This window comes from Stenella coeruleoalba, assembly GCF_951394435.1.
Source record: "Stenella coeruleoalba genome assembly, chromosome: 8".
NCBI lineage: Eukaryota > Metazoa > Chordata > Mammalia > Artiodactyla > Delphinidae > Stenella > Stenella coeruleoalba.
This window is the reverse complement of record NC_137154.1, coordinates 33638926-33927283: the sequence shown is the minus strand read 5'-3', so window position 1 is coordinate 33927283 and position 288358 is coordinate 33638926. Positions and strand designations below refer to the sequence as shown.

The window sequence follows — 288358 nt, the reverse complement described above, 5'->3', positions numbered from 1 at the left end:
ATAGAAGTGGCAAGAGCAGATTTCTTGCTTTTTATGTGATTTTAAGAGGAAAACATTCAGTCTAAATGTGTTTGTGTGGATTCTATTTCTGTACTCTCTATTTCATTACACTCATGTCTTTATGGGCCCTGACCATACCACACAGGTTTAAAGTTTTCATTACTCAACCTTGCAAGTCATCTTGATAGCTGATAGTCTGATAGAATAATTCTGCCTTCCTGCCTCAAATTGAATTTGGCTTTTCCAGGTTTGTTGCTTTTCCATGTAAATATGTAATTTACAATTTTTCAAAAACTTTATTGGAATTTGACTGGAATAGCATTGAGTTTATAGGTTAATTTAGAAAAAATGTACATATTTAGAATATTGAATCTTTTTATCCATGTGCATGGAATATCTCTTTACTTATTTTGATCTCATTTTATGCTTTTAAATAAAATTTTATAATTGCCTTTATCAAATCTTGTATTATACTGATAGATAATTCTTAAAAAACATAGTTTTGAGGCTATTGTGAAGTGATATCTATCTATCCATCTATCTATCTATCTATCTTATTGGTTATTATTAGTTTATGGAAAATCTGAATTTTTCTTTTAATTTGTTGGCTATCCACCTTGATGATTTCCCTTATTATTTCCATGAGAATTCTAATTTTCTTTTGGAATTTTTTCATGTAAAACCTCATCTCACCTGTGAATATTCATTTATTTCTCCCTTTCCAATTATTTTATATCCTGTCTCTTTCTTCTTTTTTTTTTTTTTGTTCCTTTCTTTATTGCACTAGATAGGATTACCATTACAACTTTGGAAGAAGAAGCAAAGCAGCCATCATTTTTGGTTACTGACTCTAAAGGGACTTCAAAACTTCATCATTACGAATGATGTATTTTTTTTTTATACATAGCTATTTACTTACTAGAATTAGGCATGGTCTTATATATAAAATTGGCTTATGTATTTTTTCTCACACTTTTCAGATTTAGTACCAAGTGTATGCAAGTTCATAAAATGAGGTTTTCTTCATTTTGTTTTGTTTCAGTTATATTTTTTGTAACAGTACAAAGTATGAAGTAGCAACTATCAGTTATTTGAAAGTTTTTTCTAAAATTTACCTCTGCAACCATATGGCCTGGTAACTTTTTTGTGTGTGGACTTCTGATTACTGATTTAGTTTATTTAATAATTTAGAGGCCCATTTGATTTTGCTGTTTCTTTCTGGAGCAAATTTTGATAATTTTTCTAAAAATTTTTGATAAGTTTTCTAAAAACTTGCTTAATTTTTCAAATTCATCAATTTCTAATTGTATTTCATTAATAGCTTTTTAGTTCATATCATTGTTTATAGTATGTGCCCTTTCCACTTTTTCTTCTTTGATTTCTACTATTACTACACCTATTACTACTCCTACTACTACTATCTGCACAAAGATTTATCTATTTTATTAAGTCTTTTCAAAGATAAAATTTTGAATTTATTGAAATGATTATAAGGATATAATCCTTAATAATTTGGTGTTGGATTGATTCAGCAATTTTGACAGAGGCATCTTAATATCTCATTTTATTGAGGATATCATTCCATTGTTTTATGACTTGTATTCTTGCTGCTGAAAAATCTAATTGTCATTCCTTTTTAACTAATGTGTTTTTCTCTTTGATTGCTTCTATGGTGTATTCTTTGAATTTGGTGTTCTGTCCTTTCATGATACTATGTTTATGTGGGAATTTGTTTGTATTTGCCCTAGTTCAGTCCTGATATAAGGGTTCGTCAATATAAGGATTTTGTTTCTCATCAATTATGAAATATTCTCAGGACTTTCCTGGCAGTCCAGGGGTTAAGACGCCACACTCCCAATGCAGGGGGTGCAGGTTAGATCCCTGGTGTGGGAACTAAGATCCCACATGCCATGCAGCTAAAAAAAAAAATTATGAGATATTCTCAATCATTATTTGTTCAAATATTAATTTTCCTCATTTCTTTTTATTAACTCATTTAAGAACTTGTATGAGATGTATATTGAATGATTACACTTTGTCCTAAATTTCTTTTAACCAAAATTTTGTTTTCTAATGGAACTTTTTTTCCCCACTCAGAGTCAACCTTCCTTGCTTTTTCTGTGCTGAGATTTTTTTATTTCCACATGCATGAAGGAGGCTGCTCTAAATGCATTCTAGCTTTATGAAGGGCCTCCGTTCCAGGTTTAAGTCACTGGTTCTTCTACTTTTAGGTAAGGAATAAAACCTAGACCCCTAGATTACAGAACCTATATTAGGGTTTTCTTTTTCCCAGAATATTGCAGGATTAATGCAGTTGTTTACATTTTTCACTATGAGTTCCCTTATATTTTCTGGAATCTAGGATCTCTATTAATTTTTGTGCGTTCAGCTATTTATTTATTTTATTTACTTATTTTTGTTAAATTTTATCTAGCACTACTATGTGTTTTTGAAGAGAAGAGCCTGTGTTAGATCAGTTATTTCTGTTTGCCAAAATCAGAAGTCCCCTCTTACATATTTTTGTATATTCACTTTGTGCAAAATTAGCTACAGCTGCAATGAGCTTTCCCTAGATAATCATTGAAACCTCAATGGTTAATGCTATTACAGTCAGTTCATTTATATCCTACTAAATTCACAATCTATAATCATTTACCGTTTAGAGTCATATTATTGAGAAACTCCCTTATTTAAAAAAACAATAAAAACCAAAACAATTCCTTTAAGGAGGAAGCAGAATTTTTCTATGCTAATGAAGAATTTCCTAAATTAGATTTATATCATCACAAAGAATGTGGCAGAAGTAATCGCTGCTATTTGGAAATTACTCTTTTATTGATATCAGCTTCCACTGAATTTTTCAGCTTCCACTGAATTGCAGTTAGTTCGCACATGTGTCTGAGCACTGCTAATACATAGGAAAAAAAAGTGAAGAGTGGATATAAGAAAGGAACTCAAGTCATAAATATGCCAACTGCATATAAGCAGCATTAGTTACAGGCACTTGTGGATGACAGAAAATTAAAATACCCTTCTACAAGTTGCTTGAGTTTTAAACCTCCACTTGCTCTCTTGTTAAAACATTTCACTGTGTACTTTGGCAAGAGCCGTATGACATTACTCTGAAGGTACCTAGAGTTGGAACATTAGACTCAAGAGTCCAAGTCTTAACTTTTTCACATATTGTGTTCTGTTGGGAGATTACCATTTCTCTTATGGTCTTTGTTGAGACCAAATGGCAGGAGAGAGTTAAACTGAAATTTTCTTAAGCTTATGTGTTCTCCTGGAAGTGGTCATTATAGATTTACATTATACTGTAATTATGCCTAAATTACATACAGAATGAATGATTGATTTAAGTCTAACTTTAGGCAGATAATTCTCATTGTATAAGATTTCTTGAGAGGGAGAGAATTATGTGTGATCAGCCAGAAAGAATATGGGCTTGAGAGTCAGAAAAAACAGGAGCTTTGTCATTCATCACTATAGAACCTTTGGCATGTTATGGGACATCAGGCTCCTCACTTGCAGAATAGACAGTATCTTCCTTTCAGGGTTGTTGTAAGAATTAAAAAATAAAATAGGTGTACAGCTTTGAGCCCAGCCCTAGTTGCTCTACAAATACTCATTTCCTTCCTTGCTTTTCTAAAACCTTAAGTGCTCCAGTTAAAAGACAAAGATTTTTCACATAGAATTTACCCATTATAGGCTGTTTATAAGAATAATATTGAAAACAAAAGGTTGAAAGTAAAAGAATGAGAAAAAACATACCATGGAAAAAGAAAATAGGTGTAGACAAGTAGACTTTCAGACAGAAAGCATTATATTAAAGTGGGTCACTTCATAATGATAAATGGTTTAAATCACTAGAATGATTTACTATTTCTAAAACTGTAAGACTTGCAATTTGTGTGATTTCTTTTCTCATTCTAAACAAACTTATTTTTGTACCTAAATTTTTAAAATTCATAAAGTGATCAAAAATTCACTTTTACAAAAAAGATGTTCAACATCAGTAGTCATCAGATAAATGTAGATTAAACCCAAAATGTGATACCACTGCATACAGACCAGAATGAGTAAAATTTTAAAATACTGACATTACCAACTGTTGTTGAGTTTGTGGGGAAAGTAAAACTCATTCATTGCTGGTGTGGAGACAAAAATTGTAGCCACTTTGGGAAAACAGTATGGCAAACTTTACAAAGTTAAATGTATTTGTACGGTATGACTCAGTGATTCTACTCCTTGATGTTTACCCCAGAGAAATAAAAATATAGGTCCCTGCAAAAAAATAATTCATAGAATTTAAAAACTATAAATATGAAAACAACTTTGGAGGTTTTCTTTTCCAAAACTTGTTACTGGTGTAGGGGCTAGGAGATAATGAGTTGGTCAAGTTCACAGAGAACTTACCTCAAAGCCCCATGTGTAATTCCACATTAAATATGTAGCCAAAGCTGATGGCTTTCTTTTCATTTCTTTTTTCATTGAAGTATAGTTGATTTACAATATTATATTATTTTCAGGTGTACAATGTAGTGACTCAACATTTTTATAGCTTATACTCTATTTAAAGTTATGACAAAATAATGGCTATATTTCCTTGTGCTGTACCGTATATCCTTGTTGCTTATTTATTTTATACACAGTAGTTTGTATGTCTTAATCCCATACCCTTATCTCACCCCTCCCCCCTTCCCTCTCTCCACTGGTTTGTTCTCTATATCTGTGAGTCTGTGCCTATTGTGTTATATACATTTGTTTGTTTTATATTTTAGAATCCACGTATAAGTGATAACGTAGAGTATTTGTCTTTCTCCACCTGCATTATTTACAATACCCAAACTATGGGAGCAACCTAAGTATTCATCAACAGATGAATGGATAAAGAAGATTGATATACATATATATATACACACACATAAATACATACACACAATGGAATATTACTCAGCCATAAAAAAGAATGAAATTCTGTCTTTTGCAACAATATGGTTGGACCTCGAGAGTATTATGCTTAGTGAAACAGAGCTGATGTTTTTCTGCTTTTTCTGTTGCTTAATAAAAATGTAAATCTGTGCTATGTCTGTGACTGTCTTTTTCTATAGGATGTAAAAGATTATTGTTTGCACTTCATGTTATTTGCCTAGTCTTTGTCTTCCAGTTTCTTGTCTGCACTTTCTCCATCTCTGTGAACTGTTTTTGTCTTGATGCTTGCTACCTCAGAGATGCACCTCCAACACCTTACCTCAGCCCAGGTATAGAGGAGTCTGTGGAAGTTCAACCCCTCCCCAGCACACAGGCAATACAACACCTTCTACCTAGGGAAACAGCCGTAACTATGGACTCTAAGGGATAGATGAAATAAGAAAATAAAAAATAGAAGTGGAGAAGTTTCTGCAAATGTCAGACTTTTATAGACTCTTAAAGAGAAAATGTCTTTCCTTCTCTATGGGGACATAAATGAGCTTTTTATCTAAGCCAAGGTCAGGAGACCAAATACCTGGAAAATAAAGAGCATTAATAATTTTTTTCTTTCAGAGGTGTGACTATGAATTTAAAGAATGAGTCATATTCTACTGTTTAGTCTATGAAACTAAGAACTGGTTTTTCCTTTGTTTCTTTTTCTCTTCCCCTCCTCAAAGAAACACACAGATGATTTAAGCAGCCTTGGATTACAACATACCTAAAATAATAAAGCAATTGAGGGAGAAAAAATCAGCTGAAGGTGTAAACCCCCTCCAGGCTGAATGACTGTAGCATATTTCATCCTCTCATTCTAAATCAATGCTAAGCAAAGCACAGAAATGTTTACCTTTGTCTGATCTCTAATTCCCTAAATTTATGTGGAATCATGCACAGATGCGCTGGAAACCAGCCTGGAAAAGCCTGGCATTTTAATTGATCCCAGAGCTTCTTGCCTCACGGCTCCTGCTGTGATGAAGTCTGCTACTTGTTCCAAAGATTCTCCGCCCGGTTGCCTAGCCACCGGCAGCTGGCCAATCAAGGTGTCCACAGGCAGTGAAGGAAGTAACCAATCAATTTTTTAATTTCCTTCTGTAAACGGGAGTGAATCAGGATGCATTTGAAATCTCATTAGTCAAAAGTAAGATGTGTAGTGTGCATTTTAACGTATGTGTTAGTTGGATACATTTGACATTTAGTCATAAATACTGATGAATATTTGAAAGCCCATTTCAGACAAATTTGAACCTTGAGTTACTAACTTAGTTTTTAAAATCAGTTTTATAGTCTTACTAGCCCTGTCTAATTTCAACAGACTTTCCTTTACCTAATTTAACACTTCCCTCCTAGAAAAATAGCTTCGTATCAAAATTTTCCTCTAGAGACAATGGTACCTTCTATTTCCAAATCATCAAAATTCAGTATAGTGAAGTCATAGTTAACTAACTTTTTGTCTTCATTCCCCAATCTACCCAGTCATCTGTTTTTTTGGTTTTGGTTTTCTCCCCTACTTTGACCCTATTTCTCCATTCCCATGACCAATACTCTGGTCTAAGGCCCAGATTTCTTCACATTTGGATTCAGAAACAGGCCTTGGCTCTAGTTCCTCCAGTGCATTCTATAAGCCATCATCAGCTGTCATCACTTCAGTCCTCTTCTGGAAAACCTTTACTGAAATGCAGGCCGGCATGCGTTGAAGTCAGCACTTATCAATTGGCGTATTCCAGGAACATATCTTGCATCTCTGAGCCTGTTTTCTCAACTGTAAACATGGAGATAATGAAGAAGATAATGTCCATTTTTTAATCTGGTTATTTATTACATAAATATTTATCGTATAACTATATATACACATGTATCTTCTGTTACCTTTATTTTTACTATTATTTAATGGCTCCTATTTTTGCTAACATTTTCCATTTATCTTCACGGTCCTTCGTAATCTGGCCTCCTTCCCATGCATCTGTCCATCCTTATTTCCAGTATTATTCTTCCCACACCCCTTTCCTCACCACTAGGTACCCATCACTCTAATCAGATAGTCTCCTCACTGAGCTTTCATTCATCATGTTATACTCATTCCTGTCATCCCCTAATTCTTATTTATCCTTCAGACCTCAAACTCAAACACCACTTCCTAGTGAAAGATTCTTTTATTATATGCTTTCAAGAACCATGTTCATTTACTTCAGAAGACTTTTTTCAGTGTATAATTATACATTGCTAGTACAAACTATTTAATTAATGCCTGCCTCTCCTACTACACAGAGGTTTCTGTGAGAACAGGGACAGTGTAAGTTTGTTAACTATTGTATTCCTAGGGCCTAATATGGTAAGTGTAGTATAAATACTTTTTATGAGAATGTAGCTGAATTTTCATCAATTTAAATGGCCTCTACTCTTTCCCTCCCTTCAGATCTCAAAAATCTTATCTTTTGAAACCCTATACTAATTTCATCAAAGGAAATCAGTCTTCAAATACATATTTATTAAAAATATTCTATGTGCCCTATATTATGATGGGCAATATAGAGGGATTATTTTCCCTGAATTTATGAACAAATCTTGAATAAAGAGACAAAAGTAAAATTCACTTAAAGCAAGTACTTGTGTGTGTGTGTGTGTGTGTGTGTGTGTGTGTGTGTGACATGAAGAGGGAGAGAGAGAGAAAAAATGAGCAGAGTGAGGGGTGAGTATAAAGAAGGACTAGAGGGCTTCCCTGGTGGAGCAGTGGTTGAGAGTCCGCCTGCCGATGTATGGGACACGGGTTCGTGCCCCGGTCCGGGAAGATCCCACATGCCGCGGAGCGGCTGGGCCCGTGAGCCATGGCCGCTGAGCCTGCGCGTCCGGAGCCTGTGCTCCACAACGGGAGAGGCCACAACAGTGAGAGGCAGTGTGGTCTAGTAGGAAAAAGCCCAAGAGACTAAGAAATAAGAAATCTGCCATTTGATAAACTTGAGTAAATCAATTCTCTTCTCTAGGCATCATTCTTTGTCTGGAATATGAGCACATTGGGCCAGTATGTATTTAAGATGTCTTCAAATTCTGTGGGTCAAAACAAAACATGTGACAGTATTGACAATTCAACTTCCTTTTTCTTTTAATTCCTTTTAGTGTATTTAGTAATCTGTAGTTAGAATGATATATTGTGATTTTTCTCTTGAATAGAGTAACATAAACATGTCTCATGGTGCCACAATAGACTTTATAACCATAATTTTTGTATTTTTTTCATTTATTCAATGAATGCGTTGACAAGGACTTTGTGATAGACACAGTGTGAGGTGCTGGAAGTCAAATGTGGAATGGGGGAGATGTGGTCGTGGCCCTCAGAGAGCTGTTAGTGTGGGCTACATCCAGGGAGTGTAAGTTGCATATTGAACTCACTTTTTTAGAGTTGAGATCTCACACATTTTAATATATTCACAAGTGTTTATTGATTTTGGTTGTTACTTATGTGCAAGTATTGTATTCCCATCAAAATGAGAAGTTCTTAGGAGCTACATTTTGTGTGTGTGTATGTGAGTGTTCTTAAATTATAGAATTTTCCTGCCAATTTTTATTTTAAATATTTTATTTTGTTACCCTAAATGCACATAAAAATTGTTAGACAGTGTATCCTAATATATATTTAGAAATTTTTGTCATTTATATAAATGTATGCAATGGTTGACATACATGGAATGCTTACTATGTACCAACACTTATCATGGATAATTTTAATCCTCACAGCTACCTTATGTGATGGATACTATTATCATTCCCTTTTTTTTTTTTTTTTTTTTTTTTTGCGGTACGCAGGCCTCTCCCTGTGGTGGCCTCTCCCGTTGTGGAGCACAGGCTCCGGACGCGCAGGCTCAGCGGCCATGGCTCACGGGCCCAGCCGCTCTGCGGCATGTGGGATCTTCCCGGACCGGGGCACGAACCCCTGTCCCCTGCATCGGCAGGTGGACTCTCAACTACTGCGCCACCAGGGAAGCCCCTATCATTCTCATTTTTATGGATGGGAAAAACTGAGGCCCAGAGTAGTTAAAACACTGGCCTGAAATCACATAGATAGTACAATGGTATGTATGGGATTCCAAGCCAGGTACTTCCAACTACATCATACTATGCCTTTCCCATGCTATGTTTTTTCATATACTCCTGTGACCCTCACAACTACTGTCATAGCATAATAAATGCTCAATGAATTCTTATTAAATTATATTTTTGGTAGAATCATGAAAGTTTATTTTGTGTGTGTGTGTGTGTGTGTGTGTGTGTTTGTCCACACCACGTGTCTTGCGGAATCTTAGTTCCCCGACCAGGGACTGAAACTGTGCCCTCACCAGTGAAAGCGTGAGTCCTAACCACTGGACCTCCAGGGAAATCCTGAAAGTTTATTTTGGAATGACACATATCTTCGTTTTCTTTTTTTCTGATAAGCTGTATAAGATTCAATAGAATGGTATGTAGGAGGGAAAGGAGGCAGAACAAAGAAAATATCCTGTGTTTTATGTTAATTTGTGAATCTCAATTATTTTAAATACTTGGGAAATTTTTTAAGGCATCCTTTTACCAAGCACTAGAATTTGTGCTTTGGGTGCATGATATTATATAATCTTCAAAACAACTCTGTGAGGTAAGGGCCATAATCATTCCCCTTTTAAGGATGAGGAAATCAAAGCTTCATAAGATTAAGACACTTGCCTAAGTTATTTACTCTGGATTATGACAAATAGTGCTTTAAAAACACCAATTTTCCTTTACCCACATTGTAATAAATAGTAAGCCACCTTGCTCACTCCTCTCTTTTCTCTTCTTTTTCCCTACTTCCTTACTGAATTTATAGTCTCCAGTACATGTGGTTTATTGGTGTTCTATTATATTCCTTGCTGCAAAGGGTTAATAGTAGTAGTAAGAACAATTAATGTTTGTTCAACACTTACTATATGTCAGCCACTGTTCTAAGCAGTTTACATGTATTAATTTAATTCTTATAACATCTCTGTAAGGCAGAGATTATTATGCCCATTAAATGAGATAATGTATGAAATGTGTTAAGAACATCTCCTGGCATAGTTTAGAAGTTCCACTCCTAGTTGTAGTAGTATTAATAGTAGTAGTATTGTAATTATTATGTACACTTGCATTTGGGGCACATATAGTTTTAAACTTGTCATTCTTTACCTCATCACTATGAGGACCTCCTGTGTATGCATGCATATGTGTGTCTATATTTCTGTAATCGGTAAATAATCATAGAGTTTTAACAAAGAGGGGAATCTATAAAATAGCATCTTGACAAAGAGAGTAATTTATTTTCCAACTTCCTTGACAGTTTTATTCTCTCATGTTCCTCTGACCTCTGGGTGAATTCTGCTTAATGAGTTCCCTAAATTTTAAAGACATTTATTCATTTGATAGCTCTAAGTTTTAGAAAGTCTTGCTTTATAGTGAGTTGAAATATGGAATTGTAGGTAGTTTGGACAGAAAAAAATGGTGCACTTTTGGACTTTGAAATCAACCTGATCTGACTATCACTTACTGGCTGTGGATCTAACTTGTCAGTATCTCTGTACCTCATTTTCCTTTTCTGTAAGCAGGGGACCATTGTCCCTATTGCAGAGGGTTACTGTGCTGTTTGGTTGAGATCTGTTTACATCATTATGAAGTGCACTCACAGAGCGCTTTGTACTCTTCACTCTGCCCCCATTCTTTCATTTCTAGAAGGCAGTGCCCTCTCCTCTGAGCCACATTAGGCTAGCAGGAGGCATCTTAGTTCAAATAAACGGAGAACAGTGGCTAAGATGACTACCAGGGAAATATATGCTAGTTTTATTAGTTTATATTAGACCCAGTTTGCCACGTTGCTCATAAGCTGGCTCCCCACAGCATCAAAGAGCAGAAACCCTCACAGAACTATTGACCTTACCCCCAAATGGCTACAGGGTTGCACACAGGCATCAATCAAATCTGGAAACAGATTCCCTAGAGAACTCAGCTACTAAGCTGTGCAGCAGCAATAGCCTCCAGGGTAAAGAGTATGGGAGACAGCTCTTAGTTACTGTGGACTGGGAGACTGAACAGCTCACAATGTCAGGATGGTCAGGAGGAGAATGGTGGATATTGAATGTTGGAAAAAAATCAATCCTCTCAATCTAATGATGTAAATAATACTTCTGGCAATAACATAGGAGGTATTCAATACACATTTTCTTTCTGACTAAATGTATGCTTGACTGAATGAATTAATGAGTGACATAAGAGTGCATAAGAGTGATTCAAAGGTATATATTTATCATCTCTCCTTCAAACCATCCATTCATTTATTTACCAGACTTACTCTATGCCAAGCATTATGATAGATGCCAAGGATTCCGACGTGAATATGACACAAAGACTCTCAAATAATTCTTAATCTAGTAGGAAAGGATGTGAATAAATGATCATAAAATGACATGGTTAGTTTACTAAGGTCACAGTGGGAACTATATTGGAGGAAAAAAATATTTCTGATGGAGGATCAGGAAGAAGAATGAAAGTAACATTGAAGACAACATTTGAATTTGGCCCTAAGGAATGAGTAGGAGTTTTCCAGATGGGAAAAGAAGGGTAAGAAGTGTATCACAATTAGAAGGAATAGCATTTATATTTATATGCAGTTTGGAGAAAGAACAAATAATCTAAGGTAAACAAGAGTTCATTGAGGGAAATCAGGATGTGAACCTTGAAAGGAAGTTGAAGTAAGACTTGGATGGACTCGATAAGAGAATTGTTCACAGTAGATATATAATTCTGACATTTGTCCATGTTCTAGATTTTGCTCAATTTCCACCCAAGTTCCTCTTTGCTCTGCCATATCCACTGGTCCCTTTGCCTACAGACAATGTCCTACAATATTCAGCATTGCCACCTCTGGCCTAGAAAAGTGCTGTCCTAATTAGGGGCATTTAAATTCTTTCCAAAGCTGTAAAACCCTTGGAGTGGTCAAATAAGTTTACTATTATGACTTTGTTAGACTAACATTTGTTAAGTGGAGCATAGGATGACAAATGACTAGCCTTAGTTCAACAAAGACCACAAGAGAAATTTAAATAAAGCAGTTCATTACTCCAAGCCCTGGAGGAAGTACAGGACTCTTCTTGAGGGGCCACATATAAAGGTCACGTCAGAGTGCAGGCAGAAATGGAGGCTGGACCTGAGCTCATGCCTTTATTTGGGTTCATGGGTGTAGCGCTTTTGGGTTCCCAGGCTAAGGCCAAATTGGTCAGTTCCAACCAAAAAGAGCAGGGGTTTGGGACCTTATCAAATGGCACACAAGGGGAAGGCCCTGGCAGGTGGAGCAGACTGTTAATCACAGGGCTGTTAGGAGAGTCATATCAGGCACTCAAATTTGCACGCGACTCTGAGGGCTATTATTTAGGGCATGAACTTGCGTGAGGTGGCTAGTGTCAGCTTCAGGCCCTTGTAGTGCTCTTGGCCAAACAAAATGGATATATATTTTTTAGCATCTTTTATTGGAGTAAAATTGCTTTACAATGGTGTGTTAGTTTCTGCTTTATAACAAAGTGAATCAGCTATACATATACATATATCCCCATATCTCCTCCCTCTTGCGTCTCCCTCCCACCCTCCCAATCCCACCCCTCTAGGTGGTCACAAAGCACCGAGCTGGTCTCCCTGTGCTATGTGGCTGCTTCCCACTAGCTAGCTATATTACATTTGGTAGTGTATATATGTCCATGCCACTCTCTCACTTTGTCCCAGCTTACCCTTCCCCCCACCATGTCCTCAAGTCCATTCTCTGCATCTGCATCTTTATGCCTGTCCTACCCCTAGGTTCTTCAGAACCCTTTTTTTATTTAGATTCCATATATATGTGTTAACATACAGTATTTTTTTTCTCTTTCTGACTTACTTCAGTCTGTATGACAGACTCTAGATCCATCCACCTCACTACAAATAACTCAATTTTGTTTCTTTTTATGGCTGAGTAATATTCCATTGTATATATGTGCCACATCTTCTTTAATCAAAATGGATATTGAAGCAGCAGTAACATGGAGTAGCTTAGCTAAACTCTCAAAAGTTACATTTCCCTGGTCATAAAGTCTCTCATCTTATCCCTTTTCTATAAAGTTTCCTTCAAACTTTAAAGTTTCCTTTTCTAAAGTTTCTTTCTCTAGTTTGAGAGGGCATGGCTCATTCATTCACTCAGTTATATATTTATTAATTCAATAAATATTTATCAAGTGCCTGTGAAGGACCAGCACTCTGATAATCCCTGGACTTCATCACATCTCCATTATGTTCTTCATATCTGCCTTATTCTTTCCCAGATAATTCTCATCCAATGAGTTTGGAGTTCTTATCCAAGAATAAAACAAACACAAAATTCCTCGTGCACATTGTCCCCTGAGTAGTTTATCATCACTGGAAATCCACAAATGCTCAGGTTCTCAAGGCTGAGACTTACCTGCCAGACCCCTTTAACAAAGAAACCTATCATGGAAAAGAACTCACTCTTAAGATTGCAAGAGTCAGCTATAAGAATTCATTGTGAACTTTCAGGATCCACTGTGAGGAGCCCTGTTGACTCATCAAAGTATATCAAAGCAACCCAGAATATTTAGTATCTCATTGTGCATTGGCCGGTTTCCAAGAAATCCCAATTCTTTTTTCAGTCCAAACTGCAGTTTATTTTGGACTACAGGTTATTGGACTGTAGGTTATTTTGGACTACAGGTTATTTATAGAAAAAAGCATTTTGCATTTCTGGCATTATCTTTCCGTGAAAATGAAATTTAATGGTGGAATATTTTGAATGGTTTTTGAAAAGCCCAGAAGTTCCAATGACTATTGAATAATTCAAGACCATTACAAAATGTAAGATACTTACTGTAGAGAATAATTTTGAAAAATAATATGGATATTAGTATATACAAATCTTATATTTCCTATCTTTTCTGCCAGTATTCAAAATGCTATTTATCACTGCTTTTCAAACATGGAGAGTATGTGGCTAAATCTATGTTCTCTTGCGCAGGACGCTCACTCAAAAATGTAAGGTGATACTCATGTCCTCTAGAGCCGTTTTTCCCCAAAGTAGACACACTTCTAGTGTGTCCCTAGATTCTTCAGTTGTTTATTAAAACCATGATATTTCAGTATGGTCACTCTCCTGGTCCTCCATTAGTTTATCCACTGAATTCACTAGACAGCTCCAGTTGGAATGTGATCAGCTTGGAGAATAGCAGGATCTCCTGCTAATGTTAGAACACACTATTACTACTTACTAATGCTGTCTAAGATGGTTTTTATAGCTGTTTCTATAGGGCATGAACCAATGAAGATGTCAAATGCCCAATTTAAAGACAAAATTCTTGGGCAAAAATTGGAAGCACAAGTCAAGTTTAATGGACTGAAACACCTCATTAATTGAGCTAAAATGGAGTGTTATGGTTTCTCTTAGATTTTTATTTTGTATTATTTTATTTATCTTTTCATTTATGTTTTTATTCCCTCAAGCTAGTGACCATATTTTTAAGAGGCAGTATGAAGTTGTAGATATAATAGTTAAGAAGGCACCAAAGTATCTATTCTCATCCTAACTCATCACTAATATGCAGCCTTAGCAAGCCATTTAATCTCTTAGTCTCATATATTTTATTTATAATACCCATTTCCTCCTCTATAGAATTGCAATGAGAATCATGTGCGGTAACATATACAAATGTACATTATGGATTAGAAAACTCTATACAGGTTATGTAACTGATTCTTCCACATTTACAAAAACCATTCAGTAAATACATCTGATTTGTTAAGAAGTAATATGTGTGTGTCTCTTCAGCACCAAAGAAAGTTCGACATTACTGCAAATTATACATATATTTTTTCTAAATAATTCAGTTTATACAGCTGACATGGACAAAGTAAGGAATAATGAGTAAAACATTTATATTTAAAGAGAAGGGGTTTTAAAAACCATAATTGTAATAATTTGATGTTCCCTGTCCTTGGTCTTTATTATGAGGATATTTTTTAAAAAGACTAGTAAGAGGATTTTTGTAGCTTTTGGCCTGGAAGGAACAAGTCCCACAGTGATCACAATGTACTCGAGCCTTTCCTGCTTCATGAGTTTTACAATCCTGAGTTAAACAGAATACAGATGTCTGCAGATGAAAAGAAAACATATGAAATTCTCACTCTCAAGCCAGAAGAATTCAAGCCAATCCAAGTGTGAAGGCTAATGTCACAGCTGAAATAAAAGTCAAGAGGGTAGCTTTGAATATAATTAAGATATGACAGTTTCACTCAGATCCAAAACCCAGACACCTAAGAGCAAAATTTTCTCAAAAGGTGCGAAGGTGAAAATAAAATGTTTCTGGGAATTGGGCTGTGATCCAAAACTAATGAATTTCCCATTGAGTTACTAATCATCTAAAGCCATGGTCCAGACAAGAGACCAGGGAAATAACAATTCCCATTAGAATTATTTGGACCTCTCCTCTCTTTGAGGTCTGCAGAATCTATTCTTCTGGTAAAGAGGAGAACAATAGAATTTCAAAAAGAAGAGTATTCAGATCTTCTTACTCTAAGTAGATTTGTGTCTTCTAGGCATACTGTTTGTTTTGACTCCGTGCTAAAATTGCCAGTCATCATGAGGAAAATATCAGCACAGTTAGTTTAATATTCACATTGTATCACCAGGATGAGGATCCTTTGTTCTATTTGAACCACTCTTTTCCAGAAGATTTCACGTTTATTAAGTGTCACACAGAAAATAAACAAGAATAAATCAAATGAACTGAAAAACTTTATTTAGTTTTGTTTATTTTTACACACACACACACACACAAACTATAAAACATTTATTTTTATCTGCTCTTAAAGAAAAGGAAAGATTAGTTATTCAACAAAGTCCAGTCCAGAAAAAAATATTGGAGAGAAAAGTTGATGGCAGAATAGAAAAGAAAAAGGAAGAAAATAAAAAGAAAGAGGCAGGAACAAAGAAGAAAAAAGAATATGGGGACAGAAAAAAGAAAGAAATAGAAGACAGAAGTGGAGAAAAATGAAAGACTGAAATTTGGGTGCTGTCACATGTCTTTTACCTGACCGTTAAGGTCGATTTACATCAAACCAATTAATGTATGTTTGGCCCCAGCTGTGCCAACGACTATAATAGAGACCTAGATGAATATATTAGAGACCTGTTACCTGCTTTAAGGAGTCTACCGTCTACTGAAGCAATGAGCTGTAAAGTAAGGAGAATCTTTATTTGCAAAAAATAACCATGTCTAGGTACAATGATAGGTGTTTGTAATATGTCATTATATCCTTGCATTGTCAGCATTACATTCCCCTTTTACAAATGAAGAAACTGAGGCTCAAAGAGCCATCAAATGAATCTGCTGATGGAAGCAAGAATAAAACCCAGATTTATTTGATGGCAAAGACCATACTCTTTCCACTGCATCTTGTTTACAAGGTGATAAGTAATATAGCTGACCTATGACCACAATGTTTCTGGAGAGCAGAGGAGAGAATAATTTGTCCTACCTGGAAAAAGTCAATAACCATTGTTCAACTCTAATTTCTCCACTGTTCAACAGCTAATTTTAGAGCAGTATTTACTAAAGATATACTTTGCAAAAGGCTAACTTTTAAATTATTGGCCAATGAGAGGTTCAGAGGTCAAAAAAGTATGGAAAACTCTGAAATTCATATACTTCTTTTGAAAATTCTCAGTGTTTACAGGTCTATTAAAATCCCTAATGTCTCTTGTTGAATTCTGTTCATTGTGTTTCCCAGATTTATGTGGTCATGGAATATTCTCTTGGAAATGCTGATTTAGAGGCCATATTTTGAATGAGATAATTAGTACATCTCACAACAGAGTGCTATCATTCATGATCAGAATTATAGTACAAGTGCTTCCTTTTCTTTTATTCTTGAATACGTCTTTATACAAAAATGATAGGTTACTAGTATATTAAGCCAAAACTTAATGGGCATTATTATGGTGAGAGATTGACTTGTCACAAATCAGTGATCACCATTCTTGCTTTTGCAGCATCCAAGGGTGTGCCAAGAGAGTTTCTAAATTATAGAAATCATGATTTACTCTCATAAAAATCAGTATAATACCATGAAAATAAATGTATTTATACATGTAACTATAATTCAAATTCATGATTACCAATTATTTCTGTTGGGAAAATCTCTACTTCACACCATGTACTTAGTCCCTATATCCTGATTTTTAATGAAAAAATATGGTCTTAGTACTCAAACCAGTCACTTATTATTGATTTTTCATTAATTTATACTTTTTATCATTAAAGTAATGCATGCCCATGGTAACAAGAAATTCAACAAGTACAGAAGAGAATGAGATAAAAAATTTTAAAGGTTTCCTTCCCCACCCTCAAAAGCTACTTGTTTGTCCCAGAAGTATATACTTGTTACTAGTTTATTCTTCTAGAAAGGTACATATATATACATATAGATTTTTTTAAGTAAAAAGATCATTTTGCACATATTGTTCCATAATGATTTTGGCACTTAATTCTATATCCTGATTATCTTTTCACAATCAAAACATTGTAAACTACTTATTTTAAATCAGCTTTATTGAGCTATAACTTACATATAATAAAATTCACCAATTTTAAGTGTGCATTTTATGGATTTTGGTAAATATGCATAGTTAATATAGCCATCAGCACAATCATATTTATTTTACTATAAAAGTTTTCCTTGTATCCTTTTTCAATCAATCTCCTTCTCATACTCCTGACCTTTAGAAACCATAGATCTGCTTTCTATTTCTATTGGTTTTACGTTTTCTAGCAATTCAATAAATTAAATCATACAGCTTGTAATCTTTTGTAGCTGGCTTTCTTTTCACTCAGCAAAATGTCCTTGAGATTCATTCAAGTTGTTACATGTACTAATAGTTTATTTCTTTTTCTTTCTCTTTCTTAATACTTCATTTCTTTTTATTGTCAAATATTATTCCATTGTATGGCTATACCACAATTTGGTCATCCATTTATTATCTGATGGACATTTGGATGCTGCCCAGTTTTTGGCTATTATAAATAAAACTACTGTGAACATTCAAGCACAAATATTAGTGTGCATATATGTTTTCATTGCTTTTGGGCAAATAGCTAGAGGTGTAATTGCTGGTTTATATGATAAGTGTGTGTCAATGAGACACACACTTATGTGTCAACTTCCAAAACGTTTTCCACCAGCAGCAGTGTATGAAGGGTCCAGTTGGTCTATACCCTTTCCAAGGCTGGTGTTGTCAGTCTCTTTGTTTTACCTTGCATTTTTCTAATGACTAATGACTCTGAGCATCTTTTTATATGCTTATGTGCTATTCCTGTATCTTCTTGGTGAAGTGTTTCTTCAAAATTGTTGCTTTTAATCAGGTTATTTTTTTCTTGTTATTGATTGTTAAGAATTGTTTATATATTTTGAAAACAAATCCTTTATCAGATAGATACATGTTCTGCAAATATTAAAATCGGCGACTTGCCTTTTGATTCTCCTCACAATGTCTTTTGAAGAGTAATTTTAAAATTTTAATTACATCTAATTTATAATTATTTTCTTTATTATCTATTGCTTTTTGTGTCCTAGATAAGGTGTCTTTGCTCAACCTAGGATCACAAAGATTCTCTCCTACAAGTTTTATATGTGTGATTCTTACATTTAGGTTTATTATCCAAATTAATTTCTGTATGTCTTATAAAGTAAGAATGAAGATTCATTTTTTGTGTGTATAATTATCCAATTTTTCCAGCACAATTTGTTGAAAAGACTATATTTTGAATTGCTTTGGTGACTGTTGAAAATCAATAGATGATATTAGAGGGGACCTAATTCTGGACTATTTGATATATATTCTATATTTACATTAAAACTACACTATCTTGATTAGAGTAGCTTTGTATCAATTCTTGAAATCAGGTAGTGAAAGTCTCACAATTTTATTCTTTTTCAAACTTATTTTTGTTATTCTATGTCCTTCACATTTTCATACATATTTTAGATTAACTTATGAATTTCTACCAAAAAATGTCTACAGGGGTGGAGTTTTTGCTAGGCAGGTGCAGCTATGTTGCTCAAGCTCCAGATCACAGTGCCAGGTGCAGCTTTCTGTGCACGGCCCACGTTCATCTTGAGTGGAGGTGTTGAGGGCAGTGCTTCAGTACATGATCCCCTGAGCTGCAGGGTTTGGGAAGCTGGTGCACACTAGAAAATCTGGTCTAAAATTCTGGGGGGCAGCCTCTGTGTGTGGCACTCTATGAACAAATGAAACTAGATGAAGCACGGATGAAAATTTTTGTAAAAGATGGGAAAAAAGAAGACTAGAAAAGAGTGAGTAGTCTGCCCAAGATCACACACAACTACCATGTGGCTGACAGGGTCTTGGTGCTCCAGCCAGATATCAGGCCTGTGCCTCTCAGGTGGGAGAGCCGAGTTCAGGACAGTAGTCCACCAGAGAACTCCCAGCTCCACATAATATCAAACAGTGAAAGCTCCCCCAGAGATCTCCATGTCGACGCTAAGACCCAACTCCACTCAACGACCAGCAAGCTACGGTGCTGGGCACCCTATGCCAAACTAGCAAGACAGGAACACAACCCCACATATTAGCAGAGAGGCTGCCTAAAATCATAATAAGGTCACAGACACCCTAAAACACACCTCCGGACACAGTCCTGCCCACGAGAAACACAAGATCCAGCCTCATCCACTAGAACACAGACACCAGTCCCCTCCACCAGGAAGCCTACACAACCCAATGAAACAACCTTAGCCACTGGGGCCAGACAAAAAAAAAAATGGGAACTACGAACCTGCAGTCTGTAAAAAGGAGACCCCAAACACAGTAAGTTAAGCAAAATGGGAAGACAGAGAAACACACAGCAGATGAAGGAGCAAGTTAAAAACCCATCAGACCAAACAAATGAAGAGGAAATAGGCAGTCTTCCTGAAAAAGACTTAAGAGTAATGATAGTAAAGATGATCCAAAATCTTGGAAATAGAATAGAGAAAATACAAGAAACGTTTAACAAGGACCTAGAGGAACTAAAGAGTAAACAAACAATGATGAACAACACAATAAATGAAATTAAAAATTCTCTAGAAGGGATCAGTAGCAAAATAACTGAGGCAGAAGAATGGATAAGTGACCTGGAAGATAAAATAGTGGAAAAAACTACCACAGAGCAGAATAAGAAAAAAGAATGAAAGGATTGAGAACAGTCACAGAGACCTCTGGGACAACATTAATGCACCAACATTCGAATTATAGGGATCCCAGAAGAAGAAGAGAAAAAGAAAGGGACTGAGAAAATATTTGAACAGATTATAGTTGAAAACTCCCCTAATATGGGAAGGAAGTAGTCAATATGGGAAAGGAAGTAGTCAATCAAGTGTAGGAAGTGCAGAGAGTCCCATACAGGATAAATCCAAGGAGAAACATGCCAAGACACATATTAATCAAACTATCAAAATTTAAATACAAAGAAAAAATATTAATAGCAGCAAGGGGAAAACAACAAATAACATACAAAGGAACCATATAAGGTTAACAGCTGATCTTTCAGCAGAAACTCTGCAAGCCAGAAGGGAGTGGCAGGACATATTTAAAGTGATGAAAGGGAAAATCCTACAACCAAGATTACTCTACCCAGCAAGGATCTCATTCAGATTCAATGGAGAAATCAAAATCTTTACAGACAAGCAAATCTTGGAGAATTCAGCACCACCAAACCAGCTTTACAACAAATGCTAAAGGAGCTTCTCTAGGCAAGAAACACAAGAGAAGTAAAAGACCTACAATAACAAACCAAAAACAATTAAGAAAATGGTAATAGGAACATACATATCAATAATTACCTTAAGTGTAAATGGATTAAATGCTCCAACCAAAAGACATAGACTGGCTGAATGGATACAAAAACAATACCCATATATATGATGTCTACAAGAGAACCACTTCAGACATAGAGACACATACAAACTGAAAGTGAGGGGATGGAAAAAGATACTCCATGCAAGTGGAAATCAAAAGAAAGCTGGAGTGGCAATTCTCATATCAGACAAAATAGACTTGGTAATAAAGACTATTAAATGAGACAAAGAAGGACACTACATAATGATCAAGGGATCACTCCAAGAAGATATAACAATTGTAAATATTTATGCAACCAATATAAGAGCACCTCAATACATAAGGCAAATGCTAACAACCATAAAAGGGGAAATTGACAGTAACATAATAAAAGTAGGGGACTTTAACACCCCACTTTCACCAATGGGCAGATCATCCAAAATGATAATAAATAAGGAAACACAAGCTTTAAATGATACATTAAACAAGATGGACTTAATTGATATTTATAGGACATTCCATCCAAAAACAACAGAATACATTTTCTTCTCAAAAGCTCATGGAACATTCTCCAGGATGGATCATATCTTGGGTCACAAATTAAGCCTTGGTAAATCTAAGAAAATTGAAATCATATCAAGTATTTTTTCCGACCACATGCTATGAGACTAGATATCAACTACAGGAAAAAATCTTTAAAAAATAGAAACACATGGAGTCTAAACAATACACTACTAAATAACCAAGAGATCACTGAAGAAATCAAAGAGGAAATCAAAAATACCTAGATACAAATGACAATGAACACACGACGGTCCAAAACCTATGGGATGCCGCAAAAGCAGTTCTTAGAGGGAAGTTGATAGCAATACAATCTTACCTCAAGAAACAAGAAACATCTTACATAAACAACCTAACCTTACACCTAAAGCAATTAGAGAAAGAAGAACAAAAATACCCCTAAGTTGGCAAAAGGAAAGAAATCATAAAGATCAGCTCAGAAATAAATGAAATAGAAATGAAGGAAACAAAGCAAAGATCAATAAAACTGAAAGCTTGTTCTTTGAGAAGATAAACAAAATTGATAAAACCATTAGCCACCCACATCAAGAAAAAAAGGGAGAAGACTCAAATCAATAGAATTAGAAATGAAAAAGAAGTAACAACTGACACTGTAGAAATACAAAGGATCCTGAGAGATTACTACAAGTGACCCTATGCCAATAAAATGGACAACCTAGAAGAAATGGACAAATTCTTACAAATGCACAACCTTCTGAGACTGAACCAGGAAGAAATAGAAAATATAAACAGACCAATCACAAGCACTGAAATTGAAACTGTGATTAAAAATCTTGCAGCAAACAAAAGCCCAGGACCAGATGGCTTCATAGGCAAATTCTATCACACATTTAGAGAAGAGCTAACACCATTCCTTCTCAAACTCTTCCAAAATGTACCAGAGGGAGGAACACTCCCAAGCTCATTCTATGAGGTCACCATCACCCTGATACCAAAACCAGACAAAGATGTCACAAAGAAAGAAAACCACAGGCCAATATCACTGATGAGCATAAATGCAAAAATCCTCAATGAAATGCTAGCAAAGAGCATTCAACAGCACAGTAAAAGGATCATACACCATGATCACCTGGGTTTTATCCCAGGAATGCAAGAATTCTTCCTTATACACAAATCAATCAATGTGAAACACCATATTAACAAATTGAAGGAGAATAACCATATGATCATCTAAATAGATGCAGAAAAAGCTTTCAACAAAATTCAACACCCATTTATGATAAAAAAAACCCTTCAGAAAGTAGGCATAGAGGGAACTTACCTCGGCGTAATAAAGACCATATATGACAAACCAACACCCAACATCATTCTCAATGGTGAAAAACTGAAACCATTGCCTCTAAGATCAGGAACAAGACAAGGTTGTCCACTCTCACCACTATTATTCAACATAATTTTGGAAGTTTTAGCCACAGCAATCAGAGAACAAAAAGAAATAAAAATAATCCAAATTGGAAAAGAAGAAGTAAAACGGTCACTGTTTGCAGATGACATGATACTATACATAGAGAATCCTAAAGATGCTACCAGAGAACTACCAGAGGTAATCAATGAATTTGGTAAAGTAGCAAGATACAAAATTAATGCACAGAAATCTCTTGCATTCCTATACACTAACGATGAAAAATCTGAAAGAGAAATTAAAGAAACACTCCCATTTACCATTGCAACAAAAAGAATAAAATACCTAGGAATAAACCTACCTAAGGAGACAAAAGGCATGTAGCAGAAAACTATAAGACACTGATGAAAGAAATTAAAGATGATGCAAACAGATGGAGAAATATACCACGTTCTTGGATTGGAAGAATCAATATTGCCAAAATGACTATACGACCCAAAGCAATCTGCAGATTCAATGCAATCCCTATCCAATTACCCTATCAAACTACCAATGGCATTTTTCACAGAACTAGAACAAAAAATTTCACAATTTGTATGGAAACACAAAAGTCCCTGAATAGCCAAAGCAATCTTGAGAAAGAAATACGGAGCTTGAGGAATCACTTCCGGACTTTAGACTATACTACAAAGCTGCAGCAATCAAGACAGTATGGTACTGACACAAAAACAGAAATATAGATCAATGGAACAGGATAGAAAGCCCAGAGATAAACCCACACACATATGGTCACCTTAGTTTTGATAAAGGAAGCAAGAATATACAATGGAGAAAAGACAGCCTCTTCAATAAATGGTGTTTGGAAAACTGGACAGCTACATGTAAAAGAATGAAATTAGAACCCTTCCTAACACCATACACAAAAATAAACTCAAAATGGATTAGAGACCTAAATGTAAGGCCAGACACTATAAAACTCTTAGAGGAAAACATAGAACATTCTATGACATAAACCACAGCAAGATCCTTTTTGACCCACCTCCTAGAGTAATGGAAATAAAAACAAAAATAAACAAATGGGACCTAATGAAACTTAAAAGCTTTTGCACAGCAAAGGAAACCATAAACCAGATGAAAAGACAACCCTCAGAATGCGAGAAAATATTTGCAAATGAAGCAACTGAAAAAGGATTAATCTCCATAATTTGCAAGCAGCTCATGCAGCTCAACATCAAAAAAACAAACAACCCAATTCAAAAGTGGGCAGAAGACCTAAATAGTCATTTCTCCATAGAAGATATGCAGATTGCCAACAAACACATGAAAGGATGCTCAACATCACTAATCATTAGAGAAATGCAAATCAAAACTACAGTGAGGTGTCACCTCACACGAGTCAGAATACCATCATCAAAAATCTACAAACAATAAATGCTGGAGATGGTGTGGAGAAAAGGGAACCCTCTTGCACTGTTGGTGGGAATGTAAATTGATACAGCCACTATGGAGAACAGTATGGAGGTTCCTTAAAAAACGAAAAATAGAACTACCATATGACCCAGAAATCCCACTACTGGGCATATACCCTGAGACAACCATAATTCAAAAAGAGTTATGCACCACAATGTTCATGGTAGCTCTATTTACAATAGCCAGGACATGGAAGCAACCTATGTGTCCATCAACAGAAGAATGGATAAAGAAGATGTGGCACATATATACGATGGAATATTACTCATCCATAAAAAGAAACGAAGTTGAATTATCCATAGTGAGGTGGGTGCACCTAGAGTCTGTCATACAGAGTGAAGTAAGTCAGAAAGAGAAAAAAAAATACCATATGCTAACACATGGAATCTTAAAAAAAAGAAAGAAAAAAATGGTTCTGAAGAACCTAGGGGCAGGACAGGAATAAAAATTCAGACGTAGAGAATGGACTTGAGGACACAGAGTGGGGGAAGGGTAAGCTGGGACAAAGTGAGAGAGTGGCACTGACGTATATACGCTACCAAATATAAAATAGATAGCTAGTGGGAAGCAGCCACACAGCACAGGGAAATCAGCTCGGTGCTTTGTGACAACCTAGAGGGATGGGTTAGGGAGGGTGGGATGGAGACGCAAGAGGGAGGGGATATGGTGATATATGTATACGTATAGCTGATTCACTTTGTTGTAAAGCAGAAACTAACACACCATTGTAAAGCTATTATATTCCAATAAAGATGTTAAAAAAAAAAAGTCTAAGCCTTCCCTGGTGGCGCAGTGGTTGAGAGTCCACCCGCCGATGCAGGGGACACGGGTTCGTGCCCCGGTCCGGGAATATCCCACATGCCGCGGAGCGGCTAGGCCCTTGAGCCATGGCCGCTGAGCCTGCGCGTCCATAGCCTGTTATCTGCAACAGGAGAGGCCACAACAGTGAGAGTCCCGCGTATCACAAAAAGAAAAAAAAAAAAAAGAAAGTCTACAGGGATTTTAATTGGAATTGTTAAGTCAACTTGGAGAGAACAGATATTTAATTATGTTGAGTCTACTGGTCCAATAGTATCTCTTCATTTTCATAGATTTTGTTTAATTTCTCTCAGCTATATTTTATAGTTTTCAGTGTATAGCTTTTTCACATATTTTGTTAAATATATTTCTAAGTATTTTGTAATTTTCATGCTATTGTTTTTTAGTTAAAATTTCTGTTTTTTGCTAGTAGAGAGAAATACAATTGATTTATATATATATATATTAAAATATGTATGTACATATATATATATTTCTTGTATCCAGTGAGATTGATAAATTCACTTATTAATTCTGGTAACTTTTTTGGTGGCTTCCGTTGGGTATTCTATATAAACATTCGTGTCCACTGCATATAATACAATTTTATGTCTTCCTCTTGCTTTGTCTAAGTCTTCCTATCCGATATTGAATAAAAGTTGCGAGAGGACAGTCTTGTCTTATTTATAACCTTAGAGAAAAAATATTCAGTCTTTTCACCATTAGTTGCGATGTTAGTTATGGGTTTTCACAGATATATTTTATCAGATTGAGGATTTTTTATTTATGGCTTGCTGAGAGGTTTTTCTTTTTAATCATCAATGGATATTGAGTTTTGTCAAATGCTTTTTCTGAATCTATTAAGATTATCATATAGTTTTTACTTTTTAATTTGTTAATATGATGGTTAGAATGATTTATATATGGTCATACTATAGAAATTTTTAATATAATTTATACATTTTTTATATATTGTTCTATAACTTGTTTTTGACACTGTGCAAATTATTTTGGCACAAATTATTTCTTAATATTTCTAGAAGTAGAATCCCTGGGTTTAGGTGTATGTGCATTTACCATTTTGACAGATATTGCCAAATTGCCCTCCAAAAAAGGTTTCAATAAACATCCTTACCTATAATTATTAAAAGTATCTTTACTTTTACTGATACTGAGTACCAGCAAATATTCAAATCTTTGTCATTGTTACAAGCATTGTACTTCCTTGTTTTAATTCCCCTTTCTTTAATTGTGCATTTCGGAAGGATATGGAATGATGTTGTGATATCAAACACGTGCTGATTTGCGATTCCACTTCCAGAAGGTTGAGCATGAGTGCTGTCTGCACAAGAATAATAACAGCTACCACATGAGAAGCATTTACCATGCACCAGACACTGCCCTAAGCACTTTTCTCGTATTATATCATTAATGATCACCACAACTCTACAACATAGGTAATAGAGAAAATAAGATATTTGCCTAATTGCTCAGCTTCAGGAGGAAACTGCCTTTATTTCTCACATGTTGAAACCAAACAACAACCAAACTAAAATGTCAATCCTAACTAACAAAATAAGAATTTACAGCTTCAAATATTCCTAAAGACAAATTAAAGAATCAACCAAACAATGTCTTTAACAATTCACTATTTCTACAGCAAGCATATTTTCTCATTTTTTTTAAATACAGAAGGTGATAGTTCCAATGCCTATTTCTATGTTTTATTCCTAAACTTTCAAAACAAGTGCTCAATCAAATATCAAATAAGAGTGTTACAATGATAAACGGTTTCATTTACAGGACTCAGTACATCCCAAACCGAGCTCATTAGGTTTGAAGTGGAACAATTAGAGCAGCATGGGGGAAGGTCTGCGAATGCAGAGACCAGAGAGCTCACGAGAATTGCAATTTTAATTTTAATTTGTGGTGCTTCACTTCCGATTTCTTCTTTTTTCACTTCCAATCAGAGCTGTAAACTGCTATTTACATGATTTCGGCCGCCTTCTCTGACTTCCCTGAGGAACTTACACTTGTTCTCCTCTCTATGAATGTGCAATTTCTCCTCCCGTTTCACTGTGTACAGCTACAGAGGTGAAATAATTGAAAGCTCCCCTCTCTTTTTACTCTGGTAAACAAGGAGATTTTTTTTCATGCTGACAGTGGGGTCTCAGAGGCCAGACTCTGTTTGTACCAGAAACTTGCTTTTCTAAACCTCAAAACACTTCACCATATGTTCAGCTCACATGTTCTCCTGGCTGGTTAATTTAACCCATGCAAGGCTCCTCTCTGCTTGGGGTGAGCACTGGAGACATAGCCTGTTTGTGAATTATTATTTATAGGGATGTAAATTCACAGGTCACTTGCCATGACCCCTGGGTGCTTCACTGAACTGTGAAAGACACCTCTGAGGAGCGATTACAGATGAAAGGTATTTGGAATTTAAAAATGAAACATAATACTCAGGTCTGACACCTGGAGTTTTATTTAGTTAATATTCAGTTCATGAATTTAAAGCAAAACATACTTTTAAAAATAATCAATTTGTGGTATACATTGGTGACATCCAACCTGTTCCTAAATGTCAGTTTACACAAATACATATGATGCCACTGGGTGACATAAATATGAGACAAAGAAATGGAGGTGACAGAAAAATTAGAGTAAGAAATAAAGAAGAGTTTCTCTATATGCTATAGAATTCTACATCTTTGCTAGAAATGTCATATATTTGATTCTAAATTTCCTAGTGGCCAAAGCAAAAACTTAAAAAGCAAGCTTCAAAATTCACTGTAGATGTAAACTATAAACTGTATAATTTCTCAGTAGTATATTTTACCTGGTACTTAGATCTAAGATAAATTTTTCCTGGAGGTACACATTAAGGGTCCTCAGTAAGAGGATTTTCAGTGAGACTATAGGATCAACATCCTCATTCACACACCTATAATCAATATTATAACAAATTCTTTAATACACCTGAAGGAAGTTTAATCACTTTCATATCAATTGAAATTTAGTAAAATCAATTTTATTGAGAAGGGTTAAAACAGCATAGTCCAGGTACTCATCTCTCTGACATTTTGTTCAAAATGTCAACAAGCCAGAGAGAAAAAATGGGTGGAATATTACTAAGGTAATCTTCTATGAAGATTGTCTCTTACAAACAAGCTTTTGATTATAACTGATAAGCAAAGAGTTCTAGGTTATATTCTCCAGCAGGAACTCAGGGTACAGATATGTTTTGATTATCAACTGAGTAGAAAGCAGAGCTGATGTTTTAAAAAACTGTCATTAAGCAGTATGTTGTTTGTTTTGGTTTTCGTTTATTGCTTCCAGATCTGACCTCACTGAGTGGAGCAGGAATGAGCCTGCCTATTGCTCAAACTGTGAAAAGCCAAGTTGCAGAAGAGGTTGAGTGTATATGGCGAGGGTCCAAACATGGACTCCCGGGGTGATAATAGTTCTGAGGCCCTAAATGATGCTAGTGCTTGCCCCGCCCACCTCTCTCCTGGACCAATCAAGGTTGAGAGTGTCTTCTACCGCTCCTACTGCATCACCTCTACTTTCTGTGATAAATTTGGAACACTCTAGGATGCTTTAAGAGATTAAAGCAGTTCCCTCAGCTCCAAATCCCTTTTGAATATGCTCTCCCCAAGAAACTATAGGGTAGAAAATAGGTCTTATTATGTCAGTTCCTTTCTTAATTCATGGACACTTTGAGACGTTGAGGGAAGCTATCAGCCCTTTTCCATTGTCACCCTGCTCACGACTCCAAGCACCCCTGTGCAGTACCCTATGCAGCCTTTCATGCAATTTTGGAGGATTTATGTAACCCCTGATAACCACATGAAGAACCCTGGTTTTAAAGACTTTGCAATTTACAGGAAATTGCAGATTCTTTAAATGGCCTACATGTTCCCCAGGTAGGCTGTGCCTCTGTCTGTGTGCCTCTGTCTCTCTTTAGGCTCATCTCCTATTGTTTCTCCTACCCCAAGACCCCAAATACTTCAGTTTCTTAAAACATACCATGTTGAGTCATGTCTTGGCGTATTTGATTACGCCCTTCCCTGTTCCATTGTCCTGGTCAGTTCTCACAGAGCTTTCCAGAGCAAGCTCTGGAAATAAGTTCTCCATAGTTGCCTCTCCTCATTCCCCCAAAATTGCTCACTTACCTCTTTGCACACAGCATACTGTACAGACTTCTACAGAGCATATGTCACTCTTTTATAATTATTTATTGACATGTGGGTCTCTGATATTAGATTTAAGAGCATCAAAGATTTCTTAGTTACCTCTGCATCCCTAGAATATAGTATATTTCCGTTATTTAGAAAGCTTTTCAGTTTCTTAGAAACTATTCAGAGCCTTACAATCTTCCCATTGCTTATCAAAGCAGAGGCTCTGAGAGACATTCATGGAGTCAAATGCTGTTTGAGATTCTAAGACTAAGAAGATTTATGGTGTTTTGTAGCAAGTTGCTGTGCAGAAAATTGGTTTGGCCAGTCATCTCAATGTGTTAAAGAGGAATATTTATAAGGAATCTGATTTAATTAAGGTACATTCCCCATGATTAGCTGCTAGACACTGTAATAATTACTGACTTGGCCATGCTACAGGAATGTCTAACACCATAAGATTTTGTAGAGTGCCTTATTTCCCCCCTCATTTTCAAAATACACAATCATCAGTTAAATTACTTGGAATATTTTGTTAGTGGGTCATGGATTGATAACTTTATAATCTTCCAGATGGAGGAATGAGAATCTTTGCTGACAATGTGCTGTGTGATGTAACAAACAGAAAAAGGAAGAGCTTAATCCCCACATGTCACCCAGTAGGTGTTTTCAACCCCTTGGGGTCCTCATGAAATGGGCTCAGCTGCATGGTGAGAATTCAATGAGATAAGGGATGATGAGAGGAATGGGATGCTTAGCAGGACTAGTTGAGAGATGTTCTTTAGAGTTGCTTATGCTGAATTCATGGAGCAAAAGGGCGCGGTAGAGACAGTGGCCCCTGAGAAGGATGAAATCTGGTGCTGACTTATAAAAGGAGAGCAGCCTCCAGTTCTTTTTGCAGAATGACTCCATTGCTTTAAAATCTTGCTGGAATAGTTAAGCAATTAGAGGGAATCAGTAGGGTAGAGGGATTAGATCATTGCTTTGGATTTAACTCTTGACTCTGCCTCAAATTAGTTCTATTTGGAAGCTTTACTAAGATGATAAGCACAGAGTGTGTGTATACAGTTTTATTCATCCTTAAAACAACACAATAGAAGCAAAGAAATTGTTTTGTAATTATTTTTATTATTTCCATTACACAGGTGAATTAGACTGGGACTTAGAAAAGTTAAGTAACTTGTTTAAGTTAAGACAACTTCTAAGTGGCACCTGGATGCAAATCCAGGTCATTTAGGATATAAACTATGTCACCATACTGCCTCTTAAATTTGTTGAGCTTTACATCCCTTATCAGTGAAATGCAGGTCATGATTTCTCCTCCCTGTCTTGCTATGAGATTTAAATGAGATAACATATGAAAAGTCTTTCACAATAATCACAGGATCTGTACATCTTGTTAAAAATAAAGAAATTGATCTCAAAGTAGGGTGTGTGTGTGTGTGTGTGTGTGTGTGTGTGTGTGTGTGTGTGTGTGTTTTCTCAGTCTAGGTGGGCTATTTTTTACCTGCTCACATGGAGGGGCCAAGGGAAATTGACTGGCCGTTGGCAAACAGCCTTGGGTTATATGACTCCAGCTCAAGGCTCCAAAACCAGCCAGTGTGCAAATCAGTTGGACTCTGAGATGGGTAAGAGGGATCCATAGTCAGGATGTGATATGATGAGGTAGCTTACACCACCAGCCCTGTTTTTGCCTTTTAAGGAACCTATAAAGAAAGCAGAAACAACCTTATACAAATTGCCTGAATTTACACCTTGGCGACCTGAGAAGTAGGATAAAGGAACTGGTCTGGAATAAAGGGTTTGCTTATTTTTCTCCAACTTCATGAATACCCAAGGGCAAGCCGGGAAAACTTGTTTAGAAAGACAGCAAAGGTAGTAAAGAAGATACACTTCTATTATTTAGGCACAAGTGTTTCAAAGATTCTCCCTAAATGGTGGGTTAAACTCTCTCCCTCTCTCTCTCTCACACACATACATATACATATACATACACATACACACACACAAACGGAATTGCTACAGAATAATTAGGATACAAATTCCACACTATGTCTCAGACATAATAAGAATTTAATTAGCATTCAGCATTACATAGTTGAGGCTTCTAGACTTAGTGATCATACATACCTAGTGCAAAAATCCCAGTTCTACCATATGTGCAATATTTGGATATTTGATCCCTTGAAACTCTAACTTGTTCCATGCCTGTTCCATGCTGTACTGTTCACTTCATTTTCTTGCATGTTCCAGTTGCCAATTTTCCCCCTTTTCTATTATTTCATTCTTGCCTTATCCTTTGGCTCCAAATGTTGCCATCTCTCTAAGTTGTCAATCCTGAATATCCTTCTGATTAAATAGCATCTTTCTATTCAGATTTGATGTATTCCAGTGGATTATCACTCAAGATAGAAGGAATAAAGGTGCCAAATCTGGGACCTAGGTCATCATAAAGTTGGAGCAGTCAGAGAGGCTGTTTTCTAGTCATATGACGTGTCAAGTGGGACTTTCCAAATCAGTCAGCATCCCAAGGAGGAAGGATACAGAGAGAATCAGGGCATGAAGCTAAGCATCACAGGGTCTCTGAAGACCAGTTAAGAATGGGGTGGTAGAGATTTGCTGCAAAGAGTGGGAGGTGAAAACTGAGCTGTTCCTTTCCAAAGAAAGCAGTGGGCTTTTTATAGGGTTCCTGTGGCTTTCAAGTGGTTAGGAATGAAGCAATTAGAAAAAAATGTGTATAATAGACATCCATGGGTTTTTTGATTAATACTCCATTTCTTGGAATTTCTCCTCCACCCAAACATATTTGCAGTGGCAGCAGCTATGTTTTAATTTTTTAACTTTTCTCCTTCCCTCAGCCTCTATTGTTTGGCCCAGGAAAGAGAATCTAACCCAAAGTGGGCCAAAGAATCTCTTCTCCAGGATATTTGAACTTAGGGTCTAAAGTGTAAGAAGAAAATGCTTAGGGTCTATCTTGGATATTTTTCTTGTTATGTACAAGAAGGAAGAAGCCAGTCTTTTGAGAAAGAGAAGAATGGACATATAAAAATGGTGGGGGTGGGGGAGAGAGAGAGAGAGATCCCTGATAAGACTGGAATCTTGAGACATCTCATATATTTATAATAAATTATTTTTATTTTAGGTAGTTCTAGTTAAATTTGATTACTGAAATAAAATCTGTCTAACTCTGAACGTGCCAAGATAAATGTCATCATTAAGCCTTTGCTGAAGTCATTCTCATGACTGAGACTGCCTCCTTTCCTCTTCGACTTTGCCTTCGCCTATGGTAATCAACCCAGCCAAGTCTCTCCTCCTCTGAGAAGCCCTCCCTGAACATATCTGATATCAGTCTTCTGAGATGTCTCTTACATGGGAAGCCTGATTAAACTACTAATGGATTGGACAGAAAATGGCTTTTCATAATTTGTGTTTTCTTTACTTTGAGTTTGTTCAGTCCTTCAACTTCCCTAAGCAATCTTGACACTGGAGACAGATTAGTTATGTATTAAAGCTACAGAATTCTGTATCGGAAAGAACACTTTTCTATTATCTTATAATAGAGATTTTCATTATCAAAATATAAAGTAGAACATTTTATTAGAAATAATTCTACTGACCACAAGAGGTATAATACCTGAAAACCTGCTTTTGTCCAAGTGTATGTCTAGGTTTATGCTTTTGGAAGACAAGCAGTACAGAGAGAATGCAAATAACCTGCTTCATCTAAGTAATTAAATAAAGCTAAGAGAAATGTAATTGAACCTTGATTCTACATATAACCATGTTCAGTATAGCACTTTTGTCTCAGCCCAGATTTTAAAATGGAATAAACATTGACCTAAGAAAGAGAAGACACATGAACACACACACACACACACAGAGGCTCAGGTCTGGCTGTGTCTGTGGCAGCATCATGAATGCAGCTGCTGGACCCAATGGTGAGTATTAACAATAGGAGAGGCAACACAGCAGACAGTCAGCACATTCACCCAAATGTCAGGCAGTGGGATCATTAACATAGTGCAGTGTCCAATAACTCTGAGCTCCCCACGGATGGAGACTGTGCAGGAATAATTACTTGGACATCACATGTACTTCATCACTTCCAAATTAGATTTTACTAATCCACCGCTTTATTTTCAGAGTAATCTCATTACTACAATGGCATTTCTTCTTTTTTTTTTCCAACACCTTGGAAGATTTATTGCTTCAAACCAATAACAAGATTTAGTGGTTGCTAAAAGACATATTATTTTAAGATTTAGACTAATGTGAGTGGGGCTGTGGAAATCCATTCCTTCTTCTTTTCCATCCCCCATACTCCAGGAAAGCTTTTCGTGTGAAAAATAAATCATAGATTCATATCTTGATTTTTTTTATAATCATGCAAATAAAACCATATTAAAGGATGCAGCTGATTATCTAGAAAGGAGAATAAGTGGTAACTGATCACCACACACAGTCTTTTCTTGCAAATTGTATCCAGGAAAAAAATGTCATCTATTCTCAGTGGACATTTTATCATGTATATTTTATTTTTTCTCCAATAATAATAAGATTAAATAAATGTTCTTGGTATTTTTTCCATTCATGTTGATCCAGAGAGATGAAGTTAGAGAATGGTGAATGATTTCTTCCTTCAAGACACTATAGTGTCTTAAGATCTGCAAATTCTAGACCATGCCAGCCAGGAATTCTTTTATTCTTTCATAGGGTTAACCCGATATAGCCTGGTTATTTTAATTGACAAAACATATCTCATAACATCATGGAAAACAAGAAAAATTATGATGGAAACTATTAAAAAACAATTGCTTTATATTTCTTTTATTAATTGCACTCAGAATATTTTTCTGATTACATGCATGCTAATACACACCTTATGTAATTTCATACATTAATTTCCATATTAGAGAATTTAAAATGTATGATTAAATATTGAATACAAATATATATAGTTACAATAAGTAATTGCATTCCTTTTATAAGGAGGTTTTTCACTATAGAAGCATTTAAATTATCAGGAAAAAATGCAAATAAAATGTTTGCTTGTAATATGGGACAGACATTGTGCCAGTCATTGGTATTACAAAAATAATCAATATCACCATGCTTTCTGCTCCTTTGGTACATGAAAAGTAATAGGGGATCCAGAAAATTAGGCATGGTAATTATTTACCATGAGTGATGCACAGGGTGTAAACAATACAAGTTCTCCTCAGGTGCCGTGAGCTGGATTATGTTTGAGGAAGTCATGATATTTGATGAGTTCCTAATTCTCTTTTCAGGGATCCAGTCTGTCATTTGGGCTATGTCCTTTCTGTGTATTCCTAGGGATTTGTCAACTAATTACCACCATATGCCCTATACTGACAGTGTTAGTTCGTACCTTCTCTGCTAGAGGAGGAAATATAAAGCTTTGAAAAACCCAGGTTTTGATCCTGAGTCAGCCAGTAATTGATGCTTTGATCTCTGGAAGAGCTCACAATATCTGCAGGCTTCAGTTTCCACGTCTATGTGCTGAAGATTTGAACTAAAGTATTCCCACAGATGTTTGGAGTTATGAAAGTTCATGAACTTAGTTGTCTTTCCTGATTATCTCTCCTGCATTTCATAGTGTATATTTGAAGACCATCAAAACCAAGGAAAAGGGGAAGGAGAAGAAGAGAATTAACAATAACTGACTAAGTGAGAGAGTAGCACTGATATATATACATTACCAAATGTAAAATAGATAGCTAGTAGGAAGCAGCTACATAGCACAGGGAGATCAGCTTGGTGCTTTATGACCACCTAGAGGGGTGGGATAGGGAGGGTGGGAGGGAGATGCAAGAGGGAAGAGATATGGGAACATATGTATATGTATAACTGATTCACTTTGTTATACAGCAGAAACTAACACACCATTGTAAAGCAATTGTACTCCAATAAAGATGTTAAAAAATTTTTTTAAAAACCCAATAATTGGAGTACCTGCTATCTGGCATTGATACTTCACAAAAAGCGTACAGGTAGAGATTAGACCCCAGGAGTATTCTGCAAGGTTTGCTAACCTGTACACAGTATATATACATGGTAGAAATTAAATTCTAACACATGCCTAAACACTAGTGATCGCATTTCAGGTACCTGGAATAGAATTAAGAGTAATAATTCAGGACAGAAAAGACTTCCTGGAATCTGTGGACAGGCACTTTTTAAAAGGCTGACCTTGTACATATGAAATAACCAGGTTTGAGGTGTGAAGAACAAAAACAAAAATAAACAACAAAAACTGAGGAAAGCCTTTGTTTAAGGATGTCTTCTTTCTGGAAGGTGATTTTTTTTTTTATTTCTAAAGTACATTTATTCTTTGTATCTTTAAGGGTTATACTGTCTTCCACTTAAAAAACATCTCAGACTGACAGCATAGTATCAATACAAAATCAGAGGACTGGCTGGGGTCTGGTGAGGAAGGAGGACTGTTCAAACCAGTTTGATGATCTCACAGTTTTCTGATACTCTGTAGCCCCAACAAATGAGTTGCCTGCATGTATTCATTTCTGTCTGGTTGCTATGGTAATACAGCTCAGCTCTTTTCTGAATTTCTACCCCTTAGTAAATGTGTTACTTTAAAAAAGGTTGCTTTTGCCAACTTTATGGGAGGTGGTGGCAACTATTTGAGCTGTTAGTACCTGAGCAGGTGTGACAAAGCCACAGTTAGGGAAGACGCAGTAGTCAGATATCCATGAGAGGTGGGAGGGATGCCAAATCCTAGCTACCTGAAGTTGCATCCAACTGAGGTGTCAGAACTGAGGAGACTGAACAGGAGGCAAGACCAAGAAACCAGAGTCTGTGAGAAGAAAGTCCAAACATATTTTAGAGTTCAGTATCCTGTTGAGGAATCCTTTGAATGATTGCAGGTCTATAAATGCACCCTGACTTTTCTTAAAGGCACACTTTAAAAAAAAAAAAAAACTTTTTGTTTTGGAAAGACTTTAGAATTATAGAGCAGTTGCAAATTCTACAGATGTTGTAATAAAATACCACAAACTCAGTGGCTTAAAACAAAATAAGTTTACAATTCTGAAGGTCAGTAGTCTGAAATGGAGTTACCTGGGTAAAATTAAGATGCTGAAGAGTCTGTGTTCCTTCTGAGAGCTCTAGAGAAGTATCCATTTCCTTGCCTTTTCCAGCTTTTAGAGGCTTCCCATGCATCCGGATGTGTAGGCCTTTTGCATCTTCAAAGCCAGCAATGGCCAATTAAGTCTTTCTCCTATTGCATAACTAACATTGATTCTTCTGCCTGCCTTTTCCTCATTTAAGGACCCTTGTGATTACACCAAGTCCACCTGGATAATCCAGGGTTATCTCCCTGTTATAAGATCAGCTGATTAGCAAACTTAATTCCATTTATTTTATAATTTAACATAAACACAGGTTTCAGAGTTTGGAACAGGAACTTTTTGGAAAGTCATTATTTTGCCTACCACATCCGTTACCCATTTCCTCCATTGTTAACTCCTTAACATTACCCTGTCTGGTATATGTGTCAAAACGAAGAAACTTACACTGGTACATTTTTATTAATTAAACTTAGAACTGATTTTGATGTAACTATTTTTTTCATTAATGTCCTTTTCATCTTTCAAGATCCAATCTAGTATACCACATTGTATCTTGTCATATCTCCCCAGTTTCCTCTAGTCTGTGACAATTTCTCAGTCTTTCCTTGCTTTTCTTGACCTTTGCATTTTGAGGAGTACTGAATAACACAGGTTTCTGACAGTTTGCTTCTACTCTGAGTACATAGCATTTCTTTTTTCAGCCCATAAACAAAGACAGAGAGGCAAAATCTTTGCTTAATTTGCCAGAGCATTAGATTCCAGTTTGCAAAGGTTCCAGAGAAAACTGCTATCATTATGATTGGACTCCTTCAAAGCAGTGTCCAATTGTTTGGCCCTAGTGGCCAAAGCCAAGACTTCATGAATTCTCCTCCATTCATTATAGAAATACACAGGTTTACCGTTAATGACGTAGCATAGTATAATGCAAAGAGAACAGCCATTGAGATGAGAAAGTATAAGATCTTTTTCTTGTTATTGTTGCTGATATTCTCATGATTATTCTTAAAAAGTTTATTGACAAAAAATTGGGAAATGTAAAAAGAAGAAAGATTTAAAACCAAATGCAAACTATCTAGAAATAACCATGTAAATAACTTGCAGCATATTGTTTCTGAAAAAATACTATGATTATATAATAATTAAAATTATGATTACATAATAATTAAGGTTTGAACTTTTTAACTTATTTTCATCTTGAATTTCTAGGTGTACTTAGACATGCTATGAGTTTTTGGAAAGTTTAAATTAGCATTTAGTTTATCTTCAACTTCACTGTCATGAAGATAAAGTTAGCTAAAGTTTTGTGAACATATATAGGGATTTCATTAGGGTAAATTCACAGTGGAAAAATTTCTGATAGATTATATTGGATTAACAGCAACTCAAAATCTCAGAGGCTTAAGAGAATGGTTCATGACAGTGGATCATCATCAGTGGTTGCTTGGGCTCTTCTCCATGTCATCTTCACTCCAGGCCCAGGCCATCAGAGCAGTCATTATCTTAGGCCCTGCTGGTTACTAAGGCAGTAAGGAGAGAGTAGCAAAGCACATGGTGATTTTTCAAGTTTCTTTTTAGCTTGCTAAAATCCATTGGCCAAATCAACTCACATGGCCAAGTCTGACTTAAAGGAGGCAGAAAAATATAATCATCCCCTAGAGAGAAATACATTACCAAATTATCCTTCAGAATAGTTTTACCAGTTTACATTTCCACCATAACATATGCAAGTGGTGATTTCCAGATAGCTTTGTTTTTAAAGGAGAAATCCATTTCATAATCATCTATAGAATATCAAGGCGGACTCTGGGAGGGCTCATGCCAAGGAGTACTTCCCAGAACTTCTGCTGCCAGTGTCCTTTTCCTCACAATGCAGCACAGCCATCCCCCGCCTCTGCAGGAGACCCTCTAACACTAGCAGAAACCAGAAGATTTCTCAAGCTTATACTGACTTGACCTTCTGTCTCTCCATGCATTGGGAAGGGTAGCCCTCCTTAGTGGCTGGCAACATTGAATTTTGGACATTATTTCCAGAAGAGTCATAGTTTGAAGTACCTCAAAATCTTTTAACTCAGAAAGTGAGTGCTGGAACTACTGCTTAAGAATAAAAGAGAAGAGAGGGCAGACAGCAGAAGCAAGAAGAACTACAATCCTGCAGCCTGTGGAACAAAAACCACATTCACAGAAAGATAGACAAGATGGAAAGGCAGAGGGCGATGTACCAGATGAAGGAACAAGATAAAACCCCAGAAAAACAACTAAATGAAGTGGAGATAGGCAACCTTCCAGAAAAAGAATTCAGAATAATGCTATGATGATCCAGGACCTCACAAAAAGAATGGAGGCAAAGATGGACAAGATGCAAGAAATGTTTAAAAAAGACCTATAAGAATTAAAGAACAAACAAACGGAGATGAATAATACAATAATTGAAATGAAAAATACACTAGAAGGAATCAATAGCAGAATAACTGAAGCAGAAGAACAGATAAGTGACCTGGAAGACAGAATGGTGGAATTCACTGCTGTGGAACAGAATAAAGACAAAAGAATGAAAAGAAATGAAGGCAGCCTAAGAGACCTCTGGGACAACATTAAACACAACATCATTTGCATTATAGGGGTTCCAGAAGGAGAAGAGAGAGAGAAAGCACCAGAGAAATTATTTGAAGAGATTATAGACGAAAACTTCCCTCACATGGGAAAGGAAATAGCCACCCAAGTCCAGGAAGGGCAGAGAGTCCCATACAGGATAAACCCAAGGAGAAACACACCAAGACACAGAGTAATCAAATTGGCAAAAATTAAAGACAAAGAAAAATTATTGAAAGCAGAAAGGGAAAAATGAAAAATAACATACAAGGGAATTCCCATAAGGTTAACAGCTGATTTCTCAGCAGAAACTCTACAAGTCAGAAGGGAATGGCATGATATAATTAAAGTGATGAAAGGGAAGAACCTACAACTAAGATTACTCTACCGGGCAAGGAACTCATTCAGATTTGATGGAGAAATCAAAAGCTTTACAGACAAGCAAAAGCTAAGAGAATTCAACACCACAAAACAAGCTCTACAACAAATGCTTAAGGAACTTCTCTAAGTGGGAAACACAAGAGAAGAAAAGGACCTACAAAAACAAACCCAAAACAATTAAGAAAATGGTAATAGCAACATACATATCAATGATTACCTTAAACATGAATGGATTAAATGCTGCAACCAAAACACACAGGCTTGCTGAATGGATACAAAAACAAGACCCATATATATGTTGTCTACAAGAAACCCACTTCAGACGTAGGGACACATACAGACTGAAAGTGAGAGGATGGACAAAGATATTCCATGCAAATGGAAGTCAAAAGAAAGCTGGAGTAGCAATACTCATATCAGATAAACTAGGCTTTAAAATAAAAAATGTTACAAGAGACAAGGAAGGACACTACATAATAATCAAGGGATCAATCCAAGAAGAAGATAAAACAATTATATATGTACCCAACATAGGAGCACCTCAATACACAAGGCAACTGCTAACAGCTATAAAAGAGGAAATAGACAGTGACACAATAATAGTGGGGGACTTTAACACCTCACTTACACCAACGGACAGATCATCCAAACAGAAAATTAATAAGGAAACACAAGCTTTAAATGACACAATAGACCAGATAGATTTAATTGATATTTATAGGACATTCCATCCAAAAAGAGCAGATTACACGTTCTTCTCAAGTGCACACAGAACTTTCTCCAGGATAGATCACATCTTGGGTCACAAATCAAGCCTCAGTAAATTTAATAAAATTGAAATCATATCCAGCATCTTTTCTGACCACAATGCTATGAGGTTAGAAATGAACTACAGAGAAAAACACGTAAAAAACACAAACACATAGCAGCTAAACAATACATTACTAAATAACCGAGAGATCACTGAAGAAATCAAAGAGGAAATCACAAAATACCTAGACACAATGACAATGAAAACACAATGATCCAAAACCTATGGGATGCAGCAAAACCAGTTCTAAGAGAGACGTTTATAGCAATACAATCCTACCTCAAGAAACAAGAAAAGTCTCAAATAAACAATCTAACCTTACACCTAAAGGAACTAGAGAAAGAAGAACAAACAAAGTTAACAGAAGGAGAGAAATCATAAAGATCAGAGCAGAAATAAATGAAATAGAAACAAAGAAAACAATAGTAAAGATCAATAAAACTAAAATCTAGTTCTTTGAGATGATAAACAAAATTGATAAACCATTAGCCAGACTCATCAAGGAAAAGGAGAGAGAGGATTCAAATCATTAAAATTAGATGAAAAAGGAGAAGTTACAACAGACTCCGCAGAAATATAAAGAATCCTAAGAGACTACTAAAAGCAACTCTATGCCAATAAAATGGACAACCTGGAAGAAATGGACAAATTCTTAGAAAGGTATAACCTTCCAAGACTGAACCAGGAAGAAATAGAAAATATGAACAGACCAATCACAAGCACTGAAATTGAAACTGTGATTAAAAATCTTCCAATAAACCAAAGTCCAGGAACAGATGGCTTCACAGGTGAATTCTATCAAACATTTAGAGAAGAGCTAACACCCATCCTTCTCAAACTCTTCCAAAAAATTGCAGATGAAGGAACACTCCCAAACTCATTCTATGAGGCCGTCACTCTGATACCAAAACCAGACAAAGATACTAAAAAAAAAAAAGAAAATTACAGATCAATACCACTGATGAATATTCAAAAATCCTCAACAAAATACTAGCAAACAGAATCCAACAACACATTAAATGGATCATGCATCATGATCAAGTGGGATTTATCCCAGGGAGGCAAGGATTCTTCAATATATGCAACTCAATCAATGTGATACTCCATATTAACAAATTGAAGAAGAAAAACCATATGATCATCTCAATAGATGCAGAAAAATCTTTTGACAGAATTCAACACCAATTTATGATAAAAACTCTCCAGAAAGGGGACATAGAGGGAACCTACCTCAACATAATAAAGGCCATATACGACAAACCCACAGCAAACATCATTCTCAATGGTGAAAAACTGAAAACATTTCCTGTAAGATCAGGAACAAGACAAGCATGTCCACTCTCACCACTATTATTCAACATAGTTTTGGAAGTCCTAGCCATGGCAACCAGAGAAGAAAAAGGAATACAAATTGGAAAAGAAGAAATAAAACTGTCACTGTTTGCAGATGACATGATACCATACATAGAGAATCCTAAAAATGCCACCAGAAAACTACTAGAGGTAATCAATGAATTTAGTAATGTTGCAGGATACAAAATGAATGCACAGAAATCTCTTGCATTCCTATACACTAATAATGAAAAAACTGAAAGAGAAATTAAGGAATCACTCCCATTTACCATTGCAACCAAAAGAATAAAATACCTAGGAATAAACCTACCTAGAGAGACAAAAGACCTGTATGCAGAAAACTGTAAGACACTGATGAAAGAAATTAAAGATGATACCAACAGATGGAGAGATATACCATGTTCTTGAATTGGAAGAATCAATATTGTGAAAATGACTATACTACCCAAAGCAATCTACAGATTCAATGCAATTCCTATTAAATTACCAATGGCATTTTTTACAGAACTAGAACAAAAAATCTTAAAATTTGTATGGAGGCACAAAAGACTCCGAATAGCCAAAGCAGTCTTGAGGGAAAAAAACGGAGCTGGAGGAGTCAGACTCCCTGACTTCAGACTATACTACAAAGCTACAGTAATCAAGACAATATGGTACTGGCACAAAAACAGAAACATAGATCAATAGAACAAGATAGAAAGCCCAGAGATAAACCCACGCATCTATGGTCAACTAATATGACAAAGGAGGCAAGGATATACAATGGAGAAAAAACAGTCTCTTCAACAGTAGTGCTACGAAAACTGGACAAGCTACATGTTAAAAATGAAATTAGAACACTTCCTAACACCATACACAAAAACAAACTCAAAATGGATTCAAAATCTAAATGTAAGACTAGACATTATAAAACTCTTAGAGGAAAACATAGGAAGAACACTCTTTGACATAAGTCACAGCAAGGTCTTTTTTGATCCACATCCTAGAGTAATGGAAATAAAAACAAAAATAAACAAATGGGACCTAATGAAACTTAAAAGCTATTGCACAGCAAAGGAAACCATAAACAGGATGAAAAGAGAACCCTCAAAATGGAGAAAATATTCGCAAATGAATCAACGGACAAAGGATTAATCTCCAAAATATATAAACAGCTAATGCAGCTCAATATTAAAGAAACAAACAACCCCATCCAAAAATAGGCAGAAGACCTAAATAGACATTTCTCCAAAGAAGACATACAGATGGCCAAGAAGCACAAGAAAAGCCACTCAACGTCACTAATTACTAGCGAAATGCAAATCAAAACTACAATGAGGTATCACCTTACACCAGTTACAATGGGCATCATCAGAAAATCTACAAACAACAAATGTTGGAGAGGGTGTGGAGAAAAGGGAACCCTCTTGCACTGTTGGTGGGAATATAAATTGATACAGCCACTATGGAGAACAGTATGGAGTTCCTTATAAAACTAAAAATAGAATTAACATATGACCCAGCAATCCCACTACTGGGCATATACCCAGAGAAAGCCATAGTTCAAAAAGACACATGCCCCCCAATGTTCATTGCAGCACTATTTACAATAGCCCGGTCATGGAAGCAACCTAAATGCCCATCAACAGACGAATGGGTAAGGCAGATGTGGTACATAAAAACAATGGAATATTACTCAACCATAAAAAGGAACGAAACTGGGTCATTTGTAGAGACGTGGATGGATCTAGAGACTGTCATACAGAGTGAAGTAAGTCAGAAAGTGAAAAACAAATATCGTATATTAACACATATATGTGGAACCTAGAAAAATGGTACAGATGAACCGGTTTGCAGGGCAGAAATTGAGACACAGATGTAGAGAACAAACGTATGGACACCAAGGGGGGAAAGCGGTAGGGGGTGGGAATGGTGGTGTGATGAATTGGGAGATTGGGATTGACATGTATACACTGATGTGTATAAAATGGATGACTAATAAGAACCTGCTGTATAAAAAAATAAATAAAATAAAATTCAAAATAAAAATCAAATGTCTAATCCAGTATAATAAAAAATAGGTTCTACAACAACATATACACTAAAGACTAAAGTATAGAAGAATAATCATAACATTGCAGTCAAGAAAATTCTGTTCCCTGAGAGGTTATAATGCTAACTGGAATAAGTCAGACAGAGAACGACAAATACTGTATGATTTCACTTATATGTGGAATCCAAAAAAAGAAAACACATGAACAAACATAACAAAACTGAAACAGACTCAGAGAGAAGTAGGGTAAGGGGATGTGGGGAAAGGAATTAGGGGGTACAAACTTCCAGTTATAAAATAATAAGTCACAGGAATATAATGTACAGCATAGGGAATATAGTCAATAATACTGTAATAACTTTGTGTGGTGACAGATGACAACTAGACTTACCATGGTGATTATTTTGTAATGTGTAAAAATATTGAATCACTATGTTGTACGCCGGAAACTAATATAGTTATAAGTCAATTATATTTCACTTTTAAAAAAGGAAAAGAAAATTCTGGTCTATGTATCTGTCGTAATTTATCCAACTGTTAAAGGATTATAATGCCCATTTTGCAGGACTATTATGAGGATTTAATAAAATAAATTATGTAGGATACTTTAAAGATATTGAAAAACATTTATCATTAATGGTAATCAGTAAATATTGAGCGAATTCTATCATCATTGCCATTTGAAAACAATCATTAAATTTGTAAAATCAATGTTCCAAGTTCCAAGTTTTTAAAATTTATCTTTGTCATTTGTGGACCTTGCTTTGACTTGGGGACTATTAAACATGTCTTTATAGTTTGTTTAAAGTAGTATTATTAAGCACTATAGCCAACATTTTTTGAAGAACACAAAAATGATATTAAATGACCATTTATTCAATAAATTTGTCACTTAGTTAAACGAGAACTATTGAATTCTTCATGCATAATTTGTCCTTAGTGACTTTTCATAGTAGTGCACAGGACACATTATTCATTATAACTTTTATGATTTTTCCTTTCTTTTGCTATTTTAATAAGGGTTGGTGCAGATCACAGATGTCAAAGAGAAGAAAATGGAATCTGTTTGACTTTTCTTACTCACTCATTAATTTACTCATTTATTCAGCTCACATATACCAAGCACTTATTATCTGTGAGGCTCTGCACTAAATTTTCGACATGCATTATCTTATGGAATCCTCCTAATAAATTCATGAAATAGGTATTGTGGCTATTTTAATTTTTACAAAATATAAAAGTGAAATTTAGTGAGTTTAAGTAACTTGCCTAAGACCACAGTAGGGAATTGGCAGACCCAAATCTAAAACTAAGAGCATATGCCTTCAGAAAGCATACTTTGCCATCCCAAGACAAAGACATTTTAGGAAAAAAGAATAAATAGAATATGTAGAAGCTACGTAAGTAAGGTGTGAGAGAGTTAAATACTATGTAAAGTTTTGACCCTGGATAACCTGGAAAATATGGGTTACTGAACTGAATTCACATTACTCAAGATAAGTGTTTAATTTGGTACATTTCTCAAGATATGATCAAAGCAACCACTGCATTTACACTCAACCTATATTTATGGTAAATACCTGAGTAAAACTTTTTTTAAATAGTTGCTCTTATTAGGTATTTTATACTATTTTATCTGTTCATATTAATACAGACAAAAGCCCATGGAGACCTTGTACATGGAATTAGTTGTATAAACTCACTGTTAACCCTAATTTACAGATGTACCCTAATACCACAGAGTCAGTTCTTGGATGAAAATTTTAAGCAATATAAAAACCGGGGATGTGTTTTCTTCCCTATTCTCCTTTTGAGCTTGTATATTAAGGGCTTGATATTTCTGGATTAAATAGATGCATACCATTCTGCCACGGAGAATAGAAAGATAACTATTTTTCTCTATGACAATAACATGAAGCTTCATACTAAGGGTTGCCTTAGAAAGCAATGGGTCACACACTCTATATTCAGAAAGAAAGATTCAAGTTTCTAAAACTAAAATTTTTTATGGCAGAAGTCTCCCAATATTTAATTGGCTTACCTTTAACAATTTGATGCACCAGTTCAAATCTCTCAGTTACCAAGAAAGTACATTTCACAATTAATTTACCTCAGAGAGATTGCCAGGAAGAAATGCAATCACTATGGTGATTAGTAACACCTGTTTCAAAAAATTTCCAGTCATATTTAATAAATGGGTAACAACATTAAGCCTTGGCTACCCATTTATTTATGTGGAGCCAAATCTGTTTCCTAAGGAAAATTTGGGCCTCACTCCTAGGCATTTTTGAGCAACCTCTGTTTAGAAGCATGTTGGCAAAATAGCCAAATGTGCTAGGTAGGATCCTCAAGTTTCCTCCTTATAGATAAACCTTACCCTGTTCTAGGGTGATTAGAAATATATGAAATTGCTCTTAATCAGAATCCTAGATTATCTGCACTCCAGGCCCTTACTAGAGAGTATTACCTCCAAGTAACTGCTACCCATATCTTAGCATGTGTGTGTACATATATATGCATGTGTGTGTATACACACATATATATATACATATGTTTGTATGCATATATATATCTATATATGAAGGCTATTTAAAAGTAATTTTTGGAAAGCATGAAGAAGAGAGCGGATATACATGCAAGTATACATAACATTGTGAAGTGTGAGTGAACTTCTAATTCAAATATTTGAACTGTTTGAAGCATAAAAGTAAAATGATCAGAAATAAGTTTTTCAGCCCAAAGAGAATGAGCTGTAATGGAAAACCAGAAATGAATTAGGTGGCAACTGTAATGATCCAAATGGAAAGTGAGGCGAACCTCCGCTAGGGGGTGTAAGAGGAAAAGATTGAATGGAAATATTTGCAGAGACAGAATCTCTGAGACGGGTGATTGGCTATGAAAGCAGGAGGGAGAAGGAGACAGTCATGATGACTTGAGCACCTGGGTGGATGTTAGTCAGTTCCCAGGTGGAATACTGGAAGACAACTCAATTTATTGATGAGGGGCCAAAGATACTGAAATCGTGAGTTGACCTTTGAATATCTTGAGTACAAGTATACTTCCTAAAAAAAAGAGGATGCCTCTGGGTGTGAAAGGATGAGTAGAAACTACACCAGAGGAGGGATGAACAGTAAGTGTTTTATCTCATCTTCTGAGCCGGAGAGGCTGCCTGTGTATATGTGTCTGTGCATGTTTGTGATGCAGGAGAAGACCTGATAATCAACATACCGAACTGAGTTGCAGGTTATATATGGAGGTAAATTGTAAAATTATTTATATTTATATTGTGCCAGAAGTTCCAAAAGTCCCTAAGTAAATTCTCTCCTCTCTACCCCATACTTCCCTTTCTCACTGCCACCATTCCTGCTTAGGACCTCAGAATCATAAAACTATATTCTTCAGAAGGATCCTTTGAGGTTATTCCTTCCAATCTCTTCTATTTTATGATGAGAAATTGAGACTAAAAGAGTCTAAGTGGCATTTCCAAACCACAGAATTAGACAGATAGGGAGCAAGGATGAGCACCCTAGTCTCATTTCCCCATGCCACCCTCTCAGATATCTGTACAGACGGTTCCTGACTTGATGGTTCCACTTACGATTTTTCCCATGATGATGCGAAAGTGAAATGCATTCAATAGAAACCATGCTTTGAATTTTATCTTTTTCCAGGCTAGCAATATGCAGTAATACACTCTCGTGATGCTGAGCAGTGGCAGCGAGCCACAGCTCCCGGTCAGCCACAGGGTCACCAGGGCAAACAACTGATACACTTACCACCATTCTGTACCCATTCAACCATTCTGTTTTTCACTTTCAGTACAGTATTTAATCAATTCCATGAGATATTCGACACTTTATTGTAAGATAGGTTTTGTGTTAGATGATTTTTCCTGACTGTAGGCTAATGTAAGTGTTCCGAGCACTTTTAAGGTAGGCTAGGCTAAGCTGCGATGTTCAGTTTGTAAGGTGTATTAAATGCATTTTGACTTAAAAATATTTTCAGCTTATAATGGGTTTATGGGGACATTACGCCATCATAAGTCGAGGAAGATCTGTATGGTCTTCTCAACTGGTCCGCCATGCCCGAGCTCTCCTTTTTTCAGTCTGTGTTGCCTAAGGCCACTGAAGTTCTGAAGATGTCAATCTCTGTTCAAAAGGCTTCCATCCTTTCTCAGTGCCTGAAAAATAAAAGACCAAACTCTTTGGTTAGTACCCAAGACCCAAATAGTCTCATCGTTCATTCCTATAATTCAATCAAAAAGAATAATTTGCCTTTCCCCAAATACACCCAGGGATTGATATTGCCAGTCCCTCATCTTCATCTGGCAAAATCTCACTCAGCTTCCAAAGACTGTTCTAAATACCAACTAGCCCATGAAGAATTTCCTTATCCCCCTAAATTATGTTCCTCTCTGAGCATGTTTCCTCATCAGAGAAAGGGGATATTAATACCAAACACACAGACTTGTGCTAAGGATTAAGTTACATATTCAAAACTCCTGGCTGAGAGGTTGTCATATAGTTGGCTCTCAACACCTCTTCTTTGAAGTATTCTTTGAACCCTCATAGTTGTGCATCTGTTCCTTTATTGCATCCTTGTATTTTCTAAAGTTTTATGTGTGCTTCACTTAATCTTCTGGATACATATTAAATAGTTCAGGGATCATAAAGTACTTAGAGTTGGGACCATGCCTCATTGTTCTTTGTACCCCAGTCCCTATCTGTTTCCCTGGCACTAACTAGGTACTTAATAAATACTTGAAGTATTAACTTAAATTGATTAAATTCCCAGGACAGGCTGCTTTCTCAGCATCTAGTCCTAAACCTCTGAGGAGTTTGGGAGCTGCAAACAAACAATTCCTCACACAGCCCTGATCACTTTCTATCTGCCCCTAGGCAGCACTCCATCCCTTTCATCACAGCAGCTATTTAAACCTTCTCAGCTCTCCTTAAACTTCCTGCTTCTCTATCCTCCCCCTCACTTTATACATCACCTATGATACATCGCATGCCCTGTTATTTCACAACTAAAATAGAAACTCTCAGTTTCCTGCTACCTCATCCACCAATTTATTCATATTTCCCTGACAACACTCCCCCACCTCCCATTCATACTTCCATTTTTGGTCTGCCAATGGACTAGTTGTTGCTCCTTCTCTGGAAGGCGAATTTCTTCAACCATGTTCTTGGTTTCGAAACTTACCCACTTCTTCAAGTATATTTCCCTACTGGTTATCTTCCTTCTCTTCTTCTTCTCTGCTGACTGCTTTCAAACACCATTTAAATGTACTTAGCTGTCTCCAACCTTAAAAAAAAATCATCCCTTGATGCTAAAAATTTCTTAGATGCCAAAACCTCATCCTGTTTCCCTTCTTGAGTCACTTGCATGTATCGCTCCTTTTCTCTCGTGTACCCCACAACCTATCTTTGGAGTCTACTTTTGCCACTATCACTCAAATGAAAATGTTCTGGCTTCTGCCAGAGTTTTCTTGATTGCCAGATCTGATGGTTTCTCTCTCTTTCCATGGCCCACTCATAATTCTCCCATCACTCTGCTACCACCTTCAGGGCTTCCTCTCCCTCAGTCTGTTCATAGATTCTTAATTCTCCTTTCCTTTCTCTCCAAGTGATCCTGTTATCTCCCATGATTCCAAGGACTTTCTACAGAATAATGACCTTAACGGCTGTAATTCTAGACCTGATCTCTCTTTCCACCTCCAGACCTGCATCTCCATCCAGACACAGCACCTCAGACTCATAGCAGGCTTACCAGTGGGGTCTGTATCTTCCTCTTTCCTCCTTATGTATTTTCCTCCTCCCTCTCTCAGGGAAAAACACCACTAGCAACCCAGTGGTCAAAATCAGAATCTGTGGGTTCATCAGGGATAATTCCTTTCCTTCACTCTCCTTCTTAGCACACTGAATGACTCACCACATTCTGTCAGTTCGATCTTGTTACTAAATCTCAAACCTGTGCACTTTTCTCCATCTCCATAGCCACAGTTTTATTCCAAGGCTTCGTTCCTTTTTACTATCTCTATCACTTTGTATACCAGCTTGCTAAAGAGGCCATAACAAATACCACAGACTGGATGGCTTAAGCAATGAAAATTTATTTGCTCACAGTTAGGAGTCTGAAATCAAGGTGTTGGCTGGGGCTTGATCTCTCTAAAAGCTCTAGGGGATGACTTTTCCTTACCTCTTCCTAACTTCTGGTGGTTGCCAGCAATCTTGGCATTCCTTGACTTGTAAGCAATCACTCCACTCTCTGCCTATGTAGTCACATGGTGTTTTTCCTTTGCATGGCTTTGTATAAATTCTCTTCATTTTATAAGGACACCAGTCATTGGATTAGAGTGCAAACTAATCCAGTGTGACCTCATTCTATCTTGATTTTATCTGCAAAGACCTTATTACCAAATAAGGTCACATTCACATGTACCAGGGGTTAGGACTTCAACATATCTTTTGGGGGGACAAAATTCAACCCACAAAAGCTTCTGAACTGACTTGACTGTGTCCCCAGACCAGCTTTACTACCTTCCTCCTGAATTTCCACTTTCTGCCCGAATTTCCAAATAAACATCTCGTTTTGTCTTTCTCCAACTTAAAATCTTTCAGTGGATCTACGTAATAATTTACTCTCTGGATGAATTACCATGACATGCAAACCTTCTGAAACCATTATTCTGCCTACATTTCTATGTTCATCTTTTGCTATTACCTGTTTTTACCCCTGCTACCCATTATTCTATGTGCATATATATATATATATATATATATATATATGCAGATTTTTGTGAACATAACTGTTCAATTCCTTTGGGTAAATACCAAAGAGTATCATATGGTAAGTATCATATGATCATATGGATCATATGGTAAGAGTATGTTTAGTTTTTTTTTTAAAAAAACACCAAACTATCTTAAAAAATGGCTGTACCATTTTGCATTCCCACTGGCAATGAGTGAGTGTTCCTGTTGCTTCCCATCCTTGCAAGCATTTGATGTGGTTAGTGTTCCGGATTTTGGCCATTTTAATAGGTTCGTATTGGTATCTCATTGTTGTTTAATTTGTATTTCTCTGATGACGTATGGTGTGAAACATCTTTTCATGTATTTATTGGTCATCTGTATACCATATTTCATAAAGTGTCTGTTAAGGTCTTTGGCCCATTTTTTAATCAGGTGGTTTGTTTTCTTATTGTTGAATTTTAAGAGTTCTTGGTACATTTGCGATAACAATCTTTTATCACATGTGTCTTTTGCTAGCATTTTCTCCCAGTCTGTAGCTCATCTTCTCATTCTCTTGACAATGTCTTTCATTGAGCAAAAGTCTTTAATTTTAATGAAGTCCAGCTTATCAACTATTTCTTCCTTGGATTGTGCCTTTGGTGTTGTATCTAAAAAAGCATGAATGATTATATTTTCAAAGTCATCTAAAAATGTTCCCCCAGAATAATTTCAGGTTGAAAAGCTGAGAAAAAGATTTGTGTTGGGAAATTTCAAAACAAAATTTTGCCTGTGCATTTCAGAGACTTAGTCTGTGCATTTCCTGTACTTAGTCTTCCTGTCTTGATATGTTCTTATGCAAGTTTTATAATCATGGAAAGTATTAATATTTCAAATCTTGGTTATTTGTAAAATAAGGAGAAGCAGGGAAATTAAATAATGGCACTAGGCTCTCATTTTCTTTCTGCAGAATACATTCATCTTTAGGAAATATAATTATTCTCCTTTGTATTAGTTCTTTTCTTTACAAAAATTAATGACTATAATACAAAACCTTTTCCTTTGACTTAGATGAGAACAGCATGAGGACTCAAATAGCCTTTTGGTTTTCAGTCAGTTGTGTAAAAAGGGAAAAAGATGGCATTTTAATAGGTCAAATCACATTAAAACAAGCTCTAAGGAACTGTCCACATTCTTTGTATAGAAATGCAATTGAACTTGATATATTAATCTTAGACAAACAGCTTCCTAAACTCTTATGAGTATTAATTGTTCAATGCAGGATCTTCTGACTTACTTATGAAGTAAACATTCATATTATTTGTGACGATTGACAAGATTTTTCTTTCCAAATTTTAATATTTCTATTTTAAAAAAATTATTACCACACTGTCTAGAGCAGTGATAGTGGCCAAATTTGTTTTGTATGTGAATTTGAAAAGAAAGCTTCTAACTTTTTATTATTAAAAATAATGTTTGCTGAAAATGTATTGAAGATGCCTTTAGTCAGATTAAGAAATTGCCTTATATTACTAGTTTGCTAGGGCAGTCTTTATCATAAATGAACACTCAATTTTTATCAAAGGCTTTTCCTTCATTTATTAAGTATGATCATGTTTTATCCTTTAATCAGGTCGTATCCTTTAAATCAAGTCTGTGTATGTGTGTGTTTTCTGTTGTTAAGTTACTTTAACTCTTTCGTTTTGTCTTTGCTTAGTATATCTTGTACTAAACTTTGAATTTTAGCCTTTTCATGTCCTTAATCTTTAGATGTGTTCCTTGTAGATAGAATATTCAGCAGTAATTTATTAATTGGTTAGGCACTGGTGATTTAATGGAGAATAAGAGATATAAGTTCCCTGACCTCATGAAATGTACATTGACATGGGAGAAATAAAATAAATATGTACACAAATAGTAACAAAATGGTTATAGACTGTGATTAGTACTATGAGGTACAGAAACAGAGTGCTAGGATAGAGGATAATGGATGCAGACTACTTTAGATAGTTTGGGTAAGGAAGACACCTAAAAGAAGGCAATGCTTAATCTAAGACCTGAAGGATAAGAAAGAGCCAATCATGCAAGGAACTAGGAAATCAAACATACCAGAGTGGGAAATGCACACAGGGCTTCCCTGGTGGCGCAGTGGTTGAGAGTCCGCCTGCCGATGCAGGGGACGCGGGTTCGTGCCCCGGTCCAGGAAGATCCCACATGCCGTAGAGCGGCTGGGCCCGTGAGCCATGGCCGCTGAGCCTGCACGTCCAGAGCCTGTGCTCCACAACGGGAGAGGCCACAACAGTGAGAGGCCCGCGTATCGCAAAAAAAAAAAAAAAATCAGAAAAGAAATGCACACAGACGTCCTGTGTCAGTATGAACTTAGCATGCTCTGGGATCTGCAGAAGACTCTAACTTGAACACTGTGAGCAAGGGATTGGAGAGTCCAAAGAGAATACTAGAAAGAGAGAAAGCAGAACATTTTTGTCATGATAAAGAATATGTATGTAAATCCAACGGTAAAACATTGAAAGTTTTTACAAAGGGGCACAACATTTTGAACTTAGGTTTATAAGAGTTTATAATGATTTCCATGTAGAAATGATGGAGAGATGGGGTGAGGAAGCACAGACACCAGATAGGATGCTACTGCAGTGAGTGATGCTGGTGACTTGGATTAAGATGGGGAGAGTGGACAAATCTGGAATACATTTTGGATGTAAAACTAATAGAACCTGCAGGTATTTTGGATATAGGGGGTGAGGTACCCGAAAGAGTTGGGCATGCTTCTAATGGTCATGCCTCATAGTGGTAACTTTAACTGAACTGAGAGAGTTACAGAGTTGTAAAGAAGATGGAATATTTGTTTTGGGGTGTATCCATGTGTGACTTCTGGGGAATGGTTGTATAAATAAAGGGATCAATTTTAGACACATTATCATTGAGATGTCTTTGAGACATCCAAATGGAAATGTCAAGTTAGGTATCTATACATGTGTGCAACTTAGAGGAAGTATATGGACTAGAGATACAAATTTGGTGATTGCTATCACATAAAATAGCAGTTAAAAACATGGTTTTGAATCCAGACTGCCTGAGTTCATCTGGCTTTTCAATTTCCTAGCTATGCAGCCTAGGGCAATTTATTTAACCTATCTGATTTCAGAATTGTCACCTATAAAGCTATGATAATGATGCTAGCAACTATCTTATATAAATTAGTTAATACATGTAAAGAATTTAGAAAAATTTCTACTTATATTAACCCTAAATAAATCTTAGCTGCTAGCATCATCATCATCATCATCAGTAGCTCAATGGGTTAAATTTTGGGGGTAAATTTTCCTTCTTAATTAAAGTATCGTGAAAATAATACTTTACTCAAAGATAACGACTTTCTAATAATGAATTTTAAGGTGAAGACAAACATTAGCAGGAAAATTATTACAGGAGAAATACTTTGGAAGCACAGTATTTTGTAGCCTTCAATCAGAATGCGAAATCAATAACCTCTGCCATTTTCTATATGAGATCCACCTTAAAATCTAGCCCATCCAGTGTCAGTATGTACTACGTACTAAGATACTGTTTGTAGATGGAATACTACCAAAATATAATGATAATAGTTTGGATTTTAAAAATTGTATATTCCCTAGAATGTTCTAGGAATTCGTTGAACACCACTCACAAGTTAAAAAGATCTTTTGGGCTTCCCTGGTGGCGCAGTGGTTGGGGGTCTGCCTGCCGATGCAGGGGACACGGGTTCGTGCCCCTGTCCGGGAGGATCCCACATGCCGCGGAGTGGCTGGGCCGGTGAGCCATGGCCGCTGAGCCTGCGCGTCCGGAGCCTGTGCTTCACAACGGGAGAGGCCACAGCAGTGAGAGGCCCGCGTACTGAAAAGAAAAAAGATCTTTTGCCAAATCTGATACCACGATTGTGTGTATTTCAAGCTGTTCTATTACATTTGCCAAACAGACTCCCTTTTCCACTTCCAGTACAAACTTATAATTCAAAATACACACACCAAAAAGAGCGATTCTTTACAATTGTTGGCCACTGAATGAAGTCATAATCCTCGTCCGATTCAAACAACTGGATTATTTTTCTATCGGCCAGTGGTCCTAGACTGCATGATCTCTCAGAGACATGTAAATGTTTATGTGATAGAATTGTCAGATAGAAAGAAAACATGAGAATCTATAGTTGAACCACAGTCCCTAGGCTCTCCATGCTGGTAATAAATATTGTGGTGCACTCTAGTGGTCGAAGGAGATAGGCTAGAAGATCTGGAGGTGCACTAGGATTAGCAGTCGTCATTGTTATTTTTAAAAATGTACCACCAATCGTGGGTTTCAAAACATGACTAAGGGAATGTTTCATGTAAAAGGTGGAACTCACATAAGAAACTTGCCCCTCTCCACCCAGAAAATACCTGGGAAGAAAATAACTGCGTTTCTCTAGTAGTAGAACACCTCAGTTTAAATAGAAATATAATGTGTGTTGCTGAAGGTTTATGATCACTTTATTTTATTTTATTTATATTTTATTGGAGTGTAAAAGGGAACCCTCTTGCACTGTTGGTGGGAATGTAAATTGATACAGCCACTATGGAGAACAGTATGGAGGTTCCTTAAAAAACTAAAAATAGAACTGCCATATGACCCAGCAATCTCACGACTGGGCATCTACCCTGAGAAAACCATAGTGCAAAAAGACACATGTACCCCAATGATCATTTTACTTTTAACAGGAGTGGAGTTCATTGTTATCTTCTCATAACACAATAAGAAGTGTTTCTTTTAAAAAAGTATTTTTCAATTGAAGCTGTCAGAGATAAGAGTATGTACATGTGAATAAAACAAAAATGGACATAAATATAAATTATGTATTTGCACATACATTGATAAATGTTCATTCTAGATGTTTTTGTAGTTATGTCCTACCTTCTCATCATACCCCTGGCTTTTACTCCCTGTAAGAAGTCCTAATTCTCAGGTCTCTGATTATTCATTTCTTGGCTCTCAAATTTCCTTGGGAGCCTCTTGTACTTCCTTCCCACTGTTAATCCTTTTCTGATAATTTGTATCTCCATCAATTGTAAATTTCTGGAAGATTCCCTGCCACTGCCAGATCACCCATCACAGTGCCTAGTGTATAATGGGCATCTGGAAATATCTGATGAGTGAGCAAATTCATGAACATTCTGATCTGCTGTTTTAGAGACTTACCACAATGATCGATAATATTCATAGGTCTGCACACTCTGAAGTCCCTGGCTCAGTCCCAAAAACTAGATAGGAGGGAGTTTGGACCTATTCAGAGCTGTTGTCTCCTTGAAAACCAGGTGCCATGCCAAGAAGAACTGATTTCACATTTAGTTCCTTCCTTCCTTCCTAGGAAATAGCATGATATTTTCACTTGGGATACCCTAAGAGGGAAGGGAAAATTCACTCAGAAAACTCAGTGTCCATATCATTTTACTACATTAAAAGTGTGTGTGTGTGTGTGTGTGAGATCAAAGCTGAAATGGAGGCAAAACCCATCTATATGTGGTCCAGCGGAAAGACCCCAGGTTTAGGAATCTGGAGAACTGAGATGGTTACTCTGTAACCAACTTACCACATGGCCTGAAGCAAGTAATGGATCATCTGTAGGTCCCAGGTGTCTTATTTATCAAATAGAACCATCATACACAGACTCAAATGAAACAACAGATAGGAAGTGTTTGGCAGAGATAATAAGGCTCTAAGGGCTGAAGGATTTTTGTTTATTTGTTTGTTTTTGGTTTTGTTTTTATTTAAAGGCATCGGGCTTTTCGAAGTATCATGATGCAGCTTTGGGAGAAATATTTGAATTTATCCAGTTACTTACTTAACAAATATTTTATTGAGCATCTATTATGTCCCTAGCATTCTTCTAGAAACAGAAAATAAAGAAAACCATGAGCAAAGCAAACACACATCTACCTTCATGGAACTTGTATTTTAGTGAGAGAGAGCAACAGTGAATAGACTAATAATATGTAATGTATGAACATAAATTCAGTGTTGTGAAGAAAAATAAAGCAGGATAGAGAATGATGGAGACTGCAATTTTATTTAAGGTGACCACATATAGAAGGAGCTGTAAGATAACTCTTACTCTAATGTGGGTGAGAGGTGATGGTGCCTTGAGAAAAAAGGTGCAACAGTACAGATAGAAGGGATAGCATTTGGGATAAAATTTTTAGGTTGAGTTACAGTATTTCCTGATGGATTGGATGGGGAGCATGAAAGAAAGGAGTGTCAAGGGTGATTCTAAGGTTTTTGTTCTGAGCCGTTGGATAACAGGTGATATTATTTATTTCTATGGTGAACGCTGGAAAGGGGGCAGTTTGAGGACTGTAAATAATGCATGAAACATACAGCACAGTCGCACTGAATAAAACTGTACTTAAAAGAGCAGTTGCCTTGAAAGCCTTGTTTTGACTAATTTTTACGAGGGAAATCGGCAGCATGATTCAAACACAGGCTCCTGGGCCAAGAGAGGCAGATGGTAGCTGTTCTTCAGGCTCAGATTTTAAAGGAAGAGTTTCCATTTATTTTTTTCTGAATACAGTTTCCAGTATCTTAGTTTATAAATATTTCTCTCAGATTGTGAATCTGGGCTTGTTTTGTCTGTGTATATTCAACTCTCATAGCCCTGGGTAAAGTTACCCATTTGGGAATCAGAGAGCTCACCCTGAAAAACAAATCGAGGCAGCCTTAAAAAAAGATAAAATTGCTCCTCCAAGAAGTAGGAATATTGAAAATGAGACAATTTTGAGAGCCTTCGGTTTTGGATTTATAATAGAATATAAATCTTCTGAAAGAGTTTATTAGTCAGTCTTTTAGCCAACAGTTATTTGCTATGGTCAGTTGCTATATGATCCTGTTTGTGGTATAAGGAAAAGAGTTGAGGCTCTCTAATCATCCAGGGGATTACAGATACTGTGCAAAAGGAATCTAGCTTCGGGCCTGGCCCATTGGATATCCAATGAATGGGATGCATTATTATACTATTTAGCATGTACCTTTACCTCTTTGGACCATTGTATATACTGCTTTCTCCATCTGGACTATGCTTCCATCCCTTTGTTGCCTTATAAATTCCACCTTGTTAAAGGTGCTACTCTAATGTTACCCCCTCCATGGAACCTTCCTTTTTCCCTCTACTCCTCGTTCCCAAGCACTTGGTTGGTTCATATTCCAAGCAGCAATGTTTTCCAAACTTCATTCACTTATCTCTCTCTTGAGTTTTTTTCCTATAGACCCATACACTTATGCCATTATAACTATATAATTTGCATATGTTGACCCACTACTTTTACTTAATTTAACTTCATCTTATTCAATACTTGTAAAATCAAATCAAAAGCCTGAGGTGCTTATTGTTTTATTCAACACATGAAAAATAAATATATACTATTAACATAAAAACAATGGTTTTTGTTTCAAACACAATCAAAAATCATTTCTCATATCACCGATGGACTGTATATCATGGTTTGAAAACCACTGGATTATGTATTTATTGTGGTGAAATAATGGATTGTTTAAATAGTCCCAATTCTCCACCCTCCCTCTATCCATACCCTTTACTTTGTCAACTTCATAGGGTTCTCCCAGTGTGGAAAGAGTGTAAATCCCTCAGGCTTGGCCATATGACTAGCTTTGGCTAACGGGATGTACAAGTAAAGGATGACAGGCCAGGATTGAGGTGTTTGAGTGAAGTACCTAGGGTGCAAAATTTAAGGCAGTATTCACTCTTAGGGGTGTGTCTCAGGCCCTGGAGGCTTGAAAAAGCTACTGGGCTTCCCTCTTGAATTTCTTCCAAGACAATGAAAAGAACATACTGACTGGTCCCAGAAGAAATATGAGAGATATGAGAAGCAGAGCTCCCCCACTATAGGTGCCCAAGTCAAGCTCAGTCTAACGTAGGGCCCCCAGCCAACTAACAAGAGCATGAGCAAGCCAGTCAAGATCAGCCAACCTTAATCCAGCTCCCAACATAACCACTGACCCATTAACTATAATAGTAAATAATTGTGGGTTTTAGTCACTGAGATTTGGGGTGTTTATAATAGATAAATTAAAATTTATATGTTTTCAATTCTTCATTTTGAATCCATCAAGGGGGAGGACTATTTTATATCTGCACACACCTAGTTCCTAGTACTCAGGAGATGCTAGCCAAGCAATTATTAAATAATGATTGATACTATTATCATGTATGGGATTTTCAACAAAAGCCATACACAGTCCCATGCCAGGGTATTTACATTTGCTGTTCCCTTTCCCTGGAAAACTTTTCTCTCAATATCTATACAGCTCCCTCTCTCACCTCCTTCAGTTTTCACTAAAATACTATTTCATCAGAGACCTTCCTTGTGATAGGCACTTTATCTAACTTGTCACTGCCCAGCACTTGCCATCCCTCTGCCTGTGGTTCTTATCATGGGATATAGGGACCGCTCAGAGGGGTTCTGGACAGGGGATTGTCAATCCTTTGCAAATGAATACAAAATTGTAAACGTGGTACAAATGTTTATTTTTCTTCAAGAAATTCCATAGCTTTCAAACTTTTTTAACAGCATCAGTGAATGAAAATAGGTTAAGAACCACTGTGAGTGAGTTTTGTTTTGGGTCAAAGTACTGTCACCTCCTCACATATTGTTTATTTGTTTATCATCTGTCTCCCTGCAGACTGGAAGATCCATGATCACAGGTTATTATTTTTTTTAACGCCTTTATTGGAGTATAATTGCTTTACAATGGTGTGTTAGTTTCTGCTTTATAACAAAGTGAATCAGTTATACATATACATATATCCCCATATCTCTTCCCTCTTGCGTCTCCCTCCCTCCCACCCTCCCTATCCCACCCCTCCAGGTGGTCACAAAGCACCGAGCTGATCTCTCTGTGCTATGTGGCTGCTTCCCACTAGCTATCTAGTTTACGTTTGGTAGTGTATATATGTCCTTGCCACTCTCTCACTTTGTCCCAGCTTACCCTTCTCCCTCCCCATATCCTCAAGTCCATTCTCTAGTAGGTCTGCATCTTTATTCCCATCTTGACCCTAGGTTCTTCATGACCTTTTTTTTTTTTTTAGATTCCATATATATGTGTTAGCATACGGTATTTGTTTTCCTCTTTCTGACTTACTTCACTCTGTATGAAAGACTCTAGGTCCATCCACCTCACTAAAAATAACTCAATTTCGTTTCTTTTTATGGCTGAGTAATATTCCATTGTATATATGTGCCACATCTTCTTTATCCATTCATCTGTTGATGGACACTTAGGTTGCTTCCCTGTCCTGGCTATTGTAAATAGAGCTGCAATGAACATTGTGGTACATGACTCTTTTTGAATTATGATTTTCTCAGGGTATATGCCCAGTCGTGGGATTGCTGGGTCATATGGTAATTCTATTTTTCGTTTTTTAAGGAACCTCCATACTGTTCTCCATAGTGGCTGTATCAATTTACATCCCCACCAACAGTGCAAGAGGGTTCCCTTTTCTCCACACCCTCTCCAGCATTTATCGTTTGTAGGTTTTTTGATGGTGGCCATTCTGACTGGTGGATCACAGGTTATTATATCAGTTGGTTTGTTCTTACTTTGTTTTTTTGCGGTACGCGGGCCTCTCACTGTTGTGGCCTCTCGCGTTGCGGAGCACAGGCTCCGGACGCGCAGGCTCAGTGGCCATGGCTCACGGGCCTAGCCGCTCCGCAGCATGTGGGATCTTCCCGGACAAGGGCACGAACCTGTGTTCCTTGCATTGGCAGGCGGACTCTCAACCACTGCGCCACCAGGGAAGCCCTGTTCTTACTTTTAATTTTGGTTATTCAATTCCATAGTTAATCTTTACAAAATTGGATAATCTTTATGATAAACCTGCAGCCCAGTGGAAGTCATTTTACCTGGGAGATGCTTGTAACTTTCCTCTGTCAAGGTAATGAAGCATCTTTCTACACATTCCACATCCCAAGCAGAAAGAAATCTTACAAAACAAACATCTTTCTTGGTCTTCATAAACAACCCACTTTTAAAATTGCCTTTTATTCAAAAAAAGCATTATTTTTGTAACTATCAAGAAATGTGCCATGATTCAGAGAGACTCCTGTTTGAACGTCAGCTCTCTGTGATTAAAGTATATGGTCTGGAATAAGTGGTTTGATTTAAATCCTGCTTCTGCTAACTGACTAGTGGTAAAACCTTACTTACTTACATTAAGGTATTTACTTCCTATTTGTCTCAGTTCCTCTTCTTAAAAGTTAGAATAATAACAGTATTTACAACACAGAGGTTTTCTGAGTATTACTTGACTAAACAGCTCTAAAGTGATTTGACAGTTCATTACATATAATAAGCTTTCAGCAATGTTCACTCTAATGACTCTTACTAGTTGTGTTACTTTCAGTAAGATTCTTAGCCTCTCTTAGTGTACCACAGAAAGGGATATAATAGTAACTACCATCTCTCAGGGTTGAACAAGATTGATTTTGTGTCTGTTTCCATCTTCCAGAGCTTTTGCTATTACTGTACTCATGCTAATGTTCAACCACAGCATTTAAAGTAAAGGAGAAGCTCCTTTAATGATTCATGAGTGCTGTTATTTAACTTCTTTCACATACTGTTTGATACCAGGACTGCCATGAATAGCATGATAACAGTTTTTGGTTTTGGAGACTCCATTAAACACTGTACATGCTTTATGTCACTGAACACTGACAACTTTATGAAGCAGGTATAACCTCATTTTGCAAAAGAGAAAACTGAGACTCAGAGAAGCTATATAATTTTATTAAAAAGTATATTTTGCAAATACTAGCCCAGCCGAGATGTTTCCTTCTCTTATAGTATAGTAAGCTGTCTCCTGAATACCACCTCTAATTCCACTACGCCAGCACAGCAACCATTTTTATACCTCTGTGCTCTTTTGTCATATGCAGATTTTTCTTATAGTTGGCACAAAGGTAGTTTCATTTTTCACTATTCACCTAATATTATTTTTTAATATTATTAATTAAAGCTGTTATTAATTATTATATTTCTTGGCTGACAATTGGTACCACTGACTTTCCCCCATTTTCTGATGTTAATATTGTCTCTAATTTCTTTGTAATAATGGGTAATACCAAAATACCCCAAAAAAATGTTTGTGTATCTAGTATTTTAGTGCCTTTGAAAAATTTCAGTGGAAAAATGATCAAATACAAGATGTCAGCTAAATTATACAAAATGCTTTATGGTCTCGATAGATCTTGATGAATTATTTTTTAAATGTGTTATGTCAATTTACCGTGTGACCAATGATCAGTGTACAAATTTTTCCACAGTTCTGTAGCCTTAAATAATTCTGCTTTTAATTGTTAAGTTAATGGATGTAAAGAACTTTGCTCTGTTTTTAAATTTTCATTTCTTTACAATGAAAATATAAAATATAATAAACAAATTTGTTTAAGGTTATTTACACAGCCTTGTTTAATATTTACACCTTTGTGAATTATGTTTTGTGCTCTTTATCCATCTATCCATTGTAAAGTTGATCTTTACTGATTTGTATTTCTCCACTAAAACTTTTTTTTCTGATTTGAGTTTGTGTAAACAGTGCTTTAAGCTGTTGTCTCTGCTTTTCAGTTGCAAAATTTAAAAGATTATATTACAGATTAAATTATTTCTTCAGGAGATAGAAGTAACTGAAATTATGTTTAGGAGATAATATTTTTCCGACAAAATATTTTAGTAGATCGAAAAAGTTGTACACATTTATAGGGCATATACCCTAAATACGCATCACTAAATCCTCTTTTACCATATTTTTTCAAGTTGCCTTGTTTATTAAATGCTCTTAAATTTGTAAATAAAATTAAATACACTGGCACCTAACCATTTTGTGTAAATATCGCCTAAAACAAAATAAAATAATTTAAAAATCTATGGATATTTTTAAAGAACTATTCATTTTTTGGATTGAATAAAGAGTACCAAATTATACATTTCATGGTTGGATATAGTTTTTCTAGAAGAGGAATACTATTCTATAAGTTATTATTTGCAAAGTTTTTAATAAAAAACTTGTGATTTTTCATTTTACCTCAAGCTAGACCCATCTCCCATTGAATCTCTTTATAGATACTATATGACAGCTTCAAAGGTGTCATGGCAGCAACCGACTACCTTATAACTTATAATAATACCAACCCTTTCCTTAAACCTTGGATTTGAATGTTAATTAAGCAATTAGAGAGGCACAGGGGACATTTGCCAGATGATGCCTCCTGGTAGGGTTTAGTCAGCAGACAAAAATGATGAATTCTATTAAAACTGTGTTCAAATTTTAAAAAATCTCAAGCACCTAAAATAAAAACCACAACAACAATCACAAAAGCAATCTGAGCAACAAGAGATTGTTATGTTGAAAGGGGGCTTTTTTCATTTTTATGGGAGTGTTGGCAAATGCTATTAATAAAACATAAACAAGAACTCTTCATGCAAGCTTTTCCTTTGTGAATCATTTTTGAACTGCTGATTTGAGCAGATCCTTCAGAATGGAACACCATATTAAAACCAAATCCATGAGGTACAGATGGAAAGGCAGGCTCTTAGCATATGTTTGGATTTTATGGATGAATGGTTCATTCTGATGTGCTCTACCTATTAATGAATTTCTCCTTCTTCATATAATCCAGACTAGATCACCCAACTCAAAATCCTCTTTTGCTGCATTTGATCACCTACCCCTTTATCTACTTATCCCTCAAAACCCAACCTCCACGACTAACCTGAGGAAAGGCTCTGGTACAATGACATCATCGTGCAGGGCTCCAGATACCCATTTACCAGATTTATGGATAAAATCTTTGGTTCGAAGGGAGAAGGCAGTAAGAGATCTACCTATATAGAACTTTAATATAAACTTGTACTAACACTCAAATTCATGATTTCAGAAATGTAATGACTTCAACCCCCAAGATAATTTTAATACCACCTCCCAGAGATTGAGAATTTTTAAGTGGAAGTTACTGAGGTTCTTCCATTAATCTCAATGTGTTTTAACCTCTTTTTTGGGTAGGGAGGCAGAGTTCAAGTAAGAGCCCATTAAGCCAGAATGCTTCCACCATGCTAGACTGTTCTGGCGGGGGGGCTGTAAATCTCCCTTGTAACTTCGCTTCTATTGAACTCCTTGCACTCCAGCTCACCAGCAAAGTTAATATCTTTCTGAACCAAAAGTTTTTTTAAACAATTTTTATTAGAATTTAGTTGATTTACAATGTTATGCTAGTTTCAGGCATACAGCAAAGTGAATCAGTTATACATATATATATCCACTCTTTTTTAGATTCTTTTCCCATATAAGCCATTACAGAGTATTGAGTAGAGTTCCCTGTGCTATAAAGTAGGTCCTTATTAGTTATCTATTTTATATATAGTACTGTGTATATGTCAATCCCAATCTCCCAGTTTATCTCTCCCCCCCCCTTTTCTCCCTTGGTAACTCTAAGTTTGTTTTCTACATCTGTGACTCTGTTTCTGTTTTGTAAGTAAGTTTATTTGTACCCTTTTTTTAGATTCCACATATAAGCATTTGAATGTAGATTAAGTTTGCATTTCCAAAAATCAGAACCATGAAACTCAATACAGGCAAATCAATATGCCAGGGATGGGGGAGAGTGCTTAAAAACTGCCTATTGTAGTTATAAAATCAACCCCACTAAACTAGAACAGGACATAAGAGAAATAAATAGGGTAAAATAAAAACGTCACAGTGTATCTCTTATTGTCAGAGTTAAGCACTGTATTGAATTTTTTTTTTCATTTATATAACTTAAGTAAACCTAAGATCCTGCCAGACTGGGATCCCAAGTGGGGTATTTTTTCTACATTGTACACACGGATGTACAATTGTTCAGTTCAACAAACATTTATAAAATGTTATATCTCAGACACTGTGCTAAACAGAGGGCACATAGAGGTAATAAGACATGTGTTTGCCTGTGGGATGGGTTAATCAATGGTAGGACATGTTAGACCCAATGAGAAAGTGTATGGACTCTTGATGCATCTGAAGTGAGGATAAGGAGAAAGATAAATAATAACAAAAATAATAATATTAACAGATCATATTCGTAGAGTACTTACTTTGAGCCAGACCTGTCCTAAGAACTTCACACGTATTAAGTCATTTAATCCTCAAAAAAATTCTCTGAGGTTGAATTACTCCCACTTTATACATAAGAAAAGTGAGATGTGAAGAGATGAAATAATATGCTTAACGTCACACAGCTAATTAGGGGAAAAGCAGAGACTGGAACCCAGCAGCTCAGCTCAAGTTCACTCTTAATCATCATGTTATTCCACTTCTCACCACAAGGGACAGAGGAGAGCAGACAGGCAGTTTTCCACTGTTTTCTCTCCTCTCCCAATTCCCCAAAGCTCAGGTAGAAATCCGTCCACTTTCCTCCAGAGGAACAGTGAACCTGTGAATTCAGTTGCCTTGATCACCAACACTCTCCACCTCACAGGACCTTAGTATCAGCTTTATCTTATGAATAATGAGTTAGGAAGAGTTGGAAGCAAGTCCTGAAAACTTCCCTTATTCTCTGACTTCCCCTGGGAAGATGCTAACAATCCCATTTCTCACAGCTACTTTTTGTTGCCGGTTGACTCATATAGTCATCTGATTTCTGCATCCTGTGCATGTCACTGTTTTTTTAAGTTGGCAATCTATCTGAAAACTTTCAAAGAAAAAAAATAAAAGGAATCAGCCACTGTCCATTTTGTGTTTTCTTTCCCTTCCCTGGAAACCTGCCTTCAAAACTCTAATGTTTGGAAAAAGTATTCAGAGAGAATAAAGAACAATGAAAATTCTGAATACATGAACCAAGAAAATGAAGTGTGATTTGGGGAGAATTGAGTGTTATGGCCTGGGAGCATTCCACTGGGATGGCGCCTGGACTTCTAAATCTATGGACCAATCATTCCTTCTTCTTTTCTCCTTTTCCTATGCAGTTTTCCCTGAATACTTGGCTTATAAATCAAACAGCTGCAACAATAGTTATTTTAGACCGCTAGTGTTAGTTGTTAAAAATACCTCCCCCTAAGGATTACTGCAACACTTGAAGCCTCTCTGATTAGTCCTGGGCATTCTGAGTAGGCGAATGACAATTTCTTGTGTTGTACAATTGGATGGAAATTGGAAAGTCAACACCCCAGCCCACACACACCCAGGCTAAAAAAAATCTCTTTGACCTGGAAGACCTAGTTTTCTCTCTGTCTCTCTACTGACACTCTGCAGTGTCTGCTGGTGCCTTCTCTACCCCATTTCCAGGAGCAATCTCTCAATTTCTGAGTCAGTACTAGGGAGATTCAGAGGAAAGTGTGGAGAATGACTAACAATGATTACAACTGAGCATCCACACTGTGTCAAGTAGTGTGTTAGGCATTGTTCATAAGGAAAATATTATTAGCTCTCTTTTCACAGATGAGAAAAATTAAGCAGGATACAGACAGTGTCAGAAGTGATTGGACTGAGAATTAAGCCATCACTAGAATGATCATACATCTTAGTTTACCTAGGCTATATTATTGTCTTGACATTAATCTAAATAATCTCCCCCACACACTTTGTTCTCAAATTTAGTTATATGGTCACAATAATCGTCATCCTTGTTTGAAATGGAATTCTGTGGCCCCAGCAATTCTGCTGGGTTCTTGTGCCCTTGTACCTTTTATTTACCTCCCACTTAGAATTTTAGGTGCTTCCACACAGGCAGGAAATTTAGTACAAAAATTATGTAGGACTTAGATGCCCCTATGGACATTACATTGTGATTTTTCTTAGTTCTGGATTGGGCCAATTTTTAGAACTGTTAACTAGGTTGTCTCTCCATAGCTTCTGAGAGTTAGCCTGCCTAGTATTCAAACGTTCTATAGAACTAGGGACCTGCCTTTAAGTAGTTAGAAATCTAGTAGTCCAAGTTAAGATGCTGACCAAACCCTGTGGGGGTGGGGTGACTAAAATTAACTTCCTCTCGCTCTTGAACAATTTGGAGAACATTGCTCATATGCACAAGACAAGACTGTTGCTGATTTTGGTTGCAGTCTGACTTAGTTGGTTCCTATGCTTGGATTTAGAAAATGGGGAGAGGAGTAAAGGTGAAGATATAATAGCACCACTGGAGGAAACCGATTCCCCATGTGTCACCAGGATGATGCAGGGTGTTGTGGCTATCAGGATGCTAATGAGATCATGGGTTACATTAAAATCATCCTGATGTCTAAGGGAGGTGACAGACCCATGCTATGCTCTGCTGGCCAAAACAATCCTGGGAAACTCTCTTCCTTTAAAAAGAAAGGCTCTTTGGTTGTTCAAATGATCAACCCCAAGACATCTGAGGAATTCTTTCATCCATTCAGCAAATATTTATTGAAGGAGATGTGCCAGTATTGAGGATCCAGAATCTTCTGCTCTGTAGAACATAGAGTCTGCTAGGGGACAAAGACATTTATCTTGTAGTTAGACAGATATAAAATTACTGGCCATGTGAGAGCAATGAAAGACATGTACAGTGTGCTTGTAGTAGAGTATAACTGGGACTCTATGGGCAGTGCACCAGACTGCTTCTCTAAGGAAGTGACAGTTGGGCTGAGCTCTAAAGGGCGAGTTAACAGTTAACTGGGTGAAGGAAGGGTAAACATTCCAGGCTTGGCAAAGGGTGTGCACTAAGCTCTTGAAACATGAAAGAGGAGCTCATTAAGGAACTGAAAGAAAAGCTGAGCCAAGGAAGTTGCATATTTAGTCTAACGGAGCAGATTACAGTGGTGGGATGAGAATGGGGTGGAGTTGGGCAGGGTGAGAGTTTTCCAGATAACTTGTCCTATGGAAGGGGGACTAGCCTGTTACAGTTCCACCAGATAAAGGCTGTAGGAAAATATTTTAATTTAAAATAAGAAAGAACTTCTTGAGTCAATACTGCAAAAGCTGTGAGCTTCTGCCTCCCAACCTGTTTAAGTGTAAGCTAGATCACAACTTGTTTAGAACTTCTTAGAGATAATTAAAGGGTGTCGGGCCTGTTGAATATTTAAGTCCATCTCAATAAGGTTTTGTGAATCGATTTCTTTCCATTAAAGATAAACAAACAATAGCAACAAAAAGCAAGCTAGTCCACTGGGGCAAATGTCTGGTGAAAAGATGCCATTAAAAATTCCCCAAGGACAAAGTAAAGTCTTAGAGATTCCTTTCTGATCAGGCAATTGAAAGACTTTCAGAAATCTCATTTCTGGCTAGAGTTGTACAGTCCTGGGAATACAGCATTTACATTTTAGGAAAGTTGTTTTCTTCTTTGCTTGTTTCCTCCCCAAAGGATATAAAAATGTGGAAAACACTGACTCACTCTTGGTGATTGTATGAGACTAGTGTCAGTAACCTGCTTGCAGCTGAAATGTGATAAGAAAACAAGAGGACAACCAGGCAGCATCAATTTTTCCCTATAAAATTGTAAACTTTGATTCAACTGTTGAATAAAAAATATAGGTGGACATAAAGTGTTTGTAAGTCAGCTCTGTTTTGATAAGTCCGTTCTTTTCTCCTAATCCCTTTTGATTTTATATTTTTCAATTATCTGGAATTTCTAGAATTTTCTTTGTGCATGGTATAGGGCATATCTACTCTTGCTAGACTGTTTACTCAGCCATTATTATAACTCAGCCATTATACTCAAGTGTATAAAAGAGTTATTTCTCTTGCAAAAACAACAAGGAATACAAAGAAGTAATTTTCTTTATTATAGGTAACAAGAGTGGGTTTTTTATAATAATAAACTAAAGTTGATATGAAATATCTTAATCAGTGGTTATTGAGAATTATAAAGTATCTTCTCTTTTTGTGCATATGTGCTTTAGTTAATCCCATGCAAGAGCTCTGTGTGCCTTTTATAGAATCCCAGAAACATTCCTTCAAGTCAGATGTCAGGTTTTATAGAAACGTAACATTTTCTAATTGCCTCCTAGCCACACATATCTGAAGTACACAAATACACACACATACACACACACACACACACACACACACACACACACACACACACACACGGACTAGCCTGAGGACATACCTGGTTTATAATGTCCTTATTCATTGTTGGCCCAATCAGCTCAAAATGACTGGGAGATTTATTTTCCCCTGACTCTAACATCATAGAAGACATAGGTTCAAATTCTGTTTAGAGACAAGGAAAAGTGCTATAGTCCTTTTCCATGCCAACGTTTTTCATCTACATATACACATTTTTGTTCATCTCTTTTACTGAGAGAACTCATTTAAAGGTCTCAGATACCTTGGAATTCTCTAGCCCTTCCCAGCAAACATGCCACAGCATCAAAAGCCCTTAAGATGGCCTTCCAGTGACTTGAATCTTTCCTAAAAGTCAGCATTTGCTTTAAGCTCCACATGAAAGTCAAACTTTCATTTAATTAAGCAAATCTATTTTAAAACTGTCTATTATATTTCCAGCTATGAGGTAGGTACTGAAGATATAATGATAAATGCAATTTTGTTGTTTTCAGGTAGCTTACAGTAAGAAGAACCTGGTAAACACACAAAAATTAAATGATACCTAATGACAAATGCTAATAGTAGCTAGAACAATGTGCATGTCAGAGTTTCTTAATCCTTTTTGGGCCATGGACTCTTTTGAGAACATGATGGTTTGTATTGTTGCTATGAACAAATATTTGCCTGAATACTTAGCAGCTTAAAACAACAAACATTTATTATCTCACACAATTACTAAAGGTCAAGAATCTGAAAGAGGCTTAGCTGGATGGTTCTAATTAGGGTCTCTGATGAGGTTGCAGTCAAGCTATCTGTTGGGGGCTGCTGTCAGCTGAAAGCTTGACTGGGGCTGCAGGATATGTTTCGAACGTAGCTCACACTGTGTGGCTACTAGAAGGAGGCCTTAGGGAGTTCCCTATAAGCTGTGGCAGAAACACTCAGTTCCCAGCCTCGTGAGTCGCTTTGTAGGACTGATCACAACATGGCAGTTGGCTGTCTTCGGAACAATTGATCTTTGGAAAAGAGAGAGGAGAAAGTCTTGATGCTGCTCATGACCTAGCACCAGAAGTGATACACGATTACTTATGCAGTATTCTATTGGTCACACAGATCAACCTTGATAAATGGTAGAAGAAGACTACACAAGAGCATGAACACCAGGAGGCAGGGGTCTTTGGGTGCCATCTTTAGAGTCAACTACTACATTCTCCATGGACCTCTTCCCAGAGAAATGCACCATAGAGCCATGTCTAAGAAACCCTGTACCAATAGAAGGCCAAATGCATAACTGTTCCTGAAGAAGCCAGAGAGTTTTAACAAAAGAGATAAGTTTAATCACAGCCTTGCAGAAAGAGTGATAATTTCATCGGTGAGTAGGGTAGACAGGCAAGCAGACACTCCAGGCGGATAAAACAGGAAAAGCACACACACATGAAAAGAAGTCACCTTGTACTTGCAAAACCACAAGAGGCCCAAAGGGGCTAAAGCCTATGAAGAGTGAGAAATGTAAGTCTGTTTCAGATCACGGGAGACTTTAAAAGCCATACTGAGGAGGGTGACTTTTATCCTTCACTGTGGAGAACGTGTGAAGCCATGGAAAAACTGACTGATCTACAAAACCCAATGTATATTTTAGGAAGATTTTTCTGGCCATAACGTGGAGATGGAAAGCAGAGCAATCGGTTGGGAAGCTATTACATGCGTATGGAGACAAGACACAACAGTGACACGAGCAGAGAGGCAGGAACGGTGGAAATGGAAAGAGAGATAAGAGATAAGAGAGAGATAATTTCCAAGGGTTTGTTAGGAGGTAAAATGTATAGGAATTGGAAATGAATTGATTTGGGAAATGAGAGAAAATAAGACATGAATGAAGCTCAGGAGCTTTCGACAACTGAAGTGAGAGCTAGAAGAGGCTGTAACTGGGGAGAGGATAAAGCATCAATATGAGTTGAGATGTCTGATATGCATTTTCCAATGCATGTTCAATGGGAAAATACTCATGTGAAAACTTCAAAAAGTAAGTTTCCGTGGATATATTCGTTTAGACAATACTGTGAATCTTATACTGTTGGAGATGACAATGCACATCAATATATTAAAGATCAAAGTTCTTTTATTGTTTTCTTCCAGTGAAGAGACCCATATATTTGCAAGATAATTTTCCCAAACATATTTGATAATGGAACCTTTCTTTTGCTCAATCTCTATTAACATACTACAATTCGAGCATTCTGGGTAACAATGAACACTTTGTAATAATCTACAGTTGGCCTAATTCAACACTAAATGTCCATTAAGAAATTGCCAGAAATGACATTGCAACGAGGTAGTTAACCATTTTTTTTAGCTTCACATTAATCATAGTCAAGTCTTCAGGAACTAATCTCGATTTGGATTTACAAAAAGAATCAAATTGGTGTTTATTCTTTTAGATATTTCAATATTTGCAGTTCCCTCTATTGAAACCAATACACAATAAAGTTTTTAAAACCATGCCAAAAATCTTTGTACCTTGGAGGACAAAATGTATCTAGCTGAAAAATTTACCCAGCTTTTAGTCTGATACAATAGTTATCTGCTGCTATATAGCAAATGTTAGTCCCCAGAGCACTGCCTCTTATTGAGGCTTTGAAATGGAAAAACATCACGGCCCTGATGACAAGTAGTGTTTCAGCCAATGTTTTCCAAGTGAGTACTGCTTATGAGAGCCTGACAACAGGCTGACTCGTAGGTGTTCTCTGGGTTCTGAATCCCCATCTGTAAACTGAGGAGAATTTTTAGTGAAGCCAACTGCAAAGCTGAAAAATCCACAATGGTTCCTGAAGCTAAACAGAAGGTGTTTCTTCTCTCATAAATAAATGCAAACACAGAAAATGACCCAAGGGAAAATAATTTGTTTCCAATTTGTAGTGGTTTTAAGGTTCAATTTTCCGTTGATAACTCCAAAGAGCCCAGCATGCTACCTGGAGAAGCAAGAGTACAGTGGTTGAGAGGTACAGCTCTGGAGGAAGGCTTGAACCCGTTGAATTCTAATTCTGCTCTTTATTGTTGTGGAACTGAGCAAGTTTCATAAACTTGTCTTACTTTCTAACCTATAAAATGGAGGGAATAATGTCTAGCTCTAGGGTTTGGGGAAAATTAAAGGGATAACTCATATAAGCCTTCAATTAATATGAGCTATTGTTGTTAACAAAAAGGAGGTTTCCACATATAATCTGGATCACCCTAACACAAAAAAATTACATAGATTTCACAGTGCTAATAAAATAACGACAACACCTTAGACTGGAATAGTGTTTTAGTGTGTGTGAGTGCTTCCACATCTCTAAGCCCATTTGATGAGAAAGCACACTTCTCAATAGAGCCATGTTAGCGAAGCTGTGTCCAGCCACCAGTGAGAAAAGAAAAGGCATAGTGAGCCAGGCAAGCTCAGAACCGACAGCCATTAGTGAGAAATAACAGATGGTGTCTCATTTTTTGCTATAGGCAAAGAGCCAAATGACATGACTAAATAGAAAGACAGCCCCATAGGATTGCATTTGGGCTCCTACTGAGCACGAAGCCTGAAAGCCAGGGACATTTTTAATAACCTTTCTTTGACAAGCTTAAAGCCATTTAATGTCTAAACCTGTCATACACATCCAGCCAGGAGAATAGGCCTCCCGAGAAAACCCCACAGCACACGGTCTCACCTCCCTGTGAAAAAATAAAAATCTCATGCACACATAAAAAAAATATATCACATCATACAGCAAGGTCACCAAATTAGAATTTTCCATTTAAATAAAAAAAGGTCATTGCTCCTCTCAATGGCAACCTTCTAGACCTGCTTTCCATTCTGCCTTGAATGAAAAGTTGGGTTTCTGTCCAGTCATGATTTAAATAAAACAATAGAGCACCCATGCCTACTTTAGCTGAAATTTTAGTTAAGTTTAATTAGAAGGAAATGCATTATAAATTATTATGTGCTGAAAGCCTGCACCACAAAAAGAAAGAAAAGAAACTCATGGTTTTTTTAGATATTGGGTTTCACTTTTTCATCAATACGAATGAAATAGTTGTTAATCACTTCTTTTTTAACAGCTTTTGAAGTTAATGAAAAAAATCAGTAATCAACATGATTAAAAATCTTTATTCTGTTTATTGTTATAATATTGAGTAGTGGTACACCAGTGATTCTTCAAAAAAAAAAAAACCACTTTCACTGCAGCAAATTTATCTAATAAATTGTATTTGTTTTCTGAGTCAGCTAATAAGAGCATTAGTGTGGACATGAATCTGATTTTCCCTGGAGTCCATGGCTTCATCTTGCCCCAGCTGTTTCACTTTCTTCTCATCACCAAATCATGTGCCTTACTTTCCTATAGCTTTATAAGAATGCAAGCACATCAGAGATAACTCCATGCTGAGTAGTGGGTTTAAGGTTTACATTTAAATCCCACCTTAAATACTTGTTTGTCAGGAGGAAGGAGGCTGATAGAAAAAAATAATTTTAAAAATATCATTTTGCCATTACTTAACTATATTAGATGAAAACTAATGTGAAAGGAAAATAAAAATGGAGTCGGTATTTTTAGGAGAGCTCTCTGGAAAGGAGCTGCAAGGCCACTGAGGAAGTATGACTTATGCACGTCTCAGCCTGGAGGGAATATGAACTTCAACCACTCCTTGTCTTAACATGGGCTCCAAAATATTTTCCAAATGTTCCAGAATCTCAAGATACATATCAGACCCTTATTTAGAAAAAATCATGACAGCCATCGCTTAAAGACAAATATTTCCTTTCTTGTGTCAGAGAACAGCCTTATGGCTTTTGCCTTTATAAGCCCCTGATTCTTTCTCTTCCCCAGAATACTCTTTTGGTATTACCTGAATCTGTGTCTCCTGTACTGCAGTTTCTAAGACCCCAAATAGAGCATTTGTTCTTTGCAGCCTTGATGCTGGTTATTGTTCAACACTAATTTACAAGATCTACAAGGGAAATAAAAAATCACCTTAGTAAAAATAGTCATAGTAATTCTACATAGTAGTTCTACAGATTAATGGAATTAAACTTAAATAAAAGTTACACTCAGTGCTATCTCTAGAAAGACCCAGCATAACTGAACATATTTTTCCTTTGAAATCTCTCATGTCAAAAGCATTATTTCAAACTTGAAATATGTCACTCTTTGTAAATTTAATAACTGTAAATTCCATGAAAGAGGCACTTTTTCTTGATTACCACTGTGTTTCCATGGCACTCACGTATGGTAGGTGTTCTATGAGTATTTGTTTAATATGTAATACATAATTGGCAGCAAAAGATGGGTAGTACTGTATAAGCACAGTGAAACAAGTAAAGCAATATGGAAAACACTTTATCCTGGCCATACCAGAATAAGTTTTCAGTTAAAAAATGTGGGTCCCGGACTTCCCTGGTGGCGCAGTGGTTGAGAGTCCGCCTGCCGATGCAGGGGACACGGGTTCATGCCCCGGTCCGGGAGGATCCCACATGCCGCTGAGCGGTTGGGCCCGTGAGCCATGGCCGCTGAGCCTGCGCGTCCGGAGCCTGTGCTTCCGCTACGGGAGAGGCCACAGCAGTGAGAGGGCGGCGTACCGCTAAAAAAAAAAAAAAAACGTGGGTCCCAATGATGGAAAGAAAAAATATTTAAGCTCATTTTCTTATCAGTAAAATATTCTAAAGCCCTGGCCTTTGCCTTCTTTCCTCCCATTCTTCCTTTTCAGATGATGTCTAGGGTATCTGTCCCACTGCATAACCTGGGATGTCCATGGTTATCTTGATACCCCACCTCATGAATGCCCTGTTTTCTTACTGATGAACCAGATACTTATTCTGCTGCTATCACTCCTTTCTGCTGTAAGCATTCCTGGTGGTTTTGTTTACTTTGCTGCTTCTGGTAGAAGCCACATAGTCAATCTTCAGAAAATGAGTAATGAGCGAATGCATATACTGCTTTTGTAGTCAGAAATACAAATGGTATTTTTTAAAAAATACCATTTACACTGTGAATCTTGTAACAATCTTCAGCAATTGTTGAAAACCAAACTGTAATACAGGCTAATAATATACCAGGCTAATTTTTCTGTAACTAAAAGTAAATATTGCAACATTAACTTAAAACATGCTGTTCTAGTAAGATACAATGACACATCCTATTTTGAGGGTTTGGAGACATGCATGGCCTCTCAATGCTGAAAGCCTGGAGAGTAGTCTCCAAGTCTACTTTCTTTGTCAATTGCTCAGCACTGAGTAAGGATTATTTTATGTAAAATAAGAAAACAATCAATAAACATAAAAATATATGCTTTTTCCTTGTCCCTTTTCTGTTGTTCAAAATCCTAGTTATCCTCTAGGCTACTTTCAATCCTTTATTTCAAAATATGTGCCCCCTAACAGGCCTCATAGTATTTGAATATATTACTTATTATGGTCTAACCTGAATTACGGTAGTGCTTTCTCTCCCACTACATTTTAGGTTCCCCGAGGGCAGGCAAGGCCTATGTATTCATCTTTGTATCCCTTGGTTTAGCACAATGCCCCGTCACAGCGACTAACATGGTGGGTTTATTGAGAGTGAAAAAAGAACCATAATCCATTTTTTTTTGTCTAGTCTATGGAGGCATTCAAGGACTAGAATATGTACAACAATCTTCTCCAGTGTCTGCTTAAATATATCAGGCTTATAGATCAATTTTTCATACTCACCATTTCTGCACTGAATGTAACACATTGTTATGACTGGTAAAACACAACTGGCTTGTATACATATATCAAATCATCACAATGTACACTTTAAATATCTTCCAATTTTATTTGTCAAGTGTACCTCAGTAAAGCTGGAAAAATGTTTTTAAATAAAAGAATACCAGTTTTAAAAAGAAAAAAACTTGATTTTATTTATGAAAGATAGTATTTATGTTCTGACTTTTGCCTGGTGTTCCTCTGGAGAACAGCCCAAATCCATTTTATAAGCTTGGATTAAAGTTGAAGTGATACCTGAATAAAATAATGTAAAAAATTCATTATAATAAAACCTCATGTAAATGTGTGTTGTTTTATAATAACAAAACGAATTTATGCCTATTCTTCAGCATAAGCCGTTAAACTCCTTTTATTTGATTAAATAAACATTTGAGGCCTCACTCTGCACTGTATCAAGTGCTGAGGATTCCAGAATGAATCAGGGAGAGAAGTGTCTGCCCTCACAGAGTTTATGACTCAGTGGGGTAAACAGAGGGAATGTGGGTTAATTAACAAATATTCATAAAAGAGCAAATAAAATGCTATAATTTTGGAATTACAGAATGCTAAAGGAGAAAATTTGAGTCTTTAATTAAAAAAAAGAATATATTTATTTCTAATGAAAGAGTTCTTATGGAGAATGGCTATCTGCTGTTACATTTAGGTTAACTAAGCTCAACTTTAAATTGTTCTGACATTATAGGCACCTCCCCTTATGTCCCTCAAGATCTTATGTTATAAAGTGGAGAATAAAAACTTGTATTAATGATTAAATAAAATAATCATCGTATTATAATCATAATATAAAGTACTTAGCAGAGTTCCTGGAATAGAGTAAATGTTGATCTTATTGGATGTTTATGTGCCAAGCCTTCTCCTAGGTGCATTAATAATGGTATTTTCTTTCTTACATCTACCCAGTTAGGTGGATATTATCATTATCATTCCCATTTTAATGACTAGAACACTAAGGCTCAAAGAATTCAAGTAACTGGTTTAAGGTCACCAAGAAACTAGTAGTAGTGCAGCCAAGATCTGAACCTTGGTCAACCTGAATCCCAAGTACATGCCTACCTTTCCTATTACACACTTTACCCTCACTATCTCCTTAGCACTTAATACAGCCCAGGTATTCCTATCTTCTCTTTTTTCTGTCTGGAAGTTTCAAGGGGCTGTGGATCTGATCATCATACTTACCATGCTTTCCTCTACAGCATATTTTCCTTCTTGATATCCTCCACCATTGCTGTACTCTCTCTAGCTTCATTACATTTTTTCCAATGCCCCAGTATACTTTGGTCTCTCTTTTTATTGCTTATAACTTGTAACTCTCCCTCTTTTGATGTTAACTTTGTTACCCCTTTCCTGCTACTAATGTTAGGACACAAAGTTTGGTGATAGAGTGCTATAGGATCTCAGAAGAATAGCATAGTGGTTAATAGGAACAATTTTTGGATTCAGATCAGTATAAGTTTAAATCTCAGCTCCAGTGCCATGCACACCTTCCTTAAATTATCTTGCTTCAGCTTCTTTACTTGCAAAATGAAGATAGTACTGTTACTGTGAGACTTAAATTAGGTAATACTTCTACAGCTTTGGCATATGACTGGTACATAGCTAAGAACTTAATAAATGGTACTCCTGGTAAATATTATTCAGATATTTTTAATGAAATAACATGATAACTTTCTTAATAATAAAAAGTATTAAATAAAAATAACATACAATGTGGATAAAATAATGATAAGATTTGCTGAATATTTAAATCAGACATATGCAACTAATTATAGATCTCTTACACTACGTTTTTCATTTATTTATTTTTAATTTATTTTTTTTGCGGTATGCGGGCCTCTCACTGTCGTGGCCTCTCCCGTTGCGGAGCACAGGCTCTGGACGCGCAGCCTCAGCGGCCATGGCTCACGGGCCCAGCCGCTCCGCAGCATGTTGGATGTTCCCGGACCGGGGCACGAACCCGTGTCCCCTGCATCAGCAGGCGGACTCTCAACCACTGCGCCACCAGGGAAGCCCCTACACTACTTTTTTGTAACTCTGAACTTGGCTTAAATCCACAAACTTTTCTCACATTGATAGTCAGCAATATTTCACAAGCCATTTTTCAAGGATGTGGGGAGGAGGTTGGAAAATAGGGTAGTTAGCCTCCTACAGCCTCCAATAATCCTCACTTCCTCATATTCACATCCTTATGTATTTCTCTTTCATAAAGAATCAAGGCATGTATGTGTGGTCAGTAGAATACAGTAGTTGTCGTGGTGAGTGACTTGCAAGGCTAAGTCATAAAAAGGACAGCTTCTGCCTTGGTCTCTTGGAATTCTTGCTCTGCTGCCATGCAATGAGGGCACTCAAGCAGTCCTGTGGAGATGCCTGCAAGGATAGAAACTGAGGCTTCCTGCCAACAGCCAGCACTGACTTGCCAGGCAATAAATCCACCTTGAAATAATTCACCTTAAGTGAATCTTCCAACAATTAAACCTTCAAATTCTGTAGCCCCAACTGACATCTGACTATAATCTCATAACAGACCCTTAGCCAGAACTTACTGAGGTGCTCCTGAATATACCACCTACAGAAACTTCAAGGTAAATAAATGATTATCATTGCTTTAAGGTACTTAGTGACGTGATGTGTTATTGATAACCAATACAGACGAGGGGAATTGATCCCAGCCATAGTCTCTTACCTCAGTCTTTGTGCTCCTTAGTGCTTTCTGCCAGAAGAACCTCCATTTCTTGAAAGATCTTTGACCGCTTAGTCAATGATACTTAAGTATCTTAGAATATTTCCAGTTAACACAATATGTTCACCAGGTTTCTGCTGGATCTTGCTGCTAATACTTCTAAGTCACTTTGATTCTTAGCTCTGTTCTTCTTTCTTTTTATACTGATTAGGTGGATTAAATTTTCAGCATCATATTCTATCCATATCCTTTTCACTACCCAGCCTTTCTTGAGTCATATTTGCATGAAACATATATCTCACCAGCCATCATTTTAATCAGAGTGTCTTTTATGAGCACATCAAAGTAGATGAAGGAGGGGGATATATTACGCCAGGGCTTTTGCATGTTTGATTTGTGATTCTTTATCCATCCCTTAAGGTCATGAGATTCTCCAGCATGGGTCACAAAGAACTCTGTGCTTGTTTATTGGTCTCAATTATTTCTTATTTATTAGTTTTAGATCATACCAATAATCCTCTTAGAATAGATCATACATCAATTTTCCACATACTCCTTGCATGGTTAGGATGTTCAAAGGCTGAAAGTTCCTGGAAAGACAACTAAGATGCCCTAAGAGTTCTTTAATCACTACATTTTTACCTGATTGATCATAAGTAGTCAGTATGGTACAGAGAAAAACCACAGGAGACAAATTATCAGAGTCCTGTGTGACTCTGTGCAAGTTGATTAACCTCTCTCAGCTTTAATTTCTCATCAGGAAAATAATGCTTACCATTGTAGGTTTGTAATGATGACAAGATTTAAAGTTAGTCTAGGATACTCCACAAATGAATGGCAGCAATTATTAAAAGAACTCCTACCATGACTTAAAGCAGTGTACATTTCTCCTTAATTGCCCCTCCACATGCAAAGGTTTTACCTTTTATTCATTTTAGAATGATTAAAGTCTTTTTAGAAAATAAGGTGATTGTTTCAGTTAAACAGTTGGGAATCCCAGGTAAGGCACATGCAGTGGTCCTAATTTGAGGTCTGTATAAATCAATTAAGAAGGTTACTTACACGTTAAAAGACTCCTCAAAGAGTCCATAAAACTATGTAATATGTCCTTCAGCTAAATGCTCTACATTTGTTAAAATCGGAATAGCTTTCTGGTTAAGGGCATATGTTATGGAGTTTGACTTCCTAGCTTCAAATCCCAGCTTGGCCACTTACTTCATGATAAGTTGCTTTACTTTTCTGAAACTCAAGTGTGTGTGTGTGTGTGTGTGTGTGTGTGTGTGTGTGTGTGTGTGTTTGAAATGAAGATAGTAATAGTACCTTCTTCACAGGTTTTTAAGGGGAGTAAATATGATGATACATGTTAATTACTCAGCACATTTCCTGGCACAAAGAAAAACTCAACAAGTCTTAACCATTGAAGTCCCAAGAGATTTAATGCTGTGAGAGCAACGAGCTCTTATGTCAGCTTAACAATTTACCTGGCTCACTTTTTCACAAGTAAAAAAAGCCTGTTATCCTTTTACCTTTCTCATTAGATGAATACCTTTCCAATAGATCCCCGTACAGCATAGGATACTGAAATGTTTTATGGTGCAGTTTAGGAAACCATATTGAGTTCATTTATAGCCCATATTGAAGTGTACCTTAAACCAAAGAAATGTCTATCACTCCATCATACTATTCTTTTGAAAGAAGCTGAAACTAGATAGTTAATTAGATATAGTTCAAGTTTCTTCCCTATTGAAAATCTGTTCTTGTCAAATGTCTTAAAGTGATATATGTCTTCACCTTTGATGATATTGTGCTCTGGAAGTTTGTTCCAGATGGCCTCTGAAGTTGATTTGTTGCAATTTATAGATTAGCAGACATATTTCAAAGCATTTCCTTCCATAGTTTCTGTGTTAAATGAGTGAGAACTAGGTCAAGTTTCTGGGTGTTTTCTTGACTCAGCCACCATCACTGAGCCAGATTCCACTAAAGAAACCCTAGCACCCTCAATCTGTGCACATAGTTTCCAAGGGCGAGTTATGCATCCCGTGTGGGATGAGGTTTATAACATTCACAAACCTCCTCCTCTACAGTGCAAAACTGTAACTAAACTAGTATCTGCAAACCCATGGCAATTAACAGTTGGCTGTGGCTTTCATGAATGAATACATGGTTGTACAATTAGCATTGTTTATCTCCAATTTCATAAGGAGAATTTTGTTAAACCAATGAAGGAATTGAGATAATAGGAGACAAAAGTTTTCATACTTTTCATCCCATAATTTATGACTAGACCACGCACTTGAGACCAGGAGAACGAAATAGGAAGAGATGGGAAGAGAGACACCACGTTAATAAGTCTCTTAAGTGTTTCTGTTTGTAAACGTTTTCTTTTTTTCTTTTTATGGCCGCGCCAAGTGGCTTGTGGGATTTTAGCTCCCCGACCAGGGATTGAACCTGGGCCATCGGCAGTGAAAACAGAGCCCTAACCACTGGACCGCCAGGGAACTCCCTGTAAAATTCTGTTATCTCAGAAAAATAAAAACAAACAAACAGTAAACATAATCCCACTACCTACCAAGCCCACATAACTTACGTTGACATTTTTTAAAATAAAAATAATACATGCATGTGACTTAGAGTTTCTTAGAGTATGTATATATACATATATGTATATATATACATATGTACACTCCTACATATATGTATATGTGTGTGTGTGTGTGTATATATATATTCTAAGAGCATATATTACATTCTTAAGTGCATGTATTTTACTTTATACACCCAGGGTCAAAACTCAAATGCCTACAGAATGCTGGTAGGTAATACAAGTGAGTGACTCAGGACAGGTATAAGATCAACAAAACAAATTCGTAGGGAGAGGTAGTTGATAGGTCACTAGTTTGTACCAATCAATAAATCTTAAACTGCTAAGGTTAGCTTAAGGTTCATATATTTAGTCCCTCATCCAAAGATCTTATAATGCATCATAATGATTTTGATTATTGACTTTTACAAGGCAGAGTAGTTTAGGAGCAACTTTTTCTGGATTCAAGGAATGATAAAACCAACAGTCATAATAGTTAATATGAGATAGTTCATTCTGTTTCAGTTACTGTGCTAGTAGTTTCTCATTCAATCCTAACAGCACCTTATGAAGTAGATATTATAGTTTTTCTTATTTTACAAATGAGGAAACTCAGAGTTAAACAACTTGCCCAAAATCTGATTTTCAGGACCAGGATTTGAAGCCAGGTTAATCTAGCTACAAAACTAAGCTCTTAAAAACTTTCTATAAGCTCTGAGCTCTCAAAACATAACAGATACCTCTCTCACTTTCCTACTGTGAGCCTGCACAGGCAATATGTAGTTTTTAGATAGAGTACTCAGATGAACACTTCTGATTCTCATACGTCCCACAATATGAGAGGAATAATAGTCTGTTTTATAAATGAATTTTAAAGATGTTTATGAATTATTTAAAATGTTTTAATAATGTGAATGTCTCTGAATAAATGTTAAGAACAATTTTTTCTCCAAAATTTATTACAGATCTTTAAAATAGTTTGGTTTTATAAAAAATATCAATACTTTAGATTACAAAGTGACCATATTTTAATTAATCAGATTTTTCTCCTACTCTCTATTTTTCTAAGAAATTAACTATTCCATCTGTCATTTACCCTTTTTCTGAGGTATGAATTTAAAAATTCCTTTCATGGAAGTCTACAGATCCTTTCCTTCTGCATCTAAGTTGCTTTAACTGGCAGTCAATGTTCAGACTGATGACTTTCAGAACTATAAAATTACCACCATCAAATATTAAATGATACTCCCACTCTTGCGAAAGTAACCCTCCATCAAAAATAAAATCCACCTATTGGAAGCATCTGTTAATTTGAAAAGCATAACTATCCTACGAGAAATTTAATAAAAGGATGAGTAACAATAAAGACGAAATCTGGAAATGGATAGTCAGAGAAAGCTATGTACACCCAAGCTCAACAATGGAGAATCAATGCTTGGTAAGATGGAATGTTCGTTTTTTGGGCCTGAACCATTGTGCAGGAAAAATAATTACTGTTATGGGAAAAGCAAATCCCTGGGAGAGAATTTTCCAAGGGCTTAAGCCAAGGTCTATAATGTTACTATTATTTTCTATATAAATGTATGTTCTGAAAATAGATCGAGGGTGACAATACAAAGACCTGATTCATTAGCAATATGCAATAAATAACAGCTGTGACACAAACCCTCTCAGAGCATCTAATCATGAGGCAAATTTTGCTTGTAACATTGGCTCTCACCAGAATTGTCAAGTTATTAGTTTTGAAATTTATAGACTGGTTTTAGTAGACTCAATATAGCCAAGGGATATAAGTTGGTATTGGAACAACCTTATGGAATTTTCAGTTGACACTCAACTGTAGATAATACCGGAAACTGCATATTATAATTCGTGTGTATAAGGGTGTATGTATAAAACTTCCACAGAGAAAGTGAGAGCACCTGGCTAAGAATCCATTTATTAATTCTTTCATGGAATATTTATTGAGTGACTACTGTATACCAGACTTTGTTCTAAGGCCCAGAGAGACAAACAAGGAACAAGAGAAACAAGAAATCTGTGCTTGTAGAGATAATATTCTACTGGAAGGCGATATACAATTAAACAATAAATGGGAAGATGTATGAAAAAATATAACAGAATGATGCAATTGGAAGTAACTGGTCTCAACATATAGGTAGCTTATTTCTGGAAGAGCCAATTTTAGTGAAGGCAGTGTTGAGATCTAACTGTCAAAAAAGAGACACAGACGTAGAGAACAAACAAATGGACACCAAAGGGGGAAAGAGGAACTGGGATGAATTGGGAGATTGGGATTGACATATATGCACTAATATGTATAAAATAAATAACTAATGAGACCCTTCTGTATAGCACAGGGAACTCCATTTCACTGTACAGTAGAAACTAACACAACATTGTAAAACAACAATATCCCAATTAAAAAAAACACCAGGGGCTTCCCTGGTGGCGCAGTGGTTGAGAGTCCGCCTGCCGATGTAGGGGACGCGGGTTCGAGCCCTGGTCTGGGAAGATCCCACATGCCGCGGAGATGCTGGGCCCGTGAGCCATGGCCGCTGAGCCTGCGCGTCTGGAGCCTGTGCTCCGCAACGGGAGGGGCCACAGCAGTGAGAGGCTCGCGTACCGGAAAAAAAAAAAAAAAAGCCAGATATGCCTGATGTATCAGATATGCCTGATACATCGTGCTTATTTCCTTTTGATCCACCTCTGGTTTTGTGTTGGCCTTTTAAAAATTTTTTTCAAGTGATCTTGTATGACTATCTAGGTCTGAATCTTAAAACTTCACAATGCATGGATCTCGTCATCCTTTCTAATTCTCCTTCTTAATAGTTAGATGCATCCCTATAGTGAAGCTCCCCATCTAACAAGCCACCTCAAAGAATGAAGGTCTCCTCAAATCTTCCAGGCAGTACACGTCTTAGAGTGTGACTACCTGATTATGTGGGTTGATAAGGTTTTAATTATATCCTTTTGGGAATATGATATTTTTGCCTTGGTATGATAATAAGCTTATAGTGAATATAAAGTTGTAGAAAATATTGTGCAGTTTCTCTAAAAGGTTGAGGAATGACAGATTAACTTGTATGAACAGAAGAGCACTCCAATTTTTCAGACAGTGGAATATTGATGCCATTTTACCCAAGGGGGTTGTAAATCCATTGGTTTACTTCCTTAAATAGTCTGCATATGGTGCAAAGAATTCTTAATCAAAGGCAAAATCAAAGACTAATGGGAAAAGTGAGGGCATGAATAATTTTATTAATTAATTCAGCTGAGATATTCACAGCTACCCTATATATTTCAAAATTGTGGAGTAGGGGTGTTAGCCAAACAGTCTAATATTGTGTCTTATGTGAGAAAACAGATTCATGACTCAGATTTGCATCTTAAAATATTACACCGGTTTATCCAGCATTGCCAGTCATTAACATAGTTGAAATTCCTGCTCAAATAGTTATTAGATAAATCATTAAACCATGAAAAATTAAAAGATGTTCCCAAATGCCCAGAACTCATCATGGAACATATAATGAATAGAAGATATTTTCATTAATCATTCATACACTTTTCTATAATGACTAAGGAAGTAGTATACTTAGAAATTGAAACATATTTCCTATTCCTGGTTTCTATAATTTTGTCACTGACCTCTTCTGTAGTTTTCATTTTGGTACTTAAACTTCCCAAGTTATTTATTTTTGCCAGGTATCTGAACTCTAATTTAAGAATTTAACATTTTAATTTCCTTTATAGAAAATGAAATAAGAAAACAATAGTTGTATAAATGTCTTTTTTTTTTTTTTTTGCGGTACGCAGGCCTCTCACTGTTGTGGCCTCTCCCGTTGCGAAGCACAGGCTCCGGATGCGCCGGCTCAGCGGCCATTGCTCACGGACCCAGCCGCTCCACGGCATGTGGGATCTTCCCGGACCGGGGCACGAACTCGTGTCCCCTGCATCTGCAGGCAGACTCTCAACCACTGCGCCACCAGGGAAGCCCTGTTATTTCTTAATTATTAAAACATTCTTGGTTTTGTAGCAAGTTTCTCTAAGACTAGAGTGGGCCATATCCTACTCTCTTGATTGACTTGCTTAACATCTTTTCCAGTCTTCCTATTATAGTGCATTTCTGTACACAGAGTCTGGAAAGGTGAAAATTTCCCAGACTCATTTGAAGCTAGAGTTCCAGACATGATATTGGTATGGAAGAGGAGAGAATTAAGGAGATTCTTGATTCTTAAGGAGACAATCAAGATCTCAGGCTTTCATTTTACAGGTGCAGATCTGCAGGTAAAACATGGATCTAAAGCCAACCTTTCCTGTAGTTTCCTCCTGACCTCCATATCACTGCTAAGCAATGATTTTCTGGAGGCAATGATGTATTAGAAGTAACAGCTTCCTGACTGGATTGTAGATGAGGTAATATGGTACCAGATCCAGTAGTTGGTATAATGATTTCCTGATTCCCCAACTTCCTTATTGTGGAAGAGATAGTAGTTCCCATAGTAAGTAATTTTTGCAGTTTATTCTGGGAGTCTTTCCTAGGAAACCAAGGCTAGAGCTTGCTCCTCTAGCCCTCCTAGTGATTCTATAAGCACCTAATATGCTGTTTTAAATCTCTTTCTGCTCAGCGACCAAATAAGGGTAAGTTTTCAATTTGGGCTGAGGTAAGAGATGAAGGCTCTATTTAAGTCTGTTAGCTTAAATTAAACTCACTTTTTCTAAACTTTTAAAGAATAAAAGCAGAGATTAAATTCTAAAGCTGGTAAATGTTTATGACTTTAAAGATAGAAAGAGAAATTTTTCTTTTTACTCAATTATTTTTTTTAATTTTAAGAGGGATCACTTTATAAATTTCATGGTTAAGTTCCTACTCAATATCTTCCATTCAGCCCCTGATTTTGGTGGAGTTAATCAAATGAAAGTACTTCAGACTGAGATGTCAAAAATTCTACTTGAAAAAGGCTCTCATAATCCTGGGAGGGAGCTCTCATTTGTCCTCCCATGCCAAGAAAAACTCCTGCTCTTCCCAAATGAGAAAAAAGTATATATATTAGAATGCCTGGATTACAGATACTGATTGGGCCTTATTGGCTTACTGGCTACTGACAGAGTTAATTGCACCCATGTGCATGCTATGATGCTGAATAGGTAAACTAAGTCTTATTTCTTCCAAGCAGATTCATCTCACTCTTGGCTCCCCATTTCTTCTCTGTATGCTACAGTACTGCATTTCTTCTGACTCAGAGACCAGCTAGAGGTAAGTTTTCGATTGGGCTAAGACAAAAGATGAAGACTATTTAGATCACAAATCTAAGCTGATTTTCCAACTGAGTTTTATCAGAATGCTACCTTAAGTAATGCCAGGCATTTCACATGTAATAAAAAAGCAATGCCTATTCTGCTATTGTTTGAATGTGGAGCTTCCTGGGGGACTTCTTGGGTCATGGACAAAGAAATAGTCAGTTATTCTCGAGTTCTCAGTAACCATATTATCAAAAACTTCACCTTGAGTTCTAGACTGAGGAGTGGGGAATAGAGTTCTTTTCATTACTCTTCCGGTAATCAAGTAGTTTTATGGACATCTGACAACCTAAGCCTTAAAACTATAAAATGGAAAGAAATAGTCTAGCTGCGTCCAAGATAAATATTCACACTTAGCAAGATAATATTTGCATGAATCCTTGACCTACTTGTGTAAAGATAGTTTTAGAGCTGTCAGGTATTGTGCTCAAACCACAGGGGAGTTTAGGAAAAGCAAGTACAGAAATGAATAGGACTCCATTACTTCTTGAAATAATCGAGTTCTCATTATTTTTAATGCTGTTCTCCCTTTAAAATAGACATCGAGTTTCCATTTCGAGCAGGTACATCAAGGTAAAAACAAGACCTCCTACTGTTTACCTGTGGTACATACCTGATCAGCCCAGTACCTTTTATCAACTGTAAACAAATGCTGAAATGCTAGTGTCCTTTAAAACATGAGTAATTTTGGTCTGAGATCCAAGGTCAGATATACCATTCATTGTCTGTTTTACAATATTTTATAGAGAGGTAGATAGATGATAAATAGATAGATAGATACATAGATAGATAGGTAGGTAGGTACATAGATAGATAGAGGCTAAGTGAGGCTAAAGCCCGAGACTCATGTTGCCCAGTTAGAGTCTTCCTACCCCTTGCGGTGAATGATAGCAAATGCAAGAGATCCAGGATGTGAGGTAGATCCGAGTAAGAAACTGAGATTAATGAAAATCAGGTCTAACTTTTCTAAATGGTACATTTCTCTACTTCTTGTGTGACTGACTCTATGGTTTACAGTGGTTTACACAGTGACAGTCTGGCTGAGAATCTTGAAAATTTTCATTGGTTGATTCATCTGAATCCCAACTCAGCTCTAAACACCTTAAAGGCAGGAATCAATTTTAGCACTTCTCCCAAGTGCTTGCTCATAGTCAAATTTCAAGGAGAGTTTGTGGAATGAATGAACTAGCTGTCAGTTTGATTTCCATCTAGGTTGATGACATGAAGAGCTCTAGCCAAGTGCTTCTCAAACAAACGTGAATATAATTACCTGAGAATTTTGTTAAAATTCAGATTCTGATTGAGGAGATCTAGGTGGGGCGCAAGATTCTGCAGTTCTAATAAGCTCCCAAGTGATTTAGATGTTGCTGTTCCTTGGACTATACTTTCAGAATCAAGGGTCTAACTCCTAAGGGGTTTATTTATGTGAGACAATGCTGCATAGTGATTAAAACAATGAATTGGAGTCAGGGAGACACAAGCTCAAATTCTTCGCCTGTAATTATTGGAGTAAATACAGGAAAATTATTAATCTCTCTGTGCCATAATTTATACATAAAAATTTGATAACAGTGTCAAGATTTTATATGGGTATCATCTTTAAATAAAATTACATATGAAAGTATTTAGCAGAGTACCTGACATATGGCAAGCACTCAGTAATCGGTAGCTATGCATTCTCCTTATTTTTTCCCCACCTCTGCCTAAGGTTATATGTTCACAAAACTCTTTGTAGGCTGAGTTAAGTTAAACCTCAAGCGTAATCTTGCCAAATTTGCTTCCCCCCAACCCCCCTGCAGAAACTGCTAGCAAATGCAGGAAACCCAGAGTTGTGAGGTAGGTCTGAGCAAAAAGGCAAGAAACAAAGACCTAAAGATCCCAGATAGAAATGTAGGGGTAATTACTGAAAAAAAGCAGTTTTACCGTGAACAAGAAGGAAAAAGGCTAAAGAAGAACATATAGAGAGCGAATCTGTTTAATGGGGAAAATGAGCACAAAATTTAAAAACTGAATTCAAAATGCTTCTGTTGACATATATACACTAATATGTATAAAATCGATAACTAATAAGAACCTGCTGTATAAAAAATAAATTAATTAAATTACATTTTTAAAAAAATGCTTCTGTTTGTCATGTCTTAAGTCAGGTTGCCCGCAAGAAAGACCTTGAGTCAAGGATTCACTGTAAGTGGCTTAGTAAGGAGGTGTTCTCAGGAAGACACATAAGAGGGTGGGAACTGACTGGGGAAAGGGAGAAAGCCAAACAAAAGTGGGCTGGCTCTCAGGCAGTCTCACCAAAGGAAACTTCAGGGAATTCCCGGAGTGTAAATTTGCCTCAAAGGTGTCCTGATTTGAGGAGAGAGAGCTGGAGTTTTATCCATTGGTTTCAGGCTACCCCAGAGAAGTGGGAGAGACATAAATTTAAATCCCCACACACTTCTAATTCTCCACAAGTGCTGGCAAAGCAGGCCCCAGTGCCTGAAAGCAATCTTCCAATAAAGAGCCACAGGTCTGAGAGGCTTAAAGCCAAACCATACAGAAGGAAGGGAAGGGACACAAAAATGATAGATGCCAGACTCTGCGATATTAGATTACAAGGGGAACTTTATTGTTTATACCTTCCCAGGACAACTGCTAATAATGAAAGTATTCATCTCTGTGATTCTTCCAGTGCTTACGGCTTCTTACTGTGAGATGTTAAACAGAAATGCCAATGGTTCCTGAAAGTCGGGATGATTTTTCAGCATGAGTTTTTATGTTGTTTTACTTTTGTTTCATTTTTTAAAATCATTCCTTACTAGAGGAGTAGTGAAAGTAAACAAGATGAGAGACATGTCAGTAGCACACACATATAGAAATTGGGGTGAAAAGTAGCTGTAGCCAAGTTGCTTAAAACCCAATATTTTAGATCAGAATGGAGAATGTCCAAAATGACATGCAGTAATGAAACAAAGTATTATATCAAAAATATGGTTAATCTATATGACTTAAAAAATTGTTCCCCTCCTTTGTTTGCATTCCCACTTTATGAAATGAATGAACTATCATGGAAAGCATAGAGCTGAGTTAGTGATCTAATGAATGAATTTAAATAGCTATGGAAATTTAAATTGCATAACTTGACTGGCAGAAACTTAGAGGCTGAGGGTAGAAAGAACTGTCTTAGGGTAAAAATAAACTGAAATGTTCTGTTAGTTCAAGCACTCAGCTTTAGCCCCATATTTCACATTGCCCACAAACTGAATCTGAAGTGAAAAACTAGACATACTTGAATATGGTTTTTGTACTTGTTACCAAAAATACTGAAATTGAAAGAAAAGGAGAAGTTGCCTTTTCCCAAGGACAAGAAATATAGAATATTTTCCCCTGAAATGTTGATACTTCAGTTGGGTAAGGCAAGCTTTAGATTAACCCTCAAATAGCTGAAGCTTTTAAGAAACCAACATAAGTATGTGTGTCTATGTGTGTATGTACATGTGTATAATGTATATATTTGGTGTATATACATATATATAAAATCATATTTTTCAAATAAAAGATTAGGAAATGTAACAGAATAGCTAAGAAATTCTTGATAAAAATAATGCAAGGAAACATCTTACCAGATATCAACTCACATTATAAAGATATAAAAATTAAAACAGAGTAATTTTAGTAAAAAAAAATAGTCAAACAGAATAGAGAGTCTAGGAGCATGTACATGAGAATTTTAGTATATAAAAAAATTAACATTGCAAATCCATGGGGAAAATATACACTACTTGTTGAGTAGTGGTTGGATAATGAGAGCTCCATTTGTACCCACTAAAGTAAAAAATAAATTACAGTTAGAATAAAGATCAACTTTAGGTTAAATAAAAACAAAAATATACATAAGAAACATAAAAACCAAAAACTATAAAATTTTGAAAGTAAAGAAAGATAGCTTTGATAAGGTAGGGGAAGTTTCCATAAGTAAGCAATCAGAGACTGTAAAGAAAAAGCAGAACTGGCTTTTAAATACTTAAAACATCATTACGATGAAAGATGCTATAAGAACAGTTAAAATATTAGTCAGTTTGGAGAGAAAGTATTTGGAACATTTTTAACACATAAAATACTAGCATCTCAAATAAAGAAGGAGGTTTAAAATCTGTAAGATAAAAATAGGGTAGAGGATAAGATATTTCACTAAAGAAGAAATACCTATGGGTAATTACCATATAAGAGGTGCTCAATGTCACCGATAATCAGGGAAATACATTTTAAAGTGAGTAGTTAGCATGTAAGATATGAATAATTCATATAAAATTTGATAAGTCAATTTTTGCATTTTTATTTAACTTTTGAATAAGTAATATATTCACATGGGTCAAAATACTATATAATAAAACTTCCCACCCAGTTCCCTGCCAACAGTTTACCTTTTACAGGCAATTAATTTGATGAATCTTCTATGAATTTTTACAAGAATATTTTATGCATTTACAAGCAAATACATAATGCTCAGCACTTTAATTTTCACACAAACACACAGAGAGCTTTCTCATTCTTTTTTATGACTTTATAGTATTCCATTGTATAGATGTGACATAACTGATGGATATATAGGTTGATTATAATGGTACAATAAAAACTACTATACATAAGTTGTATCACATAGATGTGACTATATCTGTAGCATAAATTCCTAGGAGTAGAATTGCTGGATCAAATGATATCTGTACATTTGTAAATGGGTATAACCTTTTGAGGAAGAATTTTGGAGAGAGCTTTAAAATTGTTATGCCTTGGGACCCAGGTGCTATCCTGCAGAAGTACTTTTAATATTACAAAATAATGTCTGCAAAAGGATGCATATTGCAGTATTTTGATAGCAATAAACTGAAAATCTAAATGTCCTTACTATGGGAATGATTTTATATATTTATAAAATATATATAATATAATGATATATTCACATTACAGAATACCATGCAGTGATTAGAAGCAATGAGTAAGGTCCATATAAACAAAGATGGAAATATCTCCAAGACATATATAATTAAGTGAAAAAAGCAAATGACTGGACAATATGTATCACATGATTTATGTTTAAAAAAAAGACATCATTTCTGTATGAAAGGGTACACACTAAATTGTTAAATGGGGCTATCCCTGAAAAATGAAGAGAGACTGGATACAGGTGATGGAGCAATGTGAAGGGAACTTTTATTATTTTTGCTGTTTGTATGGATTTAAATTATTTTTGAAATTAAAAAATAAAAATATTAAGAACACCATCTGAGATGTGAGAGGCAGAGACCTACGTGAACTCTCTAGAAAAGGTCAGCCTCTGAAATCCTATGCATGGCCACACTCTGAGACCCTAAGGTGGAGATTGCCTATTGCAGTGGATGAAAAGGTGTGTCAACAGGAATGACAGCCAAGGCCAGCACGAGCAGGAACACAGCCTGCCTTCGGTGGGACATATGGTATCCCCATTGCGAAAGTGCCTTTTCAGCTAAAAGTAATAAATCTCATATTGAACTAAAAAACAAAGAAAGCATAGCCACAGTCTTTGAATTTTTAAATGATAAAATGTGATAACTTTGGCAAAATATATAAAATCCATTTTATATAAAAAGGAAAATGTGGAACTAATATAAATAAATCATGTTTTATAAGTTTTTTGCAATTGACTGCTTTTATGGATCTACCATATGAGCCTATACTTACACCTTATAAATGTGAAAAATAACTAAATCAGCAGGAGGGATTTCTTTCCCTCAATAAAAGAACCATATGCCAGGTAAAAAGTAAAATAATCACATCTACCAATGTCGTTTCTGAATCATTGTTCCCTCTCAGTCACAGAACTCTAGCCCAACCATACCATCCATTTTATGTAATGATATAGAGTGATCTTTACTTATGATGTGAATCAGTGGAACTAAGCTAAGGACTGGGACTTTCTGTCACTGATTTAATCGTCACAGAAATATTAGTGAAAATTTAGACGTAGCCCGTGTTAAACGCCTGTGTACATGCTCCTACGCTGTCATCCCAGTGGAGTAGTTAAGCAGCAAATATGGAGCCCTGAGGTAGTGTCAAAATCCTCAGCTCAGCCCTGCAGGCAGTTGTTACTATCAATCAACGAGAATTATCACCAATCCAGGTGAAAGTCAAAAAATTCAGTTTTCTATTTCAATTTTTCCATTACAATACTTCCTGTAGATCAAGATATTTGGTTCTGTTGTTGATTTTGAGAGTTTAATAGTTTTGTTACTTTTGATAGTTTATGAGAGTAATGAGAGAATCACATTCAATAGAGAAATACTTTCATTGCAATCCTCACATGAGTTTTTGTTCTTATACTTACATACTGTGAGTTAAATGGAATGTAAAGAACCTAACAATTCACCCAGTATTTTTTTAGTATTCTACGTTAAAAAAAATTTATCTTAATTTTAAGTTAATTAAAATTGTTTCTTGATTTATACTTTCAAAGCCAGAAAGACCAGTCTTTTTCTCACTATATTGAAACTAGTCATTAGTAAATATTTACCATATAAGATCATCTTCTTTCCAAGGCTCTTGACAGGGAAACATGATTCACAAATACTTCAGTACAAAAGGAAAAGTTTAACATGAGGTTTCATCCTCTTCTGGCTTTTATCATTTCAGAGCCAGCTTTTAAGTTCTTTTTTATTCTTTTTTGGTTTGCTTTTATTTTATTTTCAGTACTTACAGATAGGAAAAAATAACTTGATTAATATTTCCATGCATTCTATTTATTATCTATTTATTATACAAATATATTAATAAATAGAATTTTAAGAAAAGAAATCAATCAAATAAGTAAAAGCTTACTTGACATAAAACAAACACTTAGCAAATATATAGCTTAGGGTCCTGGTTAAATTTCCACTGTCAAAACAAATTATTTATTAATTTCTGTTAACCTGCTTAGTTTTAAAGCCTCATAGTTACGAATGGATGAAATTGCTTTTTATAACTTTCCGTAACAGGAAACTCTAAATTTTATAATTTTGTATTCCATTGTTGGAATTTAATGTAATTTAAGTGTTAACATAGTTTTTATAAGTAAATGTCTTAAACTATACAATGCAAGTGTTTATCTTATGCATTTGCTAATTTCTTGTTATGTTCAGAGCCCTACATAGTAAGAGTTTTGGTAAGGTATTGATTGACTGACTGAATGAAGAACTAATGCATGAATGACAAAATGAATAAGGAAGACTGGGTTCTTTTGACAAATAGATGTTATGTATTGATGTAGTTATTTAAAGGATGATTAATTGTAGCATATTATGCACTGATTTATAAAATATATTGTGTGTACTTGTTGGGCTTATTTCTAATGGACTCATACTCTGTTTTCATTCTGTGTTACCACACAGATGCTCAACATTTAAAAAACTCTTAACCATTTTACTAGTGAAAACATACTATAATAAAGTTAATTATAAATATATTCCAGGAAGTGCTAACTGTATTTCCTCGATTTAAAGTCACATGTTGGCCATGTTTAATGGGGTGGTAAACTTTTCAATATCCAGCTTCGTGTAGTTCAGGAAATAGAGTAGTTGTAGAACCTGCCTCTAACTTAAACGGTCCTCACAGACTCTTCTCTAGCCACCTCTTTATTCTAGAAACATGAAGATGTAGCCAGAATTACATGAAAACAACATTCACACTCAACATTGAATGATAGTGATGAATGGTCTGCATGGCCAAAAAGCTGTCTCAGCAGTTAAAATATGAAGAGATTTGACAAGTGGCATACAACACTGGAAATTTGGGACCAGAAAGTTTTCTTAAATTCTACACTCTGTATTACTCATATGTACTCAGTAGAAATATGTCATCTCTCACACAATCATTGTTCTTCTCAAGAAAAATAGATGTATTGACCAGAATAATGACTCAAAAGCAAAATATGTGTAGAATAGAAAAACAAGTTTTGTTAATTATATCTTTAAAAATTAGAACATATAGCCCAAATAACGTATTATGTTGAGTATATTTTAATGTGCACTCAGGTTTCATTTTAAATGTTATTATTTACATTGCTAAATTGCTTGGTGAGCTTTTCCAGACTGATAGGTACATTAGGAGCACAATTAAACCAATGCTGTGGAAATTCACTGCCATTAATTTAAGTAAAAGTGTTATCAAAGGTAAAGTTTAAAAGATAATATATCAAGCTACAAATATGTGCTTCAGATGTAATCTAGGATATTTATCATATTAAGATAAACAAAAACATTAATTAATAAACATATATTCACTAAAGGACTGGAGAATCTGTCATTACTTCTCTTGAAAATGGCCTAGAGAAATGTGATTTGATTCAATTATTATTGAGTTAATATATTTGTTATATTATACACAGTCTGCATAGTAAAATCTATAATACATATTAATAAATTCTAACAAAACTACACAGAATATTGCATTATTTTTATTGTTGGAATTTACTCATGACTTTAGTAAAATGCTACTTTATCACAGCTAGAAACCAAAAAGGAAAAAACCTTATATCTCAAAGTTCTCAAGTTCTTTACCACAATTGTTTCATGTGACCACAAAAATATCAGAGCAATCAGAACACAGAAATCATTGCCCAATTAAAAAAGGAATTATATTTAAGAAGATGTTACTTATCAGTTACAAAAGGCAAATGTGCTGAATCATGTAAAGAAAAACGATCAGATTAGGAAATTTGTTATCAAAATCTACCCTTGTGTTCCTAATAATACTGGTGTTGTGAAATGCTCTAAGCAAAAAATGGTCACGTAGTCTTATTTGGGGAAAATAACACATTTTCTTTTTGTGTATCTTTTGCTTCTATATATGCTTGCCTACATATGTGTGTTTGTGTGTTCATTTCATATCTGTCTTCCCCATTAGTCTATAAATTTCATGATGATGGTATTCATGCTTATTACATTCAGCCAAACTGATAAATATTCTCTCCTTGCCCAAGTTTAATCAGGCTCCTCTGAACTCTCTTCTCAACTTGGCCCTGACTTTTAGGTCTTCTTGTTTGTCTCTGCATAGTTCAATTTTAGCAAAGATCCTGTTAAGTCAGTTTAACCAGAATATCCCAGTCTTGATATCTAATCACCCACAATATCTGGTATGGTTCCTCATCTTCGTACCATTGCTCAGGTGATGTATGATCACAAATTCAGAAGCCTACTTCTTGGTTAGCCAGAAACCACCTTACCCCTGATGTTTACTCTTAGTAATTTGTCATCTACCAACCCCCCATCCTGCTTCTTCACTATAAAATCCTCCCTTTTCCTTGTTGTATTCAGAGCTGAGTCCAATCTGTCTCTCCTACTACAAAAAGTCCATTGCAGTGGTCCTTATACCTATCATGACAGTGCTGAATAAAGTCTGCTGACTGTCTTTAGCAATGCCGTGAATAATTTTTTCTATAGCATAACAAAGAGTAAGCCCTCAGCAACACCTTCTTCTTAAATTTTAATAGAATTAAAATGTTTTTCAGTTGGAAATCAATGATGTGTGTTAGCATATTAATAGTTCTAACTAGTTCTTCATATAGAAAACTATTTAATTTTTAAATTTTTATATTTTGTAAGTTGTTGACCTCCTTCGAGATTGGTATTAGTGGAATTCATTTTGAAGAATTGAAATGCTAAACTAAATGCAGCTTTCCAACTAATGTAGTCAATATGAAATATAAAGGTAAAAGTAGAAAAAAATGGCTGTGAGGATAGATATCCAAATCAAATATATTTTTAGGGCAGAACTCATTTTGTAATCTATGTAGGCATTAAGCAAGCTTTGCTGAATATGGTTATAACATTGGAAGATTTAACTTAGTTTTTAGTTATTTGAATCCCATACACGTATTGCTACTTATAAATGAGTGAAGTACTACCTTAGTACTATTCTTTACTTAAGTATTTTTCTCATACATATGTTAACCTAAGGTATATCTAAATTCAACATGAGCCACATTAAGTACTATGCTCTCCTATGATATTAGTAGCATCTATATGATAACTGATAAATAGATATGATAATAGCTTTCTTTTATAAAGTTAATACATCCATATTTTTGAAGAAAGTTACACTTTTCACTTGACAACGTGTTTTTACGTAGGTTCAGTCACAGGCTTAATCTTCTAGACTTTGAGGTAAAGCCATTCCAAATAAATTATATATATATATATATATATATATATATATATATATATATAAGATATATTATATAATATATATAATTTAGATATATTATATAATGTATATAATATATATATAATATTTTGCCTTCTAATTTTCTATACCTGCATGTGCCTCTTATATATTTTTCTGTTATTGTTATAGCCTAAACTACCAATAGTAATAAAAATATGTATTTGTGCTCCTTAAGGTATAAATTCTAGGAGTAAAATTCTTAGTGATAAAGCAAAATATAATTTCAACATTTCATCAAAATATATTCAGTGGATATGTCAGTCAAATCAGTAAATCTTCCAAAGATGAGTCAATCATTTCCCCCCAAAATCAATATGTGTAAGTTAAGTAAAACTCAGTTTAAAAATATTCTCTTGTAACTTTAAAAAGTTTCCACTTGCATGAAAAGTATTATAGATGCGGAAAATATGTATTTTGCATGTTGATAAGCTACTTATTTATGCATTGTGAAGGCTCTCGTAAGAAATTACATCTTTGATTTTTATCTTTTTGTGTAACTCTAAGAAATTGGAAGTTAATGGACTACTTAAATAGTCCTTGTGCATAGGAATCTCAGAAGATATGAATTCGTATTTCCCATATTTTATAATTCTAGCACAATAACTCATGTAATACCTATGTGGTCAGGAACAGATCTTTCTGTACACCACTTAAAATTCTATTAGGATGTCCCAGATTGATTTAATCTCTCTTCCTTTATACTTTCATGTATGTCCTTTACTATTCTGCCTTAAAATTACTTATGCTATCTCCCTCATTTGTGTATTTCTGAAAGCAGAGAAATCAATCTCAAAGGCTGTAGTTGCATTGCTAGGTATATGAAATAGGATAGAAATATCTGAATAATGTCCTCAGATCCCTGATATTTTTTACTGGAACTATTCCTTAAACATTGATATATACTGTACAATTTTCAGAAAATATTATATTTGGCTTAAATTTATCTTTTGTGATTATAATGCTTTTGATAGTAGTTAACTTCTTTAATTTAGAATTTAGAGATGTATTTTCTTTTCAGCTTAAACTGGAAATACATGATAGCATTAGCATATGTGACAAAAATTAGTACTCCTTTTACAAACAATTGAAACTATAATCAAATCCTAGCTATTTTAGCTGTTCTTGATTATTACCTATACCATCCATTTGGATTATTCTTGACTATTGCATATATGATTTTAGAATATCAGTAGATGAATAAGATATATATGGTTTAGAGCTGTGCTGTTCAATACAATAGCCACTTAGTCATGTGTGACTATTTAAATTTAACTGAATTATAATTAACTTTAACAAAATTAAAAATTCAGTTCCTCAGGTACACTAGTATATTTCAAGTACTTACTTGGCACATGTGGCTACCATATTGGATAGCACAGATTATTTGGGTTATAATTATCTTTGTCACTATAAAACATTTCATCATCACAAAAGTTCTATTGCTCAATTCTGGACTAGAGAGTTGAGATAAAATCAGGTATAAGAACAAAAAGATATTTTTCCTGAAGTCACAGTGTTGCATATAAATAATTCAAGTTTTTCTTTTCAATCTCCTTGATATTTCAATGACAGAGACAGCCATTAGATAATAAATAATGTTTCCAGCACCCTTTTGACAGATGTGACATGGATGTGATTATCTTTCTGTTTCTTTAGGGCACAACATGCCGTGAGTTCACTGTGGGACTATGCCACTAATTCCCATGATTCCATCACTCTTTTAGACACAAACATTTCACTGTAACTGAAAACCTAATTTTTCAACTTGTTTGAATGTGAAGTAATTACATTTCATCATTACTTGCTGCCAAAGAACAAGGAACCTGCATTAGATAAGGCTTACTGATATTGGATGGTTTTATCATGAGAAAAAATATATGTATTTGCATACTCAATGCTCTTTCCCCTATAATTTAATATGAAGTTGTCCTGCCAAGGCCTGAAAAATCCTTCTGGTTTTATGATTTCTCTTTGCAGATGACCCCTCATTATGTTTATTTCATACCTTTTTTCTTCTTAAGGTCCCACTTCTTTCCCACCATCCTCATTTAGAGTGTATGGCTGTGTAAAGTTTACTGGGATCAAAGTCATCTACCTGTGCTTTCACATATAAGTTCTCTAATACCTTTTGCTTCAACACGTTCTTGTCTTCTGTTCTCTCTTCTTGTCTTCTGTCATTCTTGTCTCTGTGCTCTGCCCTCCCTGATGTAGTAATTTTAGATGAAAGAGAGCTTATCTTCTCCAAAATAACTTTTCCATCCACGGCCTTGAATTCTCTCCACTCTTATTCTTTCCCTAACATCTTAAATCTCTAACTCTTTCCTGGTTCCTCTTCATATCAGATAGGATTATATGGTCACAAACAACAGAGATTGTCCCTGGTCAGACTATGAAAAAGAAAACTTATTGGAAGCATATGAATTTCTCACAGACTTACAGAAATAGTTGGAGAAAAACAAGAAAGGGCCAAAAACCAGGGAAGCTCTAAAGATCCAGACGATGAGCTCAAGTCTGTCAGGACACTATGATTAAGGTGAATTGACTCCAGATATTTTTTTCATATTTTGGCCTAGAGGAGAACAGAGTACCTTAACCAGAGCCCCACTGGATTTTGTACAAAGGGTAAGTGTAATTTTCCTAACGCAAAAACAGGGTGCTATTACTGGACGAGATTCTGCATTCTAGAAGGCATAAACTACAAATCTACATTACTCTCCCCATTCAAATATGCACAAAACCATTTTAAATACGCACATACACAAATACACATGCTAAAATACTAACGCTTGCCTCCTACAACTTTGGTTCCATGATAATATATATCATTCACTGAGCATTTATCATAAGTAAACACTGTTCTAAATATTTTACATACACTATACTATTTATCCTTACAAGATTCTGTTGGTAGGTACTATTATAATCCTTATTTTTTTCAGATGAAGAAATCAAGTCTGTTCCAGTAGTGTTCCAATCTGTTCCAATCTGTACCTGCCTGATTCCAAATACTGGGTTCTTAGCAAATAATCTGTAATATTTCTGTTTTTAATAAGTCAGTCAGTGATCTGTGGTCTGTTTCCTACATTTTTGTTTCGTTGACACATTCTCTTTAGTCTTCTAAAAACTGTCTTATGTTCCTCTCAATCCCTGAGAAACTACTGCTTCTCAGTTTATCAAAAACCTTCTTTTAGTCATATCCAAGGCAGTTTCCATTCCTTTCATCCTTCTGTTTCCAGATGACAGCATGGATCATCCTCTTCTTAAAATACTCTTTCCAGTTTTCATGACATCATGCCCTTTTTGTCCTCTCATCTTTCTATACATCAACTCCTAAGATCTTTCTTCTTTCTTTTGTATCATAACTCTTATAGAGTTTCTCAGCATGCAAGATATAAGAGCTGAAGACCAAAAGCCCAAGGCCAAGGACAGAACTTTTATGCCAACTTTCTTAGAGAGTTAATCCAATCTTATACCCATCATTTCTCAGCACTAATTATGTCAAACGCTATATATCTATTTCTAGCTCTTTAAATTCTAATTTCATATTTTCAGCTGTCTGCAGAATATTAACCTCACAAACTTATAGATAAAATATATCTTAGTTGACTGCCTTTTGGAATATATCTATATTAGTATGATTAGGCCACTAAATCATGTCAACTCTTTAAATTATTTCATGAATTTTACCTAGATCATTGAAATTGCCTTTTAAATAATGGAATGATGATTGTTTAATTAATATTAGTCCTAGATTTTCCCCAGTCACTCTGATCCCCAGGACTGAATATGTCTAAACAGTATACTTGGCTCAGCTTGCTCACCCAGCAAATCCTTACCATTGAGTGGAGCTTAGAAGAGAGTTTAACAGTCATAAGACCAGTGTCTGGTATGACGTTTTGAGTCATGAACATCGACCTATATGCCCATAAAAACTCATCATCTTTAATCCCTGGTAAGGAAGGTGGTACCATGCAGCAAGCATAGATGTATAACCTTGACTAAGTTATTTAACCTTCTATTCCTCAGTTTTTTATCCATAAAATGAGGAGGATAATGGTACCTATTTTATGTAGTGCTGTGAAAAAATAAAAAGTGGATAATTAAATAAATAAAAAAGTAATCTCAAATAGTGATAAGTGCTATTTTTTTTAAGATTTTTAGAAATTTCATGTAATGTCTGAAACATTTATATTAACATATTTCCATACAAATAACCCAAAGAAAGTTCAGTATTAGTTGTTTTTCTTGTTTGTTTTTTTATTCTGCAGGTCCTTATTAGTCATCAACTTTATACACATCAGTGTATACATGTCAGTCCCAATCGCCCAATTCAGCACACCACCAACCCTACCCCACCGCAGTTTCCCCCCCTTGGTGTCCATACGTTTGTTCTCTACATCTGTGTCTCAATTTCTGCCCTGCAAACCGGTTCATCTGTACCATATTTCTAGGTTCCACATACATGCGTTAATATACGATATTTGTTTTTCTCTTTCTGACTTACTTCACTCTGTATGACAGTCTCTAGATCCATCCATGTCTGAACAAATGACTCAGTTTCGTTCCTTTTTATGGCTGAGTAATATTCCATTGTATATATGTACCACATCTGCTTTATCCATTCCTCTGTCGATGGACATTTAGGTTGCTTCCATGACCGGGCTATTGTAAATAGTGCTGCAATGAACACTGGGGTGCATGTGTCTTTTTGAATTATGGTTTTCTCTGGGTATATGCCCGGTAATGGGATTGTTGGATCATATGGTAATTCTATTTTTAGTTTTTTAAGTGACCTCCATACTGTTCTACATAGTGGCTGTATCAATTTACATTCCCAACAACAGTGCAAGAGGGTTCCCTTTTCTCCACACCCTCTCCAGCATTTGTTGTTTGTAGATTATCTGTTGATGCCCATTCTAACTGGTGTGAGGTGATACCTCATTGTAGTTTTGATTTGCATTTCTCTAATAATTAGTGATGTTGAGCAGCTTTTCATGTGCTTCTTGGTCATCTGTATGTCTTCTTTAGAGAAATGTCTATTTAGGTCTCCTGCCGATTTTTGGATTGGGTTGTTTGTTTCTTTAATATTGAGCTGCATGATCTGTTTATATATTTTGGAGATTAATCCTTTGTCCATTGATTCGTTTGCAAATATTTTCTCCCATTCTGAGGGTTCTCTGTTCGTCTTGTTTATGGTTTCCTTTGCTGTGCAAAAGCTTTGAAGTTTCACTAGGTCTCATTTGTTTATTTTTGTTTTTATTTCCATTCCTCTAGGAGGTGGATTAAAAAAAGATCTTGCTGTGATTTATGTCAAAGAGTATTCTTCCTAAGTTTTCCTCTAAGAGTTTTATTGTGTCCAGTCTTACATTTAGGTCTCAAATCCATTTTGAGTTTATTTTTGTGTATGGTGTTAGGGAGTGTTCTAATTTCATTTTTCACATGTAGCTGTCCAGTTTTCCCAGCACCACTTATTGAAGAGACTGTCTTTTCTCCATTGTGTATCTTTGCCTCCTTTGTCATAGATTAGTTGACCATAGGTGTGTGGGTTTATCTCTGGGCTTTCTTTCTTGTTCCATTGATCAATGTTTCTGTTTTTGTGCCAGTACCATATTGTCTTGATTACTATAGCTTTGTAGTATAGTCTGAAGTCAGGGAGTCTGATTCCTCCAGCTCTGTTTTTTTTCCCTCAAGACTGCTTTGGCTATTTGGGGTCTTTTGTGTCTCCATACAAATTTTAAGATGATTTGTTCTAGTTCCGTAAAATATGACATTGGTAATTTGAAGGGGTTGCATTGAATCTGTAGATTGCTTTGCATAGAATAGTCATTGTCACAATATTGATTCTTCCAACTCAAGAACATGGTATATCTCTCCATCTGTTGGTATCATCTTTAATTTCTTTCATCAGTATCTTATACTTTTCTGCATACAGGTCTTTTGTCTCCCTAGGTAGGCTTATTCCTAGGTATTTTATTTTTTTGTTGTTGCAATAGTAAATGAGAGTGTTTCCATATTTTCTCTTTCAGATTTTTCATCATTAGTGTATAGGAATGCAAGAGATTTCTGTGCATTCATTTTGTATCCTGCAACTTTTCCAAATTCATTGATTAGCTCTAGTAGTTTTCTGGTGGCATTTCTAGGATTCTCTATGTATAGTATCAAGTCATCAGCAAACAGTGACATGTTTACTTCTTCTTTTCCAATTTGGATTCTTTTTATTATTTTTTCTTCTCTGATTGCCGTGGCTAGGACTTCCAAAACTATGTTGAATAACAGTGGTGAGAGTGGACATCCTTGTCTCGTTCCTGATCTGAGAAAATGCTTTCATTTTTTCACCATTGAGAATGATGTTTACTGTGGGTTTGTCATATATGGCCTTTATTATGTTGAGATAGTTTCCCTCTATGCCTAGTTTCTGGAGAGTATTTATCATAAATCCTTGTTGAATTTTGTCAAAACTTTTACTGAATCTATTGAGATGATAATATGGTCTTTATTCTTCAATTTGTTAATATGGGGTATCACATTGATTGATTTGCATATATTGAAGAATCCTTGCATCCCTGGGATAAATCCCACTTCATCATGGTGTATGAGCCTTTTTTTTTTTTTTTTTTTTTTTTTTTTTTGGTGTATGATCCTTTTAATGTGTTGTTGGATCTGTTTCCTAGTATTTTGTTGATCATTTTCGCATCTATATTCATCAATGATATTGGTCTGTAATTTTCATTTTTTGTAGTAACTTTGTCTGGTTTTGGTATCAGGGTGATGGTGGCCTCATAGAATCAGTTTGGGAGTGTTCCTTCCTCTGCAATTTTTTGGAAGAGTTTGAGAAGGATGGGTGTTAGCTCTTCTCTAAATGTTTGATAGAATTCACCTGTGAAGCCATCTGGTCCTGGACTTTTGTTTGTTGGAAGATTTTTAATCATAGTTTCAATTTCATTACTTGTGATTTTTCTGTTCATATTTTCTGTTTCTTCCTGGTTCAGTCTTGGAAGGTTACACCTTTCTAAGAATTTGTCCATTTCTTCCAGGTTTTCCATTTTATTGGCATAGAGTTGCTTGTAGTAGTCTCTTAGGATGCTTTGTATTTCTGCAGTTTCTGTTTTCACTTCTCCTTTTTCATTTCTAATTTTATTGATTTGAATCCTCTCCCTCTTTTTCTTGATGAGACTGGCTAATGGTTTATCAATTTTTTTGTTTGTCTTCACAAAGAACCAGCTTTTTGTTTTATTGATCTTTGCTATTGTTTTCTTTGCTTCTGTTTCATTTATTTCTGCTCTGATCTTTATGATTTCTTTCCTTGTACGAACTTTGGGTTTTGTTTGTTCTTCTTTCTCTAGTTCCTTTAGGTGTAACGTTAGATTGTTTAATTGAGATTTTTCTTTTTTCTTGAGGTAGGCTTGTATAGCTATAAACTTCCCTCTTAGAACTGCTTTTGATGTATCCCATAGGTTTTGGATCGTCGTGTTTTCATTGTCATTTGTCTCTAGGTATTTTTTGATTTCCTGTTTGAGTTCTTCAGTGATCTCTTGGTTACTTAGTAACTTATTGTTTAGCCTCCATGTTTTTGTGTTTTTTATGTGTTTTTCGCTGTAATTGATTTCTAATCTTATAGCGTTGTGGTCAGAAAAGATTCTTGATATGATTTCAATTTCCTTAAATTTACTGAGGCTTGATTTGTGACCCAAGATGTGATCTATCCTGGACAATGTTCCGTGCGCACTTGAGAAGAAAATGTAATCTGCTCTTTTTGGATGGAATGTCCTATAAATATCAATTAAATCTCTCTGGTCTATTGTGTCATTTAAAGCTTCTCTTTCCATATTTATTTTCATTTTGGATGATCTGTCCATTGGTGTAAGTGAGGTGTTAAAATCCCCCACTATAATTGTGTTACTGTCGATTTCCTCTTTTATAGCTGTTAGCAGTTGCCTTATGTATTGAGGTGCTCCTATGTTGGGTGCATATATATTTATAATTGTTACATCTTCTTCTTGGATTGATCCCTTGATCATTATGTAGTGTCCTTCCTTGTCTTTTGTAACATTCTTTATTTTAAAGTCTATTTTATCTGATATGCATATTGCTACTCCTGCTTTCTTTTGATTTCCATTTGCATGGAATATCTTTTTCCATCCCCTCACTTTCAGTCTGTATATGTCCCTAGGTCTGAAGTGGATCTGTTGTAGACAGCATATATATGGGTCTAGTGTTTGTATCCATTCAGCAAACCTGTGTCTTTTGGTTGGAGCATTTAATCCTTTCGTGTTTAAGGTAATTATCAATATGTATGTTCCTATGAACATTTTCTTAATTGTTTTCGGTTTGTTTTTGTAGGTTCTTTTCTTCTCTTGTGTTTTCCACTTAGAGAAGTTCCTTTAGCATATGTTGTAGAGCTGGTTTTGTGGTGCTGAATTCTCTTAGTTTTTGCTTGTCTGTAAAGCTTTTGATTTCTGCATCAAATCTGAATGAGATCCTTGCCAGGTAGAGTGATCTTGGTTGTAGGTTCTTCCCTTTCATCACTTTAAGTATATCATGCCACTCCCTTCTGGATTGTAGAGTTTCTGCTGAGAAACCAGCTGTTAACTTTATGGGAGTCCCCTTGTATATTATTTATTGTTTTTCCCTTGCTGCTTTCAATAATTTTTCTTTGTCTTTAATTTTTGCCAATTTGAATACTATGTGTCTCAGTGTGTTTCTCCTTGGGTTTATCCTGTATGGGACTCTCTGCCCTTCCTGGACTTGGGTGGCTATTTCCTTTCCCATGTGAGGGAAGTTTTTGACTATAATGTCTTCAAATATTTTCTCTGGTGCTTTCTCTCTCTCTTCTCCTTCTGGGACCACTGTAATGCAAATGTTGTTGTGTTTAATGTTGTCCCAGAGGTCTCTTAGGCTGCCTTCATTTCTTTTCATTCTTTTTTCTTTATTCTGTTCCACAGCAGTGACTTCCACCATTCTGTCTTCCAGGTCACTTATCCGTTCTTCTGCCTCAGTCATTCTGCTATTGATTGCTTCTAGTGTAGTTTTCATTTCAATTATTGTATAGTTCATCTCTGTTTGTTTGTTCTGTGATTCTCCTAGGTCTTTGTTAAACATTTCTTGCATCTTCTTGATCTTTGCCTCCATTCTTTTTGCCAGGTCCTGTATCATCTTCACTATCATTATTCTGAATTCTTTTTCTGGAAGGTTGCCTATCTCTACTTCATTTAGTTGTTTTTCTGGGGTTTCATCTCGTTCCTTCATCTGGTACATAGCCCTCTGCCTTTTCATCTTGTCTATCTTTCTGTGAATGTGGTTTTTGTTCCACAGGCTGCAGGATTGTAATTCTTCTTGCTTCTCCTGTCTGCCCTCTGGTGGATGAGGCTATCTAAGAAGCTTGGTTGGAGGGACTGGTGGTGGGTAGAGCTTGCTCTGGCGGGCTGATAAATGCTATTATTAAAGTAAAACGACATATAGCAGAGTTAATCTAGTGTGCAGAGGGTAGGTCGTGGAGGGAGGTCTACTTCATACAATCAGCAGCCCAACCAACAATCACCCAGCTCATATTCCTCCATCTGGCACACAAAAATACTATGAAATATTTTGTCAAGTATCTTGCCCAAATCATAAGTTTTGTCAATGGCATTGCCAAGAATATTAGCCTAGTAAACCTCACATAAATGAGATAATCTTTTTTTCATGACATGTTCTTAGTGAATCTTTGTTGGCTGCCACTGATTACTTTGTCCTTTTGCAAGTGCTCACCAAAGCATCTGTTCAGTGACTGCTTATGAAATTTAAAGTAGATAGCATAATACTTGTTTTCTATATTCTTCTACCTGTGCTCAGATTATATAGAAAACCCTGGAAAGTTACTTCTTTAAGTTTTATCTTGCTGTTATGACTCAAAGAAAAACTTATTCTGATATTTGTTAAAATGGTAAGGAACACTTTATTCAAGGCTATCACAATAGGGATATTGCATTGGGGAGAGAGAGCAGATTCAACTTTGAATACAGCAAAGACAGCTGGGGATTCATAGCCAGTTAGAAGAGTGAGGGGGAAGTGAATGGATAATTACAAAGAGGAGGCATCAAAGACAAGGGGATCTTTGCTAAACTGGCCTTATAAGATTCTTGCTATAGGCAAGCCAAGGACTTAGACATCAAAAGTGGGGGGATGAAGAAATTGATCAGATATCAAGGGTGATCAAATAGCAAGGGTGGGGAGATGACTTAGCAGGATTATTTGCTAAGACAAGGATGAACAGGCCAAAGACAGGACTGGACAGCAGCCAAGATTGAGCATTGGTTGACAAGAGAGTTCAAAGGAACTTAACTAAAGTTTAGTGGAAGGGAGAGTCTTGGTCAACTTGAAGTCACCCATTTTAGCTGTTACTTTCTCTCTGACATGGTATGGGATCAAAATTAAAAACAAGGGAATTCCCAGGTGGTCCAGTTGTTAGGGGGGTATGGGTTTGATCCCTGATCGGGGAACTAAGACCCCAAAAGCCGTGAGGTGAAGCCAAATGAAAAATTAAAAACAAAGAAACCCAAAAAGAATGGTGACTGGCTATGAAGTGCATGAATGGCAGTATTGCCAAAGATTTTTTTTTTTTAATTCTCCCTTAGCAATTTCTGGACTCCGTTAAAGCTTAGCTGTATATCTCCTTTGGAACGGCCTGAAGAAATGGTTATGGGGACAAACACTGAAATAATATCCTATCTTCAAAATGTTATGAGTGACCATTTCTTGAAAGTTATTCTGCAACTGTTACTGTTTAAATTATTCACTATGTGTAATTATATCTCCAAGAAGCTATTGTAAATCAGATATTTTTGTTCACATCAGAGTTTCTGAATATAATATTTAAGTATAACGAACAGATTTCTATGTATTTAATTTAATGCAAAATAGGACATTTCAGTAATTGTTACACTTTTATTTCTTTCTTCTAACCTTAACACTGTGTATTTTTATGTATTTAACCATAATTTGGACACCAGGAAATGTAAAGATTTACTTGATGACTAATAGAAAATGTTAACCAATATGTAATCTTCAAAGACAAGCCAGTAGTCTACAACTTCCAATTGCAGAAAGGCCACAGTCATTTCTACTTTCTATCAATCTTTCCTGACTCAAAAGAATATTTGAAAGGAACTTGGTTTGGTACTTCCATCTCAAAGTCACAGACAATTCATTTTCAATTATAGATCTAATTATTAAAAAGTATGTCATTCCTTCTAAACTTTAAAAAAGAAAAACAACTTCTAACAAAATAAATAACTAGATGTGTATGCGTGTGTGTGTGTATATATAAGAAAGTTTGGTTGTCAATTATATATAATTGTTAATAACAACATATGTAGATTTTGTTTTTATCATTCATCCAGTTGTCTGGTTTTTTTTGTTGTTTTTTGGCTTTTCTCATCTTTGTGCCTTCTGCTGTTATAATATATATTAATAGTCAAGGGAGAAAATGTCTCTGATTGCTGTGCAATTGCTCTCAAAGTAGACATAAATCAGTTCCATAGGGTCTACAGATCCACCTTTTAAAGTAATCAAATCAATGCTGATGAGTATAAAAATTAATGTGTCCAGTCACCTTGACAGTGGTTACCAAATCAATTGGATGGTGGCAATATTGACATATCTTTATTTGTTTTATTTTGGGGAGATCCCAAAATAATTTGACAGTCCAAGGACATCAAATACCCTTCTATTAAACCATCCATATCCTCCACATTTATCTTCTCTCTTATTTCATTAATATTTTTATCTCACATCTCAAACATTTCTCTATGTCAGTAAATTAAAATTTTCTTTAGTAGAATTTTATTTTCTTATTAATAGTAATCTACTGTTACTTCTATAGTAGTAGATTTATTTGGCTCACAAATTATTTCTTCAGTTTTGCATCTCTCTTCATTTCCATCTTTTGTCTTTGAGCTCTGTTTTCTTTGAATTCATCAGCTCATTATATTTTTCTGTAGCATGAAGAATCACTGGAAGATTTCCCTTTTTCCTTGAGTTTTCTTCAAGAATAATTCTGCCCTTGTTTATTACATGCCTTTCTCTTTTCCTTCCTTCTTTTTTCCTTCTTTCTTTCTTTCTTCCTTCCTTTCTTTCTCCTCCCTTTCTTTGTTTCTCTCTCTTTTTTTTCTCTTTTCCTTTTGTTGTTGTGTCTTTGTATATTGTCCAAACCACATCTTTTCATCTTATTCCTGCTTAATACAGGCATCTCTGTCTAGACTTTCTGCTTGCATTCATTAATGAGTCTTATTAGAATCCATTAATTAGGAATATATATAAGGAAATATAAATTCAAAGACTCTATAAATGTTCTTCTATGAACTCTGGATAATTGGTCCAAGTGTTGTAAATCAGTGTAGCAGAGAAAAAAACTAAGTTTGGAAAGAATGGAGTTATAATACTCTCTCACTTACTAATTTAATGAACTTAGAAAATTGATTTAACCTACTTGAACTTCCATTTCCTTATTTATAAAATTAACAAATAACAATGTTATTTATTTTGCAGGGTTATGGTGGTGATTAAATAAAATAATGTAAGCAAAAAGCCTAACAAAGTATCTGGCAAAGAATAGAAGCTCAGTAAATGTGAATCTCTCTCCCTGAGGGTCCCAGAACTCCCTACTCATTACTAAATGCTTTGTTCATTTAACTAGAAACTGCTATTTCCATAGAAGTATTGTCACTCTTTTAAGAAAGAAGTATTTGGTGAATGTATGAGACACAAGAAGTTATGAAGAATGCTGAGTTTTAATCTCAATTCCAAGAATAACTGTACTTTCTTTCCCTTCTCTTCCCCTTGCCATCAAAAATAAATCTATATGGGATTTTTTTTTGTTCTTAAAAGATACACTCTAAAACCTCTTTATTTATTTATTTTTAACCTAACTCTATCCTACTATGACACTATAATATTTTGATAGCCAATACTCCTTGTGACCTCATTTACATTATCCACCAGTGAGCAAGAAATGCTTGTTTCCTTGGGGAAAGGGAGGATACAACTTTGAACAATGATATCAAGTAGGATCCAAAACATATTTTTCAAAACTATTATTGTGGGTTTTTGTCTGTTTTTGAATTCTGAGAACCTGCATGTTAAGAGTGCATGTCTGGAGGACTCAGACCATAGGATTATACAATGAGCTACATAATGAAGGAAGGTTACGGAATGAACGTAGACAAGTCTTTCCATAGAAAAGAGATTAAAATTATTTTCTGGGATAGGCATAGGAATTTGGAGAGGATTTGGAAGACAGAGTAAGGGAATTTAGATGTAAGTGTGGAAGAGTGTGGAAATTTGCTCCCAACTTTACCTCCCCCTTCACACCCACATGCAGTCAAAACAGTAGAAAAATCATGGGAATCTCTCAATAGATTTGGCTAAATAAAAGCTGAAGGAACTTACTTGTGAACTTTTGCAGCACTTTCCATCTTGAACTCTGGAGACAGAGTTGAGACAGTCATGCAGAGTGCACCCATGCGATCATATATGTATGGAAGGTCCCAAAAGAATAAGGACTTCAGGTTGTTCATCTCTCTGCCCCTTGAGTTTTACTTAGCTTCCACAGGACATTGACCAGATGTGAAAATTATTTGCATGCCTGATAATTGAAAGCCTGTACTTAAACCTAATGAGGTGGCCGGTTCATGAGGAACCACTAGTATCAGCTGGGAAATGGAAAGCCCAAACTGCAGTCTGGATGGAAGATATGACTACTTTTCGTGACATTAGTACTGCTAGAGGCAGCTGAGGTGTGGACATAGTCATCAAATAGTGACCGTGAAGTTATCTAACCACTACCCATGTGGAAAGAACAGAAAAGCTATATCAGTAGAGGAGTGCTCACAGGTCAGAAGCTCTTCTCTGAAAGATGCCAGAATGACATAAAAGGCCCTCCTGAGCTGAGATCACCTACAGAATACAGGGACAGAAGGGGGAATATTTATCTAAAGAAGACTGAGATTTAAATCACATGAAATTTTATTATCTTAAACTGGCAAAATCAAAATTTCTGACATCAGCAGAAATTAGGATTTGAAAGCTAAGTTCAATAGGAAACTAAAACTATAATTCTAAATATATTATGGTGTAATGTGAAATTTTAAAGGCTACACTACCAGGGCATTTATTCAAGAAAAAAAAAGCTTCATAATTTCCATAGAAACTCTTATTTCAAAAGTAAGAAAATAATAGTATCCCACCTCAGAGAGTTGTTATGAAGATTGAATGCATTAGTATTTGCAAAAGGAATAATTAAAGAGTATTAGCTATTTTATTATAATTACTGATTATGTCCAGGATTAAGTTGATTTTGACACAGAAATTTGTTTTATACATCCTGGTACTGCCTAGGGCAGCATGAGTTAAAAAGCTTTTGGTATCATTTACCCATCTGAGAATCTGATGATATTCTCCATAAAAGTGAACATGTGGACACCAAATTTGGCATATAACTTCAGGATTTCAAAGATAACTCAGGGCCATTCTTTGAGCCTCTAAAGTTTGGCAGACCCTATGCTGAAAGCCCTTGGTCTTAACCTTTGAAATACTCCTTTCTACTATGGCACTAAATCTTCAAGAAGCTAGGTTTTTCTTCTCATTTTTGATTAAAAAAATAAAATAAAATCATCCCATCAAAAATTTTTCTTGGAGAATGAGAAAAGACAATCAACAGACACTAACACAGAAACGACACAGATGTTGGAATTATCTGACAAGGATTTTAAAGCAACTGTCATATAAATGATTTAATGAGCAATTACACACTTGAAACAAATGAAAAAGAAATGCAAAGTTTCAGTAAAGAAATAAAAGACATAAAGAAAAAAAAGTGAAAATTTTAGAATTGAAAAATATAATAACAGAAATGAAAATTCAGTGGAAAGACACAATAATAGAATGGAGAGGACAGAGGCAAAAATCAATGAACTCAAAGATAGGACAGTAGAAATTACCCAACGTGAACAAAAGAAAATAGACTGGGGAAAAAGTATGACAGAAACTCAGTGACTTGTTGGACTAAAATAAAATATTTAACATGTCATGGGACTCTAAGAAAGAGAGGAGAAGGAGAGAGGGCTGAAAAATATTCTAAGAAGTAATGGCTGAAAATTCTCCAAATTTGGCTGAAGACATAAGTCTATAGATTCAAGAAGCTGATCAGTTCCCAAGAGGGATAAACCCAAAGAAATCTACACCAAGATACATCATAATTAAACTTCTGGAAACTATAGACAGGGAGAAAAATCTTAAACCAGAAAGAGAGAAATGACATTTTGCCTACAGGGTAAAAAAACATTCAAATGACAGATTTGTCATCATAAACCCTGAATGCCAGAGGGAAATGGCACATTCTCAAATGCAGAAAGAAAAGATATGTCAGCCCAAATTCTATATGTGGCTAAATTATCCTTCAGGAATGAAATCAAGACATTCTCAGATGAAGGAAAATTAGGAGAATGTGACACCAGTAAACCTATTCTAAAAGAATTACTAAAAGTTCTTGAATATTCATGGTCTTAATTGTTTTACTAAAGAAAGATATAGTTATTATTCTCATCAAAATTCTGCAAATAAGAACACGAAAGCTTAGAGCTATGAAAGAATTTATTCAAGGTTGTCCAGAGATAGTGTTGTATTATAAAAATTAATCATAAAACAAAGCCATTTAACAAGGTTTTTTATGTATTTCCCACCTTTGTCTCCTCATTTATACTTTAGTTCCCCCATCATAAAAAAAATCATAGTTTTTTTAACTTCTTTAACTGTTAAATGGAATTATAAACGCCTTTTAATTGTAATATTGTAATAGTAAGTGTAATAGTCCATTCACAGAACTAGACTATAAAATGGGTATAATACCTTTAACAAATTGCAGAAACCATATTCTTCAAATATCCTGCCTTTGCTAACGTCTATAATGACAAACAGTGAAATCATTTTGAATCTACTGGGACCAATTTACTGGTACAGTGCGCAAGGTCCAGTGCTTCTAGCTATAATTAGAAAATGGCGCCTGCTCTCCATTAGTTTTGGTTACTATAGTAATTCCATATGCCTGCTGACTAGTGAACTAGATCGTGTATCTTCTGTAAATTGCTCTTGTTAGTCACTTGTAATTTATTTTATGTTTCCAACAGCAATTTCAAACCAGCAGTGTCAGGAACACATGTTTTTGCAATTATTGGAAAAACAAACCAGAGAATGTGTACCTCCAACCTCATCCCACTCTTGGCTATTAATGTTTACAGAGACTACTGAATATTTTTGAAGCTCATCAAAGATTGTCAACATGATATTTTTTAAATACAAGGTAAGAAAACATACTCTTTCTGCCAAGAATATTTATTACAGAATTTTGAGGTCTCTTTATCTCTAGAAAAAACTATAATTTATAATCTGCATTTTTTTCCTATCTGCATTTTAGTAGACAATTTATTAGTGATAGATTATTTGAAATCTGATCTTAACATTCATTGTGGATTCAAATTCAGTTAACATTTTTTAAGGTACCTAAAGTGTTTGAGATTAGCAAAGAACATTTATCCATTCTTGTCCATGGTGCTTCTGTATTCAGTGAAAGCTAACAGTATGCTATATTCTTATTCCATTTTGGCACATCGTCAGTGCTCATAGATACATGCATAGCCTCAAGCAGAATATCTTACCAAATAAGTATTGATAATGTGTCAAATGCTTGGTATAATAACGATTATTTCAACAGCTATCCCACAGAGCTTTGAACAATTAAGGAGGATAAAATATCCAATATCGATCTACATATATATCTCTATACCTCACATATTGCTTTCCAGATGTATTTTTTAAGAAATATGAAATTTGGTTCATAACATAAAAATATATACGTTAAATAAATTGGTTTGTATCATTTTAGTGCATTAAATCATAGTCTGACATATTAGTAGCTTACTGAATAAATAAATGAGTAAAATTTTGCAACACAAATATCAAACTGAAAGGATATATATAAAAAGTGAGGAACATTTTTGTAGTGATAAACAAATTTGCCTCTAAAATAAATTTATTTTAAATATTGATGTGTAAAACCCAAATATCAAATATATGCCTGACATTGAGATTATTATAGACTTCATTCAGAATGTGATAATGCTATTTGTATTATATGTATAAATATAAAATATAAACTGATTATTCACATTTTATATCCCTATGCTTATACTTCTGAATTACTGCATCTAAAATGTTCCTAAGATTTAAGTCCTGGTCATTCATGATATAAAAGGATAAAACCACAATAAGACTTTAAAACACTGCAAGCTCTTTTGAACTCAAACCTTTACCCCAATATTAAGAGTAATGAAGCTTCAAGAGACAGTTCTATACACATTAATTATTGTAATTATTCAAGCTACTTTCCCTTAGGGCTACCATATTTCTAAGCCAAAAGTGTATTCTTGGTCCACCATGACAATTAGCATCTGATAAATGATGCTACTGCCACACTTCTAATGTAGAGATTGATCATTTCCAATTAAGTTCTGAGAGAAATCAATGGTTTCTTCCTAGAGCATTTGCATTAACTAATTTATGTTAATATGAATACCTTATATCCACAATTTGCTAGGGAAGATTGGCCATTCTATTTATAAACTGGTTACTACTTTAGAGCTTCAGTATACTATTTCAGAGCTCAAAAAAATGCATAAAAGAGCTATAACTGGGTAACTTAACCACAGCAACTAAATCTTGACCTTGATGAATGTTGATCCAACTCATATGCAGCAAAGAAGTTTTGGAAGATTCTTCCGTTTGATTGATTGTAGTTTGGAAATGTTACCATATATTGGGGAACCCACTCTCATTGTTTGGATTTATATTGTACTTCATGTAGCCACTACTAAATTTATGTATACTTCTTAAAGATATGACCCAAAGGGTGATGCTCTAATCAAATGTTTGCTCCAGTCCTATACATTCATAAATAGGTACCCACTACATAATATATGCCAGTATACTGTGAGGGCCTTGGATGTTCAAGCAAAACAGCTTTGTCCTTACTGAACTTATACTCTAGTAGAAAAGACAGACACACATGAACAACACAACTATATTTAATAGGAAAATGGGTGGTCTGAAGGAAAATAACAGAGTGAAACATATCTAGATAGAGACATTATGGTGAGAGAATGAAATTAAGCTGAGAAATGAAGGACTGGGTGAGAACATTCTTGTCTGAAGGAATAATGTAAGCAAAGTTTCTAAGACAGGAAAAAGATCAGCCTATCTACTCCAAGAACTGAAAGAATTCCTGTACTGCTGGAGTGTATAGAAATTGGCTTAATATAGAAGAGCTTATGACTGAAAACAAACAGAAGGTGAAATATGTGGGTATAGATGCTAGTACAGGTAGATGTGGTAGTAAAAGTCTATGTAAGTTCTCTGCCATTGACTTTAAATTTCTCAGAGAACATGACTGAGAGTTGACTACTTGAGCTGTTAGGTGGAGTATGGATTGTAAGAGGTGCAAAAAAGCAAGCAGAGAAACCAGCTAATGGCAGAGATGTGATAGATGGGTGAATATACGAATTATCAGCCAAACCAGGGCATTTTAGAGAATGAAAAAGGATACTGTACTTGTATTAATTATGCCAGGACAACAGGCATAACCCAAATCTGTCCTGGGAAAACAAGAATCTATGGTCACCCTATCCTATATTAGGGTAATGAGTACAAATTTAGATAAGGGGAAATGTACTGGTAAATTGGATATGAGGGTTAGGAGAGAGAAAGAATTCAAGAATAACTCCCAGGCTTCTGGCTATTTACGGAGAAATATAGGGGGATAAGCAGGCTTTTGGGGGATATGAAGAATTCTGTTTTGCATATATTTTGTTTGAGAGGCTTGTGAAACATTTAAGTGAGGATATTCATCCTGAAGCTCTGATGAGAGCTCTGGGTTGCAGATGTAAATTGGGCGGTTGAAAGCATACAGGTAGTATTTAAAACTGTGGAAAAGGGATGAGATCACCTGGGATGAGAGCACACATGAAAGAGAAGGCAGACTATTAAACTCTGAGAAATCCAAGAAAGATTGATTAGGGGAGGAGGAACCAGAAAATCAGACTGAGAAAAAATAGCTAGAAATGTAAGAGGAAACCAGGATAGAGCAGTGTCACACAAGTTCTGAGAATCGAAGTTCAAGCCTAGTTTCAAAAAGAAGAAAGTGGTCAAAATGTCTAATGTTACTGAGAGGTCAAGTAACTTGAGATCAGAAAGGTGTCCTTCGAATATGGGATCATAGGGATGATTTGTGACCTTGACAAGACTTCTTAAAGGGGAGTATTGAGGGCAAAAGTTAGGTCTGTCTGGGTTAAAGGGAAAATGAGGACTTCCACTTTCGGCAAAGCTGTGACTGTATGTTCAGTAAGACCCAACTGCTATAAACATTTAGATTCTCAATAATATATGCTTCTAATGCTTTGTTGAAATTTTAGGAAATTTCCAGGCTATCTTTCACCACCAAACATATATCTCTCCAAAAACAGAGAGGTGTGAGTATTATGCAAATCAGATTTGGAAACTATGCTTTGAGCAAGCCACAATGTAGGGAAATTGAAGCCAAACCTCTTGCATTAAGCCAGGAATCTTGCCAAAGTGGCCTAGGTTACAGGTGTTCACTATTTCTGACAGGAACTATTGAAAATGCCATCATGGGGAAAGAATACCCTATTTAGATATCTAGGTTTCCATAGATTAAATCAAATAAATGGGAACTCACAATATATGTACAGAAGTATGTAAAGAAACAAATCACCATGAGTGAGAATCACAGAAACAGCAAACAGTTTTAAATCCCCAGGGACTTCAGGTTTTGAAGTTATTACTACAGAATATAAAATAACAATGTAAAAAAATGGAATCACAAAAAATAAACATATAATATGAGATTATAAAAGATGATCAGGCAGGCTTGAGGGGAACAAAAAACAAATAAAACTTTTAGGAAAAAAATATTGTTGAAATTAAAAACCTAATGGATTGCTTAAACACCAGATAAATAAGAGGGAATTAACAAGAATATACCAATACATTTACTAAGGATATAGGCAAAGTTGATGTGACAACTACAACTCAAAACAGTGATTTGGATAAGAGAGTAGGGTAGAGAGAGAAGTATTTCTATCCCATATAATAAGACAAATGAGGCAAGTGGGCTCTGTTCTGCCACCCTGAACACGTGGCCACATCTTTTTGTCTGCAGCAGTTGTTCCAATCTTTCTCAGCGGTGTGATTCAAGGTAGTCTTCAGCACCACAATGACTTTCCAGCTAAATTCAAGAGACAAATAGAGCATTAAGGGAAAATGATTTCATATGTCAGGAGTGTGAACCCTCAGTTGTGCATATCAATTCCTCTTATTCACAAATGGTCAAAATCTAGTGTTATGGCCACATGTAAATAACTGCAAGAGAGACAGGGAAATTTACTCTCTAGCTGGGTGGCCACTTCTAGCTGAAATTTGGGGCTGAGATATTATTACTAAAATGAAGATAGGGAAATATATCCTAGGAGGTAACAGCAGTTTCCACACCAGCATAGAGTGGTAAGGAGATAAAACCTATGAAAGAGAGGTTGTAGGATATAAGGGTAGTATGAGAGGATCTAATACAGACCTGATCAGAGTCACAGGAGACATTAGAAAAAGTGGAGGAAAGGAAACATTAGAATAAAACTGGACAGAGAAAAACACAACTGCACAGATAAATGAAATACAACACATAACAAGTAAGAAAAAAAAGAGAAATTCACAATTAGATATGTTATAGTGGCTGCAGATACTGAAGCAAGGACTATCTCAAAAGAAACCAGAAAGAGATCACTTAGAAAAAACCATAAGAAGACTGACAACAGCTTTCTGAATATCAACAATGGAAAACAGAAAAGAGTGAATTACTATCTTTAACATGTTAACCTAGAATCCTGTACACAGCAAAATTATCTTCTAAGAACATTGACAAAATAAAAATATTTTTAGATAAAAACTAAGAGACCATTTAGAGACCTTCTTCAGGGGAACTTCTAAAAAAAAAATAATAAACTGATTCCAGGAGAAATGTCTGAGGAGCAATGGGAAACAAAAATTTTAAACATGTAGGTAAATCAAAACACACTTGTTGGGCTTCCCTGGTGGCGCAGTTGTTGAGAGTCTGCCTGCCGATGCAGGGGACACGGGTTCGTGCCCCAGTCTGGGAAGATCCCACATGCCGTGGAACAGCTGGGCCCGTGAGCCACGGCCGCTGAGCCTGTGCGTCCGGAGCCTGTGCTCCGCAACGGGAGAGCCCACAACAGTGAGAGGCCCGCGTACCGAAAACAACAACAACAACAAAAAACACACTTGTCAAAAAAAAACCCCCAAAAACAAAAAAAACACACTTGTCTGTATAAAATATTAATTAAAGTGTTCTAATTTGTTGGAAATTTTCTTGTAAAGAACAAAACTAAAAATGAATAAATTAATAACTTGTGAGTTGGGAGATGAGATCAGGGTTAAAGGTTTCTAAGGCCCACTGTATTGTTAGAAAGGGAAATAAAGATTTCGAACTAATTTTAGATATTTTTAAGTTAAATGTGGTAAAAGTTTCAAGAGGAAAAGCTTAGGTATAGAATATAGCATCTCAATTAGCTGAGGGAGAAATGGAATAGGAAGACAAAAAAAAATTCAGGAAATTAAAAAGAACTGAGAAAGAAAATTAAGCAGAAAAGTCAAGACAAATATCAATAGAAAGCACAAAGTAGGGTAGCAGAAAAAAGTCCAGTCATATTAATAATGATAATAATAATAGAAAAAAGATTTTAAAGCAGAAAATGTCATTACAAAATGAAAAGTTCAATTCATTAAGATGATATAACAATTCTGAATTTGACTGCATATCATGGAATTGCTCAAAATATATAAAACGATAATTGATAAAGTTTCTTGAACCAAGATCATAGTGGGGAATTTTTTTAAATTGAAGTATAGTTGATTCACAATGTATTAGTTTCTGGTGTTCAGCAGTGATTCAGTTATACATACACAAATTCTTTTTCATATTCTTTTTCATATTCTTTTCCATTATGGTTTATTACAGGATATGGAATATAGTTCCCTGTGCTATATGATAGGGGACCTTGTTGTTTATACATTCTAGTCTCAAACATACCAATCCAACCCTCCCCACCCCACAACCACAAGTCTCTTCTCTATGTCTATGAGTCTGCTTCTGTTTCATAGATATGCTCGTGTCGTATTTTAGATTCCACATATAAGTGATATCATGTGGTATTTGTCTTTCTCCTTCTGACTTACTTCACTTAGTATGATAATCTCTAGGTCCACCCATGTAGTTGCAAATGGCATTATTTCTTTTTTTTATAGCTGAGTAATATTCCATCTCATCTTCTTTATTCATTCATCTGTTGATGAACATTTAGGTTGTTTCCATGTCTTGGCTATTGTAAATAGTGCTGTTATGAACATAGGGGTGCATACATCTTTTCAAATTGTAGTTTTGTCTGGATATATGCCCAGGACTTGGATTGCTGGATCATATGGCAACGCTGTTTTTAGTTTTTTGAGGAACCTCCATAGTGTTATCCACAGTGGCTGCACCAGTTTACATTCCCACCAGCAGTGTAGGAGGGTTCCCTTTTCTCCACACCATCCCCAGCATTTGTTATTTGTAGCCTTTTTAATGTTGGCCATTCTGACCAGTGTGAAGTGGGGCCTCACTGTAGTTTTGATTTGCGTTTCTTTAATAATATTGAGTATCTTTTCATGTACCTATTGGCCATCTGTATGTCTTCTTCGGAGAAATGTCTATTTAGGTCTTCTGCCCACTTTTTTTTTTTTTTTTTTTTTTTTTTGCGGTACGCGAGCTTCTCACTGTTGTGGCCTCTCCCGTTGTGGAGTACAGGCTCCGGACACACAGGCTCAGCGGCCATGGTTCACGGGCCTAGCCGCTCCGTGGCATGTGGGATCTTCCCGGACTGGGGCACGAACCCGTGTCCCCTGCATCGGCAGGCAGACTCTCAACCGCTGCGCCACCAGGGAAGCCCATTCTGCCCATTTTTTGATTTGGTTTTTTGTTATTGAGTTTTATGAGCTATTTGTATAATTTGGAAATTAAGCCCTTGTCAGTCACATAGTTTGCAAATATTTTCTCCCAGTCCGTAGGTTCTCTTTTCATTTTGTTTATGGTTTCCTTCGATGTGCAAAAGCTTGTAAGTTTGATCAGGTCTCATTTGCTAATTTTTGCTTTTGTTTCTATTGCCTTGGGAGACTGACCTAAGAAAACACTGGTATAATTTATGTCAGAGAATGTCTTGCCTATGTTCTATTCTAGGAGTTTTATGGTGTCATGTCTTATATGTAAGTCTTTAAGCCACTTTGAGTTTATTTTTGTGTATGGTGAGAAGGTGTGTTCTACTTTCATTGATTTACATGCAGCTGTCCAACTTTCCCAACATAGTGGGGAATTTCAGCACTGCTCCCTCACTTATTTGATAGGACAAACAGAAAAGGAGTAGTAAATATGCAGAATAATTTTTTTTTAAGTTTACAAAGTTAATTTAAAATATATATGTAGAAATGTGTGTCCCCAAATTAGAGAAAACACATTCTTTTCAAGTACATGCAGCACATTTATAAAAACTGACCACTTATTTGGACAATAAACCAAGTATCAATAAATATCAAAGATTCAGTATCATATAAACTACATTTTCTGACAAAAATAAATTAATTTGGAAAAGAATAACAAAAAGATAATTTTAAGAATATTTATCCATTGAGGAATTTAAAAAACAATTTTAAGTAATCCATAGATTATAGAAGAAATCATTGTGGAAACTAAGCTATAAATACTTAGAACTGAATGATAATGAAAATGTTAAATATCAAAACAAGAGACTTGCAGTGAAAGCAAAATTTAAAGGGCAATTTAAATACTTATATAATAAAAAAAGTTACAAATGAGCTAAATGACTTTGCTTAAGAACTGAGGAAGGAACAGCAGAATAAAAGCAAAGAAGAAAATAGATAAAATAAGAACATAAATTTTTGAAATAGAAAAAGTGATATAATAAACTTAATTCACTGGGAAAAATTATGTAATAGATAACACTTGGGAAGACAAATCAAGAAAAGCTAAGACAAAGAGGAAAAAAAGGAATAAAAATGAAACAGGATTGTAGGTGTGTTAGTGATAAAAAGGTAGGAAAACACTAGTGATAAAAAAGGTAAGAAACAACTTTGTTCCAATAGCCATAAAGAAATTGAAATTGTAGTTAAGTCATTCAATTAAAAAAAAATCAGGTTCGGATTGTATTACAGAATAATTCTATAAGACTCCCAAGGAATTGTTCATTCCAATTTTATAAAACTCTCACAGACAATAAGAAAAAGAGTAGTCTCTAATTCATTCTATATGGCCAGTAAAATACTGAATTCAAACAAAAGTATATAAGAATAAAAAATTACAGGTCAATCTCATTCATGAACTCAGAATCAAAAATCTAAATAAAATATAAGCTGAATTGAACAGAATATTAAAAATTTAATACATTTGACTGAGCCTCTCTGAAAAGCAACGACAAATTATCATTAGAAAAGTTAACATAATAAAAGAAAAAGAGGGAATTCCCTGGTTGTCCAGTGGTTAGGACTTGGCGCTTTCACTACCACGGGCCTGGATTCTATCCCTGGTCAGGGAACTAAGATCCTGCAAGCCACGTGTGTGGGCAAAAAAAAATAATATAAAAGAAAAAGAAAAGAAAAAAGACTTCAACATTTTTATCTCATTAAACATAGGAAAAAGCATTTAACTAGCATTTATTGAGGACTTACTTTCTAATAAGTACATATTTTCCTTTATTTTTAAAGACTAAACATAAAAATATTTGATAACTTGATAAAATCTAGAGATGTTATATACATTAATTACAGGTATGGAAATAGCAGACACGTGACCAAAAGATGGATAGGAATACACAAAAATGAAAATAGTGCCAATGCGATAGGGTATTCCTTTAATATTGTTACCATATTATTTATCCAATAAAAGTGTATTAAAATATTAAACTCCTCATTTTATTTCAAATTTATTTTAATGGTCAAATCTTAATGATGAGTCTCAGTTCTTATTACACTTTCAGGTATGGTTGCTTTTCATAAATACTAATTCATTGTGTGAATCATATTTTACATTTATTTATATGTTTATCAATTTAAAGAAGAGAAAATAGATGAATCGGCCTGTTTATAATTTCTGACATCATTTTCATATGCATTATCATTTTATCTTTTAATTGTGCTAAGCAGTTCAAAAGGGTGGAATTTTTCTGTTTCATAGATAAATGAACTCTGATTCCTACAGTGAAATAACTAGGTAAAAGTTATAGTAGTAGATAATAACCCAAATTTAAACCATATTTGATAAATATAATTTCTCCCATGTGCCAGTCCCTGTTAGAGTATACATTGATGATACAGACATTTAAAATTTTTTAATACAGTATTGGTTTTCAAATCAGCAATCTACCTCCCTAGAAAAGATTTGTGGAGTGAATGTAAGTTAGAAAAGATCCATATCCTTGGTGACCTTACCACTCAAGAGTCATATAAATACTGGACAAATCACTACCTGTAGTCACAACTCCTTAATAAAACTTGAAGTTCACAGCACATTATCCTGTCTTACAGTTATATTAAGACGTTCTGCTAAGATGATTTAATTGCAAAACTTTGTATACTGTATGACACCATACAAATGCATAGCCTTATTTATGTACTCAAAGCCAAATCTTACACATTTTCCATTAGAATCAGAACCTTAATAAGCAGCCAGCACATGGACAACAGCATTTAGATTTAAAACATTCTAATATACTCAATAGATATACACTCAGTCCAAGGGAAGTTTTCAGAAAGCATTGAGATATTTGTCCTCAACTAATACTAACAAAAAACAACAGGCACATGCAGTCATTTTATCTGCTGGCTCATAAGAATCTTGAATTTATTTATTCAATTTCCCATTTCTTCCTCTCATTTTTTCTCTCTTCCTATAGATTCAGAGTGATAGTAAGATTTCTATATTCAATAACACCTCTTCAAGTCTTTAACCTTGTTTAAAACAAGATAAAGAATACAGATTAAGAGGAATTCCCTGCTGGTCCAGTAGTTAGGACTCGGGACTTTCACTGCTGGGCCCAGGTTCGATCCCTCCTCTGGGAATTAAGATCCCGTAAGCCACGTGGCATGGTCAAAAAAAAAAAAATTTTACTGTTGTTAAGAATATAGATTAAGGTTCTAATCCTGGCTTCATTTATTCAAACATTTGGAGTATCTACCACATGCCAGGCACTGTGCTAGGCTCTGGGGGAAAAAAATAACAGATTGGCTTCTGTTCTCATGTTGCTTATTTTCTGTGTGCCCTTGGGCATTGTAGTTAATCTTCTTTAGCTTGTATCTTGATTTATAACAATACAGTCTTGATGTGAAGATTAAATATGGTTATCTATGCAATGAACATAGCATGGAGCCTAAAATAAGATATGGTGAGTATAAAAATAGATTTAAAATTTTTTTTTACTGAAGTCTATAACAATTTTTACCATTTTATCTTGAAAAAGAGTGTGCAATGTTGCAGCAGAAATAGGGAAATAAGTTTACAAACTGTCATTCTTTAAAGCTAAAGGTTAGGGTTATGGGACTTAGGTTTATGGGTCAATATTATGACTTGTGTGGGCAGAACTCTTCATTGGGTTATGCTTCCTGAAAAAAGACTTTCAGGTAACTAACAGAAGGAATTGCCTTTCTTCCTGCATTAATGGCAAATTAAATCTAAAAGATGGTCTACATGGATGAGAGCTAGAAAAAGGAATCAAACCACAGGAAATACAAACTTGCTTGTGTTAACCCAGGATCATCTGGAAAAGTGTACTTGCTAGCAGAACAGTAGTTTACTCCAGGTTTCACTATAGAATAAAAAATTCTACAAGATTATACAACTCCTTTTGCTCTAATTCCATTTCTGGAATTAGAAGAATCTTGCAACCAACTAACTTGGTTATGGAAAAAAAAATCTTGATGAACAGAAAGTTATATTCCCCCTAATAAAAATGAATAAATCATTCTTAAGTTTGGTGATTGGTAATCACTCTGCTGGTAGTGGAGCATCTGGGTAAACTCACAAAATTAGGTTCCTACACACACTAAACAAATATTCTAAACTGTCCCCATAGGGCAGCCAACAAGGACAAAGTGGGAGAATTTGACTATTTTAGTCTCAACACTTCATTCAACATGAGGCAACTGTAACACCAAGGTTGTGATTTATTAACCTAGTCAATGGCAGAAGCAGCACTAATTCAGAAGTTTTTCTTTTACCATCAAATGCTAAATTAATATTCCAAAGGCATATATTTGTATTTACCATGCTGTAAAATTTTTTTCTTAAGTCAATGCTTTAAATTACTGCATGATCTTTCAATGCACAGAAATGAGAAACAAAATTTCTGAATAACACAATTTTAATACATGTTGACGCTGGTTAATTGGTTAGAACGTTAGGTTAACAAGGCCAAAGTCCAGGGTTTAAAGTCCAACTAGGCCAGTTGGCTTTCCAAACCATTTCTGACAGCACATGTTGTTGGTTAGAGAAATCACTTCTGGAGATTTAAAAAAAACCCAAGAAAAACCTGCAAAAGTAAGGCATTAATAATATTAAAAAAGGTGTCTTGTTTGTCACTTTAAAGCTGCATTTTCTTTGACAAGCACATATCTTTTCAACGTTATTAGAAGTGCGCCTTCTAGAATGTAAACTATTAACTCCATGGCTTTAGGTAGGATACTTCCAATATTACCTCCTCTAAACAGAAAATCCATGGCACTACAAGCCAGTTACTTACATATCTGTAATTAAGTTACAATTACACCTATTATATATTAGGACCTACAATAATATTTTGGACACATCAAAGTACAGGACATTTGGCGAGAACACTGGGATTTTAATTTTGTAAACCGTATATTCGATTGCTCAGTTACAGAACGTTGCCCATAGAGAACTGGGGCCTGGGCTAAGAACTTGTCTCTGCCCAAATGCAATATCACGCACTACTCCCAAGAGACAGCAACAGGTCTGTCCAGATGCTAAGACCAGGGACTTCGAAATCTCCATCTTGAGCCTTACAGGACTTCAGGGCAGTAAAAACTTCATCTTTCAGAGGTGGAGGGGCCTGACAGAGGCTTTGAAACCTGCTCAACAACTCCTCCCAGGGCACATCCTGGGATTCAGTTCCAATCCAAAGGCCTTTCTGAAGGCTGTAGTGCAGCTGTCGACCCCAGTCTGTTAGCAGGCCCAGATAGACCCGGGAGAGCTCTGGATGGCGCCCCGCCACCAAAGTTAAAAGCCCGGCTGGGAGGCTGCGGCAAAAAGCAACCATGACATCCGATTTCCCCAGAAGCCAGCGAAGCAGCTCTTGACCCTCCTCTCCCGGAGTTTTGGGGCTGCCTAGTTTCAATTCCTCTTCTTGGTGCCGGGGAGACGACGGCGGCAGCAACAGCGCGGCCGCTACCACCTTCAGGAAGTTGTTCTGGGGCGAGCGCTCCCACAGGCTGTTGAGAAGCCTACCTGGGCCCCCTGCATCGGCCTCCCCCACCTCCTGCAGACGCCTCAGCAGCAGCTCCGCCTGGGTCTTCATCAGTGGGTCCTCCTGGAGGGCCGGGTTCTCTCCATAGGCGTTGAAGCGCAGCATGTGAAGAGCGGCCCGGCGGCGGGCGAGGCGGGCCAGGCTGCCTTGAAGCGACTCCTCCTCGGCGTCCGGGACGCCAGGGCCGGGAAAGAGCTGCTGCAGCAGGTAGTGAAAGGAGGCATCCCCGAGGGCCGGGTTCGCCAGCAGTCGCAGGGACAGCAGCTGGTCGCAGAGCCCCAAGGCCTGGAAGTTCGCCAACCCCGGGGCTGGAGCAGGCCCAGAGTCGCCCTGCTGCTTCCACTGGTTTTGCAGTCGCCGCTCCAGCGCCTTGCTAATGCGGGCATGGCGGCCAAAGCGCTTGTGGATGTGGCGCAGGTAGCGAGCCCACTGTAGGGCCCTGCGCACGGTCACGGGGTCCCAGGTGCTGACGTGGGTCGTGCGGGAGACAGCCAGAACCTCGGAGAACCGCTCCAGGTGCTGCAAGAGCGGTTCCATTGAGCGCGCTAGGGCCTTACTTCCGCCTTCACCTTGGAGCCGGCTACTCTCTGCGTGCTTGATTGGCGTGTTGGTGAAACGATACGCCTCTCTGCAACGCTATTGGGTAAAATCCCTGTCAATCTGACAGCGCTTTAATCCGGGTACCTGCACTCCGAGAAATGTAAGCCCGGGGAAAGTGCTCTTGGTTTTACTTTTGCCGTAGATATTGAGGAGGCTCCTACGGGAGGGAGAATAAAGGGAGGGCTAGGATTAGAGAATTCCCGGAGCCACGTGGGAGATGCTGTTAGTTACGGAGGTCTCCGTGCTTCCTTTCGCTTTATAAACATCTCTAGTAGAAGTTTCCTGAGTTTTGCGTGAGTGAATCTGTGTTAAGGTTTATCATAATTGGGGAAAGCCAGACACGGGCTGTTACATATAACAAAATGTAGTTAAATAAAAATTTTGGTTCAATTCAGTTTAGTAGAAAGGTACTGACCTTCAATTAATTAATACCAGACACTATGCTAAAGTCTGGGCCTTGACCTTATCCTATTATTATTAGAACTTGAATCCTTTAGAACTTGAATCCTGAAACTTAAAGATTAATACTTTATTAAAATAGTAAAGGAACTTAAATTTTATTTCAAAGTTTCATTATTGTTTTTTGTTTTGTTTTTGTAATTCTCAAGGCAGAATAACTTAATTGACTCTTATTTCACACAAACAACTAATTGAACTAAGTGGCATTTAACAGCATATAACAAAAACACATGCTTGTCTAAAGATTGTGGGAAGGGGGAGGGGGAAGAAGAATCCACTTCTGGAATGTTATCTGGATTATTCACAAATTTATGTGTTCTACAGATGTTTATCTGCCAACCTGTAGGGGTTTTGTTCAGAAACCTACAACAATTTCTAATCTACTGAAGTTGATGACACAGTAAGTCATTTGAGCTGAGTTTGTTTCCAGTCTTAAAGACACCAAGCAAAAGTATTCTAATGAGTAGTCGGAACTGGTGTTTTGTTTTGTTTTGCTTTAACAAGAAGGAGAAGAGAAACAAATTTAACAGGAAGAGTCATTTTTCATTTATTAACTTTTTTAAAAAAATGAATAAAGCAGTGGTGTTCATGCTGTTAATTCAGTTTTAAGATCTGATATTTATCACTTAGCCTAAACTCTCAGTTGGTCTGTAGCGGTTACTTGATTTTATCTTTGTGTTGGATACTAGAAACTTTGAGCCAAATGTGCAGTCTACTTTTAGCAAATGCACAGGCTTCACCAATTTATTCTTAAATTGAGCACTTATTATGTCACATAGTGTAAGATACTAGGGATTTATTTGTAAATAAATAGATGTTGTCCTTGTCCTGGTGGAGAAGTTCATTTCCTAGCATTTAAGAGCAAAATTAAACAAATAACCTCAAATGTGATAGGAGGCTATAACGAAGGTGGATCTCCAAGACTTAGGTGATGGGGAAGGCCTCCCTCTGTAAGAAACTGACTTTCTCCTGAAAGCCCAAAGATGAATGTTGAAAAACGTTTTCAAGGTCAAGGGAACAGTTAATTTACAGGTACCTGAGTTGAGAGAGCCCAATCCGTTCAAGGAGGTGAAAAAGTCCAAAAAATCTGCCTTCAGGTTGGGATGAGAGTGAGACTTTATGGCAGGAATTGTGCAGATTAGTTTCAGATCTTTCCACTTTTTAAAAATTTTAGCTAAAAAAAAAAAAAAAATTTTAGCTAAAATCCCTGCTTGGGCACTATAATATGTAAATTTATGCATATTTCACATTCGCTTATTTTCATTAAATGAACACAATGTCTGTGAAATTTTCCCCTTTAGAAGAAAGAAAAGCCTAGGGTTTGGAGCTTCTCCTCAATGTTCCATTTAATCAACAAAATAAAATGATCATTTATTAAGCTTCTACTACATGTAAAGTATTAGGGATTGAAAAAATGATTATGACAAGGTCCTTTGCTTCAAGAAACCTACATTCTTGAGGCAGGGGTGGAAGGGGCACAAAAACACTGAACTATAGTGCAATTCAGATTTTATGTGTTTAAAAAATTCTAAGAATGATGCTATGAGAGACCAGATATAAATTGACAGGAGAGTTCAAGGAAGGCTTTACAAAGGACTGATACTTCAGTTAGGCCTTAAACTATCATGAAATACAGGAAAATGCAAGTGAGAAAAATAACATAAGGATGTTAACCTGTATAGTGTGTGCTACAAATACTAGTACGAATCTCCCATATCTTCATTATGATTCCTAAATTTCCGGGATACAGTAAATTAGGACAGAGACTGAAAGGCCAGATTTCGGGAGATTTCATTAAAATACATCAATCAAACCATGAGAGTTAAGCATCATAAACAACTAAGCATCAGAAAAAGAGACATTCACAAAAAGTTTACCTCATAGGGTTCTGGTGAGGATTAAATGAAATAATAAATGTGAAATGCCATCCTTGGTATTTTGGCTGTCTTTTAATATTCATTCTATTATTACCCCCACCCTCTTTGCATAATAAAGATGCAATTTGGAGTACTGACTCCAGCTCAGCTCAAGGGGTAGGCCAATTTGAGCCAATCATGTTAATCCACCCCTCTCTTAATTCAGTAATTAATTTAGGAACCCAGCCTTAAGCCTATCGATGTATAGCATTTTCTTTTTTTTTTTTCAGAGGCAATATAGAACTTTTATTTTTCTGAAACATTGAGAAGTAGTTGCCAGTGACATAATAAAACATTACCCTGAATACTGTGTTTATTATAAATATGAAAATTTTCCTACATAGCTAAATATAACCATCAATGTCAGGAAATTAACATCAATGTATTATTATAATTTAATCATCAGACCCCGTTCAAACTTATACAGTTGTCTCAATAATGTTTTTCTTTTTATTGAAGTATAGTTGATTTGCAATATTATATTAGTTTCAGCATAGTGATTCAGCTGTTTTTATAGTTTATACTTCATTAAATATTATTACAAGATAATGACTAAAATTCCCTGTGCTATAAAATATATCTTGGATGCTTATTTATTTTATTTTATTTTTTTGTCCTTTATTTTTTAAATTTTTTTGAATTTTATTTTATTTTTTTATACAGCAGGTTCTTATTAGTTATCCCTTTTATACATATTAGTGTATATATGTCAATCCCAATCTCCCAATTCATCCTACCAACCCTCCCACCCCCCCCCCCCCGCCGCTGCTTTCCTCCCTTGGTGTCCATAAATTTGTGCTCTACATCCGTGTCTCAACTTCTGCCATAAAAACTGGTTCACCTGTACCATTTTTCTAGGTTTCACATATATGCGTTAATATACAATATTTGTTTTTCTCTTTCTGACTTACTTCACTCTGTATGACAGTCTCTAGATCCATCCACGTCTCTACAAATGACCCAATTTCATTCCTTCTTATGGCTGAGTAATATTCCATTGTATATATGTACCACATCTGCTTTATCCATTTGTCTGTTGATGGACATTTAGGTTACTTCCATGACCTGGCTATTGTAAATAGTGCTGCAATGAACATTGGGGTGCATGTGTCTTTTTGAATTATGGTTTTCTCTGGGTATATGCCCAGTGGTGGGATTGCTGGGTCATATGGTAGTTCTATTTTTAGTTTTTTAAGGAACTCACATACTGTTCTCCATAGTGGCTGTATCAATTTACATTCCCACCAACAGTGCAAGAGGGTTCCCCTTTCTCCACACCCTCTCCAATATTTGTTATTTGTAGATTTTCTGATGATGCCCATTCTAACTGGTGTGACGTGACATGTCATTGTAGTTTTAATTTACATTTCTCTAATAATTAGTGACGTTGAGCAGCTTTTCATGTGCTTCTTGGCCATCTGTATATCTTCTTTGGAGAAATGTCTATTTAGGTCTTCTGCCCATTTTTGGATTGGGTTGTTTGTTTTTTTAATATTGAGATGCACGAGCTGTTTATATATTTTGGAGATTAATTGTTTGTCTGTTGATTCATTTGCAAATATTTTCTTCCATTCTGACATTGTCTTTTTGTCTTGTTCGTAGTTTCCTTTGCTTTGCAAAAGCTTTTAAGTTTCATTAAGCCCCATTTGTTTATTTTTGTTTTTATTTCCATGTCTAGGAGGTGGATCAAAAAAGATCTTGCTGTGATTTATGTCAAAGAGTATTCTTCCTATGTTTTCCTCTAAGAGTTTTATAGTGTCTAGTCTTAAATTTAGGTCTATAATCCATTTTGAATTTATTTTTGTGTATGGTGTTAGGGAATGTTCTAATTTCATTCTTTTACATGGAGGTGTCCAGTTTTCCTAGCGCGACTTATTGAAGAGACTGTCTTTCCTCCATTGTATATCTTTGCCTCCTTTGTCATAGATTAGTTGACCATAGGTGCATGGGTTTATCTGTGGGCTTTCTATCCTGTTCCATTGATCTATATTTCTGTTTTTGTGCCAGTACCATATTGTCTTGATTACTGTAGCTTTGTAGTATAGTCTGAAGTCATGGAGTCTGATTCCTCCAGCTCCGTTTTTTTCCCTCAGGACTGCTTTGGCTATTTGGGGTCTTTTGTGTCTCCATACAAATTTTAAGATTTTTTGTTCTAGTTCTGTAAAAATTGCCATTGGTAATTTGATAGGGATTGCATTGAATCTGTAGATTGCTTTGTGTAGTATAGTCATTTTCACAATATTGATTCTTCCAATCCAAGAACATGGTATATCTCTCCATCTGTTGGTATCATCTTTAATTTCTTAAATCAGTATCTTACACTTTTCTGCATACAGGTCTTTTTTTTTTTTTTTTTTTTTGCGGTACGCAGGCCTCTCACTGTTGTGGCCTGTCCCGCTGTGGAGCACAGGCTCCGGACGCGCAGGCTCAGCGGCCATGGCTCATGGTCCCAGCTGCTCCGCGGCATGTGGGATCTTCCCAGACCTGGGCACGAACCCGTGTCCCCTGCATCGGCAGGTGGACTCTCAACCACTGCGCCACCAGGGAAGCCCCATACAGGTCTTTTGTCTCCCTAGGTAGGTTTATTCCTAGGTATTTTATTCTTTTGGTTGCAATGGTAAATGGGAGTGTTTCCATAATTTCTCTTTCAGATTTTTCATCATTAATGTATAGGAATGCAAGAGATTTTTGTGCATTCATTTTGTATCCTGCTACTTTACCAAATCCATTGATTAGCTCTAGTACTTTTCTGGTGGCGTCTTTAGGATTCTCTATGTATAGTATCATGTCATCTGCAGACAGTGGCAGTTTTACTTCTTCTTTTCCAATTTGTATTCCTTTTATTTCTTTTTCTTCTCTGATTGCTGTGGCTAGGACTTCCAAAATTATGTTGAATAATAGTGGTGAGAGTGGACATGCTTGTCTTGTTCCTGATCTTAGAGGAAATGCTTTCAGTTTTTCACCATTGAGAATGATGTTTGCTGTGGGTTTGTCATATATGTCCTTTATTATGTTGAGTTAGGTTCCCTCTATGCCCACTTTCTGGAGAGTTTTTACCATAAATGTGTGTTGAATTTTCTAAGAAGCTTTACCTGCACCTATTGAGATGATTTTATGGTTTTTACTCCTTAATTTGTTAATATAGTGTATCACGTTGATTGATTTGCATATATTGAAGAATCCTTGCATCCCTGGGATAAATCCCACTTGATCATGGTGTATGATCCTTTTACTGTGTTGTTGGATTCTGTTTGCTAGTATTTTGTTGAGGATTTTTGCATCCATATTCTTCAGTGATATTGGTCTGTAATTTTCTTTTTCTGTAGTATCTTTGTCTGGTTTTGGTATCAGGGTGATGGTGGCCTCATAGAATCAGTTTGGGAGCGTTCCTTCTTCTGCAATTTTTTGGAAGAGTTTGAGAAGGATGGGTGTTAGCTCTTCTCTAAATGTTTGATAGAATTCACCTGTGAAGCCATCTGGTCCTGGACTTTTGTTTGTTGGAAGATTTTTAATCAGAGTTTCAATTTCATTACTTGTAATAGGTCTGTTCATATTTTCTATTTCTTCCTAGTTCAGTCTCGGAAGGTTATACCTTTCTAAGAATTTGTCCATTTCTTCCAGGTTGTCCATTTTATTGGCATAGAGTTGCTTGTAGTAGTTAGTCTCTTAGGATGCTTTTTATTTCTGCGGTGTCTGTTGTAACTTCTCCTTTTTCATTTATAATTTTATTGATTTGAGTCCTCTCCCTCTTTTTCTTGATGAGTTTGGCTAATGGTTTATCAGTTTTGTTTGTCTTCTCAAAGAACCAGCTTTTAGTTTTATTGATCTTTGCTATTGTTTTCTTTGTTTCTATTTCATTTATTTCTGGTCTGATCTTTATGATTCCTTTCCTTCTGCTAACTTTGGTTTTGTTTGTTCTTCTTTCTCTAGTTCCTTTAGGTGTAAGGTTAGGTTGTTTATTTGATATTTTTCTTTTTTCTTGAGGTAGGCTTGTATTGCTATAAAATTCCTTCTTAGAACTGCTTTTGCTGCATCCATAGGTTTTGATCATCATATTTTCATTGTCATTTGTCTCGAGGTATTTTTTGATTTCCTGTTTGAGTTCTTCAGTGATCTCTTGGTTATTTAGTAATGTGTTGTTTAGCCTCCATGTGTTTGTGTTTTTTTCCCTGTAATTGATTTCTAATCTCATAGCGTTGTGGTCGGAAAAGATGCTTGATATGATTTCAATTTCCTTAAATTTACTGAGGCTTGATTTGTGACCCAAGATGTGATCTATCCTGGACAATGTTCCATGCGCACTTGAGAAGAAAGTGTAATATGCTGTTTTTGGATGGAATGTCCTATAAATATCAATTAAATCTATCTGGTCTATTGTGTCTATTAAAGCTTCTCTTTCCTTATTTATTTTCATTTTGAATGATCTGTCCATTGGTGTAACTGAGGTGTTAAAGTCCCCCACTATTATGGTGTTACTGTCAATTTCCTCTTTTATAGCTGTTAGCAGTTGCCTTATGTATTGAGGTGCTCCTTTGTTGGGTGCATATATATTTATAATTGTTACATCTTCTTCTTGGATTGATCCCTTGATCATTATGTAGTGTCCTTCCTTGTCTTTTGTAACATTCTTTAAAGTCTATTTTATCTGATACGCGTATTGCTACTCCAGCTTTCTTTTGATTTCCATTTGCATGGAATATCTTTTTCCATCCCCTCACTTTCAGTCTGTATGTGTCCCTAGGTCTGAAGTGGGTCTCTTGACCCACTTCAGATAGCATATATATTGGTCTTGTTTTTGTATCCATTCCGTGAGCCTGTGTCTTTTGGTTGGAGCATTTAATCCATTCACATTTAAGGTAATTATCGATATATATGTTCCTATGACAATTTTCTTAATTGTTTTGAGTTTGTTTTTGTAGGTCCTTCTCTTCTCTTGTGCTTCCCACTTAGAGAAGTGCCTTTAGCATTTGTTGTAGAGCTGGTTTTGTGGTGCTGAATTCTCTTAGCTTTTGCTTGTCTGTAAAGCTTTTGATTTCTCCATCGAATCTGAATGTGTTCCTTGCTGGGTAGAGTAATCTTGGTTGTAGGTTTTTCCCTTTCATCACTTTAAATATGTCATGCCCCTCCCTTCTGGCTTGTAGAGTTTCTGCTGAGAAATCAGCTGTTAACCTTATGGGAGTTCCCTTGTATGTTATTTGTTGTTTTTCCCTTGCTGCTTTCAGTAATTTTTCTTTGTCTTTAATTTTTGCCAATTTGAATACTATGTGTCTCGGCATGTTTCTCCTTGGATTTATCTTGTATGGGACTCTCTGCCCTTCCTGGACTTGGGTGGCTATTTCCTTTTCCATGTGAGGGAAGCTTTCGACTATAATCTCTTCAAATATTTTCTCTGGTCCTTTCTCTCTCTCTTCTCCTTCTGCGACCCCTATAATGTGAATATTTTTCCATTTAATGTTTTCCCAGATGTCTCTTAGGCTGTCTTCATTTCTTTTCATTCTTTTTTCTTTATTCTGTTCTGCACCAGTGAATTCCACCATTCTGTCTTCCAGGTCACTTATCCGTTCTTCTGCCTCAGTCATTCTGCTATTGATTGCTTCTAGTGTATTTTTCATTTCAGTTATTGCATTGTTCATCTCTGTTTGTTTGTTCTGTGATTCTTCTAGGTGTTTGTTAAACATTTCTTGCATCTTCTCGATCTTTGCCTCCATTCTTTTTGCCAGGTCCTGGATCATCTTCACTATTATTATTATCAATTCTTTTTCTGGATGGTTCCCTATCTCCACTTCATTTAGTTGTTTTCCTGGGGTGTTATTTTGTTCCTTCATCTGGTACATAGCCCTCTGCTTTTTCATCCTGTCTATCTTTCTGTGGATGTGGTTTTTGTACCGCAGGCTGCAGGATTGTTGTTCTTGCTTCTGCTGTCTGCCTTCTGATGGATGAGGCTCTCTAAGAGGCTTGTACAAGTTTCCTGATGGGAGGGACTGGTGGTGGGTAGAGCTGGCTGTTGCTCTGGTGGGCAAAGCTCAGTAAAACTTTAATCCACTTGTCTGCTGACGGGTGTGGCTAGGTTCCTTCCTTGTTGGTTGTTTGGCCTGAGGTGACCCAACACTGGAGCCTACCCGGGCTCTTTGGTGGGGCTAATGGTGGACTCTGGGAGGGTTCATGCCAAGAAGTACTTCCAAGAATTTCTGCTGCCAGTCCTTGTCCTCATGGTGAGACACATCCACCCCCTGCTTCTGCTGGAGACCCTCCAACACTAGCAGGTAGGTCTGGTTCAATCTCCTATGGGGTCACTGCTCCTTCCTCTGGGTCCCGATGCGCACACTACTTTGTGTGTGCCCTCCAAGAGTGGAGAGTCTGTTTCCCCCAGTCCTGTCAACGTCCTGTAGTCAAATCCTGCTAGCCTTCAAAGTCTGATTCTCTAGGTATTCCTCCTCCCGTTGGGAAGCCTGACGTGGAGCTCAGAACCAGGTTGGGAAGCCTGACGTGGGGCTCAGAACCTTCACTCCAGTAGGTGGACTTCTGTGGTATAAGTGTTCTCCAGTTTGTGAGTCACCCACCCAATAGTTATGGGATTTGATTTTATTGTGATTGCACCCCTCCTACCATCTCACTGTGGCTTCTCCTTTGTCTTTGGTTGTTGGGTATCTTTTCTGGTGAATTCCAGTGTCTTTCTGTTGATGATTGTTCAGCAGTTAGTTGTGATTCCAGTGCTCTCGCAAGAGGGAGTGAGCATACATCCTTCTACTCCGCCATCTTGAACGAATCTTCAGCATTTTCTAATGACACATTTGTTCAGAAGTGGCCAGATGAATCAATTCCAATCAGTTAGGCCTAGATGATTACTTTTCTTTTCAGAGTTGGTAGATCATGCACATTCACCAATATGAAGAGATAGTCATATTAGACAATGTAGTTGTATACAAGCTGGGTATCAAGCATGCTTAAGAGATTGTTTCTTCCTCTTGATGTTGTATATTTATATGAGGCCCAAAGCTACCATAGCCCTCTTCTTCCCTGAGCCAATAGAATCTCATAATCACAAGGAATACATTGTATTAAGACAACTCTCAAACTAACCCTGTTTAAGATTATAATCCTATATATTACCAATTTTTTTTCTTGCAAGTTTCATTTTCTATTGCTTTCAACTAAATGCACCCAACTAATACCAGCCCTTTAGAACATTGTGTGGTATGTGGTGCATATAAACACTCAGTAAACATTGGCTATTGTTGCTAATGTTATATAAGCCTCCGAAGTGTACATCTTCCCATGTCTTCTCCAAATTGTACTCCTCCCTAATATAAAAGAGCAACCACCAACACCCTATGGTCAGAGGTAGAGAAAATATTAGCAAAGAAACATACAGCTTGATGCTGCAATATTCACTGTTGGTCCTGAGACGTTTTTATTGCAGTCTTTTCCAATGGAGTATTAAGACTTGAAAAATCGAGTTCATTCCATGCTCTAGTTTAGGTCTAATTTTTTAGTTATTTTAAGATATGCATTAAGTCGGAAATTATAGGACACTATGGAACTGGGAGACCAATGAAAACAAAGTATTCTGATGTCCCTTTATTTTACTTTGAACAATATTATATTCACACTTATTTCAATATTATATTGACACACTTATTTCAGCCCTCTGCTTGTTGAAATAATATTTTTCTATATGAACAAGCAGACCTGGACTCTACATCTTCAGGCAGGGTGGACCTGAAGGGTTTTGTCTCATTCCAGAATCTTTTTCATGGAAGGAAAGTGCTTTGACTTTTTTACAATCACTCCGAGGGCAAATACTATGGGCAGTGATTACACCTGATCCTAACTCTGTTACTTCATTCAAGACTGGAGTAAGAGTAGGTCTCTCTATGTTCTTTAGTAGCAACAATAAATAGCAAGCTGGCACAACTTTTGAAGAGAGATTTCTTATAGGAACTTTGCAAACATATTTGCCATTTTTTTGTGACAATGCAAACTATATTTCTTAGAGGTGACTATAGATCTTATTGGGTGTTCCTTCTACAAAATCAAAATTTCTTTGTTTTACTTATTTCCCTTACGAAGGGGAGAAATCGTCCAATGAATTATAATGGACAGAGGATGTTAGACAGGTATAGGGTAATCTGACAATTAAGTTTCCAGGAACAAATGGCCTTGTCCTGCATCCTATGTTATTATAACTAGTCCCTGATCAGATTGTAGAACCTCATACCAAATCTCAAAAATATTAAATTTGTATACCTGATAAGAAAAAAAAACCCCAACAATGTTGATCTTTTTACACTTTGGAATTGTTTTCATAAAGGTAACTGACTATAACTACGCAAATGTTTTTTCTGGGTCTTGAGCTTCCCATTCAGTGCAGTAAAGGTTACAATCGTATGTCTGAAATATTAATCTCCTTTGGCCTTGGGGCATATGAATGAAGTCTGGGAGGCTGGAGTCATTACTGACATAATGAGAGATCTGATAACCATTCTTCAGTCCTTCTTTGGACATGCTCTGCCACCTGGGCATCTACTCAGTGTCTAGAGTGAGTGTACAGTGCAGCCCATCAAGAAGTTAATGGAGGAATTCTAGATGTCCACAAGGACAGGGCAAACCCTAGTGAGTTCAGAGGAAGGTGTTGGAGGAAGGGTTAGAGGATGAGATCTCCTTGTGGGCACAGATCTGGATGATGGCTCCAAATCTCTGTTTTCACAAATTTGAGACACTCCTTTCCATTTGCAGTGGATGTGACTTTAAGTGGCCTCAAAGCTAGCAGTAGAAGGACTGCCCTGACATTGCATGTGTACTCTGAAAATTAGAACTTCATTAAAACTTTGGAACAAGTGATTTGAATTGTTTTTTGGACTTGAAATTTATTTTCATCATCATAGTATATGTTTAACATATTGCCTTCATAAGAAAAGAAAAAAGAGCTTTTCTTTAAATATAATCTCATTCCTTATAAATTTTAAAAACCTATAAAAATGGTTTTACCTATTTTATCAACAACATTTCTAGTCAATGGTGACTCAAGATTATGAAGAGAACTTTGTTAAGGTCTTGATCAGGAATTATGACTGACCATTTCAAGCATAAAAAACAATACTAAAAAAAATTATGAAAGCAAGCTTAATTTTCCAATTTAAAAAATTCAGTTTTAATTGTTGGGAAGTTTCATATAAATTTAATATGTAGAATCATGTCTATTCATAGTACAAAGAGAGTGCAAAAAAATATTTTTGTCACCAAGACTTTTACCTATAGATCTTCCTCAACTTACGATGGAGTTGTCCCATTAAACCCATCATAAGCTAAAAATATCTTAAGTTCATCAAAAATGGATTTAATGCTCCTAACCTGCCAAACATTATGGCTTAGCCTCACCTACCTTAAATGTGCTCAGGCCACTTACATTAGCCAGTTGAGCAAGTCATATAACACAAAGCCTATTTTATAGTAAAGCATTGACTATCTCATGACATTTATTGAACACTGTACTATACTAAAGAAAACCCAGAGTGGTTGTATGGGTACAGAGTGGTTGTCAGTGTATTGGTGGTTGACCCTCATGACTGCATGGCTGACCGGGAGGTGTCACTCGCTGCTGCTGCCCAGCATCATAAGAGAGTATCAGACCACATATCTCTAGCCCATGAAAAGATCAAAATTCAAAAAAGTATGAATCTACTGAATGCATATCACTTTTGCACCATTTTAAAGTCAAACAATCATAAGTAGAACCATCGTAAATTCGGAATTGTTTGTATGCATCCCAAATCCTCTGATTGACTGACAAGTGCCATAACGTAAAAAAAAATTGGAAAGCGCTGCTCTAACATAGGCACTCTAACACAATTAGCTAAAGAAAAATGGCAAAATAGAGGGCACTGCAATTCAAATGAAGCTTGCCTTAAATTTCTACAAATAGGACAGGAAGAAAATTAGTTGGTTAGTTATTCTCCGTTTGTCCTTCCCATGTCACCCCATCCATTTTCTCCTTTCTTTCCCTATTCTGTGCAGAGGACTGGCTTGATCCTTATTGACTCTGTCAGCCTTATTCCCTTGCCCTCTGACTTGCCACTGAATCGACCAATGAGAGGCATTAGCAGTCAGAAAGAGGAGAGGGATGTAGGGTTTTCTTCCTCTGCTCCCTGCTAAGGCATCAGGATTCTGGTTCTTTCATTTTAAAATGCCATGAGGCCTCCCTGAACCTCTGATACCACCTATTATTCTCTGCAGCCCTTCCTGCTGTTGCTAATCCCTGGATGCCCTAACATACCTTGTCGATTTCCTTAACCCTGGCCTTGCTTCTGCAAACATCCCTGTTATTTCAGAATCCCTGCTGACTGTGCTGGTTTCCTGCCAAGACCTTAACTGACACAGTCATCTGAGTTTTCAACCATTCTCATAATTAATATAAGTCTATGAGTCATAATATTATCAATCAGTATGTTTTTAGGGAATGATGACTAGTCTAGTGCAGTGATTCCCAAATACCTGTCATTGCCAGACACTCCTGCCAATCTATGACAAAGTCATCATTATTACAGTGATATATGAAAAATAAATGACATAACAATGTGAAGCGCTTTCATAAACATAGTTAATTTAAGTGAAGGGAAAAAGTATTTTTTTTTTTTGTAAAGTAAAGGTGATGTTAAATGTCAATTTTGTGTTTTCTTAATTTGGAAAAATTTTAAAGTTTGCAATTATCTTAGACACCTATTTTAGAAACTATGTGTTTATGGGTACACATATATAGATATATGCATATATCTATAGCTAGATAAAAGATAGATTATAAATCTGTGAGATCTATAATTCTGAAAATCTCCCGTCTCATGTGTGGAAAATGGTAGGAGTGTTTGTAGATAGACCCAGCTTGTGAAGACCTTGGAATACTTTAGTAAGGAATAGGGTCTATGTTCAATTGGCTTTCAGATGCTATTGACAGTTTTGGAGCACAAGAATGACATGATCATATATGTTATAAAGCAATGTGGAGAATTGGTTGTAGCCAGCTGAGACAAATGGCTAGAGATGGAGGTCCCCTAGAGAAATATTGCAATAGTCCAGGTGCACAAAATGAGTTTCACTAAGGAAGTAGCAGAGGAAACACTAAGAAGTGGTGGGGAGTGAGTGGTGCTCAGACTTGAAAATTCCTTCTGAAGAAGAATCATTAGATCTTAATGGAGAAAAGAATCAAAATTACTGTGCATATTCTCATTTAAGTGATTGAGTGCAGTCTCTTTACCTTTGGAATGGAACATGGATTGGTATTGATTTTAGCTAATGCCTGTAATTGGAAGAGGGAAAAAAAATCTCAGAGCAAATCACGGCTCAGTGGAAACTCTTATGCATTTGTTTTTTAATCCCAAATTACTGTTTTTCTTCACACTCTTCAGGATCCCCTGGACTAGCAAATTAGGTAATAGAATATTTTATTAGTAATTAGTAATTAGTGAATACTAGTGGTAACTCCAGAAGACATCTTGGTTGCATGAGAATTATTAAAAACATGGATTGAATTATTCAAAGGGAAGAATTTAAACAAGAATTTCTCCTCTTCCTTAAATAATCTCTAATTCAATTCCCAGAATCTTAACATTTAACTTAATACTTCTTGGATTGCTAATATTCAGAAACTACTTAAATACTTGAATTAGTCCCACTGGAAGAAACTCCTCTGACTTGTCGTTTTTATATTTTTTCCACTGCTTGGACACCTATTGAAAAAAAATCTATATATAAGGGACAATGATGAGATTCTTACTGACATAAATTGAATATATAATATATAGTTTTGACATTATATATCAATACACAGATTATACATCCTCCTCTGTGTATATGTGTGTATTTGCATAAAAGTAAATGGGATGAAATTCCTAAGAAGATACTTGAAGTAAATAATTGAACTAAATTTATTTTTAAGATTTCATTTTTCTTTTACAACTGGTAATTTTTTTCTAATGTCTAAAGCAGAAAGAAAAAATATGAATCACAATCTCTCTTTACCTTTGAATTAGAAGTTTGATTTCTTGGAGGAGAACTCTGTAATAATGTCTGGGTGCCTTTATTTTTATCCCACAGTTATCAGTATATTGCTATATAAGCACCTGCCAGGAAGGCCTATTTTTTTCTAGTTCAGTAATTTTTTGAGTCTGTTGTTCCCATTTTCAAGTCTCCAAAACTTTTATGTGAATTCTTTCACCACATTTTTTTCATTATTTCCCAACCTTCTTTTTTTCTAGGTGGCTGAAGTTTCCAGACATATAACCAGAAATGTCCTAAGAGAATTAATATATAAAAAAATAAAGCTAAGGAAATGGAAAGCAAGGAAAAATAGGCATGTGTAATACATGCATATGCACATGTAAACTCATTTTAAACTTTCCTTAAAAAAGTAATAGATGAATTGATTTTCCTAATTAATATTCTCTGAGTAACAAATATAGTGGAAAAATTATCAAGAAACTTTTTTTGTTTTTAATAACTTCCAGACCTAATCTAAGTTCTTAGATTGGGCTAGTCTGTTAATACCATTAATGTCAAGTATTTTCCCCAAAGATTCCTAACATTTCAAAATAAACTGCCTGAAATAAGCCAAATAAGTGATTAAAACAAAATTCATAATATCACAGAACATTTTATGGGTATGCAAAAATTCTTTTGGTAATGTTTTTATCAGTTAGTTACCAAATTTTAAGCATAAAGGAAAGCTTTAAAGGGAATATTCCATCAGGTTTGAGCGAAATACTCCACTTAAGGGTCAAGAGGGGTGTTTAAAGCAAAAGTGCTATAGTTAGTATTTCTTTTCCCTTTTTTCTTTTGAGTGGATTAATGAATGTTGTAATTTTCTAACAGTGTGCATATCTCTACTTAAACAGATCCAGTGGGTAAAAACCCCTATTTCTGGTTATCTTAGAATATGGTGTATCTTCACCTTTCCCCTAGTTGTATAATTTTTGTGTTCATCTGTTTTATTGATGCTGGACATAGAGGAGGGACTGTATACAACCGAGCAACATCTCTGTTATCAGGATATTGGTAGAACCTGGATCCATTTGAAGACATTTCAGTATCCCATGGACAATTCAGCATGTTAGAAAATGCTAAATGCCAAGAGTTCAGAACAAGATAAAATTACAGAGAGGATTGTATGGTAGAAAGAGGAAGGTAGCGATAATATTAAAGTCAAGATTAAAAAAAACCCATATATATATATATACACACATGTATATATATGTAGCAGATTAAATTTGACTGTGTAATGGGAAGTATTGAGAAAATGTTCAGATATTTTCCTAAATAATGTTATTGAAATATTATAAAGTTAGGGATGGCAATCAACAATATAATTTAAGCAAATCAAGAATGCCAAACTTTATAGTAAAAAGTTTTGTTAGTAAAATTATAATTTTTAAAGGGTGACATTCTTAACTTTTTCTAGTTCAAATAAAGTTTTCTGTTCCTAGTGTTTTGGGTTGTTAACAACAGTATTCATTCTATTGTATTCATTAGTGAGAAAAAGGTTTGGTGTTTTATCCTCTGCCCAACCAGAATATCAGTTAATATCTGCAAATCTGCAAAATGAGAAGTGATTAAAGTGGACACCATGTTCTTCTCTAGCTCTCTGATGTGATAATTTTACTTAGTTTTTTTACAGATTTTAATTAAAAGGGGGGGAGCTTAATTTAATTTTAACAGGATGACTGAATACCTCTACAGTGTGCTTTAAGATCAATTGACATTTTATTGCCTGTACTAGCAGCCAGATTTCCCCTATTTTTCTCTACTTTTTTATAGCCTAAAGGACACTAAATCTAGCACTCAACTTCTAGTAGTCCAAGTATTTTCAACTTTAAATCTATGTGTTCTTGAATTTTGTAATCTCATTAGGTAGATGGTTGAGGAACATAAAGTATGAACACTAATCAGATACCCAGATGACAGAACATTGGAAAGACTGTCAGCACAGCATTAAAAGACATAGGCAATCGAAACTGCCAAAGGAAAATTCTATTTTGTTAAAGGTGGGGTATTTGGAAACGGGTCATAAGACATTTGACTAACTTTGCTAAATTGTTTTTGTATGGCATCTCTTTTAGACAACAATCCAGAAATCAAAAACCACTTTATGCACTACCCATGGTACGTGGCTTAGTTAAGTAGTATTTGCACACTGCCAAGTTTGCTTTCTAATTCTAAAATTTCCCTTCCCCCCTTCCTCCCTCTCTCCCTCCCCCCTCCCTTCCCCCTCCCTTCCTTCCTTCATTCCCTCCTTCCTTCCTTTTGTCTATCTTCCTTCCTTTTTTCTTTGTTTTTTATTTTTTTCATTTCTGCTCACTCATTTGTTTCTATATATGGCCAGAATAAGACTCACCAGCTTTGCATAATACAAAGCACTCAGTGAAAGGGAGCTAATATTATTTTGTGTAGTATAGGAGCTCAAAAATAGTTACAAATATATGCAGGCTTTATTTTATGATGTTTCCTTTAAAAATGCACCTTACCTCTAATTTTACTGAACTAGTCTTATTTCTAGCCCAGAACGGTCTTGTTCTTTCCTTTCTCAACTGCTGTGCCTAATGTTTCTTGTACCTGGAATCATTGTCTTCCCTTCTACTTCACATGAAACACATCCTTCTATGCTACAAAATGCAAGCCAAATCCTACCTCTTTTATGAGCCTTTCCTGATAATTCCAGCTGAAAGTAATCTGTTTCACTTCTAGATTCTTTTAACACTTGTGGTTGGATTGTTAATTTGTCATTTACTATTTACTGCATTTCAGTAGAAGTTAGGTTCCTTTTATGATGCAAATGTTTAATGACAGGAACCAACTGGATCCATCCCCAAGCTGGGCATATTGCTACCGCAAGGATTGAATTCAGTAGTCTGGGTTCATTGTGCCGGGTCCCTCCTCCACAAAAAGGGCAAGAATACGCAGGCCAATTACATTTCAAGTTGTTTTGTGCATCTTAGCTCCAGCTTAACCATTTTGAATGAGATGACTGTCTCTTTCTTGTTTGTTGGTTTTTTGTTTGTTTGTTTTATTGGGGTATAGTTGCTTTACAATGTTGTATTAGTTTCTGCTGTACAATGAAGGTTCAGCTGTATGTATACATATATCCCCTACCTCTTGGACCTCCCTCCCCCCACATCCCACCCATCTAGGTCACCATAGAGCACCGAACTGAGCTCCCTGCGCTATACAGCAGGTTCCCACTAGATATCAGTTTTACACATGGTAGTGTATATATGTCAATCCCAATCTCCCAATTCATCCCATCCCCCTTTGCCCCCCCCACCACGTCCACATGTCCCTTCTCTACATCTGCGTCTCTATTCCTGCCCTGCAGATAGGTTCATCTGTACCATTTTTCTAGATTCCACCTATATGTGTTAATATATGATATTTGGTTTTCTCTTTCTGACTTACTTCACTCTGTATGACTGACAACTACCATATGACCCAACAGTCCCACTACTGGGCATATACCCTGAGAAAACCATAATTCAGAACAATGTTCATTGTAGCACTATTTACAATATCCAAGACATGGAAGCAACCTAAATGTCCATTGACAGATGAATGGATAAAAAAGATATGGTACATATATACAATGGAATAATACTCAGCCATAAAAAGGAACGAAATTGGGATGACTGCCTCTTAATGGTATTTTTAATGTACACAGTACTTTCTACAGTACCTTACAGGATAGAGGGATGCAAGGTGATGGAGTGGAAAAAATTATGCACTTTCTTTGATGATGAGACTTCTTTTCATTAGACTCTGAGCTCCTAAAAAGGAGGGGCTAAGTTTTTGTACCTTTGGTTCCTAACATAACCACGAATACATGGTTGGTGTTTAGTAAGTGTTTGTTAAGCTCAGCAAAATTTTGGAATCAAACACACCTGGGCTTAATACTTCTGTTGCTTTTAAGTTCACCTCAGGCAAGTTACTTAAACTTTTGAGTCTATTCCTTCATTCATAAACAGGAGATAATAACATTTGCCATAAAGTTGTTATGAGGACTCAATAAAATCATGTTTGCAAGACACCTAGAACAGCTACTATATACAAGTGATATTAGAGAGTTCTTCTTTCTCATTCAAATATTATATGTATATATATATATATATATATATATATATATATACACACACATATATATATGAATTCATAGAGGAATGAAAGGGATATTCTACCTATCAGGACTGGCAAGACAAAAAAAAATGAGGCAAGTAAGATGCATTTGGGAAATAGTTTATATTTCCAACTAATACTTTTTGAACCCATACTATGAGCCATATTATGTCCTAGGGATAAAATAATGAATATAATGGAATCTGCATCAGCAAGACCCAGTCTAAGAGAGAAGAAATCTTCAAATAGCCAATAGTCTGAGTTAGGATTAAGATACTAGGTATGGCAGTTTTAAACACGGCCCAGAAATATTTGACAGTCCTCCTATTGAAAGGATGGACTTGTGGCCAATTTGACATGACAGAAGGGATGCGGTGTGAATCCTGAGGCTAGATCCTAAAAGGCCATGCATCTTCCACCTGGTTCTCTTAGACTGCTTGCTCTCAGGATATTGCTCTAACAACACTCCCTTTAGGAATCTGGTCATCATGCTTTGAGAAGGCCAGTTCACAAGGAGAAGTCTTCAGTCATCCAAGCCCAGATATGAGACTGACAAAGCATACAAATTATTCCAGTCCTTAACTGTTTGAGTTTTCCTACCTGAATCCTCAGACATTGTGGGACAGAGATGAGCCATCCCTGCAGTGCTCTGTCTGATATTTTCCATAGAGTTCATTAGCAAAATTACATGGTGGTTATTTTACATCACTAAATCTGGAGTGGTTTGTTACACAGCAGTAGTAACTGGAGCATTAGGTGATACCTGGGTGAAGGTGCTTAATTCAAAACCTGGCCAAATACTATGAGGTCATTATCACTTAATGGTCCAATAATGTTTTAAACCCCTCTAGTTGAACTTATTTAAATAGTTTTCTTTCTAAATAAGTGTAAAATAACCTGTAAGAACTCGTAGGTCCAAGTGATGAGAAATAATTAATAAATAATAGAAAATTTACCTATTTTTTTCTGATAAAGGAGATTCCTTCCTAATGTGAAGTGCATCCCTGAATCTTTATTATGAAACTAAAATATAGACCATAAAGAGTTATGGTTAATGTAGAGCTATATAACTATTTCTGGTGGTTAGAAAATGAAAATTTTCACCAGAGGAAAAAGTGTAGTTGTGCGATGTATACCCCTGAATTAATAACCAAATCTGTTAGAAAATTAATTGACTTGAAACTTGAGTTATGCTATTCAGAGTCTAAACTTCTTAATATGCTATTCAAGACCATCTAAACTCTGATCAGGGCCTCATCCCCACTACTATCCCGTCACCTGAATCCCCAGCCTCTCCAGACTGCCTCTCATTCCCTGAAGACTGTACACTTTCACACCTCCATGCCTAGGCTCAACTCCCTTACCTTATATTGGGGTCACCCAAATGGGTGGGCTCACCCCACAACCTCACCTACCCTGATTCCAGAGACAGGCTGACATTGCTTCTGTTTTCTCTTCTCTACATTGTTAATATCTATAGTTAACACTTACTCTGCATTAAGCTAATTCTGCATTTGTCTCTTTCCTTCACCAATGGAAAATTCTTCAGAGGAAGTAGTCGTTCTAATTCATCTTTGTATTCCCATGGTCCCAGCTTAGGTACTTAATAAAGATTTCCTAATAGTTAAAAAATATATATATATAGGAAACTCTCTGAGATAAGTCTGTGATACAGCAAGAAGCATTCCAAAAATTATCAGAGTCTCCATCCACTCTTTAATTCCAAAATTGAAAAACAAGACCAAATCAAAAATGACTGTACTTTTTGAAATCATAAACTCCCCAGACTGTGAAAATCACCAATTTGTTTTGGAAAAAATTAGTGTCTCTATTTGTGAGAACTTCTGTATAATTCCCATACGTAATTTGGTTCCACTTGTAAACTCTGCCTCAGTGAAAAAAATTAATGTATGTTCTGGCAGCCCTCATAAATGTCTCCTCTGCTGGCTCAGCAAAGAAATTAAACCAAACCATAAGATATAAATCATATACTTTCTTGGTACAGAGCCTAGCCTTATTTCTTTACCTTCTATGTCTCTAGCTTATATATTTAAGACTAAGTGTTAAAATTTAATTAGCAAAATTAGTGCAATATTTAAGACTGAGTATATGAGATGTTATAAATTATTTTAAAATTCTGAGGAAAAATATTAAATAAACATTATGTCTGTTGCATATCTTTCCTGTGCTTCTTGTATCATACTTCATTCTTGTTGTTTCGTAAAAATGTTCTTATTTACTAAAAAGTAAAAATATCTTTACGTAGTATCATTATCTGAATAAACTGCAGATTAAAGTTATTCATGAACAAGGAACTAAAAATGTTCCAAAACAAATTGGAACTTTTTTATTTCATCACACCTATAATTTCCACAAACTGTAAAACCATAGCATATACTAGTTGCTGATGTCTCTTCTGATTCTTGGCTTAGATTTTTGGGGTCTTAAACTTGGCTGTTATTTTCTGAAACTTGAAGCTTTTAATCATCTCCTTATGAGTTGCACCAACACATGTCATTAATGAAGAGAATTGGGTAACCTCCCTTGCTATTATTCTTAATTCAGCATATGACAGACACCGGCAGCAATTAGGAAGATCTGCCTAAGGCATAGAACGTTGAAAATAATATCTGATGACACAAAGAGGATTGATGTGGGAAAAAAAAAAAGAATTGTGTAAAGGAGAAATTTAATGTAAAAAGAGTGTTCACATATTGGAGGAAAAAAGAACAATGTATAATCCAGGTAAACTATAAAGAGTTACTGGAATTTAAGAAAACTTAAATAAAAAGTATCGAGAAGTAAACTTTACGCTTTGACAAATCTACAACCAAGTGGTAAAGCAGTATTAACAAATGAAAACCACCTCCACACTTTATTCATAAGCCATAAGATGTATGAGCTAGAGAAAATTGCTGATGGTGGAAATAGTCAAAGGTAGTTCAAGTTAAAATGGATATCATGCAAAGGTATTGCTTATTACTCTCCCACTTATGGTGTCTGTTATTATTTTGTGTGTGTGTGTTATAGCACTTCCAAACTTTTACACTCTATACCTGACATTTTCACTTTTACTCTATTAAAGTTTTAATATTTTTTACTTATTTTTTTTTTAGTTTTAACTTTTATAAAGTCTTTTGATATAACTTACAGAAATTCATGAGCACAGGGAATTATGATCATTGTATTTCTATAGAGAGGAGATAGTGAGAAGGAAGGAACATTTTAAGAGAGAAGGACAAGGGAGCAGAAAAAATCTAGAAATTATACAAGAGGAGAGAATTCTAGGAGTGTGAATGAGATGAAGAAAGGGAAGTAGGATAAAAACAGAGTTCTCCATCCCTTCCTTCCTTTCTGTTTTTATAAAACGTAAGGTTTCTTTTCAGGGCAGGACACATCAAAATACACTGACAATTGGACAGATAAAAGTCAGAACTCTTTCTTACAGCTCCAAATGAAAGAAGGCTGTCAGGCAGAGCCGCATAAGCACTTTTGTCCTGGGACAGGGTAACAGCAAGCTGGAGCTGTAGGGGCAGCCTCTGTATGGCGAACTTCTGGGTTAACTTTTAGTCCCTGTGAACTGGCTAATTTGAAATCTTCTGTGGACCCCCCAGGGCATTACGGGGTGGAGGGTTCTCCCTGGTTCTGTTTCCTGGCCCCATGGAGATTAGGGTAAGTGCACTGTGGTTCAGAGTATGAAACCTCAATAAGGGAAGTGGTCAGGGTGCAGACTTAATTGGTTGCTTCAGAAGGGGAACTGACCAGACTCTACCCAGGACCTGGAAACCAGGTCAAGACAGCATAAAAACAATCAAACGCCACTTTATTATACTTACCTGGACACACACACAAACACACAAAGAGAGTGAATTAAACTCTAAATATAAAGAAGGCAAAGAAGAACAGAGAAAATATTAATAGCAGGGAAGGAAAAAACAGTAGGTTATCTCCTGAACCAGAGATTCGTTATGAGCTAATTTTCTTTCTTAACCTTCAGGGTCATGACAACTGTTTCCTTACACTCTTTCTACCCCGGGCATTGGTTGTCAAACGGGGCAGCTCAATTATGTGAGCATCGTATCTTGGCCCATAATCATCCATTACTCCTAATACATTTTATTAGGATTTAAATGAGCAATTTAGTAATGAGCTGGGTCTCCCCCAGAGTTCTATAACAACTGGTAGCTAAACAATTAGAAATGACAATTAATATTTCTACTTTTATTCAGCAATTCCCCAGTGTTTAAGGTGAGAGACTTTAAGTAATCCGATGTGTTTGTGGGGAAGAGGAATGGAGACAACTGAATACTTGTGTGTGCACATAAGATTTGCTTTTTAAAGACTCAATTATTATTATTTTTAATCTCTGGCAAAGGTTTTCAAATTTTAACGTGCATAAGAAGCTTTGAGAGTGTTTGTTACTGTTGATACCAGGGCTCTTTGCCCTGAGGGTCACGTCTGTGCAGAGCTCCATTTTTTTTTTTCATTTTCTTTTATTTAAAAAATATTTTTTAACATCTTTATTGGAGTATAATTGCTTTACAATGGTGTGTTAGTTTCTACTGTATAATAAACTGAATCAGCTATACATATACATACATCCCCATATCTCCTCCCTCTTGCACCTCTCTCCCACCCTCCCTATCCCACCCCTCTAGGTGGACACAAAGCACCGTAGACTCAGTTATTTTTGATTCACCCTTTACTGGGCTCCACTGACCACATGAGAGCTTCCCTTGGATACCAAATAGTCACATCAAACTTAACTTACGCAAAACTAGAAACCTAATTTCCTCGCCACACAAAACAAGATAAGGCAAAATAAAACAAGACAACTTCTTCCCAAAGTCTTTTCCATTTCAGTAAACTGCAGCATTTCTTACACAAAAAAATCTTAGGCTCGCCTTGTCTGTTTCTCACACTGCCTACCCAGCCATCAGTGATAAAATTTAAATCATAATTTAAAATAAAAATCATAGTGAAATATGTCATGGATGATGTTATAGTGTAGACTAGATTTGATGCTCACGTAAGTCATCTGCCTTATTACAAAATGGATAACTGGGGGAAAAGAGTGTGAATCAAAGAGAATAACCATTCAAAAGATATCCAGAATCCGATTCCTTTCTCTAATTCCATTGCTATCCCTCTCATCCAAGTCACTCGCACCTCTCATCTGCATTATTACAATAACCATTGAACTGTTTTCCCTGTACGTAATCAATGTCCTGCAGTCTACTGTCTACCCAGGAATCGGAGTGACAGCTTTAAACTCTAAATCTGATCACGTCACCCCTCTGCTCAAACTTGAGAGAAAAGCAAGTTACAAAGGCTTACAAGGCCCTATGGGATCTGAACTCCCCCCTCCCCCCCAATCTCTCTGATTTTATCTCCTACTCCCCCTTTACTCATCTCTGCCATAGGCGCCTTTTTGATTTTCTGGAACATCTGATTTGTGGCATTCCCCTGCCTCAGTGACTTTGCACTAGTTGTTGCCCTGTCCGCAGTGGTCCTTAGGGATTCTGCAGAGTGCACTTACTTCCTTTGGGTTTCTGCTCAGTTGTCACTTTACTGGCAAGGCCTTCCATGACCACCTATAACATCTGCCATCTCTCAGCCCTTTCTATCACGTTTACCCTTATTTTATTTTTCTGCAGAACCCATTTATTATCACTTGATATATTGTGGATTAATTTCATTGGATTATTTGTTTAATTTCTGTCTCACCTTGGTGAAATATAAGTTCCATGAAGTTAGGGACTTTGACTTGGAAAGAACAAGGCATGCCTCATTTTATTAATTTATTGCTAGCAGAATAAATTGTACTTTAATGGGAAAGAAGTTTCTAGAAAAAAGATTCTTTTGATTTCCTATTCAATATATGTAAAGAGATAAATATCCTATTCAATATATGTAAAGGAACAGTTAGTGGCTACATTTGTTACACAAGATTAGTTGAACATTTACATTTACTGTGTATTCATAAGCAGATTTTGATGCATAAATGCTATTCTGGTACTAAAAGAGCATGTCAGAATCTCAGTCATTATACTTTATTTCAACTGGAATACAGTGCAAACCCTTCCTACTTTCAATTTTTCTTTTTATTTTTAAGCTAATACATGTTTATTTTCATCCTAGCATCTTAGTTTGCATGGGACATGATGAAACTTAGATTTGCTCAGAGTCTTTTTTTTTTTTCAGACACACACACTATATTTTATTTTTACAAGAGATAAATAAACTGACACCAAGCATTGTAAATGATGACCACAACAAAAGCAACAATGATTGCAATTACCAAACACGAAACACACTCACACTATGTCATAATATTGGCATTCAGTCCAGTAATCCTCCACTGTAACAGCTCCTTTACTTTGCAGTGAAAATTGATTTGTATACTTTTTGCCTCTGGGTCCTTGTGGGATTTTTTTTTTCATTCAAACAGAAAGCCACAAAAATTATAAGCATCCTCCTCAGTTCACTTAGTCCCATGTAATTAATTTTTTTTTATCTTGATCTTTTGTTAGCACTTTTATGAATTCATCAATTTTCCATTAGAGTTCTGAAAATGCTTATTCATTCAGTTCATCAGTATAGTCAGTTACCAGAAACCTGTACTTGTCAGAGTCTTTTCCATGAATTCCTTGAAGATGAAACCCTTTTATAGGAACATTTTTGCAAAAGCATCAAAGTACACCCAGAACTGTCTGTAAATGACAAAAGACTTAAAAATAACCACGGTTAAAGATTTGATGAAAGTTCATAATAATGCCATTGACAAGAAAATTTAGTTATTTCTGAGATATATATTTTAAAGTAATAACTACAATTATGACTTATGACATTATACCAGAACATAAAAGATTTTTAGAAATTTCATGTAATGTCTGAAACATTTATATTAACATATTTCCATACAAATAACCCAAAGAAAGTTTAGTATTGTTTTTTTCTTTGTTTTTTTGTATTGCAGGTTCTTATCAGTCATCAATTTTATACACATCAGTGTATACATGTCAATCCCAATCGCCCAATTCATCACACCACCATCCCCACGCCACCGCAGTATTCCCCCCTTGGTGTCTATACGTTTGTTCTCTACATCTGTGTCTCAACCTCTGCCCTGCAAACCGGCTCATCTGTACCATTTTTCTAGGTTCCACATATATACGTTAATATACGATACTTGTTTTTGTCTTTCTGACTTACTTCACTCTGTATGACAGTCTCTAGATCCATCCATGTCTCTACAAATTACCCAACTTCGTTCCTTTTTATGGCTGAGTAATATTCCACTGTATATATGTACCACATCTGCTTTATCCATTCGTCTGTCAATGGGCATTTAGGTTGCTTCCATGACCTGGCTATTGTAAATAGTGCTGCAATGAACATTGGGGTGCATGTGTCTTTTTAAATTTTGGTTTTCTCTGGCTATATGCCCAGTTGTGGGATTGCTGGATCATATGGTAATTCTATTTTTAGTTTTTTAAGGAACTCCATACTGTTCTCCATAGTGGCTGTATCAATTTACATTCCCAACAACAGTGCAAGAGGGTTCCCCTTTCTCCACACCCTCTCCAGCATTTATTGTTTGTAGATTTTCTAATGATGCCCATTCTAACTGGTGTGACATGATACCCCATTGTAGTTTTGATTTGTATTTCTCTAATAATTAGTGATGTTGAGTGGCTTTTCATGTGCTTCTTGGCCATCTGTATGTCTTCTTTGGAGAAATGTCTATTTAGGTCTTCTGCCCATTTTTGGATGGGGTTGTTTGTTTCTTTAATATTGAGCTGCATGAGCTGTTTATATATTTTGGAGATTAATCCTTTGTCTGTTGATTTGTTGGCAAATATTTTCTCCCATTCTGAGGGTTATCTTTTCAACTTCTTTATGGTTTCCTTTGCTGTGCAAAAGCTTTGAAGTTTCATTAGGTCCCATTTGTTTATTTTTGTTTTTATTTCCATTCCTCTAGGAGGTGGATCAAAAAAGATCTTGCTGTGATTTATGTCAAAGAGTATTCTTCCTATGTTTTCCTCTAAGAGTTTTATAGTGTCTAGTCTTACATTTAGGTCTCTAATCCAGTTTCAGTTTATTTTTGTGTATGGCGTTAGGGAGTATTCTATTTTCATTCTTTTACATGTAGCTGTCCAGTTTTCCCAGCACCACTTTTGAAGAGACTGTCTTTTCTCCATTGTATATCTTTGCCTCCTTTGTCGTAGATTAGTTGACCATAGGTGCGTGGGTTTATCTCTTGGCTTTCTATCTTGTTCCATTGATCTATATTTCTGTTTTTGTGCCAGTACCATATTGTCTTGATTACTGTAGCTTTGTAGTATAGTCTGAAGTCAGGGAGTCTGATTCCTCCAGCACCGTTTTTTTCCCTCAAGACTGCTTTGGCTATTTGGGGTCTTTCATGTCTCCATACAAATTTTAAGATGATTTGTTCTAGTTCTGTAAAAAATGCCATTGGTAATTTGATAGGGATTGCATCGAATCTGTAGATTGCTTTGGGTAGTATAGTCACTTTCACAATACTGATTCTACCAATCCAAGAACATGGTATATCTCTCCATCTGTTGGTATCATCTTTAATTTCTTTCATCAGTATCTTATACTTTTCTGCATACAGGTCTTTTGTCTCCCTAGGTAGGTTTATTCCTAGGTATTTTACTGCTTTTGTTGCAATGGTAACTGGGAGTGTTTCCATTATTTCTCTTTCAGATATTTCATCATTAGTGTGTAGGAATGCAAGAGATTTCTGTGCATTCATTTTGTATCCTGCAACTTTACCAAATTCATTGATTAGCTCTAGTAGTTTTCTGCTGCCATTTTTAGGATTCTCTATGTATAGTATCATGTCATCAGCAAACAGTGACACGTTTACTTCTTCTTTTCTGATTTGTAATCCTTTTATTTCTTTTTCTTCTCTGATTGCCATGGCTAGGACTCCCAAAACTATGTTGTATAATAGTGGTGAGAGTGGACATCCTTGTCTTGTTCCTGATCTTAAAGGAAATGCTTTCAGTTTTTCACCATTGAGAATGATGTTTGCTGTGGGTTTGTCGTATATGGCCTTTATTATGTTGAGATAGTTTCCCTCTATGCTCACTTTCTGGAGAGTTTTTAACATAAATGAGTGTTCAATTTTGTCAAAAGCTTTTTCTGCATCTATTGATCTGTTCATATGGTTTTTATTCCTCAATTTGTTAATATGGTGTATCACATTGATTGATTTGCATATATTGAAGAAGCCTTGCATCCCTGGGATAAATCCCACTTGATCGTGGTGTATGAACATTTTAATGTGTTGTTGGATTCTGCTGGCTAGTATTTTGTTGAGGATTTTTGCATCTATATTCATCAGTGATATTGTTCTGTAATTTTCTTTTTTTGTAGTATCTTTGTCTGCTTTTGGTGTCAGGGTGATGGTGGCCTCACAGAATGAGTTTGGGAGTGTTCTTTCCTCTGCAATTTTTTGGAAGAGTTTGAGAAGGATGGGTGTTAGCTCTTCTCTAAATGTTTGATAGAATTCACCTGTGAAGCCATCTGGTCCTGGACTTTTGTTTGTTGGAAGATTTTTAGTCACAGTTTCAATTTCATTACTTGTGATTTTTCTGTTCATATTTTCTGTTTCTTCCTAGTTCAGTCTTGGAAGGTTATACCTTTCTAAGAATTTGTCCATTTCTTCCAGGTTGTCCATTTTATTGGCATAGAGTTGCTTGTAGTAATCTCTAAGGATGGTTTGTATTTCTGCGGTGTCTGTTGTAACTTCTCCCTTTCCATTTATAATTTTATTGATTTGAGTCCTCCCCCTCTCTTTTTTTTGTTGAGTCTGGCTAATGTTTTAACAAAGAACCAGCTTTTAGTTTTATTATCTTTGCTAGTGTTTTCTTTGTTTCTATTTCATTTCTCTGCTTTGATCTTTATGATTTCTTTCCTTCTGCTAACTTTGGGTTTTGTTTGTTCTTCTTTCTCTAGTTCCTTAAGGTGTAAGTTTAGAACGTTTACTTGAGATTTTTCTTGTTTCTTGAGGTAGGCCTGTATAGCTATAAAATTCCCTGTTAGAACTGCTTTTCCTGCATCCCATAGGTTTTGGATCATCGTGTTTTCATTGTCATTTGTCTCTAGGTATTTTTTGATTTCCTCTTTGATTTCTTCAGTGATGTCTTGGTTATTTAGTATCGTATTGTTTAGCAGCCATGTGTTTGTGTTTTTTACGTTTTTTCCCTGTAATTGATTTCTAATCTCATAGCGTTGTGGTCAGAAAAGATTCTTGATATGATTTCAATTTTCTTAAATTTACTGAGGCTTGATTTGTGACCCAAGATGTGATCTATCCTGGACAATGTTCCGTGCACACTTGAGAAGAAAGTGTAATCTGCTGTTTTTGGATGGAATGTCCTATAAATATCAATTAAATCTCTCTGGTCTATTGTGTTATTTAAAGCTTCTCTTTCCTTATTTATTTTCATTTTGGATGATCTGTCCATTGGTGTAAGTGAGGTGTTAAAGTCCCCCACTCTAATTTTGTCACTGTTGATTTCCTCTTTTATAGCTGCTAGCAGTTGCCTTATGTATTGAGGTGCTTCTGTATTGGGTACATATATATTTATAATTGTTACATCTTTTTCTTGGATTGATCTCTTGATCATTATGTAGTGTCCTTCCTTGTCTCTTGTAACATTCTTTATTTTAAAGTCTATTTTATCTGATATGAGTATAGCTACTCCTGCTTTCTTTTGATTTCCATTTGCATGGAATATCTTTCCATCCCCTCACTTTCAATCTGTATGTGTCCCTAGGTCTGAAGTGGGTCTCTTGTAGACAGCATATATATGAGTCTTCTTTTTGTATCCATTCAGCAAGCCTGTGTCTTTTGGTTAGAGCATTTAATCCATTCATGTTTAGGGTAATTATCGATATGTATGTTCCTATGACCATTTTCTTAATTGTTTTGGGTTTGTTTTTGTAGGTCCTTTTCTTCTCTTTTGCTTCCCACTTAGAGAAGTGCCTTTAGCATTTGTTGTAGAGCTGGTTTAGTGGTGCTGAATTCTCTTAGCTTTTGCTTGTTTGTAAAGCTTTTGATTTTCCATCGAATCTGAATGAGATCCTTGCCGAGTAGAATAATATTGGTTGTAGATTCTTCCCTTTCATCACTTTAAGTATATCATGCCCCTCCCTTTTGGCTTTTAGAGTTTCTGCTGAGAAATCAGCTGTTAACCTTATGGGAGTTCCCTTGTATGTTATTTGTCAATTTTCCCTTGCTTTCAATAATTTTTCTTTGTCTTTAATTTTTGCCAATTTGATTACTATGTGTATTGGCGTTCTTCTTCTTGGGTTTATCCTGTATGGGACTCTCTGTACTTCCTGGACTTGGGTGGCTATTTCCTTTCCCATGTGAGGGAAGTTTTCGACTGTAATCTCTTCATATATTTTCTCTGGTCCTTTCTCTCTCTCTTCTCCTTCTGGGACCCCGATAATGTGAATGTTGTTGCATTTAATGTTGTCCCAGAGGTCTCTTAGGCTGTCTTCATTTCTTTTCATTCTTTTTTCTTTATTCTGTTCCACAGCAGTGAATTCCACCATTCTGTCTTCCAGGTCACTTATCCATTCTTCTGCCTCAGTTATTCTGCTATTGATTCCTTCTAGTTTAGTTTTCATTTCAATTATTGTATTTTTCATCTCTGTTTGTTTGCTGTTTAATTCTTCTAGGTGTTTGTTAAACATTTCTTGCATCTTCTCGATCTTTGCCTCCATTCTTTGTGCAAGGTCCTGGATCATCTTCACTATTATTATTCTGAATTCTTTTTCTGGAAGGTTCCCTATCTCCACTTCATTTAGTTGTTTTTCTGGGGTTTTATCTTGTTCCTTCATCTGGTATATAGCCCTCTGCCCTTTCATGTTGTCTATCTTTCTGTGAATGTGGTTTTTGTTCCACAGGCTGCAGGATTGTAGTTTTTCTTGCTTATGTTGTCTGCCCTGTGGTGGATGAGGCTACCTAAAAGGCTTGATGCAAGGGACTGGTGGTGGGTAGAGCTGACTGTTGCTCTGGTGGGCAGAACCCAGTAAAACTTTAATCCACTTGACTGTTGATGGGTGGGGCTGGGTTCCCTCCCTGTTGGTTGTTTGGCCTGAGGCAACACAACACTGGAGCCTACCTGGGCTCTTTGGTGGGGCTAATGACAGACTCTGGGAGGGCTCACGCCGAGGAGTACTTCCCAGAACTTCTGCTGCCAGTGTCCTTGTCCCCATGGTGAAACAGAGCCACCCCCCGTCTCTGCAGGATACCTTCCAAAACTAGCAGGTAGGTCTGGTTCAGTCTCTGCCGCGGTCACTGCTCCTTCCCCTGGGTCCTGATGTGCACACTACTTTTTGTGTGCCCTCCAAGAGTGGAGTCTCTGTTTCCCCCAATCCTATCTATCGAAGTCCTACAATCAATTCCCACTAGGCTTCAAAGTCTGATTCTCTAAGAATTCCTCCTCCCATTGCCGGACCCCCAGGTTGGGAAGCCTGACGTGGGGCTCAGAACCTTCACGCCAGTGGGTGGACTTCTGTTGTATAAGTGTTTGCCAGTCTGTAAGTCACCCACCCACGAGTTATGGGATTTTATTTTACTGTGATTAGACCCCTCCTACCATCTCATTGTGGCTTTTCCTGTGTCTTTGGATGTGGAGTATCTTTTTTTGGTGAGTTCCAGTGTCTTCCTGTCGATGATTGTCCAGCAGCTAGTTGTGATTCTGGTGTTCTCGCAAGAGGGAGTGAGAGCACGTCCTTCTACTCCACTGTCTTGGTTCCTCCTCTCCACAATGTTGCTGAAAGTCTTAAGGATTACGGAGCGTTTAAATCAGCACCAATGCTCCTTTTCACCTATTTCTCCTGTGATGGTTAATTTTATGTGTCATTTTGACTGGGCCTCAGGGTTCCTAGATATTTGGTAAAACATTATTCTGTGTGTCTCTGTGAGAATGTTTTTGGATGAGATTAACATTTAAATTGGTAGACTGAGTAAAGCAGATTGACCTCCCTAATGTGAATGGGCCTCATCCAATCAGTTGAGGACTTTATTAGAATAAAAAGGCTGAATCTCCCCAGAGTAAGAGAGAATTTCTCCTACCTGACTGACTTTGAAGTGGAACATTACCCTTTTCCTGCCTTCAGATTCAGACTGAAACCTTGCCTCTTCCTGGTTCTTGAACCTGCTTGCCTTCCGAGTGGAACTACATCATCAGATCTGGGACTCCAGGTTGCCTGCTCACCCTGCAGATCTTGGGACCTGTTGGCATCCGTAATCACATGAGCCAATTCTGTATAATAAACATCTTTCAGTCTCTGGGCTGTTCAGTCTGCTCAGGCTGCAGGAGCCAATTAGGAAGATGCCTTCCTTGACTCTCGTCTGTCCTCTCCTGCAGCTAAAGCCAAAAGAAAAGAGGTAATTTCACGTAGAGTTTGAAACCTTCTCTTGACTTTTCCTGCTCAGAAGCTTTTTCTCAATGTCTTCTGCTGTGTTCTTAGTGTGAGTTCTTTTTCACACTGCTGTAAGGGATTTAACGTAATTCTATGTGATGTGGAACCCTCAGCACCAGGGGCAGCTCATCCGGTTGAGTTAGGGTACCTGACGGAAACAGTCTCCTCTTTTCAAACATGATTTAACTTTTTTGTCAGAGTATTTTATTATTACCTTTAAACATTTTAGCATACATTTATTTAATGTGTAGACTCTCCCCCCTCCTTAAAAGAAGGAAAAAAGAAAGCAAGGATGGAAGGAAGGAAGGAAAGAAGGAAGAGCGGAAGGAAGGAAAGAAGGAAGAGCGGAAGGAGGGAAATGAACACAGACTTTCAAATCAGTCAAACTCAGACATGAATCTGACTCTTAACCTGTGCAGTTTAATAGTTCATTTTTCCTATTAACCTATGATCTGGTCCTGCAACTTCATCTTTATATAAAAATTACACAGGGCTTCCCTGGTGGCGCAGTGGTTGAGAGTCCGCCTGCCGATGCAGGGGACACGGGTTCGTGCCCCGGACCGGGAAGATCCCGCATGCCGTGGAGCAGCTGGGCCCGTGAGCCATGGCCGCTGAGCCTACGCGTCCGGAGCCTGTGCTCCGCAACGGGAGAGGCCACAGCAGTGGGAGGCTCGTGTACCGCAAAAAAAAATTACACAGAGGTTCAGAATGACTCTCCATGGAGAGTCAATAATTCCAATTAGACTCCTGATCTCTGGGAGCAGACCATTTATTTGTTTGTAACTTAGTTACAATTCCAAATATTTTTAGGTCTTGATTTAAGCTTCACTAAACTGAAGCTTTCATAAACTAGGAAAAAAGCCTTGGTATTATGACTTCATTTTATTCTTTAATCCACTTGTAACACTGTATTATAACTTGGCATTTTGATATTTTCATGTTTTGGTTTTTTTAATCTACATGCAAACAGATTTTATTAACATTTAAATAGGATGACTATTACATAGAAGTACATGGTATTTGAAATGCTTTTCATAGGATCAGAATATTTATTTAAAAAAACCAATCTCTATAAAGATAAGGACAAAGTATTAGGCAATAACCAAGATGTCTTTGTAAATCATCAGTAGTATTTTGTAATTAATTTCCCATTCATAATTTGAAATTGCCTCTTAAATAAAAGGAGTAACAAATCAAAAAAAAATTACACAGAGGAAGTGGAGAATGAATGATTAAATAACGAATGAAAAAAACATGGATATCTAAAAGGGTATAAAATGGAATGTCATAAAGTGGGGAGGAGAGAAAGATTCAGAGAAAGGACACATAAAATTCGCTGATCTTCTGTATTTTTAATGATGAGAATTTCCTTATCCCAGGGGATTATTATAATGAGTAAATAAGATGATTTAGGCCGTCAATTAATAATAAAATACCTAACCTTAATTTCACACTTGTATGTCAGACAGTAAACTAAATATTTTACATGTATTATTTTATATAATGCTCAAGACATGCCTATGAGAGGGGCTATTTGTTAACCCCACTTCACAGTTGTGGAAACTTATAGTTAGAAAGGTTAAGTAATTTGCCTATAATTTTCAGCAAGTAAGTGGAGAAGCTAGAACTTGACCCTGGTTTTATCTGTCTCCAAATCTGGACTCTTAGTTATTATTTCAACTGCGGTAACTATTATTAGTACAATTTAATATGTCTCTTCCTTGGCAGCTTTGGTGGGAATAATGGCTGGTGAAATCTCTTTGCAAATGGCTCTAGAGTCCAAGTGGCTTTGGCGACAGCAGCAGGATGGCAACACTTCCTTCTGCCAAGAGAAGCCCCACCGACCCTGACCCCTTCCTGGTGTCAGAGTATCTCTCCACATCTCTCACTTTGAGTTAGGTGTGCTACCTTTCTTGGCATATTGCCTGGTCTACTATTTGGTACTAGAAAAGCCCTTTGATGAGATAAATTTAAGAGCCATTTCTCTAAATGCTTCATATAAATCAGCAGTGGCAAAGATTCCATATTTGTGAACTAAGTTATAGTTTCAGTAATGGAAATTTCAGCAAGTTTTCTCATCCTTCAACAAAATACAGATGATCCTCAGCTTATGATGGTTCAAATTATGATTTTTTGACTTTAAGATGGTGCCAAAGTGAAATGCATTCAGTAGAAACCAGGCTTCAAATTTTGAATTTTTATCTTTTCCCAGACTAGTGATATGCAGTACGTTACTCTCTCATGATGCCGGGCAGCCGCAGCTCCCAGACAGCCATGTGATCACTACTGTAAGCAACCAATACTTTTACAACCATTCTTTACCCATACAGCCATTCTGTTTTTCACTTTCAGCACAGTATTCAATCAATTTCATGAAATATTAAATACTTTATTATAAAATAGGCTTTGTGTTAGATGATTTTGTCCAACTGTAGGCTAAGGTAAGTGTTCTGAGCATGTTTAATGTAGGTTAGGTATATTACATGTATTTTTGACTTATGACATTTTCAACTTACAATGATGTGTTTATCGGGATGTAACCCCACCATAAGCGGAGGAAGAGCTGTAATCCTAAATTTATCATTATCAGGATTAAAAATAAATGGATAACTGGACCGCGGTCTACCTGCAATAGAGTCCCAAGAAATGTGACAGTAAAATTTCGCCTATAATGTAAATTTTTCTATTCACAATGATGCAAAATTAATAGCTGGTGCCATCTTTACAGAGGAATTTCCATTTAGTTCCCTTTTGATGGGCATAGTCCTTCCTTCCTGTATTTGTCCCATCACCCAGTGACACGCGATTTTTCCCTTTCAGATATTCAGTGGTTTTATGGTTCATTTATTTACTCATTCAATCATTCAACACCCTTGGGTTTGGTGCTGTGCTGAGCACTTGATAGGTAACTAGTTTCTGCTTTCCAGGGACTCACAGTTTAGTAGAGGAGATACATGCATACGAAAATAATTGTGATACTATGTCCTAAATGAGATATAAAAGAAATGGAAAAATTCCCAGAGCACTGGACCCAGAGGCATAGCAATATTTTGTCAGGGAGATCAAGAGAACCACAAAGAGGATGACGATTAAGCTGGTCCTGGGAGAATGAATCTGATTTCTTCAAAGGGAGAAAGTTAAAGGTGAAGATCATTCAAGTCAGCATGAGCAAAGACATGGAGGTATGAGGTGTACAATGTTTGGGATATTGTGACGGACATCACATCGTCTACCTCTGAGACTATATATGCACGTCTGTTTTGTTCTTTATAATGAAACCATCTGTTCATTGATGCCCTACCTCCATTTTGATGGATCTTCTCCTTAGCTTAGTTTCTAAGTCAGATTTCTTTTTCAAATTGTGGGCTTTGAAATAAATTTAGCAATTCCCCAACAACATCTCTTTTCAACTGAATGGCATAGAAAAGACTAGAATAAAGCCAAACAGAAAAATAACAGAGTGCATTAACTGAGGAAGGTAAGTACTGTTTTGTGAACCATGTTTTGGTTGTGTGTCTGAGTGTGTTTTTATGTGTCTGTTCCATAATATATTTCTTATTGTGGGTCACAATAAAAAAAGTTTGAAAGCCACTGAAGTAGTAATATTTTCTATTACTTTTCATTGCACTCATAGTATTGGTTATGATTAAACCTTGAGTCCAAGTCAACCTTGATTTTTAATGAAGTGACAAGTGACACAGACTGACCTCATTTATAAGCCTGGCACACAGGCAAGCATCTGTTTTACTGAACTCTAGTTGCATTTAACCAGATGAAATTATTCTAACTTGGGGATGAAACCATCATTTATAATGGTATTTTAACATTATTTTTCTATTCCAAGTTCCAAACTATTAAATTAAAGACAATATATAAAAATCTAACCAATTAGCAGTAAGCTTCTTAAGAGATTGGCTTCTTCTATAATGGTCATTTGTTCATTCAACAATTATTTACTGAGTGCCTACTCTATGCTCAATGGTATTTTAGATACTGGAGATGACAGTCGTGTAAAAGAAAGAGAAGGTTATAAAAGTAAAAATATTTTATCTTAAACATTCATATTAAGTTCGAGCTTCTTGCAATTAGGATGGCATGATATTTTAATAAAAGATTTTGAAACAAGCCACACAAATATTTGGAAAAATAAAAAGCACAACTCCAACCTACACAAGAAAAATCACATAACAGGATATATTTCATAGGATATTTTAAAACTAGACAAGATAGATGGCATATTTCATAAAATGATTTCAATCTATCCCCTGTATAAAAATTAGAAGACATATGGTCATATATAACACACAGTTTGCAAAAATATGCGTCTTCCCAGTAGGGAACAGATATCTGTGCTACTGTTGTGTTGTACTTATAAAGTTTAAAGTTCTCCGTTGAGAGTAAAGCAATAGATTTTTTAAAGTTGCATATCAAACTGAGAGTATATCTTGAATTTTCCCGTGAAATTTCTCCCATTTAATTCATTCTTTGTAGTTTTATACATGAATACTGATAAAAAGTAATAGCATTGACTTTTTATCCCTAACAGTATTTGTAATTTCCATACTAGGACTTATAAAATCCATTTTGTTTGCCTTATGAGATTTAAAAAAATTTATTTCAGTGTAAGTCAACTGAAGGCCTGTATCATGGGCCAAGATGCTAGCTAGGTAGGGAAATAACAACATATTTTACATCACTGATAAACTATTTCAATAAAACATAAATAAATGTTTTCACTTATTACATTGCTTTATGCATTTCTTCAGCACCATTACATGTCTTCATGCTGCTTTCTGTATCATTTTTCTCACTTGCTTCTAAAGCTATCACTTGCCATCTTTAAGTGCCCTTTCAAAGCTATTTAGGGATATAAGAATGTCTTGGTCACCCTTGGAAATTTATTTTACTTTAATCTAGTGTCTCTTCCCACATAATTTATTTCAAAATTCCTGATAATCTCCATCATCTATTGAAGGTTTGTCCCACTTTTCAGAATAAGTGCATTTATATTATTTCCATGAGTGGGGGGTGAGGGGTGAGGGGTGAGGAGAGGCTAACCTATAAATGAGGAAAAAAATACTTTTATTGCTCATTTTAAACATATATGTATATATTCATATATATACCCACATATATATATTTACATTTAGAAAAAGGCACAGTTCACATTGAAGACAATGTTGAAGGTTTAGAACACTGAAAAACGTAGTAACCCAGGAATTCTTAATATAAAGTCTTCAAAACTGTGATAACTTAAAAAGGAAAACAATACTATGTTTTCTTTAAATTTGGCTTGACTTTTCCTTTTTATGCCATTATGTTTCAAGAATGTATTTAGACATTTTTCACCCCGTTAGGTGAGGCATTCGCTTCCTTCACCTCACATCAGGGAGGTTATCATTGAGTCAGTTGCACTATGGTTTCCTAAGACAAATATGTTTAGGTTGAGACCAAGGCAAGAAAATTCTTGGATGAAAAGATTTTCTGACAAATTTTTATAAGTGACTGATTGGAATACATAAGTATAAATTTGATTTAAAAAACACAAAATAAAGATCAAATGGAAATTGTTACAAATGCTGAAAAAAATTTAAATGAAAACACTACTTTGCTGCCTCTTCAGAAATCTTTTGTATTACTTCTCTTTTGTCACCAAAAGAATACTCAGCACAACTCATAGATGGTAAGGGAGAAAATACATATTTCTCCTAGTGTTATCCTTTTGGCTTTTGCTAAAAAGGAAAGAGGATCTGATATAAGGCAGAATTTAAAATTAAAAATACCTGGAAGAAAGGGGCATGAAAGGGAGTAATTTGAACGATTATGTTCTCCCAAAGCTTCTGGAAGCCTCCTTATTTTCCCAAACTGGGTTTAACATTGTCCCTTAGTCAACAAAAATATTGTCTTTACACTTTGCTTTTTATAATGTCAATATTGAATAATGTGACAAGAATATTTATATAGAAAGGAGACTATGAGCTTTTGAAAATCTAGGTGTTAAACTTTTTGAACTCTTATACCCTGAAGATATTGAAATTAACATTTATTGGCTGATGATATTTTGATCATGAAGAATTATCAAGGATGTTTGATTTTACTTAAATTTTATAGGTTCAGAAACTAAGAGTTCTTTGTTGGGCCTGTAGTAACACTCAGATCTATCTGGTTAAATTTTGAAAATTTTTATTATCAGAATGATTGCTCAAATTCATCAGTAACCTGTTCTGTATGTTTTGTTGTTCTCGTTGATGTATATCTAAGCAGTAAGATAGGCCTTTTTATAATGCTGTTTCTCCTTAAAATGAGGAATGGCTCTTTTCCCTTTCTTCCGGGAAGCCTAAGGAGGAATATGGAGCTAACTGCAGTACCCAACTGAACTAAAATAAAAAGCTTGGAGTTCAGCGCCAGCAAACTTTTCCATCTGTTTTCTTCCCTTCTTCATTATTTGCACCGCTAGCTACTACAACCAAAGAACTGATGCAGTTTCTAGCTGTTTTAGAGCAGATAACCATTTCCAGATGAAAGCAATAAGTACAAAATGCATTTTTTTCAGTTATATCTAAAATTACCCACATCAGTTTGCTATTATCCATCCACAGGTAGTTTCTATTTTTTGGGGGAGGTGGGGGGGAGGCTGGGCTGGGTGTGTTGGTACATTGCTCACCATCTTAAACATGATATCCAAGAGAGGACTAGAATACCTGTGCCACACGATCATTGGATAGAAATGCTTGTGAAACTGATGAACATGGAAACGACAACAACAAAAAAGTATGATCATTTTCACCTACACTCCACGGAAAGTAGTAACCTGAGGCGATTAGGACACTCAACAAGAGGTCACATGTCTATCAGAGGTGAAGCAGACACTTGAACATCTGTCTGCTTCATGGGGAGACTTTTCGTCTCAGAATACATACCCTAATAAACAACAGTTGGAGAAAATTGTCTATGACATTCAACATAATACTGAGCTGAGGCTGAGAGAAGGAAGGGTGGAACTGTATTTCCTTTTGTAAAGCGAAAACAGCCGTGAAATACAGCCTCTTCTAAAGTCTGATATTTAAAGGGAGTTGTAAGAAATCAAATTGTTCAATTTTAACGAAGAGTGGCCCAAGTTACTGGCAAGCTCACGCCTCCGAGTCTGCAAAATCACTGACCAGGAAAGCAAAACCTTCCCAACACCCAATTTTAATATTGTGCTAAAGCCACTGACTTTGTTAAAACCTCCGAGTTAAATATGATCCCCTCCCCACCGCTCTCCCCCGCCCTTTAGGTTAGTGTTTGGGGGACCGGGAGGGGGCCGGAGCTTGGCCCCAACCTCGGAATTGCTGCCAAGGGCTTGTAATACAATCTCTCCCCGTTTGAAGGGTAAATCAGTGTCAATTGCGTTTGCTGTCCACCAGAAAAAGTAAGCATTTTACTTCCGCTCGGTCTATGTGGACTGATGAAATGTAGGAAATCTGTTTCTGGCAGGGGGAAAAAATCGTTTTCCCAAACAGCACCGAGAGGAGCCATCAGAGAAGTATGAAGAGGGGCAGCGCGGCTGGAGCTGCTGCCGCTGCCGCCGGGCTGGTGGGGTGCGGAGAGCGGCTGCCGCAGGACCCGCGCCGAGAGGGGGCCGGCCCCGAGACGCTGCAGGAGCCGAGCCGGGAGCTCCGGTGCCCCTGAGAGCCGCCAGCAGCCCAGCTCCGGACGCGGGGGTGAGCAGGCGGGCGGGCCCCGCTCTCCGCCGCCGTTGCCGCGGCGTGAGCGCTCTGCAGCCCGGCTTGCGGAGCCCCGGCCTCTGCTGCACGGCTGGCGGCAGGGGAGGGGGGCCGTCGTTGCCAGTAACGTCGGGCACGCGGCTGGGAAGGGTGGAGAGCCTCGGACAGCCGGACGGGCTGTGGCGCTCGGTGTGTGGTCACTGCAGTGGGTGACTCTCTGACTCCCTGGAAGCGACCATGTGTTCCTCATCCCTATTGTGGAACAGTCCAAATGACCGCCGCAACGAAGAAACCCGCTGGGGCGGCTCAGCCAACCGGGGACAGGAGTGAGGATTTCTCATTAGCACAACGATTGTAAAGACACACATATGCATTTCGTGCAGAGGGTCTCTGTCTGCATGCTCAGCGTTGTCCCTTATTGAGGAGAGGAAAGCGGAGGGGGGATGGTCTTAATGGATTGATCCTTATTGCTTTACTTGAGTCAAGGAGGCCGGGAGGGGGGGAAAGAGCACGACACGCGTGATTTGGGGTGATGCTGTCTTCCACTGATGAGTTTGACAGAGTCGAGCTTTTGCTACGTGAATAAACAAACGCTAGGCTAGCCTATGAATCAACCCCCTTTGGGGCGATTTTTTTTGCCTGGTATTGTTCTTCTCGTCCAAAGAGCAAGGTTTTGGAATCTGAAATTATTTGGGGAGCACAGGAGCCAACTTGGCTTTGGAGGCATTAACGATTCTGGCAAGATTAAATTCTATCAGCCTAATAAATTGCCATTAGCCTAGTCCAGACATCCGAAGTTTCTACTGTCATGAATAGAGGGGAAGCAAAAGCAGGGGTTAACAGATTCTGTCTTCTACCTTTCAGTACAATTGGGGTGTGTGTGGGGGGCGGGGGGATTGTCCACTTTCCTCCAGTTAACCTTTTTGGAAATCAAAACCTTTCCTCTCTCCCACCTTCTTCATCTTCATCCTCTTACAGTGAAGAGTTTGCAAAACTTTACTGTCTCTCTTGTAAACTCCTCCCTCTCCCCAAGCACCCTCTCCTACAAAGCTAGATCAACTATGGGAGATCTTATGCCCAGGAAATAAGATCTGCATGTGCACAGGAACACCCATTAGGCCTCCTAGTGTTAAATAAAGGCTCAGACAGGTCGGAGGTGCCAGCCAGGCAGAGGAAATCCACCTTTTCTCCTCACCTACCCCCTGAGATTCACAGAGACAAGGCTGAGGAGGCCTCTGCTCACTGGTTTTCTTCCCTAACATCTTAGCAGTGTGGACGCTGATTAACTCCAGCTGGATCTGGTTTGCCCAGCCTGTCTTTGAAATTGATCAATGAGTTCCTTCTCGAGGAATGCTCCCCCCTAACTGTGGAGGAGGAGGTGGTGACTGTGGCAGTCCTCTCCAGCATGGGCATCTTGGTTCTCAGTGCCTAAGACAAGGTAAGGGACAGATATCTGAGGCATGGGACAGGCAGCCTTTGCAATGCACCTTGCAGCTTTAGTACACGGTTCCCTGAGTGGGCTCTGAAAGGGAAAGGTAGCTTGTATTTCAGCCTGTGTGCTACTGAACTTGGGGCTTAGTTCTTCATTTTAGTGTTACACACCATACTTTTGTGATGTGGACTGTGCTTTGCTGGGAAATAAACTCACAAGGCAAAATTTATTTCATCTGGTGCAAAAGGTACTGTGATTGCCACTGAGTGTCCTAGTATCTTGGTAAGAAATTTTAGTTAAACTTGCAGGTATGGAAGAATGTCAGGTCTTATATTAATCCTAAGTATGTTATGCATAATTTTAGAATTTTGCTTCAAGCCTGCAAGCCTGCTTTATATTTATAGACTTCGGGAGCCTTTGGAAGGCCAAAGTTACCTTGGTTGAAACCAAATAATGAGGCTCTAACAGTTTGTTTGCAGAGGGAGTTGTTAAAACTGGAGCTGATGTTAAGGTAATTTTGGTATCTTTGTGGTTTTGATATGGTGGCACAGAGATCCCGCTGTTTCTTTTAATTTCTCCTGGACGACTATCAAGATTTTCCACTCAGTGTTTTCTGACTAGAGAAAAGAATTGGAGTAAAGGTAGAAAATATCTCTTGGCAAAAAGAGTAAGATGCTTGTGTAATTTTTCTGTCCTAAATGTTTTCAGAGTCAAAGCAACTGAGTTTTTGCTAATGCTCTCCCCTTACATGAGAGTACATATATATTCAACAGAATGTAGAACTCTGCTAGCTCTCAACTACACTATAGTTACGTAAAACAGAAATCTTTTTATTGCAAACAACACACACATGGACACACACACAACAACATCTTCTTATGAATTAAGATTTACTTAATCAACTTAGGTTAAATTTTGATGTAAGTCCTCAAACATCCTAATCAATTAATGGCTTTCAGGTGATTTTCTATTCAAATTAAGTTTGAAATTAATCTGGTAGGGGTCCAGAAACCTGAGCTAAATTGTTTGGAAGAATACTTTAGTATAATTAAAAAAAAAAAACTTAAAAATCTCTAATGCCAAGAAAATATAAGAAATTAGTTCCCACTCAGTCTTAATATTTTGGTCATGATTTGAGAAGGAATTATTATTGTAGGTATACCATCATTTGGTTCAAGACAACTCATCATGGGGCTGCAAAATAAGAAAAAGATTCCTGGAAGAGAGTTAGCATTCCTTGAGTTTGGGCACCAGAAGGGCTGAGTAGGGTACTTTTAATGACTAACTAGACTTGTTACTTAGGCCAAAATGTCTTAGGCTTCCAGTCCCTTATTAATAACCAGAAATTTGGCTGGTAAATCTTCTAAGGTCCATTTGAGTTTAAAGATTTTATTATATAATTAGAAAAACTAGTAACGAGTGTCATTTTGCCTTTACACTTGGCGCTTTTTAATTTCGGACAAGTTGCTCCCCTTAGCCAGAAGCAGAGGTCCATTTACAAGATCTAGAATTACCTTTCTGATTACATTTTGGACTTTTATTTTCTGTTCAGATTCTTAGGTTAAGATTTTACATTCATGACATTGGTTGAGAATATATAGCTTTGTAGATATATTATTGGCCAGCCAAAGTGAATCACATAGGCATAAAGAACTCAGAATGGTGAAAGAGCCATCTAGAGCTATCCTTGGTTGTTAATTCTTTGAGTCTAGTTTGAAAGATAGCATTTTCTCCTTCCAGATTATGGAAGGGTGTTTGGCTTAAGGTGTTTTTATTTTTTTTAATTGTAAAAGACAGTGTTATTGGCCTATAAACTTTGTTTTCTTAGTTGTTTCACACCCATAGCACACAAAACTGACTAGACAGAGGGGAGGTCGATGCTCTAAATCAGAACAAAGGTGACCTTTAGTGCAGGGACCCTTGACTGTGGGTTCATTAGCACTCTGTTTTAAATGGCCACAGTTAGGTGTCTTTGTGGGGGGGAAGGGTGTGGTGACATCCTTTCACATTTATTTTGAGAGGCATGGCATTCCCCTTTCTTAATAGCTTATGAGTCTTTGATGCCAAAATGAAGTATAATATGTTACCAAAATTTGTTTTTAAAAACATGTAAACTACCCATCTTGGAGTTCAGCATTTCACTCATCATCCTGGGAGTTTCATCCCTCTCAATATGAAGAAAACTTGGGATTTTCCATTATTTATGGTTTTATTTCATCAATTCTTTATCTGTTTTCATTTCTCCCCCTGGCTTTTGCCATTTCTTAGTTATCTAGAGTTCTACAAAATATTCCTATTTTTGTTACAGAATTTCTTTTCTTTTTAAAATAAGTCAGTGGAAGCTTTATTTTTGCATATTTCCTATGGTGATGATTTCAATTTAGCTAGTGTTTGTTGAATGTACAATATATGCCAAATACTGACACAAATATTTCATCTTCACACGTATATGTGAGGTGTTAACCTCCATTATACATACTGGAGAACTCAAGTACAAAGAGAAAAAGTCATATAACTAGGATAGAACAACTACTAAATGGCCAGGTAGTAGAGCCAGTATTTGACCCCAGGACTCCTGATTCCAGCTCTAATATTCTATTATTCACGCTTCTTAGCAGAATTTCATATCAGACAGTAGTGATATAATGTTTATCATTTTATTCTTATTTTTCTGTCTTTCCAATTTATTTTCCATGCAATATTGCGATACTTTTTTTATAATATGGCAACAAAGACTAGAGATAAACCAGAAACCATCTTGGTCATAATCGAAGCACACCTCTAGGTGGTGAAAAAGAATACTTTTTCCTCAGAGTCAAAACTATGTCTTCAACTGGGATTCTGGAACAACAGACTAAACAGAATCTTTAAAACATGTGATATTGTACTTATGGAGTCATTAATTTTTTCTTCTTCCCCTGGGCTGGTTCAAGTCTCATCATATTCATAATGGTTATTCCAGAATCACTTCTATGGAAAGAAAGAAAAAAATACACGCACACACATTCTTTGAAGAATTCTGTATTAAGTTTCTGCATGTTTTTCCCTTTAAGTTTTATTTTTCTGAATTCCAAATCCTGAGGGTTGAGTTATCCGTTTTTAGATAGACCCGTAAAGCTTGGAGAAGCCATAGTCTGAAGAAGGCATACAAGCATTTGAATCCTTACTCCTTTTTTCAAAGCGATTGGCTTTGCTTAGTAATTACTGAAGTTACTTATCAAGCTTTTTAAATATTTAGGTTGTATGAATTTTAATAGTAACATCTTTCAGTATTTAGATATGTTATACAAAAAAAGAAGTTTCTCTTTCTCCAAAACCTATTTTTTTCTTCAAGTCAGTGTATCATTTCATTTCCTGTCTTAAAAGCTACCCCTTGGTATCTCTGGTGGTTTTCGAAGATGTTTGAATGAATTCAAAAGATCAGAAATGACCTTTGTCTTGTAATTTGTTCTTTGTGATCTAATTCAACTCATTCAGATGGATTAAACATTTGTTGAAAATTATAAGAGGTTTATAATCCTGTAGTGATCTTTTTATCTGGGTAATATAAATTTATTTGACCTTTGTTCACCGCAATTTAATCATTTCATTTGGAAACTGCTTCAACATGGGGTAATTCACACTCCAAATTTTGATCCGGCTAGCTGGGTCCATTTTCATCTTTTCTATTCATATCTCAGCTATATTTAAATCCAAGACCACCATGTAATGACTTTCAGCTAAACCATAGAGTCATGCCAAGTTTGATGGTGATTTAAAATGTGAAAAAAGGATCAGAAGAATTTGGATCAAAATCCTAATTTTTTTCAAAAGGGACTTAAACAGAAGAGTCCCTTAAACAGAAGAGTCCCTATCTATGACAGTGACTTAGGTGTCTACATATTTGGCATATGTTTCATTGTTTAACTACTGTCAGATGCTAATTACCCACTAAGCCTTCTTTCTCCTACCTTTGCCTCCTGGGAAAATATAACTGTTCTTTCTTTTTTTTCACTTTACATATAATTTTGATTATATACAAAGCAGCGTAACAAACATTGCTTAGTTATTCTTATTGTTTTAACTTAATGATCATCTGTAAATATTAGAAGATAGTTTAAATTACATTTCTGGCAAAATACAGGACAGACTACATGAGAAATAAATGTGCCACTGTCAAGGAAAATAAAAACTTCACTGTTTAGAAGCATTGAGGGGACAGATTGTGTCCCTCTGGCTCACTGAAACTGTTACATGCCATTAGGCTTACTGTAAACTATCCCTTGATGAATTCTTTGCTGGACAATGAGCTTACGAATCTGAGGTGTCTTCTTGCTTTTACAAAGCAAAATAGGACTCTGATGCTTAAATGGAAGTTGCAGAGAACATAATAGGATGTAGGTAAAGTTACTGAACTACCACATCTCACTTTCAGGAAAGTAGCGGGAGATATTGTGTCTTGAGAAGAAAGGCATTTTAGAGGTAACCCTTTTAAGATTTCAATTAGTTATTTAAATGTATGAATCATGTGCTTAAATGTATTTATTACTTAAATGTTTGTTTCTGAGGCTAGCTAGCCTGTAGGAATCCTAACCAACTACTGGGAAATGTTTTGTTTTCCTGGGGTTGGACCTATTTTTTAAAGAACTGGGGCAAAAAATGTTTTAGCCTTCTGGTTTAGTCACAGGGTTTGGAGAATCTTTAGGACTTTATATGAATAATGTCATGATTAACTGCAAAAGAAAATAGACAATTGTGATCTTCTGGTCCCTGTAATGACAATTTAGTAGCATATGACAAGGTATATTAAAATGTTTCACATTTTCACTAGTTATTACTTTAGATGACTAGATATACAGAGATTTATGGAAGGTGTTTTCAAAGAAAACTTACAGTAATTTTTTTCTGCAAAAATTACTTCAAAGCATAATTTCTCTGGAAATTAAATTGTCTGTGCTTTTAAATTATATATTTATGACACTTTTTAGGTGTTTAACCATGTTCCCAGCAGTCTTTTCTAATGCTACAGCAAAATGTTTGTGAAACTGTCACATTTTACAGTTTTCTGAACACCAATGTCTTATTTTGTTTAAAAGCTGTCTTTAAAAGGCAAAAATTAACCGAGGCTAAGAGAATTAGAGTTTGAGATTAATTGGAAAAGAATGCTATGTAACGTTTCAAATGATAAAACTGACAAGGATATATACAACTTATACTGGTGAACTTAAAATACCATTAGTAATAAATATAGCTGAAAACCCCATTATATCATATAAATCTTACTTTTTGTCATTTGCAAACATCTTCGTTTTCATTTCATTCAGTCATAATGCATTTGGTTATTTTATAGTCACTATTTGCATACAGAATGGAGTTCTACACATAAATTTATGAGTTTATTACCTTCCCGCTCCAATATTACATCTGTAGTTTTAGGTCCTATAAATAATGCATACAATAGTACTACATTTAAGGCCAACTATATATTCATACATCTTTTCTGCAACCCACATAGAAGATTGTGTTACTCATAGGTTAGTGAAATCATCCCTTACTGTGTAGATATAAGATATGTCATGTAATTACTTCTTTGCTAAACATGAATACAAACAAACCCTAGTATGCAAAACATACAAAGTGAGAAGGTACAAAGTATGACAAAAGAAAACCTGTGACGATATTTATTAGAATTACGGTGTAATTCCTGGGTTATAACGTGGGTTCCTGATGACACTATTTTGTAAAATGTGTCATTCTGAAAACAGTAATGGTCTTAGAGTAAAGACCCAAGTTCAAGCCTGACTCTGCCGTGATCTAGCTATATGATCTTGGTTGAGTCACCCTTCCTCTTTGATTTTGTTTTCATTAACTGTAAAATAAGAGAAGTGTAGTAGGGACTCTAAAAGGATGCACTCCCCCATGTCCCACCCAATTCTCTAAAGTGTAAGTGCATGATTACTTGGCCATCTGCAAAGAGCCAAGGGCTGTGCTTAATCTCATAGGTAATAGTTTTAAGAGTAGTGGTCATATGTTTATAAGAAATTTTGCAAGTCCAAATCTTGCGGATCAAAATTTGGAGTGTGAATTACTCCATCTTGAAGCAGTTTCCAAATGAAATGCTTAAATTGCAGTGAACAAAGGTCAATTTTGCTAGTATTCAGTCCTAAAATTCTGTGGAAATCGATGGCTTCAAAAATTAACCCAAACAATGGGAGTTTACAATTTGGATACCAAAATTTTAATCAACCACTTTTTATTGTTTTTGAATAAGTAGAATTTCTTTCCTTAGAAACTGTCGTTTTTCCAAATCTGATGTTTTACACAAGCAGAGAGCTTACTGTTTGATTTTTCTATTTGACCTTTGACAGCTGCTGCTTCCTACCAAGTAGTTGGTCAAAAGTGACAGGGCCAGTACAAGTAAAGCAAACAGTGTTTCATGAGGATTTAATAATTAATAACCTGACTTGTCATCCGAACTTCCACAGATCCTGTTCCTTACTGTGTCATTGGCAGTGAGATTTTAACAAGAGAAGTCTGTATAAAAAGCAATTGCTCTTTTGTTTCCAAAACAGGTATTACAAGTGGATAAATAATGTGCACTGCTCTGAGCCCAAAGGTACGCAGTGGACCTGGCCTCTCTGATATGCATCAGTATAGCCAGTGGCTGGCCAGCAGACATGAAGCTAATTTGCTACCGATGAAAGAAGATCTGGCCTTGTGGTTAACCAATCTGTTAGGTAAGGTTATAAGATCTCATTTTGTCATCAAAGATAACAGGTTTATTCTCCCTGCTCATGTAGTGTCCTTCTCCTAAGCATGTGACACCACTTTAGAAAGAAAGACTTTCATTATTTGCATTTTGCATCTGGGAGACCTGAAGCATATAGAGAATTTAAATGAATTTCCCAATGTCTCTCACATTAACTGTGCTTAGTAATTCCAATATCATGCATTGTAACTGTGTGGTCAAATTGCTCATTTCATCTACACTCTTGCTGATCTGATTTATTTTTACTTTTCTTTCATGCAACTGACCAGTTTGGTCTATTCTTTTGACACTGCACACGGGCCACAGTCTGTGAGATCTGGCTTCTAAAGCTAGATTTCGTTGCCCTACTTTTATAGCACACCTTCTAAAACTGCTGAATACCCAGACTCTGGAACAATAACATCTATCCTTTGTCCAAATGAGCTGACTGGAGTCATCCAACCTTGAACTAAAATTTTTCTTTTCATTACACTTTTGTTTTTAAGTATTCTTCCAAAAGGACGATCTTAGAGAAAAAGGCTACCTCATGCTAAGGCTGCCTCTTTTTTTGTTTCTGTTGTGCTGGCATATTCAGAGTATACAATTTCAACCATGTGCAAAGTGGAATCATACGTTCAAAGGATCATCATATAAAGCAATGCTTTTTCACTAGTAATTTTTCACAGAGAACAAAATTGTTTTAAGACCTGAAAAAAGGATCCTTATAGAGTCTATAAGATTTGAATATTGAGTAAACAGAATTTGCATGGTGCTTTATCATTTACAGAAAGGATTTCACCAATATTATTTTATTATTGAAAGGATTCCTTCAAGGTAAGTGTTGTTATCGTCACTTTCTAGCTGCTGAAACTGAAGAGTTTGGTGAAGAGCATAGTGCATCTGTAATTTTAGCAAGGTTTGACAAGGTTTTAGCACATTTGAGCAAGATTTTTCTTTTTGCTCACCATGGCTCTGGATTTTTACATTGCTTTTGCATTTTTTAAGCCTTTATCCTAGAGTTAGATCTTTCCTTTTTCCTTACTGTGTGCACATGCTTTTGACAATTCTATGTAGTCTAACCAGGGCTACCACATATGGAAATGCAGGTGGTGCCCTTTGCAAGGGAGCCCAGTTAAAGGGTAAGAGAAGAAATGCAGAAGGCATCCTTCACATCCATCACTCCCCAGAAAGACCCTTCACTGTGCTATGGAGTGATATCCACCAGAAGGAAGGGCTACCTTTCATTTATACAAGGGGAGAGCATTTTTATTTATCTCCATTATATAGAGGATGTCAATTTAGCCTAAACAGATGGGTTTCCTCCCTCTTTTGTGTGTTCACTAATTATTGTTATATTAGTATTTTATTAACTTAGAGCTGTTTTCAGATATGGGCTGTCACAGCATGGCAGTATAGAAGTTAAGGCACAGACTTGGAATGAACTGCCTGTGTTTGAACACCAGATGTGCCACTTAACTGGCAATATGATCTTGAGCAAGTTATTTAATCTCTCTGTTCTTTAGTTTCCTCATCTATGAAGTGGTAATGACAGTAGGATTGCTGTGAGATTAAATAATTAAAATATGTATACTACTTAGTGCCTGAAATATTATAACTCTATATGTGGTGGTGTTATTCCATTTATATAGTTCAGTGATATGATTAATTTGATTTGGTGGGTAAGTTTATTCATTTATTCAACAAATATTTGAGTGTACATCAGCATAATAATTATTTGAATAAAATGGACTCTGGAATCAGAATGCTTGAATTCAAATCTCAGTGCCATCACTTACTAGCTCTGTGATACTGGGCAATTTTCTGAATGCACTGTGCCTGGGTTTCGTCATCTGTGAAATACATATAATACTAGTACCAACCTCATGGGATTGTTGGAGCGTCAAGTAAGATCGTCAGCTTTAGAACAAGGTCTGGCACATAGTAATCAACTAGCTATAGTAAATATACTAGCTACTGTGTTTATTGTGTTTCAGCACAGTCTGCTAAGTGCTAGAGGCTAGAGTGGTGACTAAGAATAGACAGAGTGCCTGTTCTTATAGAGCTTGGAGTAGATTGAACAAGAAATTAATATAAATAAGTGACTGAATAAATGATTCATTAATTGGACTTGGTATAAACACTAAAAGATATAGGTTGCAATAAGAATGTAAAAACAAGGAGATGGGAATGGGGCAAATGATCAGAGGGCTTGGGGAAATCCTTTTTAAGGGGTCTTATATTTAAAACTGAGATCTGAAGAATAATTAAGAGCTAGCCAGACAAAGTGTGGGGAAAAAAGCCTGTGTGGAAAGAATGGCATGTGCGGGATAGGAAGGAGTTTGGCGCCTTAGAAGAACTGAACAAAGGCTAGTGTCAACAGCGTAGATCAAGAGGGGGAGACTTTCATGAGATTTGTTGGGGCTAGAGCGTATACTGCTTTGAATACCATGTTGAGGAGCTTATAATTTATTGCATGCTCCACGAGGAGTCCCTGAGGTGTTCCAGGCAGGGGGAAATCATGATTATGAGTATAGCCTGATTACACAGGTGTGTTCCAAGGTCCCATGACTTGTCATCAAAAGCATTTTATTTGGTGAATGTGATCATTTACAAAGTAGCTTGAGCAGTGTGAGCAGCCCCAAGACAGCCTCAAAGAATAGAGAGTCAGTGTATGTGTAATGGAAATATCCTTGGACTAAAAGTCAGGAGACCTGGCTCCTAACTGGTGTCAGGAGACCTGGCTTCTGATTCTGGCTCTCTCACTTGGTAAACTTGCCCAAAGTCACTCAGCTATCTTTTCTGGGCTCAGTGTCCTCAACCATAAAATGAAGGGGTTGGAGTAGATGATCTCTAATGTCCATTCCAGTTCCAAAAGTCTAAGTTTCCAAGAAATCCAGCTCTTGAGACCCAGTTTGAAATCATCAATATGTATAAACAAGGAGAAAACAGTTTACGTAAATGAATAATCTTTCTTTTAAAGAATAAAAAGGCTAATGTTCTTAATGCCAGTTATTGGTAACACAGAAGCAACTGATGGCTTGTGAAATTTTCTCAGAAAAGAAATCTTAAAAGAATCTCAAAAAAAAAAGAATCTTAAAATATAGTAAAGTGCCACTTTCTGTTAACTTGAATTCATAAAAGTAGGTAGATGATAGATTTCAAGTAAATATCCTCATGGTAACTTGGAAAGTAGACCAATAGCTTGAGGTTATTTAAAGTGGTAAAACATTCAGAGGTAAGAAAATATGTTATGTACTAGAATGGTGATAATAAGGAAGAGAGAAAAAATGTATGGCTATGTGACAAGATATTTTTACTACACATAATAGATACATTTAGTATTCACGTATTTTAGAAATGGAGTCATTAAAGTAAATTTTAAAATTCTTACTGGTCATTTTGTTGCCTCAGAAATATTTGCAAATTTATATTATACAGCTCTATTTCAAGTCTCCATTTTTATCTACTTGAAGGTTAGAGATATCTTGAAGGTAGTTTCAAAGTTGATCTGGTCTCTAGATAAAGTATCTGAATTTTTTGGTGAGGTGGAAATTCACATACTAAATTAAAGCTTCTAACTAGACTTTGCCATTGTAGTGTGGACCTTACTTGTGGAAAGATTTCCTATTTCTTTCTAGCAATACTTGACTAAAATGTAACTTTTTTTCCTTTTTTGCCTTTCAAAAAAAGTAGTAATGATATTCTAAATTCAGGTATTTCTGATCCTACATATAAAATGTCAATTGAAAGGTGGAATTTTTTAAAGAACGCTCACTTTGCATTCAGGTTTTTTGGTGGATAAAAATTATTTGATAGAGAAGAAAATTATTTCATTGGTTCATAGACCAATATTCACATTCTTGCCAAATATGAAGGCATAATACTGTAATTTTCAAGTACTATATACTTACTTAATCAGTAACAATAATAGCGCTTTAGATTCCTCAGCATAAAATTAAAGCAGCAATAGCAAATTTGCAATAGCAAATTTTTAGGCTAACTAAAATTTATATATTAGAATATAAAAAACTATTTTATAAGTTAACTAGTTGAGTTAAATAAATTGTCATGATGGTTGGGATTTGTTTATGTGGTAGCATACCAGTCTGATTCATGAGAAAATCATCCTGTGATATTTACAGACTACTTACATATCTTTGTAGTCCAAGTATGTTTTCTATTGATAATAGTTGACACTATGGAGTTTTATGACCAACACTCAGAAAAGACAGCAAAAGAAACCTGAATCAAGAGAATCTTACCTCTAAAACATTTCTCTGGCCATTGTCCCCTGCTATACATTAAATATACACATGTAATTTTTATTTTAGGCTTTCTGTTTTGTTATTTTTGTTCATGAACTAGCTATTGCTCATTTGTTAATTAACTATGTCCTTAGGACATATTTGAACATCAAATGATTATACAAATAAGTCTTGGAGAAAAACTTGTTACTTTGAATAAACAGCATGTAATTAAATTAACAGTCCCAGATTATAGCAACTACCCATCATTCAGATAGATGAGGCGCATTCTACAGATTTCATGATTGTTGAAAGACTATTGAAGACTGTTGTTGGTTTAATTTTGAAATGAATATACTAACATAGATGTTCTCAGATTGTTTATTTATTTTATGTTTCTTTAATCATTTGAAAATGACCTTTATCTTCAATTAGTATTTGTTTAATAACACTACATGAATCACATGGGAGTATAATTTTGAGAAAAGACTGTAGTTGTTAAGCATCACAGAAATTGATATTGCTCTTAAGGATTTTAGATCGTTAAGATGTAGGCATATGTGTTTGGATATATGCAGGGAGTTTGAATAAATCAAAAAATGTATTACAAATCAAGTTAAGCTAAATTGATTTTACTAATATTTAGAAATGCATTATGACAGTTGATGTTATGATGATTGTCCCTTTCTCTGACTTTCCTACATGCACATAAAGGAAAATTCAGTTGTTATATGCGTAGTATGATCAATAGGTAATGTTTTCCTTATTTCAGTTATTTCTGAAAAAACCTATTTTTAGCATTAGAAAGTTAAGCACCTATTTACTGGAGTTGCTGCTGTCTAATGAGTTTGGAACAGCTCTTTTCTTTTTTCTTAAAGTCCTTTTACTGGATACTTGTCCTGCAGACTTCTCATATTCTTGATGTAGTCAATTAAAATTTCTTAGGAAAGGTGGTGTCTTATGCTAGTTCAAAAGTTTAAAGAATCAAGTCTATGTTCACAAATTGACACCTTTCAGAGAAGTTACACCCTAATGTTTTTTACTCAACTTTTCCAACAGAACCGACTTTGTCTTTTGTTGATACAAATACAGGGTAGACTCTGAATCAGTGTGGAGCAGGTGCTGATCTAGGGTTTCTGGATATAATCAATCATTTCCTATCTCACAACATTTATATTTCAGTCTTAAAACACTGACTAATTTGAGTTAAGATAGCAGATGAGTTGCTTCGAGTTCTCTAATTGGAGAAATAGACTGTGATTGAGAGGTACAGTGGAGATTGGAGTAGAGTTTGATCATATCTAGATCACCCTTATAGATAAAACATACTAGTTTTCTTATGCAATGAATCAGGCTACATAACAGAGCATGCCTGAATGCTATTCTCGGTCATTCTCCAATCATCAGCAAGGTGACTTGCTATTCATTTCTCAGCACCACTATCTTCAGCCCTACACTGTTTTGCTTTTTTCTGAAGGAGTTTCTAGAGAGAAAAAATCTGTAGATTTTCTAAAAAGAAAAAGACAACTGCATTCAAGAGAATGCATTGTTAGAGAAAATAGTCATTTGTGTATCCAGCAAATATTGATTTAACTAACTAAGAGTGGTGGCTAAAAACATAGACTCTAAACCTAGACTTCTTGGGTTAAAGAGTCAGATTCACTGTGTGAGCTTAAGCAAGTTATTTAACCTAAATACATCAATTTCATCATCTGTAAAATGGATATAATAGAAGCACTCACTTGGCAGTTTTGTAAAAATATTAAAAACATGAATACATGTAAAGTGCTTGGCATATAGTAAGAACTCAAATGTTAAATATCATTATTAGATATTATATATTATTAGGAAACTGAGTGTAGTACTGCTAACTTACTAGGAGGAAAACATTCTTTCCTAGCAAAATAGAAGATAAAAGGGATAATCTTTATGGAAATTATGGCAAGCCTACATTTCTGGGAGGAATACACTTGTATGTACAAGTATGTGTGTTGATTTTAGTTACCTGACAAAATATTTCAGGTACATGATTATTTCATATCATTGTATCCTCATATTTTAAGAGGAAATGACTAATCACAATATTTAACCAAACCACCTGATCTCTGTCTACTGGCAAATCATGACTGAATTGATGATGTGAAGATCTAAGTTCACAATTATGAACCCAGTAAGTAAAGATATTCTTTCTAGACTTGGCTATTTTGGGTTGACCTTCAAGTCAATAATAAAGACAACCCAGTATGTGTCGGCATTCCAAGGTGATTTAATTGTGTCTGTTCATTGCCCCTTCTTTCACTAAATATACCAAAAACGTGGAAAGATGGGATTGGGGAAGAAATGATTCTATGCTACTAGAATCCTACTGTTTCTAGCATTTATAGTCTAATGTCTCAAACCAGCTACACAATTTATATTAAAGGAGATCTGGTTCTGCCTGACAGAGATTGAACTGTGTATAGCTTTTACTTGAGAAACTGTAATTAGTAATTCATAGCCTATTCTGATGGATTCGTCATGATTAAATTCAGCCAACTTTATATTCAGTTTTTTATATACTTTTGGTAATATTAATAGAATAAAGAGTATGATAATATATCACCCCATATAAGGATTATAACTGATTTCTTAAAATTATACAGTACATTTAAAATGTATATTTTATGATTCTTAAACATTGGATGGAAAATGTTACATATGAAGGTTTAAAAAAAATTCTCTGTCTTGCATTTTTCCTTCATTTGAGTCAGTACATTTCAACCATAAAGTATGTAATAGTGTCTGCTTTAGCCAAAAAAAAAAAAAAAAAATCCCACCTTTTGGAGCTATAAAATATACAGAATTGAAAGCTGAGACCTAATATATTTTTCATTAGGTACAGATGTTCAATGTTAAATTCCTCAAGTATTCATGAAAAGGAGGATAACAAAAACTTGTTCAGGTATAATGCAGAAAAAGTAAAAATCATTCCTTTTGGTAAATTGCTAATGACTTTTCAATGAAAGCCATTTTTCTTTTTATAATTTACAAGTTCTTGTAAATTTATTGTAATCATCTCATCACTTGACATTATGAATAGAATCTTTAAATTTTCAAGTAGCTTAATGAAATAATGCCTAAAGACCTCTTCCAAATGTAGAAAATCTTATAAGTAATTTATAAAGGAATCATTCAACAGTTTAGGTAAAGTTTACCTTCTTTACCTTGAAATGTAATTGATAATTTAAAAAATATTTCTAATATTTATTTTTATGCTTGTTTGTAAATAACTTTCTTATTATCATTAGAAAATGCAAGCCAATATGGTGAATGCATAATACAAATTCTGTTGTGCTGGCTTTTTTGTATCTTGAGACTATTACTTTCATTCCTTAATTGAGCTGAGCTGCATACAATTTTGAAATACTAATAGCTCTGGATAGGCTACCTCTGTGGCGAGTACTTAGAGCTACTGATGTTTTGCCACCTGCAGAAGTCATTATCCTAACTGAGGGCTAAAATGTGAACTATCCAGTAGGGAAAAAAAGAACATAAAAAAAGTAATTCTTTTTCCTCCTTCACCTGCCCTTCCCCCCAAACTGTAAAAAAATCATTTCAAACAGATGTTTCTTAAAAACCAAATATATTAGATAGTGTGAGTTTAACTTTAAGCCAGTAGTATATCTGTTGTTCCAGTTGGTTTACATTTATCTTAAGTGTTCATGGAATTGAGCTGCATGCATTTTTCTTAAGATAAAAGGTAATCCTATGACTCTCAGTGTAAAACTTTAAAATACCTCCTTTTTTTCTTTTTGCTTTAACAACTACTTTTCACAGAAATAATACCCAACATTTTCTCAAAGTTTTCCAAGAGTTTGTTTCTTCATTTGTCAATTCACGTACTCACTGAACATGTTTTACTAGGTACCTTCTATGTAAGTAACATTATGCTTACCTCTGTAGTAACACACACGCAAAACAATATACCTCAAGAGGTTTCTAATGTACTGGTGATGACAGGAACTTTGTACAAAGCATGTTATTAGCCACAGAAGAAGTTTGATGAGTGCCAGAGTGAGTGATATTCCTGAGTATGACCATATAGGAAGGAGATTGATGTACACTGGGAGGATCTCTTTCTGGATTTCTGATTAAAGGGAAAGTAGAATGTGGCCAGGCAGATAGAAGATAGGGGGCTGTTATAGGAAGGGGCCATGCCTGGACCAAGGCATGGGAGTGGAAACGGGAAGATCTGCCCATGGAACTAGGAAGGCAGGGTGCAGACCAAGGAGCAGGGTGTAAGCAAACTAGAATAGAAAGGTGGATTAGCGGCATATGAGAGGACTTTGGATATTGGGTTAAAGCGGGTTTGTTTCATCTTTTACGTAGAGGAGAAGATTAGGGACTATGCAGTAAAGATGAAGATTGGCTCAGTGAGGGTGGTGTTTAGCAATATTAATTTTAGCAGTGATTATGGTATGTTCTGGAGGCAGACGTTGAGGATACGAGGACTAACCGTTGTTCTTGCTGCTAGAGTTTAGGTATCAGACCATGACTTTTTTTTTTTTTTTTTTTTGCGGTACGCGGGCCTCTCACTGTTGTGACCTCTTCTGTTGTGGAGCACAGGCTCCGGACGCGCAGGCTCAGCGGCCATGGCTCATGGGCCCAGCCGCTCCGCGGATCTTCCCGGACCAGGGCACGAACCTGTGTCCCCTGCATCGACAGGCGGACTCTCAACCACTGCACCACCAGGGAAGCCCCCATGAATTTTTTAAATTAAGATTATGGTTCTAGAAGCAGAAGGAAGCATGAATCTACAGGACTTGTGACTAATAAGTTATAGGAAATTAAGACAGGGAAATAAAATATTCTGAAACTTAGAGAATTACAACACCAGGAAAAGGAGAGAGCTTAGGGAAAGGAGTTTTCAGGAACATGCAAAAAAGAAATTAATAATTTTATAGAGCCTGGGGGGGTGGGGAATGGAGCCATCGGGAGTGATAGTTAAAGGGTACAGTTTCTTTGGGGAGTGATAAAAATGTACTAACATTGACTGTGGTGGTAATTGCACAACTCTGTGAATATACTAAAAGTCATTGAATTATGCACTTGAAAGAGGTGAATTGTAAGGGGTGTGAATTATATCCCAATAAAGCTGTTACAAAGTAAAAGAAAAAAAAGAAGAAAGAAAATATACTTTGGGAGCATATAAGAAAGAAAAATAACTTTTAACCAGTAAAATGGCAGAGATGGACAACTGTGAATCACGTTCATAAGAGCAGTAATTGAAGCTGTGAGTGGTTGTGAGGAGACAAAAAAAAAAGCAGAGAGATCTGAACCTAATAATTCCACAGTTCAAGCACTGCATCAGGAAGGGGAAGAGTGGTTAGAGGGGCAGTGTTTTCTTATAGAGAGTTTCTTACTTGCATTAATTTTACCTGTATTATCTTCATCAGGAAAACAAACTCAATGGAATTTAGAGATGTGTGTTTTTGTTTTTTAATTTAATTTATTTATTTTTGGCTGTGTTGGGTCTTCCTTTCTGTGGGAGGGCTTTCTCTAGTTGCGGCGAGCGGGGGCCACTCTTCATCGCAGTGCGCGGGCCTCTCACTGTCGCAGCCTCTCTTGTTGCGGAGCACAGGCTCCAGACGCGCAGGCTCAGTAGTTGTGGCTCACGGGCCTAGTTGCTCCGCGGCATGTGGGATCTTCCCAGACCAGGGCTCGAACCCGTGTCCCCTACATTGGCAGGCAGATTCTCAACCACTGTGCCACCAGGGAAGCCCATAGAGATGTGGTTTTATGCATTGGCCACACTCTTAAAATTGCCAGTGGTGGTTGATTTTTGATATACTATGGCTCTATTTTATATTAAAGGGGAGCTATGGAGTTCTTGTGATGAAAGACATATACACAACACAAAATACCGGTTTCGCTTTATGCTCTTGCCTTACAGGCCAAAGTAACTGAAAAACGTAAAATTCCAAAGAAACCATTCTTTCCAGTGATTTCCTATCTCAGATATGTAACTCAGCTAGAATTGGAATTTTGGTGATAAAAACCGCATATGTTGGCATGAATGTCACATTTGGGTTGGGGAATGATTGTGTTTTTATAATGCTTCTTTTTGTTATTTCAGGGAAGGAGATTACGGCAGAAACTTTTATGGAGAAATTGGATAATGGTGCCTTGCTCTGTCAACTTGTAGAAACTGTGCAGGAGAAATTCAAAGAGAGCATGGATGCTAACAAGCCCGCCAAGGTAAAAGATCCCAAGGCAAAATCAGTCGCTGTCAGATGGTGGATTGCATTTGTAGTAGCTTATGAATTGAGTTTGAGGATTTTGTTGTGAATGGATGCATTAAGTCCTCTATTAACAATGAAACACAGAGGGTGCTTTTTAATTAGGTAATGTGTTGTTTGCACTCTAATTACATAAATTACATAATCCTTTCAATACGTCTAATTAAATAGAAGGTTATGGAAGTTGATGGTATTAATACAAAACAAATGCTGTATATAAACTGGTTGAATCTGAACTATTGATTAAAATTTTAACAGAGAAATAACTTATGTCATCAGGCAACGAACAAAATCTGGCCAAGAAAGATTTACTGAATAGGTCTTTGTTTCCAGATAGATTAAGACTGAATACTGGAACAAAATATCTGGAGTGTGTAATATTTTGCTCTTTTTAAGTAAGTAGTATTAAGTATTAAGTACTTAAGTACTAAGTAACTTTGAACAAATTATTTTCTTTCTGACTGCTCATATTTCCTTTCTGCACATTGTTCTAATATTTTTCCTGGTTATTATAAACACATAATAAAAGTGTGGTGTTTGATATTTTTTGAAAGGAACAAGGTAGATGACACTTTTCTTAATTTTATTTTTTTTTACTTAATTTTAGACAGAAGAAAAAGAGGTAAGAAAAAATGAGGTTAAAATATTGTTGAAGACAGCTTAAATGTAAAAGGAAAAGCTGTTAAACTTTCTGCAACTCTGGCAAAAAAAAAGTAAAACTTATTATTTATGTCAGATTTCTTTATGATTACTGAACTAAAATCTAAACAAAAGATAAAGCTCCCTGAAACAATGGGTTTCTTTTTATAACACTGTAGTTAGTTTGGGGATAATATTTTATATTGCTCTGTAAAGTATTACATAACATACAAAGCCTCTTCATTTTTTTTTCCATCTTAAAAGCAGGACAGGAATAATGACGCAGACATAGAGAATGGACTTGAGGACACGGGGAGGGGGAGGGGTAAACTGGGACAAACTGAGAGAGTGGCATGGACATATATACACTACCAAATGTAAAATAGATAGCCAGTGGGAAGCAGCCGCATAGCACAGGGAGATCAGCTCGGTGCTTTGTGACCACCTAAAGGGGTGGGATAGGGAGGGTGGAAGGGAGACACAAGAGGGAGGGGATATGGGGATATATGTATGCATATAGCTGATTCACTTTGTTATAAAGCAGAAACTAACACACCATTGTAAAGCAATTATACTCCAATAAAGATGTTTAAAATTTTTTTTTTAATTTAAAAATTTAAAAAATAAAAGAAGCTCTGTGAAAATGTTAATTAACTCATTGGCTCCCAAACCTTGCTGTGCAGAGGAATCACCTGAAGATCTTTAAAAACTATGAGGCCTGGCTCCTTTACCTGAACATTCTGATTTAATCCCCATGGAGAAGGACCTGGGGATTGGGATGTCTAAAAAGCTCTGCAGGTGAATCTGATGTGCAGCAAAGTTTGGGAACCATTGAGTTCATTTTTTGTTTTCCTGCATTTAGATGCAGACTAAATGATTTATGAACGATCAGGCAGCTAGTAAGTGACAGAGCAAGAACTTGACGTAGACGTCCTCTTTCCAAGTCTAATGCTCTCTCACTTTGGTTCACTATGCGTAGCTTAGACACGAAGAGATCGCTTATGAAAATGCAGACAATGTTAGGACTGTTAGGAAACTGATTTTTCTTCTGCTGTGTCCTCCATTGTAATGTAACTGGCTTTTACTTCAGTTCACTAATGGGAAAACATAATGCATAGTAGGAGGACAATTTGCATAGAAAATTCACTCTAAAATAATTAACAGAGGGAAGAAAAAGGGTTGTGCCCAGATTTTTGAAAGCATTATCTTAATAATGCTTGTATAGGTCCTGCAACCTCTGTTTGTATTATTTATTGTTGAGGAAAGAGAGCTCATTGCCTCCATATTAAGATCTTGAATCCTTCCTAGTAACAAAGAATAAACAACTCTACTAAGGCACAGTTTTCTGATTTTGTTTATTTTGTCAACTTTTGCTTTTTAAAACAGAAGTTAAGATCCCTGAAGAGAATTATAAGACTGTCAAGTGTAAGACAGCCCACAAAGCACTAGTCTATTGCATAAAGGCTTTGATGTTGAACACATTTTGCTTGGGTTCTAGTTTTACTATCTATTGAGTGGATGTGTCTGAGCCTTAGTTTTCTTATCTTTAAAATAGGATTAATAATTATGCCTCTATGCCTGCCAAAGAGCATTACACAAAAAAGACTATTGGTAAATATTACCTCTCATGCATTTGAGTTAAGAGACCCTGATGAGAATTTTAGATTAACTAGAGGAAACTAGAAGAAAAAAATAAGTACCTTGTAAAAGTTTATAGTTAATGGGATAGCTACTCTATGCAAATATATGTATTGATACATTTGCCCCAGATCTCCATAGTAATATGTAATATTGAGGATAGGTATGAGTCAGGAATTTGCTAGCTGTTTCCTTTGAAACATTTATTTCAAATTATATTAGTTTTATAATAAAACTGTAAAACATAAAAAGAAACAAAAGAAATTTTCCTTTCATTTATTGACCCTAAGCCATTTGTTTAATTGAATAAAAAACTCAAGTAATATTTTGACTATGATAAATGTTTTAGTATAAAAATTCAACCATCATTATTAAACAAGTGTAGGTTTTAAAAAACCCACTATGACCTAACTTTCAATGCTCAAAAAATCAAATTTACTCTGAGTTAGAAGTTGACACAATTACTCTTGACTAAATTGCCTTCTGTGTCCTTGGCAAAATTCATATATTTCACAACTTACTTCCAGTGCAGCTTAAATCAAAATAGCATGTGCTTAACTTTATGAAAAATGCAAAGACAGCTAGTTTTTCTTTTTGCATTTTATGAGAAATTTCAAAAGATGAAAAGCCAAATGGCTAATATCTTCATGGCTATTATTGTTCATAAATATAATTTTCTCAAGAGTCATGGTCTTCAGTCCACCTTTGTCTATAAACAGAAATAGCTGTTATATGATATTCGACAATATTTTGTTATTATTAAATCTAAATTTAAACCAGAATAGATTTTCTAAGACCCACGTAGTTGAGTTTACATTGACTGTTTCCTTTAGGAAAAAAGGAGACTTTCAAATTGGAGGTTACAATATTAAGATCACAATATTGTTTGCTTATGTGTGTATGTAAGTAATTATTTTCCACCTGGGCGTTTTGAAATTTAGGAACAATAGTGGTGAAGATAGATGAGTTGGCCAATTACTTTGCTGAATTAGTGAAACTGTTATGTTTAGAAAGATGTTAAAACAATATTACTTAAAAAAAAAATCAACGGCCAACTTGATCTCATCTAAAGTCACATTATAGGAAGTCCTTTGTAATTCTTTTCCAGCTGCTTAAATCTCATATTCTTGTTCTCATAGCAATATTTTTACTTTTCCTGATTGATAGTTAATTTGGGGATTTTACAGCTGTGTAAATACTTTAGAGCGAGTAAGTTATGTCTGGTATGTGTGAAGTATGTCTGTGTTAAGAGTGATTTAAACACTATTAATATTTGCAAGTAAATTTAATAAATATGTTAGACAGTTTACATATTTAATATTTTATTTATAAATGCATGACTCATAGCCTATTCTGACTTGATAAAATACCCTGAATGAAAATAAATTATATCCTATGATTCTTTCTTTCCAAGCATCAATGGATCAATTTTAAAAATAGCCTCTCTATGGTCTTAGCTTTAAGTAGTTAATCTTAGCCTGTGCACTTTCTCATTTTGCATGGAAGCAATGCAGAGATTTCACAGAGTTACGCCATAGTTGGGTTACAAGTATTTGAGACCAGGGTGCAGCAATTTAATTTGTAGTTTGATTTTGATTACTTTATATGTACCATAATACAATCAATTTATTATAAATATAAATATTAATATTCCCAGAGCTGAGGAACTTTAAAGGCAAAAATCTAAACTATTAATCTTTCCAATATCCTATTGGGATGAGAAAACCAAAACAAGTGATAAGTTCAAGGTTAGGTTTTATGCCTTTTGACCCTTAGTTACTTGGCGTCTCCAGTCAAGACAAAATAATTGTTACATTGTTGTATGAACTTTCATATCCTGGTCTAGAGAGTTCACTTGCTATTGTATAATTACTCTGTTCTTTTTCCCAATCATGACTTGCTGATTTGTGTACACGATTTTCTGAACCACTGGGGCATCAACATGGTGCAAAATACTCAAAGGATTCAACCTCTTTTTTTCTCCTAACATTCCTGTTTGTCTCATTTATCTTAAGAGTCTCTGCCCCAGACATCAGAGTTTCCCTGGGTTCAGAGTTTCCTTTGACTTCAAAGAGCTCTGGGTGGTTAGATCAGGTTTGAAGTACATGAAGGGAAAAGAAAAAAAAAAAAAGAAGTTCTGTTACTTAGTAGAATGCTACATTATGCTCTAAGGAAGGAACTGAACATTCACCATCTAAATGTAGAATCCAGCCCTTGTTTGTGGGAAAGAACATCCTAGTCAGATAGAAGGCCCATAGTATGTTTGCCCATCAAGAAAACCTAGTTCTCTGAGCTGTGAGATAGCAGTACCTCAGGATGTTGTGCCATCCAGGAATTAAATAAGACATAAAGATCAGAGTTTTTCCCCTCAAAAATCAATAGCACATTCTGTTGAGAGAACGTCTTACCAAGATTAAATTCAGAGAAATCCAGAAATTTGTGTGTACTGCTGGTGTCTCTGACAGAACAAGTATGGTAGAAGTGGTAAAAGGTTTTTCTTGAAAAGAAAATCTCAGCTGTGATTAATCTACAGGTGTTTGTATCTAGCCGTGCAACTAAAATAATCGTATATTCCTTAAGAAATCCATGATTTTGAAATGCAAATGTATTGCCAAGATTAAACCAACAGAGTGAATCACGATGAGAGGGAGGGAATATAGGTGGAATGATATGGAAATAAATGATTTTTTTGATGGGTTATTTCTCGGCCTGGGATTGAGGAGAGATGAAAAAAATAGGAAAGTTAGTGATAAAGTCCAATTCCTAGGAATTAAAAGAAATTATAAATATCTTCAAGTTTTAAATATATTAAAATAAATTATTCCCCAGTATAAAATTAAATTCTCTTGTCCCGACTTCTCTAGCTCAGAGACAATGAAATGTCTTGGTTAATCTTTTTATCATTGGCAGTTTCTTCTGTTCTATACCATATTACAGGGATATACCTAAATGGGGCTTAAACGCTATAGCAGTAAATGTTATAGAATAATAACATTTATAGAATAGCATACATAAAATGTAGAATGATATAAAAAGCTTCTTGACTTTTTTTCACCCTTTGTCAGCTAGTCATAGGGGACTTGATATGGACTCTGTGCAGGCTGAGAAAAAAAAAGTAGTGTGAAAAGTGAGCAGGATAGGAAGTGAATGATGTGCTTGTGGAGTTTACCTGGATCTTCAGGACTGATTGAACTAATTCCATATGTTACACTTCTACTCCATGATAGAGTGTCGCTGGGCACAACTAAAAATATGGTCAAGTTAATTATCTGGAGCTAAGTTCATTATAAACTGTTCAAGTTTCATGGTCATTAGTATCCCGAGACAGGGATTCAACCTCCATCAAACAACCATAGCAAGCTAGGAACACTTACAAGATATCCTTTACAAAAAAGGCAACGTTCCTACATAGCCTCCACTACTGGCCCCAGAAACTTTACTTAGTTGGCAAAGCCCCCTTCCTGGATTCTCATAGGGTTTATCTTACACCCACTAGAATGCGTGTATTTTATGAACTCATCTAGTTTGCCTACTATTCCTGTTCTTCAATATCAAATCAGCAAAATATCATGATATAGTAGAAGAGTTTGGTATTTTGTGGGATGTTGAAATCCCCATAGTCCCTGTAGGCTATGTCACAGAGCTGGAGCTTGAGATGCAGGATAGTAAGTGTTCTGTTATTTTTGTCAAGTATATGTAAACTGCTTCTGGATTTTTCTATTTATTAGGATTAAGAAAATTGCATCTTCCATATCAGTAGATGCATGCCAAGTACCAGGATATTTGTTCATATACTTCAATGAAAAGACCACATCTGGAACAACTATGATTGAAACTGTTACTTCATTATAATTTCCCCACAGTTCTTTGCATCCCATCTGTCTTATATATGGCCTTGAATTGAATGGAGATATGATGGAAATTACTTTCTTTGCAATGTTCGAGTCATTGATAGTAGTGTGAATCTCTGATTTTTTCAAAATTGTGATATTTTATTCCTTCTGTCAAATATGAATTTATTCCCTGTATCAGGTAATAAAAATTCTGACAGTTGCTGAGAATATCCATGCCAAATACACATTCTGGAAGGCACAATAGTCATAGTGTAATGTGGACTAAGGTCATATATCCATCTATCACCTGGTCCCCACAAGGCATTTCCCTTTCCCTAATGCATAGTAAACAGTTGAGGTCTCTTTTATAAGAAGGAAGCTTTACAGTAAAGACTTGAGATCAGCACTCCTTTCATTCACTGGGCTCAGGGTCTACAAATTGGCTCTCATCTCTCAGAACACGTGTACCCTATTGTTATATTTAGTTGTTTTCTTGTCTTATTCTTTCTTTATTCCTTTACTAGACTCTAAGATCCTTGAGGGCATGGTTTGTGTTCTATTCACATGTAAGTCCATCATAATAGCTGGCATATAGGTGCTCAGTTGACATGTTTTGGATGAATAAATAAATGAATGAGTGAATAAATTGACCAATGCAGACATTTACTTGTAGATCCAGATGTTGTTATGAAACGATTTTTAATCCTGAAGATTTTTATTCTTATCGACTTGAAAATTCCTCCCTCTGCTGGTTTTGCTTAGCTCAGAAGTCTTTGATGTGCAAAATCATATGGAACAAAGTTGACTTTTTAAGTAATGGAGAAAACAGATTAGAGAATTTTAGGGTGGTGCAGGGGAAGAACAAGGATCTGAGGACATTAAAAGTACTGACAAGAGACTGGCTGAAGCAATAGACCGTGGAGGTCTAAACTAGTTAGTAAATGAATGCTGGAGGAGGTCGGTCATTTAGGTAATTGTAGATGTTATTAGATAGTCACATGATACATTTATTATTTGAGTTCAGAGCATTATCTAAAGGTAAAAAAAATGATGACAGAAATGATCATATTAATATCCAAATGTTTTATTTAGTTTCGGGATTACTTTTCAAGGACTGTTTGTAATGTTTGCCACAGTTCCTGTAAAATAAGGATGAGATGAGTGATAACCAGTAGTTTTATGAATTTGCTCACCATTGAGAATTAGGAAGAAGAAAAATTGTAGGGCCTTTCATGGAATAGGTTCTCAAGAGATAGTTCTGACCTGAAATGAGGTATTGTTACAGCAATTAAGGGTTGTGTTTTTCAATTACTGAAGGAGCCGTAAAGATGGAATCACCATGTTTCTTTCTTTTCTTTTTTTACATCTTTTTCCCAGTAACTGCCTCTTTTGCCCAATAAAATAGTTGGTGAGTGAAATGAGAATAGAAGAACTATTGTTTCTTCTCAGCCCCTAATTAGTCATCTACCAAAACACTATTTAACGACCAAGGTAAAAGTACAGTTTCTGTAAAACTGCAGGAGGGAATCAGAAAATTGCAGTGTTTAGGAACATGAGCAATAAATACTGCTATTAGCTTTCCAAAAAATGTGTTATTTTATTCACCAGTGGATAGCTCAAAAAGAAAATATAAAAGTCATTAAAGGGTAACAAGTTCATCATTTTATCAATCTTTAATAATATAGAATATTATGAACTACAAATATTTCATAATAATTGAGCCCTACTTGTACATGTCATTTTGACATTTGTTAGATGATTGATGAGTATATGCTAGGAGCAGGAGGTGATGTTATTTGCTCTGTATATTCATGTGCCTGCCTGTTGGTGGTGAGAATGGGTGTGACAAAGACACAGTCTACTCAAGGAGTTTACTCTCTATCAGGGAGAATATATGTAGGTGGTAGTACATAGATGTTCAGATCAAGCATACAAAATGATTTGGAAGAAAGGAATTTTAAGCAGTCACAGATTAAAAAAGAGAAAGGCAATATTTTATTATGTGGCTAAATTTAGAATAGAACTTAAAACATATAGTAATATATACTGAAAAGTTTTCATACACATAGTTTTAAAAACATTATTTTGAGTATGTCTCATCTAATTCCTAGATCAAAGGTATACAAATTAAAAATAATAATACCTGCTTTGTAAAATAATGGCTGTACACACACTTGAATGCCCAGTGTGCACTTATATGGGCCTATTGCAATGGTTTTTAAGTGGATTTTAGTACATTCATTTGACCATGTCTAGTACCCATACATTATTACGTTGTTTAATCTTACTTTTTATTACTACAAAGTCAGAATCTAAATTATTCTCATTTGATTGTTCTCAATGAATCATAGAAGAATTGTCAATCTTCCTCTTATTGTATAATTCTTTTGGTGGGTAGTAGAGCAAGCCAGTGTCTAGAAAGGCAGGCTGAGGTTCTTTGGGAAAATTACTAAAAACAGTATAAAGTTTGTTCAATTATCTGTAGATGGAATTAGAAGTTCAACTACATTTTGGCTTTACATACTTATAATTATTTGGACAAGTGTATAGATCCTTGTATAGCCAAATGGAAAATAACCATGTACAAAGCATAGAATTAACCTTTGTGACAAGCACTCATGTTTGAGTAAGGTTTTTACATAAAGGAAGCAAATGACAAGAATCAGAATTACTTCAGAATTTCCCTCAAATTGCAAGAGAGTAAAATAAATTTTATTACTATTATGTTTACCTTCTTTCTTACTTGTTGTAGACCAGTAGCTGCTGACCTTTTTAACATGAGCAAAAGCAAGTCATTTTTTTCCCCAAGTTCTAATGTTCTTTTCACATTGGAGTTTGTTTCTGATGAGCTCTTTGTGCTAAGAGATGTGAGAGAGGGTATTTCTAGCCCTATTCTAATGCTCTGCTGAGAATCCCCAAAATCCAGAGTGAGGGGGGAGAAGGAGAAAGGCCAGGTGGCAGCATTTAATCTAGAAATTTGAAAAGTTTCAGAGCCTACAAGTTTATGTGGACCTGCTGATAAAGGACTCTCCTTCAAAAGTGTTTTTGAAAACCGTTTCAAAAGTTCAAAGTGTAAGCTATTGTTTAGTAGTGTAAATGTTGGCTGCATTAAAGACATATGAGGGCTTCCCTGGTGGCGCAGTGGTTGAGAGTCTGCCTGCTGATGCAGGGGACACGGGTTCGTGCCCCGGTCCGTGAAGATCCCACGTGCCGCGGAGCGGCTGGGCCCGTGAGCCATGGCCGCTGAGCCTGCGCGTCCGGAGCCTGTGCTCCGCAATGGGAGAGGCCACAACAGTGAGAGGCCCGTGTACCGCCAAAAAAAAAAAAAAAAAAGACATATGAAACATAAGACTAAAAATAAAACATGTTGAATTGAAATTCCAGAAAACGTGAAAAAAATTAAAACAAATTTTGGATTAGAAGAAGGAGGCTCACACACACACACACACACACACACACATTTTTCATCTACATGATTTCATAGCACCAGCAGAACATTGCCCCCTGAGCATAAAAGCAAACCTGATCAAATTTTTCCATGATGACATCATCTCTTCCCCTTACACGCTTACATACTGCATTTAACTGCATGCAGGCACATGGGCAAGACAAGATTGTTAAAGGAGTATAACTGGGGAAGTGTTTTCATGATATTTGATAGCACTAATTGTGGTCACTGCTGTTTCGAAGCTCTGTGGGTATAGAATATTATGTCAAGAAAAGTCACTCTCACCACATGGAAAATAGAAAATTAATCATTTTAAAATGAGCTGTTACTAAATGCTTTGGAGAAATTCTGGTCATTTAAACAAATCAATAATGATTATGCATGCCATTTCTTAATGAAGAACATCCACAGATTTTATAACAAGAGCCTTTTTTAAGGGACTGAAAATCAGGGGAAAAGAGTTTCTTTTTAATTTAAACATGTCTAGGGATTGCTTGGTGATTTAAAATATAAGTGCTCACCATATTGATGTGTGTGTGGTCCAAGGTATGTGGTACTGGTATATTACAGGCTAATGGCATAATGTTTTTTAGATGAGGTAATTGAGTTTACAGTATATAGAGCTTTTCAACTGTATCTTAAGCTTTTAGGGGCTGACTACATGAATACCTTCTATTGTTTCACTTAGCAGTTTGAAAATGCATTACATATCATGCATGAAGCTGTCTAGTATGCATTTGATGTTTATATTACTTTGCTAGTCATGTCTAATTTCACTCCAGTTTAGGCTGCTTGTCTAAAGAATGCCTTGCTAGCATCACTGCTCCATATAAGAAATAATGTAGCAATTCATATGTACATTTACATATGTATAAATATACATGTATCAATTATATTATAAATTATTATAATTTATATTGTTATAATATAATTATATTTATTTATTATGTTAATAATTTAATAAGAGCAACACCACCACATTTTATTCTATTTGTCATATTTGCTATATTTAAGCATTGTTTAAAGATTGAAACGTAAATGTCTGATCTTTTTTCTCAGACTAACTGAATACCATGTGATATGATAATAAAGCAACCATTTACTAAGTAGTTACTCTAGGTCAGTAAGTAAGTTTTTTACATGGATTAAATCATCAGATAATTTAAAACTTAAGTCATATCATGTCAACTCCTAGCTCAAAATTCTTCAATGGCAACTTGACTCACTTGCAGGAAAAGTCTGAAATCTTTCTAAGTCTATAAGCACTATATGCTCTGTTCCCCAGCTATCTATCTGATATAATTTCCTATGACTTTCCCCTCACCCCACTTTGCTGCAGCCATACTAGCTTCTTTGCTGTTCTTTGAACCCAACAAGCAGGTTCCACCTACCACAGGGCCTTTGCACTTGCTTTTCTAGCTTCTTAGGGTAGTCCTTCCTCACATGCATGTATGACTTGTTCCTCACTCCCTTCACATCTCTGTTCAGATGTCATCCCTTGGCTGAGGCCATTCCTAACCACCCTATATAAAGTATCATTTAAAGATGCTGTTCTAGATTTTTCAACAAATAGATATTTACTGAGTGATAACTGTGTTCAAGATGCTGATAACTAAAAAGAAGAAGATTAAAGCATTACTGTCACCTCTCAAAGGGCTTACAGTCTAGTTAAGAAAATAAAATATGAACATATAAAAATACAGATATCAATGGTAAGTGCTCAATAAATGATATATACTAATGGTTCTCAAACTTTTATCACCATAACATATATTACATTGATGACATTTTATCAATTATTCAATAAATATTTATTGGACGCCTAAAATATGCAGGACAAGGTAACTTGTGGAGTAGCAGGGAAGGGAGAATAACTTTAAGCTCATAATGAAGTCAACAGTGAATTACAGCTGTGTTATGACTAAGTATGGGAAAGTCTAAGTACATGAGTAAGTAAGAGGAAGACCTAACTTAGTCTTGTAGAAAGATTTTTCTATAATTCTGAGGTAGGAATGGGCATTAGCCAGGTAGAGAGGGAACACTGAGTGTTTTAAATACAGAAAATAGCGCATATGAAAACCCTTAAATGTGGAGGTGCAGGATGACTTTGAGGAACTAAAGGAAAATGAGTGTCTGGATACTAGAATGTAATACTAGAGCATCAAGAGGTGAGACCAGCGCTAAGTTTTGTTGGATGTTGTCATCTATTTTTTTTTTTTTTTTGCGGTACGCGGGCCTCCCACTGCTGTGGCCTCTCCCATTGTGGAGCACAGGCTCCGGACGCTCAGGCTCAGTGGCCATGGCTCATGGGCCCAGCCGCTCTGCGGCATGTGGGATCTTCCCGGACCGGGGCACGAACCTGTGTCCCCTGCATCGGCAGGCAGACTCTCAACCACTGCACCACCAGGGAAGCCCTGTTGTCATCTATTTTAAGAACAATATTATACCATTGAACAGGAACATGATCAAGTCTTTTGGAAAGATAACATTAGCAGTGTGGAGAATGGATTAGGAAAGGTGAAAATGGAACTGAGGACCCACTTAGGAAGCTATTGTCCAGGTCAGGTGAGAAATTATGACAATTTAGCCTAAGATGGTAGCAGTAGTACTAGAAACAAGTAAGTGGTTTTGGGATATACACTTGGCAGGCTTGGCAGGATTTGGTGATGAATTAGATAGAATGGTTAGGGAGATTGGCCCAGGATTTTGTACATGAAGAAATGGGTAGATGATCGTGCTTTATTTTACAGCTGAAAAGGCAGGGGAAGAGGCAGACTGAGGAAAGATCATGGGTTCCTACATACTATGCAATATACCCCCATGGGTGCCCAAGGGTTATGGGTACTGTGGGCTCCCTGTCACACTAATCCTTTCATTTCTGCTCAAGAAAAAATATAAGCAAATGAATAAGGGGCCAGGGGGCTGCCTTAATTGCCATAAGTCCTTAAAAGGTTTTCAGTTTTAAACTGTTAGATCAGTAGTTTTTTGGGTTTTTTTTTTTTAAGAAAAGTCAGTTTGTCGGAGTGCTTAGAGAAGTTTCCATGGAAGCACTAGAATTTGAATTGCCCAGACCTGGTGCAAATAGATGAACACGGAGAAAAAGCAAATACAATGTAAATTCGTGGTTAATGAACCAAATATTGAAGTTGGAAACATGTAAGGATATTCTGGGGATGGTGAATAGACCAACTTGATTGATGTGAAGAGTATATGGGGAGAACTTTTTGTAGATGGACAGATTAAGTTGATAGCTGCAAGGCTTAAGCATTTGAATCCTTGTTTGGTAGACAGTGAGCTGGAGACTGAAACCATTAAATTTAGAAAGATTAATATGATGATGATGTGCAGATTGTGTTAGAAAGATCTGAGGTTAAAGATAGGAAGAATATTTTGTGAAGTTTCTGCATTTGTTCATACATGAGATATTAAAGGATTTAAAGTAAGAGTGTCAATACTACGTTGAAAGGGGCAGGACATTTCAATACATATTTATTAGAAAATAACAGTGAGCTGGTTTGGTGACTTATTGGCCAAAGTAGGAAGAGGTGAGGAAAGAATAAAAGCTATACTATGCTTTTTGAAGTTTGAAAAACTACAATTATGAGGGAACAGAACTAAAAGAAGGAAGTTCTGTTTGTGGGAGAAATATAAGAACTTGATAGTTATCCCAGATGGCAAGGTATGAAAATGGAAATGAGGAATATTTTTGAGACTGCCAGTGTGTTTCAGTGATCATTAAAATCCCCAACAGGTCATTGAAGCTGCAGGCTGAATTTTATATCATTTTTTTAAAACTTCTCTTTGTTTCAGTTTTCTAACAAACATATATTTATTCCTCATGAGCAAACAAAAGCTGGGTCTCACCCTGTAGCACAAGGGTCTCTTCTGAGCATCCTTAGTCATCAGGGAGCAGATGTGTAGGGGCAGGAAGCTACACTGTAATCACAGGGCAGGAAGCTACACTGTAATCACTGGGCAGGGGAGGGAGGGAAAGCCTTTATTTTGTGTAACTCAGACATTGGAGAAATGGCTGCCGCTATCACAAGCTATGCATTTTATTCAATGTTTCCAGTGAGATTCATGTCTTGCTTGGAAAATGGATGTGTGTCTGCTTGTCATGAAAACTTACCAGCAGAAATCCTTATTCCTTTGCTACAGATGTACCAAAAATTGTCAAGTCTTTTCAGTTTAGGAGTTTCTTTAAATGTATAGTATTTTAGAAAAAAATCAATAAACAGTTGATCTTGTGAGAAAACAAAACAAAACAGAAAACCTTACTACATGTCAGGCATTATTTCAGGAACTGTTCGTATAAACTCATACATCCCTCACAGCAACCCTATGATGTAGACACTAGTATTATTTCACAGGTGAAGTTGATTCACGTGCCTGAAGTCACATAACTAGTAAATCAAGGTCCAGGATTCAAACACAGGCAGTCTAGCTCCAAAGTTTGTGCTTGTAACCACTCCATTCTCCTGCTCCTCCCTGGACATAATATATGCCTTAGCTACACTCAGACTTGTATTTATCCAACAAATATTCCGTAAATACTGTTCAGTAGGTGCTGGGGATAAAATGGTGAACAAAACCAGACACTGTTCCATTCCTCATGGAACTAAACCGTCCTGAGGGAGATAGTTGCTAATCAGTTAATCTCACACAGGAACATGGCAGCAGGAGCCCTTGAACATTGTGGATTTTAAGCAATTATAAAGAAGTGTTGAGGGGTGGTGTTTGGGGGTAAGTGATCTGTCATCTGGGATTGGGAGGTATTTGGGCAAACAGCTATGGGAAGGGCAGAGAGGACAGTTCTCTGTAAGGGCTGTGCAGTGGGAGGGAGCATCGGGAGAATGCAGGAGTGGGAACAGAAGCTCCTGTGGCTACAGAAGATAGTGAAGGGCCATGGTGCTAGGTTGGTAGGGAGGAACCAGGCTAATACAACCTGTGGAAGCCATATTATAAGGAGCTTTGTCTTTATCCTAAAAGCACTGGGAAGCTAAATTTGCCTTTCGGAAAGTCCACTGTGATTAGAGTATGGAGTACGAAGATGAATACACAGCATGATGAACAAAATTAGAGGATGGATAAAAACAAATTGGAATTAAATCACCATATAAATATAAAGCATGTCTTTTGTTTTTTCCTATGTATTTGTGAGCTTATTATAGTAAGTACAGATGTGATGATGTATCTGTTTTTCAACTCTCATCAGGGTATTTCTTGTAAATAGACTGAAAGTAGACATGTATTTGAAAAAAAAGTAACATTAATTGGAGATAAACTATGGTCTAGGATTGGTATTAGGCACTTTCCCAAACATCTAATTCTCGTAAAAAGTTACAAATGATGGACCTGAGGTTCCAAAAGTTTAAATAAATAGCCATTTTTTTGTCACGGCCTTACTGCTAGTGATTTGCAGTTTCAAGGCTTAAGCCTTTTCTCTGAATTACTAAAAGTTTAACATCCCTGTGTTTCAAACTACTGAGCATCTATGGAGCTATCATTAGTCAATTGATGGGCATTTACAAGGTGCAGTCCCATGGAGTTACAAAAAAAAAAGTCTGCTCAAAAAGTGTTTAGAAATCAGTTAGCCACTAAAATAAATTGAGTTTCCTGGAATCCATCCATAAGGCAATCTTTGGACCTTTGAAAATGCTTTTCTTTATTGGATATTATACAGATGGGTACTAAAAGTAGTTTTAACTAAAATATTAGAATCAGTGACCCTGTGAACTCAAAATTTGCTGCCAGTAATCATAAGTTATTGCACCTTAGAATGTATAAAATGTTGTTGGAAAGGAAAATTTCAAGATACATTTTAAAAGAATTTTCCTGACTATTTCCTTAAGGTAATTTCTTGATCTGTAGAAAGGTCACAGAAAACTGACATACATTCTCAAAAACATTTTTTTTTAATTATCATCAACTATCATCATTTGTTAGAGTTCCTATAATTAATTACTAATTAACAATTACCATTAATTTTGTTAAGACTCTGAGGGACTGTCACACCTGGTATCCAACACTTGCTTCCTCTAAGAAATCTTTCATATTCACAGAATGTTTCTCTTCCTTCCATTCAAACCTCATTCTTTCAAGTCTGACTACTATAGCTGTGATTTAGAGGTGTTGCAATTAAAAAAGAAGTGACAGAAGAAAAAGAAGTCACTGGTTTTTACTTCTGTAGAATTATCTAAAAAATTTTTATTCCTTTACACCTTCTACAACAAATGACCTAGTTATTTTTCCAAAGTGTGCATGTAATTTAAACTACTTCTTAGTTTAAAATGTTATTTTTGTTTTTTATTATTCCCCATATGAACACTGAGATTGTAAACTGGCAACCACATAGAGCTGCCTATAGATCCAATTGTTCAAACTCAGGGGACTTTCACATTAAAATATCCAGATTTCCAAATTCTTCTGAGAAACTGGAAGATCCAGCAACACTGGAACTGCATTTCTTTATGGAAACATTGAGTTAGAACTAAATAAATATGGCTGCCCCTCCTGGACATGGCATGAGCTCTTTAGTTTTCCACAATTGCCACCATTTCTTATAGTCCCCTAGTGCTAGCCACTTTGTTCTGTTATTTAATCTGCCTGACTTCTTCTGGGCCTTTGAGTTTGTAACTCCTGGTTGACATTACAATATTAGTAATTCTTTTTATTTATTTATTTCTTGCGTTACGTGGGCCTCTCACTGTTGTGGCCTCTCCCGTTGCGGAGCACAGGCTCCAGACGCGCAGGCTCAGCGGCTATGGCTCACGGGCCCAGCCGCTCCGCGGCAATGTGGGATCCTCCCGCACCGGGGCACGAACCCGTGTCCGCTGCATCGGCAGGCGGACTTCAAACCACTGCACCACCAGGGAAGCCCACTGCCTGCATATTTGAAAGTACATTCTATATACCCTTTGGAAAAGGGAAGATATTAGTTCCTGCCAATTTCCATTTCTTCTTTTATATATCTCTTCTGTTTCATAGCTGAAATGTCTACTTGATGTGGTCAAGGGGAATATTTTATCTCAAACTTTTGTGAAGAATGGATTATTTAAACTACTAGTAAAGTAAAAAAAATAAACTACTAACATTAAATTTTCAGTTCACTGCCTATGGAGAACTAAAGATGCCATTCTCTCCATTTTTTCTAGGTTTAATAGGTGAAAGAAAATATGTATTTCTTTATTGTAATGTTACCTGGCTAAAACCTTGGGAAATAAATCAAATGCTGAAATATATTAAATCCAGGCAATGGTGAGCTTTCATGGAGCAGTTAGAAGTGTACGGGTGTAAGAGACTGAATGATTCGATTTCAACTATGTGTGAGCTCAGTTTTTTCATCTTGGAAAATGGAGATACTATTATCTACCTAATTCATGGCATTATTTTTTGAGAATTAAAGAGGATAATCTATCTGAAAGTATATGTTTTGTGTGCCTAGAGTGCGGTAAGCACTCACAATGTTAATTCATTCCTTCCCCATCTACCATAAGATTCAGAAAACAAGAAGTCAGGACTGCTTATGTGTGAAGCACTGTATTTGACACTGTGGCAGTATAATGATAAATAATATCGTGGTTCTCTAGGTGTAGATTATTTTAAGTAATATAAATAGAATTAGTCACTACTGCCCTTCTGAAGCTGTAACACCCACAACACCATAACTAGGACATACACATGCTGTACTCTGCAGCACATAAGTAAACTCTTTCTAAATGACCAACATAGTTATGCATCTCAGTAACTATATCCAGGGGAACTATTGGATTTGAGGGACTTGAAAGACATGGGGACACTATTAGTTAGAGACAAAGTAGTCAAGGGGTTAAGTATTGGACTCTCTAAACCCCCAAATAATGGCTTTACTTTCCCTGTTATGAATGCCCTAATATGATAGCCACAAGCCACATGTGGCTATTTAAGTGTAAACGGATTAAAAAGAAATAAAGTTTAAAAATTAGTCTCCAGTCACACTCACCACAGTTCAAATGCTCAATAGCCACATGCCACTAGTGGTTACTATAATGGGTAGCACAGATATGGAACATTTCTATTATCACAGAAAGTTCCATCGGAAAGCTATTTTAAAAGTGACGTTTAAGTTTAGGGCAAAGATAGAAATAAATTGTTTGCCAATCTTTTTCTGAATTCTTGTACCTGTAACAGAAGAAAAAATGAAATGTTTTCAAGAAAATATGAGAGAAGGAAATCATAGGCAATTCAATATATTTTTACTTGCATTGATGGCAGTGATGATAACTTTATTGAACACTTACTTCTACACTTGAATTATATTATTTAATTTGCACTCACACGTAGTCGATGAGATGCATTTTTTTTTTCTATGTGCGTTGAATAGAAGCTGAGAGTGAGGCACAGAAACATTAAGTATGAGACTGAGGCACAGAAACATTAAGTAATCTGTCCAAAGCACCATAGCAAGAAGGTGACATAGCTGAGTTTGAACTCAGGTAATTGAATTCCAAACCCTAGCAGGTGATTAACCTAAGAGGTAATGGATTGAATTAAAAGATTTTAGAAGTAAATTAAAAATCTTTCTTTTTATTTCAACATAATTTGGTTGTTGCTTTGAGGGAATGGGGAGGACACTTTCAGATTTCAAACCGTCCATTCTCTTGTATGTTCATCATTCAGTTCACAAGTATTAGTATAGAGGCTGAGAATATATAACTTAGGTTAATCCCGCTGAGAGATAAAAGGATAAACATTAGACTATCAATATTAGAAAAATTAACATGAAATCTAAAAAGAAATAATACGAATGAACTTGTTTGCAAGACAGAAATAGACCCACAGACATAGGAAACAAACCTGTGATTACCAGGGGGGAAGAGGGGAGAGGGATGAATTGGGAATTTGCGATTAGCATATACACACTGCTATACATAGAGCAGATAACCAACCTGCTGGATAGCATAGGGAGATATACTTAGCATTTTGTAATAACCTATAAGGGAAAAGAATCTGAAAAAGAATATGTGTGTGTGTGTGTGTGTGTGTGTGTGTGTGTGTGTGATAACTGAATCACTTGAAACTAACAACATTGTAAATCAACTACATTTCATTTTTAAAAAAAGAAAGAAAAATTAACATGTATCCTACTTGTACATGATTCTAATGTTTTATTGGTAGTCATTTCTCCTTTTGCTAACACAAAATATTGAAACCTATACCATGGAGGCTGGAGGACGGTAGCATGACTTTTACTAGTGAGTAAGCAAGCCTAAATTTCTACCGGATCTCAGCTCAGCTTGGCAACTATTCTCAACTCATTCCATATTCAGTAACTTTCGAAAACTGTTCAAAGGTTTTATTATATTTTTCAGTTATACTTTTCTTAATTTATGGGAAGCATTTTATGTGTACTATAAATTTAGTGAATTTTGAAGGCCCTGGAAACATGTCCCTTGGAGATGTAAAATCTCTAAGGCAGAGTGTTTGCTCCTGCCCTCACGTTGATTATGATCTAGTGTGAGGGGTCAAATCTAACCATTCATTCGTGTATTCATCAATCAGGTTCTGAGGACATAATATATAGCAGCATTGTCGGGAAAAACTCATCTGAGTAAATAATTAGAGATGGTATTTAAATGCCGTAGGAGTTCTTTGGAGAGTTAAGCAGTAAAGGGAAAACTAATATGGAAGTTGAGCTATATGTGGAGGTTCTCTTTTGAATCCCTAGTTCTTTACATCTGAAGTATTCCTCTCCTTATCTGTGGTCAATTTTTTAGCTATTCAAGTAGACACTGTCATAATTACTCAAGACAGCTCTCTATTCTAAACCTCTTCTTCAAGATTTTTGTGGCAAGGTGAAAGCTGATTTTATTCAGTACATCAATTTGCTTTTATTTTATTTACTGATACTAAAGAAGAGATTCAGAGCTGTCATTTTTCCTAGGATTTTCATGAGAACCAGAGAAATTAATAATTTTTTAAAAATAACAGAACTTGGAGAGATATACAGTAATTGCTAAGGTTTTTGGAACTTTATGAATATTTTTGTGTAAAATATGTCAAAAAATATTTATAAGTTCCAAAGGTATTGAGTACTGATATTATCGAATCATGTATTCTTTAATTCAAGTGAAATATGACATCTGCTCTAAGACTCTTATGTATAAATGGCACAGCAACCTTGGGAAGACTGTTGACCCTTTGATTTTTGGTTGGTATGCAGCCAGGAATAATATTGGATTCTACAAGCTATGAGCTATGTCCCTTGGTGGATTAAGTGTCAAATCAATCTAGCTTCTCTGGTGCAATCTGGATATTGTATTCTTTTTTGCCATGAAACCCATGCACCTCATGTCCTTTGGCATGCCCTTATATATGTCAAGTATTTTATAGTTCCTAGGTTATAGTTCCTGTGTGCAAGTGTGCAAACTCATTCATCAGTTTGAAGTGATTTCAGAAGGGTTTTTTTCCCCACCCAGGGATAGAGGTGGTAGATTTTAAAATGGCTTAGTGTTTGACTCTGTTTATGTTCTTTTCCTATTTGCATCATAAAGAAGCTTTACAGTCACCTCTTGAAGACTTTTTTTCAGCAGATCTTTTTGTTATGTTTTGGCTGACATGATTTACCTTATTTGATTATTTAATTGGAAAATATTGATACAATGTAAAAGTCACTCAAAATCCTACTACATATTTTGGAATTATGTAAATTAAGATACAAATGATTCTCTATGCATCAATCACCTTCCTCAAAGGTAATTACTATCAATCTGATGGATGTCCTCCTTGAATTCTTCCTAAATGAATGTTATATAAATAAATGCAATATTCATATTTATAATACAACATATTTATATGCAATTTAACTTTATATATGACCATCTATACTGTGTGTGTATGTACATATACATGCACCAGTATGTATGTGCATACACACACATCATAAAATGAAATTGTAGTGTACATATGTGTTTGCAAATTATTGGTTTCTGCTTAAGAGTATATACTGCACATTTTTATGGTCCAACACATATATATTTATCTTATTCTTTTTAAATTATTGCACAGAGTTCCACTGTATTTGTATACTTTATATTATTCAACCAGCCCTTTCTTGACACATTCTATGTCTATTTTTTTCCTATTCAGTGTTGCAACAAATATACTTGTCCATATGTTTTGAAGTAATAATACTATTATATTGCAAGATATATTTTTAGGAGTAAATTGCCAGATTTAGGGATATATGATTTTTAAGTTTAATAAATATTGACTAATTGATGTTCATGAATATTTTATAAAGGGGACATTAAACTATGCTATTTCTTATTGTTTTTTACAATTCATATAGGAAAGCATTTCTTTGAAAACCACTACTTAACCAAATTGGTTAAGGGGTATTGTTATATGTATATATAAATATATGTGTATTCATGCAAAAATTTTTTTATGTCTAAGCCTAAAACAAATTCAGTCAGCAACAAAGAGATGGATCTTTGCTATTGGACAGACACAGTCTTTGAGTGATGTAGTAACTGAATATTTTAGTTATGTAGCCATAAAATCCCTGGACAGAAAAAGCCCTAGTAATAGTTTGATGATAGTAGGCTTCACCAGTACACCAAGACCACTATTTCATTTTTTGATAACCATCTTGGTAAATGACCTCAACAATCCACAACATTTTGTTTATATTTTCTTGTTCACAGAGAATAGAGGAAATAACCTATCTGTGAATTGAAATCACAAAATGCTTCTCCCTTGATCTTTTTGCTCTCAGAGGCAAAGCTCTGTTTAGCCCAGATCATCCAAACACTTGGCTCAATCTTTCACATCACATAGAATCACATTCTGTGACTTCATGGAATGCCGTGAAAACTGGTTATATTCTATTAAAGGAAAAAACCTCACACAACTCTTTATAACATTTGGTATGGTAAGGGAGATTTCCAGGGCTAAAATTTTATGAGGCTGATAATAGAAAAGTCTATCCGGGTTCACACACTCCCTTTTCTTAAGCATTTTCTTATCCTGGAAGAGAAATGATGCAGAATGTAAACATGTTTCAAGGTCAGATAGCAGAAATCCAACCAGAATTATTTTTATATTACATAAGAGAGCAATAATCTATGGTTTAAAAGGAAATAGTCTGGAAGAATGATGGTAAAATGTTATTGTTAAAAGATAAAAAATTTTAATATTTCCTTTTCTTATATTGGTGATAGAGAATTATGGATGTTAGACAATTCTGCTGCTTTCTTTTGACTTTATAATTCTATTGTAATTTTTATTGTGTGTGCATATGTATACACATAAAAATGCAGGTGTGTGTGTTACATTTTATCTATATTCATATACTGCATTTGTGTTTCATTCTTCTTTCACAAGTGAGAAATTCATTTATACATACTTTATGAGAAATACTGACAGAATACTTAGATGAAAGAGAAGGCCAAAAAAAAAAAATAGTAGAAGAGAAAGAAAAGAGGCAATCTGAGCCAGGGAAGGGATTTATGTATGTTTACTTCTAGATACTAAAAAGGTAAGTATATGTTTACAGGCACAGATTTTCCTAGTCTCTTAATTAAGAACTAAGTTTCATTTGAGTTTCATGTCCTTTCCTATAGTTCTTCACAAACCTATTTATTGACATAAGATTGTACCAAAGCGTTTTGTTGAAATCATAAATGTACACTTAACGTGTCACTGTGATGACTGCCAGATATTCCACCAGAGTGAGATTTCTTTGTTTTTCAGAAGCTGCCCTTAAAGAAGATTCCATGCAAGGCCAGTGCACCCTCAGGATCCTTTTTTGCCAGAGACAATACAGCAAACTTCTTATCCTGGTGCCGAGATTTAGGGGTAGATGAAACATGTCTGTTTGAATCGGAAGGTTTGGGTATGTACATTTCCTTCAGAATTTTAGCTGATATAATATTAAAATTATTGTTTGTCTGTATAACTCTCAAGCCTAACTTTTTTTGTGTGATGTCATTTCATGCTTTGTTAACTTTAAAAAAAAATTGTAGTTTGTTGTAAACTTGCAGTTTTTTTGTAAACTTGAGTCTTTGAAGGTAGAAAAATTCACCCTCTTAATCTTGGTCACCTTGTGCATAAAATAACAGGAACGTTAAGTAGCAGAATCCTTTCCTGGTTAAAAATAAGTACATACAATGCAAAATTGGGGGATATTTGGAAAATGTAGGGTTAAGTTTTACCACCAGGCTCTTACTTGGGCTAGAAGGGTAGCTATATATGTTCCAGCTCTCCATCAAGAGCATTTTCGTCTTTTCACCTCTACAAAAGTATGAAAACACCATCTCTCATAAGTTCTATCTTTCTTGAAACTGATTTTTTTAGTTAGTTAAGCTTATTTTTAGTTAATGAAACTTATTTTTTAGCTAGTTAAAAATTAGGCAAACAAGCAAGAGGTTAGGATCATTGGAGACGATGGAACAAGAGACAGATACGTTAGTGCCTAGGCCTACCCAGATAATTGTGGGGTTTTTGTTTTGTTTTATGATTGAATTTTGGCAAGTCCACTTCCATACCATAGTTTTGTATTTCCTTGGGAGAAAACATACATTGGATTATTCAGTGTTTTGACATTACTTGATACCCTTAAATGTTCAAACCTTCGATATAAGATCTACCCCAGTAGAACTCTACTACGGAAAGTATTGGAATTAAAGTCCAATTCTAGTAAAGTGGAACTAAGTGAAGAAAGGAGACGTTTAGGGGGGAAAAACGCTTTGGTTCTTTTACCTGAGGCTTTAAAAAATCAATTCACAAAATCACGTAATACAAATATTAACATCACAGTAAGCTGAGCATCCTTCAGAGAGAACAAGTATACAAACTGCCTTCTGAACAATGAGAATACACTTTGCCCTGAGACCTCACAGAACAGCATTCCCCTGCTGAACCTAGGAAATTGATGGTAGAGCAGCTAAAGTCTTACTCATTTTATGTAGTTAAGGAAACTTGTATTTGTACTAAGAGGAGTTGATGTGATATGGAAATACTGTCATCAAATTTCTGAGAAGTCTCCCAACAGAGAAGAGAATAACATGAACTTAGACTAGGAGAACATTTTGTACCTGAAAGAAAAATTTAACCAGAAAAATTGCACAGAAGCATACTGTATACAACAGTGTGCTCTATGAATGCTCATTGTATATGTGAGCTTTGAGTGTTCTTACCATTTCCTCATGTCAAAGTAAAAAGAAGTTGGTGGAGGATATGTATGGATATAATTCTTTTTCAGTGCAGTGGTAATTTTACAAATAGATTTTAACTTTCATGTTTATAGGTTTATGCACGTGGATGAGTTGTGAAAAAAACCCTTGAAAGATCTAGTAAATGTCTGAGTGTGTGTCTACACACACACACACACACATTTTTATATATATAAATTTTAAAAACTCAAATCTTAGTCACAAGAAGCACACTCTTTATGTGTGGACAAATAACATCATGATTTAAAATTCTGGAGTGCCCCTGCATTGCTGAAGAACTGCCACATGGGGAAACTGCTTTATTTTTTGTTAATTTGTTTACTACACAGGTTTCCATTAAAAAAAGCATTTTTTCAGTGACTACTGTAGGCCAAGTGGACTACTAGGAGCTCTGAATGTAAATATGGTCTTGTCTCAATTTTCTTACTATTCATGAGTTCTTTTGTTAATTGAACTAACCAAACTTTCAGTTGGACTCCAAGAAGCTTGGATGGCTTTTTAAAACCCCATTCAGGTAATAAATAATACATTTTATTTTGAAACAATAAAGCATAAAGCAGCTCATGTAACAATGGTCCTGGTATATAAATACATACTCTGTAGCTTATAAAATTATGTCATGAAGAATTTTTAGATGGTCAAGTTCTTCACCCTGTTTGAAAAAAGCTGACTTTATAAACAAGAAATTTTTATATAAAAATTAAATACATGATAATTTATATGTCATAACTGTTGAGTAGTTTGTTAAAATATCTTTGATTCTGGTTACCTTCTACAGTATAACTTCACTTATACCTTGCAATTAAAATGTATTTATATAGCCAAGAAGGTTTAGTAAGACCAAATTTTCAAGGCTATAAATTTTTAAAATAATTTTGAATCCTCTCAGTACCAAACCAAATCAAATAGTTAGACTTTCTAGTTTGCTGCTCAATGAAAAGATAAATTTGAAATATCTGCTGCTCAGAATAGGGCATGAGGTGATGTACAATAGGCTCTGTGGAGATGGAAGAAGGGAGCCAATACTATAGCATTGACTTCAGGATTATTCAGAGAAAGGAAACAGCTGTACCCATAGATGTTAATGATAATCAGGAGGAAGCCCAATGAGAAATTCCATTTCCCCAGGTGGAACCCATTCTCCTTGGATTTTTCTTATTATTCGCTTGTGAGTGAGGAAGTGATTGAGCCGCTGCACTTGCAGAATTGACTTTCTTGCAACAATAATACTGTGTACTCTGCTTGATGTCTTTTCACACTTCACTTTTGAAAGGGAATTTAGGGCAAGGGTGTTTTCTTTTTTCCCTACCTCAAGATTTCATTTCAGTAGCACACAAGATGAAGAGCATCCTTTGTGTCCTGGTGTTTTGAACACCAAATAAAAGGACAAGATGCCCTGATGAAGGGGAAAAATCTGTTTGAATGAATGATAAAGTAGATCATTGTACTGAATGTGTATCAAGAGGCTTCTGTCTTTAGCTCTTCAAAGGTCTTCGCCTGCATAAAGCATTCTTATCTTTGTGGCAACTGATACGTTACCCTCTGTTGCAGTGCTTTTTTGGTACGATTATTTGCGGGAGGATCTTAATTCATGACTCACTCTATCTGTTCTCTTTCCACAACAGCTAATGACAAGAAATCTCAGTGGGTGGGGAAGGGATGCCAGGGATGAACTAGGGAGTATAGACAGCATCTTATTCCATATGCTTCTCTCGTGCTTGTCGTTTTGATTCTCGGCAGATAACTTTCTATGCCACATGACGCAATCACATACAGGGTGTAACCTTCCATTTACCTTCTAAGACATTCTTGAGAGAGAATTTTTCCTCTGTCAAACGTCAGTTCTTGGATTATAAGTTTACTAATATCTCAGAATAGTGTTTCAGAAGTGAGACAATAGAAAAATGGATAAATATCATGAACAGCTTATTCATATAAGACTTATAAAAGCCCAAAACAGAGATAAAAATGTTTGACACCTTAGTAATAAGGCAAATGCAAATAAAAACTATGAAAAATTAGTGAGGATTAACAATTTTATATTTAGTGCTGAGTATAGAGGAAAGTGGGATCTTCTATACGTTGCTGAAAAAAAACTGGAAGTTGGCATGCCTTCTTTGGAGGGCAGTTTGACATTATGTAAGGTCAGTGCTCATATCTTTTTATCAAGTTGTTCTACTTCTAAAAGTTTATTTGAAGGAAGTAAGTACAGATAAGCAATAGAATGTCCATTGAAACATTTTTTATAAGAGTAAAAAAGGGGATGAAATGAATCTATTTGGTGGTAGCTTAAACTGTAGTCATTCATAGATACCAAGCAAAAATAATATTCATAATATTTTTGAGACTAAGAATATGGGAAAATTATGATATAATATGAACATGAGGTCTCAGCATTTACATTAGTAAATATCAAAAAAAATACTATATTCAGAATCTGAAAGTAAGATAAATAGTAATTAGGTTGTAAGTAATATCATTTTCTTCTTCAGTTCTCTATTAACACACTTTAGACCGTAAACAGGTGTGGCATGTAATCTGAAACATGAACAATTTTATTTATATTAAGATAATTTGAACCAAGTTGCATAGAGATTTATTGACATCAGTATATTATACATCAGTATATTTTATATATCAATGTATTATAAGGGCTGTTTTATATTAGAACCAAATATCTATGACTTTTTCTCAATTTAAAAAAATTTTAAGTTATGAGCCCTAAAATTGATGCTCCTATATGATTTTTTTCTAGGATATTTTAAGTAGAAACTATTTCCTTAAATTAGTGATACTCTTGCATGGAGGATTTATTATTTGTAATTTACTTTAGCCCACTGATTTAGAAATTGTTAAGTTAGCTTAATTTTTTCCTCAGAGCTTTGTTTATTTTGCTTTACTTATGTACATTCCGGTGAGCTGGAAGATGGAAAAAGATAAAAGGATGGGGGAGGGAATATTTGAAAAATGCACATTTTTTTGCTTGCTGTAATTGTGTCAATATTATTATGTTATTGGATGATTATAGGATTTGGAGGCCAGTGACTATTCTTCATCTATTTCTCTGAGAAAGAATCTACTCAGCAAGAAAAGGGTTTGCTATCTGCTGTGCTAGCATGCAAATGTGTGTGATTTGTTTTTTATTTTTTGTATTTGTGTTTGCTGTGTGGCACTGTCTTCTTTTGATGCATGACTCTGAAGAGTAGTTTTATACAATTCTTTGTTCTATTGAACACTGGTCAAGCACTGACCTACCTACAGTATTGGTCTGATGTTGCACAAAAGTGAAAAGGATTGTGTGTGGATTTTTAAACATTAACATTTTCTGTTTTATACATATTGCATCAGAAAAAGAATCTATGCCTGCCTTCCAGTGTTTGATAAATCATCCCTTGGTGTTGTTGTTGTCTGTATTGAGGACTATAAGAGTATTTCTGTAGAAAAAAAGTTATATTACTTTTATTAATATTAACGTAGAATAACAACTTCAGGATACCAAATTAGCTCTGGATCATTTATATTCACATTATTTCATCCCCAGGAACAATTTATTTTAGACTTTGGCTTTTTTGACACCTGTTCTTATAAAGTACTTTATTAGCATCTTGGGTTTTTTTTTGGTTTTTTTTTTTTTGCGGTGTGTGGGCCTCTCACCGTTGTGGCCTCTCCTGCCGCGGAGCACGGGCTCCGGACGCGTAGGCCCAGCGGCCATGGTTTACACCTTGAGAGAACAAAATGTCTCCCAGTATCAAGGATTTGATGGAGTCAGGGTTGAATTAGGAAAGAGGACAGCCTTTTAGCTTTCCCAGAATCAAATTTTCACTGTGCGATATTAAATAACAATAGTTATATGCTCAATAAGGGTAGCCTAGCAGTGCACATGTGCTATCATATCTACTTTCCCAACAACCACCATTTTATAATGAAAATACTAGGTTAGGACCAAGAGAATTAAATAACTTGCCCAATATTAACAACTTCTCAGTGACCCAGCTAGGATTTGAATTCAACTTCATTAACCTTCAAAGATCATATCCCTGTGTTACAGAAAGTTATGCTTCCTATGAGTTAATTTTAGAAGTTCGTATGATGATTTCAAGTAAAAGGAAAAGTAAAATATAAATAAAAACCAAATTAGAAGAGACTCTTGACTCCTATTGCTGCTCTGAGTGATAGTGACTTAATCCATTAATTTCACATAAGGTCTGGGTGCTAGAGACAGAAAGGGCACTCCTTGCTCTGGGACATTTTTTGACTTAGTGGCAAAGGCAATTAACTATATTTTATTCTATACATCTTCCATCACTGATGAGATTATGAATGAATTCTCTTTGTTTATGTGAATTATGTGGCTGCTGTATCCTGTTTTAAATGCAAACAGTGATTCTGAGAAATTTGGATACACACACACTCAGCATTCTTGAGTTTGTGAGGTTTATTCTTGCCTGCCTTTTCTTCTCTTTAGCTTCCCTCAGATCAGTTTTAAGGCACCTAAATTTCTTTGCTATTCCTATTGCTCCCTACCTTTAAACTCAAGGATTTCTGCGTGTGACTTTCTGGGAGTGACATGATGTAGACAGCCATCCCTTTACTTTCTTGGGAGGCAACTTTTGTACCTTATAGATCCTGGTAGGTGATAAATGCCCATAATACCCATTAAGGGCTAATCCAATTCACAAATTATTTTTTCCTCCATTCATCATCATCTTCATCATCATAATCATCATCATCACCGTTATCTTAAACATTTCTAGAACATGTTCCATATATCAAATCACATTTTAATATTTTAACCAAAATAGATATAGAATTATAATTGACGTTTATTGTAATAATCATAACATTGATTAATATAATGATTCTCAAACTTTAATGTGCATATTCATCACCTGGAAACCTTGCTTTAATGTAAATTTTGCTCAATACATCTGGGGTGGGACCCAATAATTTGCATTTTTATCAGGCTCCCAGCTGATACCAATGCTACTGGTCTGTGGACCATCACTTAAGTAGCAAAAGAATAAAACCAGTTCTTCTGATATCTAGTTTAATGTCTTCTACTATGTCACTCTTTCTGAGTATGAGAATCTGTTCTCTGCTCTGGGGAGGTGGGAAGCTATTAAATTTATGATATTTTCACAATTTAATATTCAGTCAAAAATAAAAGTTTTGCAAATATTTTCTTAAATATAAATCTAAAATATAGTTTCCTTTAAAACCAAAATGAATACTATTGCCTCTAATGTATATAAACCAAATAGATAATGAAATTTTCTTATTTTCATTTTTTGTCCATCTGTTGAAACTTAATATATATAGGAAAACTATACATTCATGGTCTAATGCATTTTATCCTTGCAGATTCTGTGACGTTAAAACTCTACCCCTTGCCTTAGCAGAAGGTCTCATTTTCTATTCCTGGAGCTAGCAGCATTCCATTTGACATTTGATGCCCATGAGATTTTAACAGAATCTAGGTTATAGGATTGCCACATATTTTGAACAGGGATCTATGTTGCTTTTCCCAGAGGTGTTCTGCCTTATACTTTTCTTCGAAACAGTTTTGATTATTTAAAAAGAAGCCTCCAATGATAAGACCTTTTGCATAATAATCACCAGTGACTAGACAGCTTTTTGTTTTAAAGATAATTTGTTCAGAAGAAAGAAAGCCATAGTGATCCCCCCTTCTAACCATAACTCAAAGCAAAAGACCATATTAATATTGTAATGATAGAGTGAAAAAATGTTTCCTACCATAAACCTCAATTTAAGTATAAATTTCCTTATATTTTTGAAAAGACAAGTCAGTAAAATGTCTTTAAAATGAGTAGTACATACAACTCAACATAAAGGCTTTAGTTCAAATGCAATATACTAAAAATTGTCTTTCTAATCATCCTGACAAAAACATGCATTCATATATACAATATATAATCAACTTAGGTAACTTATTGAAAATGGGTTCATCTAAATTATTTTATTCCCAGAGATGCAGAAAAATTGACAGTAAGATGTTTAGTGTTTTATAAAATGACATGTTCTAATGTAATTGTTACTTAAGTTTTATGCTTAGCACAAACCCATAATAATGATAGGCTCTCTCCTTTATATCTGTCTATATATGCCGGCCAAATTGACCTACGTAACCTTAAATTTGATTAAATTTAGAATTAACTATTTCTGATATAATATAAATGACAAAATATTCAAAATACACTCATTATAATAACTGCTTTAAATTATACACATCTATCCATAGTAGTTTTTTTAATTCTGAAGTTTCTTCCACTGCTTAGTATGGTGGCTTACATATGACAGGTGCACAGACCAAAAAAAGCTTATAGGAAAAAAAAAGAGTGTGTTAATATTAACTAAGCTAAATGAATATAATCTTTAAGCAAATAATTTACAACAAAAATAATAATAAAGAAAGAAAAGTAACCTTGGGAATTCTTTTCTATGTGCCAAACATTGGCTAGGAATAACACGAATAATATTGTGTTAAATCCGCACAAAAATATTGCAAGATACACACCATTATTTTCCCTCAGAAAACTGAGATTTTATAATCTCCCAAAATAACAAACTAGTAAATGTTAGAGCTCACACTCAGACCCAGATCTTTGTGGCTCAAATCCCATGGTCACTATTCTCTTTCCACCTGTTAACTTTAGTTTAGAACTTTCTTGAGTGCAAAAACCAAACACAGTCACATCTCTGGTATAATGTAGATACTACTTAAAGACACTTGAATTTAATTTTATAGAATAAGGTAAGAGTGTTTGCTTTTACAATTAAATAAACTTTGACATAATTTAAATTCTTGCCTTTTCTAAATATGCTAGGTAAGATTTTAGCCTTTATTCAGTTTATTGTCACAACCATTATCATCACGACATAATTGTCATCATCCTTGATAATTTGAGACATGGTGTTTACTGAGTAATTACTCTGTTCTGTTCTTGTCATTGTGCTCTTATGCCTCTCTGCAGATTTAACTCATTCATTGCTTACAAGTCATCAAACATGGTATTTTTGGCCATTATGGATCAGGCATGATATGCCCAATATTCAAAATGCCATTAACAAGTGAGACAATATTATAGGTGTGTTTTGAAGCAATAAAGCAATTGCTTTATTAAAGATAACACTTCCAAGAAAACTGGGAAGTAAAACATCATCTTTCTATTATCATTTTCCTAAGGAATGATGCTGAGTGAGATGTTTATTTGTCTTAAATTTTATAAGCTGGTTCTGTTAAGGATATAAAAAGGAGAATCATGCAGTTACTTTTCGGTTTGCCAAATTGATTTTCTAATGAGTCCATGGTAGATTCAATATTTTAGTGTTGGCATGCAAAGGCTGTTTTAAATTGATAGCTGAATACACAATAGCAATGCATCGTACATATCACATTGTCTTTCTTACATTACCCACATTACTGTTTTCTTCAGAATGAATTTTATTTTCCATTGAATGTATCTATTGGTATTTACTTCCAATTCTTACATACTCTCAAATTAAGTACAATACGTTGATTAAAGAATCATGATAGTTGAGTCAGGTGTTGCCTTTTAGAGTTGGTGTTGACTGCATATTGGCACAGTTTGGTCAGTTCACTAATAATTTTCATATTTTAACACTGTTTCCATCACAAAATGCCTGAGATTGTATCCAAGTCTCCTTGAGCTTTAGCTACTTGCTTCACACAGCTTTCACTGAAGATGAGGGTATTAGCAGGGCCTTAAACATCTTCTTCACTTCAGCTTTCATGTATTCCTTTTTCCTGTTTGTTATTTTGTACCATGGACAGGATAAAAAAAGTCCAAATCAGAAGAAACTGATTATCTAGACAAGAAGATTGATTTTCATTTGTTTGCTTTTGTTTTATGATTTTTGTTATTCTCTGTTTGAATTTGGTGCCTATGTGATATTACAGTCCGTACATTTCATTGCACTGAAGTCGATTTAATATATCGAAAGTTGTATCATTTAGCCAGAGTCAGCTAATGGTACACTTGAAATTGGAGGTAGTAAATATCTTTGCTTTAAGGCCCTTTAGTTAAAAGTAATTTTAGACTTCCCCAACCTGGATTTTATGACAATTCACTAAGCGTTAGCTGAAACTCAAATTTATATTACCAAGAATGGAAGGATTCTGTAATTCAGATTTCCCATAATCAATTCTATTTTAATGAACATTGCTGATGATATTAGAACTTATTTTAAAAGCTTTAAAGATGACATTTTATAGCAAGATAATACATTTTTGTTTGTTTAAAGACAAGTGAAATCATATACTTTTATAATCTAAGTAAATGTATTTTTCTATTCACCACACACTCCCAACAAATTCCATTCTGGCGTCAGTGGCAGATATTGCCATCGCCATAACCTGTGGAGAGAAGGAATTAGATATTTAAGTGGGGGGAATAGAATAAAGCTGGGAAATTAAATTACTATAAAATTCTATGTTTAAGAATTGAAGCAATATTGCTATTTTTCTTAATGTTTATCAATAAGCTAGTATTTTCTTTTATCAGGATATTGTGTCTATGTAAAGACCATTCTCAATTCAATCTTTTCCCCCCAATATCTGTTGTTAGGTGCTGTATATAATAACATTTTAAAAATTCTCTAATCTTAGTTTAAAAAGAAAAAAGTATAAGCAGTACATACTCCTCTGGTAGGCTCGACAAATGCAAGTATGATTTGTCAACATTACTGAATGTGTCCAGAGCAATTGATAAAGCAGCTTTATTAAGTAATCATATTATATTAGAAAAGAAATATCAAGGCAAAGAACCATCTTCTAATTTGCTCATTTTATGGGCAAAACTGGCTGATGGTATATATTTGTACATATTTACAGAATTCAGTCCGTTGAAAGTGTTTCTTTCTAAAGTATCATTTAATCAAATTTCATTAGGAGAAGACATCAAGTTTCAGAGGGCTCACTTGACATTATTGTTTGGAGGATAACAAAGGACCGTGATGTGTAATTTTTAATCCTTATTCGTTGCATTATTTCTGCTAAAATCACTGGTGAAGATAGAGTTAGGATTTTTAAAAGACCAGACTTTGCTTCATAGTCTTATGTTTGCTGTCTGTTTTTAAGTAATCCATCAACTATTTATATCATAATTATAGCTACATGTGTTTCCAATATTGACTTACAAATATTAACTAATTGAAGAAAATATTTTCAGGGTGGGATTCCTGAGACTCATGGCTTTTAGGGAGGAAGTTGGGCAAAGAGTTTTGAAAACTGCTTTAGGACTTTAGTAAAGCTAACTGTACTGTGGGATAGGATGGTTTCTATGAATATCAGAATGAAGACTAGCTCATTTACTGGGACCATGAGCGATGAGGGAGTCCATCCTGCTCCCCATTGAGCTGCTTTACTGTCCTTTCTATTGTAAAGGTGTCCACCTTTGTCTTGTCTTTCAGTCCTCCACAAGCAACCCAGAGAAGTGTGTCTCTGTTTGCTGGAGCTTGGCCGGATTGCAGCCAGGTAGGTCATACTACTGCCGCTACTTAAGACTTGACCATCTCAGCATCCAAGCAGCTGAGAAGCTTGCTGCCTTTTCATCGCTGATGTTTAACCTAGGTGTTGAGAAGCAACTCCTTCAAATATGATCAGTATAAACATCTTGAGAGCAATTGTTCAAACTAAAACAGTGGACCACCAATATTCTTAACATCGTGGCCTTATCGTCAAAGTCACTGTGTTTAAGCATTTTCTAAATATCCTTTAATTGAATACATTTTCCTTGCAACTCTTTCTTGGGAGGCTGGGGAGGATCTTGTACATGAAATTGTATGTGACAATTATGCTTTCCTTAGTGGAAAGTCTATTCCCATTACTCTCTCTCTTTCTCAGCTCCTTCACCCCTCTCTTCCTGTTTACTCTTTAATAATTTTCAGCCTCTTCTTTTGTTCCTTTTTCCTCATTTTCCCCATTTAACATCTCATCCCTCAACTCTTTTGGTTTCTACTCCTGAGTGGATGGATAGTTTTAAAATTATTCTCCATAATTTGATTGGAAAAAGATAGAATATTATCCTTCATATGTAGAGATATCTTTGGAATCTTTTTTTTCTAGAAAAGAAAAACAAGAAGTAATTGTAGAAATCATAACTGTAGCTAAATAAGCAGGAGAAGGGACTTTATTAGCTCAGCTGACTTGATTTGGTTTCATGTCTTCTCCTTATTACATTGTAAATCCTCAAACAAGGCTTCTGACAGTTTTATAAAGCCCAAAGAATTATAAATGAAGATATAAATGTTTCAATAGATCTTGATGCAAAATAAAACTTCAGAATTAATTAGAATTCATTTCTCATCCAGATCTGATTATACTTCTAGCATTGAGATCAGATGAACCAATAAGACAAAGTAAGAGTTTGCTCTGGGTGTTAATTCTCAAAGGGAGAGCTATAAAGAAAAGAAAAGACAAGGTGAGCACATCAGCAAATTACAGCAATGGGTAGAAAACTTGTTGCCAATGAATAGCCCTTTTTTTGAGCCAGTGGAAAATTCACTGTAATCAGAAGTAACCCCAAGTTCTTTAAAACATCATAGTCAACATAATCTTAACAAATTGTTCATCAGGTATGGATTTTACTTTATCATAATAATTGGATGAGAGAGATTGTTTTAATTTTTAAAAATTTGAATTAAATAAGAATGAGGCTCCACTCAATAAGGAGTGAAAAAATTCAATTTGAGACATTTAGGGATGTCCCTACTTGCTCCCACACCTTTCCCAGCTATATTGTGTGACAGCCTCTGGAGAGGGTCCCCTTGTCTTCTGACCACTCAGGTCTCTACTACTCAGGGATAGTTCATAGTATCTGACTGTTTCTTAGGACCCCATTCCCCTTCAATGCTGTCACTTTCTTGGGTTCTGAGAGGGAGCGAGACAAAGGTACCTATTGCTTTTAGGACTCCGCTAAGCCACTCCTCTACCATGCTTAAGCCTTCTGACCTGCAGGACAAACAGCTATGAGTCAAAGGACTCAGCCTTGAGTCCTTGGGCTCAGCAGATATCCCCTAAGAAAGGTGATATTAAAAATACAGGAGGGAGGAATACACACAAAGTAAAATCTCAGTAAATGAGCTGCTGCCCCTGAAATGCTAGAGTAAAAGAAAGATTGTCTAGAGTTCCTGGGTAATAGGAGATTAGGCAGAAAACTTTTTGTTTACTTGGTTATTTTAATTATATCATTAGAATATTCTGAAATGCCAGATTCTATTTTGGTGCTTTGATAACCTAAATATGTGGATCAAACAGGCATCATGATTCTGAAAGTTGTGATAGAGGTAAAAAGGAGTGGCGCTATCTACAGAATTAGCTGGGAGTTGTCATTTCCTCTTGCTTGGTGTACATTATTTACCTATTTTCTGGATTTATTTTATTTTTTGTAATTATACTCTTTATTATCTGAACACTGTTAGGAATCTTGCTGAACTAAACATTTTAACTATGACAAGTCATCAAAGGAGAAGGCATGCTATCCAATGACAAAATTCCCGTAGGAATCACCTTTCCTCCTGCTACTGAGTCTGTCATGAATTGCACCTTGCCATCGTATATAAAACAAATTAATATCTTGGTTAATGAAAGGGAATCATAATGGCCTGGTCAGTTTGAAGGTGAAGCATTATATGAAGTGCTTTGTGTGTGTTTTTCCCCAAATATTTTAAAACTGAGATTCTGGGTTGCTCCATTTCTTTTTTTTTCTTTTTTTTGTGGTACGCAGGCCTCTCACTGTTGTGGCCTCTCCCGTTGCGGAGCACAGGCTCCAGACGCGCAGGCTCAGCGGCCATGGCTCATGGGCCCAGCCGCTCCGCGACATGTGGGATCTTCGCGGACCGGGGCACGAACCCGTGTCCCCTGTGTCGGCAGGCGGACTCTCAACCACTGCACCACCAGGGAAGCCCGATTTTTTTTTTTTTAAGCCACTTTATTGAGATACGGTTGACATACAAAAAACGCTGTACATATTTAATACAAACCACTTGATGCGTTTGGATATAAGTATACATTTATGAAACCGTCACCACAATCTATGCCATAAATATGTGTATCACCTCCAAAAGTTTCCGCTGCCTTCTTTATTATCATCATCATCATCATCATTATTATTATTATTAGTAATAAGAATGGGTGGCTACATTTCTGACCTCACTTTATGACCATGTGATAAAAGCAGAGATTATTCACATTACAAAAGAAAATTACTAATTTCACAACGCAGTGATCTAAGGATTAAGACAATACATTACAATATTCAATTTGTAAATTTTGCCTTTTATCTTCTTCACCTACTTAAGTGATGTCAAGTATTGCACACTTACCATGAAAAAGAAAAAAATATGCTAACAGATTATTCAGGGCATCACTTTTGTGTGCAGCATAAGGTTAAACAGCTGAATGCCAAATGGATAGATTGAACATTTAAGTATAAATCGATTTAAATTTCTCTCTGTACACATTTGAAGATTTTATCAAAATTTTAATGGAAGTTCAATTGTGCTTTAAAAACAGTAACCCAATAAACCCAAACATCACTACCTTAGCCCTGTGTTGAAGCATAATCGTTGAAGGAAAAAAGGGAAATTCATCATTCCATCTTATTTTACTCCTGATTTTTTCTTTAGATATATTAAACCTTTATCTAGATCATTGTATGTGTGCTTCCTCCTCCCTGTACTCCTCTATGGAGTTGAATTAAGACAGAGCTATTGAATTATTGAATTAAGACAGCATGAGACAAAACCAGAAGTGGTATTTGGAGAGCTCTCAAGAATCACATTAATTTGTACACACAGCAGATGAAGTTTGACCATAACAAAATCCTAATACAACCTTGCAAGTTTTGTGTTTTTTCCACTGATAGATGATGTTTCTTTACACTTGATTCTAAACATTTATTTCTCAAATTTACATAGATGTCATCTTAAAAGCATCAACATCACTTTAGAAATGATTCACTAAATATTTCCAATTCCCTGCTGTATTCTTTTGCCTGGGAACACTCCGTGAAGCTCCTTTGAGAGCTGTGGGGTGGGAGAATGAGACCACTTATTTTTGTTCTCATGGGTGAAACTTGCTTTTATTTTCAACTAAACAGAGCTGTCATCACTGGAGAGTGAAATCCCTCTGTTAATATTTCAGAAACCATGTCAGTTTCTGTGTGTAAAATATGCATGTTTGTCTTCTGCGAAATAAAACATTCAGCAAAAACAGGTCAATAAAAAGATCTTTTTAATGAGGGTGCTTTGATATTCATTGTTTAAAAAAGGTTACTATGAATTCAACCTTTTTTAAGACTGCAGAATTAAGATTAGCTTTATGATAAAACTAAAAAAACCTTTTGATATTTTGGTTTGGGGCTGTGATGATGAATAGTCAACATCAGAGGGAAGCTTTTTATATTTTTATTTTTGAGTGTTTTCTTCATTTTCAACAAAATTTATGACCATTCAAAAGAAATATACTTTGTGAATATTTTTGTTAGTCTCCTATTTTAATCCATGCCTTAATGAAATGTTACTTAAAAGAAAATATTCTTATACAAGGCTTATTAATTAACTCATCCTATTTAAAGAGCTTGACTCTGACTGCTAAGAATAAAATTTGTTTTCATATGAGTGAAATTTCCATCCAAATTTAAATCTATCTTTAAATAACTTTAAAACAGAATAGAAAATGGGGCAAAAACCATCTTGTAAGAATCTATAAACTATCTGTTGTATGCCTTAAGAAGGGGGATTTTCTAAACTTTATCCCTCCAACTCTAGTAAAATAGGCTCCAGATGTCTTTTCTTTGAAAATTATAGTCTAGTAAATAGTTTGAGTAAATTTTCTAGTTCAGGGCTTAGTTTAGGGGCTCAATTATTTCATCTAGACCAATCTCAAAAGCTATATCCTGTGCCAGAAAAATGAAAAGTCCCTTCTAAGATCTCATCATAAAGTTATTAACCATAAGACCATTTCCCTAGCACTATGCATTTTTGAAATGAGACCAAAAAATTTATAATATGATATTGCCCTTTCAGTATCCCCCCTACTTTCACATCACTGGGGTATACAGATGCAAAGATTTGGTTTTAGTGGATTCAGCCTTCTTGCTATCTTTAGTTTACCCTTATTCAGTTTGAAAGCAACAGTTGCCCCTTCTCCCGCAAAGCTTTGAAATCTTGTAGTTGGACAAGAATAGAAAACACTATAAATTTTTGAAAACCTTATAAACAAAATCAAAATGTAGAGTGGTATACAGTTAATCATGGAAACCAGAATGAAGCAGCCTTTTGGAGAGCAGAAAAAAGACCTACTGGTGACTAAGCTGGCTTCAGGTGCAGGCCCCCAACCCAAGGGGAATTTCGTGATTTACAGACTGTTGACACCTCCAGACAGACAGGAAGCCAATGAATCATATTGAAGTGTGTATTTCAGGACTGGCTGACTGTACCTTAAGCAGCTTGAAGTATTCAAAGGCCAATATAAGCAGAAATTTGGTGCTTAGTGTTGATTTTCTATGTAGTGGCATAGCTAATTTTCAGCATTCCCAGATAAAGAAAAATCTCCAGGGCAAAGTTTTCCATGTATGACTTTGTTACCAACTTCATTCAAATTTTGTTTTGTATTCAACATGGAGTGGAGCTTGTTGTTACTTTAATAACATATTTCTTATTTCACTTTGTTAAAAAAAAAAAAGAAAAAGAAAAAATTGTGCAACCCAACCAGCCTGCTCCTGAAAGGTGGCATGAATCCACCTACAATTACAAATGAAATCATATTTTCCAATTGACCCAATTTATACTTTCAAATATGATGTTTTCATTTATGATTGACTTTTAATTGGCTGTGAATTCTAGCATGTTAAATTCCTCTAGCTTCACTGCCCAGTTTATGTTATTATCTTGAGAACATTAAATGTAGCAAAATGTTATACCCTGTTGGAACTAAGAATTCACGTAAGTCTAGAGGAATTAAAAAGGGTTGCCTGTTGAAGTTCATCCAGCGAGTTAGCAGCAAAAATGAATTTATAACTTGTTCTGCTATGCTCCAGCACCAACATATTCCTGCCATCCTACAATTCTAGGAAAATTAATTTAAAGAAAGCCTATGGTGAGTTTTTTTGTAAAGGATACCAACAATAGTAATAATATAACAATAGTAATAACACTACATCTTAATTTTGAGGCTGTTACATAATTTCATTGGGTGGTATATTTTAAGAAGTTAAAACGTTGGCAAAAGGACCTCAATGCTGCAGTTTCCTGGTTGTGCAAGCTTTGATACATCAGTTATCAACAGCCGTCTCAGAGATGGTGCCATGTGTCAGACACTGTACTGGGAGTGTAATGGATACTGTTTTAATTCCTTCTAACTGTATTAAAACACAGGAATTAGAACTTGCATTTTACAGTGAACTAAAACTGAGACTCAGAAATAATGTACGTCAAGATGCCCAGAAGTTCCAGACACATGGAAGACGTTCAGTAACAGTTGCTCTTTTAACTTTCTTCTTCCTCCCTCCTCCCCTCCCTCCCTCTCTCTCTCTCCTGCTACATCAGACCTCTAGGACAGGCCACTTTCATCTGTGTTTTCCTGAGAGAAAACAGACTCTTAGAGGTTAAGTGATTTGCTAAATTTAAAGAGTAGGTTAATGGCATAGTTAGCTCAAGTCTGCCTCAGGGAAGAATGATACCCAAATCTTCAAGTGAATATTACTGGTACTTGTCAACAGTAATGAGATGCTGGGTTGAGTTAAGTGTAATTAATGAGTGCTAGAAAGTTAAAAATGTATTTTAGTTTTGAATAGGGTTTAGAGTTTTCTAGAAGAACATTCTTGGGGGGTAAAACACTTATTTACATTTAATGTCGGTATGTTTTATTAAAGTGATATGCATTTAAAGGTCCAAAACAATGAAATCTAATTCATCTTTGGAGCCTGAACTCATTGTTATATGAGAATATGGAAATTTTTTGCATTCAAAAAAAGTAGCTATTAAGTATCTATTGTGTGCCATGATCTACACTGGCTGCTAGGTATGCTGTGAATCAGACAGTCTCTACTGTTATAGAGTCTGTGGTCTATTGCATGTTTCTACAAATGTCCTGTTAACTGGCTAATCTGTATAAAAGGTTTGAAATGTGATAAATAGTGCCTAAAGTCTTTTAGCTAATGATTTATGTAACTAAAAATTACTCTGTTCACTAGAGGCAGTTAGCAAAGCAGCGATTATTATTTGAGTTGTGCCAGCTTACACTGTTTTGTACTGAATTCTGATATAAGTTTTCCAGCTCTCAAAGGCCACCTGACGTGTGTGATGATGTCAGTTAAAATAACAAGCCCTTAGAACAGGATGACGATAACCTAAGCTTTTACATTTAATGATGTTTTAATATACTATTCACTCACTCTAAGGTATTAGACATATTGCCAACATATTTATTCTCTCTATATAGGTTATTTATTTTGTAGGTAGTCCACAGCCTATTTTGAAAAAATTTCCAAGTGACTTTTTCCTCTTCTTTCTAACACGTGATCACCTGATTAAAATGTCAGAGAAAACCTGAAGTAAGAAAACCTAGATTTGCATCTTTATTCTATTCCTAGCTCGTTCTATATTTCCTCTGGATCTGTTTTATTTATTCTGTAAAAATGAAAGGGTATAACTACATGAACCCAAAGATCCTTCCCAATTCTCAAATTCTGGAATTATCTTTGGCCTCCTTCACTTAGGTACAATTGATATGCATCTAGGAAACCAAACCAAATTTAAACTTAGCCTAAGAAAAATATGGGAGATTAGAATGCTCTTAACAACTACATCTCTGTCTTTGAACTGCTGTGGCATTTACAATTTACAACACATAATTTTTAACATATTGTTATTCTAAATTATTTTTTGTTTCTTTATTCATTTTCTTCCTCGGTAATACTGTACATGCTTTCATTATGTTGGTCTTAAAAGCATAACCAATGTACTGTATTACCCATTCTACCTTGATCTGGGTCCATAAAGATATACACATAAGAGTGAATTTCTTCTCTGTTAATTCATTTAAGGACATTTATTTGGGGAAATTGCTGTTTTCAACTTGACTCTGACTCTCTGATTTTATTTCCATTTTTAACAAGCTTATATTCAAAATAGGAGTTCAATTATAGCACTAATATCATTAAAGCTAGTAAATCTGAAAGCTGAAGACTAAATTAATATGGTAATTCATGTTATTGACTCATTAATATATCGAGTATTTTAATTTATTTTTAGTATGTTATGCATCTATTCCTTTATATGTTCATATATAGATATAAACATATATGCGTATGTATATGTAACTATAAATATATATGTATGTATGTATGGGGGTGTGCATGTTTTTCCCTGCTTAAAAGGGTGCCAATTTAAGAACATACTATTTCAATGCCAGAGAAAAGTTAATGTTGTTTTGAAAAGTTAGCAGTTTGGTCCTATGGTATAATTGGATGCAACATACGGCTAAGTGTATCATTATTACAACTTATGCATGTGTATTGATCTGGTGTCTTTTAAAAAGGTATGGTGTGGAGCCTCCTGGTTTGATAAAGTTGGAAAAAGAAATTGAACAAGAAGAAACACTCTCTGCCCCTTCTCCTTCACCTTCGCCTTCATCAAAGTCTTCTGGAAAAAAGAGTACGGGAAACTTACTGGATGATGCAGTAAGTAAAATTGGTCAAGTTTCTTATCAACACTTGGTCTTTTTTGAACTTCAAAACTTATTCTGTACAATCTTCGATCAGTCTAACCTTTACCTATTCCAATGTTATTGAAATTTACTTTAAAATCCTATGAGGGGGGCTTCCCTGGTGGCGCAGTGATTGAGAGTCCGCCTGCCGATGCAGGGGACACAGGTTCGTGCCCCGGTCCGGGAAGATCCCACATGCCGCAGAGTGGCTGGGCCCGTGAGCCATGGCCGCTGAGCCTGAGCGTCTGGAGCCTGTGCTCCGCAATGGGAGAGGCCACAACAGTGAGAGGCCCGCGTACTGCAAAAAAAAAAAAAAAAAAATCCTACGAGGAAGTTTATAGTCCTGCAATTCATTTTGAGATTCAAAACTGAGCCACTTATTTAAAATACAGCGTCACTTAATTCTGCTGAGTAGTATCTAAAATTTTAGGATAATAAGTCATCCTCCCGAAAATTGTCTTTGAAAACACTTAAGCCTTGATAGTTTCCTTATTCACTGATAAGAAGCCTGAGGCATGGGACTTGAGGATCTTTAAAGAAGGAAAAGCAAAATACCATGGAGAAGATAATTGCCCTTTATTGACTGCCTGCTATGGGCCGGGTTCTGCCAGTATTCTTCAAGCGCTCTTGTTATCTTTAGGACAGGTTTCTTATTGAGGAACCTGAGACTTGAAGTTGAAATACCTGCTGAGAGGAAGAGAGGAGCTTAGATTCCAACCTAATTTTGTCTAACTCTCTGAGGTCACCAACCCTCAGAGTTCTTGAGACACCATCTTTGGCAGATCAGGAAATATTTTCATTATACCCTCATAATTACAGAAAACAGATTCTGGGTGTAACAGTAAACAGGATGAAATAAAATTCTCTGGCTACTTCTGTTGTGTCTTAAGTAGTGTGTCATGTGTGTGCATTTACTTCCCAGCACATATGTTTTGAGCGTAAATGTCAAAAACCTATGGGTTTTATAAAAAATGGAAACCTCGGGGATGTCAGACTGAAGTATGTCTCACATACGCAAGGAGAGTTCTTAGAAAGTAGCACCAACCATGATGCCAGTTATAAGGAATAGGCAGGATTGAAAAGGACAGCTAGCCTGTAGCTGAGAGTTTCCTTCCCAAGGGTCTGAGCTGAAAAGAGCAGGGGAAATGGCTGATTGGTGCTGTAGGATGCAGAAAGAAAGATTCCCCCATCTTTTCTTTCTTCCATGTGACACTATAACCTATATTGCAGATTTAAATGAGCAGAAATATAACAATTTGTCTGACCGATTGAGAATTCCTATTTCTGCCAAGGGTAGCACACATAAACTTAGCCCATCAAGGTATCTTATCCAATGCCAGGTTAATTTAGTTTTCCTTTGTTCAATCCACTCAGAAATGAAAGGATAGGCAGGGCATTTTAATAATACACCTAAAAGGACTTTAAAATCACAGGAATGTTTTTAATGATCAGCCACATGTCTTGAATCCTGCTGTTTCATTTTTATTTTGTAAGGTAATTGAATAACATTGTACTAATAGTAGATAATGGCACATTACTTATATATTGATGAGAACAATTTTTTTTTTAATTTTATTTATTTTATTATTTTTGGCTGCGTTGGGCCTTGGTTGCTGCATACGGGCGGCATGTGGGATCTTCCTGGACCAGGACTCGAACCCTGTCCCCTGCATTGGCAGGCAGACCCTCAACCACTGCACCACCAGGGAAGCCCAACAATTTTTTCTTCTCTCTCAGTTATACTTTTTTGATTAGACTTACTTTAGAGTAAGATCTTCCTTTTAGTCTTTCTCTCATAAAAGTGTTTTTCTGGGGTTACTATGCTTGATCTTAGGCCTTTTCCTCTCAGCTCTTACCTCTATTCACTTCCTTTAATGCATTAGAGTCAGAGGTCTGACCCTTAACCTCCTAATGAATGAATTACTGAATCAAATGAATTTCTTAGTCCTCAAATTATGAGACCACTTTCTGGTGTTTGACACTGTTGAGCACTCTGTTCTTGAAATTCTTCTCCATGAACTTTATTGCTACCAGAATGATCAACCTAAACGCAACTCAGAATTGATTAAAATTGTATAAGGGCTCTATAATATCCAGGGTAAAGCCCAGACTCAGGTATGTGTCACATAAGCCCTCCATGTTCTGGCCCATTTTGTCTTTCCCAGCCTTTTTTGCCCTATGGATTCATTCTTGCATTCTGATGTATCTGTTGTAAACCTATACTCTAATCCCAAACTCCCAAGGATTTTTTATACCCTGTGTTTTTCCTCACTTGGCTTCCTCACACTGCTCATCTTTGAAATCTACTTTTAGACACCTTTTCATCTTCTAAAATTCAGGTTGTGTGGCCTTCTATAGAAAGCTTTTCTTGGCATCTCTCATCCCAGGTAAAATTGACAAATTTGTCCTTTGTACCTCAAGTTCTTTTATATATTTAATGAAGTGTTTACCTTATTGGGCATAAATACTTATTCTTCTCTAGGTATGGTCCTTGCTCTCAAAGACAAGGACCATATTTTATTCAGCTAAATCTAGTACCATGCTTATTGGATAAATTATTAATGTGGGTAATCAAAGTTTAAAAAAGACTCTCCCTTTTTCTATTTATCTGGAATGGCCATGTGCTCTGGAAATATGTGCACTTCTCAGCTCTGCTGTAGCTTTGCAGAGCGAGGAGATGTCGCCCCTTGAAACCATTTCCATGAGCCTGGGAAAAGTAGTTAGAATGGTTCCCTTTCTTCACCAGCTTGTCTCACATGTGGCCATCCCTCATCCTTGAGAAGGGGAGAAGAAGGACAGGAGGGAGAAGGTGGCGAAACAACTATGAAAGGGATTTTGGAAAAGTTTTACCTATGCTCCAGTTCAGAAGAGGTAGATAGGGACTCTCTTCAAAATGGCAAGACTGTCGCTCTGTGGTTGTTCTTCCCTACTCCAAGTTCTGTTCTCTTAGCTGGAAACAATGAAGGGGGTTTCAGAGAAGGTTTAAAGTTTGTCAGGGTTTGGGAACATAACCATCTGTATAGTGAAGGGGTTTTCATTGAATGTAGGAAATGTTCTAAGCATATATTTCTATACTGTTGCCAGCTAGAATACTATGTTCACAGTCTTCAAACTAGCATTTCTCATGCTAGTTTGAATGTTTAATCAAACACTCACACCACCAGATGACCCGTGGAAAAAGAATTCCATGCTTAGGTTAGTTTGAGAAATACAGCTTACTATAGTCCCTACCTAGAGTTTGGCAATGCATTCTGGCATATCAAAGGCACTAGTGCGTTCTGTAATAAGATCTTGTTTAACCTGGAATTTTCCATGCTTATTTGGCCACAGAAGCCTCTTACAGTCTTCTTCATTCTACATTGGGGAAATTGCATTGAAATATTTGCATTCTGTTTAAGTGATAGTTTTTCATTGAGTGTTTTATTTCAGGGACAGTGGAACAGAGAGAAAAAACATATGAACCTCACTAATGGCTTAAATCAGAGCTTCATATGTCAGATATAAAAAGGAAATAGTTCCTATGGCAACTGCTTCACTGCATATGAGGCATATATAGCCATTGGGGAGTTGAAGTTCATATACTCCAACATGTTCTTTAGAATAGGGATATAAAATATTGCTTGCAAAGTTCCTGTGTTTAGTTAATACTATTGGCTATTTCTACTCTGGCAAAGTTATTATTTACATCAAAAAAAAAGAGAAAAAAAAAGAAGGAGAATAAAGAAGGGGAGTAAAAAAAAAAAGGAGAAAAGAGTAAAGAAAAAAGAAAAAGAAAGAGACGCAGACCTGTGCTAAGATGTCATATTCCAGTGAACAGTTTCAATGACTGCCAGTTTTGAAACTTTCAATGTGTCCTCACATTTCTTTGTTTGCTACTTAGGAGAATTGTGGAAAATTGAAAAACAAAATAGGTGACCTTTTATGTGGATAATACATCCCAACTTCTTTAATCAAGCCAGACATCGTAAGAGAAACACAGTGGAGTCCATTCGGATTAATTTATTCCCCTGATGTCCTGATAGAGTGATTCGGCTGTGATAAAATGATGGGGTCAGGTTTAGTGCCCTCGTGTTGAGCCTGTTCCCACACAATGAGTTGAATACAGTTCTAAGAAGCCATTCTTACTTTCTTCCTCTTCTCCATCAACTTCCTCAGTCTGGGGATGAGAGATAGTATAATTCTGAGTAATCAGGCTCCTCTTGAAATCCCATTTCAACAAAAGCTGGCTGGGTTCCTGGCCAAAACCAGAACACCTGCCAGACTGACTTACCCCAAGGTAATGTAAGAAGCAAGATGTCATCAGTCACTGTTTACTTAACTCCCCACAGCCTGGCCTTGTCTCTTCCATTTCTGCTTCCAGCTCTCACACAGCCACACAAAAGCCCTTGATCTTAAAAAGCAAGTATATTTTCAAAGCTTAGGAAGGCATTAGAGAAGGACAGGCCACTTGAGAAAGTGTTTCTTGTATTTTATTTCATTTGGTACCAATAGTTTCTGTATTTTGTCTAAAAACACTTCAAGATGGAAATACTTTCCATCCATACTTGTGATTGTCATTTCTTAGCAGAGGAACCACTTGAACACCAATTTACTGTCTGCTCAGTTACTACATCACGGTAAAGCTGTGCCAGGCGTGACTCTCCTAAAGTCTGGGCCATGTGCTTTTATGTTGCTGACTGTTGGATTTTTTTCAGGGTGGCCAAAGTCCTTCTCCCTCCCTCCCTCCCTCCTTTCCTTCTTTTCTCATGGAATTATTGTGGTGCAAAGGAAAACTGTACTGCTTCTAGCAATAGTATGCAATAAACACAATTTATATATATGTATATATATATATATATATATATGTACACACATTTATATTTTTTTAGCATTTATTTTTTTTAACATCTTTATTGGAGTATAATTGCTTTACAATGGTATGTTAGTTTCTGCTGTATAACAAAGTGAATCAGCTATACATATACATATATCCCCATATCTCCTCACATTTATATTTTTAAAACATGTCTATAAATACATATTGAAGGAGATACACATAGAGGAACACTTACAACACTTAAGACAGCACACATTCATTGGTCCTGTGACCTCACCCCCACCCCAGAATGTGGGTCTGCATTATAGAAGGGAATCCCTAGGGGTAGGATTCTATTAATACTGGGGGAATGGGTGGATATATCTATGGCCCAAGTATCATATGGTATGAGAAATTCAGAACTCAAAGACATGGGCCTAATCGCTCACATAACGATGTTAGACAGTTCCCTCACTGTTTGAATGAAAGCCATCTCTAAGATTCTTTGAATCCAGGCTTAATCTGTCACACTGATTTCCTCCTGCGTCCTTTTTAGGTCCCTGTGCTTATTTATCCATTTATTATTTATTTATTTATCCAAACTTATCTCAATATAAGTTTTGCTTCAGGATTCCCTCACTCTTTCTAGCTTTCCCCTCTAGTGTCTTATGCTTCCATACTTTCTGGAACCTTGCTTATTCTAGGGAAACCGAGGTGCTTAAGTCCTTTACTCCAACAGGCATGTGAGTTCCTGCGTGACTCTTCCCACAGTTTTTTCTTAGTGGAAGACTGATTGAAGTCAGACCTTGAATTATTTGATGAAATGATTGAATTGCTTTGATGACAAAACTCTAGGAATCGTATCTTTGTGGAAGCAAGAATTTGGGTGAGGGCTGTCCAAGCCAATCCCTTCAGAATTTAAATTTGTTCAGCCTATAGCTTCTCAGATGTAGGCTGTACATTATTTAGATCTGTCTTCTCTGGAAACTTTGACTCAAAACACAACCTATTATGCTTTTGGGTTTTTGGTTGGTTGGTTAGTTGAAGAGAGGACAGTTATGAGACACAGCATGGCAGGTTCCCAACCAAGGAAAACATAAATAAGTAAACCTTATTCCTAAAATCAAGCACTATACATTGTCTTTAATAGTCACAACTGTCTATAAGCATTATGCACTTATCATTTAGTGTATGTGTTTTGTAAAGAGTACAGAGATAGATAAAATAGGGAAAATCTGATATTCAGACATGGATTCTATAAAATACATACAAATTGTAAGATGCTGCTACAGAAATAGGTTTTGGCAGGTGGGAATTACTGAGGAGTGAATTGCTGGATTAGTCTGGATGAATTAGAGATGACTCCTTAAAGAAAGTCTCAGGATTCAAAATAAGGTTAAATAGTCTCATTTTTAAATAATAATACTTTTAAAATTCTCATTTATTTTGAAAATGAGTAAAATTAATATTAAAGTTATGACAAGGAAACATATAGACTGCGTCTATATGTTTCCTCATCATAATAGACTATGTTAACGTGCCTTGTATTCTAGTTCTCAATATATTTATCTTGACAATCCAATGTACATGATCTTTTTAATCCTCTAAACGTGAGAACCCAGCTCGTCATCCCTACACTGCCAGTTGATTTGCTTGTGATTATCCTCCAGCATCATTATCATTGTCGTCATCCAGCTTATGCCTTAGTGCAGCTATTGACCTTCACAAAGTGCCTTCAGGGCCTGACCTTTACATAGTTAAGATTTAATGTGATATGTCTATGCTCACATCGTGTCCATAGTCTGATATAGAACAAATTTAAAAGCATTAATGGTTCAGGGGCCTTTGAACCCATGGAACAAATTAATCTAAAGGCAACCTGATTAAGGAGAATGAACTTGCCTGCTCTTCTATTTCAGGTGAAACGGATTTCTGAAGATCCTCCTTGCAAATGCCCGAGCAAGTTCTGTGTGGAGAGGCTCTCGCAAGGAAGATACCGAGTGGGAGAGAAGATCCTCTTCATTAGGGTAAAGTTTTACTTTTCACTTGACAGCTTGTCCTTTCAGAGCATATACAGGACTTAAGTTGCAGGTTACAGGGAAAATATGACCAGTAACTCAGCAGGAACTTCCCTTATGGTGCTTACGATTGGATTTGAAGACATGAGGTATGAAAATTTTTTATTATCATACATAATTATCACTGAGAGCTAAATAAATAGAACTTTATCTTTTTGTATGTATACACAAATATATACCCCAAACAGGTCATAGAAATCAAATAGAATGAGGAAAAGAAGAGAAAACAAATTCCTTTTTTGTCTATGCATTTAGTTTCAAAGGAAGAAAATCCACCTCAATGGGTAATAAAAACAGTATTCTGCCCTGGTTTTCCATATCTCAAGTTTGGGAAATGATTAACCTATAGGTCCTGATAACTTTCAAATTATTTGAACATGACTTTTCAAAAAGTTTGTGTTGTAAATCAGAGTGAGGACAGTCAAAACTCGTTACAACGGCATGGTTAAATGATGACTGCCATTTTTTTACTGGTTTTCTGGGTTAGAATAAAGAAACATGGGCCTGTGCCAATGAATGATTTGGTGGCCTCTATCCATTTTACAATCATCCTAATGAAAAATCTGACTAGATGTCATGAACAATTCTTGACTGTAATTATTGGCTCAATAAAGTAGCATTTCAGGCTGTGATCTGTTTTGTTAATAATCAAGAGAATTTAATCTCTCAAATTACATTTGCTGCTTTTCCTGAGACCAAGAATTCTTCTTTTCAAAAATAAGAAAGTGAAAAATAAAGCACTGATATACTCCTAGAAATCTGCAATTATAAGTATGAGTCCTTCTATCTTATTTTTAGTCATTTCCTAAAGAATAGAGGTTATGATTCTGAGAAGCTATATTGTCTTGTCATTTGAATAAGTTAAAATATTTTCCTTTTTATTTTATTTTGTAGAGCTGAATAATTTGGATGTGTACATCTAATACAATCAGTGAACATTCTTAACAAATCAGTGATGACCCAGTAGAAAATTTTTCCAGTGTAAAGTTTTCTTTTTAATGACCACTTTTGACTGAAAGTTAGTTGTACGACAATTTTTTAAGGCTCTACAAGATGTAATTTAAAGAAAAGTTTAATTATAATTAGCCTTCAAAAATAATGTCAATCATTTTGTATTTTAATCTAACATTAAGTCAGTGTTTATTGATCTAACAAAAATGTTCAGGTAATAATTGCTATTTTGCTTTGGAAAGGCAATGAAAGGGATATAATGATATGTTATTATTAGGGGCTTGAGAACCAGTTTAGGAGACTGGCCTCCCTAGAGTAGACAATTGGCCCAGTCATCACTTATTGTTTTTTGTTACAAGGATAACATGTTTATTTTAGCCAACCAGCCTGCTTTTGCTTTAACACATTAGTAAATGGTGATTTAGTAGTACCTCCACAGATGTGTTTAAATTTTACTAAGTTGGCCTTTCTCAACTGAAGCTCAGGCTTCTTGAGACTATTAAGTCCTGAAGCTTAGAATCAAAACATAGGGTTTTATTTATTTAACCAATTATTCTTTTTTATAATGAAAGTGTTGACAAAACACATGATTAATAAATTAGATGTTTTTCCCTAATAAAAGTTAACCTAATATCTTTAGGCAAAAATATATATATTACATACATTTATTTGTATCTGGTCTTCCATATTTAGTCAACTCTCAAAGAATTTGATGTCTATATTTGTGAATAACATAAGTGTATCATATTTAACATTTAAAATATTTTTTGATGTTCCATTTTTCTTTTCAGTAAATAGTTTCCTTTTGGAAACCTATGCATGTATTGTTTGTAAAGGAATTGAGACTCACTTTACTGAAGAAAATTGCATCAGATTCCTTAGTGATAGCATTCGAATTTAATATCAGTTACCACAGTAGAACATAATGTGCAGTTTCATGCTTCTATAGTTCCAGGAGAGCCTGCAGTAAGAGAACTGACTGTAATGTGGTTATTCACTGATTGGCCCAGCAAGTTATAGCATCATGTTGCTGTGATAGATGTTTTAAAATAGTGTTTTAGTGAATTTTAGTCATTCACTTTTTCTCATTTTGCTCCATCCACATATAATCTGTACTTTTTTTTTTCTTTTTTTGGTGGAAACTTCCCCATTTGGTGGAGAGACCATACGTTTATTTTACATTTGTGTAACCAAAGGGCCCATTCAGTCATTTCCCCCAACAAAGGGCTAAAGATCTCAGAGGAGCATGACCTTGCCTGTGGAATAACAACACTTTCTTTTATTGTTCTCCTTTGGTTCTTTTTTTAAACCCTCCTACCTTCTTGTAACCTCATCAGTTTTTTTGGTTTTTTTTTAACCTCATCAGTTTTGAGTGAAGCAACCATTCTAATTACCTCTTCTCCAAAGCCACAGCCTTAGTTCAGGCCCCATCAGCTTTTCTTTTTTATTTTATTTCTTTTATTTTTTATGTACTTAGTGCCACTGAACCGTACAGTTACATATGGTTTAACTAGTATGTTTTATATTATGTGACTTTTACCACAATAAAATTTTTTTTTTTTAATTTGTACTATTTTTTTTTTTTTGCTGTACGCGGGGCTCTCACTGCTGTGGCCTCTCCCATTGCGGAGCACAGGCTCCGGACTCACAGGCCCAGCGACCATGGCTCACGGGCCCAGCCACTCCGTGGCACGTGGGACCCTCCCGGACCGGGGCACGAACCCGTGTCCCCTGCATCGGCAGGCGGACTCTCAACCACTGCGCCACCAGGGAAGCCCTGACCCATTTTTTTTTTTATCTTAATTTTTTAAAAAGAAAGAATCTATTATTGCCTAAATTGCAAAAGAAACTACTTGTCAAAAAAGGAAAATATCCATTAATATATTTTCATTTCAATTCTTATCTTTTGGCTTGTCAGGGGTCCATTTCTACCCTGATGGAGTAAAGGGATTCTACCAAAACTTTTCTTGTATCTGGTTATCCCTAGAGACTTTTTACCTCTCATTCCCTGGAGTTCAGGAATTGAAATTTCACAGGCAGGCCATATGCACCTTTCAACACATATTTTTCCCTGTTTCTTTCTCTGCACTGAATGGATGAACTAGAAATGTCTCACTGATGTGTGCGCACCTTGGCCAGTACTTTTGGATTTGTGGCAGGGGCTATATTTAATTGATTGTCATTCTGCACTAACACATTATAAGGAGTTGGCAGTTATTAGTCAAAAAAAACTCAGAGGTGTTGATTTTCAAACGATAGTTAGATGGTTGTTGCCGCTAATATCTTAACTTTAAGTTTCTTTGAACACCTGAATTAAGTAGAGAGTGCCTTTGGTCAAATTCTCAGACACACTAGGGGAATGATTGCCTCATGGTATCTGCGTTGCTGTTCTGGGTTTCTTAAGTTTGCATTTTTAACATTGGTGTATTTTAAACTTTGTCCTCTTTGCTAAGGCTTCCAAATATAGTCATATTTACGACATAGTACATAGTAAGTGGATACATTTATGCATATTATTTCATAACATGAAATATATATGGTATCTTAGCATCTGTCTCCTAGTTTTCTGTCCGTCCTGAGAGCAGCCATGTCTTCCTGTGGTCATAATGAACCTATCCATGCAAAAAAAACAATTTAGGTTCCTTTCAAGCTATTAAGAATGTTGACTTACTTTTAGTTAAAGAGAACACACTAGTTTGCATTTTACCAAGGTTTATATATATATATAAATGGGATTCTACAGTATACACTCTATTTTCTGGCTTTTTTTCACTCAGCATAATTATTTTAAGATTCATCAATGTTGTTGCCTGTGTTAATAATTTATTGTTATTGCTAAGTAGCATTCCATTATATGGATACACTAAAATTTGTCCATGCATTCACTTATATCAATAAGACATTTGGGTGGTTTCCAGTTAGAGATTATTACAAATAGAGCTGCTGTGAGCATTTATGTATAAATCTTTGTATGGACATATGCTTTAATTTCTGTTGGGTAAATACCTAGGAATGCAAAGCCTGATTTGTATGGCAGGTTTATTTTTAACATTATAATAAATTGCTTACTGTTTAAAAAAAAATAAAATAAAGAGAGCACAATCACCAAAAAACACTGACATAGAAAACACTATCCCTTAGAAAGTCATAAATACATGATTCTATTAATAAGTCTCTATCTAACACAATTACTCCTGATTTACTCTTCTTAACGTGAGCCAGAGTTAACAATTTTATGTCTAACCAAATTCCAAAGTTTGTTGACAACACCCAATGACTTGACTTATGTATGGTTTTATGGTTATCATATATATGAACACATTTTCTCATTATGCATTCAAATCAACACAATAGCAACACAAAAGAATGAAAAAATTAAGAATGTGTGCAGATTACAGAGAAAGAGTGCAGAAGACATTTCTGCAGATGATATCTTTGTTAAGCATATGTTTTGTCTGTGGGTTTCTAGAAACCAATGTATGAATAGATACTTTGCATACATGGCTATCTAATGTTACTTATGTAGATGCATCTATATTCTCATGTAGACATGTTTGTTTATATGCACAGGTCTCCATTTAAAGGTGAAGGAGTAATCTCAATATAAAGAATATATATAATATATTATATATAATATAAAGAATCCTTTAGTACAAGGGGAAACCTCCAAGGTTTCTGACAGTGGCTTTTAGGCAAATATGCTAATAATCCCCTGCTAAAGTGGGAATTCTCTTGTTTCTAGTTTATCAAACACAATTTCTCATAGCCAGATTTTTGCCCTGCACCTTGCAATGAACAACACTGCTTTTGAACTATCCGGTGGACAAAGCTAAATGCAGCTAATTTCTAACTGTGTGGTACAGATACAGATTTACTTTCTTCCCAGGTTTAAATATAACAGCTATTTTTCACTGACTTTTGAGTGATGATAAAACCTCCTTGCTGATGTCTGTAGTAACAGAGATTTAGATATTACTATTTAGCCATGCTGTGTATCTTTGAAATGTAAATAGATGAATCTCAGCCTAATGTTATGATTTTGAGGAGGAGAGAAGTAAGAATTTTCCTTTGTTCTTTTGTTCATTCAGTTAGTTGGTATCTACCCGGGCTTCAAGTATTGAGAAGTCACTTGACAATATAAAGCTGAATAAGCTTGTAGGAAGGTTTTCAGAAATATGTGTTAGATGCCATGAAATGTCTATACTATTTGATTTGTCAACCCCAATGCAACAATGATCATAGTCCATGTAAACAATCTAACAGTAATTTTTAAAAGTGGTTCCCAGAAAAACCTGGGAACTTGTTAGAAATGCAAATTCCTGGGCCTCACCCCAGACCTATTGAATCAGAAGCTCTGAGGGTGGGGTCCAGACACACGTGCTTTAACAAGCCTTCTAGGTGATTCTGATGCATACTAAAGTTTGAAACCACTAATCTAAAAGAAAGAACTAACTATATGAAGGAAGAGATTTGTTGTATCAATATAACAGCACAATTGGCAATCACTTGCATGTTTGATCATGGAAGAATATAACCATATAACTAGGAATGATCGTTTTGAAGACTTCTCTGTATCATTGTGAGAAAAATACTGAAGATATAATGTTAAGTGGAAAAAAACCCAGGCTTTGAAATTGTGTTTACATATAAAAATACCCGTGTAGAAATGATGTATAATTATGATTAAGACTTGAAGTGAACAGGAATAATTGAAAATGGTTTTTAATTTTCAGAGGTCATTAAATTATGAGTGATTATTTTTTTCTGTTTTGCATTTATTTCTGATGATGAAAAATAAGAACTCTTTAAAAGAAGAGAAGTCAGCAACCTGATACAGTTGCAAATGTGAGAATAAATAAAAGGATTTCTAAAAGGTGTCAGATTAATCAGCTCACTGCTCATTTTTCTGGTCCTTTGCCTAAGCTTCCGATCTTCTGGACAAGGGTAAGGAAGTTCATTGGAGACATGGTGTTGTCTAGACCAGGGAGGGCTTTGCATTTTGTTGTGAACTTGTACCATATTTTTCCTGGGATGAACCTCTTACCTTTCCTTATTGTTCTGTACTATTTTATTTCTCCATTTTGAAAATTCACTCAAGTTGTTTTCCGTTAGCACTAGGAAATGTGTAAACATCTTAATAATGTCCCTTCTCTTTGCAGACCCCATGAGTAAGCCATATGCTTAGTTTTGTCTCTGCTAGTCATTAAGGCTTTAATCATTTGATATCTCTTTCCTTTAAGGCTCAATTTTTAGTGACATGCAAATAATCTAATATTACGCAATAAACTGATCTGTGATAATGCATGAAATGGGTGTAAATGGCTCTAATGAGTAGAACATCCATGGGGGTAAGATCTTTACACTTAACACAGTTGCTCTAGTGTTCTGATAGTAGAAGCATGAGAGCAAGCCAGTGGGGTCACATGTTGTGAAGTAGCTGACTTTTTTGGTGCTACTTGCTTTGGGCACTAATATGATGAATAATTTTTTACTTAACTACAATTTACCACTACCCTAATTTTAGCATTGTTCAAAGCGTGTTCCAAGGAATTATAGTTCCAGAAGACGTTCAAAAATATAATTCATAAAGAAGAAGGGTCATAGTAATGGGTTTAAACAGGCTTCTTTAATAACTCTTATTATTGATAATTGACTCAGCCTCTGTCTGAGCAGGTGTGATATATCTCACTTTAACCTCTCATTGTGGTGTGGGAAGCACTGTTGCCATTCCCATTTTACAGCTGAGAAACATAGAGGTTAAGTAACTTCCCAGGTTATAAGGGAATAAGTGAGGAAAGTGAGGTTCAAAAGCCTAACTCCTGAATTTACACTTTTTACCACTAAGCAATACTGATTTATTTATCTGGGATTTCTTGGAGGGTTGAATATACTAATGTGATCTATTAATCACTAGAATGAGATGTATTATGTAGCATTTTCCAAATGTATCTGACTGTAGAAATGGTCCCTCTGCCACCTTTTTTTTTTCTTTCCCCAGAGCATTATCCTGGGCTAGGGGGTCATGAAAACATACTTTGGGAAAGACATTATCAATCAAATCAATTAAAAAATAATTTGTAACATAGAATTATATGGAAATGAAAGTTTTCTACATTTTCCAGAACTAAAATCCATATATATCAAAGTACTTCTAAGAAATACTGAATTTATACTCAGTTTTACCTATAAGTTCCATTTGGAAATTATGATTCAAGGAAATGACTAGAAAACTTTAAAGGAAAGGCAGCTAAAATTTTAAAAGTATCATTTGTGCCAGGCATTGTAACAGGTGCTTTATATACATTGTCTCACTGAATCCTCTACCACTCAGCTGGGAAAATGTTTTTATCCTTTTGTTACAGGTAAAAAGACAAAGACTTAGGTTAAGATCTCAAGTAAATAGTATGATACACAAAATCTAGATCCTGTCTCCCAAACCCACAACACACTCCATTCCAAGCAGCTTCCCTGTGGAATGTCCATCAGATGCAGATTTTTATTCACAAGGTTAGTTAGTCCTCTAAAAAGGACTTGCGACTTTTTACAATATGTTTAAGGCTCAGCTGTATAGTAGTGTATTCCTTATATCATTTTTACTTTACATATATTCAGAATACAAAGGGCATTACAATTGCATAATCAGTAGTGCTTATGTAATGTAAGGAAAGGAATATAATTTGTTTACTTGACTGTATTGGGATAGTAATAAAATTATAACAATATTTATTAGGTGTTTACATGTATGTCAGACACTCTTCAAAATGGCTTATATGGCCTATATAAGAAAATAAGATATATTCTTTTCTGTCTTGATATCTTTTTAGAAGAAGTCAAAAGATAATTTTTTATATTGCCAGTATAGTCTTCTTGAGTCTTCTTACTAATTGTTGATATTTTTAAGTGGATTAATATTATTTCAAGACATTTTAATAGCAGATTTTCATAGTTGGGTAAAACCATATCAGGTTTCATGCTAACACTCTAAAGGGTCTCGGGATTCTTTTTTCCTTCACATTTTAAGAAATCTGACTACTTAAGAAGCCTAAAGAAAAGGCAATGAATAATTTAATTGGAAGTCAGCAGAGGGCTTTGAAATGTTATAGAGTCATTATACTAGTTCTGAATTAAATCATCGCAGATCAATGGAAAAGTCACACACATTGCTGTTGATTCTTTGTAATTACTTCTTTACCATAAAAATTCTTCTGGGTTATATCTGTGTGGTAGAAATCAACTCACTATAACAAGCCAAGCAAGAGAGGTACCAGAGCTCTGTTGCTATAGCAACCCAACCTGGCGATGTCTTCTAGGACTTGCTCTAAGGGAAGGTCCAATGATAGCGAGTAATATTACTTTCTTTTCTGCTCTTATGACACATATTGATTTACTGTGAATAAAAAGTAGCATGATTCAAATTGCATACCTTTCCTGGTAATGAAAAATGGGCTCTTGTGTAAAAATGCAAAGGAGTTTTAAACTAGTAGCAGGGAGTAAAACTTTCATTTATCTTAGTGGAAACATTGCACAAACAGCCATTACTCAGCAGTTGAATGTTGAAAATTCACTTTTTTTGAATAACAAGGATATAAATATTTCATCTAATTTAGCAATTTATGGGAGCAGTGATTATGATTTCAAAACTATCTAATGGCTTATATTAATTTCTAGGAAAAAATATGGCTATGTTTGCCACTGATATATGTAAAATCTCAAAACATTTATAAGTGTTCTAATCCATGATGAGAGAAACATGGCTGTTACTAGCACATGAATATTTCCAGACTTAGTACCTTTCTTTGCCCAGCTGCCTCAAAACTGAACACTAATTCAGGAAAAGCAAGCATATTCAAAATTTTAAATATATTCAAACTCTTTAAATTCAGATTTCTTTTTAATAATATCTTTGCTCTATTAAAGACACTCATTTCTCTGTAATTTATTCATGTTCAATAAGGCTGGTCTAATAGGATATAATTTACACTTTGGTAACACATCTCTCAAAGGACTTTGCAAATGTTAATGTCTTCTTAACCTCTTCTTTCGGAGAAAGGCATATATCTTAGATGAGTGCAAAATAAACAAAGTGATCAACCACCACTGTAAAAAAAAATCAGCTGATGGTATGTTGCCCTTCTGAGATTTATTTCTTGAGAATGAAAACCTTTAAACATAGAAAAATTTATACCAGACTTTGTCTAAGATTACACCCAACACTACATTTGACACCAAATTTGAAAGCAAGAAAAAATGCAATTTGATATCTCTTACAAGAATGGAAAGAGTAGTGTATCTGGGCCATTTTCCATATTCCTATTTAAGTTAGAGAATTCACTTGTTCTCTTCCCGTTGAATTGTTAGGAAGTACATCAAGTGTGAAGAACAATAAATAAATGAGAGCTCAAAACCAAAAATCCTTTTTCCCTGAGAATTTACCATTATTAGCCACTTAGCAATGAGTAGATTTTTTTAAATTTTGTGTCTTCCTTTTACCTGAACTGATAAGCATTTTTATTCATCTCCAACTGAATTAGCAAGGTTTAGCATGCCTTTAAGTTGTACAATACACGTGTGACTCTATTCCACCTTGAATCATTTTCTTTTGCCAGTACACTGCCTCTGGAATAAATGGACGATTTTTTTTCACTAGCCACAAATCAAAATTATTTAAACTTATGGAAGCATTGAAAAATTAAATGGCTTCATTGAGGAAATGCACAGGTCCTCTGATCTGCATTCCCAATTTCTGCATTGCTATACCCTTCCTGACATTAAGATAAATTTGTTGCATATATATACATCTTTTTTTTTTTTTTTTTTTTGCGGCACGCGGGCCTGCCACTGCTGTGGCCTCTCCCGCGTTGGAGCACGGGCCCCGGAAGCGCAGACTCAGTGGCCATGGCTCACGGGCCCAGCCGCTCGGCGGCACGTGGGATTCTCCCGGACCGGGGCACGAACGCACGAACCCGTGTCCCCTGCATCGGCAGGCGGAGTCCCAACCACTGCACCACCAGGGAAGCCCACATCTATATGCATCTTATATAGTGGTATATGTATGTGTGTGTATGTACACATGCGCGTGTGTGTAGTGAAAAAGCACAATTTAGGGAGTTAAATAAGTCCAATGATTTGGCATTTTTTATTTTAAAAGAGATCTCAGGTTGATTTTTCTGTGCCAGAGATTTGAATTCCTTATCAAGAAGTTTGTGAGAAAAATTAATCTTTTATTTTGTCTACATTTCTTTACATATACGATTTAACACTCATGGATTGTTTTCTGTGTGTCAGGTGCTTTTCTAAGTACTTTCCTTGGATTCTTTTATTTAGCCCTCACAACTCTTTGAGATAGGTGCAATTATTATCTCCATTTTAACAATAAGGAAACCAGTATTAGGAAGTTAATTACTTGCCAAATGTCACGCAGCTGTAGGAATCAAAACCTTTCTTTGAATTCAATATATCTGATTTCACAGCCCATGATCTTAACTATATGCTATCCATTCTATTTCAGACTATCTAGTCATGTGGCGTGTGGTGTTGTGTGTATTGCTGTTCAGCGTTTCAACATCCACTAATGATTGACCTGTACTTAATGTGCAGCTCCTAATTTGCTTATTCCTTTGCTGATGTGGTTTGGTAAAACATGGAATTTAATAGCCAGTCCCTGTTAGAGAGACAGAAGAGAGTACCCAGGAAACAGTCTTATAAAACAATAGCAAACCATCCCCCCACAAACAATTCAGAAAAACCAGGATAGCTTTCACATTGTTCAACATAGTTATTGATTTTTTTTTCATATATTGACCATACTTGAAAAATCTTCCCAAAGCGACAATTTATTTGATGAATGAACAAACTAAGGAATATTCTCAATTTACTGCAATTATATATTTCCATTTCCAGTTTGCTTTTATGTTATTAAGATTAAATCCCCTTAATTTGATTATATATGAAAGGATTTTCTGAACATACTGTGGTGGAGTAGGGAGGTGAAATTGCCTTTTGTACCTTTTAATATTTTTATTAAAGGAATTAAATTAGACTTATGACGAAGTATGAACTGAAAATTTTTGGCATGGCAATTAATGCTTTTGAATCAAGTTTCCTAAAAATAAGTTTTGAGTAATTTTTAAATAACATTTTTTCCTTATCGTGTTACTTGATGGAGGCTAGAGTATTTCTTACTTTTATATGGTTTTTAAAGTACACTTACTTATACATTATGTCATTTTTTTATCACTACTCTTTAAAAAAATCAGTGTGATTGTTAATCTACATATCTTATTGATGAGGAAACTGCAGATAATAGAGATTTAAGAACTTTCCCAAGGTAATCCAGCTAGTAAGTGGTTGATCCAGGATTAAATCATATTATAATTTTTATATACTAAATTCCATATATTTAAAATGTCACACAATAAAATTTCCCTTTGAAGTTTTAATTTTTATAAATTTTAGCATAACTGAAAACCCTTTGTTGTTCCTTATGTTTTTGATTTAAGAATCATTTGCCTTGTGTTACATAATAATATGAAATTGTAAAGTTTATAAGATCTTTCTTTCTTCCTTTTGTAGTCTTCCCAACAAGAACATTTCTTGGTTTACATGTTCTATGCTGGTATAAATGTGAATGATTTTTTAATGATTGAAATCTGAATGATTTTTTGCAAAAGGGAAAGAAATGGAACAATTATACACAAAGGGTATTGTGTTCTTGAATTATTGATGAGTCTTCCAGCAGCCAGAGAACAAACCTGGGAAATGTCTGTCATTATAAATTGTACGTAATCCTTCCAAGGGCTCAAGTTGCATAAACAGGATTCAGCCAGATTCATTAAGAAACATACTTTGCAACTGTGGCCATCTTGAGTTTGTACTGAATGTAGTCAAGCATGGTAGCAATTTTGTCATTACAACATTGACTATAATAAATTAGAGCTCATTTATTTAGTGGTATCTTTTTCATAAAATCAATGAGTTAAATTTCTGCAGACTTGGTCATGTTAGACCTTGCTTTGTCTTTATCTTCTAATACTTGACATTTTGAATTTCAGTTCCTCAGTAAAAACATGGAATCTTGGTTCTGGACCCAGCAGGTGCCTTCACCACCTAACTGCCAAGACTTTTATTTCAGGAATCTTACTGATTCACGTCAACTTTTCATTCGCTGGAATGGTGTGTTCCGCTCTTATTAGTATTAACATTTTCATCTGAAGCTTGGTTGTATGTTGTTTAGGATATATTCTGCCATTTCCTGCCATCTTGTTAGAAGCATACTAAGATCTTGAGGAAATCGTTGTGTAGATTTTGGGAGGAACAAGGTATAAGAATTTGGGTTTAATATTGGCCTTAGGATATATACTCAATAGAATATATACTCAGTTTGCTTTACTATAATGAAAATCCTGATGTTACCAAAAAAGTTTTAAATCACAGTGAGTTATTTAGAGATATTTGCCCTGTTTCTCTAAAAGGAACATCAGCAAGAAATCACTCTTCTTCTAGCTGCAGCTTTCTCTTATATTCATTTCCTTTTACATACTAGCTTCTCTTGCCAACTTCTAAGTCTCCTGCACTATACTCACAACTTGTTCTTCCAGAGCTCTTGGCTATTATGGAGAAATGCCTTCTCTCTAGTCCAGAGGTTTTATAACCTAACTTGTAATACAGCTACATTTTAGGGCACTATAAACTCCATGGAAAAATTATAATTATTTGAGCTATCACCATGTAAAGGGCTTTCTCATTCTCTCTCTTTCTTTTAAACTAGCTCTATAATTTTTGGGGGGTCAATTTCACAGAAACTGACACCTTAGTTAACAGTCTTTAACTTTTACTCTAAACATGGTCACTTGTATTTTTCTTGAAATCCAGCCTCATAGAACATGTGGGGCAGAGATGATTGGATAGTCTCTCTGAGGCCTCATTTGAAGGCAGGTAAAGGGAAGACCTGGGATTTCAAATTCACTTCTAACTTTGGCATTAGGCATAACGTCTCCAAGGATCCCATTCCCTAACTGCAACACCCAGACAAATAGTAACACATTAATTTGTCATCATCCACCAGTGTGTTAGCCATGATAATGTCACCCGGTCTAGGACTCTTTAGATAATCATGGTCTTTAGAAGTCCTGGGCTAATAGAAAAATTATGGAAAGTCGTATGGCACACAGAACCTTAGGAGTTTTATTAGCCTGTCTACCTAAGGCTAAGGTAGGCTTCAGCCTTGCACAGAGAGGAACTTTGGACCAAAATGTATATGTCAAAAAATCCCTCTCCCATGGTGATGTTTACAAAATGTCTTTCTACCTTCTTCTAAGTTCCCTAACAATCTACAACCAACATGACAAGGAGCCAAAGTGTTCTCAGAAGCCAAGAGCGGAGTGTGTCTCATATCCAACCTTGGAAAGCTCATCTATCTCCTGTATTTACTCAACGTCTTATAACAAAGAGAAATCCTCCAATGAGCACTGAAAGAATTCCAAAGAAGCCTGGGTTTTTAAACTGACATCCTGGCACCAAGGATTGAGTAAGGTCTTTCTTCATGTACAGCATCCATAGAACTGGTGGATAACACAATTATATATATCAGCTAGAGGAAAGGTAAAGATGAAATATTCTAAGGATAAAATGGAAGATAGCCTTGAATAATAAGTTACAGACATAATACTATCTGATCATGGGAAGGGAAATGAATGTTTCCCAAGGATAACTTTACTTTGGAACCCTGACGCTTAAGCTGAGAATCTGGGACCTGTCCTTCAATTCTGACTGAAGGACTTTCAACCAATGACCTTTCAGATAAACTAGGCATCTCGCTGTGAGTATGTGACCATTGTGAGATTAGAACACTGCATAAATACCTTTTTAATTACAACAGAAGGAAATGGTAGTGTACCCACGTGTCACAATTTTCTGAGTGGAAATACAATGGTAAGGCCTTGAATAAAAGCAATAGACCAAGTAAGTGGGGAAGTAAGGTCAAGATGGCAGGATATTCCCCTAAAACAGGAAGTTTCGTACAGAAAATAAACACTTCATTTACTTAACAATTTTCTCTACAGTTTCATGAAACATTCTCTAGAGCCTGGTATATTTCACTTGTGGAATCGAGACACAGACTTGATGTTATTTTGGGGGAAAAATTATTTCCTTACATGTATCTCTTATTGTTATAGTAAGAACTCAGAAAGGAACAAGAGACCAAAGGACCCCAGAAAATGGATAGTTCTAAACATTTATGTTTTAAAATGTGAATGACTAACACAGTCTACAATTCTCGGACTATGTATGCTTTAGTTATCACTTAATGTAGATAATTAGGCAATAAAATTTCCCTTGACTATAGGATATGAAGAAATATAGGAATAGTCATTATAACTTGAAAGTAAAGGTTTTCTTGAATCTCATCACAAAAGATCACAGTTTGCATTTTCAGGTAACGTTCGTGTTCCTTTCTGCAGTGGAGATGGAGAACATTTTATGAACTTCATATCTTCTTGTTTCAGTAGGGTCTTCATGGTTGTGACTATGTCTCCACAGCCAAAGCAAAGCAGACGTTTAAGGTAATTACTTAGATAATTTAAGTAATGATTTAGTAATTTAAAACCTTGGGGGAAAACCTCTCCACTTTGCTTTCACTGTGGAGCCTTGGCCTCCCATCAAATGAGGGAAGTTGGGCATCCAAAAGTGAATCTTTTTCCAGTTTTTTATTCTTTTTTTTTTTTTTTTTTTGGTGAGGTATTAAAATGCTGCTTCTCCTTTAGTGTTCCTGTAGCAGTTTGTAAAAATGGCAATCTGGAGCTTATTGTGGATAGGTAGTAGGCAGTAACCTAGTAATTTTTGTCTTTTCTTAGTGTAATTCCCATACTCCAGTGTGTTCCTTCATTGAGCTTATTATTTAAATTATTTGAAAGTATAAACCTGAGTTCAGCTTCTGTATGCAATATCATTTTAGCCTTTACTTTAAAACATTTAAAAGAATACACTTGTGGAATAAAAATGAAACACCATATAATTTCAGAATATTTAATTCTGAAATTATAATTTCATTCTACTCCCATAGCACAAATTGCCCTGTGTGGTTTAACACATGGAACCCCACGGACCTTTGCCAAATTTCTGCTCCTGACACCATATCTAACCTCCAGATATATCAGTAGTACTTTAAATTAACACGTGTGATTTATTACTTCAGTATAAGAAAAGTTACAGGGGATAGGAATGGGATAGGACTCGAATTTGAGGCCCTGAGGTTTCCAGTGTAGACAGAAACATTAGCTCATTTTTAGTTTTTAAGTATTAATAATTATGATCTAGAAAGAATAGCTTACTTGAGTAAGTCTTGTCTATTTCACATAAACAAATAACTGTTAGAAAAGATCCATTTTGTCAATTCTTCTTTAAACAGGATGAATATATCTTGAAACTACTTTATGAGAACTAGTTTAGATTTCAGAAAAAGTGTTGTTGAATGCATCTACTTATCTGTAATTTATTTCTGCACACATTCACCAAATGCACGAATATGAGGCATGTGCAAAGAACTTTTAGAAATTTCAAGGATATAGTTCCTCTGTAAGCTGTGTTTCCTTATAAAGATCATGCGTAATTATATAAATAATTGGTCACACACTACTGATAATTCTGACAATGAAGTATAACTTAACCGGTTATCCACATTAGTAATTGACAAGCAGGAGAAGGAGATGAGTTCCCTTAGAAGCACTTCTAAAATCTCCTCACTGAACCTGAAAATGTAATAGAACAACAGAGCACATGACTGTGTTGGGTGGCAGAAAAACACCACACAGAACTTTCCTTGGACCTGTTGAAAGTCGTTGCATAATGACCTGTGAAGCAACTTACTGCTAAATGAACGTGAAACCTAAATCCGTTGCTCTGATCTGACTACGACAGCCTTGACCCCCATCGATCACCAAAATTGACTGAACCACTCTTCCTAGCTGGGTGTGAAGTTTCCCTTTTGACTTTTCAGATGTCACTTGGTTAAAGAGGAAGATGTTGCCTGACAGGTTTTCTTTGTTCAAAGAACATGAATGTCTGTGTTCTTTTCACGACTTAAAATTGCCACACCTCTCTTTGCTTTTCTCTTTTTAAAAAAATTTTTCATACATGTCTTTTAAAAGGGCATGGGTATTGAACTAGAAAGTCAGGAATATAATTATCTGATAACCCTCATCACAGTGCTTCACATTTTAGGGTGGATCTCTATATTTGAAGTTGGTATGATTTCAGTAGGCATCGTGGATTTTATAGGGGAGGTTTGCAATGGAGCTGGCAGGCTAGTTCTTTTGCAGGCAATTAACATCTCCTTTGGGAAGGCTAAAAACGGTGCAGAATTCTCTTCTCTCCTTTTCTTTACCTTCCCTTTTTCCCCTAAGAAGATGAGTAGAGGAAGAGAGCATACTTTGCTAAGTTTTGGGGGTGGGATCCCCATTCTGGTCTCTTGGTTTTCTTTCAAATACAGACATAGAATGACAACAGGGACATTGTCTTAATTGAAGTGAAATGCACTAAAATCAGACTTGCTTCCTGGAGGCATTTCTCAGAGACCCTATGATGCCCAAAGCAAGAGTTTGGAGCTGAGCTTTATCATTTGGTGGGTACAGCCCCTCTCCTTTCACCCGTGAACGCAGGAGGTTCTGGAAGAACAGTAAGAGCTTCCTAGGCTGTGACAAGCACAGTTTAGAAAGCTTTGCTGTACATTGGACCTGCAGGCAGAAATACCAGAGGCCAGCTGAGGCCAAGCCCCTAGTCCTTCCTCCTCCTGGGGGCTGCAGTCTGCTGCTCGTTGTCTCACTTTGCTCTCACACTATTTCCCGCAGGAATCTCAGCCCTGTGGCCCCTCCAACTTTTGCCAAGGAGGCCTGCCAAGCTATCTTCATTCCCGAGTCTCATCACCCAGTTCTGTTCCCAGTTTTCAGTTCTCCCTGCCTCGTTCAAACCCCTTTCCACAGGTGGGACTTATGCTCTAGTCATCTTTGCTCCTTATACCCAATGCCACACCTCAACCTTAGTTTCTGAAATCTACACCAGCTTCGGATCTGGCCAGGTCTGTATAGGCCTAGAGTTGGGTGCCTGCTTTGGGATTTGTTTGGTTCTCTCTGAAGCAAGATTACCTCTTCTGCCTACTGTTGTTGGCACTTCTGAGATCAATTTTCTTCACTCCCAAGATACCACTTTTTGACCCTCTACCCACAGCAGGTTATAAGAAAGGTGGCAAACATCATTTTAACCACTTAGATTACAGCAATGTCCACATAACCAGAAGCTAGTGAGGGAGCTGTTGATGTACTTAAAATGCCTTCACTCAGTGTTTGCTGCCCAGACGTGTCCAGTTAAAAACATTAACACTCCATTTTTATTTTACATGCAACTTCATATTGTTATCTGCAAGCCTACTTTGTTACAAGTACGTCTCCAGAATAACAGGTGTTTTCTCATATTACTATAGGCATTGGAGCTTTTTATTACAAGTGGCTTGCCTTCATCCGTGTTCTGTCTTTGATTTCCTTAAAGTGAAAGCCTTTCAAAACAAGTCTTATGTCCTTGATTAGAATACATTTAGTGTGTCATTTTAAACAGAGCACTTTTTCCATATTTTAATAGAACAATCTCTGTGGTTTTGTTTTTTTTTAAATAGCAAAGCATTTAAAGATTTATCCAAGAGGTGCATAGTTAAATTGCTTGGGAGAGCTGGGAGAGTACTTAAAGCTGTACTTAGTACATTGATTTGAAGAATTTAGATCATGTTGGGGGAGACATCACAGTTAAGTTAGAGCTCTACCTTTCGTTAGTCTTTTCAGGTAAAACATTTTTGGGGGTTAGATTTGGGGGTGGAATTCCAAATAAAGTGTTACCTATCATGGGGTTTTTCTATTAATGTGGACTTCAGGAATCAGGAAGAGCTATCAGGAGAAAGAATAATCTGAAATGAGACTAAAATAATAAGTCTAGGTTAGCCAAAAAAGAGTAGAAAGGAGAGCGTTTCAATCAGAACCAGAAAGGAAACAGCATGCACAAAGGCTCAGAAGCGCCAGAGAAAAAGGGATAGGGAAAAAGATAGAAAGGGAGGAATGGGGGCCAGAGATAGAATGAGGCATTATCAAAACTCTTAGAAGTGCAGCCTTCAGAGCAGAGGACAAGGGAGGGAAGGGGTGGAGAGAGGCTTGTAGCAAAGGGGAGACAGGCAGGCAGACGCACAGAGCTAACTCATGAACCATGAGTTCATGAGTATTATGTATTATGTACATAATATTGTATTATGAGAGCTTTAGCTCCTGAAGGCAGTGTGGAGATAAGAATTTTTTGAAGGGGAGAGATGTGAGTAGACTACATTTTAAATTGCTAAGGCTATAGAGTGGAGAATGGATTGAAATGATGTAAAATTGGAGGAATGCCGTCCACCCATATTGCCTTGAGGAGTGTATGGGTCATGATAGGGGCAGCTCAACCTGGAGACCTATCTGATAAAACTTCCAGATATAATACATATTCTGATCTACTGGGCAAGGCTCTCTATCTTGGTGTATAGGTTATTTAACGTTGAGACACTGTTACGTTCATCTTTGTCCTTTAAATAGAATATCGAAAAATCGACATGTTGGTGTTGACTTGTTCTGACACATCTGCCTGGCATAGAGGAATTGGCTGGGTTTCAATAGGTCAGACTTTGCACTTGTTAATAAGGAGTTTCTTTGGTGAGAATGTTGCATAGAATAAAATTGTAAGTTACTCCTAGAAACTAGAAGAGAATGATGGGAAGTGGTGTTTTTATATTTTACAACTGTTGTGTGTGTGTGTGTGTTTTTCTTAAAACCTCTGGGTAATATCAATTGACAAGAGTCAAATAAATTAATTAAAAGGCACAGGCTGCTGCTCCTATCAACAAGTTTTTAGAAATGTGTTACCCTAAACTCTTATTCTCCAAATGTTACCCAGATTCTCAGCTCCAGGCCTGCCTGGTGATTTGGTACATGTTTTGTTTCGCATAGCAGGTCTATGAAAAATACAGTGCTCTGCTCCCAGTAAGCCCAGCAGTGAGGCCAAGACATTTTCTATAAAACTGTTTCTTGGGCCAAGAATCCTCCCCAGAGTATTCTTTGGCCATTTACAAATTTCTTTACATGAGTTCATTACATATATACCCAGAAAGCAGTGATTCCAGATGTGCAGCTGAGTTCAGAGCTTTGGGTCCATGTTAACACAATTTACACTCCTCCTGTTAAGTCCCCAAGAGTGGTCAGCAACAGGAATGAAGCATCTATTATGTCCCAGGTACAAATGTCATGGTCAAAGCAGTAAACAAAAAAGTCTCTTTTCAAGTTCTGAGAGTGAGGAGACAGACAAGAGATTCATAGGCCAAGGGTAAGATAGGAAGAAGCCAGATATAAATATTTTAGGCTTTGTGGGCCATACGGTTTCAGTCACAACTACTCAACCTTGTTGTGTTAGCACAAGTGCAGCCTTAGGCAATATGTAATGAGTAAACATGACTGTGTTCCAATAAAGTTTTATTTATAAAAGTAGAATGAGGGTCATATTTGTTTTATGGGCTATATTTTGGCAGCCCCTGACATAGGTCAGTAAATAATTAGCTGTTCTCATGTACTAGTAAGAAATGGAACAGAATAGGATAATGTGGAAGAGATATATGGGGTGTAGCTGCTTTGGCTACAGTGGATGCAAGACCTCTTTGTGATTGCGTTAAATCAATGTCCAAGCGATTAAAGAGCAAGTTGTCAATATCATCTACTTTTCTTTCTCTTAAAAACATACGTGAAGGTATTAAAGTTAAATTGCAGATTACATATTTATAGGAGGTAGAGACCGTATAGAGCAGGTTGACATGTACATGGACTCAAAAATAACTGCACTGTTGTTGAAGAGAGTTTCAGGTATCTTCTTGTAATGCCCCAGCCTTCATTAATTCATACTTCCTTCGAATTTCCATGACATTTATTAACTGACGATACTCACGTAGTATTGAGAAGAAGTGATATTGGTCAGTATGTCTTTTGTATATGCTGCCTTTTGTGTGTGCTGCCCAGAAGTGTATGGACCCTGTTTTATACTAGTTTCTATCCTAGTATAGAATAGGATAGAAATAGTTATCTATCCTGTAGGTAGATAGCTATAGGTACCTATCCTATAGTGTGTTTTGGTGTCCTTACATTGTTGGCACACCATAACTTGGGTTATCATTTCATGAGGATCAGAAAAGTTAAAAAAAAGAATGCAGCTAGAATTCCAACAAGAAATGGCTCAGATTGAGAATTTGCTTTCATAATGTATCAATGATGGTAAAATACTCACGGAAGAAAAAGGAGAGGTACACTTTGAATCTCAAGTGCCTCTCTGATAAAATCTGTAGGGTCGGTTGTTTTATGTGTAGTAGTTGTTAAATCCTGAGCCATAAAACAAATCAGAGAGTGTACGTTTATCAGTAATACAATGTGACATTTGGCTCACTTGGTTAAAGCATGTGGAGTAATCTGTTAGACAAGAGGCATTACTTCTTGTGTGTAAGGAGATGAATAGGAATCATGGCCTCATATCTCAAAGACCCAGTTGGAAAGGGACTCGAGGTTTAATCATACAGGTAAAATAAAATAAGACAAAATAAAAGCTGCCATAAGACAGAGCATGATTTCAACCACAGATTCAGTAATTCACTGGACAAAAATTTGCTGCATACCTACAATGAGCTGGGCCCTGTTCTAGGTACTGATGAATTTAGAGACAGGTGGATCCATGTACATTGGAGTTATCTGGAAAACTTTCCAAGAGAAGGTGGAAATTCTCCAGTGTCTTGAGAAATAAATGTGATTTGAATGTGGCGAGACATTTTTTGGAGAATAGTAGGGTAAGTGTGGTTGAAGAATAGGAAGAACTCAAGAGATGTTTGAATAGTGAGTGGGCCAGTTGAGCTGGAGATCATGTAGAGAGTTTAAGGAGAGGATAATGTGAGAAAGGTAGGTTGGGGGCAGCTGTGAAGGGCCTTGAATGTAAGCCAAACAATTTACATTTTAACCTGATGGCAACAGACAACAACTGGAGATGCTGATCAATAGCATGATAAAATTGAAGTTTAAGGCAATTAATCTGGGAGAGACATATATAGAATTATAGACAGGAGCAGGAAGAAACTAAAGGCAATGCAACTAATTAGGAGGCTATTCCAGTTGTTCATAGGATATGACTATTAATTAAAATGGTGGCAGAGAGAGTAGAAAGAAAAAGGATGGACAATGTAAATAGTAGTTTGAAAGTAGATTTGATTGGATATTAATAGAATAGAGGGAAAAGGCAAAGAAGAGACTAGAATTTTGAAAATGAAGATTTTCTTAAGATACATTATTTTTTCCCAAAAAATTTAGGGAAGAAACATTGATAGCTTAAAAGAGTCCCTGAGGTCAAGTGATTCTGCCATCAACTTGCTCTATAACCTTGATCAAGTTATTTCAAATCTTTGTGAGTTATCTGTAATGAGAATTATGATAATATTCATTTTAAAGGACTGACCATTGTTTCACTCATTCACCAGATACTCTACAAAGTTTTTTCTACCTCCTGAAAATAGAGTAGTGAGTAAGGCAAGGTCACTGCCTTTAAGGAGTAACTTTCTAGAAGAGACAGATGCATTTTAAGTAAGCACATATAACAAGGCAATTTGGAGGTTGGTAAATGTTAGAAGGAAACATGTGATGTAACATAAAGCAGGAGAGGTTATTTTAGGAAAAGCTCTAAGGGATGGCCTCTCCTAGGAGGTGATATCGGAAGTGAGACTTAGATGTTGAGAAGCAGCCAGGCTTGAGGAATTCAGGGAAAACAGTTTAGAGGTGACAGGAGGAACAAGAGCAAAGCTTGGCTTATTTGAGAAGCAGGGTAGCAAATTTTTTGCCTTATATTTGAACAATTCTGGGAAAATGGGGCCACTCTAGGAGCGCTATCTACAATGGTAGTGGTTGGCTGTTAGTCTGTGGGTGGACATTACAGCAGATTTAAAAGGGATACCTGCCCTCTAGTGTGCTCCATGGATCATTTTAATCCTTGTAATAGGCTTTACCCAACTCTTCTCAGTACCGTGGAGAAAAGGATGTATGCACACATTGGTTCAGTGAAATGCATTAATATTTTCTTACGTAGGAAACAAAAAATTCTGAGAGGCCAGTTTCTGTCAAAGAAGAGAGTTCCATTTGTTTATTTATTTTTGCAAATGAGAAGGACTGGAAACAGAGGGAAACAAACAGTGTTCTGTTGAGGGATGACTTGCATGTTTCAGTTTGGTCTGTTCATTCTTATATAAACTAGGGCAAAACAATGACCCCATTAAGTGTTATCTTTGCTTACTTCAGTGTTTTTCCTTTTGGGAAAAAAAATCAAACACTAGAATCAGGAAATACTTTGATTGGTGTGGGTTTACATTCTATCATCTCCTCACCCACGAGAAAATTCTGAAAAACAGGCCCTAGAATTTTGTTCTTTATGAACTGTAGTCATTTTTTTTCATTGTTCAGTCCATTCTCATAGTTTAGAAGGTGACAGAGAGACAAAAAGGAATAGAGTGAGAGGTTTTCGACCTTGACTCCCTCTACACTTAATCTGGTGTCTCCCTTGTTCTGCTCTAACTATATTGACTTCTCCTCTTTCAACACACTATGTTGTTTCCTGCTCAAAGGCCTTTGGAAATACTGTTCCTTTTCCTGGAATGCACCTCCACTCACTGCCCATTGCCTAACATCTCATTTTTAAGTTGTCACTCCTAATGTTTCATCCTCCAACAAACCTTCCTTCCGCACATTGGGCCCCTGATAGATTAGGTTTCTCTGTTAAGAGGTACTGATCCTAGGCACCCTATAACTTCTTCTTCTTTCACTATTAAGGATCTTAGGGGTGTGACTTGTGTTGGAGTTGCTCACTGATTCTCTCAGTACAACATACTCTCCAGTACTTGGTCTTGCATATGAAAGTTGCCTAATAAATATTTGTCAAATGTATTGCACTAAAATAAACAAATATTAAGGCATAACGCAGGAGTTTTGAAAGTTGAGGGACTCTGGAAACAAAGCTGTGGAAAAGTAACATCATAAGTTGGCTGTGAGTGACAGAAACGAGAAAAACATCAGTGACTTAAAGAATATAGATGTTTATTTCTCCATCATGAAAGTCCAGCGCTGGTTTCATGACTCTGCTCCTCAAAGTTCTCAGAGACTTGGTTGCTCCAGCTCAACACTCTACCATCACTAGTGGTGGGCCTCAGACACATGGTCCAGGGTGGCTCTGTGTCCCAGGCAGAAACATGGAGGGAAGGATGAAGAAGGGACACTTAAGGAGAGTTCCTGATTCACTTGATTGTTCTGCTTACATCTCATTGGCTATAACTTAGATATGTGGCCATATCTACCTGCATGGGAGACTAGGAAAGTAGACTTTATTCTAGCCAGCTGTGTGCCCAACTAAGATTTCTACTGCTCTGGAGGAAAATACGAGGGTCTAGGGATCCACTATGTCTTTCCCAGGAGGTCAGGGTACACATCACAGAGATCAGGCATATCTGAGTGACCACTTAGCAGATCATCCTGTGCCCTTGGATTTAAGGCTTTGATTCTATAATTTGTAACAAAAATTAAAGGCATAAGAGTTACTTATTACTGTTACTAAACTGATCTGTTCTTTTGAATAGTGGTTTTTGTGTTTGCTTTGTTATTTTGGGGGAATCCATACAGGAGACTAACGATGAGGATGGTTGTAATAAGGAGTAGCATGCTTTTCTCATGAAATATATTGACTTGTAAGCGGTCTGATTCTAACTTAAAGTCAAAATTAAATTCAATCAGCCATAGAAGTCTTTAACTTTCAATAAGTATGGTAAAGGAGAGTAAGTGTGATTTAGAAATAAAGGAAAGAATAGTCACAGCATCTTATATTTATTTAATGCTTGACTATTTACCAAGCACTTTGAATTAAGGGCATATGACCTTATAACAAATAGCCCTCAAGGCTAGTGAGATTTATAGATGAGAACCTGAGAAATTAACAGACCGGAGTCAGACAATTTATAAGTGATGGAGTCGAGATGGAACCATGTTCATGTGATATTAAGTTCAAGTTCTTCTTCCTGTCCCCCAAAGCATGTCAAAACCTGGTGAGTGAACATGTGGAAGTAGGGATAAGAAAAGATGCATCTCCTAAATGCCCTGTTGGTAAAGCCTGCAATAGAAGAGGAGAACATTACAATATTTATATGGGTAGCTGATATTCTTCAATCCTAGTTCTTAAAGAAGTTTCATTCGGAACCTTCCATGGCCAGGGCTTTTAACTACTTAATTACTGCAGCAAGCAGTGCACGGTGGCAGGGCATACTGTCCTTTGACAAACAAGGGACAGCACACACACACACTAAAGACATGCTGTGGTCTACACTCTGGTTTCACTAAGCAACCAAGAGCCGATTTCTTTGTATTTTCTGACTTATTCTCTGAGCTAGGGAGGTCTCGCACAAGGCCTTTCAGAGCTAGACTTTATGGAGAGCCATATGAAATGAAATTCAAGGGTATTATGGCTGTTCTCACAGGATAGCTATTTCCCGACACGTGTCCCCACCTCTGCTGTTGTAGCAGGTCATGTCTGAGTGCAGCTGCCACTGGCCTGATTCAGAATTTTTCACTCACACCTTTAATTAAAATTTCTAGCAAGCCCCATCTATCATTTCTCTTTTGCAATTTTTCTCCCTCAGAGGGAAAAGCTCTTGCGGATTTATAGTGCTTTTGTTGCTACAGGAAGAGATTTGTAACCCTTTAGCAACTCATAGATTTTCATTGGTAACCTTAATGGAAATCAAATCACAATGCTGGTCTGTGCTTTTAGCCAAAAATGTGTGAGTAAACGCCTTGAGGTTTATAATTTAATTCAGTGTAATACAAAGTCCAAAAGTGTAAAATCAGCAGGAATTATTTTTAATATTTTGTAACAAAGTAGTTCTCAGCTTGAGATATCTAGATTCCCTGTGTCTGGTACTTGCAGAAATGGGGCTTCATAGGCTAATTTTAGTATCTCAAAAAGCAAAGTGGAACTTGTACCTTCATCAAAGGCAAGGGTGCATGAGCTCACCAAAGCATTAGGCTTTAGGTCAAATCAGTATAATAATCGTTTCTTTATACTAATCAATGGATGTTCTACATAGCATTTTTGTTTGTTTTTGATTAGTTTAAATGGGGACTAAGTTATTTCTTAATGAATAATTTTTGCAGACAAATTCTCTCAGCATGATATGTAAAAAGAATGCAGATTTTAGAATAAAATATAAGATGGAGACCTGATACTGTTTGGTCACTTTGAGTGAATCAGGCAACTACGGTGAGAATGAATTTTCTCAACTATGCAAAGGGGATTAGTGATATCTATGACAGAGTCATTGTGGGAGCTAGAGAGGAAAGCTAGCCCAGCAACGGGCACATAGTAGTCACTTCATTAAAGGATGGTTATCATCACCATCATCATCATCCTCAAAGTTATCTCATTCCATCAACACATGGGGGTTTAAAAGAAAATTAAAGTAAATCACTTCCTTAGTTGAGAACCTATTGGGTAGCACTGTTTGAAGACCCAACAAAGATAAGACTCAGCTGATGTGGGCAAAGCCAGCTTGAGCAAGTCATGATGTTGTTAAAGGGCTCCTGGTCACCATCTGTGAAAAGGAAAGTATTGGATGCTTATCTGTAAGGTACTTTGTAGCTTAGGTAGTTTATATTCCTCACCGCCCAGCCAAGACTTCCCCTCCCCAGCTCTGCCTTACGTGGACAGTGATTTCTTGCAGGTCACTGCTCCTCAATGAGCCTAAGTTTCCTTATCTACAAAATGGATATAGAAACATGTGCCTTCTGGATTTGTTGCATATTAAGAGCCTGGCATATAGTAGAAATTGCTTGAACTGTAAGTGGAGGCTGATCGCTCTAAGGAGTCCACTCAGCCCTTCTCACAACCAAGGTTTCCTAGGCTCTTCACCTTCCTGGCCATCCTCTCTGGGCACACTTGAAGCGGGCTTTATCCTTCCCCCACTATGCCTGGGAATCAGACCCAGTCCTGCACACATGTTCTCAGAAGGGGTCTAGGTCCTCTGCCTACCTTCGATCTCCACTCTCCTGTAAGGGCATTTAAGCTTCATTTCTGAGACATCTCTCTTGACACTATTTCTCAACTGGTTGTTGCCTCTAACTGTGAGGTCTGAGATCATGGGTTAGAGTCATTGGCAGACCATATTCCATCGTCTGGCCTGGCCACAGAGGGCTCCAGTAAACCTGAGACAGGCAAAAGCCTGTGGTTAAATTGCAAGGACATCCTTCCTCTTGGAGAACAAAAAGGGCAGGGGGGATTGAAAAAACTCTAAAATTCTTCTGTCACACTCTAAAGGCTTCATCTTCAGAATTCTGAATGACAAGGACGGCTTGTTTGGCCCGCGAGAGTTGTGGCTGTTTTATCATCTAAACCCAACCTACTCTGTGTATCACAGACTCAACACTGCACAACATCCTTGCTGATGGAAAAAGAAAGCCAAACAACCCACACACTCAGAAAGTACATCCTTGCTGGCTGGGTGGACAAAGAAGGTCAGTGGCATAAGGCATCTAGTGCCCTCCCACCCCCTCTTTTTCTATTAATCCTGGGTGGGTGTGTAGTCTGTCCTCTCTCACACACTCACTTAGTCTCTCTGATTCACTCTGACCTAGTATTCTCATTGGAAACTGTTCTTCCTTGCTCCTGACACGTTCCTACTGTATCAGAGCTGCCAGGTGGCAGCTGCTTAATATTTAAGGACAATATTACATACAGAACAGAACAGTATTCGTGCTGATTAAAGAACTTTGCTGGTGTCTTGGGAACCAGGGAATGCCCCAGTCACCTCCACAGCTGTGCCTTGACACTTTGTGTGGATTACAAGGTTCTTTGGGAACTCTGCTAAGTGTGTCTCCACCTTTACTTTTTGTTACTACATTGCAACACTTGGAGTTTTTGCTCTGAGCTCTCTGCCATTCAAAGTACTGGATATTATGCCACCTTCACTGGAAGGGTTGTTAGCTTCCTGAGTACCACTCTTCAGAATGATGTGCCTATTGGAATATAAATGACAAAACAAAGCAACAGACAAACAATTGGCATAGACGGTTTTACTTTTATGTGGGAATTGGCATGATAATTCTGGAAGATATCAACATGTTAGCACATCCAGGAATTGCTTTCATGCTGATACTATGAGTTAGTTATGTGTAGTGATTTGAATGGATACTGAACACAATGAGTACAACACATAGGAGTCAGGCTTCTTGAAAAAGTCCTGTAGAATGACTTCGTTTTTTCATGGGGAGGTTTGGTTAAAATCCAACGGAAACCAACAACAAAAAAAACCCCACCCTCTCGTCTTCCCAAAGGCAAGCCACTTTTCTTGTGCCACCTCAGAATAGTTTAAAATGTTCCTAATTATATCTCATAGTTATGTTAAAACAATCACAAAGCTTTTCAGACCTTCCTTCATTTCTAAATTCAGATCTACGTTTACCTCAGTTGAGTTTAAAAAAATGGGAAAAGGAGAACTTTATCTGAGCTGTCAACATCGATTTGTATTTTTTAAGCAATTGGGTAGATAGAAGTACTGGTAGAGATAACTAAGTAGCCTTGTGGTGGGTTTTTGAAGATTAACTAATAAGACCAGCAAGGGATCTCATCAATTAATAAGTCACTGTCAGTCCGTTTATCCACTTACCCACACAGCGAAAGGTTGTCACTTGTTCATTATGTGCAAGGATCTGTGTTCAATAATAGTAATTTAGAGTTAGTATTAATGATAAATCACATCTCGAGATGTATCTTGGACATTCTGCTGAAGTTCTAGAAGGTAATCAGTGATGTAGGACAGAAATGATTCTAATTGTATCTACCACGAACTTCTATGCATGTTGTTGGCCTTGCATGGAAATGCTGTTTATGGAAATAGACAAGAATAGTTCCTGCCTCTGTCACTGAAGTCACAAAATTGACCACAGATGGAATAGAACACAATTGAGTGGGACATTAGCAGTGTTGGTGGGCTGCAAACTTGTGTCTCCTTCAGTGGCAAACATCACCTTCATAACCTTCTCCACAGCTATTTGTCATTTTCAGTTCTGTCTTTGAGGACTTACCAAAAAGTGAGAAAATGCTTCTCAAACTACTCAAAATTTGACTCTCATAGTCACTACCCTATGGATTCTCAGTAATAGTTGTGTATTAGAATCACCTGGAGACCTTTAAGAAAAATACCCTTCATGAGAAATTCTGATTTAATTAGTCCAGAGTGAGCCTGGTCATCTGCATTTTAACATGCATCCTAGTAATTTCCTTCATTTTCCCATATGAATTATTTTTCTTTAATGCCATGAAATGGGCACAAGCTGTTATTACAACTGATACATTTGTAGCACTGAACTTTGGTGAGGAAGAATAGAAATTAAGACAAGACCCCTGATCTCAAAATGCTCACAGACTTTGGGTTCTCTGAAATGTGTAACATGAATCCCACTCCTGTAGTTCATTATGCTGTGGTAGCCTGGCCAAGTTGTTTGATCCCTCTGATCCTTGGAAATTAAACTACAAAAGGAAAAAACTAATACTTTCCCCATAAGATTGTTAAAATTATTAAGTGAGATAAAATGCTCAACAGAGAGTGACAGATATTATTGGATTCTGTTCACCAGCATTATTATTATAAATGGCATATGTATAATTTATATAATTACATACAATATATGCAATTTATGTTCCTATAATATGCATAATTGTATGTCTATATACCCACATACACACTACATATTTGTCACAGAGAAACAAATATTCGAGAACAAAAGATTTATTTAGAAAACAAAAGCAACTTAATAATTTTAAGTCCAATTAAAAAAAATACAAGGCAATGGTGAGAAATGTTGGGGAAAAGCATGTTTACTTCTTTTGTTCCAAGAGAATTTAAGCAATGCAGCACTAAATTTTTCTTCAGGGATGAACCCACGCTCTTATGTGCTGCTTCCCCCTAGTGCCTAGATTCAACAACTGCAATTTTGCTACGCGTTCCTTTCTTTGACAGGTTTTTCAAGGTTGTAAAACAGCTTGGTACCTTGTTAATTATTTTGAAACAGATGTTAAATAACGTTGAGATGTGTCTGTGGGAATTTATTTGTTCCCCTTCCCTTTTTAAGTATGTAATAGCTGATAGCTTCAGGCCCACGCAGAATGGATTACTGGCTCCTTGCTGGTCATGTGGCTTGTCTGCCTTTAAGGTGTCAAGGTGTATCTACAAAGTGAAATGGTGTACATTTCCTCCTCAGCTCTGCATTTTAGCAAGGCACTGCTGACCTACAAGAAAAAGGAATGTCCCCACCACTTTTCCTCTATTATCACTCTTATTATTCCTATAGGAAAGTGTTATTTTGTGAGAGTCTTGCATGTTATTTAATCTGATGAGAATTTTTTTTTTTTACAGGAGTGGTTTAAATATGATTTTAATCTAACTTCATATGAACAGTCATATGATAATAGAACAAGGTTTCTCAACTTTGGCACAATTGACATAGTGAACCAGACAGTTCCTTTTTTTTTAGTGACATATTCTGATTGAATTATTTTTATTTTTGGCTGCATTGGGTCTTCGTTGCTGTGCATGGGCTTTCTCTAGTTGGGGCGAGTGGGGGCTACTCTTCGTTGCGGTGTGCGGGCTTCTTATTGCGGTGGCTTCTCTTGTTGCAGAGCACAGGCTCTAGGTGCGCAGGCTCAGTAGTTGTGGCTCTCAGGCTCAGCAGTTGTGGCTCACGGGCTCTAGAGTGCAGGCTCAGTAGTTGTGGTGCACTGGCTTAGTTGCTCCATGGCATGTGGGATCTTCCTGTACCAGGGCTTGAACCTGTGTCCCCTGCACTGGCAGATGGATTCTTAACCACTGCGGGACCAGAGAAGCCCCCAGACAGTTTCTTGTCGTGGGGGGCTGTCCTGTGCATTGTAGGAGGTTTGGAAGCATCTGTGACCTCTGCCCACTAGATGCCAGGGCAACTCCCCCTTCTAGCTGTGAAAAACAAATACGTCTCCAGAAATTGCCGAATGTCTCCTGGGTTGAGAAACACAAATGTGACAGCATGTTATGGTAATTACATATGAACAGGTGATTTTTATACTTTTTAGTTAAGTCTAGGGTTTGTACTAGTTGGAAACAGATTGTATGATGCCTGGTGCATTGTCAGAAAATTCAGTCAATCTATTCATTGATTTATTCACTCACTCACTCATATATTCAAGAAAGGCAGTATCATATATTAATAAGTGGTCTGAGTTTGAATCCAGCTCTGCCACTTACTAAATTTTGTGATTAAACAACTTGATATCTCTAGGTTCCATTTTCTTCAACTCTAAACTGGAGAGAGTAGTTAGATCTATTTCATAAAATTAGCATGAAAATAAATGAGATGTTGCCTTTAAAGTCCTTAACACAGTATCTACTAATTAGTAATTGCTCAATAATTGTTGGTTATTGTTTCACATATATTTTTAGTAAATGCTCTGTGCCAGGGATGATGCCAGTCACTAGACAGATAACGCTAGTTAACCTATTTTTCCAAAATAGATTAACGTTGTGGTGGAGAACGAAATTAAATAAAGATTTACATAATTATTTTGATTGCTATTGTGATAGATGAAGGAGAAGAACATGACCCTATTAGGTGTCATTTTACTGGGAATGATACTAACATGACAGAGATGCTTTTAGAGAATCAACTGCTAGTCAATAATCAATCAGCTGAAGTAGAGAAAAATCCTACTTCCTGGAGCCTTATCATGGCCCCTAGACTAAAAAACCTATACCACCTTATACACTCTGAAATTAATTAGCAGAAAAGCTATATGTTTTACCTCTGAAATATGTTTTACCTATGTTTGTAACTCAGTTTTATGCTGAGTTATAATAAGAGTTCAGAGTGAAGGTTTATTATAACACATTAATTATGACAAAGTGTTCTTCTAACTTGGCATGATATATAAGCATGGACCTCAGAACCTGCCCTGGAAGTCGCTCTAAAGGGATGAAATGTTTGCCAAGGCAGTTTGCCTTCTGTGTCTAACTTTTCTCTGCTGTCAAGTAGGGAATGTATACCCTCCCCATTTCATCTGCCTTACATCATGTCATGATTCCCACCTGGGAATCCAGGGTGCATTCTGGGAAGAAGAAGACTGGGGGGTGAGGGAATGAGGTAATTGGGACACTATGAAAAATATTCTATGAGGCACAGCCTGCTGGCCCAGGCCACCATCTTTAGCCCAGACTGCTGCAACAGTCTCCAAGCTGGCCTACTACATCTACTCTGTCCTCCTTTCTATGTAGTCATCACAGTGCCGCTAGAGAGTGCTTGTAAAAATGCAAACACATTATTTCCCCCCTCAGAGTCTGTAGAAGACTTTTCGCTGAAGTTGGAGACCAGAAGCCTTAAATGGCTCTACAGGGCTCCTGCCTGGTTCTTCAGGCTGGTATGATGACACTATTCCCTTTGTTTTCTGCAATGTCATCACCACATACACTCTGTAGCATCTTCAGTGAGTCGAGTGCCCCACATCGGGGACCAACTTGATTCCTATGTCTGTAATGTTCTCTGTCTACTACTGCCCCCAACTTCCTTTGACAGATTAACATATACACATTTTTCACGGTTCAGCACAAAAGGTTCATCTTCCAGGCAGCCTTCTTAGACTTCCCAACACTGTTAGTTTTCCTTTGGATGTATTTGGATTGCACTTGATTACATGTAACAAAAGAAATGCGTTGATGGTGCCTTAAACTTCATAGACAGTGAAGTTCAGAGATCACCGCTGCTGCTTCTTCACCAACATGGTATCCCACTAAGGACATGGGCTTTTTACATCTTCTGCTCTGCTGCCCTGAGTGTACTGGCTTCCATGTTCATGTTTCTTCCCTGTGGTTGTAAGATGGCTGGGGACACTGGTTCTGAGTTTAAGACAGGAGGAAGGTGGAAGAAGTGGTACTGGTAATGACTTCCTTCTGGAGATCTTCTCATCCCTTGTTGGCCAGTAGAGTTATATAGTCACCCACACTGCAAGGAAAGCTGAGGAAGTGGGTGTTTTGATTTCTCAGTCTCTAGCAAAGAAGCAAAAAGAAAGAAGGAGATTGAGAATGGCTGCTGAGTCCGTTAACCTAAATTGACTTTCAAAACATGATTTTCGATCCCTTAGCCCCCTGGAATGATCCTTGATGGTACTCATATTTACCTTTATTGGTTCAATGTCTGTTTCCTCAGTAGACTCTAAGCTTCATGAAGGCAAGGATGTATTGGATTTATTCTATATGCTTTCTGTAGTGGTTAATATATTATCTGCCACCTAGTAGTTGCTTAATAAATATCTTTGGAAAGAAAGAATAAAGAGTGCAAAGGACCTAGTTGGCAATGTGGAAGATAAAATGTTGAGTGAGACTCAGTGCTCACAGTAAACATTTTACAAGAGATAAGGCAAATAAACAAGTCATTATAATTTTTAAAAAAATTTCAAGAGGGCAATTCAAAGGAGGGACAAATGGTATCTGATTTGGAGATAGGAAAGTATGAAAGCCATGAAAGCATCCAGATAAGAAGTAGATTGGGGATGACTTTCTATATGTCATCAGGGAGAACGTATCCTATTCAAAGAAAATGACAGTATTCAGGAAACAGTGAGTGATATAGTTTGGCTAATGTCTATGTAAGGTAGGTATATATGGGGAAGAAAGCTGAAGAGTTGAGTTCAGGCCATATTTTAAGAACCTGGAATATACGTATCAAAGATTTCTCAGTACACAGTAAGTTCAGTCGCATAGCGGTGTGTACGGTGGCCCTGAGAAGAAGGGCAGAGAAACTGAAAGCAATTATTGTTTGTTCAAGAAAGAGAACAAAAATCTGATAATGGCTGATGGAAGTAAGAAAGTATGAAACTGATTTGAGAGATATCAGAAATTAAAGCCTATTGAGCTTGGCAACGTCTTAACTTCTTAGTGTGGGCTGGCTTATCAGCTATCTGTCTTGTTTTGAGTCTGTACTGCTCATCCCCTGTCCAAAGCCATGTTCTCTGAGACATTCCCCAAAGCTTCCTTTACTCCTCATTGAGGTTTCTTCTAGCTCATTCCCAAGAATAAACCCTTTCAAATCCTGAAATCCCGTGACCTCCTGGTGTCCTAACCCCAGGCTAGAAGGGATTTCAAGATTAGGAGTTGAAACATAATGCTCATAATTTTATGTTGTGTCTTATAAATCAAAATAAAGGTCCAAGGATGGAAGATATAACTTATGAAGTTACTCGAAGGTGAGAAAGCACCAGCAAGATCAGTCGAGTTGTCCCTTTCTCATCACCTCGATCCAAGTCTCAGTCATTTCACCTCTTTCCTAAATACTGTAAAAACCTCTCATCCAATCTCTCTTCCTTCAAGCTTTGACCTTTCTATGGATCTGCTGGAGATCTTTGAGCAATAGAAATCTTGCAATGCCAATCCCTTGCTTTAAACCCATGAGTGGCCCTCCCTGTCCCATGTGTACAGAATTCAAGGTCATCTTATTCTTTTTTTAATTTAATTTTATTAATTTATTATACAGCAGGTTCTTATTAGTTATGTATTTTATACATGTTAGTGTATACCTGTCAATCCCAATCTCCCAATTCATCCCACCACCACCACCACCACCCACCACTTCCCCCCTTGGTGTCCATACATTTGTTCTCTACATCTGTGTCTCTATTTCTGCCCAGCAAACCAGTTCATCTGTACCATTTTTCTAGGTTCCACATATATGCATTAATATACAATATTTGTTTTTCTCTTTCTAACTTACTTCACTCTGTATGACAGTCTCTAGGTCCATCCATGTCTCTACAATTTCGTTCCTTTTTATGGCTGAGTAATATTCTATTGTATATATGTACCACATCTTCTTTATCCATTCGTCTGTCGATGGGCATGTAGGTTGCTTCCATGAGGGTCATCTTATTCTTGATCACTCTTTACCTCACTAGCTGCATCTCCTAACAGTCTCTCCTCATCCCTCTCACATTTTAGCCATGGTAGCCGTGAACTACTCGGTGTTATGTTCAGATTGTGCTGCTTTATATTTCTGTCCCTCTGTATGTGCTTTTCCCCCAACCCGGGATGCCCTTCTAGCCCTTCTTTATCCAGTGAAATCCTACTTCTCTTTGAGACTCAGATCATTTCCTCCAAGAAATATTCTCAAGAACTCTTGCCCCTCAAGACTAAGCTGAAGGTATCTCTAAGATTCTTTCGTAACATCCTTTGCAAACCTTTATCAGCATAAGCTTGACAAAGCTATGTGGGAGATAATTTAAATTATGTTAGAATAAAAGGATCAAATAGGCTCAAAATGGAAAGAAAAAAAAGATAAGTCAGGCAAGATTAAATACCCTCCTGAAGACCTCTTAGGATATGGGAGAGACAGGGAAGAAAGGGTGGTAGACTTGAGAGTTAAGAATGAATAGATGGTGAATGTGCTGAGACTGGTTAATGGAGTTTTATGAAATTGCACAAAGAGCTTGTAAAGGTCTAGAGGGCAGGGAGAGCTCTCTAAATGGAAAATTAGGCAAAGCGCAGAGAGGAGGGCATTAGGTGAAGATGTCACACTTCAAAGACCACTGCCAGGCTGATGTAGATGGAAAGTACATCTCAGCTTGTAGGCCTCAGTGCTGAAGTCTTCAAGATCTCAGACAGTCATGCTTTTAATAACTACTTAATGGGCAAAATATGGAGTATCCATTTCTGAAGGCCACTGATGTGACTCTAACATTAATTACAAAATTTTTGGTTTTGATCTTGCAACATAAGCTGGTTAGATGCTGGGGGCATGAATCACAAAGTGACAGAAAAGAACTTTGAGTGACCTTAAAAGTTATTAGAACAAACAAAAGAGGACATTTAAGACTGAAGAAGGAAAGAGCAGAATCAGAGCGACTTACATCATTGGTGGCTTTCCCTCTTGTAGACCTACACTGCAGATAAGGGGATGGCCTCAACCTGTCTACAGTGGTGACATTTTTATTAGCAAGCTAGGGACAGAGTCTGTATCTGAGGCCCTTATATTAACACACACATTACCAGAGGCTTAGCTGAATTGGAAACAAAGCACTAGGAAGTACAGACTAGATTTGTCACTGAGGAGTGGGCATTGCTGCTCCTTCAACATCATAATGTGACTTGGAATAAAAGGACACAGGAAAGTGTTTATCAGAAAAACCACGATTTCTCATTGACATGAAGAGGTATAGCTGTGCAGGTAGGTTCCTGAAGTATGTGAGGACACTTGTGTAAACAGAAACATGTCATCATGTGCAGTGGGTTGTTGAGGAGAGAAAATGAAGTGGAACCCACATGACTGAGGAATGGTTCTGTGGATTTTGTGATGAGAAAATTCACATTATTTAAGACAGATGGACTAAACCAGAAAGAAAGTCTTCCATTGCTCCAGCCAGGCCCTAGTTAGACAAACAACATCCCTCCAACAATAGTTGAAGGAAGAAAAGACATGGTAATGGGGATGGATGTATATATATTTATATCAGCTGGGATACATTTATAAAAATTATTGCTCTAACTTTTATTGCTATAACATACCTGTATACACACCTCTCACACACACACATGCATGCATGTATGAAAGACTTTAAAAAATCATGAGTAAAATTACAGAAATGAGAGAATAGAAATATAAAATTATGGAAACATAAAAAGAAAAGATAGACTGCTGAAAACTTTCATGGAAACTTGGACAGACAAAGAGATACCTGAATTCTTGGAGACAAAAGTGAATTTAAGAGCAAAGAAAATCAATATGCGAGCTTTGGAAGTTCTTGTCTGAAAATGGTGAATTTGAGCAGTTTCAGGTGATCGTTTCCTAGGGTATTAGTTAGGTGTGGCTTTTATCAAGAGAGTGTGTGTCATCCTCCCTATGGGAACCTCTGGGTGGCCCCATGGAACAGTAGGCTCATTTATAAGTGAACATATGACCAGTCCCTGAAGCAAGGGTGGGTAGACACAGTCAGTGATGAATTGTTTAATTGTTCTGCACTTGGTCTTTAGGAAGACTGAATAATTTGAAAGTGAGCTCCAAACTTCACCTCCTCATATTGGAAAATGAAGGCTGGAAATAGAGTATTCAATAAAGAAAGATTTTTGAGTTCAGAATAGTACAATCTATTTAAAAGATGTAGCAAAGAGTAACTGTGTGGAAGATAAAGATTTTTTTAAAAGCCATATGCAAAAGTAATATTTTTACGTATATATTGGTAAGTGAGATTGGTGTATATTCTTCTTCTATGCTCTTGAACTGTTTTAATAGCATGAAAAACTGAAAGGAAAAGCAATACTTTGTGCCTCAGAGAAGGTTTTTGGAGACAATGAGGTTTACAAGGAAAGCAGTGACTGGCATTTAATTAGCATGGAGGGAGAAATAGGAAGAACCAGGAAGAATGATCTTGGAAGGAAAGTTTCTGGAAAAGAAATGCTAAGGCTTTAATTGTAGACTTATAATTGTTCAAGAGTCAGAAAGAACAGGGAAGGATAAAACAAACTATAAGGAAACAATGCAAGTAGCAAAGCTTTGCCCTCCTAAGTTCATGTAGCCATCTTATCTGAGGAAATTGTGATGTTTTTGTTTAATGTTGGGAGAAATCCAAATATGTATAATATGAAAATAACTTTTAAAGTAACATTAGAGGATCAAACGAAATGGTGGTATAAAGGATTTTGTAAACCAAAAAGTCTTAATAAAATGTTAGTAAACATTTGAGATTAGGTAGCCAGGTTGGAACTCAGGTCTGAATACTCTTCCATTGTCTACTACTCCTGAAGTATGTCAAAGAGGAAAAAAGATTCATCATTAAATGTGTAGTGATTTCAGGTAACGTTGCATCCTTATACAGTGAAGTGTATGAGAGCCTGCCAGCGAGTTTGCAAAAGAAGAATAAAGTTTTTATAGCAATAATATAATTTTGTGGATAATAAAATATGTTTTCTATGTTGATGTTTTAGAAATTCTATTTTTCCCCTTTTAGTTTTGTTTCCTTAAGTAGCAGAACTGAGGGTTTTAAATTAAATTTTAATTTTTGTAAATATATATATATATAGTTAATAAAGTGGTGCTGTAAGATTTATGTTCAAACACAGCAAACCTGCCCCTTCCCTTTCTACCCTTTTCCATTCTTCTTCTCCCAAATTTTCCCTAGAGGCAGCTAGTTTCACCTCTGGAAGCTGTTTCTTCTTTCATTTGTCTCCAAATTTCTAAGTTATGTAATCATGCTGTTCTTCCTTAGTTTCTAAATTTTAGACGTTTTCTATGGTCTGCTTATAAACCCAAGGTAGCAAGAGCAGGAAGATGACAATTTAGCAATCTGAGGCTTCCGCCTAACCCCCCAACACACATACACTTTCCTTCCTCCTATTTGCCCAGCATCATTGGTGGTACCACAATGTTGGTCAAATCAGTACTGTAGTCAGTATTTACTTCATAATGGTCACGTAAATATTGTAGTGTGCCATGATTACTTTTATTTTTTGTAACCATTTTTATTTTCCTTGAAGTCAATAATGTCTTGTTTTGGGTCCTAAGTATGACTAAGAACCCCTATCAGATCCCCTGAAAGAACTGTGAAGCCCATCACAATGATCGTGTCACAGGCAGAAGCACCAGTTCATCTGTTGGTTTCATTTCTGGCCTCTCCACATGTGTCCTCCTCCCCCAGATTGGCCTCACAGTGTCATCTGAGACTTTTTTTTTTAACTTGCTTTGATGTTTTTTAAACTTGCTTTGATGGTGGATTCCCTATTTCCTGGATCACGTGCCTTCTGGGGATTACTCCCTTGTATTCTTAGAGTGCACCTGAGAAAATGTAATCATTCATTCACCCAACATATATTTATTCAACATATACTCTGAAACATGCCGTGTTCTGGGAGTTGAGGATATATCAGAGAACAAAACAGATGATCCCTGGCCCCCTTGAGGACCTTATATTCCTGTGAGTGTGCGTGTGTGTGTGTAGGGTCGTCAGATTAAATACAGGATGCTCAATTACAGTTGAATTTCAGATAAACAACAGATACCTTTTAGAATGAGTTTGTTCTAAATATTGCAGGGGACATACTTATACTGAGAGAGTGTTTGTTGCTTATTTGAAATTCAGACTGAACTGGGTGCCCTGTATTTTTATACGATAAATCTGGCAACCCTAGTTGGGACGGATTCTACTGTCTAAACCATAAATATAATAAATATGTAAATTATAGAGCTTGCTAGAAGTGATAAGTTTTGTGTTGGAGTGGGAAAGGAAAAGTAGAGCAGGGTAAGGTAGGCTGGGAGTGCCGGGAGCAGAGATTGCAGTTTTAAGAGTCGTTAAGGTCAACTTACTGAGGAGATGAGAGATTAGCAAGGGCATGAAAGAGGTGCAGAGTTAGCTCTCCAGTTGTCTAGGGGAAATGTTTTCTAGACAGAAGGAACACCAAGTCAAGAATGCGCCTGGAGTAGCCCTGGAGTGTCTGAGAAATAGCAAGGAGGCCAATGTGGCTGCATCAGAGCATATGAAGGGCCCCGTGGTAGCGCATAAAGTCAGAGAAGTAACAGGAGTTCAGGTCACGGAGGAACTTGGAGGCTGTTGGAAGGACCCTGTAGTGTGTTCCCGGTGAAATGGGAAGCCAGGCAGTGTCTCGAGTGGAGCTGTGACCCAAGGTAACTTCTGTTTGAACAAGATCCCTCTAGTTTCTCTGTTGAGAGTGTACCGAGGGGCAGAACAGGAGCAGGAAAAACAGTTGGGAGGTTATTGTGGTAAATCCAGGTGAGACGAAGGAACCTTGGGATGAGGGAGATAGCAGTGGAGACGGTGAGAACAGATTGGATTTGGATTTGGGATGAATTTTTCCTCTAACACTTTATTGTGAAAATATTTCAAAGAGAAGTCAGTACCCATAGAGCTACCATCTGGTTCTACAATGAACACTTTGCTGGACTTGCTTTATCGTGTATCTGTCCATCTTTTCATCCTGTTCCTGAGCCCTAGTCTGGAGCATCTCTGATTCAATTTCTACAAAGAGAAACCTTCAGTCTCCTGCTGTGATGATGTGGTCATTGGCACCATGGAGATAGTCACAGGCATAGCAACTCTGGAGTGGGGTGCAGTAAAAATCTGGGGGCTAACTGATCCTTATACTGATTTTCAGCCATTTCTCTTTTTTTTCAGCTATATTTCTCTCCTTACCTGATGGAAGTACCTGACGACTTTAAAACCTGAGTTTCCTATAGTTTCAAGGCCTGATCTGACTTGCTTCACTTTGTCAGCTGTCATTTCAAGTTTTTAGGTTCAGCTCTCTCTACCTTCAGTCAGTTATGACTCATTTATCTTTTTTCCATCTTCTAAAACTGTGTTTGACCTTTTTTGTCTACTGTTATATCCTCTTAATTTCTCTTTGCCCTGGTAGCTTTATAACATCTTTATTCCTTGCCTTTCATTTGAATGGGGCTTTGAGAAAAAGGAGACTCAGGTTTTCAAATATTTTGTCAATATAAAAGTTCTGAATATATTTAGTACTACTTGGTTTTCCACTTTAATGGGTCTACCAATATACTAAAGATACATTAAAAACAGGGGCAAAGCAGTAATTTTTCCAGTGTCTGGATTCCAGACACTGTTGTTACTTTTCAGGACCTGAATTGCCACCTTTGGCAATGTTAACCTTTGGCTCTCCCAGTACTGATTCCAGTCTGTTGGGTTTTGTTATCCGTACGTAGAAGAGAATGGAGTTCAGATTGAGTCAGACAAACATGGCCCTGTTTGATTAGTGGAAGGGTTGGGCTTTCATTGCCTCTTGGAGCTCAGCTCCCCTTCCTGAATAGATGTTGCATCTTTGGGGTAGATGAATTCTAGTTTCAGTTGGGTATATACCAGCTACAAATCCTTCCTCTAGACAACTGTTCCCTTTCCGGCACCATCATTTTCCAGCTCGCTGCTTTCACTATGCTGAGTATTCTATTAAATATTTATGGTAACTTTGCCTTCCCTGTCTGAAATGTTGCCATGGACTGGTAATTAGATTGTGGCTAAGGCTTCTTCATTTCCTTTGGTGCAGAACTGGGAAAATGGAGACCTTACATAACGAGGAGATGAGAACTGACAGACAGTTGGCAGTAAGGGCTCCTGCACATATTTCAAGGCAGATGCAAAGGGAACTTTTTACCAGTCAATGGTTACATTCGTCTGCTAGCTGCTCTTCTCATGTTTGCTTCCAGAAAGAAGCTACTGAGAGTCATTTGTCTACATTGAGCCTGGGAATTAAACTTTTTACCCCTCCAGAGGGAAACAACAAAAGCAGGCCAGGAATATTTTTCTGGCCAGCCTCAATAGCCAGAAGGTTTCTGATTCAAGGCCCTGCTCATGCTGGAGGATTGGCTCTCATCATTAGGACACTGCAACAGTTCACCCTTCAAATGAGGGTTCGAGGATTACATTCCCCCTGCTGTGATTTATTACTGAAGACAACAAGTCACAAAACTGGGAATCAGGAGACTAGGTCTGTGTTCTTGCTGTGTGTCCATGAGCTACCCACCTAACCTCTTTTTCCCCATTTGTGCAATGGGAACAAATATTAACCTGCCAAACCACTGAGCAGGTGTGATAACAAAATGAAATGATTTAAGTGAAAGTATTTTGCAGGCTGTCAGAGATTTCTGCTCTACAGTTTCCTTTCAGAGTATGGGGCCCAGGGCAAAGCACTCTGGGTATACCTAATTTTCAGTATTTTTGTATGGGTTAAACAATCAGGTTCAAATGTAAACAAATCCTTCCAAGCATGTATTAAGTTCCTTTATGTTCTGGGTCTGGGTACATTGAGAGCTGGGCGATAGGATCATAAATGGAGACATCATAAATTGACAACACCTATTCCTAAAGAAAAGAGGTTTGTCCGTGGGAAGAGTCTAGGTAAGGACTCAGGCAACCATGACTCCTGGTGAAGCCCCTTTAGAATGTATAGTTAAGGGGTACTGAGTCTTGCCTTCGAGGTCAGAGAAACTCAAGTTCAAATCTAAACTTTGTCACTTCCTAGCTAAGTGACTTTGGGCAATTTACTTCACCTTTCTGGGCTATCATTTTGTCATCTGTAAATGTCGATAATAATGCAAGCCACTTAGAGTTGCTACAAGAAGTAACTGAAATAAAATCCATAAGAAGCTTATCATCATTATCACAATAGCAGTATTATTCTTTTAATAATAATTATGATAACGGCAGGTTGCTATTGAGTATCATGCCCCAGACAACGTGGCTAAATGCTTGCACATATTAATATCTTTATCCAAAAAACTCTATAATCATTTTACAGATGAGAAACTGAAGCACAGAGAGATTCAATAAATGTCTTAGGGTTGTACAGCTAGTTAGTGTTAACCATACCTAGGCAGTCTGGTAAAGACAAAACAGATGGTAGCTTCTGCTCTGGTGACTGTAGTTCAAATCTCTGAAGCGTTATTTAGGAAAAGGGCATAATAAACAAAAGGATGGTTAGGTAGATAAAAATGAGACAATAAACATGAAAAATTCTTTGTAAACAATAATTCCAGAAGCTTGTTTATTTGGGTAGTATTTAACCGTTTATAATTTCAAGTAGCTAGAGATGTTGAGATGAATCCCCAACCTTTGACAAAAAGGAGCCTTCCTATGTCACCTGTGGTTAACAGAGCCTCCACTGCCCTATTCACAGGCGACCTCAACACGTATCTTGAAAATGCAGGTTTCAGCCTTTCAACTAGGGATTGAACACCTGCCATCTTACTCCTCCAGGTGTCAGGGTACCTTAGGCAGAGAGCTGAATTCCCAGTTGCCCAATTTTCAGCGTATGCCATTTCGATATAACATTAGATGATGACAGAGTCTGTTGTCCTATAAATTAATTTAACACTCTTTCTCTGGATGACTGCATTCTAAAAACAATATTTTCACTCAAGTTATGAGGGCTTGTAAAAGCATACAGAGAGCAGGGTTGGAAACATATGATGTCCCAGGAAGCCAAACTGATCTAAATTTAGGTGGATTGTCTCCTCTCCTCAGTCCGTGTCAGAGATGGTTGCCTCTTAGAAGGATGGCTCAGGTGGAGAGCAGTTCACAGATTGGGCAGAAATATGAGCCACTGTGGTCAGTTAAGTGGGGAAGGGCTTAATGAGAGTGGCCCCAAACACTTAAGCGTTGAAAGAGAAAGAGGAGGGGTTGAAATTTTTATCAAGTGATTTGTTACTATAGTGAACTATATTTTAAAAAAATATGCATTCCTGGTGTTATGAGAATTTGTGAAGGGAGATAACGAAGAGAATAATATTTTGGATTCATTCAGGACACTTTCTTCTTTTCTCCTTCTTTCCCCTTCTCCTTTCTCTCTCTTCTGTCCATTGCTCTATTGATTCTCAATACAATCTCCCCCTTTTAAATATGATCCCTGTTAAAGCTTCCTTCTCTGACCCAAAATCTGTCTCTCTCAAAGGAATTCTTTAAACAATGTTTGATGTGGATTATCGTTCACATCCTGGTTTTTTTTTTTTTTTAGACTCTTCCTTCTAAAGACAAAGCATTTCATCTTTTCTTTTTTCTTATCTTTCCATATGTGATGTTTTACATAGCACATATGGTAATAGTTGCCAGGTACCCTTTAGAGAGGTCAGAAAGATGGACAAGAAATAAGGCAACAAAGTATTGTAGGTGCTTTGCTTGGGGTCTGTGCAGGAAAATCTCAAGGTCCAAAGAAGGTAATCTAAATGTCAGAGAGTGCAAAAATATTCCATAAAGGCAGTGATGCCTGGGTGGAGCATTAGTAGATGTTAACATTGTTCATTCATCCATTTAACAAGCATTTATTGAGTGCCTGTTATGTACTTTTCACTGCCCTAGGCCCTCAGGGCATAAAATTTAGCAAGGAATAACCTTGTCTGGCACTCAACAAATATTTGTTGAATGGCCAATGGAAGAGACTCACTTTAATTCACCTGGTGAATGTGGAACAATTCTCTGCATGTAGAAAGGGATGAAACTTTCAGGGGATTCTAAGGAGTTCAGAATATTTGTTGGGTAAATAATTTGGAAGGTGGTCATGGGTACAGAAAGGTAGGGCCACAGTATAGCGCATAGTTGTGCAGTGTGCAACCTGCACAACAGTATGTGATCATTAAGGCATAATGAGAAAGAAGGTGGGAAAGGAACTGGACTGTGAAGTGCTTGGTGTCTCAGGGTGGTTGTTCTCATGGGGGCAGGAGAGGGACGGAGGTAGGGGAAGGGATATCAGAAACACTGGCAAATTGTTTCCTCAAATTATGTGTTCTTCTGCCCACCCTAGAGATGCAGATCCTGCCCCATCCCTACACGCACAAGCACACATACACATGCATGCTCGCACGCTCACACCCTTGCTTTCCCAGAATCTTTGCCATGGGCTTTTGTTCTGATGAGAAAGAGTCATATTCCTCAGATGGACTGGAACTAAAAATGGCTGAGGAACACTGCAGACAATGGAGAACCACTCACAGGTCCACTGCAAGGCAGTAGCCTGATCAGATTTTCCTTTTTCAAAGATCACTCTGGCACTGGAGTGGAGGGTGGATTAGTGAAGTGTGAGAGATGATGAGGGCATCCTGCTGGAAAGCTTTCACATCCTCCGGGTCTAATGACATTTGTATTCAGAGCACTAGAGAGACACTCCTGCTTCCCTGCATTTTCAAGTTCACCGGCAAAAGACTCAAATCAGAATGAAAGAGATGTGTCAGTGTTTTGCTGAGAAGGTGGCGACACCTGAAGCATTTCATAGGAATTATGATATAGGACAGATGTGAACATGCAAGCAGATCTGTGCTGGGGAATTAATAAAATAAAGCTATCAAATATGGACCTAAAGCATTTAACTTTAAATTCTGCATACCTAAAAGACATTTCCTGTTAGTTAGTTATTTTTGTTGGTGGTATTTTGCTTGTTTTTTGTTTGTATAATATAAATTTATACAACCTGGTCACCTTAAAAACCAAATACATTACCAGTAAATCCATAATATTTCCTGGCTCTCTTACGTGACCATTTTTTTCATTTAGTAAAACATATGATTTTCTGTGATCCATACATAAATATCAGCTCTGCCTTGTCAACAAAAAGTGAGTCGATGTAATTCTGATTAATGTGCCCAAGAAGAAGAAAAATACATATTTTTTCTTGCTTTGAGTTCTTAACAACTGCACATAATGTGATTGCAGTCTGTCTCTCCAATAATTAGAAAGGAAAAAAATCTTCTTCCTGAAGTCCTGTTATCACACATCATAAGAGCCAGACCACTAGACCCCCTGATACCGCAGTGATCTCAGAATTTGTAGGAAGCTATTGATTAATCATTTCTACAACGTTTTGGATTTTCCATTATGTTGTAAGTTGATATAAGAGAATTAACTTATTTCCTTTCAACCCATTTGTTTCTTTAAATTAAGTATCTGGATGAGTTACAGAATTTGTTGTTTATGGGATAGTTTGTTACCTTACTATGTTAGGAAAATAAGATTGAAAGGTGGTACTAGAAAGTGGGCTTTAGGTAAACATAGTGTAGCCTGACAAGATGTGCACTGAATCCAGTAAATCAAAAGACTTACCTGACATGTTATAAACCACTACTGGGTCAATATATTAAGTGATTCATCCACCTTTCAAGATTGGATTCATTTTTAGAATAATAATTTTTGGAAGAGTATAGCTGTTCAATTGTAAGGCCATGTACTAGATTGGGAGTAAAGGAGGTGTGATTTCTAGCCTGGCTCTGGGAACCCCCTGTGTGACCCTGTGTCTGCCAGTTTGTACATCTGTGAAATGACAGCATTGCCAATGACCTCAATTTTTTTATCCTCCTTAATTCAAGAAGGCATATTTGTAGATTATCTGGCACATAGTAGGTGCTCTCATATTATGACTCTGTGTCAACTAAGAAAAAAGTTTCCCTTTTGCTGGCACAAGAGAAGAGACCCACTAAGAAAACAACACGTAGTTAAATATCATAATAGAACAAAGGCAGAAATCAAAATGCCCTTGGTAAGAATGGGAGTTCTTTTTCCCATTATTAGAAGAAATTATTAAAAAACATAACTTTAAGACCTACTGATTCTTTTCCCTGGGCAAAGTATGTATGTCACTCATAGACATCAAAAAAAAAAAATGTTTACAATAACCCAGATCTGCTTATGAAACTTCATTAAGGCCTTTGGGAGAAATGTTGAGACAAGATTTTTGTTATTTTGTTCTTTTCCCCTTCAGCATTGAGAAATGTTGCTAAATTGGTAAAGAATCTTTTTCCCTTTGTTAGAATCAGGGGCATGGTGAGGAATGAGGTCAGCTGTAGAAAATAGCAATGTTAGAATAAGCCTAATATGCAAAAACTACTGCTTTGCAATGTGCAGTGTTGGGGAATATTTGTAGCAACTCTAACTTATTTTTCTTTACTCAAGAGAAGTGCAACTAGCACAGGGAGATCAGCTTGATGCTTTGTGATGACCTAGACAGGTGGGATAGGGAGGGTGGGAGGGAGGCTCAAGATGGAGGGGAGATGGGGATATATGTATACACATAGCTGATTCACTTTGTTGTGCAGCAGAAACTAACACAACATTGTAAAGCAATTATACTCCAATAAAGATATTTAAAAAAGAGAAAAATGCAACAAACAACATAGAAAACTACACTGAATACTCAATTCACATGTATATTAGCCCTATTAGCCAAAATGAGTTATCTTTTGGGATGGAGAACACAAAATTGTTCAACATTGTAAAGCATTAAAAATAAAGGAACTGTAAAATGCACACTGAACAGAGAATCAAAGCCCAGCTCTCCTTATGCCAACAGATACCTATAAATATATTTTATTGTATTACCTGTACTTGACACATATTTATTTCTGAAATAATTAGGGCCACTTAGAGGATAACCTTCTTAAATTAAATGCAATATTTATTTAAAGTTTATTAGGACATAAAACTAAAAATAAATAAATAAATCATTTTATGTGAGCATTTAATCTGCTTAAGCAACTTATAACTATTCCTGACATTGGTAATTCCTTGCCTGTGCTAAATTATCACTTGTAAGTAACTAAACAGGTATGAAAATCTAAATCTAGGCGCTTTACAGAATAAGTGGATATGGTATAATAGACAAAAACAAAAGGATTCTTGTCCCAGTTCTGCCACTGATTTGTTGTGTGATCTTGCACAAGTTGTTTAAGAGCATCAGTTCTTCTAAGAGCATCAGTTTTACTATCTATAAAATGGGAGTAATACTGATACTGATATCTTACATTAGGCAAAGTAAGTAGTATGGAAAGATACATGAAAAGGAGTACTATATGGTTACACTATTGACGCTGTTCTGAGATCACATATGTGAGAGTCCAAACATGAGAAGTACATCATCACTCTTTTCAGAGAGCGCCATATTATTAAAAGGGGCATACAGGTAAATTAATAGTTACAATTCGGTAGAATGAGCAAAGCAGTGAAATCATGTGTAAACTAAACAGCACATGTCAAGGAAGGATTCCCTTATCCATGAGGGGTATGACCCTGGAAGATTTTTTCAGGTGGAGGTGATGCTTGAATTGGGAAAATGTTTATGGTCCTGGTGAGCAGGGAGGGAAGAACAGAAAGGACGTTCCACATTTAGGGGCAAATGTGCAAAAAGCATGAAAGAAAGATTATGTTATCTGGGAATATAGAACTACAAGTATTCATGGGTCCCAGGGCTCAGGGAAGGGATGAGGCTGGCAGGAGTGGTCACGGAGAGTAACATATGCAAATAAAGTGACTCACCCTACAGGAGAGAGGGAGGTCGTGAGAGTATTTAGGCAGGACACGATCACACTTGCACTTATGGAATTCCATTTGGTGGCAGTTTACTAAATGGATTGGACACAGCAAGCCTGGAGGCAGTGAGCCCTCTACAATAGACCAGGGAAAGATGAATTCCTGAACTAAGCAGTGGCAATGGTAGCAAAAATCCTGAGAAACATGTAGTGGGAAATGAATGTTTTTGGTATCTGACTAGGTACGGAGGTTGCTCATGTCACCAACCCTATGATGAAAGACCTGTGGGGCCCTAGTGGAAGGAAGAGGGCAGGTTGCCTTTGCATTTGGAAGCTCCAGGAAGAAACAAGGGCTAGAGTTATAGTTTGGGGACGCAAAAGTAGATGGCAGTGAAAACCATGAGGTTGCAAATAGAGAGTGGTTAGACTGAGAAAAGCAGTAAAGAAAGGACAGATAACTTCAGAATCCTCTGGAAAAGCAGAACTTAAAAATAAGTAGAAGAAATACAACTTGTGAAGGAAGCAGAGAGAGAACCCTCAGGTAGGTATCAGGACATCCAGGAAAGAGAGTTTTGTCATGGAGAGTAAAAGAGTAGGGAGTTTCAAGGAAGGAGTGTCAGTACTATCAGATACCTTATTGAATGATCAAAGAAGACAAGGATTAGGGACAGTCCACTGGATTTGATAATTCTAGAAGTCATCTGGTTTTCTTTCTCATGCAGTCAGTTAAGCAGAAGCAATGCCTACTGTTGGTTGGACAGTAAATAGGAAATTAGAAGTGAAAACGTTGAGTGTAAACTTAACTGTCAGGAAGCTCAGGTGTAAGGAGAAGGTATGAAAGCAAAGTAGACTGGGATGAAAGAAGAGTTTTCTTTGCACAAGAGTGGGAGGGGCTTGGATACGTTTATTTCCTAAAGAGTAAGGACCATTATACACTAAATTGGAAAGAGAGAGAAGAGGGATGAGATGTTTGATGTAGCTGGGTTCTTCATGAGCGGAAATGGGGATTAGGACGGGGCGGGGGTGGGGGGGGAGGACTTGACCTTGAACAGAAGGACTTATTTATGTGACAAGAAAGGCAGGGTAAAGGATAAATGTAGGTTGGAGTGAATTAGCGGTGGAGGTACCAAGAGAGAGGAAGCCATGCCTGACAAAGATGAAGTCATGGTAGACTGATGAGGATGAAATGGGTGGTGTACTTGAGAATAATAGAGAGGAATAAGAAATGGGACTGACCGAAACAAAAAATAAAAGGCTCAGTTAATTGCACTTGGTCTAATGTCACTAATCTCTGAGGTGGAAGGAGTTCTTCCCGAAGAGCTCAGCAGCTCAGCCCTGATTTAGGAAGAAGATTATACACTTAATCCAAGGTTGGAGTTTGACACGTAAATGCTGTGAAGGGAAGGAAGGGTTGAGAGCAATTTAGTTTATAGCAGGTTGATTTGCTTTTAGGTTAAACAATAGGGATTTTGTTTATGGACATGAGGTTGGCATTCGTTTCTTCCTTTTTTTTTCTTGAGACTGAGCATGTTCTAAGAAAAGGCATGGAATTTAAATCTCTACAATCAGGCTATAGGAATACCTGTAGCTCTGATACCTTAATCCCATGCTTGAAACTTGTCCAGTTTGACCATTGGCTTTCTTTGGGAAGTTATACATTGCTGATTAGCTATAGGAAGATTCTGGAAGACGAGATGAGCAGAAATTTAATTCCTATGTTACTCACATTCAGAATGACTCTGTCTCATGTTGAATCCACTTTGCATTGTCCTATGGATTCATTAAAGAATCCGCAAGCAGAGTTTTTACCTTCATGATCATATACTCCAGGCTGAAAAGCATTTCTGTCACTGTTTCCCAGAGTTCACTAATTGTTTAAAGACTCTTCTGGCTGGCGGTTCTTTCTGGTTGAAACAGCCTGCTTACAGTCAAGTGAACTTGGGCATTCTGCCAGGGACATTCATACCAAGGACGTTTAGAGACAATTCTTAAATGTAATTTACAGGGCTAGGAGGTACCAGAACTTCAACAATAGGCAAAAGCAGTGCTCTTGGAACAATGGGAGAAAGGGTCAAAGTGCTATTTTGACCCTGGCCTTTGCAGTTTTTGTCCCAGTAACTCCCAAGTTTTGAAAACAGGAAGTAGAGGCACACCCAGGAACTTGTGGCAATGAAAATAGGCCTGTAAAATTATAAAAGCCTTGATGGATTTTATAAGGAGGAACCGTTGTGGGAAGAGTACTAGACTGGGAGTCAGGAAATCACATTAAAGATCTGGGCCTCAGTATCTCCATCCTAAACAACAGGAACATGGGACCACTGGCGGACCTGGGGAGGCAGAATGGTTATAAGCTAAATCCTGACTCCTCTTATATGCTTTATATTTCATGGGTTCCCACTGAGATTTTATTTAATGAGTAGATGCTGGTGCTAAAATAAGTTTGAAGCCTTCTTGTTAGAAAATGTTTCCCCAGGTCCTTTCTATTCTAAAATTCTAATATTCTAAGTGAGAATAACCAGTATAGTTACACTTAATTCTCATGAGTCTAATAGTTTTAATTATTGTTATTCAGCACATTTTTATTACTTTCCACGATATTTGATTTTGAAAACTGCCTTATGTCAACCCCATGTTTCAGGATTTCATACCTTGAGCCTATGGATGGATTTTGGGGAGTCTGTGAAAGCCCTAAATATATATGCAATATTTTGTGGGTACAGGCATACAGAAAGAGAATCCAAAACTTTCATCAGAATCTCAACAGCTAAGGGCAAAGTCTTCCCCCACTGGATAGGAGTCAAAAAAATCCAGATCTGAAGGTAACACAGAGTGAGAGAAATTCAGAGAGATTTCATAGGCTCTACCATGAAAAGTACTTACCAAACCCCTCCCAAACCTATATTCCCTTCCCAAGATTACATTGCCACTCTGTGTTCATCGTATTTCGGGCAGGGGAGAGGTCTTTGGTGAAGGTGCGACATTCCCCCTTATTCTTACATTTTGTGATATTTGAAAGAAGCCAAGATCAAATCTTTGGCTCCCTGTGCCAATCCTCCACAACTCGGACATGTTTTTACTAGGTAGAAAGAACCACATATTCTTCACCTTTTCAATCTGTAGCCTTGTTAACCCTGGAGCTCTAGATGGTTCATGGCCCTGAAGGTAAGGGTTTTGTTTTTTTTGTTTTTGTTTTGTTTCTAAAGAAGTATTCTATCGTAATTAAGAAGAATGAGAGTAAAGACAACATAAATGTTTGGCCATTCCATAATATCTTTCCTTGAAAGCCTCAGACAGTGACTAGGGAAGATTTCAGTTTTTCTGAGTGCATTTTCAATTCTATTTTGCATTGAGTATTTGTGTGATTATTAACTTTATATTCCAAAAATAGATAAACAACAAGGATTTACTGTATAGCACAGGGACTACACTCAGTATCTTGTAATAAACTATAATGGGATAGAATTGAAAAGAAAAGAATATATATACATATATATGTATAAACGAATCACTTTGCTGCACACCAGAAACTAACAATATTGTAAATCAACTATACTTCAATTAAAAAAAGCTATATTCCATAGCAGGCATTTCCATGGTCTTTTAAGTCCTGGTTCAGAGGGGAATAACCCAGTGGGGAGAACAGAGCTCTGATCTGAGGCAGCAAGCAGGAAATTGGGCAATGATGAGGCTGTGATGCAAAATCAGGTGCCAGTGTCAGCAAGGAGCCTCTAGACTCGCTGAACCAAGCAAGGGATTGTACCTACACCCTGATTCCCACAGCAGGGCAAAGCAGGATCCTGGGGATATGTACCATGCATGATCCACTTGCATGGGAAAAACAAAGCTTCTCTCATAAACTGTATGCTAACTCAGACACTGTGCAAGAAGTGGAAGGACAATAGGGACTTGAAAAACAAAACAGAAAACAATAACGCTAGAGCTGGAAGCTGATTTGAGATACTGCAAGAATTCTCAGAATTTAACTCTTTTGCTCTCTTTTCATTCCAGATGCTGCACAACAAGCATGTCATGGTCCGTGTGGGAGGAGGTTGGGAAACTTTTGCAGGGTATTTGTTGAAACACGACCCCTGCCGGATGCTGCAGATCTCCCGTGTGGATGGCAAGACATCCCCCATCCAGAGCAAATCTCCAACCCTCAAGGACATGAATCCAGATAATTACCTGGTGGTCTCTGCCAATTATAAGGGAAAGAAGGAAATTAAATGAAACTAGTTGGTCACTACAAGGGGACTCTCATAATGGCCTGTATCCACATCTCCAGTAGTCAGTTTAGTTCACATGCTCTGAAAATTACTTTGGAAAAAGACATAACAGATAGAAAGACGTCATCATGTTGAAACATGCTCAAAGAGTAGCACTATTTATTTTGAATGCTTCTGTAGAAAATGACCTATTAAAAGAAATTATCAACTCAGATTTAAATTAGACAAATTGTAGGCAAATCATTGTTTCTCAATATGTGAACATGGTATTTAGAACACATTACTAGCAATACAATTCTAGCTAAAGATAAAAATTATTAGAAGAAAATAGGATTTACAGTTAAGTCAACAGAAAGTGCCTGCCTAATGTGTACAGAATAACAACACCCCAGACATTTTTTATAATTGCAGGATTTTTAAGCTGATTTTTTAAAAGTGACAATTAGTGTGATGATGTGCTACTAAAAATATCCAACAGCACTATAAATTAAAGTACAGTGTATCTACGACAGTTATACGTTACTGGAAAGGCCACTTCAGAAAAGTTTACATTCACTTGGAAGAATGCCTTAAAGTTTATCCCTTATCTCTGAACAAACACCTGGGGCACTTTTGGAAGTTTTCACTGCACCCCTTAGAGAATGGCTTATGAGTTGTTTACACACTCCTAGACACGTGGCTGTGTTGAGACTGAGTGTAATTCACACACATAAGCTGACATACGTTTATATTTTGAAAGAGTAAATTGTACAGTCAAATGTCCATTGACTTCATGTAACTTCAAAGCATTTTCTTATTATATCTTTAGTTAATCCAACTTTGCTGTGCTGTCTAGTAAAGTAATTTCACTGTAGCTAATAATGTTACAGACTTATGTATACCCTTGTATACCTAGGACAGGGCTGTTTTGTACCCATAAACAGCAAAATATTGTCCTCACTGATTGAAGAATTAAAAAGATGTTAAAAAATTTTACCTGTCTCTATATCAATGCTTCATTCTGAAATAAAGATCATATTCAAATGGCAACGTCCCCTGGGAGTTAAAGGAAGTGTCAAATTATGGTTACCTAGCACTTCTTCACTTTGGATAGCTGAGTGATGCTGGTGTTTGTTTTCCTTAGCAGAGAGTCTAGGTTTTATCATAAACAGTACTTTAAGGGCTTCCCTGAAATAAAAAGTATAGGCAAAATTAATTTGTCATTTCCTCATTTTTCAACAAAGACAAAATCCACCTTTCTTGCTCCAGAAAGTCAGGGAGGAAGTATTTCAGTTTGTCACATGAATGATTTAATCAAAGCAGACACAACCTTTTTTTTTTGCTTTTGGTATTTATTGAATTTTATTTATTGCTTTTATACAGCAGGTTCTTATTAGTCATCAATTTTATACACCTCAGTGTATACATGTCAATCCCAACCTCCCAATTCATCACACCCCCACCCCCACCCCCACCACCCGCCGTTTTCCCCCCTTGGTGTCCATACGTTTGTTTTCTACATCTGTGTCTCAGTTTCTGCCCTGCAAATCGGTTCATCTGTACCATTTTTCTAGGTTCCACATATATGCGTTAATATACGATATTTGTTTTTCTGACTTCCTGCACTCTGTATGACAGCCTCTAGGTCCATCCACGTCTCTACAAATGACCCAATATCTTTCCTTTTTATGGCTGAGTAATATTCCATTGTATATATGCACTACATCTTCTTTATCCATTCGTCTGTCGATGGGCACTTAGATTGCTTCCATGACCGGGCTATTGTAAACAGCCCTGCAATGGACATTGGAGTGCATGTGTCTTTCTGAATTATGGTTTTCTCAGGGTATATGCCCAGTAGAGGGATTGCTGGATCATATGGTAATTCTATTTTTAGTTTTTTAAGGAACCTCCATACTGTTCTCCATAGTGGCTGTATCAATTTACATTCCCACCAACAGTGCAAGAGGGTTCCCTTTTCTCCGCACCCTCTCCAGCATTTGTTGTTTGTAGATTTTCTGATGATGCCCATTCTAACTGGTGTCAGGTGATACCTCATTGTAGTTTTGATTTGCATTTCTCTAATAATTAGTGATGTTGAGCTGATTTTCATGTGTCTCTTGGTCATCTGTATGTCTTCTTTGGAGAAATGTGTGTTTAGGTCTTCTGCCCATTTTTTGATTAGGTTGTTTGTTTTTTTAATATTGAGCTGCATCAGCTGTTTATACATTTAGGAGATTAATCCTTTGTCCGTTGATTCGTTTGCAAATATTTTCTCCCATTCTGTTGGTTGCCTTTTCGTCTTGTTTATAGTTTCCTTTGCTGTGCAAAAGCTTTTAAGTTTCATTAGGTCCCATTTGTTTATTTTTGTTTTTATTTCCATTACCCTAGGAGGTGGGTCAAAAAGGATCTTGCTGTGATTTATGTCAAGGAGTGTTCTTCCTATGTTTTCCTCTAAGAGTTTAATAGTATCCAGTCTTACATTTAGGTGTTTAATCCATTTTGAGTTTATTTTTGTGTATGGTGTTAAGGAGTGTTCAAATTTCATTCTTTTACATGTAGCTGTCCAGTTTTCCATCACCACTTATTGAAGAGAATGTCTTTCTCCATTGTATGTCCTTGCCTCCTTTGTCATAGATTAGTTGACCAAAGGTGCATAGGTTTATCTCTGGGCTTTCTATCCTGTTCCATTGATCTATATCTCTGTTTTTATGCTGGTACCATATTGTCATGATGACTTATCTTTGTAGTATAGTCTAAAGTCAGGGAGTCTGATTCTTCCAGCTCTGTTTTTTACCCTCAAGGTTGCTTTGGCTATTCAGAGTCTTTTGTGTCTCCATAGAAATTTTAAGATTCTTTGTTCTAGTTCTGTGAAAAATACCATTGGTAGTTTGATAGGGATTACATTGAATCTGTAGATTGCTTTGGGTAGTCTAGTCATTTTCACAATATTGATTCTTCCAATCCAAGAACATGGTATATCTCTCCATCTGTTTGTATCATCTTTGATTTCTTTCATCAATATCTTATAGTTTTCTGAGTACAGGTCTTTTACCTCCTTAGGTAAGTTTATTCCTAGGTATTTTATTCTTTTTGTTGCAATGGTGAATGGGATTGTTTCCTTAATTTCTCTTTCTGATTGTTTGATGTTAGTGTATAGGAATGCAAGAAATTTCTGTGCATTAATTTTGTATCCTGCTACTTTACCAAATTCATTGATTAGCTCTAGTAGTTTTCTGGTAGCATCTTTAGGATTCTCCATGTATAGTATCATGTCACCTGCAAACAGTGACAGTTTTACTTCTTCTTTTCCAATTTGTATTCCTTTTATTTCTTTTTCTTCTTTGATTGCCATGACTAGGACTTCCAAAACTATGTTGAAAAATAGTGGTGAGAGTGGACATCCTGTGTTGTTCCTTATCTTAAAGGAAATGCTTTCATTTTTTCACCATTGAGAATGATGTTTGCTGTGGGTTTGACATATATGGCTTATAGTATGTTGAGGTAGGTTCTCTCTATGCCCACTTTCTGGAGAGTTTTTATCATAAGTGGGTGTTGAATTTTGTCAAAAGCATTTTCTGCATCTATCGAGATGATCATATGGTTTTTATTCTTCAATTTGTTAATATGGTGTATCACATTGATTGATTTGCATATATTGAAGAATCCTTGCATCCCTGGAATAAATTCCACTTGATCATGGTGTATGATCCTTTTAATGTGTTGTTAGATTCTGTTTGCTAGTATTTTGTTGAGGATTTTTGCATCTTTGTTCATCAGTGATATTGGTCTGTAATTTTCTTTCTTTTTTGTAGTATCTTTGTCTGGTTTTGGTATCAGGGTGATGGTGGCCTCATAGAATGGTATGGGAGTGTTCTTTCCTCTGCAATTTTTTAGAAGCATTTGAGAAGGTTGTGTGTTAGCTCTTTTCTAAATGTTTGATAGAATTCACCTGTGAAGCCATCTGGTCCTGGACTTTGTTGGAAGATTTTTAGGTCACAGTTTCAGTTTCATTACTTGTAATTGGTCAGTTCATATTTTCTATTTCTTCCTGGTTCAGTGTTGGAAGGTTATACCTTTCTAAAAATTTGTCCATTTCTTCCAGGTCTTCCATTTTATTGGCATAGAGTTGCTTGTAGTAGTCTCTTAGGATGTTTTGTATTTCTACAGAGTCTGTTGTAACTTCTTTTTCGTTTCTAATTTTATTGATTTGAATCCTCTCCCTATTTTTCTTGATGAGTCTGGCTAAAGGTTTATCAATTTTGTATATCTTCCCAAAGAACCAGCTTTTAGTTTTATTGACCTTTGCTATTGTTTTCTTTGTTTCTATTTCATTTATTTCTGATCTAATCTTTATGATTTCTTTCCTTCTACTAACTTTGGGTTTTGTTTGTTCTTCTTTCTCTCGTTCCTTTAGGTGTGAGGTTAGATTATTTATTTGAGATTTTTCTTGTTTCTTGAGGTAGAGTTGTATTGCTATAAACTTCCCTCTTAGAACTGCTTTTGCTGCATCCCATAGGTTTTGGATCATTGTGTTTTTGTTGTCATTTGTCTCTAGGTATTTTTTGATTTCCTCTTTGATTTCTTCAGTGATATCTTGGTTATTTACTAATATATTGTTTAGCCTCCATGTGTCTGTTTTTTATGGTTTTTTTCCCCTGTAGTTTATTTCTAATCTCATAGCGTTCTGGTCAGAAAAGATGCTTGATATGATTTCAATTTTCTTAAATTTACCAAGGCTTGATTTGTGACCCAAGATGTGATCTATCCTGGAGAACGTTCCATGTGCACTTGAGAAGAAAGTGTAATCTGCTGTTTCAGTTGGAATGTCCTGTAAATATCAATTAAATCTATCTGGTCTATTGTGTCATTTAAACCTTGTGTTTCCTTATTAATTTTCTGTTTGGATGATCTGTCGTTTGGTGTAAGTGACATGTTAATGTCCCCCACTATTATTGAGTTATTGTCAATTTCCTCTTTTATAGCTGTTAGCCTTTGCCTTATGTGTTGTGGTGCTCCTATGTTGGGTGCATATCTATTTAGAATTGTTATATCTTCTTCTTGGATTGATCCCTTGATCATTATGTAGTGTCCTTCCTTGTCTCTTGTAACATTCTTTTCTTTTTTTTTTTTTTTTTGCCTTACGTGGGCCTCTCACTGTCATGGCCTCTCCTGTTGCGGTGCACAGGCTCCGGACGTGCAGACTCAGTGGCCATGGCTCACGGGCCCAGCCACTCCACAGCATGTGGGATCACCCCATTCTTTTATTTTAAAGTCTATTTTATCTGATATGAGTATTGCTACTCCAGCTTTCTTTTGATTTCCATTT

General features: G+C 36.3%; 2 protein-coding genes across 2 annotated transcripts; one reads left to right on the top strand and one right to left on the bottom strand.

Moving 5' to 3' along the window:
* Window positions 1–121535: 121535 nt before the first annotated feature.
* FANCF (FA complementation group F) lies at window positions 121536–125450 on the bottom strand. The gene has a single exon (XM_079929754.1). It carries the CDS (start codon window positions 125099–125101, stop codon window positions 124022–124024), a length of 1080 nt encoding a protein of 359 aa, XP_079785880.1. The 5' UTR covers window positions 125102–125450; the 3' UTR covers window positions 121536–124021.
* Window positions 125249–283595, top strand: GAS2 (growth arrest specific 2). The gene is made up of 8 exons (XM_079929755.1): window positions 125249–125264; window positions 172854–173018; window positions 183389–183510; window positions 205845–205986; window positions 216776–216839; window positions 224907–225048; window positions 231789–231896; window positions 282836–283595. The coding sequence occupies exons 2-8, from the start codon at window positions 172874–172876 to the stop codon at window positions 283052–283054; spliced, it is 942 nt and encodes a 313-aa protein (XP_079785881.1). The 5' UTR covers window positions 125249–125264; window positions 172854–172873; the 3' UTR covers window positions 283055–283595.
* Window positions 283596–288358: the final 4763 nt, after the last annotated feature.

Bases quoted from the DNA above. Each gene is read 5' to 3' on its own strand.
- GAS2 (XM_079929755.1), top strand. From the start codon at position 172,874: ATGTGCACTGCTCTGAGCCCAAAGGTACGCAGTGGACCTGGCCTCTCT. The intron at 216,840-224,906 runs GTAGGTCATACT...TCTTTTAAAAAG, and splicing joins CTTGGCCGGATTGCAGCCAG to GTATGGTGTGGAGCCTCCTG. The intron at 231,897-282,835 runs GTAAAGTTTTAC...TTTTCATTCCAG, and splicing joins AGAAGATCCTCTTCATTAGG to ATGCTGCACAACAAGCATGT.
- FANCF (XM_079929754.1), bottom strand. From the start codon at position 125,101: ATGGAACCGCTCTTGCAGCACCTGGAGCGGTTCTCCGAGGTTCTGGCT.